At 43.1% G+C, this 246522-nt stretch overlaps 3 protein-coding genes and 1 long non-coding RNA gene across 18 annotated transcripts; 1 reads left to right on the top strand and 3 right to left on the bottom strand.

Annotated features, from left to right (window-relative positions):
• Positions 1-1110: 1110 nt before the first annotated feature.
• Positions 1111-28064, bottom strand: SAMD13 (sterile alpha motif domain containing 13). 9 transcript variants are annotated; one of them, XM_083743587.1, is made up of 5 exons: positions 27908-28064; positions 25807-25894; positions 18521-18605; positions 10298-10409; positions 1111-1314 (listed from the first exon to the last, which is right to left on the bottom strand). In XM_083743587.1, exons 2-5 carry the CDS (start codon positions 25823-25825, stop codon positions 1171-1173), a joined length of 360 nt encoding a protein of 119 aa, XP_083599713.1. In that variant the 5' UTR covers positions 25826-25894; positions 27908-28064; the 3' UTR covers positions 1111-1170. The 9 variants fall into 9 exon arrangements, with proteins under 9 accessions (XP_083599713.1, XP_083599714.1, XP_083599715.1 ...); XM_083743588.1 differs by lacking the exon at positions 25807-25894 and having other exon boundaries at positions 27908-28063; XM_083743589.1 differs by lacking the exons at positions 25807-25894; positions 27908-28064 and adding an exon at positions 26976-27089.
• An 8546-nt stretch (positions 28065-36610) lies between these two features.
• On the bottom strand, positions 36611-90554 carry PRKACB (protein kinase cAMP-activated catalytic subunit beta). 3 transcript variants are annotated; one of them, XM_083743501.1, is made up of 10 exons: positions 89906-90554; positions 52930-52991; positions 51335-51463; positions 47151-47249; positions 46503-46585; positions 45771-45897; positions 45183-45278; positions 44125-44247; positions 42192-42356; positions 36611-39646 (listed from the first exon to the last, which is right to left on the bottom strand). In XM_083743501.1, exons 1-10 carry the CDS (start codon positions 89949-89951, stop codon positions 39521-39523), a joined length of 1056 nt encoding a protein of 351 aa, XP_083599627.1. In that variant the 5' UTR covers positions 89952-90554; the 3' UTR covers positions 36611-39520. The 3 variants fall into 3 exon arrangements, with proteins under 3 accessions (XP_083599627.1, XP_083599626.1, XP_083599628.1); XM_083743500.1 differs by lacking the exon at positions 89906-90554 and adding an exon at positions 68734-69175; XM_083743502.1 differs by lacking the exon at positions 89906-90554 and adding an exon at positions 63727-64043.
• Positions 90555-101841: 11287 nt separating this feature from the next.
• On the top strand, positions 101842-181264 carry TTLL7 (tubulin tyrosine ligase like 7). Of its 5 annotated transcripts, none has more exons than XM_083743333.1 (21): positions 101842-101958; positions 126701-126878; positions 127683-127814; positions 129685-129806; positions 131727-131794; positions 137515-137673; positions 139446-139662; positions 140480-140644; positions 141124-141282; positions 144984-145078; positions 147620-147767; positions 147868-147941; positions 150361-150496; positions 151554-151640; positions 153490-153679; positions 154888-155075; positions 158236-158364; positions 161253-161333; positions 168921-169081; positions 170875-171048; positions 180955-181264. In XM_083743333.1, exons 2-21 carry the CDS (start codon positions 126854-126856, stop codon positions 181067-181069), a joined length of 2625 nt encoding a protein of 874 aa, XP_083599459.1. In that variant the 5' UTR covers positions 101842-101958; positions 126701-126853; the 3' UTR covers positions 181070-181264. The 5 variants fall into 5 exon arrangements, with proteins under 5 accessions (XP_083599459.1, XP_083599458.1, XP_083599457.1 ...); XM_083743332.1 differs by having other exon boundaries at positions 154888-155162; XM_083743331.1 differs by lacking the exon at positions 101842-101958 and adding an exon at positions 108518-108746 and having other exon boundaries at positions 154888-155162.
• Positions 166248-170851, bottom strand: LOC310846661. The gene is made up of 3 exons (XR_014565423.1): positions 170687-170851; positions 168272-168436; positions 166248-166295 (listed from the first exon to the last, which is right to left on the bottom strand). It is a non-coding gene; the product is annotated as an uncharacterized lncRNA (long non-coding RNA).
• Positions 181265-246522: the final 65258 nt, after the last annotated feature.

Below are 246522 nucleotides of genomic sequence, written 5' to 3'. Positions count from 1 at the left end.
TTAGCACAAACGAGAAACAACAGAGGAAATTATACAACCCAGTTTCACCTCTGTGCAGCTGCTTCTGCTCTCAAAAGGTGCTAGGCTACTGGTATGCACAGCGTTAAACATTACAATATGCTATGAACAAACCTTAATAAGGTCAGAAATAGGACCCCTCTGCAAAAAAAGGGTGATTTTGGCAAATTTGGAACTTCTTGCTAGTGTTACAAAGGAGCTGTGACTCTAAAAAGAAATGCCAACTTCCGCTGATCCACACCCTCCCGATCCACTTTCAAATCCGAGCACAATCCACTGTGAAATAATTTTGTGCAAGCACCACTGAAGCAAAAGGGAATTGTGCAACAGCACTACTGAGGTTCAGTGGCTATGTTTTGATGCCACAGCAAACTAGAGCTTAACAGGAGCCCAAGCATCAAACTTTCCCCAACCCTCTCCTGTTCTGGTGCAGCCACAAGGCGTTGGAAAGCTTCTTCTTCCATTTTTTTCCACAGCAGCCTATTGCATACTCCTAACTGAGAAACTGTGGTTAATCTTAACTATGGTTGGATCAAGCTGGAACAAACCATTGTCAACATTAACCAAAGTTGGGAAAACAGAACAGGCTGTGGTTAAAGCAAAGGTAGAAGATTCCCAGCTTCTTCTTGTGGGTGCGCTAGAGAAGAAGGAAGCGTAGAAGCTCGAGGTTCACCTAGGATTGCTCCATCCCTCCATCCCCTCGAGGTTCACCTAGGATTGCTCCATCCCTCTAAGCCCAATGAGTCACGTGCAAGAGATATTTATGGTGAATAGCATCCTTACCTCTCAAACAGTAATTCTAAGAATCAAGTGTTTTTTGTCTAGCTTTCACATTAACAAGTACCTTTCTGTTTTTACTTACCACTGAAGAAAAACTATTGAGCTGGTCGTATACTTGATGGAACAGTGAGAAATCCATCCCTCCCATCAGTTCAATAACCACCATACAGCATATTGCTAAAGCTATCCAATAGGATATATCTATAAATATATATTTATATATATTTATATCAGTGCCATTTTGGTTTAAACTCTTTATGTACACATACAGTCTCTCTCTTTTTTTTTTACAAAGTTCCATCAACAAGAAACCAAAGTTGCTTATTTATTCTGAATGCCAGAGACACAACATGGTCCCCATCTGACAGTCCACTATAGGGAAGTGTTCTTGAGATGCTGTGTCTGTAGAGGCTTTACGTGATATTCATAGATCTTCAGTGCAGGTCCCAGTTTTAATGAAAGTCCAGTTAGCACATCATTCCTCGTCATCAACAGTAAAGATTTCCCATCAATTTCCTAAGGGTGGAAATCAATAAATATGTCAGACAATTTATGAAAGCAAGAGGGTGTCAAAAACCTCAAGAAAGTAATGAACCCAGGAACTGGAACAGCTTGCAGAGTCATCACCAGGTGCCCAGGTCTGTACTGTGGCCAAAGGGGCCAGCATGGTCTTCAGATCCAGAAAATGCTACTTCCCTTTCCTCTGAACAGGCTAGGTCAGGCTTCCTCAAACTCGGCCCTCTAGATGTTTTGAGACTACAATTCCCATCATCCCTGACCACTGGTCAAGCTAGCTAGGGATCATTGGAGTTGCAGGCCAAAAACACCTGGAGGGCTGAGTTTGAGGAAGCTTGGGCTAGGTCTAAACCAAGACTAAGGTTCCATGCCAGCCAGAGGAATTATGTGAGAATGAGTGTGGTCCCTGAGAAATAGTTCCACTTCCTGTCCAAATACGTCCAGGTAATTCCTGGGCTTGCGTCACACTGAGGAACCATCATGGGTCTGGTGGTTCTCAGAGAGGACCAGAAAGTGTAAAGTAAAGGAGAAATCAAATAAAGGAAGAGCTTCCTATGAGTGGGCAATTCATGTTTAACAGTAGCTTCTGGTCTTTCACCTGCCAGCTTCTTTCTTTTGGTATAGTCTGCCTTAGTGGATGGGAACTCCAAGAAAACACAAAACCTTCCACTCGTCTCCAACCACCATTCTCCCTCACATTCCACACAACTCCCCCAAAGTCCTCACCCCCCCCCCATTCTTATATGCCCATTTCCTGAAAGCTCCTTTCTGGTAGCTTTTTTAATAAAAAAAAAATCTTGTCTCTTGTGCATCTCCAGTTGGTGTAGAAGCAGCTCTAGTGAACTGGGAGCAGGTGATGCCACATACAGGAAACCTGGATTGACCCAAATTTACTCTTATGGTACAGCAGCTGTCAGAAAGCAGCCAAACACGTGACCGTTAAGGGCAGTTATTGGATTGGGTATAGTTTTCTTACCTGCCTCAAACCTCAAACTGCTATGGTGTCTTTACTTACAACACTTACCCCTGGACAGCCTGTATAGTATATAAGTATAGGGGCAGTGTTATGAGCAAGAATCATATATAAGTGCTTTTTTTAAAAAAAATGAGGTTGCAATACTCATATCTTGGTGAAAGTGTGGTCTCTGTGCAAGCACAAAATGGCTGCCATGGGCAAAAACCAGTGAGGGTACTAGATACCAGTGAGTACTGTCACACCAAAAAGCTGTCACACCAAAAAGCTGTGTGTATAGCTTGCTTGAGGAAGGCACACCATGAGATTCTGTGTGGAGTGGCAGTATACTGACTGGCCAATTTGTACCAATCTGAGATTCCTTATACTTGTGATTTACATCTTATATTGGCCTGCTAATTAAAAGGCCGTGCTGTTATTTGTTCCCAATCCCCAACACCTTAGACTGAAAGTGTGGCATCAGCTAATATTAAAATAAAACTTAATCTTGATAAGAGTTTAGCATTCAAAATGTAACTAATGACACATACCTGACTATATTTTCAATTAACTTTAATAGACTATGCTTTGCATAAATCACACATGGCAAAAATGATGTTGACAAGCTCAACTTGCATCTATGAATTCAGTATTTTATGAGTCTTACATGCCAATTAGGATCCCGCCCCTGCCTGTTCTGCTGCGGTCAGATTCTTGCGATTGAATAAAATTTATTGTTCAAGCTCTCAGGCCATTACAAACAAAATACAGTACATGAAGACGTAACCAGTATTAGTAAAGCCACAAGCATGTCCACATTTGTAATTACAATAACCCACAAAAATTCCATATGCAGAACCCTTTTCAATTATAAATATGTATGGCTTTTAGCTGTAGAGGTCACAAACGCTGCCACTCAATGAGAATGAAAAATCTCTGGTCCATTCAATCAGTGCCTGTTTACTGGAGATGCAAAAACATTCTAGGAAGAATAGGTATTCACAATTTGTTTCTGCAGAGAACACAGGCTGAATAAGGTCCTTTAACAACTTACTGCCACAGAAGCTGCTGCCCAAATACTTATTCAGAGAAAAATGCTGACTGAACCAAAAACATCATATTAGGTACCACTTTTGAGCTGGGAAGCAAGCACTTCATCTTCCCAGCGCTTAGTGGACAGACACCTGCAATGTTTCTCTCCCTTCTGACCCTGCTGGCTAGTCCACAAGCAGCACACAACTTTCAACTTTTAGCATAAGCTAATCCTCATACATACCCTTTTGGTTTGGGCAGAAGCGACACAACAGAGTGATGTGCCTCTTTATGATGCTGAGTCAACATCATATGCCTGATCTCGTGCAGGTGCCTGTGTTTGATCTCACAAAAACAAAAGGATGCAGACTTAGGGAACCGAGTGGTGTATTCACCAGGAGACATCGTTACTAATCCTCGGTGCTTTGTTGTTGTTTTTCTCAGCCAGAGCGTGCCAGAGCGCAGTTCCAGCACCTCTCAGGTGGGCACCACTGCACTCTATAGACACCTTCACCTCTCTACCTGGAGACCTGAGCTTTCATGGGTGAGATTCTCAGGCCTCAGATTGCATTCAACAAAAAGGGGCTGTAGACATGCATTGTTGTGAGGCTGAGTGTCCAGACCACATTTAAATACAGTGGTACCTTGGGTTACATATGCTTAGGTTACAGACTCTGCTAACCCAGATATATTACTTCGGGTTAAGAATTTTGCTTCAGGATGAGAACAGAAATCGTGCAGCGGCGGTGCAGCGGCAGCAGGAGGCCCCATTAGCTAAAGTGGTGCTTCAGGTTAAGAACAATTTCAGGTTAAGAACAGACTTCCAGGACGAATTAAGTTCTTAACGCGAGGTACCACTGTATATACAAATGGGATCTACAACAAAATGTTGCAACCCGGGTAGTACCGTGCAGGATTCCAGCCAACTCCATTCCACTTCCTCCTCCCTCCCCAGTTTTCAGTTCCCTGGCCAACAGTCAGTCAGCATGCTATCACCACTGAGAATGCTCAGTTCTCACTGTGTAGTAGGGATACCCCAACCCTGAAATTTTATTTTATTTTTGGTACTTCTACAACCGTTGGGATTCATATGATGTCATGAGTGGGGCCAATGGGCATGGCTAGAGAAAAAGAGCTTTGCAGGCCAAGTGTGACTTGTGGGCTGAAGTCTCCTCACGCATGCCTAAATAAAGCTCATGAGGAGACTGGGGGAAGCTTTTCTAATAAGCTATTGCCCGCCCAAAGGTTTTCCTGAACCGCCAAGCACCACAAAGTATTTCCACCAGCCCATCACACAATGTGAAACACAGCACAAGTTCCTAATAGGCTCAGTACCCAAGCGTAGCAGTTGCCCCTTACCAATTTACAGCCGGGAGCCCTTCAGTAACAGATGGGCTGCTCCTCAACTTCAACGCGTTCCTTGCCGTCCACCACAATTCTCTTGGTTACAACCTTTTTGCCATCCACAACCTTGCTGGTGGTAATGATGGACTTGAACCTTCCTTTCCTGCCACTGTGGAGAGCGGTGCAGGAACAGCTGCCGGTGATCTCGGGGCCAAAGGAAGTGAAGCCGGTTCCTGCAATGGGGGACACCCCACTGATAGAGACGGAAAAGCTGCTGTCGCTTCTGGTTCTTCTTCTTCCGTGGTGGCCTCGCTGGTCACTGGAAATGTCGTCAAGCAGGTCGTCAAAGATATTCAGGGAAAAGGTGTCCACCCCCTTGCGCACATCCAGGGGGGATCTGTGGAAACTCGGTTCGGCGTCGAGATGCCCTTTGTCTCTCTCCTTGTCTCCAGACCCACCATGTCTGCATGTACCTCTGCCTCTTTCATGCCACCCTCTCTCACGTCCGTCTCCTTTGCGGGATCGGTCATAGGCATCCCTCTTTTTAGTATCAGACAAGACCTCGTACGCTTTAGAGAGCTCTATGAATTTCTTTTCTGCTGCTTCCCTGTTTCCTGGGTTTTTATCTGGGTGCACTTTTAAGGCCAACTGCCGGTAGGCTTTCTTAATGTTATCCGCAGACGCAGTTTTTTGCACTCCCAGAACTTCGTAATAATTCACCATCTTCTTCCAACGGTCTTAAGCATAAATATCCACTTCGTCTGTTCTTGGCAAATATCTGAACAATATCCCGATTACGTTCTGGCACCTTGTTAGTCTCACTGTTGAAAGGTTATTAGTACATTTTCCAAAAGAAGGCAGGCCTGAAATAACATGAAGCGCTACATGTCTTTGTGTGCACCACTGTTGCTCAGGGTTTTAACACCGATATCCGGGGCACTGACAAACAGCTTGGGGGCGGGGGGAAAGCTGCTTCAACATCCAACGACTGATTTCAAAATGGTTCAAACAGTCCACTGTCAGGGAGAAATTGTGACATCGCTATGACATCAGCCAACTGCTAGGTTTCAGCCATTTTCATTTGCATACGGCAATTTCATTGGCTATGAGGGTGGGATGCTCACCCTTCAGAATTCGATGACATCAGAGAATAACAGAAGTATAAAGATGAGCACAGATGTAAGGCACTTTGATTTTGGAAAGTGGCCAGGGGGGTTATACTTTCTGCTAAAGTACAAGATATGAAAAGATCTGCATTTATTCATATACCCACGTAGCCAGCTGCATTGCCAAGATATATGTTTTTCATAGGCAGACATAATAGCAAAGCTGTATACACAGCATGCTAGCAACTTGTTGGGATAATTTTAATGAAAGAACTATCTTCAGATAATGAAAATTAAAACTGTATAATTTCCTTTGAGGTTGTCGGGGTGTTTTTAGAAGCATGCAGAGCAGATGGTATCTGAAAGGATCGTTTCAAGTATGAATGGCTCCTGCATTTGTATCTGGCTGGCTTCTGCTCCTGTTTAGTAAAGTTTTGACATCTTCTGGTTTGCTGATTTTCACTTTGGCTATTAACAGGGAACTTTTCTTGCCTGCATATTCAGAATCCCAACAGCATCTTGAGCTTTAGCGAACAACTCATGGTTAGAAGTGCTTATACTCATCCACAATAAACAAGCACCTGAATTGCGTTCCTCTTTATTCTCCTCCCTACAGGACCTCCCTTTAGCAACATGGATTCCACTCCCACCAAATCTGTTCACCAACTACTAGTGGAAGGTGCAATCTTCCACCCACGGTTTTTCTACGGCCGTGGTGACTATACACTGCTCGCAAACCAGCCATATATAGGGAGAAGATTCCACACCCCACGAGCACTATGGGAGTAGCCGATTTCTGTTCACTCCTTCAGACAGATGTTAAAAATCATTATGTATCACCAAGTGTTCCTTGATAGCCGGGCTCGTTGCTTTTGCTCTTGGTGTTGTATATATCCCCTCTAGCCTTTCAAAAAAAAACAAAAAAAACCTTGTTGATATTTTGCCGTTTTGAAATTAATTCACTATTAAACTGTGCTGTGTTGTTTCAGTTTTGTTTACTTATTAAGAATATTTTTGGACAGCTGTATCATAAAAATATCAAGGCGGTGGGGTGAAGACAACTGAAAATGCAAGTAATAACCATTAAAGTGACTGGCTAATTAAACAGCTGCAAAGTTTTGTAGGACTAAGTTTTGTAGGACTAAGAGTAGGGAGACCCAGGTTCAAACCCCTGGTTGCGAGGTTTTCACCTCCATTTCATTTTCAGGAGTGAAGCAAGGATAAGTTTGGCTAAGGATCACGGGAAATTGCTCTCATGTATAGTCTTGCAGCTGATTTCCCTATGTTTGACCTCCTTGCCAGCGAGGTCACGAGGATCCAGAAAGTTCATTGACTGACTCACCAGGGTTGCTAGATTGCAGTGATGGCAATAAGGCAAAGCGATTGGTAAACAAAAGGTCAGCAAATAAATGTAATAAAAGAACAGACCTTCCCATCTAATTAGTGCCCAGCCGGAAAGGGAGGGAAGCAACTGGGCGGAATGAGCCAACACAGTCAACCCAGCCATGTTTGTGCCAGTCTTGTAAAGATATTACTGCAGCAAAGTAAGATGAAGCTGTAGAAAAGCAACTCTTACACTGTTGCGGTAATGAATGAAGGGCCCCAGAAGGAAAAGGCAGGAGTACGGGTATGCCCTGAGAGATTCAGCAATGGGTGTGTGGCTAGAATGGTGCGGGTTACGTTTTGTCTTTGTAAGGCTGCTGTTACAGGCTGGCAACCTCAACTGGGAGTTCTGGATTGCTAAAAGCTGCCTTCCTACCAGCAATTCCTGAAGATGCCATATTTTCCCCACCTATGCACCAGAGGGAGGAATTTCTGGGCACCTTGCCAAAGCTCAAAATTCTGCTAGGGCCTCCCCCCCCCCAACCCCCTCGCCTCTTGGGCTCCTGCTCCTTGCTGTGCTCCAATTGCCCGTTCCCCCTGTCCTCTTGGAACATGCAAGCAGCAAGGAGGCAAAGCACTGACTTTCCCATTGCTTGCCCCCTCGCCCTCTAGGTAGATGTGCACATTTGGACCAGAGGAAGGTAATGGGCTTCAGGGCAGAGGACATGGATCGAAACAGGGATGGGTCCCAACGCTCTCTCTGGCCTCGTCACTGTGGCATCTTCAGGTCACCTTCATCATCGCTGCTGCCAGAACATCCTCCCATGCCAAGGCAGTGCTCTCTCAAGGAACTGCACACACCACCAATCAAGCACTAGCTCCCTCCAGGGTCTCTTAGATTTCAAGGCTAGCAGTTGATGCCAGTCTAATTGCTGGTCCTGCTGTGCCTTCCCAGCCAAGCTTCCTTGGCAGAAGAACCTGGAGGATGCCTTACATAAGAGGTCCGGATGAGTAAATAAACCCTGCTGGGTAAGCAGGGTTTTCATCACCTGGCTAATCCAAACACGGCAATTAACCAACTTACAACTGTAGTACTACGGTTACGCAAAACATATCCGACTCAAGTTATTACTTAATGTTAGCTGCATCACAGAGTCAGTCTGAAAGCAGGTCTGTGGATCGACACCAGCCATCATACTGGCAGCAGGGTTTAGGTCGGCCCCAAACAATTTTTGGGTACCAGGACTTAAGACTCAGGAGATTCCAAGTGCACCGCTGAGCGTGGGCAGAATACATTTCAGGTAACAACATCCTCATCCATCCAGCATCAGGGGTCGGAGGATGTGATTTCAAATCAACCTCCCATCCCCTCTCTTTTTTTAGAAACTGAGGATAGGGGCAGCCAGGCTTTCTGATGTCCCCAGCTACAGCTTGAAGCAATCTCCTTTTGGGCCAGCGCACAGGAGGGAGGAGAGTGGTTGTTCTGACGCAGCTTCCCCTAACCAGGTATCCTCCACTTGTTTTTGAACAACCACAATTCACATCAGCCCCGCTAGCTTGGCTGGGGGTCACTTTGTTGGGAAAGACTAGTCTCCAGTCTACGAGAAGATCTTCATTCCTTTCCAAATCTCCATTTCAGGTAAAAGCCTCAGCACTCTCGCCTACCCACAACCGGGTGCTGGAGAAATCCAGCCGCCCATCATTTTCTTCCACACAGAAACAAACACATGAACGACTCCAAATCCATACTACAACTGAGAGTGAAGACGAAAAGGATGTGCGGAGGTTGAACAGAGTGGCAGTGCAGCAAAAGAAGCTTGCTGGGTTTCTTCCACAAACCAGAAGTCACACATGGGTTGGATTTGGCAAATGCAAAGATTGCACAAAATAAATAGTAGTAGTAGTAGTAATAATAATAATAATAATAATAATGTGATTCAGCTCACATTTAAAGGTAAGCCTACGTAATTTGTGCTTGCTTGACAAAACAGTACACGAACTGAAACACAGTCATCCTTGGGGAGTTACACCAGTGAAAGATTTGCTACCTTGGTCCAGTATACCTGAAGGAGCGTCTTCACCTCCATCGTTCTGCCCGAACACTGAGGTCCAGCGCCGAGGGCCTTCTAGCGGTTCCCTTGCTGCGAGAAGCCAGGTTACAGGGAACCAGGCAGAGGGCCTTCTCGGTAGTGGCACCCGCCCTGTTGAACGCCCTCCCACCAGACGTCAAAGAGAAAAATAACTAAACTTTTAGAAGATATCTGAAGACAGTCCTGTTTAGGGAAGTTTTTAATGTTTAATAGGTTATTGTATTTTAGTGTTTTGTTGGAAGCTGCCCAGAGTGGCTGGGGAAACCCAGCAAGATGGGCGGGGTATAAATTATTATTATTATTATTATTATTATTATTATTATTATTATTATTATTATACCTGAGCCCTGGAAAAGCATAGCCTCACCTCAGCCAGGATGAAAGACTTATACTACCATATTCCTGGCTGAACCAGAAGGTGGGAACTAGACCAGCTCAGCTGGGACAGCTCACGACCCACCTATTACTAACTTGCTTAGTAATACCCATCCGGGGGGATCTTGGGTTTGGATTATACTGTAAATGCATCCATTTCATTTTTGTTGGCACTCTGTTCCATCCCATTTGGTGTAATTTTTTCTTCTAAAAAAAGAACGCCCAAAATGTTTGCATTTATATTGTATGCATTTCCCTCAAAATACACATTTCCCCCTTGCTTTTCTGTGCATTTTATGAGCATCCAGACGGTAAAACACATATTTTTCTGCACCCAATACTTTTGCGCACCTGAACTGCATTGCAAAGTGAGTAATCAGATTGGGAACTGTGTTTTGATCTGCCAACAAGTTTGAGACTGTTAAATTGGGCAGAATTGCTGCCTTAGGTGTTATGTCCAAGTTCACAAATGTGGTAGAGCCAGGCAGTTTTGCCAATAAGCAATCCTAGACATGCCTGCTCAGAAGTTAAGTCCAGCTAATTTTACTGGGGCTTACTCTTAGAAACAGTGTGCATAGCCTTACAGGCGTAATCATACAAACATGCCCCTCCCCTCCAACTATGCCATGTTGGTCTTCTAGAACAGAAGCAAAGAATTCAACTAATTAATCCTTCTGTGACAACTGCCTACACTGCTTCTTAGGAGTGTCCCCAGGCGCATAGGCAAACAGTTACAAGGTGGATTGTCCAAACAGATTTACCTGCTCTTGAAAAGCATGAGCCTGTTCTTCAAAGCCCACTGTTCTGAAATAATTCACCACATCTGTAACCGCCCAGTCAGCAGGATCAGGTGGTCTTCCATTCTCTACCAAGCTACGAAATTTTAAAAAATGCAAGCAAATGTTAATATTTGTGCATCACACACATGTACCAGGTGCTGAGTAACTTATTGCTCCCTAAGAGAGAAGGGAAACTCACCATAAGGAAGGAAAGGCAAGCTCACCTGCGTTCTAACCCTCACAACTGCCTTGCTGAGTCAAGAGACCCAGTCTGATTTTAAGCCTGTGCTCTTCTTGGGTTAAACCAACAAACTGATTTCTTTCTTGTGCTTTCAAGGCCCAAAGTCAGGGGATTTTCCACCAAAGACCCAAAGTCAGCTGGGCTTACTTTATAAGTTGGGTAAGAGTATTTCTCTTTGAGAAGGAGATCCATGTGAAAAAAATCCAACTGCTTGCCCCTCCACAAACAAAAGCAAACACACTGTTGACCAGGCATAGGCAAACTTGGCCCTCCAGCTGTTTTGGGACCACCATTCCCATCATCCCTGACCACTGGTCCTGTTAGCTAGGGATGATGGGGGTTGTTGTCCCAAAACAGCTGGAGGGCCAAGTTTGGCCATGCCTGCTATGTCAACCCATCTCAATGTGGCTATGGCAAGCCACATGAAATTTGGGCTGCATGAAATTAGGCCCAGGACCACATGGGCCGCAGGTTTCCCCCTACAGAGCTGCCACACCCAGCATGTGTAAACTGCACTCAGAAGTAGTATGGGAGACATGTGGTCAAATTTCCTGTGAAGATTCGTTCTCGCTACGTAGCTGTCCCTGCAGCCACCTTGCAGAATGCAGGTGTGGCACCTTGGTCTTCTTTCAAGAATGGCTTACAATAACAGTGAAAAGCTTGTGGAATTTGTGGAACTCTATTCCAGTTAAGGTCAGACAGACGCTTTCATCCCATTGAACTTCCAGCACCCAATGAAGACTTTAAAAAAAAATAAAAAAATTTCCAGCAGCTATTTCAATTGATGCCAGATGTTATAGTTTTAAATGACACACACACACTGTATCTTTGCCAAACCACTTAGGCTCATTGTAGTAAAGTTGTATATCAATTATTATTATTATTTATTTATTGAATTTATATACCGCCCTATACCTGGAGATTTCAGGGCGGTTCACAGAATAAAATCAAAATATAAAACCACAAAATACGTAACCAAAATAAAAACAAAAACCCAATAACCCCCTCCCCCCAAAACCCACATTTTAAAAGGGCATAGGATGTCAATCAAATCAACCAAAGGCCTGGTTAAAAATGAATGTTTTTGCCTGGTGCCTAAAGCTGTATAATGAATTATATAATTGTTTAAATAAATAATAAACAAGCTTGTGTACGTGGGATCTTATCTTGGGGCAGGTGTCCCTGAACATGCGTCAACCTTGGGCTTGTTTACATTATCCAGGAGCCATTCTGAGGTTCTAGGGAGAATATCAGCTGGGCAAAATATGGTGCTTCTTAGGGTTTTTCCAGGGGCTTAATTAAGGCATTTCCTGCATAACCTCATGATGAAAATAGCCATTTTCTGTGCACGGCTCTTGCATTCGCAGAAACAGTGTCGCTTACAGTGGTATTTTTTGTTTCTTCTTTTAAGACAGATGTTTTATGCCAAGATAATCCAAACTGTGCACCTCAAAAAGCTGAATTATATACCCAACCAAATATTTGTGTGTGAGTTAATTTGCATGCTTTGTTGTACAATGTTTATTATTCTGCATAATTTAATCTGCTTCACTAAGGAGATGTGTGGATCAATGAGCTCCTGCTTCTTGGAAATTTTAATCCATCATTCCTTTGGCCTCCGAGATTCACCACACCCTTTCAAGTATTGTCACAGTCATAAGGACTAGAAACCCATTTGATTCTTTTAAGGCAAGACTCTAATCCAGAGGCCAGCAAACTTTTTCAGCAGGGGGCCGGTCCACTGTTGCTCAGACCTTGTGGGGGGCCAGACTATATTTTGGGGAAAAATAATGAACAAATTCCTATGCCCCACAAATAACCCAGAGATGCATTTTAAATAAAAGGGCACATTCTACTCATGTAAAAATATGCTGATTCCTGGACCATCTGTGGGCTGGATTTAGAAGGCGATTGAGCCGGATCTGGCCCCCGGGCCTTAGTTTAATCACTACGCCACACTGGCACTCCGTGAAGTATTAGTACATTAGAATTTCTATAGCACTTTTCAGTATTAAAAACACTTGGCGTACATGACCTCAGTCGCAGGCACTGTTAAGGAAAGGCAATATTGCCGGCCTGCTCCCTTGACCTAGATGAACAGAAGGGCATGACAGAGTTCTGGAGGTTCTGGCTACGCAAGTGTAGCATGTTCAGTGCAATTTGGAAAAGCGTAACAAAGATTACTACACAAACCTGTTGACTCCGCTATTGTGTATATGCTTATATCTGAAATGCAGTCCTTTATGTACATGAGCCAGCTGCTACAGGAATGCAATAAGGCTGGTCTGCTGAGTTACCCATCCTCAGCCTTGTCATTTGGCACTGGGAATGGCATGCAACAGGAAACAAACAGAACCGGAACCTCATCAACTGGCAAGCTGTACAGTATCTTCTTTTCCTGCTGCAGGGACCTGGGGGGAAGAGCTCAAAAACGCTCCCATGGAAGCAGGAATGTGTCAATCCCATGGAGCGATTGCAATCCTAAATAGATGCCAGCCTAGCATAATCATGGGGTTGGTGGCTGCACCATTCCATGCTCCATGGTTGCACATTAAATACAGTAGACTATCAATACTGTACTGGTCCCTGCAGATAGAACGGGCGAGCTAAATATCAATTTCCTGACGTGCTAAACTGGCCCACACATTCATGCTTATGTGGATGCAGGGCAGTTTATAAAGGTTTTTTCATAAAAATATCCTGCTTTTATACGACCGTTTTACTGGTTTTATATTGCATTTTTTTTGTTTTAATGGAATTATTGTTTTTATGTTGTGCAGCACTTAGGGGGATTTCTAAACCATTAAATGGTTTGCAGAGGCATTTAAATAAAATAAAACAAACCAAAGAAGGCGAAGCTTGAGGGAAACTGGAAACTTTTCACACATGCAGCAAATTGGACACTTGGGGACAGACACACACGTTGTTCACACCCCCAGTATAGGCTATACTTGTGGTAGCTGTGAGAGTGCTCACAAAGCCGAGAATCAGCCCAGAGAGAGATCAAACTACCCAATCAAAACTGCCTGGGAAAACAGTAGCAGCAGCCCACAACCATTACGCCCAAGAGAGGGACTTTGTTCCAGCTCAGTGGTTTTCAACCAATGTGCTGTGGCACCCTGGGGTGCCGTGAATGATGGTCAGGGATGCCGCGGGCCAACATTGGCCTCTGTCCCTCTTTCCTTCCCTCCCTTCCCTCTGATGCCCTCTCACGTCTCTGCCTCACAAAGGCTTGCACAGCTGTTTCTTGCAGCAGCCCTGCTACAAGCTCTGCAAGTGAATGGTGCCTCTGGGGCTGGCCAGGGGTGCTGAATGCCAGGAGCTGAGGCAGCCTTGGAGTAAGCAAGCAAGCAAGCGGGCAAGGGAGCCCAGCAGGCCAGTCTACCAGCCCTTGCTGTTGGGAATGGACAGACAAATGGGAGGCCAGGCAGGCAGGCACTGCACTGGCCTTTCTTGTGCTAGTTGTGCAATGTCTGCTGGGGAGCCGAGGGCCCAGTGCGGAAGGGAAGCCTATCCATGCAGGCCCTGCAGTGCCCGCTGCTGCCACCCAAGATGAGTAAGGTGCTAGCCTCACCTTCACCTTTGACCAGTCTCCATTTGCCATTCAGACTGGGGGCATCCTCTTTCCAGGCCCCTGTGGGGCAGTGTGAGGAGGCACTTCTCTTTGGGGCAGGTCAGAGACCAGGGGCGGCAGCAGCAGCTGCCTGCAGGACTCCCGAGGGGAGAGGAGAGGAGGCTGAAGGAACACCCCACAAAGGAGGGTGTTCGAAAAAGGGTGAGAAGCTGCCAGCTCTGCAAGCAAGGGGTGGCATAACTGGGCTCCTGAGCCCCACAGGGGTGCCGCAGAAAGAACGCAGTTGGTCATGGGAGCCGTGGACTCAAAAAAGGTTGAAAACCTCTGTTCTAGCACAGCTGAAAGCAACAGCCCAATCTTTCCAAAAGGCACTCTGAGCACCAGCCACGGGATTGAGAAGGGAACCCTGAGCTGCTGACTTCTCCTCAGGGCTTTATGCCTGTTCTTTTGAATAGGTTTGCAATCACTGCTGGGATTCGTTGCTCCAGAAGCAGCAGCAGCCACCTCAGCAAAACCCTGGCAAGGGGCGGTTCAAGTACATTAACTTTATGCAATGCTGCTGTTATGCTGGTTAGAACTGCAATCATTAGGCGGGGGGAACCCTGCTAGTTTCTTCTCCTTCCATCTCTTCTATTGCCATCATGTTGCAGTAGTAAATAGTCTTGCTTAGGCTGCATTCACATGGCAGTTTATTCAAGTTTCACATTATATTTGAGCTTTCACGGGATGTAAAAAGCCACTTCCGGAACTACAGTGGAATACAGTGGTACCTCGGGTTAAGTACTTAATTTGTTCCAGAAGTCTGTACTTAACCTGAAACTGTTCTTAACCTGAAGCACCGCTTTAGCTCATGGGGCCTCCCGCTGCCACCGGAGCACAATTTCTGTTCTCATCCTGAAGCAAAGTTCTTAACCCGAGGTACTATTTCTGGGTTAGCGGAGTCTGTAACCTGAAGCGTATATAACCTGAAGCGTCTGCAACCCGAGGTAACACTGTATAGCACAAATTTAGCAGTCAATTCCACGTGGATTCCCCACCCCCCACAGAAGCAAATAACACATAGATGAGAACTGAACTTGGCACTCTAGTTCCAGAAGTGCTTCTATGCCGTGTGAAAGCTCAAATATAATGCAGAGCTTAACGGGGGGGGGGGGGGGGGATGGAATAAGCTGCCATGTGAATGCAGCGTTCAAACAACAACAGCCCAATCCGCCCCACCATAGACTGACAACAGTTTAAAATCCTACTTGTAATCACTGCCGCAAAGTGACAAATACTTAATAGAGGAAGACATACATCACATGTAGGCATCTCAGTTTCTGCACTAGCTAATTATGCTTCCCCATAGTTTTTTTAAAAAAAATAAAAATAAAGGAATGACTCCCATTAGCATCCAACTCCTAATCATAAGAGCCGAAGGGCAAAGGATTTAATCTAAGCTGGTCTGGTTTTGATTTCCTCTGCTGCGAACCTGATACGAGGCTACTAATTGAAAGGGATTTACAAGAGGGTGCTTAGAATTGTAATACATGGATATTTGTTACATATTAGCAGATTGCATTGGTTATCTCCAAGCAGGAGTTAAAAATTAATGGAAGATGCTTGCCAAGACTGGAGCCTACGAAAGAACAACGTGGTGGAATGAGAACATGCTCTTTCACCATCTTGTGGTAACTACATGAAGTCTATGTAGATAAGTTATGTACTTAGGTATTACAACATAGCTTCATCAACATAATGCATAGAGAGCTGAGACAGAAAAATATGTGCATCTAAACTGGCAACCCTGAGGATCATCTTGTCCTCAGGGACCCTGAGGATCATCTTGTCTAACCTGCTGCAATGCAGGAATATGCAGCTGTCCCATGCGGGGATCGAACCTGCAACCTTGGCATTATTTCAGCACTATGCTCTAACCAGCTGAGCTGTTGAACTACAATTCCATTCAGCCCCAGGCCAGTGGTCAAGGATTATGGAAGTTGTAGTCCAAGAACATATGGATTGCCACAGGTTCCCCTTCCCCAAGTTTGATGGATGCATAAATTATGCAACATGTAATTTCCACCTATGCTATCGTATTATAAACTAGTATCTAAAATAATTAGTCCAGCAAATAGCAATCATGTTGATGTGCAAATGCGAGGTGTGTTCAGATAGGAATAAGGCCAGCTCCCCCAAAGTGTGTATGCACCCCCTCCCCCTTGTTTCTCTGATGTGGCTGTAAAGAGTTTGGAAGTTTGCCTTCTGTTTTTGATTAACCACAGCTTATCCAGGCGCCTGAACCTCACAAACTGTTAATCGTAACTATAGTTGGTTTGATACAAAGCAACTTCGCAAGTTGCGGTTTAGGGAGCCAGCTTCTTTCAACAAACCATAGTTAAGATTAAGTTTGGATGCAACCTCAAACACTGTTTAATTGAATTAAGCGTTCTCACACCACCTTTCATATGGCAGCAAAAGGCAGTGCAAAATACAAAAGAAAAAAACGTTAAAGTATCAACAGCCTCTACAACAACAGAGGACATAAGGCAGCAATGATCAAGACAATGCAAAACATTGACGTCAAATACTGGAACTAAGCACTGGCCAAAGTCTCGGTATGTAAGTATGTCTTCAACAGGGGCTGAAATACTAATAATGTTGGCACCTATCTGAGCTCAAAGTGGAGATGTTTTGACTGAGAGGGTGCCACCACAGAGAAGGCTCTTTTTTCTGGTTGCCCCAAAATGCAACACCACTAGGACAGCCTCCTCAGCTAATTGCAATGGGTGAGCAGAGCAGTAAAGGAGAGGTGCTCTTTCAAGTAACCTGCTCCTAAGCTTTTCAGGGTTTTATAGATCAGATCAAAAAAACCTGGTTTGACACACACACTCCAGTGTAATTCTGTTGGGAGTGTGTGTGCAGCATGGCTACCCAGTAAGTAGCTTGCAAACTCCTCCTCCTGGCTATGCCAGAGATTGTGAAAAGCTTCAGCTGCCACTTTCAAAGAACATTAGAACACTTACGAAATATTATATATCAACCCTTTAGCAGCAAGTGCAACCGATTGGATTATTTCAAGGTATGGACTCCACCACTGAACTACAGCTCAGTGGTCTTAATATCAGAACTACAGCTCAGTGGTCTTAATATCAGAACTACAGCTCAGTGGTCTTAATATCAGAAGGCTGTGGGAGTCAGCAAAGAAATACCATCTACTGTATCCTTGTTGACGAACTCTCAAGTGTTTACTATAGGACAAAAATATTTTGTCTCTGTCCAGTATGAACCTATTAGTTCTAGGTCCACGATGCAAAAGAAACTTCTCATTTACCACCAGAAGTGGCATCGGGATAAACTACCAACAAGGATTACAAGATGCAATCCGATGTCCCTTTCAGCTCATGCAGCTGCAGATGGGACTTCCACCCTGAGACTACAGTGCCACCTCCTGGCAGGCAGTTCCAAATGCACTCAAAGGAGCCAATTCCTTATTCGAAATTTCATCCTCCAATGGCTTCTCAAACCAAGGAGGATGGCGAAGAGAAGAGGAATAAATGAATTCCCACCATCCTCTTGATATATTCCGTGTCTTCCACAGTCAACACTATGAATTACTGTTGATTTGTACCGCAGAATGCCTTAAAATAACAACAACACTATTGCATTGAAGCATTTAAGACATCAAAGAAAAGAACAATCACTATGGCATGTGCTTTGCTAGTAAGATATGGATAAACGACACAACACACAAACCACAGAGGACAAATACTGCCATTTTAATGCCAACTGGGTTGCTAGGCGCAATTTTGGACCAGGTTCATGAACTCAGAAACCGTGTGTGTGTGTGTGTGTGTGTGTGTGTGTGTGTGACCCTATTAATTCTCCTCTGTGACTTTCAATAATCACAAACATGGTGTCCTTTCAGAAACCTGATTGAGGTGGCTCTGTTCCTGCCAGGAGAGTTGATTCCTGCAGTCCCACAGCTGTGGGGCTATGCATTTCTGCAGGGGTCGTATTTCCTACCCCATACTATCGAAACATCTACATGAAGCCACTTACTGTGGTCAGCTAGGTAATTTGGCGTGAGATGCCGTCAGTTGCACAGATTGCACCAAACTATAATTCTTATTTTCATCCAGTTCAACTGGTGGTGGGTAGAAATACTGAAATCAAGTACCTGGAGATTACTGACAGACTAGATGAGGGGCCAATACACTGACCTCAATCCCGACAAAACAGGGATGCTATATTGGTGGGTGTTTTCTCTAACCAGGGCACCTTTCAGGTGGGTTCTGGCACCTCCCAGGTGGGCACCATTGCCACTCTAAGAGAACATCCGGCACCTCTTTTTCTCAAAAAAAATGGCACTGACTGTTCTCAAAATGACTGTCCCAAGGGAACCACTTACTTTTCTGTGTCGAGAGATCCATTTTCCTTGTTCTCCATGTCAATGGACAGCATGGGGAGGCCGGGAGTGTCTTTTATGTCAGGAGCTAGATTAATAAAGATGAGAAAGAAGAAAACTACACTGACTTGGAAGCTATAGCTAAAGAGTACCCCAACAGAGGAGATCAAACCTTGATTTTTTCCCCTTGAAAAAAATCAGATAAAATCAGATAAAAGTGGTGGGGAAGCATCACCCACCCATGAATCTTCAAATTACATTATCTCTAAAAGAAAACTTGGTAAATTCTGTTTGAAGCTTCAACAAATGAGATTGCCATATTGTCACTCGGCATGAAGTGTGTTCCTTTGGCCATGGACTGTGCACTAAGACTTTTCAGTGTAGGTCCCCTTGATCAGAAGGGCACTTGGCAGCCTTTGGGTAAGACGTTTCCCCTCTGACACAGTTCCCCATCTACAAAGACCCAGTATGGTATAGTGGTTAGAGCATCGGAATAGGACCTGGGAGACCAGAGTTCAAATTCCCATTTGGCTCGTTGGGTGATCTTGGGCCAGTTGATGCCTCTCAGCCTAATGTACCTCATAGGGTCGTTGGGATTAAATGAGGAGGGGAAGAATCACGTACACCACCTTGAGCTCCTGGGCGTGGGGGGAAGGTGGGATATAAATGCAGTAATAAATAATGTGGAAATACAAACAATATCATTGTTGTGCAGAGAGGAATGAAATGTGCGATACAATCTACCAAATTGCTAGAGTAAAAATGATACTCAGCTACACTATTTCTTCTCCCCAACACCAGTCAATTTACTTGCCACCCTCACATTAAAAAAAAGCGTAACATCAGTATTCTCTGTATTTTTCTCATTCCACGGGTGAAGCACAAATAACCCGACTCCCAAACATCATAGAGTTCTTTATGCAACAAGTGAAGCATCAATATAGTGTACTGAGTCCAATTTAGATTGCCTCAATCCAGATAGGTAACTCTTGTGAGAAAAGTACCACATTTTCCCGTCTCTAAGACGCCCCCATGTATAAGACGCCCCCTATTTTTAGGGACTCAGATTTAAGAAAATGGGGGGAGATATATTCGTGTATAAGATGCCCCTCCTAATTTTTGACATTATTTTTTAGGGGGGAAACCTAGTCTTATACACAGAAAAATACGGTAGGTTTCTCACAGTTGGCATCAGCAACACATATGACAATATACATCCCTATCAGTATGGCAATACTCATCCAGGCCCCACGAATATTCATTTCACCTCCACACAGTGATGTTATTACGTACAACTGAACCGGGACCAATACCTTTTCCATAAACACTCTTTGGGATCTCCCGGAGTTCTAGGGCAATTTTTTTTAAAAAAATCAGCAATGAATAGAATATCAATTAAGTTATTTCTCTTGGGCTCCAGTTAGTGAGGTAATTTTAATTTACAGTATCCATGTGTATATTTCTATCCATGTCAACATTTGTGGAAAAGAAATACACACACAAGCTGCAGCAACTGTCTTCAGGGCTATAGCTGACTTTTTAAAGATGTTCTCTGCCCATTCCTGCCAAAATGATTTTGGTAGCAATGATTGCAAGCTAGAAGACCTTTTGTGTCACTGAACGCCATCCTTGCTAAATTTTAAAAAAGCAGGGGGTGGACTTAAGAACTGACTTCATTTATGGGCTCTGGTACAACTGCCTTTTAATTTTTTTTAAAAATGTGGTTTGAATTCGGTACGTTTACATTAACAATACTTAAGGTCATCCACAGTTTCTTGAGTTCAGACAGAACAGTAAGCTGTGGTTAATGAAAAATATAAACAATCACTTCCAGTTTCTCTTTGTGGCAATGCAAGAGGAGAAGACGGTTAGTAGGAAAGCACATTAAGTCGAAACAGACACAAAAATGGAGATTCACAACTGACTTCTTTGCCTCAAGGCAGCAGTAGGGAGGTGCTAATCTGAGGGGAAAGTGAAGCTGGGGCAATTTCATCAGGGAATCAATTCCTTCAACACTGCCTGCCTTGCCAGAAATTGCTATCCTTTATGCACTCAGGGCTCCTTCAAACGTCTTTTTTCATTGAGCTTTCATGATTATTTGTCCTCATGATGGTATTGGGGCAATTAGTTCTAAGGTGAGGGAGAAGCGTGTACATGGACTGCTTCTTGGTGGCTCTGCAGAAGCAAGACACTTTTCCCGCCATTTTAGCAAGCCTGGAGAAGGGGGACCTTCTAGCTTGCTCAGAGCTGTAGCAAAGCAAGGCTGATTTGCAAGTTTTGCAGCTGGGTTTTCTAGTCTTTCTAGGTGGATGGTCAGCAAAAAGGCAAGAGAAGGCAGCTGAGGAAAGAAGAAATAGCTACTCCACTCCTGTGATGTAAAAAAATAAAAATAAAACAGGCAAAAGGAAACTTTTTCCTGGCAAGTGGGGAAGTCAAGTAATGCTATCCATCGTTAACCTGACTGAAAAAGCAGAGAGAGAAATTCAAACCTCCGAGTTAGTTTTGAGTCGCTGATTTTATGACAAAGGCAGCAATATTAGTTAGGGATATTGTTAACTTATTAATGTGAGTGTATGTTGGGTTTTTCTTAAGGATTATTTGTTGTTTCTTGATTGCCTTTAAGTCTCTTTGAAGAGAGAGGTGGGGATGGATTTATCTTGAAAACACCATTTAAAAATATTTGCTGTGACTTAAACAAAACATATTACTACTACTACTACTACTACTACTACTACTACTACTACCACCCTTGTGAACAGAATAAAAGGTTTTCATAGAAGTGAGAAAACTCAAGATACCATTTTTCATGGTTCTCTACATCTGTATTTTCAAAGTAGGCACGAAGCCCCAGGTATTTAAGATTTGCATATGTTTATGCAACTCAGGAGAGACGTCTAATCCCAAACCAGCTTATTTGGATAGATCTCTCATTTAAGGATATAACCAAACGTTTGCTGTTGTGGGCATGAAATAAAACCAAATGATTACTTTTCCCTCATGAAGGCAGTGCAGAATTCTATTAGTACTCCCATCCATCCAGCCATGGCCAGATGCAAAATAATAAAAAAGGCAATTATGAATTGCTAGTTTATATAGAGGTACGCGGTAATTGTCCCTTGGTACAGATCTGCATCCCTGCCAAAAGATTTGAAATCCAGTCATGTCCAGGCATCCCTATGGGCTGTTAGCCATGACTGTATACACATTCCTCATATGGTTTAACATCAAATGTTTATTTTCTCTTATTCATTTATTGCACCAAAATTACATGTTAAGAATGAGCCCTGAGCTAAGAAGTAGTGAGGTGTCCAGCCAGGGAAGCAGGTCACTACTGACCGACACAGGTCACACTCTGTAACATAAGCATGCCTAAACAACCAGGTCAGGCAGTGCTTTGGGTACATATGAGATGTTATTTGCCACCCACCCAACTCACCACAGCTGGTCAGGATATGTTTGTATTTACAGGATGCATGAGACTCTATATGAGGTTCTACCCAGCTCTCTGTAGGCTCAAACACATTACTGGACATAGGGCCCCAAATTAGCAAGAATCCTGGCCAGCCCTTTTTTATAGTTTTGCAGATTTATGTAGCTGTAGCTTAGGGAAAGGTAACATTTTTAGCTTGTTCAAAACATGGCTTAGCATGACCGACACCTGTTTAAATGCCACTTGCGACTTTATTAAAGCGCAGCCTGTTATGGCGGGTGTGTGAATTGAAAAGCAGAGGTTTCTTGGTGGCGATTCCAAAGCCTTGAAAATGCTGTCTGCTCCTGCAGGGGACTGTCGATTTGTTAGGATCATTCATCAGAGGTTCTTCTTGCAGGTAATCTCACCATTAGAGGTAACCAGATCTTTGCCATGGTAACACCCAAACTCTGGAATGTTCTGCCCAGAGCTCCCTCCTGGCCACCAAATTTAACACTGGTTTAAGGTGCAGGGTTAAAAATGGTTTTTAATTTGCCCAAGCCTTTTTGCCTTAGTAAATTTGATGCTGCTTGGAGTTTTCAAAGGTTTTTTTTTCTTTTTAAAACTGCTTTCCTGCTGGTTATCAATGTGCAGTCATACCTCAGATTACACACATGATCCGTGTGGGAGGCACGTTCGCAACCCGCAGCATTCGCAGCCTGAAGCGCCGTGTCTGCGCACGTGCATGGTGTCATTTTGCACTTCTGCGCATGTGCCGAAACCCGGAAGTAACCTGTTCCGGGACTTCTGGGTTCGGCGCGGTCCTCAGCCCGAAAATATGCAACCCACAATATTCGTAAGTTGAGATATGACTGTATTTTTTCAGTGTCTGCTTCTTGTTATTTGTTTTGATTCGCAGGAGCCACCCTAAGAAATCTCTCAACCAGCTTTATAAATAAGCAGGTAGGTAACTCTGCCTTTGCCCAAACTGCTCACCTCCTGACACACACACACACACACACACACACAAACACACACCACATTTCCCCTTGCTCCCGTGCACCAACAGTTGTGATTTGTTCTTGAGAGCAATCCCAGGGTCAATTCTGGCTGTACAGTGGTGCCTTGCAAGACGAAATTAATTTGTTCCGTGAGTTGTGTCGTCTTGCGATTTTTCCGTGAGTTGTGTCGTCTTGCGGATTCGCTAGGTATTAACAGCTTTAAGAAAAAGGAAGCAAACTCGCAAGACGTTTTCGTCTTGCGAAGCAAGCCCATAGGGAAAATCGTCTTGCGAAGCAACGCAAAAAGCGAAAAAACCTTTCGTCTTGCGCATTTTTCATCTTGCGAGGCATTCGTCTTGCGAGGTACCACTGTACTATGTTAAATTTAGAGAAGTAAGCACTGGGTTTTGGGGGTTTCTTTTTAACAGAGTAATATGGAAAAGAGGGTTCAAAAGGCTGACGAACGGAAAGGACTATGCATTTAGAAAATGGGAGACAAGGAACACAGAATTATATGGGTATGCATATTCTGATGAAATGGGAGAAGACCCCAAGTCTACTTCTGTCTGAGAAATTCATTTTGCCAGCATCTTGAAGCACAGATTTATTTTTATTTCATAAAATGTATACACCACTTGAATGAGGGGAAAAACAACCTTCAAGGCAGTTTACGAAATGATAAAACAAGAAAACCAAAATTACAACAGTACTTTAAAACATACAAAACTGAAAATATTTAAACAGATTAAAATTACCTCGGCTTTCTCAGCATCTGGGCAGGCTTGTCTAAACATTAACGTTTAAGAAGGTGCCAAAAAGAGTATGGTGAACACACCTGCTCGATCTCAATAGGAAGGGGGTTCCTAAGTGTAAGTGCTACCAAACTAAAATGATCAAGTTCTCACAAATGTGGAATGGGTATTATGCAGCACCTGTAAGCAGTGCCAATTCCGCCAATTGGCACAGTCAAGTGGACACATGTGGGGCAAGGTGGTTAGGCAAAAGATTCCTGCACTGTAGAGGGCTGGACTAGATGACTCTTATGGTCCCCTTCCAATTCTGTGATTCTATGATCGCGTAGGTAAACTGGTCCTGACTTCTTAACGGCTTTATATACTGTCACGGAACTGACATCGGAGCCAGAGGTGGAGGCAAGGCTCCCAAGCGATGCCAGAGAAGGGCCCAGCAGGGAGAGAGGGAGCTCATCGGCTGGGGAAGGAAATCAGCGTAACACCAGGGATAAGGGGGGGCAGATGGGGGAATCGGTGAGGGGGCTCCAGGACTCCTCGCCGGAGACCAGCGGGGAGAGCACGGGTCCTCTGCTACCCACACCCACCCTGCGCAGAAGACTTCCGCGCAGGGAAAGTAGGCGTAGACTTGGCGTCAAAGAACTTCTTTGCTGGAAGAAGTTCAAGAAACACCCACTGACGGATTCTGCTAGCGACTGAAACAGCCACAAAGTGAAGGGCTGTCCAGCCAGGAAAAGGTTTAACCAGGCAACCTAGCCAGGAGTGGCGGCAACTTACGCACAAGCAACCCCATATAACCATTACATATACTAATTGGTTTTATATCCTCAAGGGAACTGGCAAGATATCACAGCTTCCTCCGAGGAGTTCCAAGGTGGCACACATGGTTCTACACACACACACCTCCATCTCATCTTCACAACAACCCTGACTGTTGTGTTAGGATTGACAGATGGTGACATGCCTAAGGTCACCTAGAGTTTGTGACCGAGTAGGGATTTGAACCTGTGTTTTCCCAAGTCCTGGGCTGAGATTCTAACCACTACACCATTCTGGCTCTCATCTTTGGGTGTGATCCCATGCATACACCTAAAAACCAAACAGTCCAGCAGCCTTAAGTCCCCTGGTCAATGGATGGGGCCAGTTTGCGCTTCCTGCAGTCCAGAGTCTTGCTGGCTAGAGTGATGGGGAGAGGGGGAACTGTGATGCCCCAAAGAACAATCTGATTTAGCACACTTACGGTATCTTAAAAACCTCGGAACTGTCAAGTTTGCCCGATACTGTATTTGCAATTGGTACCCATTCATTCTTCCTAAACATTTTCCACACAAATAATAAATTAGCACTGGAAAACCTTTTGCCCTGAGTGGGGAGCAAGCTGTGTGCAGCTGCTCCTTCTCTAGCTGGTGGATGGGGATAGGATCAGTGCTTCCCCCCCCCCCAGGGGGTATTCAAGGATACGCAGTACCAGCACCTCTTTTGTTGTTGTTAAAAGGTGTGGCACTTATAGCAACAAATTCATGGTGAATACCGGCACCTATTTTTCTAGGAAAAAAGCATGGGATAGGATGGTTTCCCCCTTGCCATGGCATTCTTCCTGAGAGGCATTAAGTGAAATCTTGGTGCCCTGGTCAAAGGCTTTCAGCTCTGGAGTCCCAGGGTTGGTTGGTTGGGGTGTGTGTGTGCCTGTGTGCATGTTATTACAATATGTAGTAAGCCACCTTGAGGTTCACTTAATCAAATAGTGGGCTATAACCCTTCTAAACACGTATCTAAAGAAACACATATCTACTTAAGAGCAACGGAAGATACCTACAGGAAGAGAATGGTCAGTGAACACAACTATTGGCTTCAAGCTCTTAACCTAACTACACTTTACTGGAATTCACAGGACACTTCCTAAACAGTATTTTTTTAAAAATAAACTTTTTTAGTATAGAAAGAACACTGAAATACCATGACCCGCGTTCCAAAGTGGTCATAACCTCAAGCAAGGTTAACACAATCCTCATTCTCAAATGCCACAAAGAAGAGTTCAGAGTTTTAAAACAGGATCTCAGAAGTTTTCCATATTAGGTGCATCTAATGTGTTTGTTTTGGATATAAAGAGAACTCATCTTTTTTACTCACACCCCCTCATTCTTTCCATTCTGAAGCTGCTCAATTATCCTCCGTGAATTTCCTTCCAGTAAGTTCCCTGACTGCCTGGGTGTTCTACCTTTAAAGCAACAACAACAGCTACTGCTTAAAAGCAGCAATATGAATGTATGTAGTAGGCACAGAGAGAATTTAGTGTCAGTTTCCTTGTTTTATAGTGTGCACCTGAACATAGGCTGCTTAATTTATACTTTTGAAAAACACAGCTGAGTAGGAAGGGAGTAAAGTTTGGGCATGATGCTTTTGTAGGTGTGTCGTAACTTTTAGTGCCAAAAAAGCTTTCTGTCTCTAGTCTATCCTCAGAAATGTTGTGAGAGCTGGAAGTGAAATCAAGCAAAACAATGTTTTTATTTTATTCTTTAAAAAAACAAACACCCCACACAGATAGAGAAGTAAGCCTGCTAAGAAGTCATTCATCTAATGTGTAGTCCTAAATCCCTAAACAGCTTTTAACCAAGAAGCTGCAAAGCTTTTAACATCCTTCAAAGTGCCAACACCATGTTATGATGAGAGGAAGAAAAGGAAGCTTCCCACACACCATGCAAAACAAACTTTAAAAAGAATGCAGCAATGCAACTAGAATTCAAAAGGGATTTGGAATAAACCAAACGCTAACATTTTCTTTCTTTCTCTCTGCAATGATTTTGGAGGGGATCAGTTGCCTGAAAGGAAACATTTAATGAAAGATTGTAATATATATATATATATATATATATATCGCACATCAGGGCTCCTCCACTTTTCTGCTCGACTACATCAAAGCTTCTCAAGGAGGAACAGAAATAGCTGGTGTTTCCATAAAACGGGAGGGGGTAGAAATCACTACAGTACTTGTGTTTTCACAGCTCTCGAGTGTGTAGTAATCCTCCCTGAACATATTTTCTTTATCCCTTCGGGATCATACTCGGTGCATCCCCAAGTCTTGCTTTTCCAGTTTTCGATTGGCTAAATCTTCCTAAGCACACATTCCAATATCAAACATGCCTTTTTGAAAAGCAGCTGCTTTTAGGGAAGCGCTCACCATTAAGTGGGTCAGGAACAAAGAACTGGGGGTAGAGGGGGAGGCAATAATTAAAAGGAGTGGGCCAAACAACAACAACAACACCCCATTGCAAACGGAGCACACAGCAGAGCTCACTTACCTTTTTTCATTTATACATGCATACATAGCCAGCAAAAGGCTGCCTTCCTCCCAGCACAGCGGCAGCCACATGCAGAGTTCCAACTAGAACACGGGGCAGCCAATCAGAAAGAAGCTGTCATAGAGGGAGGCATGCTGGGAACCGTAGTTCAGAACTCCAAAAACCTGCCGCTTTGGGGGAATGAATCGTATTTATAGACCCGATGCGAAGGTTCTTGAGCTATATAAGGAGAGGGAGCCCTTGGAGCTGCTGAGCACGCTTCCTCGGGAGTAAGCTCCACTGAAATAAGTGGAAGCGGCTTCCAAATAAACGTGCTGAGAGCGAGGACGTTAAAAAGAAAAGGAAAAAAGTCTGCAAACCCGTTGCTTGTGATCCAACATATACAAACCACGCATTTATAAATGCGATAAACGCTGGAATGAGGGCGGGTGGGTGGAAAAAGTGAAATGGGTGGGGGCGCTGAATGAAAGCAAGTTTGGGCTTGAGCCCAAAACTTAAAAAGTATTTATCCTGAAACAACTTTTCCTACTCTTAACATTGCCAGCCTGAAAACGGACGTCTGAAAACATGATTTTAATGACCTACTGAATTGGAGGACAAAACATTGCAAATGTCTTAAAAAGAGGCTTTGCTTTGGCTGCAATGGGGGTGGGGCGCTCAAAGCTCATTGAAGGAGGAGTGAGAAATAAAGTAGAGCTCTATCTAAACACTTGAAAGCAATGAAGTTAAGGAACCATTGCTGTTTTGGAAAGTAAAAGAAAGAAAGAAAAATGCTGTAGTTATGCCTTACTCGCCCTTTACCCCTAATTTCCCCATGGAAGGCAAATCCCTTGGAAACCCGGGAGAAGTCGTGACAAACCAAACCCAAACTGGAGAAGGCGTTTTCTCCTCGTCCACCTGCCTCCTAAGGCCAGCACAAGGCTGCTCCTTACCTGGCTCCATGGATTACACGAAGCTTCTGCTTAAAGCAGCTCAAGACATAAGGAATTTCGTCGTCCGGAATTACAATCAGCCACCTGCCTCTCTCAAACCAGGTAGGCCGCTGTCCATCTGCCCCAAAATCAGAGCTGCTCTTCCTAAAGTGGCCAAGAGGGGTCATAAGACTCGAAGGAGAAGACTGATGGTTGTGTCTCGCCTAGCATTGTGCCACAACAGTCGCCAGCCAATTAATTGCCTCCTGTCTGGGAGCCAAAAAGTAAAAATTACTTATCTTGCCCACTGGGTGCAGCCCCCCACTACGATCTTTTATTAGGAGGGCCTGCTGGGCTACCCTGACTTAAAAAAACCACTAACTTCACTACCTAATTTGGCCATTTTGAAAAAATGTGTTAGTAAAACCTGTATTTTATATGCCTTGATTAAATTGATTTGCCTTGAGCCAATCGATTTAACTGGGTGAGCTGGGTTTCTCGGATTATCAGAGAAAGAAAAACTCATTTGTCTCCACCGTTAATAATCTTACAAACCTTTATTATGTCCACCACCCATCAGAGAAGATTCACATATTTCCTCTTAGTTTGAAATGATTTTTTGAGCCACAAGAACACCTTTTGTGTTTTTTTTAATCAGATGTAAATATCCAGCTTTGTTCTTTTGCAAATTGGGGCAGGAATTTTCCAACTCCAGGTTAACACATGACTTGAAGGGTGGTATCAACCAATTCTAATAATTTATGGTAGGTTACTGAGCTGGCACAAGTCTGCATGAGTCTGCCTACCCTCCCCCCCAAGGTATGCTACCATTATATATCAGTGTTTATTGCTGTTTTATAGAATCTCTAGGCCTAAAATGCTGAGCTAGTGTGTTGGGTCCATATGAATTCCTACTTGAATCCCACTGAAATCAGTTCAGAATGTTTGCAGTAATGAACTTTAGCCCTATTGACTTCAATAGGAACGAAGTGCAAGTAACCCGGTAAACATCCAATTCATGGATTCAAACAATAAAGTTATCTTTACAATGGTACCTTGGTTCTCAAATTTATCCGTTCCAGAAGTCCATTCCAAAACCAAGGTGTGTTTTTCCATAGAAAGTAATGCAAAACGGATTAATCCAGCAATTTAACATGGATTTTACTGTAACAATACCATTGATCCATAAAATGAAAGCAATAATCAATGTACTGTACTATAAAATAAATAAAACAGTATTGTAGATGATAAAAATTATTTTTTCTTACCTGCACTGATGATAGTCATTGTTTGGATGGGGGGCTTTTATCCAGTTCCACAGTCAGACAGTCAGTCAGTCAGTCAGTCAGTCAGTCACTCACTCACTCACTCAGTAGCTGAACTGGGTTCCACACAGTCACAAAAACAAATTAAGCAAAAAAGCCTCAAAAACAAAAAAACGCAAAATAAATAGCAAAAACAAAAGCACCAAATATAAGCTCCAAATATCACCTCAGAGCACTGCATTCAGAAACCGAAGGCTTGAATTACAATGTGGGGTGCAAATTAGCAGTGCAACAGTAAAAAACAGAAGCTCAGGACTCAAAATGGAGCATGTTCTGCTTTTGAAGCAAAGTTCGCAAACTGGAACTTTGCAGCGTTCAAGTTCCAAGCTGTGTGGGAACTAAACTGTTTGAAAACCGAGGTACCACTGCATTGCTAAATGGGGATTTGTTCCAGGTATCTTTAGCTGAATCATAACACTATTATTCAAAGGAGACTGTTCCATTAGGGCAAATGGGACACTGCCTCACCAGCCTCAGCCTCACCTGACCCAGTTGCCTTTTTATTTAGAACCATTCCCTGGGCTGTCAGAGTTCTCCTCCTTAGGCAGTGTACACGTTTCTTCCGACTCCAGTTTCAGTGTGCTTCCATCACTGGCTTGCCACAATTCATCTGCATCCTGCAGTTTGAGAAATACTGCTGTTTGGGGCGTTTTCTCCCAAACCTGCTTCTATCCCATTTGAAAATGTAAGCCGCTGCTAAGCTGAGGTGTGTACGTATGAGACAGCCATTGCACATGTGCAGATGACAACTTCATTGGATCATAGTTCAAGGGAGCAGCATAGGTGGAGGCAGAGAATCAGGTAATGTGCATTGAGTAAAGACATCCCCATTTCCTCTACTGTGTACACCAGAAACGTAAAAATGTGACTTGAAACACAGCAGGAGGAACCTCATGTGTTACGGTTGCCGTATTTCAAATCTGCCTTTGAAATCCCAGTAATGGGATCTGGATGTATGGCAGCCCTACACTGCTAACTGTTGTTGATGTTGTTGTTGTTGCTGCTGCTATTTAACATTGTATACTGCCCTAGATCTGCAGGTCTCAGGGCAGTTCACAAGATACATAACAAAAATAAAAACAAGAACCACCCAATACAGTGGTACCTCGGGTTAAGTACTTAATTTGTTCTGGAGGTCCGTTCTTAACCTGAAACTGTTCTTAACCTGAAGCACCACTTTTGCTTTGGGGGCCTCCTGCTGCTGCTGCGCCTCTGGAGCACGATTTCTGTTCTTATCCTGAAGCAAAGTTCTTAACCCGAGGTACTATTTCTGGGTTAGCGGAGTCTGTAACCTGAAGCGTATGTAACCCGAGGTACCACTGTAACCCCCAACACATTTTAAAAGGGCATTAGCTGTCACTTAGCCAAAGGCCTAGCTAAAGAAGAATGTTTTTGTCTGGTGCCTAAAGGTGCATTATGAAGGCACTAGCCCAGGCATGTCCAAAGTCCGTTTTGGGGGCATAATTCAATTTAATCCAGCCCCCGTGGCAGTATATGTCTTGGGGTAAAATCCTCAAAAAAAGCTCAGCAACCCAATCACACATGTTCACTTCATCAAATCTGGCCCTGTTTGAAAATAGTTTGAGCACCCCTGCATTAGCCGAACCTCCCTGGGGAGAACTTTCCACAAAACTGTACATAGCTTAAGTCTCAGCGTTGCCTTTGTAGAACTCATCAAGGAAGGGCCCTGGGGTAGCGCTGCCATACATCCAGATTTTACCAGACATTACTGGGATTTCAAAGGCAGAATTGACATCTGGAGGGAATTTCTGAAAGGCACTGCTTTGTCCTGGATCTTAGGCAAATCAATCAAAAAATTGTGGGTTTTTTGGCTTTTAAAAAACAAAAAACAACAACTCAGCAACAATTTTGGGGTGTCCTGTATTTTTACTTTTTGAAATATGGCAACCCTAGCCTAGGGTGCCCAGGTAAGCCCTGCCCTGTGTAATCAATCACGATGCAGTGCACACACACCATTTGAATGGCAATGCCCACCAACTTTGCCCCCCCCCCTATTTTATTGGGGGAAGAAGACCCCTTGGCCCCTAGGAGTTGGCTCCTATGGAAGCAGCAAAACTAAAATTAGCCCGTCATTGGTTGTGGCGCCACTTACTGTTGGCCTCCCTGCTTTCTGCCCTACCAGTCCCAATGGGCACTAGACATCCTGCTATCAACTGTATCACAGAGGTTTTCTTTGCCCAAAGGAAGGACTGCAATGCCCACAGATATCTCTCTCCCCACCTTCCTTCTCCCCCAAGCTTATACTGTCTGTCTACAACATTAATGTCTCACGTTGAATATAACTGACCTGTTGAAATAACTTTATTATCTGAAAACAAAGACAGTGTACTGTATGTACGTTTGTAACCCAAGAAAATCTTTAATTAAAATAGTTTTTTAAAAAGATACACTTATGCACCTATGCATACACCTGTGCAGCCTAGATCAGAATGAGTGTCATAATTGGAAAGCTGTTTGTACTTCAAACAAAGAGTGAGTAAAGGCAAGAAACCTTGACCCCATGTCAAGGGTTTCTATCCTGTGGTTCCTTGGTGGTCTTCATTATTGCAGTCATGGCATTATTTCCTTCTCCCTGCCACAGATTCTAACGTGTTGTGGCAAAAGTCTTATCAAATAGTAATGCTTCCTAACACTTTCCCAGTGATAAAATTGCTCATTGGTATTCAGCCAGAGTTTCTGCAGATTAGTTCCAAATGTCTCACGGAAGTGAGAAAGGCTGCTATGGAACCCCAGGCGCTACTGACTTCAGTAAGCATTCTTTCCAAAACCCAAATAGATGGCCAATCAGATTCAGACCCAGGGCACAGTACTAATAGCATCGTGTTCATGTAATAAATGAGAACCCTCCAGTTGTTCTTTCTGTGTTGTCCAAGGGGGTTCAGTTTGGCTTATGAGACCATTTCCCCCAAACCACAACTACCTGTCAGTCAGCTGCTGTCACTCTGTTGGGTTTCATCAGCTGATATGCATGGGGTTCGATTCTGCAGGGAAGTGGTGCATGCTGCCAAAGCGACGTGGTTTAACTCCCACTTTTCAGCTGATGAGCGTGGGGTTTAAATCCTGGTCAGGCCTCTCCAGAGAGCAGGATTGAATTCTCTGCTCATCACCTGATGATTGGAAAGTTCAGTCTCCACTTGCTGTACCCCCGCAGGTCAACTTTGACAGGAGAGTGGGACACAACATCATTTCAACTTTAGATCTGACCTGCCATGCCAGAAAAGGCCCCCCAGCCCTGTTGCAGTCCATGGTTAGAAAGTGCTAATAGTATACTGTTCATGAGCTGGGAGAAGCAACCAATGGTTTTCTATGCAAGCTCTTTACCCTTTGAAGATTCCACCCTAAGCAAAAGTACTGGTGACGATTCTACGCCTTTTATATTCCTAATGATAGTAGGTAATTGTTATCCACTGCAATTCCTTAACCCTAGGCAGAATCTAAAGAAATTGGAAATCACCAACAGGAAATGGAACCGGAAGATACGGAACTGGGTTGTGAATGAAGGAATATATAATAAGCAAATAACTACAGAATATTGTTTTATAATATATGACTGCAGTAGAGAGACTCTTGTTTGAGCAAAGATGAAAGGATTTAATATTCTTCAACACGGAGGAATGGTCGTTGAAGTTATTGGAGGTAAAGTTGTTACGTTGGACTGGAGGAAGATTATTGCAGACATTTATTGATAATGATAATTAGAGAACCCCTTTTGGACTTTTTGTGTGGAAGGGGAAATGAATGAATTTGGAGATGTTTGGGTCTGAAGTTTGGGGAAAATATTGCTTAGCAGGAGGAGGGAAAGTTGGAGTGAATACTTTGAAAAATCTTTTTTAAGTGTAACTGATGGATGGAGAATCAGAAGTCCCTTTTATTTCTCTCGCTCTTTTTTCATCTCTTCTTTAATTCTTTTTATCTTCTTTCTTTGCTTATGTGTGTGTCTCCTTTAGGCTGGGTCACTGTTGGGATGATACAAACATGAAGGTGATGATGGCTCCATTCCTTTCTGTGTGAGACGAAGGGTTTAAGATCTACCTTTGAGAGGACTTTGCATTTTCTTTTTTCCTTTCCTTTGTTATTGTTTTCCTTTGGATTAGTTTTTTTTATTGTATTGTTTTATGGAAAAGCTTCAGTAGAATCTTCTTATGGCAAAGAGATGTGCTATGCACAGAAGTTCTGTATGCCTGGCTGAAGCATGAGCTTCCTCTCTCCCTTCCATCCACTTCCAGGCTATTGTACCTGACAAACTGACCTGGAAGTCAGGGAACGTGCTGGAGTAACCTCTTATACAATTGCGGGAAAACCTCCCCTACCTCCTCAATCAGCACATTAGAAGGACTTTCATTGCAGTGTGTAGTTTTAATATAACAATCAGCGTCAAAAGTGCTTCTGAAAAATAGCTTCGGATCAAAGCACCAGAGGAAGACAGAAGCATCCTTGATGTTTTTGCTTAATGCTGTACAACAGCCACAAGGTGGAACTACAAGCCTGGGTTCCTTCCATGCATCAGATGTTCAGATCATAATTAAAAGTAATGTCGAACAGCAGCATGGCAGATAAAGGTAAGAGTTTAAAGGCAGAGAAGCTTAAGGGCAAGGTTCAAGCATAAAGCAAAAACAAAACAGAATTCCATTCTGAATCTCAAAAAAAAAAAGTTAGTGGAGCAATAAATATTTTGGCTTGGAATCATGGGTTACGGCTGCAGTTCTACTCAGTTTTACTAGGGAGTAAGCCCTAGTAAACCTCAGATATGCAGATGACACAACCTTGATGGCAGAAAGTGAGGAGGAATTAAAAAACCTTTTAATGAGGGTGAAAGAGGAGAACGCAAAATATGGTCTGAAGCTCAACATCAAATAAACTAAGATCATGGCCACTGGGCCCATCACCTCCTGGCAAAAAGAAGGGGAAGAAATGGAGGCAGTGAGAGATTTTACTTTCTTGGGCTCCATGATCACTGCAGATGGTGACAGCAGTCATGAAATTAAAAGACGCCTGCTTCTTGGGAGAAAAGCGATGATAAATGTAGACAGCATCTTAAAAAGCAGAGACATCACCTTGCCAACAAAGGCCTGTATAGTTAAAGCTATGGTTTTCCCAGTAGTGATGTATGGAAGTGAGAGCTGGACCATAAAGAAGGCTGATCACTGAAGAATTGATGCTTTTGAATTATGGTGCTGGAGGAGACTCTTGAGAGTCCCATGGACTGCAAGATCAAACCTGTCCATTCTTAAGGAAATCAGCCCTGAGTGCTTACTGGAAGGACAGATCCTGAAGCTGAAGCTCCAATACTTTGGCCACCTCATGAGAAGAGAAGACTCCCTGGAAAAGACCTTGATGTTGGGAAAGATGGAGGGCACAAGGAGAAGGGGACGACATGGTTGGACAGTGTTCTCAAAGCTACCAGCATGAGTTTGACCAAACTGTGGGAGGCAGTGGTCCATGGGGTCACGAAGAGTCGGACAAGACTAAACGACAAAACAACAAAAAAGCCCTAGTGACCTCAGTGTAAGTTCCTTGCCAAGCAAGTTTGCATAGGATTGAGGGACAAGGCCAGGATCATGAACACACTGATACTTCTAACTTAAAATTGAAGCACTGTCACACTCCAGTCTTGTGCATACTTCCTTAGATGTAAATACCTGTGTTCAATGGGACCTATTCCTTTGAAAGTGGTCATAACCCTCCAAGTTCAAACCCTCCAAGTGCCCCTATTTTCCAGGGAGAGTCTGAGATTTACAGAAGCCATCCTGGTTTCTGATTTGATCCTGGAATGTCCCACTTTTCCTTAGGACGTCCCTATTTTCATTGGAGAAATGTTGAAATGATGTGTACCTAGGAGCTTGCAAGCTACAATGGCCTGAGGGGCATTATTGTCTGGCTTTCTATGGCCGTAGTGGAGCAGGAGAGGGAAGGTAGCTCAACAGCTCTCTCCTAGAGCTATTCTGATCCATAGGAATAGCTACAGGAAGAAAACCTGCTTCTGTCCTGTGGCAGGAAATTTCCTTAGGAATCCCTTTCTTTGTGGCAAAAACATGTAGTGACAATGATTCAGCTTGTGATCAAAGGTAGTTTAACCCACCTGGCAAAATCCAAGGTGAAGACTGCCCCCCTGGTGTACCTGCTTCTACTCCCTTTCTAAAGGAAGAATGCTTACTGCACCCTTTGTATCAACGCATTGCTGGAATGGCTGGGTGGCCACATGCATATGGTGATGTGAGGTTCGCTGTCTCCTAGTGCCAGGGAGAAGCGATTGAGAGGATGAGGAAGAAATACCTCTACTCCACTCTCCCTCTTGAGAAAGGTCTTTGCTTGCTCTTTCTTTCTCTTGCCTACAAGAGCTTTGCTGGTGTCCACCTGTCCGCAATAAAAACAATTATGTCATCTGGGGCTGACAAGAAAGGGCCCTTCGCCATCTGCAAAAAGTATCAGCAAACTGCTTTTCCAGCTTCAGAGGAGGGGCCTACCCCCCATGCTAGCTGTATCTTCCACTTAGGGAGAAACTAAAAATGCAGTCCTGAACATGTCTACTTAAATAAATAAAAAAAATCTGTTGAATTCAATGGGGCTTAATCCCACAGTTGTTAGGATTGTAGCCTAAAGTGACCAACTTTATATATGTCAAGGCTAATCTTTTGGAAGGTGCCAGTTTCTTTTACATAACTACACACCCACCCACTCTGTGTCTACATAGACCCAGTTCTCACAAATATCAGAAGTGGTAAACCTCGGTCTGTACTATTATCACCGGAGGCTGCATGCTACTCCATGCAAGTAAACAACACGAATTCATTTTTAAAGGAAGATGCAAATAGAAACTTTATGGTCAGGAAGATGGGCACAATCTAGCCTAATTTACAGCCTGAAATGGCCCACTGCACAAATTTACTTTGCTATAGTCTTTGGGACTACAGTTGTTGCCTATTAGTGGTCTCTCTCCATGTCCAATGCCCTCCCTTCCAAAAATGCACATAGCAGTCCAAGCTTTAAGTGTGATGCAAATTTCATTGTGTTTTGTTAGCGTTGAAGTTCTGTAACAAAACAGAATTGTGACTGTGGAGAATTTCAGAGTTCACAGGAAGCATCTTGCACAATTTGAGGTGCATTTTTTCATTCCAGTACAAGCTTTTTTTTAGAGTGGTGATTGCACTGACTGAACTGAATTGGGAAGTTACTTAGACACCAAACACACCACACCACTGGATTTTCAAGTGGTTTACCATCACTAGTGATATAATGAGGAATCAGGCCTAAACCCGCCTATTATAGGGCTTGCGCTCTTCAAAACCTTCCTTCTACATAGAGCATGTATCTGGGTCCCGTGGCAAAGCAGAATTGCATGGGAACCTCCTGGGTCAGAAAAAAGCAGCACAGTCTTTAATGCAGTGTTGTACATAATTTAATTTGCAGTTTTGTATATAAACTTTTACTGTATTGCACACTATTGTAGCAAACTATTTGCAAAGAAATCAATAAAATACTTACAGGATTTAAAAATAAGGGTTTTAATGCAGCTGACAAGAAAATAAAAGAAGCAATTTACTTAATGAGATACAATCCTTTATGTTGAAAATGAGAGTTACATACAACTAGAGTACAGTTAAAAGATACCATACAGTCCAACACTTAAATTCCTCAAATTGTGTAAAATTAACAAATCTCTACTGTCAAATATACAGCATTTGAGTGATGGAAAGGATTTTTGAAATTAAATACAGGCATCATGATCTTGTGGCTCTCATTTTGTGTTTTTTAAAATGACAGGGCCATGTAACATATTGCCAAGTTTGTACTCTTTGTAAAAGACCTCCTCCTTATCTTTTGTCCTAACCTCTTTTATTTCCAGTCTATTATTCTGCTTTAGGATTTATTTTTACTGTTTGTTTCTGACACATGTTAAATAGTTAAATAAGCTTAAATCAAAGAAATTAAGAGGGTACTTCAAAAATATGTCCACCTAGAGTTGATTTTTTTGGACATGCTGGAATCGGTCCCTTGCATTCCTTAAGAGACAGCCAGAGTGAAGTCTCGCTACCTATGTTAGAGAAGACACATGTCTCGTGTGTTATCCGATTATGCTACTGGCTAAAACTCACAACAGAATTGAAAAGGTGATCTCCAGCATTTATTAAAATTTTCAAAGTCCATAAACAACAAAGTCACTGTAGAATTTATCGCATACAGCTAGCATACAACAGCATGTCCTCAGCCTAGATGAAATACAAAAGATTGTTTTTTCATACAAATAATTTCTTTTAATTTATTAATGTGACAATATAGTTATTACATAAAATTTGCTACCGCAAAGTATCGTATCCTTGTCTTGCACATACATAGACGGGGTGGGGTGGGGGGGGGGGTGGACAAAGATGGCAAACAGACTCCTAACGATGAATATGTGCAAAACTGCTTGACAACTTAAAGAGACGTACATAACGTTGCATGGTACATTTTATTTCGCAAAAATGTCTATGGAGACTTTTATTTTCTTAAAGGAGTGTCATAAAGATTAAAAGGAAGCAATGCTGATGGTCTCATCTGCCCTGGCATTCTACAGAACACCGTGACTACGTAAGCGATCTAGATCAGTTTAATAAAAACACTTCATCCTCGTATGCATGTAAATTGATCATAAAACATGAGCCTAAGTTTATTTTAAACATAACTGATGTGCCATCATCATCTTCGGACAGGCCACCGGGACATTGAGCACCTGACTTAAAAAGTTGTATATGGACAAATTTAAAAGCACAAAGAAGGTTGTGCTGAGCCACTGATTGTTAACAAACACTGAAACAAGTGCGTGTAAAAGTGCTGGGAGCTAGCACATGGCGGCAATACCCTTTTTTAAGTCAGTTGGTGAGATTATAAAAACTTAACACAACTCAAACAATTCTCCGTGTGACCGTACATTCCATTTCACTGAAAGAAAAAAGGAAGTTAGAAATGAACACACCACATCACAGATGGTGGCACTTTGAAAACTTTTTTGCCTCTTTTCCATGCGAATGAAGAGCCGCTGGTAGGAACCATGATTGGAGCAGCACTCCACCCGTGATTTACTAATATAGTATACCAGAATAAAAACTTGGCATTTACTTCTTTTATTCTTCACAGCTAACAGAAATACCAGGTTTATCTAGCAACGCATCAATATTGTAACACTAATTTTTCAATTCGCTAAACCATTCATTCTCATAACCTAAAGGTTTTTTTTTCTTTTTCTTTAAAAAAAAAAGATGCTTCCCCCCCCTTTGATAAAAAAGGGTTGAAATGTGAAATACTTCAGGAGCCCCAACCTTGACATTACTTTTTTAAAAAAATCAGTCTTAAGTCTCTGACAATACTGACCAAATCTTTTAAATATTTTGGGTTTTAAGGTGTTAAAACAAAACCCCATTTAAATAGCTACTTAAGCATGGTTAAATATGGTCCAAAGCCCAGGCTGGATGGAATTCTTCCTGCTTATTGAGACTGTGCTTCTCATGGCACAGAATGCTTATGGCATATTTACCTACTGCCTAGGAAAGGGGAAAAAAATGAGGCAGGGAGAAGGACTGCCAGCATGTAGAAAACCAAGGCACAGGGTCTAGCTACTGAACCCTACACAAACTGTCCAATTTTGATACTAAATTTGGTCAGTCTCCAGGAAGATGTGTTTTAAGTCAATTAGCATACACTCGTATGGCGATAAATACGATCTTCAAAAATGCTAGTGGTGTTGGCTAGATTTAGTCTGAGCTACCTGGGGGGGGGGGGGGATACAAACCTATGAACTGTAGCCTCAGACACCAAGACAGATACGGAAGGATTGGCTGGCACAGACTAGAAGCAACACTTATCTTTCACTTCGGTCTAAGTCACACTAGCCAGGAACACCTTCAGTTTCATTCGCACAAATGCATTATTCAAAATAAAACGGAGCGTTTTGGGTAAAAGGCTACTTCATTTTAAAAGGGGAGGGGAAGAGGAAGAAAGAGAAAGAGGAAGGGGAAATGAACAATACACAGAAACCAAAGGAAAACGACAGAAACCAAAAAAGTAATTAGGAAAAAGTGGTCTATATTCTGTGTTACAGCACAAACAGTGCTTTGCTTAATTGTGCCTAGTTATATGGGTTGGTGCAAACTGCACACATGGAAGATGGCAATAAAGACCTCAGTCAACTTTGTGGAATGAAGTAACTAGGTAATTGTTTTGACATATGATGGTCTCCGCTCCACCCTCATGAGTTAACAGAGTGCAAAGATCCCAATGTAAGCCCTGATGTCCTCTGATCATCCAGCAAGTACTAAAAATCAGCAAATTCCTTTGCACATTTCTCTGTTAGAGACACACGGATATCTTCTTCTTCATAGTCATCAAAGTTGCTGGTATCTCCAGGGCCTCTACATTTTGGTATGAATGGAGCTTCTACCTGCATGGGGAAATAAAAACACAGATTATTGCATTTGCCAATCTGAAAAAATTAACTAGTAAAAATAAGACAACAAAAGACAGAAAATAACAATGATAATGCTGATATTAATAACTACAACAATAATAATAATTCACTGATATATTCCAAGCATGAATGTAAAAAGCTTAAATATTCTCCATTATGGAATGGATGCATTCAGGAGAGCTATGATAGTTATTTTTCAGTGAAGTATCCCTTTAAGTTAACTATAACAAATACAACCTCACCTGTGAGCACTGCATCAACACAAGAAGACTTATAGTGCCATTTTAAAGGCAAACTCAGATCTACATAAAATGCAATTCCTGAGAAGGAGATTTTACAAAACAAACAAGCCCTAAGCACAAGAGGCTGACCACATAAGTGTTGCTGCATATAGACCCTGTTCACATGTAATACTAACGATGGTCTAGTGTTGTAAAGACAAGTGTCAGTGAGCCTTTGGCTCATGTATGCCGGCACAAGAAGTTCAGAAGCTTTTTCTTCCCTTTTAGATTAATTCCAGCTTGTCATGACATCCAAACCTGCACAAGCTGAAGTTAATCTGAACTATGGTTTGTTGAAACCACGGTTTAGGCTTTCAACCTAATCTGTGGTGTGGTAACCTCCTATCTCCTCTGGAAGAGGAAGGGAGAAAGGGCAACCTCATAATGCTAATTTGTGCTTTAGTATTAAGTCTGAACGCAGCCACACCGTGGTTCAAACGCTTCCTGTATCCTAAAAATCAGAAAGGGGGGGGAACCCAGTAGCCTCTGCTTTGTGGGCTGCTGTAAAAAGGGCTTGGTGGGCCCTATCAGTCCTCCCCAAATACTGTACCAACATACATAAAATCAAACTGATCTTGAAGAAAATAAGCTATTATTCATTATCATAACTCCAAGAAATTTTAAATAAGAGCCTAGAGCAGAATAGTGAAGAATTAGAACACCTCCAATAAAAACTGAAATATTTATTTAGAAGTGAAGAATTACAAAAAGGCAGAAAATCTCACTTCACACAAACTGCATGCTAAATGGTATATTTTAGAGTGCAGATGAGAAGATTACCATTCTGCAGCGAACATTTGCTGAAGAGGTCTTGCTTCAAAATAAAAGACTATGCTGAGGTGTTAATCACGTCCTGTCTTGTGATAATTAATACTTTACTGATTATTAACTACTACTGTACTGTCACATTGCGTAGCTAAACAGCTAGTTTCTTTTTATAAACTATTGCTGGGTTTCAGATCTGGCTTTTAAAAATGTTTTTGTATGGGAATATGCCTCCGTTACTGCAAAACAGACTTTTTTAAAAAATAAAAAGAACACATCATAGTACCACAAAGGACTGACTGAGTCCCAAGCAGAAACGTATTAAAATATAAATGTTCAAATGTTCAAATGTTAAAATATAAATGTTCAAAATGTTCAAAATTCAAATGTTCAAAGTGTAATTTGAGACAATTACACTTAAGTGTCATGGTAAAAGTTGAAAAAGTTAGGGATCATAATTTTAGGCATCATTAATCACAGAAAATACAGATAGGTCTCTCACAAGGGCTCCAGTGGGAGTTAGCAACAGTTTAGGAACATGCCTATACACATTTCTTGCTTGGTTGCTCTTCTTTGTGCACGGAAAATTACACCGTGGTCACTTACTTGGAACTGCATCTCAGCAATGGTGATGATAATAATTATAATAATAGTTAAAGGTAAGGTAAAGGACTCCTGGATGCTTAAGTCCAGTCAAATTGGACTGGCCACATTATTCAGATGTCTGATTATCGTTTTCCCAAGCAGATACTCTATTCTCAACTTAAGAATGGTAAGTGCAATACTGGTGGACAACAAAAGAGGTTAAAAGATGCTCTCAAATTTAAAAACAAATGTATTATAAGCACTGACAATTGGGAAACCCTGGCTTGTGAGCGCTCCAATTGGAGAATAGCCTCTGGCGTCATGGATTTTGAAGAAGCGCCAATTCATGACAAAAGGGAGAAATGAGTAGCATGTCTGGCAAATCCTCATTGTGATCAACTCCTGCTTAGAAATCTATGTACCCACTGTGGAAGGATGTGTGGATCCAGAATTGGCCTGCACAGTAATTTAAAGACACGCCACTAAGACATAGAAAACAATCTTACTCGGCCACGAATGATCGCCGAGAGAGAGAGAGAGAGAATAGTTCAATACATCTGTGCTGAAAATCAAGTTTGTCTACCAAGAATAGGCAGCTAGAGAGTTCAAATGTTTAGACAGGAAGGGAAAGAAAAGGCAAAGGAGACATTCTGAAGACAAAAAAGGGGAACAATTCAGAAACCAGCACACAGGACAGTAAGATTTCAAGAAAAAGTTTTTCTTTAAGGAATACTTCCCATTACCCCAAGACTGTACATCCAAAAAGTCTTTCATTTAAAAAAATATAAAGCCACCCCATGCGCTAGCCTCAAACAGTGGGAAAAGATCAGGAACTTTTTGTGTGCGTGCACTAATACAGAATTCATCCTAAGAGAAAGAATGATTACCTTTCTTTGATAAATGGCAATCCAATCTGTAGTGGCAAACCATTTGTGGTTTTTAATATCATTCACGCCATTCTTGAGATTTCCGTATCGTTTGGTCAAATCTACCTGGAGTAAATTTCTTAGTAGATCCTTAAGGTCTGAACTGAAGTGTGACGGGAATCGTACCTACAAAACACACCAGATATATATTTAATATTGCTATATAGACACCTTTTCCCCCTTCTTCTGGAAAGAAACGAGGAACAAGGTTATGAATTAATATTTGGGTAGTATAAAGAAGACCAAACCTAAATACAAAATTGCATTGGAGCTATACATTAATATATATGCCTGGCTGTTGCTTGAAGCACCAGATCATGCTTCATTCTCCTCTCCACAGACAATACTTGTTGCCACTCCTCTCCCCCTTCTATGGCTGTGAAAAGTTACAAGAACTGGCTGCAGTGGTGGACTTGGGTACCATGGTGCCCTGTGCAAGGCCAATGCCGCCCTGCCCTCACTCTGCCTTCCCAAAGGCAGGTAAGTAGGCACTCACCTTTGGGAAGAAGGTGCGAGGGCTCTGGCAGGGTCCTAGAGCTGCCCTACCTCCTTCCCAAAGCTGGAAACGCACTCCCTAGGCTTTGAAAAGGAGATGGGAAGGCTCTGGGACCTTGTCAGTGCCCTTAATGCCTCCTTCCCAGAGCCTTGCTTACTGGGTTCTGAGATAGTGCCTCCTTCACTCAGCGCCCAGTCCATGCACACCGCTTGCACAACGACAAATCCACTCCTGCTGGCTGCGCTCTCTCTCTCTCTCTCTCTCTCTCCTGCTTTAACTTTAGCTAAAACTCATTTCCTTCTCTCATTCCCTTGTTTCTGAAGCTCATTCTGCTATTTTGTCTTATGTTGACTAGTCAGGGGGGCTTGGCAGGGAGCACCTGTTTTGACTTCATTTTTGGTGGGTTCACAAGGAATCTAGACGCCAGTGGTTGTAGAGAGGGGAATTCAATTGTGGGGTTGAATAAAGGGGCATCCCAGCTGTAGATTACAAACCAGTAGTGCTGTTAACTAACTACAACTGCGCCTGGTGCAAACCATATATAATCGATCTAACTTTTCATTATCCAAAACTCTTTTTTCTTCGAATTAAAAGAACAAAATATTCCAACCACTAAATAATAATACTGAATTTGATCCAGGGCACATCAGAGCACAGCAGTACATATTTGCAGTGTGTGACTCCATCCTGAAAATGTTAAGTAATAATTTCTGCTCATGTGCAGAGTACATCACACCAGAGCGACTATGATCAGCCTCTTATGTCTGAGATTAGGAATGAGATCTTCCAGGTTTAGGGAAGGATGGGGAGTCATATCCAGATAGGCAAAGAGCCCAAACTTTTCATTTTAGAAATTCACTCACATACTCACAAAAAAAGAAAGACTGCAATAAGAGCAAAAAACATTTTCTTCTTTTCTGCATTCGAAGTATTCTAAACTTAGAACTTTGGTGGATCCAGACATTTTTTTCTGGAAATATTCTGGAATTGCCGGCTGCTTAGACCAACATGCCCTGCTCCACCCAGTAGCTGCTGCAGATTTTAATAAGTGAGCGCAGTTAATAGTTTGTTGCAAGCCATCCACCCCTTTGCTTCCCAATTCAATTCACATGCACACAAAAATGCAAAATGATTAAGGAAAAAAATAAAGATAGGTTATTCACAGAGTGTCTAGTGTTTCTTCCTTGACTGCTCTCCTCTCCTCCCTATCTCTTTGTTACAAAACAAATATTGAAGTAACCAAAACAAAGCAAAAGCTCCTTGAAGCAGGAAAAACGCCTTGTCAATAGAAACATGAGCAATCCTGTTCATGAAAATTAAAATAAGAGCACACAAGTAACAGAAAAGTTAATGGACATAACATGGATCATTTGCAGGATCCCAGTAGCCCTTGCTTACCTTTCCAGAAACAATTTTTTCATAAATCTGGATTGGTTGATCTGCAAAGAACGGAGGATATCCAGCTGCCATTTCATAAATTAAAACTCCTAAGGCCCACCAATCCACTGCTTTGTTGTAGCCCTGGCAAAACAAATATATAGTAGTTAGTGATATCCAACCAAATATAATATACTAATATAACCACACTTAAGTTTTAGGTGGTATTCTAAAACTTTTACCAGCTTCAGCTCATCCAACAGCTGCAGTGATTCCTGGACCAGGACAGCTTGATCACAGTAATCCAGGCACTAATATATTCAGGGTTGGATTACTGCAATGTATGATGTGGGGCTTTTAGGGATGTGGGTGGCACTGTGGGTTAAACCACAGAGCCTAGGGCTTGCCGTTCAGAAGGTCGGTGGTTCGAATCCCCGAGATGGAGTGAGCTCCCGTTGCTCGGTCCCTGCTCCTGCCAACCTAGCAGTTCAAAAGCATGTCCAAGTGCAAGTAGATAAATAGGTACCTCTCTGGCCAGAAGGTAAACGGCATTTCCGTGCGCTGCTCTGGTTCGCCAGAAGCGGCTTAGTCATGCTGGCCACTTGACCCTGAAGCTGTACGCTGGCTCCCTCGGCCAATAAAGCGAGATGAGCGCCGCAACCCCAGAGTCGGCCACGACTGGACCTAATGGTCAGGGGTCCCTTTACCTTTATGATGTGGGGCTTACCTTGCTTTTGGGTCTAAAAACTAGTTTGTGCAGAATGCTGCAGCACAATTGCTCACAGATATAAGGCCCTGCCAATATATTAAACCTGTGCAGAGATACCTCCACAGGCTGCCAATTTGTTAATAGGGTCAAATTCAATGTGTTAATCTTAGTAAATAATAGCCTTTAACAGCCTACTCAACTTACTAAGACAGATTCCACAAGAATCAATATCTCTGACAAATCCTATTGCCACACTGACTTGGAAGTTAAGCTCCATTCAAATTCAGTTAAAACTTCTTCCAAATGTGCCTGTTTAAGACTGTGGTCTTCCTCTTTTAACTAGTTAACACCGTGAAGCATTATGAAATACCTTGCTGAGAATTATTTCTGGCGCCAAGTATTCTGGAGTCCCACATAACGTCCAGGTTCTGCCTTTTACTCTTTTTGCAAACCCAAAATCTGTGACCTAGTAGCACAGGAAAAAAGAGTTACCACATTATCCAAGCTTTAGTTTTTTCTTAGAAATAACCTGAATGTTACATATAGCTTTCAAAAGCATTCAACCGCAGAAGTGGTTCCATGTCCTATGGTTGATTCTAAATTCAGATATTTTCAAATCAAGGCATGACATATGTTTTGCTTTCGATTCGAAGCTATACAAGATGCCAAAAGAAGAATTACCAGGAAGCATAAGCTTTAGACATGCTATATGTAACATTAGGCAATATTCATAAAAAGTTTTTCTCAATTAACATTAAGCATTTCGTTAGTATCACTTGCAGATATGATACATCTTGGATCAAGTTTCAGAATTCCCTTTGGTTGATAACCTGCAAAACCAACCAATCAAGGTATTTAATTTATCACCACCCGTTTCCTTACAATGCAAACATTTAAGCGTTTTGTATTTCTTGCTATGGAATGAAGCTGAGCTTGAAAACGTTTGTCTTCATCATACCTGGATATATCCTTGCTGGTCAATTAAAAGATTTTCGGGTTTCAGATCTCTGTAGATGAGGTCTAGGGAATGGAGGTACTCAAATGTTAGCACTATCTGAGCTGCATAAAATCGTGCATGTGGTTCACTGTAAACAAATGAAAATAATCAGGCTATTAAACCACGGTCAACATTTGCAGACATAGCATACTCATATTTGATAACAGAAATGTTTGAACTCTAAGGAAATAAAGAAAACTACAAACGGGTTGTATCCAACACTGCTGTTCCACTTAAGCAAGAGACTCCCACTTGCCCAATGGAACTCTGCTCTCATCTCCAGCCCCCTGCGTGCCTTTAAAAGTTGCTCCACAGGGTTGGGGGACCCTTTGGAGCAAATCTTGGGTGTACGAAGGGAAAGGAGAAGAAAAGGATGTCCTGTTGTACAAGCAGAATATTTTTTAAAAAATAATTTAATTTTAAATAATGAAATGTCTATTTTTATCTTATAAAGGGACTGCACAACCTAATATTATTGCTATGTTCTTATCTATCATTCTCTACTACCTATTTGAAGGAGAAACTGTTTTTCAAAGGCACTTCTGAAAGCTTTAATGTTCATAATGGATAAGAATAAAGTAAGGATCCCCTTGCAGATATTTCCTAAACATTTGAAAGCTAAGAGCTATCACCTCTTTCTCATTCCCTTCCTCACATCATTTTTCATAAATTATAATTCATTTACTATCTTACCTGAATCTTCCAATTCTTCTTAGATGTGAGAACATTTCACCCCCAGGAACATATTCCATAACCATGTATAAATTAGAATTGTCCTAAGGGAAAGTGAAGTATGTTCAGTTGTAAACCTGGGGTACCCAAGTAAATTGCATTTTTTTTCTGACAAGCAAACATAAAATAATACTAATAATACATTTTAAGTACTTTTATTATTGAAGACTGAACATAAAATAAGACAGGAAACATTCAAGTGGCCCATGAATTCAAACTGACCATACTTTTCAATTTTTCTCAGTGTTTAAGAGGCTCCCTTAAAGTCAGTAAAGCAAGTTGCTGGGGGGGACGGGACTTGGCAACTTAAACAAACCCAGGGTGATGAGGCAATTTGAAATTTTTCCTTTGGGCTTTTTGCTTTGTTAGGATCAATCATTCAAGTCCTTAAAGCTTATCATGGAGCTGCATGCATATCTCCTTTTGATCAGACTGTGATCAGGATGGCGGCCAAGCATTTAGCTTCATTTTTTTATTTTTATTTTACAGTTGGAGAGTCTAAAATCACCTTTGTTTTGACCTGTGGGTCAGGAATCACTAGACTCTAAAAAGACAGAAAGCTGTGCAAAAAAAATGTAATAACGGTTTACCTTCTCGCTTGGTATTTACCTTAAAAGAATACTCCAGTCTTACAAGGAAAGGGAAGTTCACTGCTTGTAATATTCTCTTTTCATTAAGTGTGTGTTCTATTTGCTTCAGCTTAACCACCTAGGAACAAAGCATTTTTTATTAAACGCTTGAGTCTAAACATTAAGAGAATTCAAACAAGTGAAGGTCTTCTTAGTGGAAAGAGGAAAAAATAACAACTTAAGAACAGCGCTTCTAAAAGATGGTGGCGAGTGCTACATATAGCTCTCAAAGCACGGATTGCTACACCCACGTTAATACAGCAAATTTAGGTAGCAAGGCAGTTATCCTTTTTTACCTTTTAGAGGATGCTACATCTGAAGAAGAATGGCATGCATGGCACACTATACCTTTTTCAACTCTGGCCTTTCTGCTGACACTGTCAAAGGAGTATTAATAGGAATTCTAACAAATATGGTCTGTGTGCACATGCAGTTCAAATACTACAAGAGTCTAGAAGCTCAGTTCACTTGGCACACAAAGTGGGGTTTTCAGGGCATAAAGCTTATCTACACACAGATATCTGGGTGTCCATTTTTTTTTACTTTCATGTAGCCTATTAAAAACGTTTGCTGCTTAGAAGCGTTCTCATATACTCTGTAGCTTCCTTCCTGACTTGGCATGATTTCCTTCTGTGAAAACTGCTTAATCATGGCAAAACAAAAAAGTAGCTCTCCTACTATTGTCTGTTTGCATACTAAGCTATTTTTTAAAAAAACAATAATAATGCTTGTGCTCAACAGAGCCTGTCAGAAGTCTGCTAATACCCAATATTCCACCTGTTCTTAACAGCCACAGACCACTATAATTTCCTTACTTCCCTATTCTGAATGCATTTTGGAGCTACAGAAGGAGAGAGTGAAAGCAGCAGACTGGCAACTGGCGAGATGTCAGGAAGTTCAAACATTTCCCCAGGAACCAGGAAAAGGAGACTCACCCTCTTACACGTTACTATGGGAGCAGAAGGTAAAGGTAAAGGTACCCCTGCCCGTACGGGCCAGTCGTGTCCGACTCTAGGGTTGTGCGCCCATCTCACTTAAGAGGCGGGGGGCCAGCGCTGTCCGGAGACACTTCCGGGTCATGTGGCCAGCGTAACAAAGCTGCTCTGGCGAGCCAGCACCAGCGCAGCACACGGAAACGCTGTTTACCTTCCTGCTATAAAGCGATACCTATTTATCTACTTACGCTTAAGGGTGCTTTCGAACTGCTAGGTGGGCAGAAGCTGGGACCGAAAGACGGGAGCTCACCCCGCCACGGGGATTCGAACCGCTGACCATGCAATCAGCAAGTCCTAGGCACTGAGGTTTTACCCACAGCGCCACCCGGAATAACTAACAGGCAAAGAATACAATTGCTTAAAAACTTCAGAAGCCACAGCACCCTTTAGATGTTTTCCAGCTGAGCTAGCAGTTCCCATGCAGCTGGCTGAAATGGCTATGTGGCTAGCGCCTGATCAGTGTCTTTCTGAAGGAATGCCTTTTTTCCTTGCAGATGTACAAGATCTCCTCACAGATAAGCAGCTGCTAGAGGCTCGGAGAACATCCAAGCCAAGCCCTAACACAAACAGTCTAATGCAAGCTTTTATATAATCAGATGTCACCTCTCTGCACGTTACTGAATAATGTCCAACGTCTATAAATTTTGGGAACCATTTTCTTGCACATGCATGGCTACAAATGATGGTCCTGGGGCAAAGTCTTACGTGTGCATAAGATAACTGATAGAAATTCCAACTTGTGGCAAACTGGCGCATAGTAATTTTCAGGACAGATCTGTAAACTGCAGCAAAGGATGGGCAGCAAGGACGTAGTGAGAAGTGTCACAACTGTGTGGAGAAAGGGCCCACAGGCCGCCTCATTCCTCCCCTTACGTAGCCTTCCTTCTCCAGCTGTTCAAAATCAATGTCAATATGCAAGGAGTAGGTGTGGGATAACAGCCTCTTGTCACCATTTGGAATGCCATCTGCAAGCTAGAGGGCAATCTTCCATAGGAAACCAGGATTCTAAAATGCCCAGGCAGCTTCCACAGGAGCAGCAGTTTCCCTGCTTCACAAGGAGCATTTTACGGGTGGTGGTGAAGGAGCTTAGTGCAGACCGTAAACACTGTGTGTTACTCAGCACTAATATTAACCACCGGCAAGGGGCTCAAGAGAACTGTGCCTGAAAAAGTAAGGACATGACTTGCTTGCACATAAGATCGCTTTCCAATTAAAGATTAACTTGATCCATGGCAAGCAGGCAGCAATGGAAAAGAGGAGGGGCCATGGGGGAAAAGAAGAGAGGCAAGCATAGCACAGGAAATACCAGCAAGGCCCTACTGTTATCAGGCGCCTTAGCAGAAGAACATGGGACACACACAGTTGTGCTTTCACTCTACACATGCCACTGTTAGAAGTGCAGAGGTTTGGGCATTGATCTGAAATCACTGTAAGCCAGAGGTTTTCGTGCTTTTTGAGTCCACGGCTCTCTTGACCAACTACATTCTTTCTGCAGCACCCCCTGGGGGGCTCAGGAACCCAGTTATGTCATCCCTTCAGCCTCCTGTCTCCTTGGGAGTCCTCTGGGCAGCTGCAGCTTCCGCCCCTGGTCTCTGAGCTGCCCCACCCCACATCCCCAAAGAGAGGTGCCTCCTTACATTGCCCCACGGGGGCCTGGGAAGCACCCCCTTGCCAACTCCTGAGGCACCATTCACCTGGGGAGCTTGTAGCCAGGGCTGCTGCAACAAACAGCTGTGCAAGCGTTTGGGAGGCAGAGACCCAAAAGGACATCAGAGGAGGGAGGGAAGGAAGGAGGGACAGGGGCCATTGTTGCCTACGGCACCCTTGACCATCATTCAAGACCCCCCAGGGTGCCATGGCATACTGGTTGAAAACCACTACTGTAAGCCCAAATGGGCACCCAAAATGTCTGAAAGGACCTGGATCTCCCCAAAGGCTGGGCAAGCTGCCTGCAACATGGATCACAAAAGTATAGCTCTGATGAATAATTATTCCACTACATATGGAAATGTGAATGTTAGCTGAGGTTTTTAATTTTGAGAACCCAGTTCTTAACTTTGGGCAAAATGAAACTCAAAACAGATGGGTCTATTTTTGAATCATAAAAGTACAATAAAAATAACAATCTGGTACGGAAAACATGTACATTGCTTGAGATTTCATGCTGGCATTCATAATTTGTGTATTAATGTCTGTCTATATTATTGAAACTAGCCTGTGGGGTGTTGATTTGCCACATGCCAACTCCTTTCCAAATTTGCAGCTGCTAGACTATATTAAAACACCAAACTAAAAATACTCCCTTCTTATCTAGTACTGCTCCCTGATACAAGATAACTGGAGAAATGCAAGATGCTTGTGAATAGAACGTAAGCTATCAATGTAGTCAAATGAGTAGCAATGGCTAGCTTAAAAAGTGGATCATGCTGTATCAGCCAGCTATTTTCCAATGCTCATTTAAGAGAATTGCTTACTTCTTTTAAAGATTTTAGGTAGGCCCATGCAAATATTAAGCAGCAAAAAGCAAGAATGTGTGTGTGTGTGTGTGTGTGTGTATCCAGATAGGCAAAGAGCCCAAACTTAGGAAGACGACTTCACTGCCCAATATTACAGAAAGGTAGAATATATATACATTTGCATAATCTTTATTCCTGGGAGAGAATGAAGGATCAAGCTATTTACTGTGAGAGTACAAAAGATAGTAGAATATATCCAGCTGAAATTGAGTAATCTGCATGAGCAAAAAAATCATATGCATAGCAGGATATGCATGCTAAGATTAAGGACACTAAAATACTGCATTCTATTTTTGTATCACTTTTAGTATCCACTTTGAGTGCAAAAATCTTAACTTAGTAATAGTGTTCTTTAAAAATAATTGCCAATAAAAAACTTCACAGGCAGTTTGCAGTTATGATATCCATTAAGTATTTCAAAACAAAACAAAAGGTGCCCAAATTGGCTTCCACTGTCAGTAAATGACTATTACTTCCGTAAGGCAAACTTCAGGAAAACTCTTGAGCAGCAATCTACCTCTTTTTTCACCAGGGTCATAACTAGCACAAAACAGTATTAATAGATGTTGCAAGTACTCCACCCTAATGAAACAGAACACAAATACTAGTGTTCAACAAACACAGTAGATTATTATAATAAAAAATATACCAACTTTTTGTTTATCCAGTATCTTCATGGCATAATACTGCTCTGTGGATTTGTGTTTCACCAGCATGACTCTGCCAAATGATCCGGTTCCAAGTGTTTTTAGCCTCTCAAAGTCATCTAAACCAGCAGTATTCTACAAGAACACAAAACAAGATACTGAGATATTCCAAGTATAAAAAGATAAACGTTTTTGTAACTTCAATTATAAATATATAACAGCAGCCATAAAAGGTCATATGATCTTTCTGTTCTCCATCTCTCTCCTATAGCTCCTTTCTCCCTTCTTGAGAAATATTATCCAAAAAGTCAGGAAGCCCTGTAGCCCCCCCAGTGGAAGGAGGCTACAGGAGGAGAAAAGAAAGATCATTGTGCAAGCCACCTTCTGCTCATACACCCTCTGGACACAAAGTGTGTTAATTCATCAAGAAGGATGTCAACCATCTTCTGTTGTAATCATAAATGAAAAATGTGAAATAGCTACTGCCTGGATTTCATGTAATTCACCATATATTTGTTAACAGTATTAGTACTAGAGGGGGAAAAATACAATGTATTTTGTAAAGTGGAAAATACCCTTTACAAAATAGCAATATTAATTCTTACTAGGCAGCAGCAGAGGCTGGTTGCACACAATTAAGTATTTAACTATTTTTTAAAAATGCACCAACTTGGCCTTTTTCTCGGTCACAACCATGTTTCTGAGGGCAAGCACCCTTATTTCCTGTTAGGGACAAGGACACACTACAGTTCCAGTATGACTGGGGAGGAATGGAGTGTACAGAGATGAGCTGGCTTCCCTCCACCCCAGTTCTGACCTGATATGTTTTCTTCTCGCACAGAATTAAATACCTCCCATTGAGTTAAGACATTTAAGGGGCTAGAATCTGGAGCCTGTTACAGTTGAAAGACATCTTGACACTTCCCCAATCACGGTTAACAGAGTTTTAATATATTAAACTTTTCTCAAAGAGCTGATGGATCTAGGAGACACAAAAACTCTCATGCAGCCTATAACAAGTGGTAGACAAGAGTCATGTGGGATTGAAGTCCAAACAATACAGTTGAACAGAAGTTAAGAGCTATGGTGATAGAGGGTTTATTAGTATTAGGCCCCAATCTGAACAGGCCTCCTGTTCCATCTATGACAATGCAACAAACAGAGCTCCACAAGAAAGCTCAAATATCACCACTAGGTTACCTGTGGCCATGTTCTGATGTCATAAGCCATGTTTTGTTGTTGTTAGGAAATAACCAACCAGTGTTTAATATAAATTGTGATGAATCAGAAAGCCCAGCTTATTGTCACATGAAAACATAGCTAGTAAGGTCTCTGTGAGGAAACTAAGTAACCAATGAAGACCATTTATTTGGTTAAACAGTCACTCTCCACATTCACTACTGAACAACTGTTTGCCACTTTTAAGTACACACAAAAACAGGTGCATGGGATGAAGACATCATTAAAAGTTTCCTGCACAGAACCTAATTATTTTTTCCCAGGAATTATCACAACTGTATCACATATAAGAGTGCCTTCCTTTATTCCCAAACATGAAAGACTAAATTGCAAGAAAATGGTAGTTCAATTGGGTTTTGTACCTGAGGGGGGCTTTCCCATTTTCTTAAAAAGTCTTCTTTGGCTTTGGCTAGGAACTCTTTCACTGTAAGCAAAAACGAAAATGTGATGTTTAGAACAAGTCAGTAAAGTATCGAAAGCGATCTGAAATTACTTTAAGGCTGCTTTACGAAGTGCCAATGAAAACTCATAACTCTTCAACTCACACGCTAAATAAGAAGCAAGATTTCTACAGGAGATCTAACAGCTCTCTAAAGCTTATGAATTACAATTTCAGCATACGTTTGCTTAAACTAGTTTAAAATCTAACAGGCCACACCACTGGACACGCGAGCAGGCTTTAAGGTGATGCAGGTCCCTCTTAGATGAACTGGCGGCAGATTGTAAAGTTAACAAAAGTGCCCTGTTGGTATTTGGAGGGCAAACAGTTCTCCTTAATAGAATGCATCACTTTTGCTTAAAGGCTGTTTGCAAGCTGAAGAATCAAGTGCACAGCATTACTGCAAGCAAAGGCAAAACATAGGGTTACAAAATTGCACATTAGAGATGCCCACAGTCAGAGACTATCTTAAAGTACTAATTTTGCATTTCAGGTGATATTCTGTACACCCCATGTAAAATGTGCACAAAAATAAAAAGTCAATTACTTCTACATTTTAAGCATTTGAACATTCTTATTAGCCAAACCACAGCAGGCTATTCTGTAAAAATTCTGTATTCCTAAGTGAGGGTTACTTATCTCAGGGCAGAGCAGTTAGGGAATCCTGGTCTGAGGTGGCCAGAACAGGAGTAACCTCATCCTATGTTTTGGAAGATTATTGCCTGGTTAGATCCACCTGCAGTGGACACATTGTATTGTGGCGCTGGTGGGGAAAGGAGATTAATGAACTAGTTGTGGAATTCAGTAGATCCTGGCCTACATCACAATTTAAGAAAATTGCTCCCTTTGAAATTCCACTCCAATTCAAGTGAAAGAACGTTAAATGTTGCATAGTATTAGGGATCTAAATGAGTTTGAGTGTGTGAAAAGAAGAAAATTGTGTAAAATACGTGAAGACTTTTCAAACGTGAAGATGACCTACCACTAGCCTTCCACCCCAAGTGCACATTTTAGTAATATCTTAGTTTTATAATTGGATTGTTCTCTTTTTCCTAATTTTATAGTATAGTCAATGACTTTGGGCTCTAATGAAAGAATGAGCATACCAAAGGTTTCTAAAGGTTTCACCAAGGATTTGTAGGAACATTCACCCGCATAGATGTGATGAAAAGAAAGAAAGAAAGAGAAAAAGGGTTTACGTATTTTCCATATGAGGCACACAGAAATCAAATTCATCCCAACCCAGCTCCCTTCCCACCCTTCTCTTCCCTAGGAAATGGGCACCAGTATACATCATACCTCCCATGTTGTCAAAGCAGACTACACCACAAATTTTACTGTATAAAAAGCAACCAAATGAACACACACATTTTCAATTAAAGAACCAACAGGTAAGAATTGTAAAGTATTGTACTGTACACTGAAAAAAAGGGAAGAGGATTTCAGTGATAATTTAAAGCAGCAGGTGCCCCGGGATAACAATACAGATATAAATATATTATATGCTAAAATCTTAGAAGAAACCAAGTATGCCATTTATATAGCAGTTGTGCTGATTGAAAAGACTTACCACTTGCCCCCCAAACTGCATATTTAGTCATGCATATTAAGATGAAATTTCATTGGCTGCAAACCAATAAAGATATATGTAACGGGGGGGGGAGGGGGGACACCTGCATGTGCAGCCCAAGATTTGACATCTCCACAGCAATCAAGCACTTTTGAGCTGGCATGCCATATTCTGAACAGAAAAGCAACTTGCTTGTTCAGCAACATAAGTGCCGGAAGAGGAAATACACAAAAAAGCTACATGTGCAGTTGTGTCTGCCCACCCCCCCAATACACTTATAACCAGACTACATCATGGCCTTGAACTTCACACCCACATTCCATCCCTTGGTTAGCACACCCACAAATGTTAAATCTATCAAAAAATCAGAGAAATCTTTACACAGAATGATAATGGAAAATAACACTAGCTGCTCAAAATTCCAATTCCAATTGCAGTTTTCTGGAGTGTCTGAAACTGTAATACAGTCTTCTTGGATGATTTCAAAGTAGCTACTTCCTTTTCCAACACTTCTATTTGCCCACAGTCCATAACACACTTCAAAACATTCAACTGAATAAATTTAGAATACAACACCCACAGCCAAAATATAATGAACCCATTGTTTTTGGTCTTGGTTCAGATGACCACCTAAACCACAATTTGATATCCTGGTTTGATAACTGTCTAGTAACTATAGCTCCTTGAGTTCATGTGAAAGTGGAAAGGGTTTCAGTCAAAAGTGAAAGTAGAAGTATTCACTCTCCTGCTTTTGCATGGGAAGGAAAAGGATGCTTGCTACAGCTTGTTTGCTATACAGTAATCCAAATAATATGATGGTCTGAACAGGATCATAGTGGAATAGGATGGAAGATATAATTTGCTTTGCCACATTACTCAATTATGAGACAGCACTGTTTTGTAAAAAAAATCACAAGATAGGAACAAATATTTTTGGGTGCATATCTCCTTCATCCTCTATGAATCACACACTTTTTCCCCATGTAAAAATTTGGGATAAAAAAGAAGCTAGTTCATATATATATATATATATATATATATATATATATATATATATATATTTGCTTTCGTAGATTTTCACGGGTACAGGAATGCAGGTTTTGGTGTCCTCGGGTGTCTTCCCGTGTAAAAGTTGGGGTGTCTAGGCGACGTTTCGACGAGGTCTCACTCGTCATCTTCAGGCTGGTGCTTTCGGCTTCTTGTTACTGGAACAGAGCGGGATCTCAATGTTTGAGTTCCTATAAATACTGTAGAGGGGGTGTGGTGTCTAGCCTCCAATGTTCTGGGCAGAGAGGAAGTTCCCAGGCTAGTGTGCCTTTTCTTCTTTTGTTCCTTAATTAATTAAGGAACAAAAGAAGAAAAGGCACACTAGCCTGGGAACTTCCTCTCTGCCCAGAACATTGGAGGCTAGACACCACACCCCCTCTACAGTATTTATAGGAACTCAAACATTGAGATCCCGCTCTGTTCCAGTAACAAGAAGCCGAAAGCACCAGCCTGAAGATGACGAGTGAGACCTCGTCGAAACGTCGCCTAGACACCCCAACTTTTACACGGGAAGACACCCGAGGACACCAAAACCTGCATATATATATATATATATATATATATAGGAACTCTCCTTGTAATCGTATTGTTTGTTGTTTATTAATCATATCAGATAACTGTATATGTGGGAAAGGGCTAAATTAACATACTTTCTATCCTCCAGCTGCAAAGTCTAAGAGCAGATCGCAAGTCCAAGTGGCATAAGAAAGTAAATACATGGGAAATGTGCAATATTCGAATAAATAATGAAAACAAGTTTTTTAGCAGGGTTCTAAATAATTCTCCTGTGAAAAGCTTTTTAAGAAAAATCTGTACAGTTAACTTATTTCAATTAGAATTTTTAAGAATTCGGCAAGTACTGCACTGGTGAATATTTGACATGTGAACTCATAACGTGGATGTAATTCCTAGATAGTAGATATGTCTTAAAGATTTATGGAAAGAGCTTCTTAATGCTTCCTTTCAAGTTATAGGTAAAATCATTCCACAACTGCCCTCTTTATGCTTATTATGTATGGTGAATTTAGCCCAACTCAAATGAGTGAATAATTTGATCATAATGGAAATAAAACCTTTAGCTATACAAATATGTAAAACTTGGAAGAGCATTTACTTTAAAAACAACAACTAAGTTTAGACATATCTGGGACATATTTTCTAAATTCTGAAAGTATATGGCAATAATTTAGATTACTGTAATTTTAAATATAGAAACATGCACCAGCTAATCATATACTGGCAGTGGTTTGACATACTCCCTTGTTACTGTGAAAATAATTTCATACTGAAGTGTAAGCCCCAATAAGGCAACAAAGAAGTAAAAAAATCCATGAGAAAAAGACACACCCATATTTGCACAAGTCCGAGGTAAGAGCTATGAAGTAATTACCTGGACTCTTCCTCCTTTGGGCTCTCATGTACACAGAGAATTCAGAGTTTTATGCAAAAGTCCTTAAGGACCATGCCAGCATGCCAGCTCCTGGAGTCCACACATGGTGGGCACCTCTGTCTCCACTAGAAGCAGAATACCTAACACAGACGACGTGAAAAACACAGCTGGACTCGAATTTAATAGCAATGAAAGCACCTATATTGTTTTAGGTATTTATGTTACTGACTTCCCTCACTCCTTCTACCTGGGCAGATGGTGAGGAAAGAAACCTTGCTTCTTGTTCTCTTACTTGTTTTTTACACACACACACACACACACACACACACACACAGACACACACACCCCTGCCCTTGCATTTTCAAAGTCTAAGATAACTAAGTATGTGAACTTAATGAAATTGTCCTCTCCCAGCTTCTTCTGTGGCAAACCAGCAATACGGAACCTTCATGGGTCTGAAAACATATTGTAATACGAAAGGACCACTCCCCCCCCTTCCTTCGCCCTTGGAATAAAGCTACTTCAACAATTGCAGGCTTCTGCATGTGTGAGAACACAGAGAGAACATGTGTTCTGCAGCTATGGACTTTGCTTTCCACCTTACGCATGACCCTAATGTGTGCTAGCAAAACATGCACTGTGGTATATGAGAGTAATCTCCCAAAAGTCACAGAAGTAAAGGGCAGACATCTTGCAGTTTGTGAACGTGCCTTCATTCTGTCTTTGGCTCAGATGCTATTTAGGCTCAGAAGTTATTTTGAGACTTGAGACTCCAAAAATTCCAGTGACCTCATGGGCAACAGACCCCAAGCCCTACAGGACTGCTGCAGGACAGGAAAGTCCAACAGTATCTGGCCTGGTCAGACTGGTTAGCAGCAAGTAGAATCGAGAGCCATAAAGACCTATGGGCTTAACACATTGCAGCTGCAGGATTAACAGCTATTGTCAAACATCCATGAGAAATGCTTATTCTCCAGCAGCTTTTACAACCCTCACATATTATTATTTGGGGGTGGGGGGAGAGCGAGAAACCAACCTTTTATGTTATCACAAATATTCTATTTTTCCAAAGCAAGCGTTTCCACAGTAACCACGTTACTGTAAAAGGGATAACAATCAGGAAGTCATTGAAACAAGCCTGGGCACAAAACAGATAGCAATCCTACCTAAACAGAGGTCATTTCTGAACAGAGAACACCCTGTCTACTTCAGTTTATTTATACACAAACACAATACAGCCATCAAAATTTTACTAAAGGTGTGGCAGTGTCCACACCTAGAGCTACGTTTCCATAACACATTTTGGATCTTGCTATTTGCTTCTAACTAGGGCTGTGCGTCTTTTTATAGTAAGCCTTCAGTTAACAGTCCCCCCACCCCACCTTTCATTTACAGCACATAATATTTCACAGCTAGAATGCAGTCAACAGGGCTCAAGAGATTAAAAGGAAATTCGGGATCATCATAACAAATGATACAGTTGAGTATAACTGGGAAGCTAGCAGTTTACAGGTCAGATTAACAATTTGGCCAGAATACTTGCTCATGAGCATATTTCTCCAGCATGCCAATTCTGGAACTTCTTTTCAAGAGGGATATTGTAGACAAAAGCATCTTATGTGAACATTAGAGTCTATATTTACAATGTACAAACTTTACTACCATGGAAATAAATGAGTCAGACTTGAGATGAGGGGTGGGAGGAGAAGCAGGCAGACATGTTTTCAGTTTCTGTATGTCAGAAGCGTGCTTTAAAACCGCCTTATGAAGTACCTCAAAGTTATCAGCCTCATAACAATTTGTTCACACCCCGGAAGAGCAGCTAAAGTTTAATAAAAACACTTTAAGATTCCATCTACATACAGCTCTGGGCAGGCAAACTACCGTAATTCCCCCTTTGTTGCACCTTGTTCCTGCTCTTAATCTGAAGCTAGCCTTACAGTTTAGATTCTCTGTGGTGGTGAACAGCAATTCCTTCCCAGCAACCATGACTGGTGGGGCCCACTACTCAGTGAGTGGACCTAAGCAGAGACAGAGCTGCCCATGATATTCTGCTGTGTTTTTGAGGCAGCTGCAGAGATTACCACTCCCACCCACCCACCTCCTCACCACCAGAGTGTGTTGCAGAATGCACAGGAACTGGTAATCACACAGCTGGTTTCTATGAAACAGGAATGAGGAAAACAGCAGTGACAGGAAATTGGTCCTTGTGTTCACCAGTCCACATAGTGATTGAGTGCTGTGGTGCGTTACCTTGGCTCTGGGTGCCTCTGGGTTAAAGGCAAGAGAGCAGGGTGAAAAGTGACGGGGCAGAGGAGAGACAAATTATCCCCTCAATTCCAAGGATTGCATATCACATTCAAATATGCCTTGGTAGGGCTTATAAACTCTTAGGAGGGAACTCTATAGTAAAAGTATATGAAAACAACTATTTGGTTTGTGCTAGTTCTACATAGCCTGTAGAAACCCAAAATAATTGTATCATTGAAGCAACTCTCTCTGAAACACAGTACCTGGACGTTTTAGACTGCTCTGCTATTCCTTTAAGAGCTGAAAACACCTGTCTAGAGGGAAGTTCCACAGTAACTGCATAGGACAGTCTTCACCAACCTGGTACTGCCCAGCTGTTTTCGACCATAACCGGAATGGTAGGAGTTGCAGAACAAAACAGCTGAAGGGTATCAGGTTGGAATCAAAGATCCAATGTAGTCATTTCCGAATAAATAAAGACCCACAGTGTGCAAATATGACTGTCAGTATAGATCCAGGTGACAGAAAGTCAAGTGATTAATTTGGTTGCCATGTATCAGCTATTAAGAAACATCAAAAGGATTTATTATGTAGATAGACTGCAATAAAATATTATAGTCTTCCCTTTTCCAGGAAAATGGTCCCCCCCTCCCACTCTTGTTTTTCACCATAGTTTAGCTTCTGGGAAAACAGGAGAAAAGGAGAGGAAGAGATTTAGAAGCATGGGTTTTGAATTTGACACATCCATAAAATGTTCAAATTAAAATTACATTTTCAGGTATTTAAACAATTCTGCTGTGCATGCCTGCCTGAGAGCATGCAGAAGGAGAAGAGGTGAAGCATCATTCACCTGCCCCAAATCATCACCTTATAAAGTAGCATTTGTTCAGCTTTAAAACAATCAGGACTCTTGGAAGTAAATCGCTTAATTTGAAAATCTAAAACTAATAAGCCCAAGGTCTTTCATTAACAGAGTTGTTATCGTATTAGCTTTCAAATCAAGGGAAACTTCAATGTTTACATTTGTCAGGAGTTATTTTATTCATTGCAGTACTGAGGTCAATTAGCTGCTGTGACCAACCTTAGTTTCTAGGATGGTTTTATCTAACCTGAAGAATTCTTTATATGAAAGATCTGTAATGAAAACAGATGCATTTAAATAATTAACTTATGTTAAACAAATAACATTAAGTCTAATATTGCATGTATAGACAGCTAGAGGCATAGTTTAAAAAAACCATGTGCATGTGTTTGTGTGCTTGGATTGAAAGGGTGTATTGTGAGAATGAAAAGGCACTTTAAGTTGTGTAAGACAGCCTCCCTCCTGAATTTTGACAATTTCTCCAGTGAGAAGGAGCCAAGAGAGCCCTGTTGTGCAAGTGAGTACCACTCACACGTCTCACGTTTTCAGTCTCATTTAACACACACACACACACACACACACACACACGTATGAGCTCTTGCACATTCACTTCTACATTGTTTTCAGCTGATCACCAGTGTTTCCGCAGACTATGCAGAGCTTCTTCCTTTGAATGTTGTCATAAAATCTGGAGTAACTGCACAACTACAACAGCTCTAGTGATACTAATTCCAATGATGTGCTTCAACTAATGTAGGAGAAATTAAGAGCTATGTAAGTGTACACCAAAGATGCACTCAGGTATCCCATTTCTGAACCCTCAAACCATTGTTTGCATATTGGAATACTGCCTGCTTGCAAGCTCCCGCCACTCCAATGCACCCAGGAAGTTGGCCATTACACCCACCCCAAGCAGAATGTGGTTCAGAGAAAGCCCTCCAAACCAGAAATGCAAGCCTCCCTGAGTTCCTCATTTGGGGGGCTTGCTCTAAACTACAGCGTGCAGAGTTTAGGCATAATGGCAAACTATGGTTTGATCAAACTAAGCAGTTTAAGTGCATGGCATGAAGGGAAGAAGAGAACAGACGGGCATATGGCCTGTTCCCAGTTGATTGGAAACATGACATCTGAAGGCAGCCCACGAGGGGTGGGGGATGGGCTTGAATAAGTACACAGCCTGTAAACACAGCCAGAGAGCTTTAATAATAAAAAAAATGTGCGCATGGTCTTCAGTTTGTCTTAGATAAGAATGTACAGGAAGCTGCCTTGCAGGAAGACCACTGGCCCATCAGTATTGTCAACACTGTTAAACAGTGACTCTCCCGGGTTGCAGGCAGGAGTTTCCCCACTACTTGGAGATGTCAGGGATTGAATCTGGGTTCTTTTGCGTTCAAAGCATGTGCTCTGTTCACAATGAGCTACGGTCCTTTACTCAGAATGAAAGGAGCAAGTCCCCAGCACCTGCTATGCTGAAGTTCTTTCTGTCCTGCAGGGAGATGCCATAAGTGCAAGTGGAAGCAAAGGAAGTTACGGTATACTCTTCAAAGGAATATGCTAAAAGATTTCTTCTAAACTAGATACACAGGGACTGGGTGAGGTGGGATGTCAGTCAGATGCTGCATATCTAACCAGCTTACCTCTCCCAATCATGGCCCTGATCAACAAATTTGGACATGCAAGCCCACCAAGGCATTCGTCTGTGTGGACTGCTGATCCGGTGGCAAGTCCACACCCTTCTAAAGATAGCACTGGATTCAGCATTCCTATCCTGCCCCTTATGTCCATGACGGGGCATCACATTTCCATAGAGCATACAGCAGGGCAGCTAACATGATAGCCTTCAGCAACCTCTGGAGGACACCATGTTGGTTAGCTTGACATACACATGTAACATAAAATATGCAAGTGTTCCTGACTGTGATAATTTCCCGACTTTATCTGGGATATCAACCATGCAGTTTAAACCTAAACGTGCTGGGGTAAGCATGCATATGCAGAACAGGACATACTGTCTCTCCCACATCATGAGATAAGTTAATCATGCTATCTGATCTGGCTATCAATTAAAGCTGACTCCACCAAGTAGCCATTAAAGGCTACACAAAAGATTGCATGTATATGTGTGGATGCAATTCCAAGTGCCAAATGCAGTTTTATACCCAGTAAGACACCCTTTATATGCAAATGATCTGAACCTGCATGGAGATCACTGTATAGAAATCTGATTTTGCATGTTATTTGCTTTGCTAGTAATATGGCAAACTCTACTAAAGACTACATGTACATTGTGTCAGGATATAGTTCACAAACAGAAAAAAGAACCAGACTTCTTCCATCTATTTTTTGCAATAAAAGCGCGGAGGGGGGGGGATGATCAAGGGAAGATAAATCTAACGGCCTACATTTCCTATGGGTCAGATTTTACTTATGCACCTGCATAAGTAGTTACCATGTCTGAAATAGGCCGCTGCCTGAATCAGATTCTGTTTTTGCATATACACTAGCCTCCCCAAAAGTCAGGTCACACATCATGTTTGTTCCATGATTATGAGACTGGAGCAATAGAAAGGCAATTTATTTTTTGCTGTATTCTTAAAAAACAAAAAGAAAAAACCAATGATTGCAGCCCTGCAGATAAGCATCTTTTTTATTATCCTCTGTACTGATCTTGTCTTTTATTTAAATCATTTCAACACATTAAAAGCAGTATTGCTATTTAAATTGCATTTTTCACACTAGTGAAATGCTTGCAACATTTATTTTGAAAAAATATATATATTTTTTGGAAGTTCAGGAAGCATGATGCCATTTGATAAAACCTTTTTCTAAAAATAAGCTTAAATACAAAACTATATGCTTAAAACAAAATGGTATGTACAGTTATTTGGTCCTTTGCCTATTTCACTGAACTTTGGGGCAGATAATCTATATTCTGCTTCTGCCTGCTTTTTAAGTGATCTCAAAATCAAATTTGTTTGACAGAAATGTTGACAAAAATCAATTTGGTAATCTGATCACAGCAACTGCCTTAATACCTCACCAGATCAGCTTCAATTTAAATGCCAGCACCTTAATTTAAATGTATTCTCCACCACACACACAAGATTCTCTTTCTCCATAATTCCTTGAGATTAATAAATGCAGCAAAATCTACCACACACAGAAAGCTAAAAAAATCCCCATCTGCAAATGATGAGACAAACATTTGACTCAGATATTCATGTAAATTTCTACAAATGGTGACATGAAAGATGCTAAAAGAAGACTAATTAAAAGAAAAGCTAGGATGCTTCTACAAGTCTTCACTTACGATTGTTAAACTTTAATTGTACATAGCAAAAAATATAAACTTACAAAGAAAGCATTAGCTCTGTTATAATTTATATTCTATTAAATGCTGCATCCTGATACATTATAGAATACTAAACAATTTACTACTGGTCTTTTTTTCCTTTTAGAGCAACTCTATAACTAGATGAAAAAGAAAACAGCTCACAATAAATTAACGTAACACGGGGATAATTCTGTACACTTCCTTTAAAAGCAGATAAATTTATCGTTCCAATGAAACTATAACATTAGAAACATGGAAGTGACTTACCATTCATGTTGAAAGGCTGGTTTTTCGAAACATATTGCTAGTAATGTTTGCCCAGTAAATGAGTTATTTAATCTCTAAAGTAAAAGCATTGATGCTCTCACATACGGCCACTAGAACTGGAAGACAAACAAATCCAGAGAGCTTGTCTTCATCCAGCCAGCTTGAGATATGCAAACTATCCAATAAAAATACCAGCAGTTGATAGCAGATCCATATTCAAATAGCGATGCTCATTAATGACTTGTTTTTGAGCCAGCATTACCTATACACAGATAAAGCGACTCAAAATGGCAGAGGGGGAAAAAGCAAAAACGCCAGGATGTTTTAAGATGTTCTCAATTATATCAAGCACTGCTTGTTTCCATAGCAACCTTAGAGGAGAATTATCGGTCTGCTTGTACCCAACCAGTAGTTTCTCTTAAAGCTTTAATTTATCCACATAAGCAACATATTTCTATGTTTTTATTAATATGCCTTTTTTAAAAAAAATGTGTTTCTTCACAGGCACAAAACTCAAGATAGTCTAGCATATGCTCTATAGGATATTAGGAAATACCTGGAAAGTGCTCAAAGCGTAACTCCCCCCCCCCCCCGCCGCCTATTATAACGTACTGTCATGTTACATCATGCAGCACAACCAACCAACATCCTTGGAATTAACTCATTCCACACACAGTACAACCTATACAGTACTATCTAGATTGCTGGCGCACCATTATTACCATCACTACTTTACTGTGATTTATATCAAACAGAGTATTACATAAATGTGCTTCAAACCAAAAGCAATCATATACCATTCCCAACAATAAATACATCAACAAGATCACCACTAAAACAGCTATTTAAAAAAATGAAAAACCATCAAGCCACAGAGAAATACAATTAACAACCATATGCCAGATGTAGAGGAAAGTCTGAACCTGGCACTGAAAAATGGTGGATCTTGGTGCTAGGTAAGCTTCCATTGGAAAAGGGTCTTTACAGTGAAGGGTCTTTACAGTGAAGGGCCTCTCTCTTGTAACCACCCATCACATTTCTGTTGGAAGGACACTTGGACAAGGGCCCATGTAGGTTGATAATGAGAGAGATGTTCTGTAAGGCAACAGGTTCCCAACTATATAAGACTTCATAGTCAACACCATCACTGTGATTGACCCCAGAAATTTATCAGACGCCAGGGCAAAACAGGTGTTACATGTAAAGGTTAATTTGTACACTGTGCTTTATATTTTTATGCAGTTCTCTTTAATAATCCTATAAAATATGGTGCTATGTCCATCCCATACACACAGAACCAGAGCAGAATAATTTCTCCAAAGTCGCCCACAATAAAATCACAGTTGATCCGTAGCGTTCAATGTGTTAACTCCCTGGCCTGGTCAAGCCAGAAAACCAGAGACACCTAATAATCTGTTACTGGACTCCAGCTCCCATCACTCCCAATCAGCATGTCCAATGGCTAGATATGATGGAATTTGTTGTCCAGCAAAATCTGGAGAGCTAGAAACAAGAAAAACCATTGTTTCATGTATTGACTGTTTTGAACCTCAAACAGAAAGCCATGGTATAAGCTTACCAAGTGTATATAGGTAGACACTTGAAAACCTAGTTCAACCATAATGATATTCAGAAATGCTTCACCACAATTAAGGAAAACAAACAATGGCTAAACATTATACATAATGTCTCCATGATATTTAGAAGCTTAAATAAAGAATCAGCGGGGTTTTTTAAAACTATGTGAAAGACCCTATTTTCTAAAAATGGAGAACAAAAGTAACAATCCTTGTCAGTAGTAAAAAGCCATTGGAAATAAGTAAGTGCTTTTAAGCCAAAAAATGCAGCCAGAAAATCAGTGTGTAACTTAAAACACTTCATAGTATGCACTTCACACACTAATGTTCATCTGATCCCCAAAAACCTGAATGGAGGCAATACAGCTTCCCAATAACCTGTCGCAGAATGCATAAAAACTTAGTATGAGCAGCTTAACTCAGGGTAGGGAGAGAGAGAACTATTCTGCTCACATTATTAAACCACAAGAAGCTAACAACCCACAGAGATACAGCTTCCTCTTTGAGGACTATAACTGCATAACAAGATGTTTTGCAAAGAGGATATGTTGAAGCAATAGACCAGGGGTCAGCAAACTTTTTCAGCAGGGGGCCGGTCCACTGTCCCTCAGACCTTGTGACGGGCCGGACTATATATTGGGAGGGATGAATGAATTCCTATGCCCCACAAATACCGTAACCCAGAGATGTAACTTCTACATGTCTAGATAGGCTTGTCTGAACAAAAATGTTTTAAACAGATGCCCAAAAGAGAACCGTGAAGGTGCTTGCCTGATGTCAAAAAACTGCCAAACTAAAAGAATGATTTTTTAACGAGATCCTTGGAAGATAAAAGGTGGTAAAGGTAAAGGGACCCCTGACCATTAGGTCCAGTTGCGGACAACTCTGGGGTTGCGGCACTCATCTCACTTTACTGGCCAAGGGAGCCAGCGTACAGCATGTGGCCAGCATGACTAAGCTGCTTCTGGTGAACCAGAGCAGCGCACGGAAACGCCATTTACCTTCCCGCCAGAGCAGTACCTATTTATCAACTTGCACTTTGTGCTTTCAAACTGCTAGGTTGGCAGGAGCAGGGACCGAGCAACAGAAGCTCACCCTGTTGCAGGGATTCGAACCGCCAACCTTCTGATCAGCAAGTCCTAGGCTCTGTAGTTTAACCCAGAGCACCACCCATAAAAGGTGGTATATATAGATATGTAATAAATGAATGTGGAATTAATGTTATGTAACACTAGCACAGTGCTAGTTCTGCAGATCAAAGAAGTTGAGTGGGCACATATGGGTTAAGGTGATCGTGCAAGATAAACTGGTCTCAAGCTGTTAAGGGTTTTATATACTAATAGTAACGAAATGAACATGGCCTGGTAGAAAATGAGCAACCAGTGTAGATTTGCAAGCTGAGGTGCTTTATGCTGACAGGGGTTAACTCCTGCCAAGCAACCAGGCTGCAGCATTCTGCACTAACTACAGCTTCCGGATCGGTTGCAAGGGAAGTCAGACATAAAGAGTGGATTGCTTTAAAACACTTTGATTCACCCAAACCTGAACTACTCTAATTGATCTCTCTCAGTCCAGGTACAGCTACAGTTGTTTCACCAGTCACAGTTGCTAAAAGTACATACATCTGGCCACTGAGGCTACCTGAGCCTCCAGTGACACAGCTGGATCCAGAAGTACCCTCATGCTGGGTACCAACATCTTCAGAGGGAGTGCAACCCCATTCAGGGCAGACCATTGACCCATTCAATAAATGGACACAGGAACCACTCATCCACAATGCCTCCATCTTCCCAGGATTCAAGCTCAGGTTATTTTCTCTCATCCATCCCACCACTGCATCCAAGGACTGTTCGAGGGGCCTGTATGGCTTCTCCTGATACATATATTATGGAGAAATACAGCTGATGGCACCTGACCACAAAACTCCTAATGACTGCTCCCAGTGGCTTCATAGCATTGAGTATGGAATAGTAGCCTGCAGCACTCCAGTGAACCAAGAAGACCTCCCGATGCTTCTCTCTGGACACGGTCATGTAGGTGGGTCTGAAACCACTGTAACACAGTGACTCCAGCTCCCATTTCATGGATCTGGTCTGGGTGGATACCATGGTGAATGGCATCAAAAGTCTCAAAGAGACTTGAGAAGCAGGAGCAAGGTTGCACTCCCCTTGTCCCATTCTCTGCATAGGCCATCTATCAGGGAGACAATGCACTATTACATTAAGAGTTTCAACCCTGCTTAAAATTATGGTATAGCATTTAGCTAATTACTTGCTGTTTCCAATAAACTTAGGGATCAATTTCCACAACATGAGATCAATGTAAATTAGTAAATAATCAAGACCATGATTTAAAACTGTGAGTTTCGATATACAAATTTATCTATTATTCCCCTTAAAATAAGTATGAATGCTACTTTGAAAACCAGACTCAATAGCCTCCACTCCAAGAGGCAAATAAAGAAAATATCCTGAATTTTCTATGCCTTTGCCCAGAGAAGTGGGAGCCCTATTGATTATACAAAATTAATTATGAAAATGTATTAGAATACATATAGCTGCTTAGTAAATATTAAAGTATTTATAGTCTCATATTTGAACTCCCAATAGGCTAACTGCATATTTGTCAGTATCTTGTTAAATAGCTAGCATGGTCAGCTATGGCGCTCACTGGCAAACTCCCCACCCACTAGGCAACCTAAGCTACACCAACCACATGGTTACTACTGAAGTGAAAATGCTGCTCTGTTCAAACTATAAAGAAAAATGATTTACAAACACCATGATCTGATATACATGCAGTATTTTACCTTCTTCCACAAAGCTTATACTACTTATATTTCCAACTTCGCTTGACAAGAGGGTGGTAGCCCCATCCATTTTAATGTGCGACTACAGGTTGTGTACACAAGATCTTCTCATATAATAGAATATTTCCCAGCTCTGATACAGCTAGAGGCACTGCACATGCTGATGTGTCTGTCAATCTCTTCACCACACTGCACCAGTCCTGTGTCCATGGGGCCTAAACTGCAAGAGAGTCTCCATACTGCAGCCTGTTTTGTTGTGTAAATCACCTTTGCAGCACCCTTGCATGCCCTTCTCTTCAATCATTCAAGCTTAAGGACAGCCAACAATTAATAGGCAGCCTTAGCGCTTCAAAAACACAACTTCAAATAATGAAGAAGTAGACATTTAATGCAGGCAGGAAAATATGCAAGGCAATGAAATTACTAAAGTAAGCTGACTGATAATAATACTCTGTGACCTGATCACATATGCTTTAAGAAACAAAACTACAGATTTGAATCCACTTGCTGATCATTTAATTCACCAGTTTGGCTGTCAGCATTTTTCTATATTTAGTGTGCAACATGTTACAGTTTGCCATTACATACCAAGTAATACCCCTCCCCAACTCACACACTTACTTGATCTGTCCCACAGTGCAGCGGGTTCAGAGGAACGAGAAGACTCATTTTCCAGAGCCACTTTCAGTTCACTTGTAGAACCTTTGGAGTGCCTGTGAAAAAGTCTGTTGGCAAACCCTTCCAGTCTCTGCAAAGCATTAGCAGTCCCCATGCTCTGGCTGCCCTGTAACTCCTTCTGGGCTGCCATCTAAGTACATTTAAGGTTTACGTTAGAGGCAAGAAACAATTCTCAACTTAAGAACTTAGCACAGAAGCTGAGGACTAAGAATGTGTCAGACTTCCTGTATGCAGTGTGCTAAAGCCGCAACTGCTGTTCTGCTTCCTGTTAATATAAAACCAAGCTTCAAGAGCTATTCTCAGCAAAAGGCTCTTGCTATCAGCTCAGGGTGGTGACTAGAGGGGGAAAAAACCCTGTACTGTTTGCATGTTAACTCTCCACTTCTGGGGGGGGGGGGGGGAGAACCACCTCAGGGAGATGAGAACAAGCATGTGTTTTGTTATATTGAAAAGGGATAACAGAAGCCAGGATCCAGAAAGCATAATTTGCTTTTAGTTTATTAGTAGTGTTAGATATTATAGTTTACTACTGCAGATTAAGAGAAAATTTCAAAACATTTCCTGTTTAGAAAACTTGACAGTATATCTGTATACTGCACATAGTCATTAGATTCCTATAATGTGCAAGTCATATCCATGCTAAAAAAGAAAATGTGTTTACATGCTGCAGGGCATGTACACACAGTAAATATGTGGTCAGGATCCAAAAACCTTGGCAGGAAGCCTCTTCCCAAACTTCTAAAGAACTAATTAAATAGCTGCACTTGCTGCTGAGCAATGCTGCGCAGTGTTACAGGGGTCACCTAAGGTCCTACTCAGTGGCTACGTTCATCCAGGGGCTTTACAATTACAAGAAAAATAATTGAAAAGAACCTAATAGCGAGATCCCCCCCCCCCGCAACATATTTGATTACTTTTGGTTTCATACACCGAGGCAAATAAGTATGACTCCTAAGCCACAGATGTAAAAATTCCACACACACACAAAATAATTTGTGTTTGTATGTGTGGATCAAAACAATAATTTTAAAAAGAGCATCAGAAAAATGTTGAGAAGAGGAAAACCAACAACCTTACAAAAAAACTAGTTAGCAACTTTTACTCGTTTGAAGGAAAACAATTAACATCGGAGATGCCCCTGGAAAAAGTGCCGTATTTTTCGCCCTATAGGACGCACCTTTTCCCCTCCAAAAATGAAGGGGAAATGTGTGTGCGTCCTATGGGGTGAATGCAGGCTTTCGCTGAAGCCTGGAGAGTGAGAGGGGTCGGTGTGCACCAACCCCTCTCGCTCTCCAGGCTTCAGGAAGCTATCCGCAAGCCTTGGGAGCCCAGCGGGAGTTCCCACCGGGCTCCCAAGGCTTGCGGACAGCAGCCTGCAGCCCGAACCCTGGGGAGCGCAGCGGGGCGCACCCCGGGCTTCGGGCAGCTCTCCGCAAGCCTTGGGAGCCCAGCGCAACTTCCCGCCGGGCTCCCAAGGCTTGTGGATAGCAGCCTGTTCTGGGGGCTGGGGTCGGGGGAAACTCGGGCTTCCCCCGCCCCCAGCCCCGCAAGCTCCGGGAGCGATGACGAGGTTGCACAACCTCGCCTTTGCTCCCGGACCCCCAGCCCCGAGGCTAAAAACGAAGCCAGGACAGCAAGCGGGATCCATCCCACTCGCTGTCATGGCTTCTTTGCTCTTTGGGGCTCGGGGAGCGGGGAATAATTTTTTTTCTTTATTCCCCCCCCCCCCCAAAAAAGTGCGCCCTATGGGCCGCACCTATAGGGCGAAAAATACGGTACCTTAGACGGAAGCTGTGGACCCACCCAGATTCAACCCCACAAGGGCCTGGCTGCTGTCTTTCCCTCAAGAAGAGGAAAAGGTCTTTACTGGAATAACCATGGAGGGTCAAGATATTCCACGCAGTTTCTGGGCATATGGTTGAAGAACATCCAGGGCTCTTACCTAGTAGATCTGGCAAGACTCACGAGGTGTGAAAACCAGGGATAGTGGGGGCCTATTGGTGCTATTACAGTGGTACCTCTGGTGATGAACAGGATCCGTTCTGGAGGCCCGGCCATATCCCGAAAATTTCATAACTGGAGGACCGCTTTTGTGCACGCCGCTGCAGAGCGCTTCTGCGCACGCACAAAGCGCGCAGAGTGCTCCTGCACACACGGCAAACTCACTTCCAGGTTTGCCACGTTCACAACCCTAAGATTACGTACTCGAGGATCCACTGTATAATCACCGGTGCCTGATTACCTCCCATCTTCCTTATCAATGCTGAGATAAGAGGGGGAGGCAAAAATGCATAGAGATTGCCTCTTAGGCAAGCAGACCTTAGGACATACACTATATGTTTCCCTTCCCTAACACCTTGCTGTGACCATTCTTAACTTTTTGTTTTCAGACAGATTTAAGAATATGGTCCCTCACTTGTGAAAACCTGTGGAGTTGACAAATCATTCTAAGTCTGGTGACTTAGCCAGTCCCTGAAATGTTCCATATCCCCTTGCCTCTCTCCCTGCACTTCTGCAGAGTGCACCTTCCTTCGCCACGCACAACTGGGTGCAGGCCTCCCCTCTCCCTCCCACCTGCACACAAGATGTTTTTGCCTGTTCACTCGCACTCACCCCACCCCATTACAAGGTATTGGCCTAATTATTGTCCATTGCCTTTATTCTTCTCCATTGCCTATCTCAGAAAGACCAGAACAGATGGGAGAAGGCAGTGTAGCTAACAGCAAAAGCTACCCCATCTTGCAAAAATATTACTTGCTGTTCATTTTTATTATCTCATTAATCATGAAAACCTTACCTAAAGGACAATACAACAACAACCCTACCACAAATTTCTGAACTTCTACAATATTGTTAAAGAGTCATTTACAATATTGCCTTGGGCATGAGCGTATGTATCCCTTCACAGGATTGCTGCTTGTGACACTACAAGCTTGCATAAAACGAAAGAAGAGAAAAGCATGTATTTACACTGAAATCTGTTTGAGTGACTGTTAGGTTGCTCTCCTAGTAAATGATAAAAGATGTTGTAAAGGTAATATTAATATTGATTTCCGTATAACTTTAAGAAGAGATTTGTAGAAGGATTTTAGGTTCACAAAATGAATTTTAAAAATATAAATCTTGATTTTAGAACCTACACATGCCGCTAGAAAAGTTTCAACATATTACAGGTGGCGTTCATGTGCATTCTTTTTATTTTTTAAAAATGAAGAAAGTGCACGTTAGAAAAAGGATGATTATGTTGTGACATATAAGGTAAAGGTAAAGGGGCCCCTGACCATTAGGTCCAGTCGTGACCGACTCTGGGGTTGCAGCGCTCATCTCGCTTTATTGGCTGAGGGAGCCGGCGTACAGCTTCCAGGTCATGTGGCCAGCATGACTAAGCCACTTCTGGCGAACCAGAGCAGCACACAAAAATGCCGTTTACCTTCCCGCCAGAGCGGTACCTATTTATCTACTTGCACTTTGACGTGCTTTCAAACTGCTAGGTTGCCAGGAGCAGGGACCGAGCAATGGGAGCTCACCCCATTTCGGGGATTCAAACCGCCGACCTTCTGATCAGCAAGTCCTAGGCTCTGTGGTTTAACCCACAGCGCCACCCACGTCCCTACATTGTGACATATATGCACCCCTTTAATCAGTACTAGCATATTTAAGCATCTCCCAACATAAAACTCTCATTAGTTACTTTCAAAAACTTAAGCAAGAGCTTAATCCATGTATGATAATCTTTTCTGAAAAGGATCACCAGTGTTCAGGGAAGGTGGACTTTCAGGGAAGGGAATCAGACATGGATTGAAAGGGTTATGACCGTTAATGTTACACTGCAAGAACAAACAAATCTCAGGAAAGCACCATTTTTTAGTTTGGCCTGTATAGGGGGTAAAATGTACTCTGCAGCTACGCACACTTACCTGAGAGTAAATCCCACTGAATTCAATGGTACTTACTTATGGAGAAAAATATACTGAACTGCCCTGTAATGTGAAATTCTCCTTTAATTCTGTATGCAACTATGCATACATACCCAATTAGCTAATATGTTAATCTGTAGTGAACACTGCCAGAGTCATCCATCAAGCTAAATGAACAAACCTGACTATACCTAGAATCCAAAGAACTGCTCAACTAGTTACATGTGCCCAGAGGGACTTGAATTCATGTTCTGGAAATACCAGGGCCAGCCCCTACCCCCACTCATGCCAAACACTTTTACAACTGAGGGGTCTCTCAAATCAGTTTGTGATATAGCATAGGGAGGCTTAAAGGCAGAAAAGGGGTGGGGGTGGGGAATCTCACCAAATGTGTCCAAGTCCCTAGGGTGCTTAAAGTAGATATCTGCTGTATAATGAATATAGTCATTTAAACAGAACAGTTAATATATGGGAGATACTATATATATATATATATATATATATATATATATATATATATATATATAAAATATCAGTCTAGAACAAACAGATATCCTACATCTTGCCAGAAGAGCTTTTTAAAGCATCTCAGAAAGTCTCTCTTTAGCATGAGAGCAATGTAAAGATGAGGCAGCAGCATTTCTATAAATAACATCGCCAAGAGGAAGTTGTTGCTATGGCAGCGCTCGCCACATTTCTATTTTAATTCAAAAGCTATCTACTGGCATCTACTGTCCGAACGTTAAAAATGCAGCCACTAGTGATATAATGTAAACACATTTATCCCAGAGGAGACAAATGCTGCCCCAAGAAATTGTGTCTAGGCATGAATCCAGAAAGTGTTGCACTTCCTTTCAAGGGGAGGAAAGGCCATCTGAGATTTGGGGGATTCCTGCTGCAGCTTCCTGGGTTGTATGTGCTAGCTCCTGTCCCCAAACTTGCAAACAGAAGCTCTTACTTTTAAGTAAGAACAAGATCTTTATTCTGGCAAGTAACAATATAGGCTCTAGCAAACACAGGGCTTGGGACCAGGGTAACACATTCACCACTTGAAGGAAACAATGAAGATGTCCCAACAAGTTTCACCCACCAAGCTTTTAAAGACAAAGTGTGGCGTACTCACTCATGAGACTCACTTGCCTTGCATGAATGTTGGGGTTGCAAATGCCCAATCTATTGGATGGGTGGGTCTCCTCCCATCCACAAAGGCAGCAACTGATTCTAGGCAGCAAGACTGCACCCCTCCTTGTCAGACTCCTGTTTAGTCACTGCCATCTCCTGTTCCACCTCCTCCCTCGGCTGCTCAAAGCCCTCTTCGGCCTCCGCCAAGGCCCTGTCCTCTGCAGAAAGGTGGGGGGGGGGAGAGCAAGCATCCTGCTCCTTCTTCTGAAGCAGCTGGAGTCAGGGCATAAAGGAGAGGTCTCCACTCCTCCAGCCAACATTCAGCTTCCGCCCATTTCTTTCCACTCCTGTATCAAAGCAAGGACTCCAGGACCCAGCCAGAACTTCATGCCTCTTTCCCAAAGCCCATGCCTCACTTACCCAGCTTTGGGAAGGCGGCATAAGGGCTGGGGTCTGGGGGAGCGCATCAGATTTTGGCCTTGCTCTGCACCCTGTTGTGTGAATGGAACACTGCTGGATACAACTGCATACATTTGAACTAAAGTTTATTTTAAAACAATTTTTTAAACTGCCATAACTTTTCAAAATGCACGTGGGGAAGGTTTACTGTTACACAAATTTTAGCAAGTGCAGAAAACCCTATATCTACTTTGTGTATACAACAGAGGGTCACAGAGATACTTCAGGTTGTCATTGTTTCACACATTGGAAAACTATGGTTTATAGCTATGAAAATGATGTGCTGAGTCATGGACTTTCACATACACCCCCTTTTATCTTTTGTGGATGCAGCTTTCCATTAGGTCTGTACTGGAACTATGGCTAATCACTTTTCTTTAAAAAGCCACCGTACAAAGCCAAGATTTAAAGCTGATTCACAGACCATGCCTTATTTCAAAGCCATTAACCCAAGTTCCTAGTTCTGGGTAACAGAAAACTATGGCTAGCTGCTGTTTCCTAGCTTGTTTCATCACTTACCCAAAGAGAGGAGTGAAGTGGCTGTATGAAGGTGCAGAAGGCACCTGAAAATACTGATTTGATCAGGTGGACATAATCATGGTTCTAAACCTGGCTTGTTCTTAAGCCATGGTCTCCCAACTCTAGAAATATGGCTAGCTTAAAATCAAAAGTGGAAGCTTTCCCTCTCCCTCCTGTAGACAGCTCATTTGAATAGCTCCTTCCTTCCCATATGTTAATTTGTCCTGAGTTTTAACTACAGTTCATGTGCACTGGAATTAATCCTGGTTAACAGTAACAAGAGTTCGCAAGGACTGCTAACTAGTTTCAGATCTTGATATGAAATCCAAGTTTTATACAAACTCTGGTTAGTACTAACCATGGTTAAGAGCAGGAGTAAGAAGGTGATATAATTTACATAAAAGAGTGGTATAGGGAAGAATGCACAATCTTGCAGTCTGATCTGGCTCTGTTAGCCATGGTTAAAATGATAGGAATATTACAGCTTCACTGGCCTATATAGTTTTCACAGTCCCCCCAGCCAAACAATCTTTGAATTATGATGTACACAGTGTCCAGCCATGGTGAAATGGACAAGCCCTAAAACTGACACCTCGACAGCTACAGTGCAAGGCAAGTCGCTACCTTGGAATAAGTAACGTTTATGGTTCCAGTATTTAATCTAGTAAAATCAGTCACCTAAGGCTTTCGTCATAAATTAAAAAGTGCTCTGGAAGTCTCTGATGCTATTCTCTGCACCTTACTAGATGAAAGAGAAACAGCCGCTACTTCTACTCTGTATCCACAGCTAGAACACTATTTGCCTTTCGTGGTAAAACTACAATAGGTGTTCGTCCAACAATTAGAATCAAAGGAAACGAAAGCAGACAGTACGTATGTAAAATCAGTCTGGATCTTCCACAGTACTGACAGATCCTGAAGTTGTTTAATTCTTAACCCATTCTGGTGAACGATTATAATTAGGAGTGTTCTGGTTTCTCAAATTGAGTGACTTTTTTTTTCTTTTTAGAAAACTTCATAGGGACTAGCCCTTTCCTTCAAGAACCTCGAGTCCAACTTTTGCTTTGTTTATCTGAGATGACCTCAGGGTCATGAGCAGCATAGTGGTTTCGAGATATTACCTGCAGCACACTTAAGAAAACCTGTATTTCTGCATATTGGAGAGTTATGGGCAAAAAAACCCCCTATGGAAACAATTGAGTATCACATTATGGTTACTCACTAGACATCTAGCACCCTAGTAACAGTTTTAAATCTTTTTTATCAAAGCACAATAAAATGCAAAGCATGTTGTCAATCAGAAGATGATCTGGGGGGAAAAAGATGCAGCTAGACAAAATATATTTTATTAGCCTAGAAGCTGTTCAAAACAGTTGCAGGCATAAAAACATAAGATGATTTTTTCTAGGCTAGAGTACCCAGAATTTTTTTAAAAAAACCAACCAACCATAAGCAATGTTTGATTTAGACAGATTTTAAGATTGTTTGAATAATATTCAACTATGATGCCGTGAGATGGAAATACAATACTTCTTATGTTAAGTGTTTTCCTTTATCTTGGGCTTCAGAAATTTCTCTTCTTTTGTAGCTAGCTACAGTTGGATTGCACCTGGAACTTTAGACTGTACTTTGGCCATGTGTGCCATGGGACGCGGGTGGCACTGTGGTCTAAACCACTGAGCCTTGGGCTTGCCGATCGGAAGGTCGGCGGATCAAATCCCTGTGATGGGGTGAGCTCACATTGCTCGGTCCCAGCTCCTGCCCATTTAGCAGTTCAAAAGCAGGCAGTGCAAGTAGATAAATAGGTACTGCTCCGGCGGGAAGGTAAATGGCATTTCCGTGCGCTGCTCTGGTTCACCAGAAGCAGCTTAGTCATGCTGGCCACATGACCCGGACATGACCCGGCATTTGTGGACAAATGCCGGCTCCCTCGGCTTATAGAACAAGATGGGTGCCGCAACCCCAGAGTCGTTTGTGGCTGGACTTAAATGTCAGGGGTCCTTTACCTTTTTCACGGTTGGATTGCACCTGGAACTTTAGACTGTACTATGGCCATGTGTGCTTCCCACTATTTTCATCTGGAGAGATACATTTAGACCCTGACAAGACAGCTATCATTCATACCCACCCGCTCAGAAACTGAAAGGCTGAAGTAGCAAAAGATACTTTTTGTATTGCCCTTGAAGGATGCAGCATGACAGTTACAACATACATCGGCTGGAATCCCCAAAGCCCCCAATAACAATAACTTGAGCTCAATGTTAACCAGAAGGCCATCTCTTAATCGTATTAAGATCCAAGAGCAATTATTCCAACTATGTAGCAAGTTTTCAAGTTGAGGGCATGGAGATGCCCTCAAACGTTGCTTAAATACCACAGATTTCTCAAACACCCATGAGATTCACCAGGCTCAAGCTGAGCATCTTCTAGAACAGTAGTTCCCAAACTGTGGTCTGCAAACCACCTTCTTGGTCCGCAACGTGCCTGTAAAAATACATTTAAAAATCAAACAACAACTAGTACAACAGATTACAATTCTACAACAGGCAGATTAAGTGGTCTGCAAAGACCTCCAGTGCTTTTTAAGTGGTCCGTGGGAAAAAGTTGGGGAACCACTGCTCTAGAAAACACTGAGCTAACATTAACAATACTCCTTCTGAGCAGATGAGCAAAACTATCAGTTGTGAGGTTGCTCATCTCTCTTTGCTTTTCTGTTAAAAGCAGTAAAACTGACCAGATCAGAAGCTGTTTGCAATATGAGCTAGTCAGTTCACTACTATTTATTCGTATGAAATATGCAGAAGCATCTGTAGCTAGGATAACAGAGTATGCATAGGATTAGGCTTGTACAATAAGGCAGTGTTTCCCAACCTTGTGCCTCCAACTGTTTTTGAACTACAACTCCCATCATCCCTGACTAGCAAGACCAGTGGCAAGGGATGATGGGAATTGTAGTCCAAAAACAGCTGGAGGCACAAGGTTGGGAAACACTGCAATAAGGTACCAATAAGGCACCAATGTTAGAATAGGATAGGGTCATGTTAGCAGTAATGAAATTTTGAAATATGCACACTTATTTTAACAGCTTACTTTGCTGTTAAAATAAATGTGCATATTTCACACTCATGCAATAAGCACACCTTTATTTTAGTTTAAAACACTGAAGATATGGGGTAAGGGAGAAATATGAATGTAAGGAGCAATTTGAATATGCAGTCTTAATGGATAAATGAAACCTGGAAAGGGAGGGGGGAGAAGGAAAGTCAATGATTGAATGTATGGTTATATTATATGAAATGTGAAGCAGTGCAATGGAAAATTATAAATAGAACAAAATAATTAATTTAACAGTTTAAGCAAACAATCAATGATGAGACAGATAAATAAAAATTATTTTAAACTAGTTGGCAACCCTGGTAAAAATGAAAATGTAGACAATTCTCATAGCTGTACCTAATGTGTTTGCAATTATTCTGATTATATTAAACCTCTCAGATCTTCCTATTCAAGTTACAGAATGTCTGCTTTCTTGCTTTCAAATACAGATTTGATACAAATCACTTTTAAGATGGGTGCATATCATAGCACAGAAACTCACCCAAGTACAGTAGATTTGTACTCCAGACCAATGGATAATTAATGACCTTTTTCAATCTACTCTAACTTGAAATTTAAAAAGAAAAGCTACTCAACAAGAGAAGCCAATAATTTAGAGAGCACTTCCCACTATTTCCAGAGTCTATATAATTTAAAAATAGACACTATCATTAGAAAATGGCAATCATATACAGGCAGTTCTATCTATATTGAAAATCAGTAAGCAGTAAAGACAAATAAGAAGTGAACTGGCATACTGTGCAGGCTTTTACAAAGCTACTTTGCCTGATCAGACAGCTAGGAAACTATTTTTGTATAAACAGAAAGCAAGCTGCTTCTTTTTTCTTTCAGGTTGTCAGTGGGTGTGGCCACACCATGCTCTTACATGCACACAGACCCATGTTGTGCATGTAACTAGCCGAGGATAGAGGAATATCACCCCTCTACCAATCATTAAATGATCAACCTGATGACCAGGGTGGGGTGTAATTTTCACTTTGATCAGGTGCTGCAGTGTGCACAGTGGCTAAACCTCTGCACCCACCCCAAAATATACACACACTCCTAGCTGCTGTTGGGAGTTTTGAGTGGCCAGAAAAATGTGCTTGGAGAGTCAAGGGCTACCCATTCCTGATCTTGATAAATCATTAGCACATGCTTCTTACAAGAGCAACTCACACAGCCAGTTCTAACTATATGATGATTGTTCCTATAGGTAAGCTCGCCTTATATTGAAATAGTATGGAATAGGCAAAGCACAAGGACATAAACAGTAGAAGGAAGGCACAAGAACAAACCAAATACCGTAAATTCCGGCGTATAAGACGACTTTTTAACCCCCGAAAAGAGGTTAAAAAGTCAGGGGTCGTCTTATATGCCCGGTATCTGCTCCCCACTGCTGCGACAGCGGCTCCGATGCAGCCGCACCAGCAGTGGGCTCCGCTGTGCACTGGGAGAGAGCTGCCAGGCGCGGAGCCCGCCCACGGCTGCTTCGGAAGCAGCAGCAGGGGCGGCGGGCTCTGCTCCGTGCCGGGCAGCTTTCTCCCGGCGTGGAGCTGCCCAGTGTATTAGGCAACTGGGCTTATAAGACAAACACCCAAATTGCAGCTGCCCAGTAGCCTAATACGCCGGAATCTACGGTAGCTATCAAGGCAGACTCTCTAGATTTACTGAGGGACTTCTGAACCGTCAGTGGTGTGGGCAGAAAAATTTCTAGAAGATTTTCCACCGCTTTATTTTTTCATTATTTTTTTATATATATTTCATAAATTCATTAGTAACAAGGAAAGTATGCCTAGTGCATATAATAAATACATACATACATACGTACGTACGTACGTACGTACGTACAGGGAAGCTGGGCAGTTTCCTAATTATTGACTTTGTTTACTAAATACAAATAAAATAAACATGCTAAATTAGACTGCTCTCAAGGGAACCAGACACCTTTCTGCTACAAATTGAAAATCTGCTGCTGCAAATTGCCATAATGTGCATAAGAGATTTTTCTAATTCAGAATTTCCTGGAAAAACCACACCTCTGGTTTTGTAACTTGTCACTCTATTGGACACTAAAGTGAAACAGAACTGCTTAGAACTTTAAAAATCCAGATCACTCTTCTGAGTTTTGTAATTCAAGGGCTACATGATTCCTATCTGCCTTAGACAGAGACCACAGCGAGGCCAAGTATTAAAATCACATGAACTCAAATTATGCAATAATGCAGCAGGGCATATAACCTCAAGAGATTTGTTTCAATTTAAATTGTCTTTTACAAACCATCTACAAACCATCTATGATATACAGAATTTGTTCAACGTGCCAGAGTTTGAACATGATGGTATTATATTACTTCCAAAGTGAAAGGTACTTGGTTGCACCAGAACACACATGTGCAAATTATACATCTTTGGAGTAAAGTAAACTAATCAATTACAGTAGTACCATCAGATATCCTAGTTGCTGCTTTCATTCTTTAGTATGCAATGATGAGGTTACTTCAGGACTCATAACAGCTGCAATTTTGTACATTTGCTATAAGGTATGTAGACTACGGGATGCGGGTGGTGCTGTGGGTTAAACCACAGAGCCTTGGACTTGCCGATCCGAAGGTCGGTGGTTCGAATCCCCGCCACAGGGTGAGCTCCCGTTGCTCGGTCCCAGCTCCTGCCAACCTAGCAGTTCGAAAGCACGTCAAAAGTGCAAGCAGATAAATAGGAACTGCTCTGGTGGGAAGGTAAACGGCGTTTCCATGTGCTGCTCTGGTTCGCCAGAAGCGGCTTAGTCCTGCTGGCCACATGATCCGGAAGCTGTACGCCGGCTCCCTCAGCCAATAAAGCGAGATGAGCGCTGCAACCCCAGAGTCGGTCACGACTGGACCTAATGGTCAGGGGTCCCTTTACCTTTACGTAGACTACAATATAGTTCTCAACACATAATGTCTTGTGCTCAGACAGATTGATTATATAAGTGTGCAAGTTCATATACTATTTCTGATTTCTCAGTATGAATTTTGTGACTGACCATACTGTACATATATCCCAAGGCAAATGTTTGTGTGTAGCTTCTTCCAGAGCCACAAGTTACTTTCTGCACCCACTGGCTTTATGTTAGACTGACGCTGCAATCAAATCTATAGCCTGTGGCGAAACAGAAAGGTTTTGTTTTTTTACAAAATCTTACACCCTAATCTTAAACACATATGCTTAGAAGACCCATCCATTTCAAGAAAAGCTCGATGTAAATTTTGTGAATGGAAAATGATAAAATGCTTTCATAATGCTGTGTTTTAATGGTTTAACTATGCTGAAAGCCACCTTGAGTCTGAAAAGTATATGATAACTGTGGAGGTAAAGTTCCAACTGTCCTAACTAACAGCATTATGTTAGCAGCATGACCATCAAGAGATTTGGGTATATCAGTCTTTAAAATTCTCATGCAATCACATATTTCACACAATTGCCTTTAGGACACACTTATTCCTTTGATATTCACACACAATCACCAGTTATTACAGGATACACAAACATACACAGAATGGAAAGCAAACAGATCTTTGTCAGAATCGACAGGTCCCAGTATAGCAGTCCACTGTGGTTCAGTGGTAGGGTACAGCTTTCATTCCATGCATCCGGTGTTGAACTGCAGCTAAGAGTAATGCTTCAACAAAACACTAAAACAAAGCCTGAAAAACTTCCAGTAGCCTGCACACCAAGTCAATTGCTACTGCAGCTTAGGAATTTGAATCTTATGGACAGTCCAAGGCCTGCACATGATAACATTTAGGAATCAGCATGTTCCACAGAAGTGGAACAACAGAAGCGCAAGCAATATTTCAATCCAAGACACCATTACAAAAGAACTCCAAAAGAAGCTTGGAATACATTCAGTGAATACATTTGAAAGTTCACCCGGTATCTGTGGATGCCATCCTTAGGCACTTGGTCCCTGTGCTTTTAGAAAGTTCATAGCTGTTCAGAGTTCACAGATGCACAGAAAAGTTACCAGTGTCCACAATTCCAACACAGAAATTCCCTAATCTAGCAGGATGCATGAGCATGGAACCTGAATTTGTCTAACTTCAGTATTGGGTACTATAGTTACTTCCTCTCATAATTATACACTTAACTTTTAAGACATTATTTTATAACCCAGCAATTGTCTGCATGGTGAAATGTATTTTTTTATTACTGAAATGTATAGGATACATGCTTAATCTAATGCTCTGATGAACTGAAGTTTTAGATGCATTTCCCGTTTCAAAAATCTGCTGTTGTATACTGAATACAATGCAAAGGTTTTCATGTTCTAGAATATTTGTTCTTGCTTACACTACACATGCTTTTTTGTTATTTGTATTCCAAGGGAACGCAGGTGGCGCTATGGGTAAAACCTCAGTGCCTAGGGCTTGCCGATCGCATGGTCGGCAGTTCGAATCCCTGCAGCGGGGTGAGCTCCTGTCTTTCGGTCCCAGCTCCTGCCCACCTAGCAGTTCGAAAGCACCCCTAAGTGCAAGTAGATAAATAGGTACCGCTTTATAGCGGGAAGGTAAACGGCGTTTCCGTGTGCTGCGCTGGTGCTGGCTCGCCAGAGCAGCTTCGTCACGCTGGCCACGTGACCTGGAAGTGTCTCTGGACAGCGCTGGCCCCCGGCCTCTTAAGTGAGATGGGCGCACAAACCTAGAGTCGGACACGACTGGCCCGTACGGGCAGGGGTACCTTTACCTTTATTCCAAGGGCAGCCTTGGCAATAAGTCCGCCAAAGTTACTATCCCACAGAAGTTGTTGTTATTATTATTTTTTAAATTAAAGCCCCACTTTTCCCCACAAAGGAGTTGCTCAGTGACTTATATAATATAAAGAGGAAGGGGGCAGGGAGTTCCACGCTACCACAGATAAAGCAGTCTCTCTCATCTGTTACCACGCACCTAGCCTTAGCCGGCAACACCAAATGCAGGAGGGGTTCAACATCCAATCTTAAAGGATAGGTATATTTACATAAGGGAAGGTAATGCTAATTAACTTGGTACTAAGTTGTTGGGGGCTGTACAGTAAGAAGCACTAGCTCCTTTACTCACACATACCATGTTACTTATTTCTGGAACCATCAACAGCTGGAGCAAAAGCAATTTTCCATTTTAAAGCAGTTTATCTGACTGGTCATCTGAAAGAGATTCTTACTACAGACGAGTGGCTATTTACATGCTTATTAACATTTAAAAAACACTATTATTTTTGCAGAGTTGTATACAACATTAGTCAGAGAAGACCCTTTGAAATTAATGGTCCTGACTAATTTAGGTCCATTAATTTCAATGGGTCAACTGTAAGTATAATTTACCGTAGTTGACTACATGCCACAGCATCTTAAGTTATAGCAGCCTGAAAATACAAGCCAGAACTTTCTTTTGCTATAGTATTTAAGTTACATCGTTGTTGTTTTAAAAAAGGTAATGTAATTTTTTGTACAACTTCACAATTTGGTCCCTTGGAGATTCCAAATAATCTTGGGTGTAAGAATCATGTACTAGCCTACTTTGAAGAAAAAGAAAAAAGGAAACACAGAGGCCTGGTTCAGATATAATGATCCTGGTCTAATAAGCCAGAGTTTGTTAGATCAAGTTGTGTCTGCACATTCTCCCCTCTCACACCATAATACAACACTTCCAGGGTTTGCTAAGCCAGTTTCCCATTACATTCAGCTGGAAAACTTGGTTTAATTGCTGCCTACTGACCATAAGATGAAACCAAGATCTAGTAAAGCCTGGCTTGCAAACAGATCAAACCAGTTTTAGTGGTTCAGTTGTAACAGAAATAAACCACAGAAGATGTGCCAAAGCTGGGTCATGGCAGGTACAAAGCCAAAATGTGGGGACTAGATTTGTTCTTTAATAAAACATCATTTATTAGACCAAGATTATTTCCTCTCTGCCAAGTCATGCACTCACAGATCCTTGTCCCCAAATAAATTATAATCTATATTTTGAGACTAGGGAGAGTTCAGAGGAAGAAACAAGAGTGACAAGGGATGAAATGTGAGCAAGCACAGTTGAGGGATGGAGACGAATGGGTTAAGCAAGGACTTCCCTGAATTGGTGAGCTCTGGAGAATTACTTGAAAATATTTGTTCTGGAAAGAAATTCCAGGCACAGCAATGGAAAAAATGCAGAGATGTTTAAGGGATTTGGGCTACTGGTGGTGGCAGTGTTGGAGGAAGAACTAGGTGTATCAGCAAATAATGATAGAGAGATAGATTAGAACAAGGCAGAAAGTGATATCCAATGTTAGTCATACTCAGAGCAGATCCACTGAAATAAACCAATTTATTTCAGTGAGTATGGCTTAGCTGGCTATCACCCAGTGGTTTTGAAGATAACCATGCTTAAGGCTATCTGTGAGAATATGTATAAAGCTGCTTTCCAGGCTCATTCTTAAAGAACAACAAAAATAAAATTTGTTTTAAGCATTTCCCAAATCATTAGAAGACTAACAACTAGAATAAGTAAAGTGCAAGCTTTTCCAAATCTATGCAATATTCCAGTTGAGAAATATGGTCCCTGGATCTGTTTGTGTAGTTCAGGAACATGTGCAACCATTCCTGCCAGAGGTCCTGTATACTGGGGTGGGGAGGTTACAAAGGCAAGTCAATGATTTCTTTCTTTGTGCATGGAGCCATCAGAAAACATTCACTAACCTAAACGGATAAAAATGGTCAAAAACAGGTGAACTTTCTGCCCCACAAAAAATTGGAAAAGGTTACTTGAAAACAGATAACTACTGAGCCAATTCCAAATCAAACTATGAAGAGATCACCACTACCGGTAGTTATGCCCTACTTGCACAAACTTTAGAGTTGTGCCAAAACATGTGATGAGAATAAACTTCCCAACTTTATCCTTCCTCAAAGAGGCCAAAGTTAGCATGCATGTGATCATGAATACACAACAGCTCTAGAGCTATCCCAGCAGCACTAGAAGAATGAGAGAGCAAGTAAGAACATAGGCTAGAGAGAAAGCATAATCGGCTACCAACACTTTCCTAGTCTTTCTTTAGTGCCAACACCTTTATTAGGTCCCTTCTCCCCTCCTCTCAAGGTGCATAGATAATAGAATCACAGAATTGGAAGGGACCCTAAGGATCATCTACCCCAACCTTCTGCAATGCAGGAATATGTAGCTGCTCCATACAGGGATCAAGTCTGCAACCTTGGCATTATCAGCACCATGAGCTATCCAGGAGCCTGGCTACTTCCTTTGATGGCACAAAGAAAAATACCTTCTGGATAGTGCAGGATAGGCTTCCTGAAGTAGTAGGATACAATTCACTCTAGCAATACTGGTTTGTTTTGCAGCACTTTCAATATACTTCTTACTCTGCTCCTAGTTTTCAGAAGGCCAGTGTGGGGCAGGAAAAAGAAAAGTACTGGGAGTGATGAATTCTTCTGGTATTTGATTCACTCCCTTCACCCATCAAGTTTTCTTGCTGTCCTCACTTGTAGTCCTATATAATTTTTATTTTGTGTGAAAAGGTTTGTGACCCAAACTCCATGATATAACAAAAAATGTAAGCACTGTGTGCATCAAGAAAGCAATTCTAGAACAGGAAAGGTGTCTTCTGGAATAAGATCTAGTTCATTATCTCAAAACGATAACTCTATATGTTCCAATTCATCTATCAATTAAACACTGCAAAGGGTTGGACTAGATTACCCTAAGGGTCCCTTCCAACTCTACAATTCAATTACTCTATGATTCTATCTCATTTTCTTTTAAGAAGCATCCAGTATTTTTAAACAACAGTCTTCTGGTACCTTAAAGACTAACAAAATTATGTTGGTATAAGCTTCTATGGACTACAGTCTACTTCATCAATTGCATGGAATGGACTGTAATTCAGAGAAGCTTGTGCTATAATAAATGTGTTACTTTCAAAAGTACCATGTAACCAGCATTTGAAATTCACCAGGTGCCAGGCACATTTTGCACCTGACTACTGGCCACTTGCGACCAAGAGAGGATGCCCAGGTGCCAGGATGACCCCTGACGTCTCCACCATCTGGAGGTGCATGCCTTGGGTCTTGACTGTTTTCACACACTAGCAACACATCCGGTAGAATTCTATCTGCTAGATTTTATCTGCAAAATCAGAATGAATTTCAAGAACTAAAAAGTTCTATTGAAAAATACAAATTTCAAGCTGTCTAGCCCAAAAATGACAACTAGGCATTGTTTTGAAAACTTTACTCCTAGTTTAAGGAGCCATTTGGTGTCTAGCTTATATATCTGAGTTTCTAACAATGTGTAACTGTGCTTTTTGATGCCATAGACTAATACTGCTACTTATCTGGACAGCATTTTAAAGGCAATGACATTTCTAATTCCAGTTAGGATCCCTCTTTTTAAAAAGTATTCACTGAGTCGCAGAAAGTTTTCCTTTAAATAGTACTTGTAAATGTAGTTTTTGCTCAGACCCAACATCCTAGACCTCAAAGGCAAAGCCCCCTTTTTAGAAGTGCTGAAGCAGGTCCCACCAATATCAATTGAACTTAATTGGAACTTTGTTCAGATGCATAATGGCAATATTGCTTTAAGACTGTTTAGCAAAGAAATACATGGAAATTATTTTTCTGTGTTCAAGTACAATATGTAATAGACATTACCTTACACAACATAGAGCATGCATCCATATCCAGAACTAAAGTAAAAAAAAGGATTGCATTCTTCTACTAATGCTATAAAGTTTGAAGAAATAAATAAATAACCAACACTACTAAAAATATTCCAGAGCCATACTAAATGCACCATGGGTGATGAAAGTTCAGCAATACACAATAAGATACCATTATATGAAGCTTTACTACTAAGTGCTACAATTATATTGTTTCCGTTTACATTGACCACAGTTGCAGTAAGAGCTCTCAAACACTTTATGTGCAAATATAAAGTAGACTACAAATCAAGTCACTGTTCATTGTTTTTCGGATACTGTAGCATGGCCTTGATCTTTACAATCACAGCTTTCAGTAGATGTTAATATGTAAAGGACATGGATTAAAAGTAATCACTGCCCTCCCCCGCTTCCACTGTCAGTTTACAGAACTTATTCAAAACTTGTAGCTTTTCTAACATGTTGTATAAACTTATAACAAAAATTTGTAAGATTTGTTTCCTTAGGCAGCTATTTAGACAAGGATGAGTAGTTCTATAACAATGCAAACTGCAACAGTCACTGTATCAGATAGCAGAAAAACCTCTGTTTCAACGCTTGCAAAGCATTCACAAATCTTCATATTCTGAGAATCCCTCAACCCCTCTCGCTGCAGTGGTACTTCCTTTTGTTCTCAACCCTCTACAAATTCACAATTCTAGAAAGCGTCTTTGAGACAGCACAATATTGCTACCACTGCCTTATTTTGCATTCCTGACAGTTGGTACAGATCTGACAAGTTAGGAAATCTGACATGTGCATTTTTACTACAATTTGACACTGTTAATATGAAAGGGGTGTGTTGTGATGCAGAACAAGTGAAATCCATGCTAGATTTGGGCATGTGTTAGAAAATGTTCCGGAAATCACAGACCTGCACACCACATGCATGGATAGAGGAGAGAATAGGGACCAAGCATATTTAAAAGGATGCCTAACTCCCTATAGAGTACACATGCAACAGCCTAGAGCTGTCCCAAACATACTACAACGCTGCAGGTCATTCACTTGAAGGCAAAGTGAATGTCACCCACCCCCAGCACACAGAATACCCTCAGCAGAAGCAGAACTTTGCCCAGAGGGTTGAGCAAGAATATACTGCTTGATTCACAAATGCAGGGATAGCCAAGATGGTACCCGCCAAAGGTATTTGGACAACAATTCCCATCAGCCTCAACCAGCACGATCAATTGTCAGGGAAGTCATAGTCCAACAAAATGACAACACTTTGGCTACCCCTGCTGTCAAAGTAAAATTAAGGGCCTGTGGCACCACAGTTCACCAGGACCATCACTGATGCCACATGAAGAGGCAGCATGGCAGGGAAGGTAGTTTTAGACTAAAGCCCCAAAGGGAGTCTCTCCTCCCAGGAAACAGGTTTGAAGCCAGAGGCTTTTTCAAATGTCAGGCATGCATTGATTCAGCATACCAGAAACCACCAATTGACAAGAAAACTATTCCTATGCATACTATCAGTTTACACTGCATCAACATGACAGCCCATTCTGAACACAGTGTGGCATTCTCAGACCAGTAGTACTCAACAAGCTACTTTTCTCCCACCCCACTTTTGCAAGGTGTTACAGCCGAACAAGCACCTTCTGGTGGAGGCAACTTAAATCCCACTGAAATCAAACACAATGAAGGCCTCAAGGCCTCAAAGTTATGATGAAAGCTTCAGCACTGTACACACTTAACCAGAAGTTAGTTCAACTGAATTTAATGGTGCATGCACAGGACTCTACTTTTTAAGCATGCATCTCTCTCTCTCTCTAGATTTGCTTATTTTTTAAATTGGTTTAAGCTTTTGATTATTCAACAGAAAGGATTTTATTTTATTTGACTACATCAGGGTGGGCAACAGTGGCCCTGCAGGTGTTAGACTACAACTACCATTATCCCTGGCCATTGGTCATGTTGACTGGGGCTGATGGGAGTTTTAGTTCAACATCTGGAGGGTCATAGGTTCCCCATCTCTGGACTAAGTAACATTTAGGGCTTTATTCTGAGGAACCGTATTTTATGAAACCAAAACAATCTTTATGTAAAATTACTTGTCTATCTACAAAAGGAGACAGGATGCTAATGAATAAAAGTTGCCCATCTCAAAAATTGCTGAGGATCAAAAACACTCCAAATCATTTCTACTGCAGACAAGCAAATAGAAATAAACACTCAAACCCACAAGAGTTCATATTAGTAATCCACCTCATAATCTTAAACACATGTACTCAAAAGCCTGATTGAATTCAATGGGACTTACTCCCAAGTAAGTGTATTAGCAAGGCCTTAATCTCCAATGAAAAGTGCCAGCAATTGCTTAAACACTTTGCTTGTGTTCTTTTATGCTATGTTCTCAATCCCAAACAAAATGCAGCTTACCAAGATCCTGCACGACAAAATAATAACAATAATAATAATAATCGTTTTACTAGCGTTAGGTCTCTTTCGCTTTCTGTAGAGTGAGGTTTCACAACACATTAACATGCTGCAACAGAAGACTGCTTCTCCAAAGCAGGAGGAGCTCAGAATAAACTGTTTCCACAACAGCAGAGAACAAAAACTATAAGAGGGAAAGGTTAGGGAGTTTTCTACAGCAGCCTTTTTTTCTGTTGTGTGTGGGGGGGGGGGGGGGAGAGGGTAAGGAAGGAAGAGGCGGAGAGAAAAGAAGAGGAGAAAACACACAAGCGCCAAACAAATCACAGTTTGCACCCGAGCTTTGCCCCGACCCCCACCCCTCACCCCAAGGTTGCCGAGAGGAAAGCTTTTCTTCCGACGACGAGGGCCAAGAGTTTTACCAAGAGCCATTGGGGCGGGAGGCGCAGACCCCACCCGCTCCCATTCATTGCCCTCCTCCGGAATGGGACTAGGCCGGCCTAAGCAGAGGGATGCACCTAGGTGGGGAAGCCGGGGACACGCAGCAGCAGCAGCGGCCTCCGGGTGGGGGGCGTCCACGGAGCTCCTCTGCACCCCCCCGGGGAGGGGGGCTCTGCATCTGCCCCTCAGCCTTGCGAGGGGACCGGTTAACCCGCTTACTCCTAAGCCCCCGGAGCGGGACGTGGCTGCAGCAGTTCCTCCAGAACCCCCGCGCCGAAGGGGCACAGCGAGCGGGCCGGCCTCCCTGCCGCACCGGTTGCCGCCAGTGCCGCAGCCCGCCAGACTAGGCCGCAGGGCCTTGCTGCTGCCACGGCCCGTCCCGGTGCACCTTGGCGAGAGGAGGAGCAGCAGCGGGGCGGCGGCGGAGAGCCGGCCTGCCTCCCCCCCCCCCCGGTCTTTGTCGCCCGCTTCCAACTCACCGCTCTCGATCTCGTTGCCCTTCTTGGCGGTGGCGGCGTTCCCCATGGCCGGGAGGCCGGCGGGCTGCTCCGTCCGTCCAGCGGGGGGAAGAAAGGGAGGGAGGGAGAAGGGCGGGAATCCCGAGCGGCTTCTGTGGAGCCGGCAAGAAGCGAAGAAGGAAGGAGTGTGGCGTCGCCGCTTCGGTCTTTCCCCTCAGCGCTCGGCCTTCGGCTCCTCTCCCCCTCGCTCTAGCAAGGGGGCTCCGGGCGGCCTCTAAGTCGGAGGCGGCGAGGGCTCCTCCGGGTCCTGCCTCCTTTCTTTCCGCTTGTCCGCCTGCCCTCCCCGACTCCACACACACACATACACGGCGGAAATGACGGCCGCTGAAGCGCCTCCTCCTTCTCCTCAGCCGTTCCTCCTCACGCTCGCAAGGGCTCCAGCTTCGCCTGCCCGGCGGCCTGGCGGGGCTACGCTCTTTGCGGAGGAGGCGGAGGAGGAGGCCCCCTGCCGGCCTCGCTTTCCGCTTTTCCCCTCAGACTCTTCTTCCCCACAACGCACCTCCTTTTGCCCTCGAGTAAATAATTCACCCGAAGGGACCAGCCTTCCCCCCCCCACCCCAGCTCTTGCCTTCTTCACCCGCACTTGCAAGCGGCTGCAGCAGTAGTCCCAAATCCGCACTTATTTCAGGAGCGGATCTAACGCGCCTTTCGCGCGCCGCTGCGACTCCTGAATAGATAAACCCATGGAAGTTTGTGGGAGTTTGGATTATGGATAAACTCGCCTTGGCTTGGGATGCACCTAGGTGGGGAAGCCGGGGACACCCATCCTGTGCTTGAGCCTTATATCTATACTGTTAATGTTGAAGCCAGTGAGAGAGGGGATATGGGGCAAAAGGGAGGTTGGAGAAAGATGTAATCCAGACAAGACACTTTGGGAGATATTTCTGTTGGACACACTGGGTGCAGTTGTTTTTTGGACTCAGCTTTGCTCCAGATTCCAACAAATGCACCAACTGGCCTTTTTCTGAAGATGGATCTTGCTGCAGTTACAGGTTTCTTGTTTGCCTTTCATATTTAGTCAAAACAAAAAAAATTCCTTCCAGTAGCACCTTAAAGACCAACTAAATCAGTTCTTGGTATGAGCTTTCGTGTGCATGCACACTTCTTCAGATACACAAGTGTGCATGCACACGAAAGCTCATACCAAGAACTGACTTAGTTGGTCTTTAAGGTGCTACTGGAAGGAATTTTTTTTGTTTTGACTATGGCAGACCAACACGGCTACCTATCTGTAACTTTCATATTTAGGTCATGGTATGTGCAGTATGTGGTGAAACGGTTCTGAAAAGTGCCCAGAAGCTTTTTAGTTGATGCAAAATGCAGCAGTCATGCCATACCAATACTGTGCATTCTTCGCCAGTTTTGGATTTATTCCTTTCAAAGTGTGGTTGTTGTCCAGGCCCCTTTTTCCGGGCCTGAACAGTTTGGAAGTTGGAGGGCTACTGCTTCTGCCCATCTGAATCTGCCCACACACTTTGGTCTTCAGAGGAGGCCTTGCTATGGATGCTATTTTCATCTGAGGGTGCAAGGAACAAGATCTTCTTTCTTTTAGTGTACAGGCTATTTAACATCTTGCCACAAAAAAAAAATCAGCTAGGGGTAGGGTCTTCCTTGTTGTGGCCCCCATTTGTGGAACTCCCGGCCTATGGAGATGCAGCTGTCTCCCTCACTGACACTGTTCAAACAATGGCTTTAGACACACGTGCGCACAAGCATTTGTGGGAAGTTGGCAAATTGAATGGTTTTGAATTGCTTGATTAAATGTGATTTTTTAAAATGTTTACGTTGATATATGGATTTTATTATATGTTCCCTGTTTTAGGATCCTATGGGACGAGGGGTGGTTTATATAAATATAAATAAACTAGGCAATTAAACCTTTCTTGTTTAGTATGGTTTGCAATGATGAAAGTCACGATTTACATCTGTGGCTATGAAGGTTGCTAAAGTTTTAAGACACATGAATACTGTTATGATTATGATAATTATTTATTGTGGTAAAAAAAGTGGCTTTGAACACATTCAGAGTACATTTTTTAAATTGCTGAGTAATTATACCCTTTTGCTCTCTAGTAATCTGATATTAGAAATCAAGGTTTTATTCTTATGAGGAATTCTATTTTGGTTGTGTACATACCATAACTTTTAAGCACACTCTTTTACTCCAAGAATTATGGGCACTGTAGTTTACCCCTCAGAGTTACTATTTCTATCAACCCTTAACAAACTACAGTACCCAGAAACAAGTTCAATTAGGCTGATATCCTAATCACATTTACCGAAGAGAAAACTCCGTGCAATAAATAGGACTGACTTTTGAGGAGATATGATTGGAATTGCACTGATAGTGTATTTGTGATTGGCGCCTCAGATTTGTAGATACACTTGTGAACTTGAGCAGATACACTTCGAATTTTAGAAATTAACAGTACGTGCAATTCTATAGCTAGAATTAAGCTGCACTGTGTTGAGAGATCCATGGGTACTCGACTGCAACATACCGTATTTTTTGCTCTTTAAGACTCACTTTTTTCCTCCTGAAAAGTTAGGGGAAATGTGTGTGCGTCTTATGGAGCGAATGCAGGCTGCGCAGCTATCCCAGAAGCCAGAACAGCAAGAGGGATTGCTGCTTTCACTGCGCAGCGATCCCTCTTGCTGTTCTGGCTTCTGAGATTCAGAATATTTTTTTTTCTTGTTTTCCTCCTCCAAAAACTAGGTGCGTCTTATGGTCTGGTGCGTCTTATAGAGTGAAAAATACAGTAAGTATGGTTTAGTAGCCCTCTAGTTGCACTCACAGCTAGGTGACTTTCATTGCAACTTTCCTCAGTATACTGCCTTTTCTACACCTTTCAAAAAATAATTTTGATGCACACTGCTATACCATCACCTTTAAATTAATATTTGGATGATTGTGAATTTTGTGAAATTATGATATAGTTTGTGAAATTTCAGTTTTTGCTGATCTAAACCACTCAGAAGGAAATGTATGATAGGAGGCAGGCTTTTAAATATTTAATCTGATGTGTTTTTTATTACATTTTCCCAGTTCCACTATAAAATATTGTACCATGATCATTATGCAATGCCTGGCAACCTTTATTGTGTCTCAGGGTTGCTTTTTTCCTCTTTTGTCCTCAAATTGAGAGATATTTTGTCCTTGGGGTTGGGTGGTGCATTCCATTCCAGTTTCAGAAGTGTGCTGTTTATCCATGAGGCTGCCTGTCATCTATTCTAGAAGATGGATAAAGACATAAGTGTCAAACTTGAAAATGCTCTTTCCTGTATTTTAAGAGCAAACTCATTCTCCGAGTGTGGATCCTTACAAAGCAAATGCAGCAGTATCCATGCCCAAGAGGGAGCAAACTCTGAGAAACTCCAAAAGTGCAATCCCTACACAGATCTGGCTGACACAAGCCACAAAACCACAGCTCGCCCCTATACACGAAGCCAAGCCAAAGCACAACTAAGTGCAATACAGCCATCTTCTCAGGAAAACTCTTCACAAAGTTCAAGAGGTCAAGACACAAAGACTTTAGCAACTAATCCACACCTAATGACCCACCTAAGTGGTACTCAGGATATCACTCAAGAAATCACTCAAGGTATCTCTCAAGTAATTAAGGAACAAAAGAAGAAAAGGCACACTAGCCTGGGAACTTCCTCTCTGCCCAGAACATTGGAGGCTAGACACCACACCCCCTCTACAGTATTTATAGGAACTCAAACATTGAGATCCCGCTCTGTTCCAGTAACAAGAAGCCGAAAGCACCAGCCTGAAGATGACGAGTGAGACCTCGTCGAAACGTCGCCTAGACACCCCAACTTTTACACGGGAAGACACCCGAGGACACCAAAACCTGCATTCCTGTACCCGTGAAAATCTACGAAAGCATATATATATATATATATATATATATATATATATATATGGGATTAGGGGAGGGGAGCAAAAAGCACAATGATAACTGAGCATGCTCAGTGGTCATGGAATGCTCTCTGTCTCTGTCTCTTTATGTTTGATGAGAGAGACAGAAAACTAGAAGGGGACATTTGAATGGAGGAGATTGGAAAAGCTGGCAGGCATTCTGAACAAGAGCACTGTACTCCACAACAGTTTATTGCAGGTCCGTCTTACACTTTCCGAATAGGCACATAGTCCCCTCCTGTGTTCACTTGGGTGTTAGACATTAGATGTTATAGTGCAGTAGTGGCACTGGAATATTTTAAAAGCAGTTCTCAACCACCTGACCTGTCACATTGTTCTATGCTGATTTTTAAAAAAGTACTGTATTATATCATGAAGTCACAGAAAAGTGATTTCTGTATTACTGTAAAAGTATCTAAAGGATGTAAATTGATATGCCTGGGTTTTAGGGATGGGGAGAAGTTTAATTCAATTCTCAGCTGAAAACAAACCTGCTTTGTGAAAACACCAGGAGTACAGGTTCTTCTTATCCTATAACGTTGGAAGGATAAGATATATATTCTTTTAGACCAATTATTGGTTTTCATATTTTATTAGAAAATTGACTGAGAAATCAGTTGAGGGAGACTAGATATGGGGAAGCAAAACTGAAGACTGTATGTGAACATTCTGTTTCCTTTGGTAGCCAGATATGCTGGTTGGAGTTCTTTGGTTAAACTCTTGCAGAAGTATTTAAAATTCACTGACTTCTTAAATCTGGTACCTTTCAGAGGGAAAAGCAACCGGGGGCATTTTTTAAGCAGAAAAAAATGCTTTCTGTTCCACCAGTATTTAGAGAGGGTTTTAATTACAGTACTGAAAGAAAATGAAAACTTGGGGCTTCATTATATGCATTTGCATGTAGCATAATTTGCTCCTAGGCCAGTCTAATTAGATAGTTTACAGTTCACTTCTACTTAAGCCAAGCAGTGTAAAGTACATTAAAACGTTCCTTTTTTAAAATATGTGTTTAAGGAAATTAATGGAATATTAGAGAGACAAGCAAAGGGCACTTGCACAGGCGAAAACTGATTGTTCTTAACACTTTGGCATCAAATCCTTGGGAGCTCTCTTCCAAATAATGACTCACTCTAAGTAACCCCCCAGAGAAGTATCCAGCCATTCCCTCGAGAGCTCGTAATTGTTGGCTTATTTCGACAGGCTTTCTTTGGAATTTCTTACAGTCTGATCTTAGACATGTTAATTCAGAAACGATTCCCACTGTGCTGACTGTGGCTTAATTTCAGGGTTGTGGGTTCGAGGGAGCAGCTTAGCTAGCTGCTTAGGTGCCTGGGGTGAGGCGGGGCAGGGCACGCCGGAATCCCAGTGCCTGAGCCGCATTGCGCTCTGGTGGTCTGCAGGTCCATGTTGCTTTTTCGGGCAGCGTGGCGGCAGCCGGTGCCCGAGCCACCACGTCACTCCCAGGCGAGATGTGGGGCTTGGGAACACTGCAGGCCCCACGGTAAGTGCCACCTCTGCAGTGTGGTGCCCAGTGCGCCTTGCCCCCTCCCCCCATTCGAGCCCCATGTTGGGCAAAAAATTCCTGCATTGCAGGGGGTTGGACTAGATGACCCTCGTGGTCGCTTCCAACTCTACAATTCTGTGGTTCTTAAAATGGTAGCATGATTTAAGCATGCTTAGATCTAAAGTAAGTGCTACTGACTACAATGGGGGTTGTTTCCTAAGTAAGTGTCCATTAGATTGCAACCTCAGCTTCTTGCGGGGGGGGGGTATTATTTAATCTATTAATGGGATATTATGAGTCATATAAGGGACGTGGGTGGCGCTGTGGGTTAAACCACAGAGCCTAGGACTTGCCAATCAGAAGGTCGGCAGTTCGAATCCCCCCGATGGGGTGAGCTCCCGTTGCTAGGTCCCTGCTCCTGCCAACCTAGAAGTTCGAAAGCACGTCAAAGTGCAAATAGATAAATAGGTACCGCTCCAGCGGGAAGGTAAACAGCGTTTCCGTGCGCTGCTCTGGTTCGCCAGAAGTGGCTTAGTCATGCTGGCCACATGACCGGGAAGCTGTACGCCGGCTCCCTCGGCCAGTAAAGCGAGATGAGCTCCGTAACCTCAGAGTCGGCCACGACTGGATCTCATGGTCAGGGGTCCCTTTACCTTTATGAGCCATATATTTTATTACTTAAACTGGAGACTGAGAATTGTATATGAATGGGCTGGGATTCCCCTTCCTGCTTTGCTGCATCTTCCCCAGAAAAATTCCTTTTGCCAATTCTGCTTTCCTTGTACTTCATAATCATAGTCAAAGTACATCCTCGGTGATTTAGGTACCTCTGAGAGGGTCATCTGGTTCAGCCCCTGCAATGCAGGAATCTTTTGCCCATCTGGGGCTCGAACCTGCAACCCTGAGATTTAGCCCAGCCCTCATGATCTACTGACTGAGCTATCCCAGAGATAATAAATTAACATTTTTTTTCTGTATGGCTTCTGTTACAGAGAAAGAACTCATCTCACCGGATTTGCTCTCTGCTTTGTTTTATTTGCCATGTAGATTATCCTGAGTAATTATTTTTTTTTAAAAAAAACCCCACGATTTTCTTTTTAGAGAAACAATGCAGGAGACAAATTACAGGCATGCATGTACCTTAAGGGGCAAAGCTGATGCTTCCTGACACGCAATATGGGACAACCTGCTGGAGACGAGAGTCAAAATCGATGGGCTAAGCGTATAAATTATTAATGAATTCTGCCACTTAGTCTCATTTGCTAGGAAAATGGATGCCTGTTTTCGCTTCAAGCCATGGCCTGAGCAAACGGCATTTAACAGGACTCACACTGAGGCAATATTTCTTCCTCATTGCCTGGAGTTTCACATTACAAGAGCAGAACTGGGGGACGATGGCTGTTTTTCAGAGTCATCGTAGTAGGATTTAGGCAACACCTTTAATGCAGATCCTCTGACAGTCCTAGATTTACAGAAGCTGTCCCGGTTTCTGATTTGATCCCAGAATGTCCTGCTTTTCTTTAGGATGTCTCTATTTTCATTGGAGAAATTTTGGAGGGTATGGAGTTATGTGACCCCTGAGCCAATAAAATAAGATACAGTACAACCATCTGAAGGCAGCCCTTCATAGGATTTTTTTTTTTTAATGTTTAATGCTTTATTATGTTTTTATAAATGCTGGAAGCCCAGAGTGGCTGGGGCAACCCAGTCAGATGGGTGGGGTATCATCATCATCATCATCATTATTTAGAATAGGACACCTCTATTTTCATCAGAGAAATGTTCGAGGGTGTGTTAATGCATTTAAACAGAAGAGCTGCTCTGAAAACCCAGAAGTAGGGAAACCAACAAAAAAACCACAACAAGATGCCAGAAAGAATAGTCAACTGGTAAGATTTTTCAATGTTCCCTCAGTGCTCTAAGGGCTTGGCTTGTTTTGAAATACTCAGAAACCATCATCTTCTTTAGCCACTCATTAGGCATATCAATCAATCATTTCATCTTTCACATAAGGATGATGGCGAGAGAGAGAGTGAGTGAATGAGAGAGAGAGGAATCAACAAATAAGTAGAGGGCTCCAAATGATGGGGGAAATGGAAGAGGGTAAATTATTTAGATTGGAATATGAGAAAGGTTAACCTCTGCTCAAAGCACACAGCAGCTCTCACAAATCTCCTGGTCTCTGGGGACCGTGAACCAATTATTCAACCTTTATGCCTGTTTTCAGTCTGGGCTCGAGTGAAGCATTCTTACCCATGCATCAGAGGATACGCCACTGCTGTGCTTTCAAATAAGGTGCTGTATCCTTTACCTTTTTTTATCCAATGCATGCTCAGCCCCAAAGAGGAAGCAAATTTCCCATTCAAAACCATAGTAAAAGCAACAGATGTTCTTCCACCTTCTATGGACACAGAGAGAGGAAATCTGCAGAGGACAGGCTAAGGTTCATTGGCCATTTTGCCATACCCCACACATGCAAGAAATGCAGAGGATTAGGCAGCAGCCACAAACACTTCTATTTTTTTTAAAAAAAGATTTTTATTAGGGTTTCAACAGATTTTATCATAACAAACAAAACAAAACAACTCAATAACAGACAATAAACAATATAACACAAAAAATCAAACAAAAATATATAAGTTCAATTCTTAATTTCATGTACCTTGCTTTCCCGACTTCCTCACACCTCCCTTTTCTGTATTCCAATTTCCAAGTTAGTTTCAGCAAACTCTTCCATTATTTTGACTGATTTTAATGTTACTTAATTTCTTTTAGATTAACCATTGCCACTATTAACCACTTATCTTCTAATCCCCCATCATTGATTAATTTTGCCATGTTTCTTTACTTGTTACTTATAAGACATCTTTGCACGTTCCTTTCAACTTTGTCACTAATACCGCCCTATCTCTATATCCTGCATCGTTTTAACATTCAAATAGTGTACAATGTTTTTGCAGATAATCTTTAAATTTCATCCAATCTTCTTCTGTTTGTTCTTCTCCCAAATCTCGGATTCTGCCAGTCATTTCTGCCAGTTCCATGTAGTCTATCAGTTGCATCTGCCATTCTTCCAAGGTGGGCAAATCTTGTGTCTTCCAGTACTTTGCGATAAGTATTCTTGCTGCTATTGTTGCATACATAAAGAAAGTTCTATCCTTCTTTGGCACCATCTGGCCGACAATGCCCAGGAGGAAGGCCTCTGGTTTCTTAAGGAAGGTATACTTAAATACCTTTTTCAGTTCATTATAGATCATTTCCCAGAAAGCCTTGACCTTTGGGCACGTCCACCAGAGGTGAAAGAATGTTCCCTCAGTTTCCTTGCATTTCCAACATTTATTATCAGGCAAATGATATACTTTTGCAAGCTTGACTGGTGTCATGTACCACCTATATATCATTTTCATAATATTTTCTTTTAAGGCATTACATGCCGTAAATTTCACACCGGTGGTCCGTAACCGTTGCCAGTCAGCAAACATAATATTATGACCAATGTCTTGTGCCCACTTAATCATAGCTGATTTGACCGTTTCATCCTGAGTATTCCACTTTAACAGCAAGTTGTACATTCTTGAAAGTACCTTAGTTTTAGGTTCTAACAATTCTGTTTCTAATTTCGATTTTTCCACCTGGAAACCTATTTTCTTATCCATATTAAAGACCTCTCTGATTTGGTAATAGTGTAGCCAGTCTCGCACTTTATCTTTTAATTTCTCAAAACTCTGCAATCTCCATGTATCTCCATCATGTTCTAGTATCTCCCAATATTTCGGCCATTTGGCCTCCATATTGAGTCTTTTCAGAGCCTTAGCTTCCATAGGTGACAACCACCTTGGGGTCTTGTTTTCTAATAAATCTTTGTATCTTGTCCAGACATTAAAAACTGCTTTCCTGACCCACAAAGGAGCCTTGTGGTTGTTAATGGACAGGGGAATTCTGAAAGATAAATCTGTTTATGGTTAGAGTTTAGAAAATGCAGCACAACAGAGGTCACCCTTGTACACACATCTCCTCTTGTTTTCCCACTCACTCTTGGTGTTAAGAAGTAGTGCGGGCCATCACATCCTTTGCCTCTATGTTGCTGCCTTTTGCTATAATTGAAACAGATATCCAGATATCTCAAAAGCCAAACAACAAGCTACTTATTTGCAGATTTATAAACCACTTTATAAAGAGAGCTGGACCATAAAGAAGGCTGATTGCCGAAGAATGGATGCTTTTGAATTATGGTGCTGGAGGAGACTCTTGAGAGTCCCAGGGACTGCAAGAAGATTAAACCTATCCATTCTTAAGGAAATCAGCCCTGAGTGCTCACTGGAAGGACAGATCTTGAAGTTGAGGCTTTAATACTTTGGCCACCTAACGAGAAGGGAAGACTCCCTGGAAAAGACCCTGATGATGGGAAAGATTGAGGGCACAAGGAGAAGGGGATGACAGAGGATGAGATACAGTGTTCTCGAAGCTACCAGTATGAGTTTGACCAAACTGCGGGAGGCAGTGGAAGACAGGAGTGCCCGGCGTGCTCTGGTCCATGGGGTCACGAAGAGTCGGACATGGCTAAACAATAACAAACCAATTTGCAAACAAAATTTATGGAAATGGCATATATTAGAAGAAAATAAGATAGAATATAAAACAGAAAAAAGCTGCAAACTCCATAAAGTAAAGGCAGGGAAACCATTTCTAGAACTGTGCAATTATTATTCCATAAAAAGACTGGATCACAAATCAGGGGACAATTGCCCAATAGGAGACAATTGAAGGGATAATTGGAGTGGCAGTGCCACTGCTGCATTAGAACATCCATAGGCTTACTTCCTTCTACAGGTCAGAATGGTGGTGTGGAGACTGATCTTTTTGCAGTGGGGTGGGTGTGGGTGTGCTGTACCAGGACCAGGCTGGCACAGCTTAGAAGCCTAGGTTGAATCACTCTCTGAGAGATGGACTGGTATAGGATCCAGTGGATCAGTGGCTGGCTCAGCTCTGCCCTGCTGAATTGTTGGTCCTTGTGTTAGATCCTGCCTTCAGGGGGGCTGATGTCAATATCGTCCTTTCTTGAGTGAAGTTTGGGCTTCTGCTTGCCATTCTGTGGGGGAAATGAAGCTGATACCCCAGACACCATAGGAGGGGGCTTTGTTGGCTCCAAGCCAATGGCGAGCTGTTCTGTGTACACTTGTGTGCCATTTGGAGATTTCAGCTTGGACACTGCCCTACAAAATAAACAAAACTTCCCTGATGAATCATGTGCCTGGGGATAGGTGCACACAGTTTATTATCATGGTGAAGAACTGGGTTGTTCACTCTTGATTGGAAAAACCCTGATCTTCTGGGTGGGGTTAAAATAGATGTGCTTAGGGGCGGAGCCAGGGCAGGATCTGGGGGGGGGAGGGTGGACCTAAGATGAAACCCATAGGGTCATAGTTGGAAATCTGCATGGTGGGGTTAACGGGAAACAATAGTTGTTGTTGTTGTTACTATTTAAATCATGCTTTGAAGTTTGTTGACTTTTCAGATCCCAGTACTTGTTACTTTCAAGGACTTGGCTTTAGCAGTACTGGATTTTATATGTAAAATATCAATTTCCACTAGACAACTTCAACTCCAATTAGAAGCAAATGCATGCAAACTTTTGAGCCGTTGTTCTTATTATTTGCTGCTTTTATGGTTTGTGTTGGTTAGTTTTGAGTAGTTTTTATGTGTTATAGTTGTGTATTCTACCTCACCTGTAGATCCATTGTGAAATAAAGGGCAGGTTAGAAATAGCCTTGATAAATAAATACATTAAATGTGTGAGCGTTTGTTTGCTGTTGCATTGCTTTGAGCCCAGTCGTCCTTTGAGGAGATCATAACGCTGCATTCTTAAGTACATTTACTGAGAAGTAAGTCCCACTGAGTTTAACTGGGCTTACTTCCCTGTAAGTTGGTATAGGATTGCATTCAAGGAGCTGCAGCACTTTTGCTTTCAGTCCCATCTGCCTCTTCTCTGGCAACCTGTTGTTGACATTAATAGTCCTTGGAGCAGGTGGAGGAGTCTGTTCACAAACAGCATACAACCTGTAATTGGTTATGCTATCCTGATACGACCTCTGTATGGACAAATACATTATATGTTTGTCACTAGAGGGAGCTGATCTTGCTATCCAAATGCAGGTGAAGCATGAAATATATTGTGAAGTACAAAGAGGGAAGGGTGTGACTTTCTAATTATTTCTGAATGATTAAATACCTTCATCGTGCTAAGAAATTCCACATACTCGTTGAAAACCGGGCAACTTTTCTTCCCTTTTAAAGGGGAGGAGATACATGGTAGGAGATACAGAAAAAATTGTAGTTTGTTTTGTTTCTCTTCACATCAACAGCTTCCCATAACTCTCTTTTTCAAGAATGGGACAAGCAGTAAAATAATATTTGGAGAAGATAGTATCTAGTCTGGAAGTTGTCCCTTTAAATCTCTGTGTTCCATTTGGTTGCCCAGGACAACTCTTGTAAACATCAGTGAACCTCCATGTGGCCTTTGAAAGAAGCTGGGGCCTGAAGCTGATGGGAAAGTTTAGGTCATTTCAGAGCTGCTTGAATCAGACTGTGAGTACTCCCTTACTGTAGGAGGCAGCAGCTTTGCTTCGTGTGATTTGCTTTATGTTTACGAATTTTACTTTCAAAGTACTCAGCAGAGAGAGAAAAGTACCTTTAGAGTACGCTGACTTTTTCTGCATAATATCTGCTAAACAGAGTGTTTAGAGAGCACTGGGAAGAAAGACATTCACCTCAGGAAATAATATAAAATGTATTGCTGTAGGAAATTACAGCTCCCCAGTCCATTTGAAGTGTGTACACTTCTGAGAAAGATATACAGGGAGAAAAGAGGTTTAGGCGAGACTCTTCACATATTATTGTGGCTTCTGTAATGGCAGCCAAGACAATAAATAAATCACTCCTTTGCCAGGCATTTGTGAACTCACGATAGAATAGGCAGATCTGGTTAGCTGAAGAACAACAGATACTCACTAGGAAGAAGGGTTCAAATGTGATTTGTACTTGGGAAAAATCTTTGGGTTCCTCCTCTTGGGTTTATTTTATTTTATAGAGTTAGAAAATGTGATTGCTTCTTTTATTAAAGAGAAAAAGGAAACAAAGAAAACGTTGTGTATCCAAGTGGGTGTGTATTCCTTGAGGTTTCTTCCGCAAAGCAGAAACAAACGCCACCATATCCTTTTATAACACTCTAGCTTGCCTCACTTTTTGCATATCACTTGCTCTGAGGATGCCATTCCCCATCACTGATAACCAGGCATGAATCTTAACTAGTTTTTAGAACAGTTCTAGCAAGTGCTTTATAAATATTAAACAGCAGTCGATGTAGAAGTATCATTCAATAATAAACATGACCAAATCTCATCTAAACTGTTTGGAGGTTTTGTTACAACCAGTTGGTATATAAATGTTGTTAAATGGATGAATAAATAAATAGAATACATTTATTTATGTAAATATTTTTTATCCCACTCTGCAGCCAAAATGGGCTGTCATGGTAATGTGCAGATAGTCCCTGCTGTCATGCATACAATCTAAGGAGACAGGACACAAACTCAGGAGTATAGGGGACCACCAAAATCCCCCCATCAGAAGATCTCAGTGTTCAAGGTGCTGCAATAAGGAATTAGACAGTCTGTAAAGTACTTTGGGCCCACGTTGTTTAGGCTTTTCGTGAGTTAACACAAATTCTTCAGAATGCAAGACAAGTTGGAACCCTGCAGTGAACTGTTCTGCCATATTGCGTTAAAATTTGCAGCATGAACAGAGTCCTAAAATAAATGAGAATCCTCTGCTCTCTGTTTCCATAATCTATTCTGTTATTTTGCTGCTATTTATTATTTATATCCTGCTCTTTTTACAAGTATTCAGAATAACTTACAGGAATAATTAGAAACATTATTATGTAAATTCCTGAACATAACCAATAACTTTTAAACCAAGCACTAACAAATTCTTGTAATAAGACTATCTTAGCCAAATTTCAATTTTACATCAATATTTAGAGTGATGTATAAAAAAATTCCTCCCAGTAGCACCTTAGAGACCAACTAAGTTTGTTATTGGTATGAGCTTTGATGTGCATGCACACTTCTTCAGATATCTGGAGAAGTGTGCATGCACATGAAAGCTCATACCAATAACAAACTTAGTTGGTCTCTAAGGTGCTACTGGGAGGAATTTCTTAACTTTGTTTTGACTATGGCAGACCAAGATGGCTACCTACCTGTAATTAGAGTGATGCATGTCTGTTTTGCAATTCGCACATCATTCACAAATGGCCCATTTAAACTGCCTGAAACCTTCACCAAGTGTTGCATCAGTAGAGCAGTCATATTTATATTATGGCATACTTGGTGCTTGTTTGGTGACTTAAGGTAAAGGTAAAGGGGAACCCCTGACCATTAGGTTCAGTCGTGGCCGACTCTGGAGTTGCGGTGCTCATCTCGCTCTATAGGCTGAGGGAGCCGGCGTTTGTCCGCAGACAGCTTCCGGGTCATGTGGCCAGCATGACTAAGCTGCTTCTGGCAAACCAGAGCAGCGCACGGAAACGCCGTTTACCTTCCCGCCGGAGTGGTACCTATTTATCTACTTGCACTTTGACGTTCTTTCGAACTGCTAGGTTGACAGGAGCAGGGACCGAGAAACCGGAGCTCACCCCGTCGCGGGGATTCGAACCGCCGACCTTCTGATTGGCAAGTCCTAGGCTCTGTGGTTTAACCCACAGCGCCACCCGCGTCCCCTTCTAGGTGACTTACAACATATCTAATTTAAAGAAGACAAACTACATAAAAGTCAAAACAATGAAGTATACAAAACAACTCTCCCTAACGTGAGGGCTGCTGCGTCCACATGCCTTGCATGCGTCTCATAAGCATCTGACTGTGAAAAAAGGGTTATGGGCTAGTTTAAGTACTCTTTCAACAGTTGCCTGCTCAGCGTTTTCCTTCTGATTCAGATGGGTTTGGTGTTAAACTTTATCGTATGTGGTTCTACACTTGCACCATCCACTGTTCAAGATATACATTAAATAGAAGAGCAGAATAAATATTATTCATGCTGGTGGCACCTGCTTGCTTAAACTATCCATTCCGTGTCATTTTAAGCATAGCAGGATGACAGGCAAAGTTATATAATAGCTATTTGTGTGATCAGAAGGTTCTAATAGAAGGTTGGCCATAGCATTCAGGTTGCGCTTGGCATACTTTGATCATTGATGGGATCAGGAGCAGGGTTGATCTGGAACCATGGTGGGATGCATTGTGATGCCACAGGGAGCGTGGTGATAACCATAGGATGAAATACAAGGGATGTCCACTGCCTAGTGCTAAGAGGAGTGCTTTACTCTTGTTCCTTGCATGTAAAGGAGGTGGAAACTGGTGGAGAAAACTCAGTCATCATATATTGCTAGGCATCCGTGCAGCGGAAAGGGAAGAAATAACAGTTTGTCTGTACAAGTTGAGTCATGCACACATTGCTTGCGTCACCTACACAAGGTACTGTTATGAGTTTGTGGGTGCCAGACACCTATAATCCCTGGACCCAGTAAGTGTTTGAATTGAATCAAGGCTTTGGGTGTTAAACTGGACGCTGGACCTCTTTAATCCCTGGATCCAGCAAGCATTAAAATCTAAATAAACCAGGCTATCTTCCTGTGTTGCGGTAACTGCCTGGGGTGAGGGGCGTTAAGAAAAGAAAGGAAAGGTGGTGGGACATTAAAAGATCAAAAGAAAGGGGGATTTGTGCCTGATAGTAAATGAGTGGGGCCCCTACTCCAGCTCTTAGATTGTTAGACGGACAAAACCCAGAGTTTAGAGTTGAAAAGTGTGTGTATGATGTGATCTAGAAAAAAAAAAGCAGGTTGGAAAGGCAGAGAGAGAGAGCCAGCCATGGCTGATTTCTGTTTGAATCTAAAGCTGTGGCTATGGGAGAAACACAACCTTTTTGGGATGTTGATGCTGTTAACTCCTCCATTGTAGGCTCATGTTTTATATATGTGTGTAAATAAACAATATATCATAAAGACACCACCGTCTCTGCTGTGCCGCGTTTTCAAAAGGAAACATGGAACCCCCTGGAATCTCGCATTACTCGGAGATTGATGGTTGAGAAACACTGGTCTAGGGCTTTGTGAATTAATACAAATACCTTGAACCTGGTGTGGTAGCAAATCGACGACCAGCGCAGCGCACTACTTACAGATTAAAAAAAACAAACCCCAAAACATTAAGTGGTTTTAATAAATAAATAAATAGGGGCGTGCCATTTTAGTCTGGGTAGTGTAAGCCATGATTTCTCAAATGCAAATTCGAATCTTTTATCTGTCAGGCCTTGGAAAAGAGACGAGCAAGGGATAGCATTTTGCCCTCCTTATAATGGCCTGTTAACAATGCAATTCTATATGTGCTCACTCAGAATCCAGCCCCACTGAGTTCAATGGGATGTTCCTAAGTATGTAGAGCAGGGGTAGCCAGCTTTGTGAAAGCTTATTGAACTACAACTCCCATCAGCCCCCAGCCAGCACAGCTAACGGACAAGGTCAATGGGAATTGTAGTCCAAAACATCTGGAAGGAGCTAGGAAGGCTATAGGAAAGCCGGGGCGAGTATGGTGCTTGTTTGGGTGCAACTCTCCAGGGAGAGAGAAGGGAATTGGAGAGGTAATATTAGCAGGAGAACAGCAAGGAAAAGCAGCCAATTTGTGCGTGTGAGGCTGCATGATTATAATCGGGAACAGGGTGGTGTCGCAATCCTTATTACATGCACTTACTTGGGTGCAAATCCTTTAGAAACTGGCAGGCTTTACTTCCAAATCAGGATTTCCCAGGCTTGGGTCCCCAGCTGGTTTTGGACGACAGTTACCCTCATCTCTGACCACTGGTCCTGCTAGCTAGGTTATGATGGGAGTTGTAGTCCAAAAACAGCTGGAGACTCAAGCTTGGGAAACCCTGTTCCAAGTAAAGCTATCCCGCACAGGCATAGGCAAACTCAGGACCCCCAGATGTTTCGGACTACAATTCCCATCATCCCTAGCTAACAGGACCAGTGGTCAGGTCAGGGATAATGGGAATTGTAGTCCCAAACATCTGGAGGGCTGGAGTTTCCCTATGCCATCTGCTCACTGGAGCCCTGATGACACGGTGCATGAATCCCAGGAAAGTGAAACCTTTCCCCGATGCACCTTGTTGCTGTTGCTTGCGGGGAAACTGAGTCAGCCCTGCTGCTGCTGCAGCCGAAGAAGATGAGCAGCCGATGCACGGCTGCAGAGACCAGAATCTCTGCTTTTCAGGTTGCTACATCCCATCTGTTTGCAATTCAGAGGCAGCCGAGGCGGGCCTTTACATTTTCATGGCAGGAGAGGGGTAGGTGGGTGGCATCTTCTCTTCTGCCGCCTTGGTACCACATATACATATATACTGTATGTACAGTTGTTGTTGTTTAGTCACTTAGTCGTGTCCGACTCTTCGTGACCCCATGAACCAGAGCACGCCAGGCACTCCTGTCTTCCACTGCCTCCCGCAGTTTGGTCAAACTCATGCTGGTAGCTTCGAGAACACTGTCCAACCATCTCGTCCTCTGTTGTCCCCTTCTCCTTGTGCCCTCCATCTTTCCCAACATCAGGGTCTTTTCCAGGGAGTCTTCTCTTCTCATGAGGTGGCCAAAGTATTGGAGCCTCAGCTTCACGATCTGTCCTTCCAGTGAGCACTCAGGGCTGATTTCCTTACGAATGGATAGGTTTGATCTTCTTCCAGTCCATGGGACTCTCAAGAGTCTCCTCCAGCACCATAATTCAAGAGCATCAATTCTTCGGCGATCAGCCTTAGAATCATAGAATCATAGAATCATAGAATCATAGAGTTGGAAGAGACCACAAGGGCCATCGAGTCCAACCCCCTGCCAAGCAGGAAACACCATCAGAGCACTCCTGACATATGGTTGTCAAGCCTCTGCTTAAAGACCTCCAAAGAAGGAGACTCCACCACACTCCTTGGCAGCAAATTCCACTGTCGAACAGCTCTTACTGTCAGGAAGTTCTTCCTAATGTTTAGGTGGAATCTTCTTTCTTGTAGTTTGGATCCATTGCTCCGTGTCCGCTTCTCTGGAGCAGCAGAAAACAACCTTTCTCCCTCCTCTATGTGACATCCTTTTATATATTTGAACATGGCTATCATATCACCCCTTAACCTCCTCTTCTCCAGGCTAAACATGCCCAGCTCCCTTAGCCGTTCTTCATAAGGCATCGTTTCCAAGCCTTTGACCATTTTGGTTGCCCTCCTCTGGACACGTTCCAGTTTGTCAGTGTCCTTCTTGAACTGTGGTGCCCAGAACTGGACACAGTACTCCAGGTGAGGTCTGACCAGAGCAGAATACAGTGGCACTATTACTTCCCTTGATCTAGATGCAATACTCCTATTGATGCAGCCCAGAATTGCATTGGCTTTTTTAGCTGCTGCGTCACACTGCTGGCTCATGTCAAGTTTGTGGTCAACCAAGACTCCTAGATCCTTTTCACATGTACTGCTCTCAAGCCAGGTGTCACCCATCTTGTATTTGTGCCTCTCATTTTTATTGCCCAAGTGCAATACTTTACATTTCTCCCTATTAAAATTCATCTTGTTTGTTTTGGCCCAGTTCTCTGATCTGTCAAGGTCGTTTGGAAGTATGATCCTGGCCTCTGGGGTGTTAGCCACCCCTCCCAGTTTGGTGTCATCTGCAAATTTGATCAGGATGCCCTTGAGTCCATCATCCAAGTCGTTGATAAAGATGTTGAATAAGACCGGGCCCAAGACAGAACCTTGTGGCACCCCACTAGTCACTCTTCTCCAGGATGAAGAGGAACCTTCTTTATGGTCCAGGTCCCACTTCCATACATCACTACTGGGGAAACCATAGCTTTAACTATACGGGCCTTTGTTGGCAAGGTGATTTGTCTGCTTTTTGAGATGCTGTCTAAATATCTGATTTCTCCAGCAATCCGCCTCCCGCCCCCTTTTAGTGCACAGTAGCCCTGCAGTTCCCTGGTCGGGCAGCGGGTGTCGCATGGCTCCCCCCCCCCCCTCTGCTCCATCTCCCCCGCGGTTGAGGAATGGTTCGCTCCGGCCTCCCCGCTCTGCAGCAACATCCCTCCTCGCGAGCGTGTCCAGCCCTGGCAGGCTCCGGAGCAGATGCTGCCGCCGCTGCCGGGGGAGCGAGCTGGGACGCGAGGCGCACCCGCCAGTCTCCTTGGCCGTTGGCACCGGGCAGCCCCGAGCGAGGAGGAGCCTGCCGGATCTCGGCGGTGCCCGGGACGTCAACGGCCCGGGGGGGGCGGTAGGTTGAAGGGACCCGCCACCCATTGCAGGTAAATGACAGCTAGCCGTTGCATCATTTAGGGATCATAGCTTTCCCAGTCCCTCGCCGCCAGCCAGCCAACCTGGGCATATTCTAAGCACAATAGCTATATAGCTCCAACGCCCCTTCTCTCCCTATCTGTGTCCTGCAAAAAGGAAAGAAAGAAGAGCTGGGGGGGGGGGCTGCATGGGTGAAACTGATGCTGCAACAAATAGGGGCGGGTGTCAGGGAAGGGGAGAGACGGGGCTGAAACCGCTGATGATTCAGCATCCTTTTCTGCAAAGAGGAGCTGAAGAAGGGAGCCCCATGGAAAAGGACCCCAGGAGAGCCCTTCTCCCCAGTTGCAGGAAAAGCCCCATTGGAAGGTGATGCCTAAGCCATCTGAAGATCTGCAGTGGTCGCTCACCTTGCTTTGTCATGTGCGCCCAGAGCTCAGCTGCGCTTTGCTCTTTCTGATTATTGCCATTATTATTATTTTCTTGTTCTCCTTCCCCTGCTGTTGGGGGGAGAGAGGGGTGCTGCTCTGATTTGCACTGGCTTAGCTTTGCCCAAGGGCTTTGTGGCACCGTTGCTGACAAAGATGTTTTGCTGGGGGAAAGAAAGAAAGACAAAGAAAGGCATAATAATTCTGGAGAGGTCTTCTTTTCCCATGTCAGGGAAATGGGAGGTTGCAGGGAGGAGAGCCTAAATCAAGAATGCGTTGGGCCTAAATGATGAAATGCATTTGGATAAATGTCGTCTGAATCTTTCTGAACGTGTTAAGTCAGATCAAGACATTTCTTATTTTTTATTTTAAACCACAATGACTGGAAGTTTTCAGCTTTGGTACAGTGTGCTTGCATGTACGATGTACGATTTTGCTAAGACGGAGGCACCTGTGTGATAGAAACTAGAAATGAACTGCTTGGCTTATGCCTGCAGAAATGGAGTAGGATAGAAAGAGGGGCCAATTTATTGGCTGTGGACTTCCCACCCCCCTCGGTCTTCCAGCTGTATAGAAAATGAATGTTTATGGCTTTTTGCTTTCTTTTCTGAAGTATAAGCATGCAAAAAAATTCCCTAGGATAATGTGGCTGTGCTAACTCAGGTTGTTGACAATAATAAGTGAGAAGCACCATATGGAAAAAGCTGTCTTTCATTCAGAAGAAAATATTTGTGATATGGGTGATAATAGCACTGACTGTGGTTGTAGGGATTACAATTAGGTATGCAAATGTTAAGTGTAATATAGGTTAGGAGAAATATTAAGCTGTTGTGCAGGAAAGAAAAAATGGTTAAAGTGACCTCCATCGTGCGGAAGCCAAATAATCCTTTAGAGGACAAATGGGTTTGTTACGACTTCCATGTTCTGAGCAAGGATGCTGTCATCCTGATTACACAGCAGAATGTGATGGGATTATTTTAGGAGGTGGAAACTTTAGGGCAATGATGTGCTATTTTAAAAGAGCTGAGAAATACAGTTATTTTGAGAAGATTCTATGGGGAGAAAAGTGCTAATGGGCTCAATTTCAAGGGGAAGAAATGCATTTTCTTTCTTTCAGAGAAATTGTGGTTGCTGTAGTGCCAGGGCCCAATCTTGTAGGCAAAAAGGGAGATTACATTGCAGTCCTAAGTCAGTCCTATTGAATTCAGTGGGGAGTGCAGCCCCTAACCCCCTCCCCCCGCTGCAGCCCTACATACACTTACTACCCAGGAGAAAGCACCACTGGGACATAGTTCTGGTTGGACATGTATCCGATTGCACGGCCGGTCTTGGAAAATGCAGAATTCGAGTGCAGAATGTGCCTGAGAAAGTGAATGTAAATAATGGGAGAGGGGCAGAGGACACCCTGTTATCAATTTGTACAACTACAACACAATCCATGATTATTCTCACTTTCTCCATACTACATTAATATGCAAAAGTACTTTTTGGTTGTCTTCATCCTTAAAACAGCCATGTAAGGTAGATCACTTTTAGATCTGTTGAACAGTTGAAGATCTAAAGGTGAGAGATGGTATCTTTGTAAAACCCCTGGTGTTGTAGACTGGGTAGAATTTAAAGCACTCTCTCATTGGGCTGCAGGGCTACCCATCAGCTTTTGTCTAGAATCATTTCCAGTGGCAGAACCCTTCACTTTAAACAGAACTTTGGCAGAACACTTGCCTGAGTAAATTTCTTTTACCATGATTAAAAATAAAATAAAAGCAGGGGAGGGTGTTGGTTATGGGGAGAGCCAGCCAGAGTGGCAACTTTTAAAAGCAGCGACCTTAGTGGGCAGGGAAGCATTGTTTACCTGACTTCCCAGCATTGTACAGCAGTGAGCAGCGGATCGGCTCCACTGCTGCACCTGCACCCCACCAAATTCCCCACTGCTTGCCCCTCCTCTCTTGGAAACAGACCATGATGCTCCCTCTGGCTGCCCTGCTGGCCACTACTGAAATTTAAACCCTGGAAAGTGCAAGGAGGGGAAAGGAGAGGCAGGGATTCCTTCCTAGGGCAATTGCTTGAGTAGTCGCATTTAATCCCCAGGCTGCAGCTCAGTAGAAATCATACAAAAATCTGCCTTTGCAGTTTTTTCTTAGCAGAGCTCCTTGAATTGCTTTGCAGAACCCCAGGGTTTTCTGTAGAATACAGTTTGAGAAGCTTATGCTTGGTCCCACATCATATGTGATGATAGCAGTTAGTGTCTCCAGATGCAAGATCTTCTAGATACTGATTTCTGTAGTTTTGTTACGTCGCTCTGGCCAGGTCCTGATGTTCCTGTTGCACAAGCCTCCTTCTTTTCCTACCATGCTATTCCTTGTGCTGAAGAGTAGCGATCTCTTATTTTTGATGCTTCAGGCGTAAGGCTGTCTACCTGCCAAAGAACGGTGCCTTTGTGCAAGAGAAAAGTGTCCTGTCTCCCCTGGTCTCAGTAGCCTATTGCAGCTGCCCCTAACCTAATGTGTCCTCCATATGTTGTTGGATTCCAACTCCAGTCTGAGTCAAGGATGTTGGGAGTTGTAGTCCATCAACATCTGACTGGGGAACACTGGCTTGTTGTAACTAAGCCAAAGTCTGCATCATCAAAACAATTGCATAGCCTCCCCTGTTTACTCCTGTCTCTCTTTCCGTTTTTCGATTGTAAGCAGTGTTAGAAACTCAGATATATAAGCTAGGGGCCAAATGGCTCCTTAAACAAAGGTTACAGTCGCCAAAATGGAATGTCTAGTCTCCATTTTGGGGCAAGACGTCTCTAAAGTCTTTTTTTCAAGGATGGACTGACTGTGATTGATCCTCAATTAAACATCTGGCAAGTTCAGATGACAACCTCTGGCTAGGTTAAGAGCTTTGTGAACTTAAAGAAGAAAAGTCACTTTATCCAGGGACAGTCCTACCTCTTTTTCTTAATGGTGACACAGACCAGTCATAATGTAAGACTATCCTTCACAACTGTGAGCAGGGCAGTAGGGTGGGGGAAGTGAAGATGAGCGGCAGCAATTAGCTATAACGTTGTTTATTGCTCTTGCTCAGGCCACACAGAAAATCACTTTGGTTCCTGAAATTCATTCTGATGGTGCAGATGAAACATAAAAGGTAGAATTCTACAGGATGTGGTATTAGTGTGCGAAAAGAGTCAGGAGCCAATGACCCCCAGGTATGCACCTCCAGGTGATGGATATGTCAAGCGCCATGGTTGCAAGTGGCTGATAGCCAAGTGCAAAATGCGCCTGGCTAATTTCAAACACTGTACGCCTCTTCTGGGCAAAGACCTAAGAAACCTGTTGTTTGGGTGGCATCATGTGCATTGATGACTTTATAGCTGTCAGGGAACTGCCATCAGCTCAGAGGCGAGAGGTGGAAGGGCAGCTGGGTTACAGGGAGCCTCCAAAGATCGTGAGAAGCAGCACTTCCTCCACGGAGGAGGGAAGCCCCGCCTCTAGTGGGGAAGAGATGCAGGGCTCGTAGGATGCAACAGAGAGCCAAGACACCGTGCATGAGCAAAGCGGGGAGGGTAGGCAGGCCCCCCTTTACCCACGCCCTCTCTGCGCGGTAGGTTTATGGGCAGGGTGGGGAGGCGTCGGATGGGGGTCAAGAGACTACTCTGCTGGGGAAGGTTTAAGGACCGCCCACTCCCAGATTCTGCTAGTGATTGAGCAAGACATGGAATTGAGATGTTCTGCACTGTAAATGTTTTTGCACTGATAATAAAGCCTTTTGAAAAGACCAGTGGGGATCTTGCCTGTTTGCTCTCGAGCAACCACGCCAGTAGGCATAACAATAGTGATAATAAATTATATCAGCAATAGAAAGCTCCCCCAGTTGTGAAATGGTTCAAGCCACTTGGGGAAGAGGAAGGAAAGGCACCTGTACCAAATTGATAGGAGAAGAAGGAGAAGGAGAAGAAGAAATCTCCAAGGTGAACTAGACATGTGTAGATTCAGGAGATCCAGTGTTTTCTGAGTGAACCCTCTTCATCAGGGGCTTCTGTGCTCTTGGATGCACAGTAATTTCGAAACAGAAGGTTTCCACTACTGTTGCTTTCAAGCCACTTGGCCTGGGCTCCCCTTGCCTTGCACCAGCCTTCCCCAACCGGGTGCCCTTCAGATGTTGGACTACAGCTCTCCTCACATCTGACATTGGCCATGCTAGCTGGGGCTAATGGGAGTTGAAGTCCAGCAGCATCTGGAGGGCACCAGCCAGTTTGAGAGGAAGGCTGCATGGTGGCAGCAGTAGAGATGGCATTTGGTGGAGAAAGAGCTCCATATGCACAGCAGTGTAGGGTGCAAACTTATGCAGTGGTACCTCGGGTTAAGAACTTAATTCGTTCCGGAGGTCCGTTCTTAACCTGAAACTGCTCTTAACCTGAAGCACCACTTTAGCTAATGGGGCCTCCCGCTGCTGCCAGAGCATGATTTCTGTTCTCATCCTAAAGCAAAGTTCTTAACCCGAGGTACTATTTCTGGGTTAGCGGAATCTGTAACCTGAAGCGTATGTAACCCGAGGTACCACTGTACAGGGTCAGTAGTTTCCTGGATAGGAGTGCTAGACTGAAGAAAGGGAAGCATGCTTTCCTGTTTTGTCAATTGCCAATTGATTTCTGAATGAATGTCCAAATACATTTCTTTTATCTGCAGAAAAGCCTGCTGCTGTCTAGATCCATGTATTATATACTTGGCATCTTAAAATGATCTCGACAAATTCAGCAGTGTAACTTCAAGAACAAAACAAACAAACAAAACCAAGCACCACTGCACTGGCATACAATGCATACTTCTTAAAGTTTTGAAATATATGGCATTTCATATGGTCGATGTTTGATTTCTGGATATCCAGGTCATGGTGACCGCCTCTACTTTAATGCTTAAGCATTGCCATCGGTGCTGGGAACTGAGAATGTTGGCAAGAAAATGAATTGGCATCGACAGTTGATCCATTTGTTTCTTTGACACCCATAGTTTTAACTTTGTCAAAAGGCATCTCTTTGTTTTCCCCACTGTACATCCCTGACATCTTTCTGAAATTCAGCAGCATGAGCAAAACAGCAACAATATTTCTGCATTTTGCCCAAGGCTATGGAAACTGGTGTCAGGATAGTCAGCATATGTCCTGCCATTTCTCTTTAATCTACTTTTGGCTGTGCAGTTTCTGCCCTTTGTTGTGTCTTTCAACGCGGATTGTCATCAGAATGGGCTGGTGCTACATTAACATGTTGCCCCCCCCCCCCCCCCCCGTGAAAAGCCACCTCCTGAATTCAGCAGTGCATAACGGGAAAGAAGAGTTCCTTTTGCTTTCTGCAGATATGTTGATGTACGCTTCATAAGAAGTTGGCTACTTGAGCAGCATATTTTTATCACCAGAGTATTGATTTCCATGCAGTGTTTGTACTTGGGTGTGAATACTTGCAGAATGCGAGTTTGAGGTATCAAATGTAACTCATACCTGCCTTCTTGTAACACAGGTGCATGAGATAAAGGTTGATTGCATCCTTTTTAAAGCGGAACAGGCGTAGTAATGCACACATACATTTACACTTTCCGCACCGTTTGAGCATGCACAACGGAGTGCAGAAATGCTTTGTATGAACTGACCGTAGGATTTTGGCTAAAAATTAAATCTGGTCGGCCAGTGTAAACCTTATTAGTGCTGAGTTTTCTTCACTTCCAGATCCCCTAGCAGCTCTGTTTGCTGCTTGCAGCATTGTCTGGAACAATGGGCCTATGAAATGCTGTTCAATTTATAATTCTCCTTTTAGTGTTCCTTCTGTTGCTGTGTCTGCATTTCCCAGTGCATTTCTCGTTTCTCTACTGTTGGCTATAGTTTGTTTTAACCATGCTTTGTTTTCTTTTCCAGTTGCGCCAGTTTCAAAGGCCTTTGCAGGCTGGTGAGCATCTTGGTGTTGGGTTGTCAAACAGATCATGGGATGAAGAAAGGCTTTAGGCTCAGACATAATAGCTAATGTATAGATATGGAACAACAAACATTGTGGCTTGTTGGCAGAAAACAAACCATGGTTATTTTGCGGGACTGCATACACACATTCAAACAAACCATTAGTGGGCTAAACAAGCCATGGCTTATCATTTTGTGTGAACCAGGCCATAGGCATTCAGTCGTGTCAAACAAGGGAGAACTGTACAGGCGACCATTGAGTTATGCATCTCCATCGCCATCTACAAGAAGCTTTTCCAGGGGAAAGATTTTGGTGGGCTGAGTGCAGCTTATGTGCCCACCCTACCCAATAATCACGGGCTTAGTGATGAACTAAGCACAATTTTTTAGTTTTGAACACTTAGAGAATGAATCTGTCTTCATTTCAGACTTTCAATCTGCAGTCATTACGATTAGACTGTTGAGGATGGAGATTTTCGCAATTGGCTAAAATACCCAGAGTTGTGAAAAATAATACAGTTGACAACTTTAATACGATGTTTTCAGCCGGCCTCACAATTTAGTTGTTTCTGGCTTTTCCTTGCATATGTATCAGAAGGGGAAATGATTTAAAACAAAAAACCCCAATAATGTATTTTGAATCATTGTGACCCTTTCTGGGACATTATGGTGAAGGGAAGACAATAAACCTAATAAATTTAAAACAATGCTCCACCCCAAATGAAAAATAACCCTTTCTATAAGCATTGGCCTGAGACATCCTTCAGTGCTTCAGCTGCGTACAGCCCAACCTATATGCATGCTTGTTTGAAAACAAATCCGACTGAGTTCAGCGAGAGTTCAGTGGTGCGTAGGATTGCAGCCTTAGGCTTCGATGACATGTTATGTTTTAATGGGTACACACTACAGATCTGCCTTGCATATGTTCTAAAACTAGTGTTTGAAGTGGAAGCATACATTTATTTTACCTGCAAATATATGCTGCCGAGAGCTGTGATTGTCAGTCCTTTTTCCTCACAGACGCTCTAAATGCAATTTTCAAGCTTATTTCTCCATGCAGGGAAGTCTCACCCCCCCCCCCCCGAATTGGCTTTCATTTCCTGCTTCTTACATTGCTGCCGTGCGGAGCTTGCTTGGGAGGTGGTACTAAGACAAGGGCAGGATTGTGACCCAGTGGAACTGCCTCCCCGCGAGAGAGTTCTTAATTGTTTTGTTTTTTTGGGTTGTGTTCTGAGACAATTTGGAATACACACTTTGGAAAATGAACCAGCCCGGAAGGAAGACATATGTAACACAAATTTAGCCATGTGTCAACAAAGTTATTTTTACATTTGCTGTGTGTGTGGAGGATACTAGCTGTATTCTTTTATGCTCATATTAGTCTGTGTTTACTTCCAAGCTTGTCCTTGGACTGACATTTGCTTCTATTTTTAGCTGCTAAGAAGCATAGCTACATGCTTCATTGTGAAGGTTTTCATTTTGTTTTGAAAAGCACCTATGGCCTAGTTTGCTGGTACATGCGCTTATTTTGATCGCAGGGATGGAATAGGTTTCCCTTTCTCCATGGCCTGCAGCTTTTAAATGAGTATGAGCCATCAGAGTACAGAGGGGACTTAAAATATGCAAATGGAGCTTATAAAATGGTCTTCAATGGTTATTAGTGACTCGGAGGCCCAACTTTTAATCCCACCTGGAAATATGGGATCCACTTCTAATTTTCCACCTGATGTGTGGCTGATACCAGAAGTATCCACGCAAGGATATTGCCTGTCTTGGATGCTTTTTGTGAATGTCCCCAAAGGCAGGGGGACGATGGCAAGTTTCGGTATTAATAGTGGCTTCTCCCACACATGGGAAAACTTGTCAGTTTTCAGACGCCCACAAGATGCATTAGGAACCTGTCCACACTCGTCTGAGTTTCCAACAGTAGCACCATTTCTGTGTGTTCAGGAATCACTTTCTCTCTCTTCCATCTTTCCACCTCTTTCTCTTTCCACATTTCTGGAGCAATGTTGAAACATGAAGATAGAGAGGGAGGAGGAAGAGGAGGAGGAGGAGGGAGGTAGCAGGGCTGCAGGTGTTTGCAGCACACAATTAGAGTGCTGCACACTCCAAGTTTCCCTATTTTCCAGGGACGGTCCTGGATTTACATAAGCCGGAATGTCCCGCTCTTCCTTAAAGGTAAAGGGACCCCTGACCATTAGGTCCAGTTGTGGCCGACTCTGGGGTTGCGGCGTTCATCTCGCTTTATTGGCCGAGGGAGCCGGCGTACCGCTTCCGGGTCATGTGGCCAGCATGACTAAGCCGCTTCTGGCGAACCAGAGCAGCACACGGAAACACCATTTACCTTCCCGCTGGAGCGGTACCTATTTATCTACTTGCACTTTTGATGTGCTTTCGAACTGCTAGGTTGGCAGGAGCAGGGACTGAGTAATGGGAGCTCACCCCGTCGCGGGGATTCGAACCGCCGACCTTCTTATTGGCAAGTCCTCGGCTCTGTGGTTTAACCCACAGCGCCACCCGCGTCCCAACTCGCTCTTCCTTAGGATGTCCCTATTTTCATCAGAGAAATGTTGGAGGGTATGTTAGAGAAGTGTGCTCTAGTAGCTCATACAATGCCACATGGTGCCCCCCTCTTCATCTACCCCAAGAAAGAGTTCTGTGCAACACACAAGCTGATGTGCTTCATCGTGAGCCTTCTAATAAAAAGGTTTCCTTTTACTGACCCTGCGAACACGGTGCACTACTTCCTTCCAAAGTTGAAAGCAGAATAGGACAAAAGCGCAAAACTGGTAGAGGGGTGTGTGTGTGTTAAAGTGACCTAGTTTAAAAGAGAAGGAGGGAGGGGGAGGGAGGGAGAGAAAGAGAGAAGTTATTGCTGATGCTCTTTCTCCTTGATGTATCTGCAGTGCTCTCTTAAGTGGTTGTACCAGTGAGAAGAAGAAATTCTGTTCTTAGAAAAATCGATCTGCTAGACTCTGAAGTAAATGCTGGGGCAGCAGTACAGCCAACACCAGTGAGCACATTTTGAAGATAAAGCACATAAGATGTGCTTACCTTTAGATCTTTCATCCTTTGCCAGTAGAGAGCAAGGCTGTTTGAATAACTCTGTTTTTGACAGCTAAATCCTTCTCAGAGATCTTCTTTATGAATACAGCGATTTTTAAACATGTGACCAAGATTCCTAGGCAGTGGTGATGCGTGACTTCTTCTTCTTCTTCTTCTTCTTCTTCTTCTTCTTCTTCTTCTTCTTCTTCTTCTACGAAATGCATTTCACTCCCATGGCCTGATTTTGACTATGCCTACATGGTGTGCGATTTAAAGATTATAATTTCTGAGGACCCTGTGTTGGGCTGCCATTATGGCTTTCATTCTGTACAGCGGCCAGCGCTAATCATCATAACTAAGGCTTGATGGAGGGGAGAAGAGGACGTTTCATCTAAAACCCTAACCCTAACCCTTTGGGTCATTAAAAAGGTTCTTTGGGCACCCATTTACTTGTCTTACCGGCATTGCATCTGTTTTACACTCCGGCAAGGCTACCTTGTGCAGAGTTCAGGCTGAATACTAACATGGGGCAGAGCTCTGATGTTGCTTCAGCGGCAGTCAAACTTGGACTGAGCAGTTGTGTCCCAATCGCAAGCTGTGCCTTCCCTGAAAGTGCCTTTCCAGTTAAAGGGGACCAGTCCACACCGACAGTCTTTTTACTTTGCTGGAGCTGGGGAGAATCTGGTCTTCCTGGGGCTTCTGGGCTGGAATCGTCTGAGATGGAGCATGGTTGAACCCTCATCCTAAATGATTCACTAGTTCCTTTTGACCATGCAGAGTGTTTCACGAATACTGTGTCAGTAATCCTTGTGACAACCTTGTGTTGTTGTTGCCACATTGCCATGCAGATGCCTGTGGCTGATTAGGAGAGGCTTGCCTGAAGGGACCTACCTTCTGTGTAAACATGGTCCAGCTGCAAGTTGAGGCAGGCATTTATGCATTTCCCAGATTGTAATGCTGTGCCAAACGTAGCAAAGCATATGCAAGTTTTGATTTGGAGAATTGTAGAGTTGGAAGGGACCACAAGTGTCATCTAGTCCAACACTCCACAGTGCAGGAATATTTTGCCCAACGTGAGGCTCGAACTCATGAGCCTGAGATTAAGCGTCTTGTGCCGTAGTAACTGAGCCACTCTCACCTTCAGAGAATACATTAGCAGGACGCGGGTGGTGCTGTGGGTTAAACCACAGAGCCTAGGATTTGCTGGTCAGAAGGTCGGTGGTTTGAATCCCCGCAACGGGGTGAGCTCCCGTTGCTCGGTCCTTGCTCCTGCCAACCTAGCAGTTCAAAAGCCCATCAAAGTGCAAGTAAATAAATAGGTACCGCTCTGGTGGGAAGGTAAACAGAGTTTCCATGTGCTGCTCTGGTTCACCAGAAACGGCTTAGTCATGCTGGCCACATGACCTGGAAGCTGTACGCCAGCTCCCTCGGCCAATAAAGCGAGATGAGCACCGCAACCCCAGAGTCGGTCACAACTGGACCTAACGGTCCCTTTACCTTTTTAAATGCATATTTATAAACATATTGTGTTTCTGTTGTGACATTTTGGTTCTAAATTGGATGGAAAGGAGAAGGAAGAAGGGACCCAGAGTCTGGGGTGGTGTTTGGGTGAGAGAGGCACAAAAGTTCCTGAAAGGTTCAGAGAGTGTATATGAGCCATTTTCTGGGTGGTTCCCCTTCCATCCTGCTTTTTTTCTTTCCTGCAAGTAATAAACAGCAGAGCTCTTTGGGGCAGAGCAAGACAGGCTACAATACAATTGCTAAATGCTAAGCACCCCTCTAAACTTTGGGGAACTCTTGCAGGTGCTCATGCTTTGAAATGGCTTCTCTGAATTTGCCTCCTAATCAGCAGTGGGGAAATTCTGTTGGTGGAAGAGGCATGTTCGGCTCAGCTCTAAATCTTCCGTTGTACAGTGGTACCTCAGGTTACATACGCTTCAGGTTACATACGCTTCAGGATACAGACTCCGCTAACCCAGAAATAGTACCTCGGGTTAAGAACTTTGCTTCAGGATGAGAACAGAAATCGTGCTCTGGCGGCGTGGCGGCGGCAGGAGGCCCCATCAGCTAAAGTGGTGCTTCAGGTTAAGTACAGTTTCAGGTTAAGAATGGACCTCCGGAACGAATTAAGTACTTAACCTGAGGTACCACTGTACTGCAGTTTCCCATCTATTTAAAAGAAAAGTTGTCTGGCAGAGCAGACTTCTCTGAAATGGAAGACGTTTGCGGCATATTGCGAGATATTTCTCTCTCTTCCAAGCATAAAAATACACGGTCACCAGATCACGTTTGTTCTTAAATGCTGGTTTTAGTAATGACATGAGCACAAAGCTTTCCTGCTAACTTCGCGAGTGGCTCTTCCTGCATGGTGCTGAGTTCTGGCGCCAGCATTTCAAGGCAGGATGAAGACTGGGCACCCTGAGGTCAGGGTTTGCAGTGACTTGGAATTACAGATCCAGTGGACCTTGCAATGTCGTCATGCTTGTCGCTTGGAGGCAGCAGAAAGTTAGCTTTTAAATTGAGCTGGGTTTTTCATGGCTTTGCTTCGGGGTAATTGAGGTCGAGAAACATGTGTTTCTGAATACACAGACCCTCCATTTCCATTAATGCAGGGAAGGGAGTTAATTCCTTGCCTGACCCTCCCATTTGTTTTGCAGTTAAGGTGCCATATTATGTTTGGAGTCTGGTTTGACAACGTGGGCTTCCAGATGTGGCCTGTCTGTTTTCAGGTGATTCCAGGTTCAGTGTCTATTATCTCTAGGGAGGGCTAGGAAAGACCCTTCATTGAAACCACTGTGATCCAGCACAGAACAGGCACCTCCTTAGCTTCATAAATTGAAGCTGACTCCTGAAAAGACAGAGGTGTTATGCGTGCTGAGTTCTCAAATCTGTGAAGTGTAAGATGCCCTGCTCTGGGTGGGGTTGCAGTCCTCTGAAAGGAGCAGGTCCATAGTTTGGGGACTGGATCCAACCTTATCCCTGGAGGCTCAGGTAGCTTTGGTGACTAGGAGTTCCTTTTTCCAGCTCTGGCCAGCTACAGACCTTTTGGACATAGATGATTTGTCTTCGGTACTCTATGCTCTGGTTGCTTCCAAACTGGTCTATTGCTATGTGCTCTAAATGGGCCTGTCATTGAAGACAACTCAGGAGCTGAAACTGATCCATTTTTTTTACATTGGTGTGACCCGCCCTGGTACCTTTTGGTGAAGTGTGGGTGGTGGTGGTGGTGGTAGTAGTAGTAGTAGTAATAATAATAATAATAATAAACATAAACCCGCCCTGGTACCTTCTGGTGAAGGGTGGGTGGTGGTGGTGGTGATAGTAGTAGTAGTAGTAGTAGTAGTATAAATAAATAGATAGATAGATAGATAGATAGATAGATAGATAGATAGATGTGTGTGTTCCTGTGTCTTTAAAGTTTACCTCTGATTCTGGACTTGTAAAAAAGTATTGGGAAATGATCCATAATGACTTGAAAAAATGTTTAAAAGTACTTTCCAAAAAAACCCAGAGTCCTTTCTGCTGGGGATAATTCAGACTGAAATTCCCAGGTTATTTATGTATGCTACTACTGCGGCCCTTGTTTTGTTAGCCCCAAAACGGAAAACGAGCGAGGTCCCAACTAAAGAATAATGGAAACTTAAGTTGGCGAAATATGCACAGCTTGCAGACTTAACATATAGAATAAGAGAACTAGAAGAACATACATTTAAAGAAGATTGGAAAATGTTTGTTGAATATTTGGGAAATAATTGTGTACAGCTGAAAACACTGTAAACAAGTTTTGATGGATGCAATAATGGAATAATGAGTGGTATAGTTTTTGTAAAATATGCAGGGATTTATGATATGTAAAATGAACCATGGAAAGAGAAGAAGGGAAGATTGATATCTTAAAGATGCTGGTCTTCAAAGTCCTAGTCCAGCCCTAGAACTACTACACTGTAGGAAAACAATATAAGGGGAAATTATAACCCCACCCCTCCTAGTCCTGCTGTCCCAATCCAATTCACTTGGCTGCATTGGGGGCTGGGGGCTGGGTGGAATTAAAGAATGGGCCATCTGAAAATGGCTCACCAATATTTTTTCTAGCTAGGACCTTATTGCAGTTGGGTGTAGGAACTATGTCTCCAAGGATAAGGAAAGGCTGCTCGTTAGCAGCTGTTCTGATTTTTCTTCTTTTGTTACATAATCAACACTTTTTGAACTAATGAGTTGAATCACAACGATTATGTTGTTCCTGCAATCTGCTGGCAGCAACTGAAAACATGAAACCCTTTGCAAAAATAGCCAAGGTGGTGTTCTAAGAATGGCTGGCTGATTTGCAATGTGTTCCATTAAAACTAATCAGTTGAAACGCCAGTTGTTACTGGATTCCCTTCCAAATATGCATTGTTGAAATCCTTTCTCAGATTAGCCTGATATTGCATTTGCCATGTTATTACATTTTGGGTGGGCTTGGCCCTGGAAGTGGACAAGTCCAGATCTCAACAATCAAATAATTTGGCCCAGCCCAAGACCTTATCAGAGATGCTCTGGAGAGACATTCTCTGGCCTTCGCTTGGTTCTAGCAACTTGTAGAGGGAGGCAAGATAATGTATTGGCCCAAAGTCAGGTTGTCATACCTTTTCTCTCACTCTGTATAAGCCATGGTTTGTTTAACCGGGTTAGTTCATTTGTTTTACTTCTGACTCTGACCCAGCTAACCATGGTTTGTTTGAAGCTGACCCAGCTTGGAGATCTATCTTTGCCTAGTAAGCCAAGATATGCATGAGCCCAGTGAGTGCTTGCATACTCCCTTTTCACATCACTGCTTTCACCCTCTCTTTTCGGTACTCCATGGTCGAAGAGTTCCTGGGTTAATTAACCTTGGTTGCCCGGTCGGAGCAAAACAATACAAACTTAAAGCCTTTGCAGATGATCTAGTTTTGACATTGCAGGAGCCAGAATCTAGTACAAAAAGAGTATTGCAACTGATACAAAACTTTGGTCGGATGGCGGGATTTAAACTAAATAAACAGAAAACTAAGGTGTTGGGAAAAAACTTGACAGATACAGAGTCAGAACGGTTTCAGAGAGAAACAGAACTAACTGTGGTTAAAAAAGTAAAGTACCTAGGGGTAAATATAACAGCAAAAAATCTGAGTCTATTTAAGGATAATTATGAAAAATGTTGGTCTGAAATTAAGAGAGACTTGGACAGTTGGACAAAACTGAAGCTTTCTTTGTTAGGCCGAATTGCTGCTATTAAGATGAACGTATTGCCAAAGATGTTGTTTTTGTTTCAAACATTACAGATTGTGGACAAAACGGAGTGCTTCCGGAAGTGGCAGAGAGATATCTCTAAATTTGTCTGGCAGGGCAAAAAGCCCAGAATTAAGTTTAAGATATTAACTGATGCGAAAGAAAGAGGGGGCTTTGCCCTGCCAGACCTAAAGTTGTACTATGAAGCCGCAGCTTTCTGCTGGCTAAAAGACTGGCTACTTCTGGAAGACACTGACGTACTGGACCTGGAAGGTTTTAACAATGCTTTTGGTTGGCATGCATACTTATGGTATGACAAGGTTAAGATCAATAAGGCCTTTAAGAACCATATTGTCAGGAAAGCAGTATTTAATGTCTGGACAAAATACAAAGTCTTATTGGAAAATAAAACTCCGAGGTGGCTTTCACCCCTGGAAGCTAAGGCCCGAAAAAGACCCAATAATGGCCAAAATATTGGGAAATATTAGAAAAAGATGGTGACAATTGGAAATTGCAGAGTTTGGAGAAAATGAAGGATAAAGTGCGAGACTGGTTACATTATGCTCAGATTAAAGAAGTCTTTAAAAACGACAAAAAGTTATGGTTCCAGGTGGAGAAATCGAAGTTGGAAACAGAACTGTTAGAACCTAAGACTAAGGTACTTTCAAGAATGTATAACTTGCTGTTGAAATGGAACACACAAGACGAAATGGTTAAATCGGCTATGATAAAGTGGGCACAGGACATTGGGCATAACATTATGTTTGAGGACTGGGAAAGGTTGTGGACCACTGGGCTGAACTTCACTGCATGTAATGCTCTGAAGGAAAATGTAATGAAAATGATATATAGATGGTACATGACCCCAGTTAAACTTGCCAAAATATACCATTCGTCTGATAACAAATGTTGGAAATGTAAAGAAAATGAAGGAACATTCTTTCACCTCTGGTGGACTTGCCCTAAAGTGAAGGCCTTCTGGGAAATGATATATAATGAGTTGAAAAAGGTATTTAAGTATACCTTCACTAAGAAACCAGAGGCCTTCCTTCTGGGTATTGTCGGCCAGAAGGTGCTAAAGAAGGACCGAACATTTTTTATGTATGCCACAACGGCAGCAAGGATACTTATTGCTAAGAACTGGAAAACTCAAGATCTACCCACACTGGAAGAGTGGCAGATGCAGCTGATGGACTACATGGAACTGGCCGAGATGACTGGCAGAATCCGAGACCTGGGGGAAGAGAGGGTTGAAGAAGACTGGAAGAAATTCAAGATTTATTTACAAAAACATTGTAATCTGGTTGAATGTTAAGAAGGATGCTTGATCATAAATAACTGCCTACCACGGAATTAGATTGGAATTTGATGATAAGTGAGATTAACGAAAATATGAATTTTTTGGAGAACTGCTAGACTCTATTTAAATGAGCGGATATAAGGTTGTAAACAAGATGATAATTTGCTTGAAAAACTTTATAACGATGTAAGTGGGAGCGGGAGACGTGAGGGAGTTCAAAGAAGTGATGAAATTATGTCATGATATAAGTAATTCTGTTTATCATTTATGCATTGTATTCAAAAAATCTCAATAAATATTTATTAAAAAAAAAAAAACCTTGGTTGCCCATTATGTCCAAAGTGTTTTGGATCAAATTGTGATCTGAAATGATGGTTTCAAATCCTGCTTTACTTCACCACAGTGTTCTGGTTTGGACATAATGGGAAGATATGGTAATTTATTCCAGGAAGTATTCAACCATGGCATACTATGGTGGTGGTAAGGAGTGGCACAAGGCTTGTGCACATCGCAGCTTAATAATCCAACATGAATATCCAGAGACCATGAATATCCTTGGCACTGTTGCATGCTGATTAAGACTGGAGGCAGGCAATGTTTTTAAAAGAGAGTTGGAAGCGGCAAGAGAGCAGCATCATGGTTTTCTGTGGCAAACAACACACATGTTACTTTTGTCCCTCTATCGTCTGTGGGCTTCTGAAACAAATTCAAAAGCCTTTTACCAGAGGCAAAAGTGAGTCAAGTACATGTACAGTGGTACCTCGGGTTACATACGCTTCAGGTTACATACACTTCAGGTTACAGACTCCGGTAACCCAGAAATATTACCTAGGGTTAGGAACTTTGCTTCAGGATGAGAACAGAAATCGTGCTCTGGTGGCGCGGCGGCAGCAGGAGGCCCCATTAGCTAAAGTGGTGGGTGCTTCAGGTTAAGAACAGTTTCAGGTCACAAACGGACCTCCAGAACGAATTAAGTTCTTAACCCGAGGTACCACTGTATCATGAGTGGGAATCTTAAAAGACTCAGTTCTTTTTCTGGAAGCTTTTTCAGAGAGCTGAAGATTTAATAGAGAATGGAGCTTTCTGCCCCAGTGCTGATGAGCATTATGTTCATCTACCCATTGTATATTTTTAATCCTCCTGAATGAACAAAATAGGCTGTGTCGATGGCGTCCCATGCACTTCAGTGCAAGAGGCCAAGTTTTTCCTGCTCATCATTTACATTAATGTCATTCTGTAGCTGTTCTTGGAGTGCCTGTTCCTTGTCATCTGCAAGCTTTTTTGTTTATAGTCCAGATAAGCTATTGGGAGTACAGTATGTGCAGTCAAGTCCATAACTGGCCAGAAAAGCACTGTGGTTTGTAATACACTCAAGACATGACATTCCTCCTACCCTTTTAAAACTGTAATATATTATGCATCAGTCAGGATCCTAGTAGAGCTTCTGTCATCAGTATTAATCTGTCATGTTAGCAAAAAAGTGGTTTCTTTCCTGATAGTTATGTGGTTTCCCCTCTCTTCCTGTGACCATGTAGCAAGTTTAAATTGGCTGTGGGTTGAATTTGACAGGTTTGGTACTTTTACATCATAGCTACATTTTTCCACAATGCTACTTGATGTAACTTTGGAATAAAGAGAATGCCCATGGGTGACAGTCAGCTAAGTTTTACTCAAGAGTAGGTCAATGGTCTTCGGCTGGTTCAGACTCACCTCAGACACCCAACCTTCAACTATGCTGGGTAACATCCGGAGAATTTAGTGGCTGTAATGATTATTCTGCATGTCTTTTCTAAAACAATATGTGAGATCAAATTTTAACGCAATAAATACTGGAACACGTTTTGGAAAATTCCATCTTGAAGTTTATGGGTTGGATCTGAAGGTTCTCTTCCTTTGACGCTAGAATCCGATTCTTAATCTGTACCTTTAAAAAAACACAAAACCCACTGCTTTCTAACCTTGCATTTTACTTTGTCCAAAGTTATTCGTAATGGGTTCATGTCTTTATTAAATGCAGGCACCTGTTCCTTTTTTGGAACTGAGTTTCGCCACAGTCTTGAACTGACATGGTATGACAAGAGCTTTCAGAGAACTGGCTTGGAGGGCCTTTGAAGTTTCCTGAGTGCGTGCAGCAGGATTTGGGCTCAGCTATTGCACCTTACCAGTGACCATGCCATCCTTGCCCAATGAAGGAGGTAGGCTTCCACCTTGCAAAAGTATCTTGGTTATATTTGGTCAAAGACAGACGTTGCAAAATTCCAAGGCCTGCCAGTGCCATGTACGGAATTGGGCAGCGCACATGCAACACCTCTACTTCATATGCCATAACTCATGGCATGAAGCATATTTCTGATCCCTGCCATTCTTTCATATTAAAAGGGGGGTGGGAGTGGCTAGTTCCAGGGTTACCTGAATTATGTGCTTCCTGATATACATGCATATAAACCGTGTTCCCATGCTTATGCTGTGTATACAAAGTGGGAGAACCACACATACCTTCATATGACCAAGGTGTATTCTAATTTGTATTTTAAGAGATTTTATAAAACGCTCACATTATATTAATTCAGAGAGGAGGTGTGTAGAAAAACGAAAGTGCAATATGTTTACCCAAAAGAATAAAATAAAATTAACGGTACAAGAATGGAAGGTGAGCTGTGGACAGTAATTTTAAAATGCCATTCAGAAAAGGCCTGGGCACCTGAAATAGTCTTGGGCATGCACCTAAAAATATAAAATAGCCCTGCGCCTGCATCTCGTTGGAGCAGGACTGAGACTGAGTGAGCTGTCAATTGCTCCAAGATGTTTGCAATACCTTATCGACCTAAACCAAAGGGAAGTCCTCCCTTTTTAATTTGGTTTTTGTACTTTTGTTATGCCTCCTAAGACCAGGTGACAAAGAAACTTACCTGTGTGTTCAGTTCACCTTTTGTAACTACGTGCAAGAACTTTGTGATGGTATTATAGAATTTTATCCCCCCCTCCCTATTTTCAAACAGATAACCAAGGGACCTCTTCTCTGACTTTGAGCTCGGAGCTGCCTTACCAAAGCACAATAAGGAGGAAAGTCAGAGAGAAGAAAAAACACGGAGCAATCACTGCGAATGTCGCTGGCACAAAATATGAGATTGGTAGCAAGCTACATATTCTGCTTACCTTACAATTAAATTATGTGATAAGAATAAAGAAAAGTGGATGGAGCAAGGACAGTTTCATAGCTAAAAAAGCTTCCAGGTCAAAGTATGATAGAACGTGATACTATTGCTATTGTGGCTTGTGGGTTGCCATGGGCATCTTGTTGGCTACTGCGAGAAATAACCGGGCTACCCGAATTTCTGGTCTGATCTTATTATGTTCTTAGGGAATTGATGAACCACCCTGGGATCTTCGGATGAAATATACAAATTTAAGTTAAAAAGACTATTATAAGTAGCCACTGAGAGAATAGCTCAGTTGGTTAGAGCATGGTGCTGATAATGCCAAGGTTGTAGGTTTGATCCCCATATGGGACACTTGAGTATTAACTGAATTGCAGGGGGTTGGACTAGATGATCCTCAGAGTCTCCTTCCAACTCTATGATTCTATAAACCCAGACTGCCTTTATGAAACTCCTAATATTTCCCCACCCAGGCACTGATCAGGCCTACAGCCTGCATCAACCTTTGCTGTATGAGTCACACTTCCAGATGTTTTGGATGCAGAGTCATCAGCCAGTCTTAGTGCCCTAAAACTCTGGTTTATTTATGCTTGGTTGAAATGTCACCTGAGAGAGAATAGCTGCTTAAAGGCTTAGTCCCGGTTCTGTAAGAGCTCGCACATTTGCTGGAATGTGTGCGTTAAGTGCCTTCTATTAAACCATCCCAGCGTCTAACGTTTAACAGGACTACTCACAGTGCATTAAGCTCAACACCTCACCCATCTCACATTAATTTTACACATGGCTTGCAAAAGAGCAGAGCGCGCATTTCTTGCTGGGCCGGAGGTTGGCTTTTTACCTTCTGAGTTTAGTCACAGGAAATTAGGTCTTGGGGGCTTATGACGAGGGCGCTGTCATTTGAATAGTCTTCCTGTAATTACCATTCAGAACATCATTCTCTGGAGGGGGTTGTATGGCAGGTCTCCAGCTGCCCTTTCCGTAAAAAGATTTCCATACCCGTAGAAATTCAACTGGGTCTTCTGATATCCTCTCTGTTTCATCATAAGACTCAAGCATCGCTCTGTTGCCTTTAGAAACATAGGAAGAAACAACAGGAAGCAGCCCAAGCAGACCTCAGTATTGTCTACCCTGACTTGCAGTGGCCCTCCAGGGGTTCAGGCCTGGCTCTCTCCCAGATCTACCTGGCGATGCTGGGGATTGGATCTGCATGCCATGCAGATGTTCTGACCTTGAGCTATGGCTCTTCCAGGTTTGATCCCCATATGGGACTGCTGCATATTCCTGCATTGCAGGGGGTTACATCGCCCTTCCAACTCTACAGTTCTGTGATTCCCCTTTGCTCGTTTTTACAGCTGTGACCTCTCCCCCTGCTTTGGTATGTCAGGCACGAGCAATCGCTCTTCCAACCTCTTGTGTGCACACCAACAGATTTCTGTTTGATTATTTATGGCTAGATAAGAAATCACCCTTGCTTGTGAGGTCAACCTTCTCATCCCGTTTCACAGCCAACATATTGCTGCCGATCTCATGTCAGAGGTGCAGCTGAGAACTAAATGGGTTATTCCTCAATCATTTTTGGTTGAGCGACAAGCTCTTGTCGGTTCCTTTAGCAAGCTAATGTTTGCTCCCAGCCCCAGCAGCACAACGATTAAAACTATGCAATCGGCAGGATTAGTTTTGCAAAATTAAATATCGCAAGGTGAGCAGCACAAGTTTTTTTTTTTTTAAAAAAACCAATAATAGCCTGTGTGCTAGTACTGCTGTATGACTAAATTATGTGTACTTTCCCTCGGAGTCTAGTTTGATTCCCCCCCCCCCCAATGTACCTATTCCTCTCTTGCAGTACGCGTAGTAATTGAAGAAATGGGCTATGTAAAGACTCGGGACGACGATGAGACTGCAAATCTCATCTGGAGTGATTGCGCTGTGCAGCAGGAAAAGATTGCCGAGCTCCGAAACTACCAGGTACAAAGAAGAAATAACCAGGTAGCCTTGGGCACCTTGATCAGGACAGTAGAAGAAATAATAACATTTCTGTATTGCTCAACCTTTTGTGTGTGTGTGCAGAGAAATCTGTATATTTGATTGTTCATTCATGATTATGTACCCATTACCTTCTACTGACATAATGGGAAGCAAGAGCTGACTTTCCTGTTGGCAGAGGTCTCCTGGATTTCATTGGGGGGGGGGGGCGCGGTGATGTGCAAACTGATTCTGCATTTGGTGGTTGCACATTTCTCTCCACACACACACAAAAATACCTTTTTGCTACTGCTGCACCACCTGAAGCTGATGGACAGCTTCAGTCTTTCTTGTTCCCAAACCAAAAGCTGGTAACATGAGAAAAGCACTCTCAGGCTTCCGTGCATCAGTTAAATACAGTAAGCAAGTGAAAGTGTTGGCATGCTGGTTATATGTCTTCATTCAAATGGGCCCTCGCCCGATCTGCATGCCTATAAGTCAGTCACTACTTCTCTGTAGATGAGTTTACCCAGATATGCCCACCTGAAGAGCAGCCCACTGATTCACCCTTTCCTCTGTACTTACCAACGAGCCTTTTCTCTTCTGTTTTTGCTTCAGTTTTCCTAAAAGGAAATCTGATTGCCCAGAACTTAGTTAATGGAGTTCCACAAAGAGGTCCCAGTAACTAGTGTGCTTGGATGTAAGTCTGAGAGATCAGGGGTAGTCACCATGGTTCTCTCCAGAAGTTCAGTTCCCATCCTCCCTGGTCGTTGCCCCCTGGAACTGATGAGAATTGTTTCCCACACCTTGTGGCCCATGTTGGCTACCCCAAGTCTAGATCCCGGCACGGCTGTGAACCCAACATGGTGCCCCTTTGCTTCTCATGCTGCTTCATTTAAAGGGAAAATGTTGATAATCCTCCATGTGCGATTGCTGTAAGATTAAACGAGGTAGGAACGATAAGGCCCCATACATTGCTATAAGTAGGAGGGGGGTCACATCACTGCACAGTTCAAAAGTTCGTGTGAGGGCAGTTGTGGGGCCATGAAGGCTAACTGCATCTCCACTACACGCCTAATCTTATTCCTCCTTTTGACACAGCAGTGGAACATGGGGATATGGCTCTTGCATGCAGCAGAAGTTAAGAGCAGCTCATGCAGCCCCATAGCTCTCTTATATGGTCTTTCAGTGCTTGGCGGGGTGGGGTGGAGACCGAGCACCTGAAACCCAGTATAGTGGTACCTTGGTTCTCAAATGCCTTGGTACTCAAACATCTTGGAACCCAAACACTGCAAACCTGGAAGTTAAGTGTTCCAGTTTGCGAACTTTTTCCGGATGCCAAAAGTGCTCCGTTTTGAGTGTTACGCTTCCAATTTGAGTGCCACACTTCCGATTTGAGTGTTACACTGAGGTCTGTCTGTTTTTGCTGTTTATTTTGTTTTGGATTTTTTTGCGGCTTTTTTGTTTTGTTTTTGTGAGTGTGTGGAACCCAGTTCAGCTACTGATTGATTGATTGATTGATTGCTTGTGTGACTGCAGTACATTATTTATTGCTTTCATTTTATGGATCAGTGGTCTCATTAGATAGTAAAATTCATGTTAATTGGCTGTTTTAGGAGTTGTTTTTAAAAGTCTGGAACAGATTGATCCATTTTGCATTACTTTCTATGGGAAAGCATGCCTTGGTTTTGGAACGCTTTGGTTTTGGAACAGACTTCCGGAACAGATTAAGTTTGAGAACCAAGATACCACTGTAATAATTAAACAGGTCCATGCTGTCTAATAGATTTCCAGCATCTACCTAGCATAATTAATAGCGGTCTCTTGTAGGTACTGAGTTTGTTACAAGTCTAAAATAAATTCTGGTAAATTCATTTGTTGACCCTTCCCTAACGTACGTCTTTCCCTCTTTTCTCCCGCCAGAGAATCAACCACTTTCCAGGAATGGGCGAGATCTGTAGGAAGGATTTCTTAGCAAGAAACATGACCAAGTAATTTCCTTTTTAATTTTTGTGTGTAAAGGAACGCAGTTTAATAAACTCTTTTTTTTTTTGTAATGTAGCATTGTTTTCTGCCATCTAGGGACCTTGTGGGTCAGTTTTAGCCCCCGAGTTTTATCAAGACCCTGTTGTGAGTGACAGATGGCTGTGTAGTCACAATAGTTATGGGGAATGCTCTGATTCAGAATCAGCAGTTCACTAGAATATCATTTGAATGGGAGATACAGAAAGGGAGGACTGTTTCTTCCATGCCCTACTTGTGAACGTCTCAGAAGTATCTGGTTGCCCACAGTAGGAAACACAATGTTGGAGTAGATGGGCCTTCTTATGGGCTCTTCTTTTGATTAACTTCCCTTATGTTGTTATTAGTGTGGCCTGATCCTCTGGCTTGACTGGTTAGGAAACTGCTCTGCACACTCTTACTAGCATGGTAAAAAGCTTCCAATAGCTGGTTAGCCCAAAAATGGAAAACTAGCGAGGTCCCAACTAAAGAAGAATGGCAACTTAAGCTGATGGAATATGCGCAGCTAGGAGACTTAACATATAGAATAAGAGAACTAGAAGAACATACGTTTAAAGAAGATTGGAAAACGTTTATTGAATATATGGGGGGAAATTGTGTACACATGGAAACGTTGGCAGCATTAAGATAAATTCAACAGTATAAATAGGTTTTGATGGATGTAATAATGGAATATTGAATATATATATCTTCCAATAGCTTCACCCCAAAGAAGTAGGGAAATCTTTCCAAGCAGCAGACAAGAAATAAAAAGATGGGTTTTGTATGTAACCATTTCCCCAGGTATGTCTTAGTGCATGTGTTCCTCAACTAGGGCAAAATGCCTGTTTGGTTCTTGGACCAATGTCTGGAGCTTTGAGCAGCCCTGGTCCGTGCTGTTGTTGGGATATTGCCAAAAGGCAATTTTCTGCACAGAGTCTTTTGTGTGGTCTTGATGAGAGCTCTCTGCATAAAGTGAAGGTTATGAGATCAGGTCCCTTATTGATATCAGGTTCTTTCTCTCTGTGTGTGTTTGTCTGTGTTTGTGTCTGTGTGTGAAGAATTAGGATTTTGAACAAAGATACAGTATAGACCAATGCAACACCTGCTATCTAGCTCCTTAATGCAGGGATGGTCACCTAAATTGTTTTGTGTGAACTGTGTATATTGGTTAGATTCCCAAGAATCTGAGCTTTTCAAATTTAAGACCATGTAGCTTAATGCAGATCTGCAGAAAGAAAGAAAATTCTTGTGGGGAGAGAGGAAAACAGGCTAGGGGTGTGGAATTATGGCTCCATCCAGTAACACAGATCATTTCTGGTTCTGGAGCCCAACTCAGAGAAAAAGTACTATTGGGGAAAAGAATTGTGAGGAGGGGATATGGCATAGGTTGCTTGCAGGTGGTTAGCATTCCTCCACTGCGTGTTCCTTTTTCTCTTAAAATTGGACCACTCACCCTCATTTCTATGAGGGTGGGACAGACCTAGGTTTTTAAAACATGGGTCTGCCACCTTGCCATTTAGCTTAGCCCTAGAACAAATGGAAAAAAAGACTTGGGCAGATTGAACAGGTTTTGGAAAGCTTTGAATTTTGAATCATGGGCTTTCGATTGCTCAACAGAGCTCGCCCCCCTTTCCTTGCCTTGTGCCCCTCAAAATAGGGTCAGGCGGGTTGGGTGATCCCCCCCAGAACAGCATGCAGTGAGAGGCGGGGGATTGTTCTGTCTGGCAGGCTGAAATGCTCCTGCAGATCCGACGTTTGTGCGACATTGAATCATACCCATTAATTATAGCGTAGCTGGGAGTTCATTTTAAGAAAGCATGCTGTAGAAGTGGCAAAACAAATCTCCTCGCTTTTGTTCTAAAGAGGATGTCTAGAGGCAACTGTGTGAATGGGGGGAAAAAAGGGAACAGTGACAGGCATGACAATGTATCTGAGGACACCAGCTGAGAAAATTGGATTCGGCAACAAGCCCCGTTGCCCCATATTTTCATCTCTTATCTTCTCATCCCCGCCTTGGCTTCAAAAAGTTAATACATTCTGATGTGCAATTCAGAGCTATTATAAAATAAGGAAGTAGATGTGCTTAGACTGTTGTCGTCTGTTGCAGTCGGCGTTTGGGTTTAAGGTACCTGCTTCCATTTTGCCTTTTGCAGGGAGGGAGAGAGACAGAGAGAGAGAGAGAGAGAGAAAGAATGAATGCCTTCTATTGCTATATAGGGCTTCCCGTCTAATCTACAAGGCCTTAGAGCCACTCTCGATAAAGAGTCACTTGCTTTTTCATATCTCTATTATATTAGAAAGGGCTGCCAAGACTCACGAGGCCAGTAATATGGAAGTGCAAGAAGAGCGGACCAGAAGCAGCACCAGAATGAATATGGGAAGTGGCCTTATACTGAGACAAACTATTGGTACATCTGGTCCAATATCAACTACCCTGGAAGTAGCTTTCTGAAGGATACAGTAGGGATCTTTCCTAACCCTAGATGCTTTAGTTGAGATTCCTGCATTGCAGGGGGTTGGACTAATTCAGTGGTGGCCAAACTCAGCCCTTTTGGGACTACATTTCCCATCATCCTTGACCACTGGTCCTGTTAGCTAGGGATGATGGGAGTTTGTTAGGGTGTGAAACCTAAGACGCTGGCAAGTTAGCAATGTCATGTGACTTTAAGTAGTCAAGCTCGTTAAGTTGTTAAGTTGCTCAGTATATAAAGAGTGTTTGTTTTCTCTGCCTGCGGGGCGTGAAGCAAAAATGTCTGAAAGCTCCGGAGGTGTTTCTGTTATCTGTCTGCAATAAACCTGTCTTTGGAAAGACAGGCTTCCCTGTGTCGTTATTCCTTTGCTACTGAGACTCTGAAGCTTGTACTGCAACAAGAATCTCTGCACTGGACTTAATTAATGCTCTGCAAAGAGAACTGTTGCTGGTTGCGCAGCGGAAGCATTTACTGGACCAGTACACAGACTCTCTTAGAGTTGTAGTCCCAAAACAGCTGGAGGGTCAAGTTTAGCCACCACTGGACTAGACAAATCATCAGCGTTTCTATGATTCTATGAATTCTTTGACGTTCTTCATTCAAAGCATGTGGTCTACCACTGAGCCCTGGCCCAGTAGGAAATCTGGGCCTAAATTGAACATAGCCCCCTTCTAAGCACATCTTTATATTTTACACATGTGAAGCGGCCATCCTCTTGGTTCAAATGGGAAATAAGAACAGGATCACATCTTTCCATTTTAGGTGCTCATAGTAGCTCACCTTGATTTTGAAAGGTATAAGTCCTCGTCTGATGAGTCTTGTTGTTCTGTGCAGAGAGGTATCCTGAGTTTAAACATGGTCCAGAATAGGAGAGGGAAATGTTCACATTTGCAAGTTAATTTCTTGGCAAGAAAGAAAGGTGGAACAGAGGAAAGTTCTCTGGCATGAGCTCCATTAGCTTTCATTCAAAAGGGACTTACATAAGTGGCCTGAGGCCCAGGCAGAGATTGAAAGCGTCAGTATTTCAGCTCACTGGTGGAAGGAGTTGTTCCTAGGAAAAAGAAAGCTCCCATATGTGGGCTTCTTTCTTTCTGTGGATTATTGTCACTTTTGCTGCTAATGAGATTTCCCCATCTTTTGTCTTGTGGATTAGTAAGTGGGAAAGAGGATCAGCTGTGTGCATCAGCATCCCTGAGCTCTGAATTACTGAAACAACCACCAAGTGTATGTGAGTCTAATCTGTTAGATAGCATACTTTGGAGAATACAATACTGAGCCATTGGCCCCGTTCCTACAACCATGTTTATCACCTGATGACCAGCATGCACAAAAGACATCACAAATCACGCTCAATCACAAAGAGGGTTCATATCGCCTCATGTGGAATGCCTTTCAATGGATGGACACCCCGGATTGAGTGAGATGAATTGGCATTTCGTTTGAATGAAGGAATAAGTCCCTTTGTCACTTTTGTAGAAGTACAAACATCAAAAAACCTAGCTGAGCTGCTAAACGAGACTAATACAATTTTGTGTGTGATACCTCGGTTGTAATCTGAGTCACTGCAGTGCCAGTATTTGGATCTATAATGATCCTGAGCACAGCAATAAAAAAAACTACATTGGCAATTGTGTTTTGTTGCGCCATTAGCGAGTAGTTTTTGTGACAGGCTATCTATTGTACTGAAGCCTTGATGTTCGTGGCTGCAGTCCTGGTTTTGCAGATGTGCTTGTCATTTTTTTCAACTTTCGTAATGAGGCAAGAAATTTAAAGCACAGACCTCTTCTTTCTAATGGCAGTCCTGCATAATCTCCTTGTGGAATTAATACATTGCAGCCAAAGCTCTTAGCTTTTTGTTTGCTGTCTACATGCCGCACGAGGTGGCATACTGGTACATCTTTCTTCTAATGTTTCCCTACACAAACAACTCTTTAAATACCTGAAACATTAGGCATATTAAGGTTCCCCTTTACGTCAGAAGTATCAGTGAATGGAATGAGCGATAATTCCCATGAATGTGTTCCTGCCTTAGTCCCCTGTAAATGAAGGAATAAACTGCAAATAGTGTAAATGGTACAAATGAAAATTCTATCCCTTAAGGGTTTCCCTGTGAGTTGTTGGAGGAAGTTTCAGACTGTGCGATACATAATTGAACTCAGGAAAAGAGAGAAATCATGCATCCAAATATTAAATAGCAAATCCCCTCTTGACTTTTCTGTAATCCTGCTGTTGTTAAGTTAATAATGTTCTCTGTTACGTCGGCAAACCTTTGTGGTGATACTACACGTTACAGGTTGTTTTTGTGTCGTTTTGGTACGTACCCTGTTCATATTGATGACCTTGAGTGGAATACGATGTTGTGTAAGCGATCCTCCTCTCATACAATGGGACTTCCTCTTCCTCCTCTCTCCCCTGCAGCCTGTTCACCTCCCAGAATCTGCTCTGGAAGGTTCCTAATTCTCTAGAGCAGATTTTGAGGGCGCTGTGGGTAGGAGAGGTAAGTCAAGGTTTTGTGCAAGCAGAAGTCCATTTCACTCTCACGCTGACTGTGTTAAATACAACCCATTTGCTCTAGTGGAACAGTTGGAGGCCCAGTCTGTTAGTATCTGATACTGAAACATAGCAGGCTTAAGCCACAAAATATGAAAACTCTTCTTTCTTTCTTTCTTTCTTTCTTTCTTTCTTTCTTTCTTTCTTTCTTCTTCCTCTTCTTCTTCTATTTTTTTTTATTAAAAAGTTTTACAGACATACAGATCTGATAATTTCCCGACAAACACATATGTCTTGACTTTCTTCCACCCCTTTTGCAGTTTCTTATAGTTTTAATTTTTTAACACTGCATTTCCTACATTGTTCTGTTTATTACCTACTCCTTGATTTATCTTTAGCATTACATTTAACCAGTGCTTTTTTTCAGGGGGCGTGGTACGCAGGGGTACGCATACCCCTAAACATTTTGTGAATCTAAGTTTGGCCTCACTGAGGGGCAGTATTTCAATATGAGTAGGAAAATGAGAGCACCCATAAACATTTGTTTAATAGAAAAAAAGCACTGCATCTAACTGCTTGTTTTTACGTTAATCCTGCTAACGAACTTGCATGTTTACAAAAACTTGTTCAGTGTTCCACAGATTCCCCCCCCCCCCATTCTTTAATAAACATTTCTTTATTTCTTGGTTTCTTATTGTTCCGGTAAGTTTTGCCATTTTGGCAATTCTTCTTCTTCTTTTCCCCAGAATGATAAAATCTCAGCCTCAGGAGTACAGCTTTATTCCTCGGACGTGGATCTTCCCAGCAGAGTACACACAATTCCAGAATTATGTAAAAGAACTCAAGAGAAAACGTAGACAGAAAACATTCATCGTCAAACCAGCTAACGGAGCAATGGGGCATGGGTATGTGCAGGGTTTAAAGAAGCTTCTTTAAGTCAGCCTCCTCCAACTTGATGCCTGCCCGATACTGCTGGACTACACATCCCATCGTCCATGATCATTGGATGCCTTGGCTGGGGCTGATGGGAGGTGGAGGCTGGGGCTCATGGGAAGGCTGCTTACAGGTTCTTCAATCTTGTGTGTCACCTGCTGTTACTATTACTGTGAACTGCGCTGAATATAGATTATATTGTTCTTTGTAAATATGACCCATGGATTTAGAAATAACAACAATGATGTAAATCAGATTTTTCATACAGTAGTAAAAACGGTGACACGCATTCGTTTTCATTTGCTTTTTTTCTTTGCTTTTTCTTTCTCTCTTTTCGAATACGACAAATACGCAGCTCAGGTCAATTCTTTATCTTACAAGAATACCCAACATAGTTAAAAGTTGTTTGCCCAGGCTTAGCAGCAATAAATGATTTTTAGTCATTTTTTAGCATGAAATGGTGTAATAGGGCGAAATAATTCATGCTTGTTTACAGCATGGTTTCTTTTAAATAAAGCTTCAACCATTTTCCAGGGCAGGATTTTTTTAAAGGTAAATATGTAAGAGGCCAAAGGGACGCGGGTGGCGCTGTGGGTTAAACCACAGAGCCCAGGACTTGCCGATCAGAAGATTGGCGGTTCGAATCCCCGCGACGGGTGAGCTCCCGTTGCTCGGTCCCTGCTCCTGCCAACCTAGCAGTTTGAAAACATGTCAAAGTGCAAGTAGATAAATAGGTACCTCTCCTGTGGGAAGGTAATTGGCGTTTCCGTGTGCTGCTGTGGTTCGCCAGAAGCGGCTTAGTTATGCTGCCAACATGACCCGGAAGCTGTACGCCGGCTCCCTCGGCCAATAAAGCGAGATGAGCGCCGCAACCCCAGAGTCGGCCATGACTGGACCTAATGGTCAGGGGTCCCTTTACCTTTTTATGTGAGAGGCCATAGAAACGTAATTGATGGCACTCATAACAAAGCAGCTAGATAGACTCTCTGGAGAACCTTATGACTTAAAAAGCTGATTTAATTCCTTAACTTGTTGATTTTACTGCAGTCAATGAGCATAATCTCCAGTGGTGACAATAAAGCCACACATGAAGGGATCACCATAGCACCCTTGGTCCTAAATGTGTTGGAGATCATTTTGCATTGCTTTAGTGTAAAACCAGGCTTCAAAAGCAAGGGAACTTATCTGAGCTCTTGGGAACACCAGAACATGTGGCTGACAATTCAAAGTATTAGTGTTGGCCTTTAAATCCCTGCACGGCTTTGGCTCTGTATACTAAGAGAAGTGAGGTTACAGGGAACCAGGTTGAGGGCCTTCTCAGCAATGGCACCCGCCCTGTTGAACTCCCTCCCATCAGATGTCAAGGAGATAAAGAACTATCTGACTTTTAGAAGACACCTGAAGGCATCTCTGTATAGGGAAGTTTTCTGTTTGTCGTATTGTGTTTTAATTTGTTGGAAGCAGCCCAGAGTGGCTGGGGTAACCCAGTCAGATGGGCAGCATATAAATAAATTGTTGTTGTTAGTTGTGTATGGCCTTAGACACCCTTTGCTAGCTTAGTGCCCTCTAGACATTACCGGACTACAACATCTGGAGAGCACCAAGTTGATGTCTTGTTAAAGCAAGTTACAAACCTCAGTTTCTGAACTGATGGCGTCAAATGATCTGTCAGAGCTGTAATTGTATTTCTGAGGGTTTACTTAACTTTCTGTGTTTAAAACATATCTTTGTGCCTTTTAACCAGGATCTCCCTCACAAGAAATGCAGAGAAGCTTCATTCTCAGGAACACCTCATAGTCCAGGAATATCTTGACAAGCCCTTTCTTATTGAAGGCTACAAATTTGATCTAAGAGTGTACATTCTGGTGACTTCCTGTGATCCCTTAAAAATATTTTTATATCATGACGGGCTAGTGAGGATGGGCACAGAGCTGTATCATCCCCCCAACGATTCAAATCTGGTAAGTGGTTCTTAGGATCAAATGAAACACTTCTGAGTGCAGCACAAAATAGTTTAGGTGCCAGAAGAGGAAAAGGGAATGAAATTTTGAGCAAAAGAAACAGTGCACCATTTAGTTAGGCAAATTCTAGTCCTTGTTCACCTGGGCCACCTTGTGTTGGAGCCTGTGATGCACATCAGCTAGCTAATAAGATACAGACTCGGAAAACGCTTTCACGTGTTCCTTCAGGATCACACGTTTAACATTTTGTTGTGTGTGTGTGGAAACAAGGCTATGCCTGCAGACTCCACCCCCTAACCATCCCTGCTTGCCCCCCATCTGTACTGGGAAGGTCTGAAATGGGAGGTGGGGAGCTTTCTCTGAATGTGTAATCTCTACTGTGACTTGGAACCATGCAAGTAGAACAGACTCCCCTCTTCATGCCTTTTTCCAATCCATGGACAACATGAGTGTGTCGTGACCTTCAGCTCTAACTTTTCACCCTCGTGGCTGTAAATTCAGAGAGAGAATATCAAACTGGAAGAGACACTTGTCCTTGGAAGAAGTTCCAGATGTTCCCGCTGCCCTGGAAACTCCAGCACAAGAGAATCCTATGTTGTTGACATCTCTCTGGCCTTGGGATAATTGCAACGATACAGAAAATACAAATTGTGCCTTGAAAAGGACAGTTAAGCTACATACTTGCATCTTGCAGTGGAAAGGCCTTGCCTCATTTTCTTGTTGCTATCCCAATAGATTAATGTCAGATTAATGTCCGTGAACTGTCTTTGTACCTGTAGCTCAGTAGCGACCCTTTCCTATCTTCCCTTCCTTTTAGAGCCAGCTGTTTATGCACTTGACCAACTACTCTGTGAATAAGCATAATGAGCGTTTTGAGCGGGACGAAACAGAAGATAAAGGCAGTAAGCGCTCTATAAAGTGGTTTACTGAGTTTCTGCAAACAAATCACCTTGACGTTTCCAAATTCTGGAATGATATTTCAGTAAGAGAAAACTAATAATGCAATAGCTGTTTTCAATGTTTATGTTGGCCTGTTACGAGTGCTCCTCACTTCTTGACTTGGACTGGGACGCAATCTGGTTTTTGACTCATTGCAGGTTCTTCTTTGGATGCACATTTTTATATAGCTAAATTATCTGGCAGAGTGCAAACCCGATGATGTTTCATACAAAGCCTTCTTTCGAGGCTTGAGGCTGGGAAATTGACACAAGAATCAGATTGTTTCAGCCGAGTGACAAACGCATTAAACAAAATTCAGTTTGTTTATGTGCCCTTGTGATTTAGAGTGAAACCAGCTGTTGATTAGATTCCTTAATTCTGCACAGTCAGTCTTGTCTTTTGTATTTGAATGTGTGTTGCTTAATGCCTTTTGGTGATCTAAAGCGAAACAAAACAAAATAACACCTAGATAAATAATGATGCTGCTTCCCCCATCTCTCTCTTCTCTGCACAATCCCCCAGGAACTAGTGGTGAAGACACTCATAGTAGCAGAGCCCCATGTCCTTCATGCTTACCGTATGTGTAGGCCAGGACAGTCTCCAGGAAGTGACAGTGTTTGCTTCGAAGTTCTGGGGTTTGATATCCTGCTGGACAGAAAACTCAAGCCATGGCTCCTAGAGGTAAGCTGCTTTGAAATAGTAACAATAATAAGACAAGAGCATTAAAGGGTTTGATACTTAAAGCCCATTTGGAGGTCTTTAAAAGAGGACTAGACATGGAGGAGAAGACTATCATCAGCTACTACTCACAATGGCTATGTTCTACCTCCGCTGTAGAACACCAGGTCTTGCTTTGGTTGGCCACAGTGAGATCGTTGTGTTGGACTAGATGGACCATTGGTCTGGAGATGCAGTGAGGTTGAAGGAACGTTCTTTCATATGTGGTGGACCTGTAAAATGGTAAAGAGTATTGGGAGATAATCCATAATGAATTGGGGAAAAATGTTTAAAAGTATACATTTGCAAAAAAAAAAAAAAAAACAACAAAAAAACCAGAGTCCTTTTTGTTGGGTGATAATTCAGACGGAAATTCCCAGTTGTCAAAAAAGGTTATTTATGTATGCCACTACTGTGGCCCGTGTTTCGTTAGCCCAAAAATGGAAAACCGAGCGAGGTCCCAACTAAAGAAGAATGGCAACTTCAGCTGATAGAATATGCGCTGCTTGCAGACTTAACATATAGAATAAGAGAACTAAGAGAACATATGTTTAGAGAAGATTGGAAAACGCTTATTGAATATATGGGGGGAAATTGTGTACACTTGAAAATGTTGGCAGCATTAAGATCAATTCAGCAGTGTAAATAAGATTCGATGGAATGCTGAATGGTTTAGTTTATGTAAAATCTGCAGGGATTTATGATATGTAAAATGAACCATGGAAAGAGAAGAAGGGAAGTCATTGATATTTTAACAGAAAAATGTAATAAAAGTTACCAGAAATAAAATAAAATAGATGGGCTGTTGGTCTGCTCCATTAGAGACCAGACATTCTTAACAGTTTGTAAGTGTTAAGAAAAGGATGCAATGCGAAATCTCTGAAACATGTGTGAAAACAGCCAGGTCATTGAGCAAAGCTAACCCATATCATAATTGATGGATTTTGGCAGCCCTGCATTTTATTTGCTGGGAGCAGAGAGCAGGAGAAGAGTGCAGAGGGCTGTTCCTCCAGGCTCTCCATCATTCTCATCTGTTTGGATGCTGGACTTGGTGGATCTTCTGACGTTCTCAAAAGGCTGGCCGTGTCTCAAAGCCAGCATATACCCAGTAGAACTAACCTTCCTGGAAGAGAGCTTTTTCACAGTGCATAAAAGAGCTCAAAAGAGGTGGTGATTTAAAATATGAATGGGTTTTATCAATGCTCGGGAACTCCCTTTTCACAAAACATCCCCCACTTTCAGAGGGAGCAAGTGTAGACAAGTCAAATATTTGCTCCCGCTTTGTCCTGGCCTTGTGTCTTGTTTTAAAGATGGAAGTGCTTGCACCATCTAGTGGAAGAAACATGGAAGATTATCCTGCAAGCAGAGCAATAGTGTCTCATCTGGAACATTCATTTTATTAGCTAGTTTATTTCTATTAACTAATTTTATTAACCACTGGCTTGGGAAGCAGTTTTCACAGATTAGTCACCATCCATGTCTATTCTGTAGTTTCTTATGAAATACTGTGTTTTGATGCATTTACCCCCAAACCACCTTTGATCTGAAATGAGAAAACCTAGTTTAAAGCTGTTAATATATACAGAGCCTAATACATCAATAGCTGCATTTCTTCAGAGACACAGTCCTTTTGTTTCCGTGTTGAACGCATCTCAACATGCCTCTTCAGACTCCCCGTTGTTTCTGAACTGAACTTTGGTTCAAGTGTTGATTTATTTTTATTTTTGTATTTTTGATCGGCTGCAATGTTTCATGCGAACACTGTGTAGTACATAAGAGTGGGACAGAAATGTCCTACATGAAATCAACGAACCGGTCCTCCAGTTTATGCTGTCTAGAGTTTCCTTGCGAAAGCAGTGGTTGCATGACGTCTTTTGCTTGTAAGTGGGAGAGAGAACGCCATTGTCAACACAAGAAATTGTCCTAGCTGGCTCATACAGGACTAGATTGAAGAGAATGATATGGTGTGCCGTCAAAGGAGGATATGCAAAAGTCGAGGATATGCAAAATGGCGAGTCCAGAGAGGAAGAAGACAGAGGAGGGTAAGGGCAAGAGAAGGAAGAGTGTGCAGCTGAAAACTGGATGATGAACATGGCAGGTTGGAAGCAGAATCTAGATACAGCCTTGATCCTAGATGGACAAGAGGAAGCAGTGGCTAGGAGTGCTCATCTACGTCCACAATTCACACGTCCTTTCTTCAAGGAGCTTATAATGTATGTGATAGTCCTGTCCCAGTGGGATTGTTAACATGCCCTACACAGGTTTGAAAGCTTGTGTTGCTCTGAAATGCAGCTGCCACACTGTTAACTGTAGCTGGCAAAGTTAAACCTACAGTCCTAATATTACATCATATGCACTGGTTTCCACGCGGGTGGCGCTGTGGTCTAAACTACTGAGCCTCTTGGGCGTGCCCATCAGAAGGTCGGCAGTTTGAATCTGTGACAGGGTGAGCTCCTCTTGCTCTGTCCCAGCTCCTGCTAACTTAGCAGTTCAAAAGCACACCAGTGCAAGGAGATAAATAGATGCTGCTGTGACAGGAAGGTAAATGACGTTTCCGTGCGTTCTGGTTTCTGTTACGGTGTTCTGTTGCACCAGAAGTGGTTTAGTCGTGCTGGCCACATGACCCGGAAAGCTGTCTGTGGACAAACGCCGGCTCCCTCAGCCTGAAAGCGAGATGAGCACCGCAACCCCATAGTTGCCTTTGATGGAATTTAACCATCTGGGGTCTTTTACCTTTTTTTTTTTTTTTACTGTTTTCCACACAAAAAAGCCAAAAAACTGAACGTGTCCCTTTTGACTTCAATGTTCCGGACAGTTTGAATGACACAGTTCAGATCTATCCAAACCTACCCAGATAATCTTCAGATGCCCTTGTGTCCCTGGGTGGACAGACACAAGAGAGAGGGCCCTCTTCGCAGTGATGCTAAAACATTTGAATTTCCCAAGTCGAGCAGGAAGGCATTATTCATGGGCTAAGAACCCTCAATAATCAAGAAATCTGATTTGTCAGTGTTTGCACTCATGGGGATGATTCAAAGTGTGTTTTTGGTGAACACATGAAGAATCCCCATTCAGACCTTGGGGGTGAAGCTGCGGGGGGTGGGGTGGGGATGTTGGGGTCTGCATGCATGCACCCCCCAATTATTGCCAAATAGTTTGAAATAATGCTTGAGAGTGTGGGTGTTTGGCATTTGAAAACTGGATGTTATGTCTGTGTGAGAGCATAGGTAAAGGTACTCCTGCCCGTACGGGCCAGTCGTGTCCGACTCTAGGGTTGTGCGCTCATCTCACTTAAGAGGCCGGGAGCCAGTGCTTTCCGAAAACACTTCTGGGTCACGTGGCTAGCGTGACGAAGCTGCTCTGGCGAGCCAGCACCAGCACAGCACACGGAAACGCCGTTTACCTTCCTACTATAAAGCGGTACCTATTTATCTACTTGCACTTAGGGGTACTTTCGAACTGCTAGGTGGGCAGGAGCTGGGACCGAATGACGGGAGCTCACCCTGCTGCGGGGATTCGAACTGCCGACCATACGATTGGCAAGTCCTAGCCACTGAGGTTTTACCCACAGCGCCACCCGTGTCCCCTGTGTGAGAGCATACCTCTCGGTTATTTTGTGGATTAAGACATTCCAAGAGATGTTCTGTCTTCTATAATTTTTTCAGATTAACCGAGCCCCGAGCTTTGGTACTGACCAAAAAATAGACTATGATGTGAAAAAAGGTGTCCTGCTGAATGCATTAAAGCTGCTCAATATAAGGTAAAATTACATTTCCCCTCTTGTTCTTTTCATTAGTTTTTTTTTGGGGGGGGAAGGGAATAGAGATACATTTACATCGTGATGTACCAAAGTCATTGTAAATGCTTCATAGGAAACTTGTGTTTTATGTTAAATTCTTCTGAGCCAAATTTAACATCATTCCCTCATATGTCAGTTAAATCTTTTGTTTGATGCGGGAGCTGTAGAAGGCCCAGGCAACTTCTTTAGACAGCACGCTGATTTAAATTTGCTACCCACAGTAGGAAGATCTCATGTTGGGGCTAAGTTAAGTCATGAGAGGGAGTAAAGGTGGGTATATAGTGACCATAAAGATGGTAAAGGAAAAAGCCTTGCTCTTTTCCTGTCATTAAAGGGAGCACACCCTTATCTCCCAAATTCTGCTTCCTTGGCACACAATACTACAGACTTTTGATGAATTGCGTTCCCCCCTTCCCCCCTTTTTTCTTTTTAGCTGTAGCAATATGAATTTGTCTTCATTCTTTTCTTTTATTCATTTCAATTTTGTGCTCTTTGGCTGTTTATTGAGATCTCTAACAACTTCATTTAACAGAAGCTTTCTGGTGCCGTTTGAAATCCAAATTCCTTCAGATGTCCACATTCTGTTGGGTTAGCTCAGTGCTATGGCAGTCTGAGGGGGAGTAATTAATAAATGAGAGAAAACTGCAAATGAGAGGAAAGTTTATGCAGTTTTCTGTCCTACTTTTTAGAATGCTTTCAGCTGTAAATGTTTTACGGGTGCCTCCTCACATGTGATGCGTTTCCTTCGCTGTCCTCATTGGTGTGGATTATTTATTTGGTTATATATATGTGTGTGTGTGTGTGTGTGTGAGAGAGAGAGAGAGAGAGAGAGAGAGAGAGAGAGAGAGAGAGAGAGAATGATTGGCAGCTAGAATCGGAGCGGAAATGTAGTTAGCTTTATTTTCCTTCTGGCATGAATCAATTTCTTGTGTCGTTATTATTTTTTAAGTTGTTGTAATAAAGATGCAATAAAATACCACAACTTGATAAAACACCACTGCAAAATAGAAAAAGGCAAACACATTCCCGTTCCAAGATCCTTTCTGCTTACTCCAGCTTTTACATTCCCCAAACGAAGCTTCCAGTTCCATGCCTTTAAATTATCCTCTTCCAGTCAAGCTCCTTTCCCTGTACCTGGCCCTGAATACCTTCCTCCGTCTTTTCCTAAACTGCCATTCACAGAGGAGATGGGCTGAAGTGGCAGCTTCTATTCCTGCTGCTACTGCTGGCTGCTTGCCTGTTTGTCCCCAAGGGCACGTAGATAAACGCCATTGCTTCCCCCCCTGCCCTGCATTCTCCTGGCCTTCAGCTGATCCTCAGTGTCCTTCCCACTTTCTTGGATGGCGGCCTGCCTGTTCTGGCTGTCCCAGCAATCCGTTGGCAGTGGAAAGAGCTGTGCTTCAGGAAAGCAAGGCTGGTCTCCTGCTGATGTACTTCCAGTATGTATCTGAGCTCTTGGGAACACCAGAACATGTGGCCGACAATTCAAAGTGTTGGTGCTGACCTTTAAAGCCCTAAACAGCCTTGACCCTGTATACTTGAAGGAGTGTCTCCACCCCCACCATTCGGCCCAGACACAGAGGTCCAGCGCTGAGAGCCTTCTGGCGGTTCCCTCATTGCAAGAAGTGAAGTTACAGGGACCCAGGCAGAGGGCCTTCTCAGTAGTGGAACCCACCCTGTGGAGCGCCCTTCTATCAGATGTTAAGGAGATAACTGTGCACCTTTTTGAAGACATCTGAAGGCAGCCCAGTATAGGGAAGTTTTTAATGTTTGATGTTTTATTATCCTTTTATATTTCTTTGGAAGCCGCCCAGAGTGGCTGGGGCAACCCAGCCAGATGGGTAGGGTACAAATTGAAGTGTAGGTGGGTTCCCACGAGGCAAGACACAGTGATAACAGCAAGGACCTTTATTGAACTACATAACTGAACAACAGGGACAAGGCAATGGGAGTTGAGGAAAGGAACTTTCCCTGCTCTGAGGGAGCTCATGGAGGGCACCTTTCTCAGAGGCCTCTGAAACCTTGAACCATCCCTGATGGTAATGGTGACTGTGGATCTCGGGTGGGGGGAGTGGAAGACACTTCCCTTGCCTCCCAGCAGGTGAGTTGCCACTGCAAACTCACCGACAGGCCCCTATGCCATGAATTTTTTTGCCCAGTGGCTCCTATGCACCAATGTTTTAAAGGCCTAGGAGAAGGTGAGACCAGATGGCACCCCTCTTTGATGGAAGAAGAAGAGTTTGGACTTCATATCACTACCCTAAGGAATCTCAAAGTGGCTAACAATATCCTTTCCCTTCCTCCCCCACAACAAACACTCTGTGAGGTGAGTGGGGCTGAGAGACTTCAGAGAAGTGTGACTAGCCCAAGGTCACCCAGCAGCTGCATGTGGAGGAGCGGGGACGCGAACCCGGTTCCCCAGATTATGAGACTACCGCTCTTAACCGCTACACCACACTAGATACATTGCTTCTCTTTCATCGCTGTGCTTTTCTGTTTCAGGACAAGCGATAAAAGAAAAAACCTAGCCAAGCAGAAAGCAGAAGCTCAGAAGAGGCTTTATGGCCAAGGCTCCATGAAAAGGCTGTCGCCGGTGTCTTCCGACTGGGAGAAACAGCGCCGTTCCCTAGAAAGGAGGAGAGAGGAACTGGTAGATTGCTTTTCTCAAATAAACGAATAAGCAAGCCTCTGTTTTCTGTCCTTCCTCAAGGAACATGTTTGATTATTTCTTAAATGTTCTTGATTTTCAGAAGGAGAGACTGGCACAAGTGCGCAAGCAGATCTCTAAAGAAGAGCACGAAAACAGGCACATGGGGAATTACAGGTAGCTATGTCATCTGGGCTTCCTATCAGGAATAAATCTTGGGTACCGTTGCTTTGTAGCAGGTGAGCGTGGTGCCTCAATCCCATTTGTGCAAAGGTGCTTTTCTGTCAGTGGCTGAAAGGGATGGCATGGATATGACTAGGAAGTGCTGCCAGTTATTGAGTTTAAAAATATTTACCACCAGCAGCAAGATTTACATCTGGTGCAGAGGGCAGGTGTAACACTGTTTCGCCACAAACTGTGATTTGGCAGAATCGGGAGGTGACCTTGGAGACAGACATTCCTTGTCCTTCCTTTGTCCAGAGTGAATTTCTTTCTCTGCCCGCCTGCCCTGGTTTTAAATCTTGGTCAAGATGAGAGGTTATCGACCGTAATTATTAAGAGTGCGTATATTATTCTAAAGCCATGATCAAAAGTAATAAGTAGCATGGGGGAATTTGCTGTGGGTTAGAGAGGAGGGCGAGGAAGGAACCATGTGCTGCCATGACTGGTTCCATATTTGCAAACTATTGAATTCAGGAAGCTTGCACCCCCAGCATTAGAGACGAAAAAGTTATTGTTTTAATGAATTGTTAGTTTATAATACTCAGCAAATAATGTCAGTCAGGTTTGCTTTTGTTTTGGCATTGACATTATGATTCTTTTAAATTGTCTTTTCATAAACTTTGTTAGGAACTTGATAGGTAGATAGAAAAATACTTGCAATAACTAACTAACTAACTAACTAACTAACTAACTAACTAACACAAACATAAGACTCCGGATTACCCCTCTAATTAACTGTGAAATATAAAATTATTTATTTCCAGACACTACAGTGAAAACATCCATTGGGTGCTCCGGTGATTTCCATCCCTGAATATATTTCTTTTCTTTTCTTTTCTTTTCTTTTCTTTTCTTTTCTTTTCTTTTCTTTTCTTTTCTTTTCTTTTCTTTTCTTTTCCAAACTCAGAACAATAGGGTTGAATTATGAAAGTAAAATATTACTGTTTTTTTAATGAGACAGAAAATGTTATGCTTTGCTATTAATTGATAGTGCATCTGATGAAGTAAGGTGTGTTTTAATGGAGCTTATTCTCAGTCATGCTTAGGATTGAATCTATAAATCACAGCAGAGGCAGCAGCCTTTCCCAGTCCAGTTTCAAACTGTATTCCAGAGACCCCAACGTTGCCTGGAAAGCTTATCAGGAGCTTTTTACAGTCAGAAGATTGGCATTGGTGGACAACCATCTTTGAAAGGCAGCTTTCCAGTCATAGGAATATAGGAAGTTGACTTGCGCCAAGACAGAATATTTATCCATCTAGCCCATTATTTTTTTACTCCAACTGGCCTGCTGCTCTCAAGGGTTTCTCCCAAAGAATCTTTTTTTTATCATCTAAGGGTTTCATCCAAATAATCTTCTTTATCATCTTACCTGGATCTTTTAAGTAAAGTTGGCAGGGATTGAACCTGCAGCCTTCTGTTTGCAAAGTATGGGCTCTGCCCCCAAGCTAAAACTTGCCCCGTGGTCAGTCTTGCCTTGGAAAGCACAGCCACAGGGAGGTGTTGAGCATCCTTGGGTGCTCTCTCTGCTCATTCAGGGCAATGAAATGTCCAGTAGACATGGCACTTCAACAGTGGGTCCACAGGATTCCAGTAGTCCTTTGTACATTTATTTATATGGGGCCATTGCTCTTGCAAGAGTTTTGTGAACAACAACAAGCCCCTGCCCCCAAATTGAGAGAGCCCCCAAAGTCTGGATGAGTTCTGCTCCTCTGACCTCCCCAGCTGTCTATGGCAGTCTTGGGCCGTTGGATGGTATAGCACAGGTGCTAGACAAGGCAAGAAGTGTGGCTGGCATTCCCTTCTCCCAGCCTTATAGAAAGAAAGAGATGGCTCAGGACGGATTATTGTTTTTCAAGGATAGCAATGGGATCTCCCACTCCTTTTTGCAGCACCCCCTGCCCCTTAAACTCAGCCTTGACACTTCTGAATGATGAATGCAATATTTTGTTAATGTTTCATGCCTCACGCATACCTGACGTTGACAGTTCAGTGAGTATTCAACGTTTCAAACCTTCCTCTTTATCCATAGAAGATCTAGCACTGTCCCGTTTTTTTTCTTTGCTTTTTATAACTCACAACACCTACCCACACCCCTGTTAAACCACACATAGAGTAATTGGACTAGAATTAGTGCCTCGTCCCCACCAGTGTATGCTTCACGTTGCTGGTGAACACTGAACAAATCGTACCTCCGGAGGTTTTGCGCATAAGCCTCTGGGATCAAACTAATACGCACATCTCCGTAATATGAATGGAAGCTCAGTTCCCCACTCTAACATGACTCCTGTACATTTCTTTGCAGTGTGTGGTGACCTTGTTGGATTGTGGCTACACTTCATAATTTCCCCTCTCCTCCTTCTGTTTAAACCGTAGGCGTATTTACCCTCCTGACGATAAGCTGCTACTTGAAAAATATGAGGGCTTGTTAGCCGCTGCCTTTCAGACGTTCCTTGCCGGTAGAGCAGCTTCACTTCAGCGAGAGATGAACAACCCCCTCAAAAGAATGAAGGTGACCACTGATTCACCCAATTTGCATTTCTGTTCCAGGGATGGGTAATGTTATTGGACCTCAACTCCCATCGGTTTCAGGCAGAATGGCCAATAGGGATGGCAAGAGTTGTCATGTGACAAACAGTGGTGCGGCAATAAAACCACTAGCACATTTGCAAAGCTAAGCAGGGTTTGGTATGGTTTCAAATTGGATGGGGGACTGTGTGTTGAGATTGCTGCATTGCAGTGGGTTGGACCAGGTGACCCAACTCTGCAATTCTATGATTCTACGAATACCTGGGTGGCCAGAGGTTCTTCACCCTTCTTTTGTTTCATGACGTTGTGTGGTGCCAAGTCTTCCCATAAGCACGGTGGAGTTTTTCAGTAGGGTTCCCTCCAGCACACAATTCCTCCAGCTTATGGCAATGAACTGACAGCGTTCAAGGCCGGTGTGTGAGAGGAAGTGTCTCTGAGATAGTTTCCATTCATCCAGATGTTTCAGCACATCTGCCAAAACTAGACATCCCATTGGCTAAGCATTATCTCCAGTAATGTGCCTTCTCTGTGAGTGTCTGTCCATTTTCAAATGGCTCCTAGAAGAGAGAGGTTGTGTAATGATGTGTCTTTGAAAGCTTCAGGGAGACGTTTTGGGAGATGGAAGAAACATTTCCCGACATCCTGGTCTCCAAACTTGGCAGCGGTCCTTTGAAGCAACCGCAAATCTGCAGTTTTACCCTCATCCCATGTAGAACTTTTTGATAGCATTCAGATGAAAAGCTGTGCTGGAATCCCTGTGTCATCATCCCTGCTCCTAGTGTACATCCACTGGCATAATTTCCTGCTTACCACCTTGGAAGGCATGTGTGCGAGAAGATTCTTTGGGCATCAATTGGGCATCTGTGTTAGCTGTACCAACCTAATTAGGCTCCAGCAAGCCTACAGTAATATATGATGCCTTCTTTTTGGAATCTAGCCTCTGCTTGATGAGAAGCAAGATGCCATGTTCATAATTTTGTGTGCATTCTGGCTTTTTATATTAACCCAGAGATTTAAACCCCCCGCCCCCTTTTTTTTAGGAAGAAGACATATTGGATCTTCTGGAACAATGTGAACTGGACGACGAGAAGCTAATGGGCAAATCTGTCCGGCCACGTGGCCCAAAGGTATGTCACTGCATTCTAAACACCACTGAAGTTTGGGACTGGTAAAATCAGGATATCACTGCCATGCTGCAGGCAAGAAGGTTAATGCCACAGACTGAGAGGAGGGTGCCCTGCCCTTGGAGAAGAATTTCAATAAGGCACTAATACTTCCCTTTCCCTTTTGCTAAAACAAAAGACACCCCAAAACTACATGGATTGCAAGCGGAATGTTTCTTCTGTCTTCCCTTCCTCCCTATTTTGATTTTTGCACTGAACTGGCCGTTTATGTCCTCTAGATGGCACATTTTCACTTTCTTACAGGAAGTACTTTTATGCTAAGCCAGCTGTATCTGTTTATATACTCCCTTGCATTGCATCTCTTTTAGAAACTGCATGTTAACGTGATGTCAAATAATGCACATGCACATTATATATAACAGACACACAAACTCCCAGGCTGACAGTGCTGTGGCTCGTTTCCCCCCAGTGCATTCTCTTCCTCTCTGTTTCGCCTCCGAGTCCTATATAGTTCTGTTAATTCAGTAGGTGGTGGCAGCTACTAGTAATAACTAGGATATTTTAGGGCAGGTTTTGCCCCAGTAGTAAAGCTGGGGCTTTTAGTCACCCTTTAATTTTGCCTCCCCCAGTGACCCCTTTTGGGGCACCCGGTTAAGGACCGAGGCTTAAGGATTCTCTGAAGGACAGCTGGGTACATCACCACCCTCAGCTGAACGTGCAGCACAGCTCTGCAAAGATAAATTGCTCGTTTTTATCTCGAGTGACCTACTTTTCACTTAGAAATCATCCGAAAACAGGCAAATAAAAACCCAACAGCTCAGCTGGTAAAGAGATTAACCGCCATGGCTGCGAAGGCCAGTGGGGCAGTCTTCTTGCAACAAATGATACATTTCCAGAGGATTGTTTGTGCTGATGTTCTGTTTTGCATCTGCTTTATGGAGGGAGGGAGCACAATTATCCGACCTTGTCAATTGTTCCTGTAGCTGTTTTCTCTCTCTCTCTCTCTCTCTCTCTCTCTCTCTCTCTCTCTCTCTCATATTTTGAAAGATAAATGACCCTGACTGGCTGGATATAGCGTCCTGTGTGCATATGGGATTACAGTGAGGCTTACCGGACCAAGTCTTGTTTTCATTGCTTAGGGTTTTATCCCCCAGTGCTGGCTGGCTGGTTTGTTTTATTTTATTTCCAAACCTGCTTTATAAAACCTTGTGTTGCACCTACATTGGAAACATTATATGAATGAGTGTGGCTTAAAGAACTAAGCATGTGAAACCTCTTTTCCTAAAAGAGGTCTAGTGGAAATGTATTACCTTTCTCTCACCAATATTACACGGACAGGCAGTTTTGGGGGACTTCCAGCCCTCTTGGTATTGTTTGGGTCTATTTATTGAATCTTTCAATTGTTACCAAATCAAATCAGTGTGCGTGTAAAGGTGTGTGTGTATATGAGAACAATACAGAGATTCAGTTCCCACATATAGGGGATTATTTACTTTTCCATGCTGCAATCTCATTGGGGCTGGCCCTATTGTTAGGCAGAGAAAGGTGGTGGTCTCAGGCAGCTGAATTTGTGTGTCATTATTTGTTACCAAAGTATTTTTACTGGCAGGGAAGCCACACTTGCAAAATTTTCTGCCTCAGGTGCCAAAATTATGCACCTTCGCTTGGGTGGGGGAGGTGGCACCAGTTGCTTCTCCAGTGCAGCAAGCAAAATGTATTGGGCCTGACCCGGTCCCTTGCAGTGTCACAGAGGCTCCCAACCCCCCCAGACTGAAGTAGGTTACAGTGAAGGGGGCGGGAGAGAAATGTTAATACATTTTTTCCCCTTCCCCCTCTCCATCTTTCTCTCCAGCCCTTGTATTCCATGCCAGAGAGTGCGCAGTTCTTGAAAAAGACCAAGAACAACAGCAGCGGCAGTAGCTGTGAAAGCAGCAGTGATCTATCTGAATGGGAGGAGGAACCCGAAAAAGAATATGAAAATGCAAAGAAAGAGAGGAATGTCTCATTTGATGTTGAAGACAGGAAATTAATAGAACGATCCAGTAAGTTAGATAAATACAATGCTAATGAAGTTTTGCAGAAAGCATGCATTATTATTACTATTTTTCAAAATGTGTGCACATGGTTGCTGAATCTGAAAAAGCCACTGGGGACCATTTATGGATCTGAGAATGTGAGGTCTTCTGAACTACCCCCTTACTCAACTATCTCTTCTGTGTCCCCACCTCTTTCCACGTGTATAACACAAAAATGCATCCTGAATCATTTTAGCGCTTCTCAAAATATCTATGGCGTACAGCCCCATTATAATTTGAGAGTCTCACAGTTTCAGCTCTGCCTGCTTTCAGTGTCACGGAAAGTCACGTCTTTCTCTTTGCTGCCTGTATGTGTCTTTTCGTTAGAAAACCAATTTGGCTTTTTTTCCATTTCTAAGGAAACGCTTGGGGTGACTCATATCAGTAAAAACCAATCTAACAGTCAATGATGAAACAGCCAAAAGGCAGCAGGGGGAAAAAAAAGAAAGAATGCAACAGAACGATAAAGAGACAGTAAACAAAGAAATTCAGGCTCTAGTCACACCAAAAGCTTTCTCAAGTAACAATGTTTTGAGTCTACAGTGGCACACTGGTAAATAGAGGGCCAAGTGAACCTCCTAGGGTAGGAAGTTTCCATGTTGTGGGGGCCTCAGCAGAAAAGGCTCTGTTGGACAACCCTGCCAACTGTATCTCACAAGCCAGTGGGATGCAGAGAAGGACCTCACCAATATATTATCACTATATTGCTGGGGATTGATTGGGAGGTTGGAAGAGGCAGTCTTCTGGTCCTAAGCCATTTCGGACTTTAGAGGCGATAATAAATTCTTTGTGTAAGGACCAGAAACTTTGGCTTCTCAGTTTTCCTTCACCCATCCCCGCCACTCAGTGCTTACTTCCGAGGCAAAGAACTGGGGCATTAGAAGAAGGGGGAAGGATGTCAGGAAGGGAGCGAACCTGCCTCTGATTGGCTCTTCCTCAGCAGTGTAGCGCATCTTGGCTCTTGCCTGGTGCATGTCAGCTGGAGAAGAGTGGGTAGACAAGGGACCCAAGCAGAACTGGGACTCTGTAAGGGAAAAGAGGGATCCCAGAAATGTCCTGGACAGGTGAAGAGGTTGGGAATCCCTGTTTAAAAAAACACACAAAAAACACATTGGTTTGAGAAAGGGAAAAAGGGGTGTTTCGCTTTTCATTTACTGCGTTGTATCTCTTTGCAGGCAGAATGCATTGGAAGCGGCCTCTTAAGAAAGTCCCTTCTTACGTATCGCCCACGCCGTTGTCAGGTCCTATGAGGCGTTCTGTGAGCTGCCCTCGCTCCATTTCAGTCTTGTCTATGCAAATGCAAGGCGCCGAAAACCGCCCTTTCTCAGCCAAGAATTTGGTGCAGCTTTCTCGCCCGTCTTCTGTGAGTAGGTCACACTCTTTAAACAGAGGTTCATCTGCAGGCAAAATGTCTCATACTGCCAACCTGGGCACTGTACATTCTCCTGTGGTAAGTTAGCAAATCACACCTGGAGGTGAATGGTTTGGGATTTGGTGTGGTGTCCTCTTATTATCCAAGCCTAAAATTTCTAGTTCTGCAACCAGCAATTCACAGGTAACTTAACCCAAATGAGTTTTAAGATTCATAAATGTTAACTAAAGATTATTTAAGCATCCTATTATACACACCAAATGAGATATATCCAATCCATTTTGGAAACTCAAAAGGTGTTATTCAGATATGCTGAATTTGGTTAATTCACACAGCCACGGTTTGGATAATGGGTGTGGGATTTTATTGTGTCTGAATGTTACTTTGGTGATGTTTTCCCAAATATTTTTCAAGTCATGTTGGTTGTGGTTTATTTTGAAAAATCTGTTGAACTGATTCCAAATCAGCATAGATTTGTTCTGTAGCACTGGTGATTACAACTAACCTTGCTTCTCAATTGCTACTTTTATATGTACAGCATTAGAACATTGAAAAATGATGTTGTTGTTTTGGCTACTATAGTAAATTACAGAATTTAATCAAAGGAAGCCAGAAATTCAGGCACAGCCAAATGACCAAATACAGATCATGATGATTATAGAGTTGTTGTTGTTGTTGATGTTGATGATGATGTTGTTGATGATGATGATAGAAGAATGAGAAGACACATTTATCTGTTCAAATCTTCCCAAGAACCATTATATGTGTTTTACAGCCCAGTGTTTTATAGATTTCCTAATAATATATGTGGCAGAATATTTTCTTGCGGTTTCTTACACCAGTACATATAAACATACTCAATTGTTCAATGGCTGCACAGCCACACTGGGGTGGAGGCTGGATGAGGCTGGATGAATGATATTTGCAGGCAAAGAAATGTTCTTACCTCCCTCACCCACAAGCTTCCTTCAAGCCATCTTTTACCAGAGTGGTCCGTGAAGAAGCTACAGGGAATGTTCAGGTTCCAGAGCCCAGCAATAACGAGGACACTGGTAATCAGGGGACCACTGACCCTGAAGCTGGCAGGCAGGAGCCCACTGAACCATCTGCCAGAGCACTGGAACCTTTTGAGCCAGAGCCCCATGGGTACCTTCCAGTGGGCCCGAGGAACCACATGTCTCTCACACTCCCACAAGGAGTGCACCAGGATAGAGGCCATGGAATGTAGGAGACATCTTCAGACCAGAGGGTTGGCCCTTGAAGAGACTTATCTTTTCCACAAGGGGACAGAGGCTAGGAGAGGTAGATTGGAGACAGAAGGTCAAAGGGGATTGCTTTGCTGCCAACCTTAGCTGGAGCAAGTTGCTCAACAGTAGCTCTCCGTGGTGCTGCAACGAACAGCCTGCCTTGCTCCATAGGTCTCCTCCACAGGGACATGACATTGTGGAGCTGGAGGCCAGCGAGTGTGGAGCTTTGGTACTCAACCCAGATTTGGGACTGCAGAGGGGATGGGAATCATCACTTAAAGCCGAATGCTTTAGCTGAGATCCTTGCATTGCAGAGGGTTGGACTAGATGACCCTTGGGTCCCTTCCAGCTCTAAGATTCTGTGATTCTATCTATAGCTCCAGGTTTTGTAGGTTGTTCTCTCCAGAGGCTGGCTTCCTAATTGCTGTGGTGAGGGAGCAAATGTGTGAGGTGACTGAATCATTCTGTGTGGCCGTGTATGTACGTTGACATTTTTATTATGACCTCATGGTTCTATGGGACCCCAATGGAGGCTTGTAGGATAGGATAAAAACAGAAATTGGTTCCTGTGATAATCAGAGGACTGCAACTGCAGCAAATAAACGTAACCAACAATAAAATAGAACAACCCTTCTGTTATGGAAAATTGAAAGTTAAAAGTAACCCAAAGCGATCTTTAAGCCAGCCGAGGTTTTTCATATGAGTTAATGTGGTTCTAGGTGAGAGTATAACAAGGCTTTAAAATGAAGTCTGTCACCTATATGGAACCCTTCTGTCATTGTAACGATGTACTGAAAATGTGATGCCCATTTAAATGAATATTTAGTGACTCTTCTTTTTTTAAAAAAATGGAGTGCTACATCTTCTGGTAGAGAGATCCTGCTTAAGGCCCGTGTTATTTATCTGACAGAGCAAGAGACGTATTTCTTTTAATAATGTGAACAAAATCACTTGCAGAGTAGGAGGGCTAAATACTGACAGCGAGCTTATAGTTTTACGTTATTGTTGTGTAATTAAGAATAATGTACTGCAGCTGGCCAACAGCATGAAAAAAAATCGATTTTTTATTTTTTTTAGATTGCTGGAAAACTAATCATTTGGTAAAGATAAAATGTTTGTTGTGAATTGTGAGATAAAATAGATTTAGTGAGTCGTTGCTGTTAGATTAAATACCGCTTCCACAGATCAGCAGAAACTGAGGTGATGATCCCAAACACACTTAGCTGGAAACACGTGTCAGTGAAATCAATTGGATTTACCTCCGAAGAAAAGTGGTTAGGGCACTGCTATAAATATTGAGGAATATATAAATGCCAGCAAAGCAGACGCTAATGTCAAAGCAATACATTCTGCATCATTTTCAGAGCCGTTTTACTGTACACACATCCTACAAAACATGTTCTTAAGTCCAGTATTATATATTGCTTCGTTACGATCTCTTTCTTCAGCATTAGAAATCTTGCAGATGCATCATATACTTTCGATTCTATATGTTTCATTTACGGTATCAAAGGTCCCTTTTAAGATCCATAAAAACAGCACACACACACACACAGACAGATCTTCCAAGTTATTAATCATTTTATGCACTATAATGTACTGATCAATACAAACATGCCCTTGCCTGAGGTCTCCTCCACCTCCTCCTGGAATATGTCTGTGTTTTGATTCATGTTTGCAAAGGTTCTTTTCCACAAAAGGCAGTGAAATCCAAGATCCATTGAATTCAGTCGCATACTCCCTGCAATCCCAAAATTTTGTTTACATATTTTGGTTTTAAATTTCCCTGCTCGGTTCTTCTAACCAGAAAATTATCAAGAAAAGCGTTCCTCACCTCTGCTTCTCGCGTGACTCTGAAATCCCACCCCGCCACACAGCCAGATAACCCTCTTCTCTCTTGGCAGACGGAAAGACAACAGAGAGCCAAAGAGCAAGAAGAAGCCCTCACAAAGGAGACGCTGGTCATTTTCACTAGTATGAAGATCCGATACCCAGGGAAAAATAATGAAGACGCAGAATTAATACTCGAAGACGTGAGTATCGGAGAAGGGGAAATTATAAGCAACCGGGTGTTTATTTGACGACGAGGCTACAAAGGTGATGGACGAGGTGACACTCTTTAATGAGGGCATGTTCCCTACCCACACCCCGGGTTCCCACTCAGTAGCAGAATCCTCTTTCTCTGCACCACACTGGCTCCATTGCCATCACTGCATATGTGTAATGTAACCGTGAAAAACATTCGCGCAGTGAACATGGTCAGAGAAATGAATGGCTTTAGCAACCCCAAGCAACCTTTGTTCCAGCCCTTACCTATCCTGCTTGATGAGTTTTGCTGAAATCACGATTTGATGTTGGAAAGGAATTTTCTCCAGGACATTTTTTTTGGTACAGTTTATATCCTGCCCTTTATCCAAAGACCTCCAGGGTATTAAGAACATAATTCACACATAGCACATAGCATAAGAATGCGCACAGCAAAACAATAAAATAATCCTAATAAACTTCTTCTTGGGTCACGCAGCTTGGCTTACTTGCCTGAGTCATATGGAACTCTGTAACTCTAGGCACATCTCTTGGGGCGTGGGGAGGATCAATGGATGGGTAAGACTTTTTTTTGCTTGAGAGGCTGCCTGTCAGAGCAGACAGCATTGAGCCAGATTCATTTTAGTCAATGTGGTGCTCTCCAGATAATTACTGGACTACAGCTGGATCTACACTGATTTGAAAAAAACACTTTAAAAAAACCTGTAATGTATCTCTCAATGCAATTTCCCATTGACGACGGATCACTGCTCTACAGTGCCCTCTGGTGTCACATTTTTATAACACATTTTTAACATTTGAACTGACCAGTGTAGGTTAGTTAGTCCTCCCATTATCCCTGGCCATTGGCCACACTAACTGGGCTGATAGGAGTTTGCATCCAACACCACCAGGAGAACAAAACGTTGGCCTCCCATAGATGGACAGATAGCCTGACCTGGTATAAAGCAGCCTCCCATGTTTCGTGGTTGGTTCTTCAAGCACCTTTGGAAATCTGGATCATGTAAGGTTTTTCCTCTTGAGATTTTGGCAGAAGAAGATCCTGACTTTGGGCCAGTGGTTAGACAATGACTCGTAGATGCACCCGCCCCTCCAAAAGCCAGTTCAACATAGTTCCCTCCATGTGGAAGTGGCATCTGCGCCATTTCCTTAGCCATTCCGGCTATCAAACCATGCATGCATGCTGCATGCACACATGCAGCTGTTTCCACACTCACAACTGACCGCGAGAACTTTTCTCTAGGTGCCACCCTTAACAGCAACCGCTATGGCCATACCCATGGGCACTCTAGGTTACCCATAAGATTGTACGGAAGACAGGGTTTGGGCAGCTGAGGTGCTGGAGAAATTGCAGTGAGAGCTAACAGGATGGTACCAAGTTGATCAGACCAGGCACCCTTCCCAGACTTCTTAATACCTTTGACAAAACACACCCCAGGCTATTGATTTGACCTTCTGCAAAATGCCAAATGTACTCCCCTGCGGTTCACTTCTGACGTTGGCATCTTTTTGAAACTTCCGTTCCTTTTTTTTGTGTATATAATTTTTATTGAATTTTTTGTTTTACACTTTAAAGTACTCATTTTTACATCTTTAAAATATCTCTGATTTCCCTTCTTCTCTTTCCATGGTTCATTTTACATACCATAAAGCCCTGCATATTATACCATTCAGTATTCCATTATTGCATCCGTCAAAACTTATTTACACTGTTGAATTTATCTTAATGCTGCCTGCGTTTTAAGCTGTACACAATTCTATCCCATATATCCAATAAACGTTTTCTAATCTTCTCTAAACATATGTTCTTCTTGTTCCCTTATTCTATATGTTAAGTCTGCAAGCTGCACAAATTCCGTCAACTTAAGTTACCATTCTTCTTTGGTTGGGACCTTGCTCGTTTTCCATTTTTGGGCTAACGAAACACGGGCCACAGTAGTGGCATACATAAATAACCTTTTTTTGACACCTGGGGGAAAAGGTTTCGTTCCGAACCTTGCTAGGCTGTTCTCACCCAGTGGCTTTTTACTCCTCCTGTTGTTGTTTAGCAGCAGAAAAGGTCCATAAGCCTAACGGTATTGTTTTCCTTTTCCTTTTGCTCTTCCGTCCCTTTGACCTGTAAACTGGGACATTTCAAATGATCCCCCTCCCTTCTTCACCCACCATCCTTACGGCTAGTTTTTAAACCCCCCCCCCAATCTTTCTCAGTTACTCTTTGCACCATCTGGTGGTGCAGCTTGAAATACTACTCGGTAGAACTACAGATCCTTAACAGGCTTCTGTACAGTGGTATCTCGGGTTACAGATGCTTCAGGTTACAGACCCTGCTAACCCAGAAATAGTACTTTGCTTCAGGATGAGAACAGAAATCGTGCAGCAGCAGCAGCAGGAGGCCCTATTAGCTAAAGTGGTGCTTCAGGTTAAGAACAGTTTCAGGTTAAGAACAGACCTCTGGAATGAATTAAGTACTTAACCTGAGGTACCACTGTATTGTGAAGTACAGGGTGAGTCCTTTAAAAGAGGCCCTGTGGATACAGAATACACATGTTCTACATGGCCTCTTTTAAAAGACTCACCCTGTATTTTTCATATACATTAAAAAAAACCACCTTGCAGTCCACAAATGTGTGCTACAAAGCAACAGTTTCAAAAGTGGGACGCATTAGGAGGTACGCAGTTTGGCCCTAACCGTATGGGCTTATTTTCAGACTATTTTCACATGTGCATGGCTGCCATTTCCCTTGCTTTATGGTGGCTGGCATTTGTCCCCATTAGAGCAGTTGCACCGATGGGGAAACATCTCATTGTACCTATGGCAGTAGTTTGATTTCTTCAGAAATAACATCATTTTAATTGATTTTTGTCTTTTATACAGATTATGGATAATTGGAAGTTCCATAAATCAAAAGTGGCCTCATATTGGTTAATTAAACTAGACTCTGCAAAACAGAGGAAGGTGAGTGGTGCATACTCCTCTCATAGTGTGTAGCCATTAGAAATAACACTTTTAATGAATTCTTAACTGCATTGGTCATTTATCTGGTAATGTCTTATCTCAGTTGAACTTTTAAAAATTTGGTATTCTTGAAGGTCAGTAAGAAGCAGTAAGTATTGTGCCCATTTTTAAAAGTCATTTAGGTTGCCAAATCCATAGGTCAGTTCAGATGTAGCAAGAAACCAGGGTGCCTCACTAGAAGAATGATCCGCAATAAGCATCTCGTTCACAGCCCTTTCCCTTTCCTTCCTCTGACACACCTACAACAAGGAGACTGTTTTTATTTTAAACAAAATCATATTTCTACAACACTATTCCCTGTGGCACCTGAACTCTGGAAACTGTGGTTTGCTTCAACTCTAGCTGGTGAGCAAATTAGATCCCAAAACCACTGTTTAATCTTGACTTGTTCTTATTAACAAGAGTTTAAACAAACCATGGTTTATAGTAATGGAAGCCAAAGGTAGTTCTCTGATCCAAGGAACTGGAGTGTCACAATCAGCCGGGGTTTTTTTGTGGGGGGATCAGCCTGGATGGCTCAGTTGGTTAGATCGTGGTGCTGATAACAGCAAGGTTGCAGGTTTGATCCCCTGATGGGACAGCTGCATATTCCTGCATTGCAGGGGGTGGGACTAGATGATCCTCAGGGTCCCTTCCAATTCTACTATTCTATGAACTACTAGGTTAGAAGTATTTCACTGATTGCACTGATTCCTGTAGTTCTGCTTCCTCTTGCATAGCTCTTCAGAATTGCATATTCAACCATCCAGTTTTCTCCAGTGCAAGGCTGTTCTTAAAAGCACTGTAGACTGTGTTTTCCATGTAGGATCAACACACACACACACACACTCCCCCCCAAACAGTAAGTGTATCTGCTTTCTTCCTCTGACAAGTATAAGTGGTACCCCAGGCACACAGTCTGGGTCAAGATGATATACTAGGTCATTACGAAGAAAAATGGCACTTCTGCAAATGGCGGATGTCTTTGTTCAGCTTGCAAAGACATGCCTGATGACTCAGGGGGCTAATATTACCTGAAGCGCTGATGAGCTCTCGACGTCTTTTGGCAGCAGTGCCTTGCCGTAGGCTTCTCCGTGTGTTTAATCCTAACCTCTTTGAGCAATCAGAGTCATTTTTAAGGATGCAGTTAAACAGATCGCTTAAGGTTTCGCATTGACCTTGAGGCCCAAGGTTTTCTGAGCGTGACGCAAAAGTACAGAAGCTCGGCCTGTCCATATGCCACCATATGGGAAGGGAACTGATGGGGAGAAGGACAGGCGACAGTAACAAATATAGTCGAAGGCTTTTTTTAAATATTTCAATTAAGGGGCGTAGCTAGTAATGGCATAACATATAAAATGCAGGCAGACACTCTGGCTGCAGAGTGATCTGGCAGATACACTAAATCACCTGCTGGTTTATGTGTTAGGGGTAAGGTGAGCTGAATGACTAATATGCACATGTTATCGAGGAGAATATGCACATTGTTTGTCCATGGACAGATCATTGTGCACATTTCCTGATTCAACGCATGCATTCTCCGGCAGGCTTTTGCATATCTTCTGCGCAACGTGGATAATTTGAGAATGTGCCTGTGCACATTTTCCCAAGGATGCAATGCTGGAGACGATGTATTATTGCCCAGAAGATGTACGAAGGTGCAGTACATTGGAAAGTACTAATAGTAGGATAAATGGCGGCATTACTTGAGCAGGTCACCTTAGCAAGAAAACTATGTGCAGGTTATCTTGCAAGCTTGGATAGTTAGGCGAAGGTTTTCTCCTGGTCCTTGCGCACAGGAGGTACATGTGATCGTTGTGGGAGCAAATCTCAGGACTTTCGTATCCCTTCCACTCACAAGCAGAGCCGTTAATATCAGCCATGACAAAAAAAATTCCTTCCAGTAGCACCTTAAAGACCAACTAAGTCAGTTCTTGGTATGAGCTTTCGTGTGCATGCACACTTCTTCAGATACAATATCAGCCATGGTTTAGTACTGTAAAAATGGCTGTGCAAAGCAGGCCTCACAATCTGCCTGCCGTAAAAAAATAGAGATGGATCAAAAGGGCAAGGCTTCCTTGTGTAGGCACTGAAATGTGGAGAGATTGTTCTTGTGAAGGTTCACAGCAGGATTCACAGTGCGGTTTTGTATTCCGATTTCGGCACCTTTCAGCTTGACTGTAATCTGCAATTTCTTTTATAAATGACAGCAGATTGTAGTTACAAAGCACATATGCGTGCTGTTCTACAATCTTTCATGTTTAGGTAAAGGTAAAGGTACCCCTGCCCGTACGGGCCAGTCTTGACAGACTCTGGGGTTGTGCGCCCATCTCACTTAAGAGGCCAGGGGCCAGCGCTGTCCGGAGACACTTCCGGGTCACGTGGCCAGCGTGACATCACTGCTCTGGTGAGCCAGAGCCGTACACGGAAACGCCGTTTACCTTCCCGCTGGTAAGCGGTCCCTATTTATCTACTTGCACCTGGAGGTGCTTTCGAACTGCTAGGTTGGCAGGCGCTGGGACCGAGCAGCGGGAGCGCACCCCGCCACAGGGATTCGAACCGCCGACCTTTCGATCGGCAAGTCCTAGGCGCTGAGGCTTTAACCCACAGCGCCACCTGCGTCCCTCTTTCATGTTTAGGGGGGCAAAATATCCTTTCTTTTCGCAGAAGGTGGAGATCACAATAGAAAACACAATTGCAGAAATGGTGCAGTGGCCTTTCCCCTTGTGAATCTTAATTCCTATACATTGTATATAAACCTACCTGTGGATGTTCAGGCTTCTGTGCATCCTGACATCCGTCTATATTGGTCTATTTAAGAAGTGCTAATTTACCTTCCCCACCCTGCCAGCTTCCCTCCCCCCCCCCGCTTTTTTGGCTGAATGCCTTCCTAAATAAGTTCCTCTTGAAATCAGAATCTTTAGTTAAATTCATACGCAATTAGCCTTAGAGGCACAGAACGGTCCCTGCAATCATCTTATGCTTATGGTTTCACATTTTGATGCTGAGTGGAAGCTGTTGGTCCAGCGTTTAGCCTATGAACCTCTAACCCTCATTTACAGAAGATTGGAATTGATAAGTTAATTGTGCCAAGAACTGAGTCAGTGACTTGTAGTCAACACACTGAAATGAATTGAAATGAGGAAGCTAGTGTCCTAAGGCAAAGTGAGTTGATTTCATGTGAAGGGAGTTTTATCTTCCCAAGCTCTGCATGTATCCCCGGGGTGGATTCCTGTGGCAAAAGTTCACACGCCGTTTAAAGCCCCTTGCTATTGCCACTCACAGAACAATCCCATCAATGTTTACTCAGAAGTAAGTCCCACTGAGTTCTTTGGTGCTTGTTCCCAAGTAAGCAGGTTTGGCATTGCAACCTTGGTCCAAGAAACCAGCCCTATGGCCCACAGTTATGTTATTAGCTAGGGACGCGGGTGGCACTGTGGGTAAAAGCCTCAGCGCCTAGGGCTTGCCGATCAAAAGGTCGGCAGTTCGAATCCCCGCAGCGGGGTGCGCTCCCGCTGCTCGGTCCCAGCGCCTGCCAACCTAGCAGTTCGAAAGCACCCTCGGGTGCAAGTAGATAAATAGGGACCGCTTTCTAGCGGGAAGGTAAACGGCGTTTCCGTGTGCAGCTCTGGCTCGCCAGAGCAGCGATGTCACGCTGGCCACGTGACCCGGAAGTGTCATCAGACAGCGCTGGCCCCTGGCCTCTTGAGTGAGATGGGCGCACAACCCCAGAGTCTGGCAAGACTGGCCCGTACGGGCAGGGGTACCTTTACCTTTACCTTTACCTTATGTTATTAGCTGGGTTGTGGAAAAAGAGGTAGAACTACGCTGAATGGCAGAAAAGATTGGATTGAGCTTGGTGACAGAGTGGTACATGTTGAAACACACACACACAAAAAAGGAAAGGCAAATTAGAGTTTATGCGAGAACCTTGCAGCTCTTTTCTCCCCAGCTGCTCTTATAAGCCGAACACAGTGGTAAGAAATTCCCAGTTCAGTTTGTTTGTTTGTTTGTTTTAAAATAGTGTACAGTGGTACCTCGGGTTACATACGCTTCAGGTTACATACGCTTCAGGTTACGGACTCCGCTAGCCCAGAAATATTACCTCGGGTTAAGAACTTTGCTTCAGGATGAGAACAGAAATCATGCTACAGCAGCCCAGCGGCAGCAGGAGGCCCCATTAGCTAAAGTGGTGCTTCAGGTTAAGAACAGTTTCAGGTTAAGAATGGAACGAATTAAGTACTTAACCCAAGGTACCACTGTATAGGGTTTGGCTACATTAGACCATCGTTTCCTTCTGTTAAACTGGATGTGGGCACTATTTTAGGTGGAAAGACAGCATTGAAACTTTGAAAACAAGCACTGTAGTTCTAGTCTGTAAAATGCAATTAAGGGTAGGTGCAGAAGAGGAGTGGTTCTCCCAGAGGGGCGAGCCACAGCAATAGATTCCTGACAGCAGCATCGTCTGCCACCTACCAAGAGAAAATGGGGTTAGGTAGGGGCTGTGTGAATGCCTTGGCAGAGCCAATCTGGTCCTCGCAGTGGTGCATTCATTCAAGCAGCCCTGACGTCCCCCATTCCTCTCATCGCTCCCTCTCCCTCCTCTTACTAGTAAGCAACAGTGCTGCTGTTGTTTGAGGGCTATTGCTGTGGTTCTGTCCCACCAGGAGACCTCCTCCAGGTACTCAAGTAGCAGAAAACAGGAACCGGAAGTATGTATTTTTGCAACGGGGTGAGCCCATTTTCACCTGTGCTTAAAATGCCGGCGATATAATGATCAGCAAATTAAACACTAATTAATTGCTTGGTCATCTCGTTCCTTCCTCTATGTGTTTGCCTTTTTTAAAAACAACAACAACAAAGTGCAGCACAAAATTTATTCAACTGAACGTTCGTTCCTTGCTTTATTTAAAAACAAAGAACCTAAGTTTGTTTGGCAGGGCAAAAAGCCCTGAATAAAGTTTAAAATATTAACTGATGCGAAAGAAAGAGGGGGATTTGCCCTGCCAGACTTGAGGTTATATTATGAATCCGCAGCCTTCTGCTGGTTGAAAGATTGGATCTTACTGGAAGACACTGATGTCCTAGATCTGGAAGGGTTTGACAATGCTTTTGGGTGGCATGCATATTTGTGGTATGACAAGGTTAAAGTGCACAAATTGTTTAAAAACCACATTGTTAGGAGAGCAATTTTCATGGTCTGGACAAAATATAAAGACTTATTGGAGAGTAAGACTCCGAGGTGGCTCTCACCGGTGGAGGCCAAGGCACATAAGAGACTTAACATGGAGGCCAATTGGCCTAAATATGGGGAAATAATTGAAAAGATTGGAGACAATTGGAGGTTGCAGAGCTTGGAAAAATTAAAAAACAAGGTGCGAGATTGGTTGCATTATGCACAAATTCAAGAGGTTTTTAAAGTAGACAAGAAGGTTGGATTCCAGGTGGAAAAATCGAAACTAGAGACAGAACTGTTAGAACCAAAAAGTAAACTACTTTCGAGAATGTATAACCTGCTGCTTAAATGGAATACCCAGGATGAGACAGTCAAATCCGCCATGATAAAGTGGGCGCAGGATTTGGGGCATAACATTATGTTTGAAGACTGGGAAAGGTTATGGAACACCGGAATGAAATTTACGGCATGTAGTGCCTTGAAGGAAAACATTATGAAAATGATACACCGGTGGTACATGACCCCAGTCAAGCTTGCTAAGATATATCACCTGTCTGATAATAAATGTTGGAAATGTAAAGAGGCGGAAGGGACATTCTTTCACCTCTGGTGGACCTGCCCGAAAGTGAAGGCCTTTTGGGAGATGATTCATAATGAACTAAAAAAGGTACAGTGGTGCCCCGCAAGACGAACGCCTCGCAAGACGAAAAACCCGCTAGACGAAAGGGTTTTTCCGTTTTGGAGGCACTTCGCAAAACGAATTTCCCTATGGGGTTGCTTCACAAGACGAAAAAATCTTGCGTCCCCCGGCGGGTTTTTTTTGCTTTTTTCACCCTTTTCCTAAGCCGCTAAGCCGCTTATCAGCTGTTCCGCTGATAAGCCGCTTAACAGCTGATCGCTGGAAGCCGCTTGACAGCTCTAGCACTAATCCGCTAAGTTGTCAATGGGCTTGCTTCGCAAGACGAAAAAACCGCTAGACGAAGAGAATCGCGGAACGGATTAATTTCGTCTAGCGAGGCACCACTGTACTTAGATTTACCCTACCTAAGAAACCAGAGGCCTTCCTCCTGGGCATGGTGGACCAGAGAGTGCTTAAGAAGGACAGAACTTTTTTTATGTACGCTACTACAGCAGCAAGGATTCTGATTGCAAAGCATTGGAAGACACAAGATTTACCCACACTGGAGGAATGGCACACACAGTTGATGGACTACATGGAACTGGCCAAAATGACTGGCAGAATCCGAGACTTGGGAGAAGAAACAATCGAGGAGGACTGGAAAAAATTTAAGGACTATCTGAAAAAACATTATAAGCTGTATGAATGTTAAAAAATGCACCTTTTAGGAAATTCTAGCTTCAGTAATGTTAAACTAAAGAAATGGAAATTAAGGCACAAGAAGTCAGAGATAGAATAATGAAACAACTTTATTGTGTTTAAATGAAAATGTACATGATTTGGGTTATAACACATTTGAAATTGGGTAACATGATAAAATGAAAGATACAACAAGTATTGAAACAAGTTAACAAATTGCTGATGTTATGTATCACAGAGAATGCAGGGTTGGGAGGATGTGGGGAAGTCCAGTAGACTTGGAAAAAAGAACAAGAAAACTTGTAACCTTTCTACTTTACTTTTATAATATGTTCTTTATTCTTTTTTCTGTATTTCACAAACTCAATAAAAAATATTATAAAAAAAAAAATAGAAACAAAGAACGCATGCAAATGCAGCCAACAGAAGCATTTTAGGTTTTGTAAAAGTTGAAAACCTGCTATGGAGATGGAGGGGGCATTGGTCTCATGACATTGCAGGCTTCTCAGTGCTGGGTTTAGCTGCTTTAGGCTGAAAAACAGGAAGAATGGGGTGTCTCTGAAGTTGATCCTTTAAGAAAAAAAATGAACACATCTCAGCAAAACATGGTAAATGGGCTCACCACTCAAATTATGTAAGTCTGGAAGCACCCCTGTGGGAGTGATTAGTTGTGATTAGCAGAAAATTTTGATGCACAATTCAGAGAAATCAAAGTGTACGCAGAGTTTGTCGAAACCTGTTCATCCTCCTTATGAATATCCCTTTCTTATCCACAAAAGGTACTTTTGTTATTTTCTTCGCAAATGGGTGAGATAAAATGTTCTTCACATGCCTAATAAAATTTTGATCTGATCTCATTTGTTTCGATTGCAGGCACTTGCCATAACCATGTGTCAAATTTTAAAACCTAGCCTTTCATCGTCGTCTTTTTGTCGTTGGTATTTTAAGTATTTATTCCTAGAGGCTTGCTGGCACAACATTGGTCTTCAAGTTTTTGTTTTTTAAGTATTCCTTAATTTATTTATTTATCTGCTTACTATAATTCTTTTCCCAGGTTTTAGATATTGTGAAAGCGAGCACCCGCTCAGTTCTGCAGCGTGTCTGGGGAGTTTCAGATGTTGAATGTTTACATTTGTACCGACTCCTTAATCGTGTGTTTAATCGCCTGCTATGGAGCCATGGTCAAGGTCTGTGGAACTGTTTCTGCAATTCAGGGTAAGAAGGAATATATTACCTTTTAACTGTCATGGCTTTCCTTAACTTAAAAGCACCATTCTTTTCTTCTTCTTCTTCTTCTTCTTCTTCTTCTTCTTCTTCTTCTTCTTCTTCTTCTTCTTCTTCTTCTTCTTCTTCTTTTCTCATAGTGAGTTCCTTACTAAATCTTAAATGTTCTCAGAATTTCCTTCTGGTCCTAGAATGGTGATGGTTTAGAATTTTTGATAAGGATGGATGGGACCTCCTGGAACTCCTCAGCATCTGTGTCCTGTTCAGTTTAATGGTCTGAGCTGAGACCGCACAGATTAGGGTGTTTTACTGCCTTAACTTTTGCAACCAGAATCCCTGCTGCTCTGTCCCTATGGCAGGCAGAGTGGTGGATGTTAGCTAGGGCAAGAGAGGCATGTGTATGTGTGGCTGGATGGGAAAGGAGTGTGGCAGCTCCAGGGCCTGGCATATTTATTTCCCCTTCCTTCTTAGGGATGTGTTGAGGGAATATGCAGGATCCAAATCTTCCTTCAATCCACTTTTGAGTTGCTTCTCCCCACCCCCCACCCCGGCCATTAGAGCACCAGTGGCGAAGAAAAGGCAACTGTGGAGTACATTATTATTTGGGAGAGACCGGCCGTGAAACCCTAAGCATGTCTGCACAAATACTCTCTCTGGAAAACATCAGTTCATGCACATATTTATTAAACAGCGCTTAAAAAATGGAGTCTCAGCTTCAGGATCTGTCCTTCCAGTGAGCACTCAGGGCTGATTACCTATCCATCATTAAGGAAATCAGCCCTGAGTGCTCACTGGAAGGACAGATCCTGAAGCTGAGGCTCCAATACTTTGGCCACCTCATGAGAAGAGAAGACTCCCTGGAAAAGACCCTGATGTTGGGAAAGATGGAGGGCACAAGGAGAAGGGGACGACAGGATGAGATGGTTGGATAGTGTTCTCGAAGCTACCAGCATGAGTTTGACCATACTGCGGGAGGCAGTGGAAGACAGGAGTGCCTGGCGTGCTCTGGTCCATGGGGTCCCGAACAGTCGGACATGACTAAACAACAATGCCAAAATAGGCTTCCAAGCAGCCAGAGTTGGGATCTATTGGTCCACGTATCAGACCAATATATTGGGAAATCCATTGGTAAGAATAGAAGGGCAAGCTTTGTGACTTCGCTGAGCAAAAACTGGGCCATCCACTCTTATGTCTGGCATGTACCAACCAAAGCTTATCCAGTTGGATGCTTCTCCTGAGGATCCAACTCAGCAACAAGGATCCTTTACAGACACATCACATTTAGGGTTGTTGTTTTTTTATTCCAGTAAAACATTGCTTTTGTTGTTGTTCCCTTTATAAGCTAATATAATGGCTGTCCAACATGAAGGTCTATATTCCAGTCATGGTTTTGTTTAGCAACTGTTATGATGCTCCGTCGGAGACTTCAGGTGGTTGCACAAACCCTTAATCCATGCGCCCTGCATTGATGAAAGCAACGTCAATGGGGCGTATCTTATGCCGACACTAAAGGGTTCTGCCATTGAAGCTTTGAGACGCTCGCTGAACAACTGGCTTGTGGGCTTCTCCCCCCCCCAAAGCCGAAGGTTAACTTACTCATTTGTGTTTTATATTTCCTACCGTCTGCTGGTGAAATAGGGTAGGCTCTTTACTGTAAACGGGCAAGGTCGTGCATTATTCCTCTTCCTTCTTCCATGGCTAAATCTCTCCTGTAGAGCAGTAAAGCTTTTAGATTGCCATTTGTGACAGAAAACATGAGGTCATGTCTGTTTCCATGCCAACAGGAGCTCCTGGGAGACAATATTCAGTAGAAGCACAGAAGCGGTGACTGACGATCAGATCCAGTGTTGCCAACGAATAGTAGATCTTTGTAAACAGTGCCTGCTAGTGGTTTACAAATACTCTGCCGATTCCAGAGGGTCCCTCACTGGAGTTTACCCAGACTGGGATGACACAAGGTATACACACCTCCTTTATTTTGGCTTCGTATAATATAACATTAATTACAATGCAGGGTGGCATGGATTTGATTAGGTTGCTCTATGTATTTTTTTTTTTTTTTTTTGCAATCTCAGGTTGGAAAGCACACAAATAATACATCAATAGATGTTTCAGCCTAGCAGTTGTTTACAGGGCATACTTTTGGGGTTTCCCGAACTTAGGTCTCTGGCCGTTTTTTGGACTACAGTTCCCATCATCCCTGACCACTGGCCCTGCTAGCTAGGGGTGATGGGAGTTGTAGTCCAGAAACTGCTGGAGACCCAAGTTTGGGAAACCCTGGTTTAGCATATGGCAATCCACTGCAAGGGAGCTTGCTCATTTCTTCCCTCACGAAAACAGACTGTGGAACAACAGGCCCATATAAATGGGGTGAGGGATATGCGGCCCTCCCTCAGATGTTGGATTCCCCACTTCCATCACACCCAGCCAGTGGTCAGGGAGGATGGGGCTTGAAGTCTGTAGAGGGCCACAGGTTCCCCACCCCTGATTTTAAATGAATATGTTCTTCTGCGCACTCAACAAATCAGCCCTGAAGCACACATAGTGATGGCTTAGAAGCACTGTCTTGCCTGGTCGGAAAGGACCATGAGTCCCAGAGAGCCATTCTAGAACTGCCAGGAACAAGTGTGGGACTCTGCCAGTCTCCTGTCTAGACTTTCTCATAAGTCATGTAGTGCTTCCACCACATGAGGGAGCCTTTCGATGCAAAACCACTCCAGGCTATGTGAAGTGTGAGTTTGTTTTTCTTTAGTTGGTGCTTCATTTGTGTGTGAGAGATTGAGGGCCCCTCCAGACATCTTTAAAAAACCCCCACAAAACCCATCATTGTGCATTCAGCATGGTATTCATGAAGGTGTTGGGTTTACGCCTGCGGTCCTACTGCTTTGTTTGGTGCATGTCCCTTGGCTTCCTGACGAAACGATGTAACTTGTGGTTCTTTTGGATGCGGCCTAAGTTTGAAACTGGCAGAAGATGCAATGCAGGGATAAAGTAGCAACATCATGCATTTTGAAATGACCATGCCATATCACACGTTGGCTTTAAAAAAAATAATAATTCCCCAAACAAACTGAGGAGGAGAGGAAGAGCAGCTCCACTAGTAATTCACAGAAAAACCTAGCTTAAAAAGAAACACTCTTATTTGCCTTAAGAAAGATAACAGGGATGAGCAGTGGTCTCTTGGGATCAGAATTCCACCATCTTATAGATGACCTACAAGAGCTGTATGCAACAGCCTTGCAGCTCCTCTTGCACAACAGACTTCCATGAATGCAACACAGCTTCCTCTTCTGTCCTTTTCAGTTCCCCAAATGCCATCAAAATATGTTCCAGAGTCCTGGGGGACCCTCTGTTGCATGGTTGTTGTTTTTGAGGGGGTACAGGAGGAGAGGAAATGGAATTCCTGTTGCTCCAAACCTGCTTATCATGTGATAAGACCCAAAGCATTTTAAGATCTGCTCATTGGATTCCTCTCCTTAACTTCCTATCTGCAAAATTCCCACTCTCACCCTTAAGTACTCAGAAATTTTAGTGTTATATGTCCCTTTTCCATTTCTTCCCGGCAGTTAACCAACCATGCATTTAGTCGCCAGCATTTCCATTGGAAATGAGTTTTAATCGTCGCTTGTTGACTCTCGGATCTCAAGTCTGGATTCTAGCGTGGCTGCCTCTGATCCTATTGAAGGGAAAACAGATAGTTTTCTAGGTGCATTCACCAAATTGCTTTTCAAGTGGGCATGGAAAGTATGTGTCTACTTTCTCTCCCCACCTCCTTTTTTCCCCACGCACAACAAAACTACACAAAAAGACAAATTTAGCTCTCACGGATCGTAATCTTGAAATGGCCAAAATCAGATTTGGATGTGGAAGAGCGTGTCTTCATGGACGAATGAGCATTTGGGAATGGGGCTGTCATTTTTTGGCGCTAGGCATTTATTTACATAATAAGGTCCTGACATCGCCAGTGAAAAGAGACTGTTGGATTGCTACTGGTTGTTGAAAGAGACAGGATTAGGTTTGTCTCTGGATAAAGTACCTTCTTTTTGTTCATCTAAGGCAAGCATTGCCAAACTTGGCCCTCCAGATGTTTTGGGACTACAACTCCCATCATCCCTAGCTAACAGGGCCAGTGGTCAGGGATGGTGGGAATTGTAGTCCTTAAACATCTGCAGGGCCAAGTTTGGCCATTCCTGATCTAAGGGTTTCGAAATGCAGGGTTCTCCACTTGTAATTCAGGAAGGTTTTTTTGTTTTGTTTTTGCTGAACTTCATACTGCTCTACCACTTTGCATAAGTTTGACTCCAGTTTAATTTCTACCCAACCATCTGTGCTGGTGCAAATGACACATCTGTGTGCAGGCACAGGGTGAACGTTCTGCTCTGTCCTTGAGTGGCCTCCCCTAAAACTGCTTTGAGGTTTTATTACAAGCGGCATATAAATCTTGTGAAAAAATTTGCAGAGAAAACATTTCTGCAGTGCCTGAAGAGCTGGCTTTTAAAAATGGCACGGGCTCCCTCCTGCACCGAGTTACGCTTTGCACTGTCATATTAATCCATTTCTGTTATTTCAGCTCATGGGATCATCTAATTTATTCTGCCCGACATCTCCATTCTTGTCCTTATTTATGCATCTTGATCCCCCTCTTCAAAAAGATGCTTCCTAACTTGGTGCTCTTTGCGGATTACATGAGCCACCCTTGGCCTACAAGGACTAATGAAAATCTTGAATGGAGCAGAGTTGCGGCTTGCTCCTGAGGAACTCCCCTTTGTCTTTCTTATGCCAAGTGTGGTGCCTTTTTTTCATTTTTATTTTTAGAATCCCTTTTCTCCAACCTGTTCAGTTCAGCTGAGGGCCATGTTACAAGACACTGCACATAAAGTCAGTGGGCAGTTGTAACCACAGCTGCCTGTAGGGGCTGCCTATAATATAGCGTGCACATTTGATGAGTGTACCCTTTCAGGTGTATATGCTTTAAATCTGTTCCAGGGTTTCCCCAACCATCTGAAGCAGGTGGGGGGAAGTGCAGAGCGTGCACGGGTGGGGTGGGGACGAGACAAGGGGAGGAAAGTTTTGTTGCACAGGCATAAATCCTTGAGCTGACCGGACATGTTAGTTGGCTACCACCCATTATGTGTGGTGGCTCTTAAGTCCGCTGTCTTTGAGCAGGGGTGGAGTGAATCCACATGGAGCTATAAAAGTGCTTCTGCTTTGAAAGGAAGTTCAGCCTTTTGACATCTGGAACGCCGGTTAACCAGTGGTTGTGACCTAAAGGCATTGACATGGAGTGTTATGGCTTATGCTGCTTAATACCTTTGCCCAGGCTATTTGGGAGCATTCAGGGCAGCCATTTTAATTCCTGTAGGTAACCAATACCTGCAATTCCTACAGATTGCATCTATTTGCAGAGTTATAAATCCAAAAACCTTTTTAAGGCTGAGCTGGCTGCTTTAGCATTATTCGAGACAATAGGTGTCAGACCTGTTCCTCGGGTATCCGAAGTTTGCTTGCTGTTTTATCGTGTAATTCTTTCCACCAGCGTGGAAGTAAATTAATTTCAGCTGGAAAAAAGAGAGAGAAGTATTTGGTAGGGCAGAGAGAACTCTGCTGCGGCAAAACAAAACATGTGTGGTATTAATATGCTATCACAGTAGAGAAGTAATCTAATTTTGATCAGCTGTGACCAAAAATTGTTCTTGCTTTTCATCATTAATGTAAAAGGGAATTATTTTAATGGAAATTATGTGCTCGGATCAAACAGATCAGCCTTACGCACTGTAGCTAACCGTCATCTATTCGCAAAAAGCATGAAGATACCTCTTGTATTGAACTCCGCCTGCTGAAACCCCACAGAGAGGGTTGTTTCATTCGTAAGGACAGTGTGATTTCTAAAAAAACCCCTCTTATTTTTCAACTTTTTACAGAGCTCCCCCAACTCACACACACACTTTTGGTGTAACTCAGAATTCCTCCCTAACCTAGTGACATTAGAAAGAATAGGGTCTTTCCATTGGCTATTTAATGGTCTTTGAATGCACCCTGAGGCAGTAACGCTGCCATTTTACACACTTTGTTGGATTTGGTCTTGTAGGAAGGAAACCCTGAACATGCACAACGTCCCACTAGAACAGGGTCTTTGTTTGCATTAAATTCGCGAGAGGCCTTGGGAAGCAATGGCTTGACTTCGTCATACAGTCTCACGGCGCTGCCCTGTAATTTTGTAGGATTAATCATTGCGACTGTTTCAGAGTGTGCTCAGTATTCATTCATCAATAGGGCTCCCATTCCATGATGTAACCCTTTTCTAACAGTGGGCTCTATTTATGTGCAGTGGTGGCAATCAATTCTAGCATAATGCATTGCTCGTCACGCAGCTTCCACTTAGTGTAGGTGTTATTTTTATGTACTTTTGGCACATTTATCTAATAACTGCCCGTAATTATAGTACATCCGTAATGGGAAATAGATTAAAGGGTGATCATTAGACAATGCGTGATAAATTATTGTTTGTATGATTTTATTCCAGTTCCCCTTCTGCTTATTGCCTGCTTTTTAAGCAAATAAATCAGAGTAGTCATTGATGAATGGCAAATTAGCAATTTGCTAAAATCATGATAATGAGGTGGTGGTTATGTCACAACTTCATTAAATAACAGTCCGGTTTAGTCTAATGTACCTAAATGTGTTAATGGCGTTTCTGGCTTGTAGGGCTTTGTGCGGGCATTTGTTTATTTTCGTAACGGGAACTGCTTAATCCTTAGTTCTTTCCCTTGCTGATCCTGTTGCTGCTGCAGCAAGATAAAGGGAGACAGAAGCCTGGTTGCCCCTTTATATAAAATTAGAGAAGAGAGTTAAGCATTTCAGTGTGTGACAAAACTGGAGGAATGGTTCTTGAATTGGAAGAGGGATGGATGGATGATCAATATAGATATGGCTGATGTGGCAGAGGGTGGTTGTTTTTTAAACTTCAGAAAGCAGTACAAAAATTGTGCAGGCATTTGGTACAGATGGAAGTCTTGTGTCTCTTGTCCTAAGTGTTGCTGGACACTACACAAGGACAGCCACACTGAATGCAGTAGCTGGGGTTAAAGATGGCCTTTTCGCAGAAACCACAATTTGTGGTTTGAGCGCAGGGGTGGAAAGGTGAATTCCACGTGAGAGATATGTGACCTGGAGGGGAGTATATTCTTAGCATTCACTGTTCAAAATAAAAAGTGTGTGTGTGTGTGTGTGTGTAAGTGCCGGGTGGATTCCTAGAAGCTGCTCGTGTCTTTGAGGTGTTGAAACTGCCAAGTGTGATTAGCATTTCCGAAGTGCAGAGGGGTCCAGAGGAGGCCTTTTCAAGCGGGCAACGCTCATGGCATGGGCACCAACATTCTCACACTGCCAGGAATGCATCTTTGCAATACTTGGTGAGACTGGCTCTTGCTGCGGAGTACAGGCATCACCCCACTTCCGGGCCCCCACGTGCCTAAGTGAAATTGCGAAAAGTGGGGAGCACCCTCTAAACGTCCTCTCCGTCGCTCTCTCTCCAATCCATACCCAAAAGACTGTATCCAAAAATATCCACAACTAGAATTGAAGCTCTGGGGCTGGCAGGGGGCTGGAGGATGTGTGGGAATTGCATCGGTGACCTCTGCTGCTGCGCTGCCTCGCCATCTGTTAGGCGGGGAGGCTGAGCAGTGGGGGCGGGGAAGCCCTGCTGTGCCTCCGGTCTCTTAGGGGCTTCCTCCCCCTTCACTGACGTGCCCTTCAGGCTCTGGGGAAGGTCTCCTTATGAGGCACAAAGACTCTCCAGGTCTCTTTCCCCATTTCCAGGTTTGGATTGAATTACTTAATCATTTCCTGGTTCCGTGCATATACACGGTTGCATGCGAGTCTATCACACTTAAGTGTGGAGGATGCTCCTAGATGACAGGTGTGGAATGACTTGGTTCCGCAGGCAACAAATACGTTGCACTACGATGTTGTTGTTGTTTTAAAAAGATCCCCTTCAATCTCAACTCATCAATGTCCCATCTCCCACCTTCCCTTAACACTTTGAAGCCTTCACCCATCTCCCAAATTTCCTGACTTATTTCCACTCGGATTTTCTTCTCCATCCTACTCGAATGAAAAAAGACCTACCTGTTGAGAAGAGGCATGTGGTGGTACAACTTCAAAGAAGGGAGGAATGCCCACTTGAATGCTCAGCCATACAGTGGTGCCTTGCAAGACGAAATTAATTCGTTCCGCAAGTCTTTTCGTCTTGCGAGTTTTTCGTCTTGCGAAGCACGGTTTCCCATAGGAATGCATTGAAAATCAATCAATGCGTTCCTATGGAAACCGCCTTCAGACCAGGTTTGGGGACAGTCTGTCCCCCGACCTCTTCTGAAGGCCGACGGGGGGCGGGCGAAAGTCTTTGCTCCCCCCCCCCTTCCCGGGACAGCGGAGAAGTCTCAGATTTAAAATCGCCCCAGGACAGCGGGGGCGATTTAAAAATGCTGGCGGGCGGCAGCGAAGCCTTCGCTGCCGCCCACCAGCATTTTAAAATCCCCCGGGAAGGCAGGCAGGGGGGACAAAGACTTTTGCCCCCCACCCGCCTTCAGAAGAGGTCCAGAGGGCTCTCCAAGCTGCGGATAGCAGCCTGCTGCCCCGCGCGAGGGGCAGACATTCGCAGCTTGGGGAGCCCTGCAAGACTTCCCCTGCAGGGCTCCCCAAGCGGCGAATGTCTGCCCCGCGCGAGGGGCGCTCTGCTTAAGAGCGCCCCTCGCGCGGGGCAGCAGGCTGCTATCCGCAGCCTAGGCGGGAACTCTTCTGAAGGCTGGGGGGAGAAGGGCTTTCCTCCCCACCGCCAACATTCAGAATGCTGTTCTGAATGTTGGCGGTGGGGAGGAAAAACCCTCCTCCCACCGCAAGCCCCGGGAACAGAGGAGAAGCGCTGCGCACCTTCCCCTCTGTTCCCGGACCTGTCCTGAAGGCTTGCAGTGGGAGGAGGGCTTTCCTCCCCACCGCCAACATTCAGAATGCTGTTCTGAATGTTGGCGGTGGGGAGGAAAAACCCTCCCACCGCAAGCCCCGGGAACAGAGGAGAAGCGCTGCGCACCTTCCCCTCTGTTCCCGGACCTGTCCTGAAGGCTTGCAGTGGGAGGAGGGCTTTCCTCCCCACCGCCAACATTCAGAATGCTGTTCTGAATGTTGGCGGTGGGGAGGAAAAACCCTCCTCCCACCGCAAGCCCCGGGAACAGAGGAGAAGCCCTTCGCGCCTTGTCCTCTCTTCCCGGACCTCCCACTGCAAGCCTTAGGACAGGTCCAGGAACAGAGGAGAAGGCGCGCTGCGCTTCCCCGCTGTCCCCGGAGATTTCCCTATGGGCTTTCGTCTTGCGAAGCAAGCCCATAGGGAAATTCGTCTTGCGAAGCCGCTAAAAAATCGGAAAACCCTTTCGTCTTGCGGGTTTTTCGTTTAGCGAGGCATTCGTCTTGCGGGGCACCACTGTATTTGAAATTCCTTATACTTAGGAAATTAGCATAGCAGGGAGAGATTTAACAGCTGAATTCTATATATGTCTTTTCAGAAGCTGGCCTCATTGACTTATTCCCCAATAAGCAGGTATAGGATTGTAGCAGAAGTAAACATCCTTCTAGTTTTCTGTGTTGAGGGAGGTTTGTGAAACGTAAAAACTCCTCCCCTCTTTCCCCAGATTGGTATAATAGTTTTTAGGTATAATAGTTATTTATAATAGTTACATACACATTGCCCTGTGTTGTTATGTCGGCATGGAAACAACATTTAATTGAATGCAAGTTAGATCAACAATGTTCATAACCTTGCAATTGCAAATCATAAAAAATTGGCCAGGACTTCTTTGAGTTTCAAATGCCTAGTTTTTCACATGTAAAGCAAACTTTACATTAAAATGAATGCAATGCAAAAAAAAAAAAATGTTTTAAATTATGCAACTTTGTTGAAAAAAAGATTTGGTTCTGCTCTATCCTTCAATGATTTCTTCAGCGGTATGAAGGCAATACGGCAAATGCAGGATTTGGGGCTCCTCTCAGATAAAGGTAGGCATGCTAGAGTCCTCTTAGGAGCATTGGAAGTGTAGCATTTGACTGTACCCTTAAACCCCTTGACTCGAGGGCATTTTGTGCCTCCTACAGAAGCAGAATTATATAGTAGCAAGAGCTTTGGTTATGCATTGGGGAGACCTCGGTTTACATCTCCTCTTGGCCCTGAAGCCTTCCTGGTATCCTAGTAGATCACGTAGAGCACAAGACTCTTAATCTTAAGGTCATGGGTTTGAGCCTCATGGTGGGCAAAAGATTCCTGCATTGCAGGGGGTTGGAGTATGTGACTGTCATGGCCCCTTCCAACTCTATTAAATCGCTACCTTTCATATTCACCTACCTATCCTCCTCATGAGGATAAAATGGGGTAGGGGAGTGTGGGTAGGCCCTATGTATGCCACCCTGAACTCCTTGAAATAAGAAATTGCAGTAGATCATAAATATAGATATAGCAGGGAAGGGGAAACACACAGACGAACCATGTTATGTACAGGGGGCATGGTATAAATCGGGTACGGATAACTTTTGGCGCTCCAGATACTGCTGAACTGCCACTTCCAACAGCCTCATCAAGCATGCCAGTTGAGAAACATCTGGAGAGCCATTTTCCCCAGGGTAAATATACATTCACTCTGCTCATTGCAGACATCCCATGATTATACAGCAGAACATAAGGCAATCCTGATTTTGCCGCAGGCTCCATTCTGGACGTGCCTAAGTCGGTCGTGGCCTGTGCTTGCATTCCAGGCCCAGTTCACTTTCCTAAATAGCCACTGCTGTGCATCAGAACAACATGGGAAACAGAAACAGAGCGTATATATTACCGCCTGTTGTCGCTTATCCTAGACAAAAGACCAAGAAGGCGGCCGACACGCCAAAACATTACGCTTCTATCCAGCAGCCCAAACATTTCACGCCAGTCCCTTTATCCCCTGTTGACTATCTGGCCTGCTTCACTTCCCCTAGACCAAAGAATTAGAGCTGTTAAATGTAAGTGTATAGTTATATCAGCCTTCCCCGGCCTCCAAATTTTATTAGACTCCAATTCCCATCATCCCTAGGACTTGCCGATCAAAGGTCGGCGGTTCAAATCCCTGGACGGGGTGAACTCCCGTTGCTCAGTCCCTGTTCCTGCCAACCTAGCAGTTCGAAAGCACAAAGTGCAAGTAGATAAATAGGTACCGCAACATCTGGAAGCTTAGAGGTTCCCCATCCTAGAGTTGAACATTACTGACCAGCATACGCATATCCTGCAAGAAAACCCTCCCCAAAGAGATGAATTTCCTAAATGGCAGGCATACCTCTCACAGATAGGGATTTGTTACATGTCAATAAGACATGTGTCTTTGGGGCAGAAGAAGCATGTTGCTGCTGCATTCGATGTCCTGGCAATGTCTACAAAGACTGTAGATGGAGTAGCACTTCACAGTTGAAGACAAGGTGCTCATGTTGCAGAGGCTGCGAAATCGGGGTCACACCAGGGTGGGAAACAGGAAATCAACTTCTGTGTTTTGTTTTGTTTTTTAAAAAACAGATGATTGGATTCTACCTAGCGTGTGCCCACCATACCTCTTCATCTCCACATGCTTGGATGTGGTAGCATTCTGCCCTTAGATGTGCCTAAAAATCACAGTGCCAGTAACTTAACACCTTTATTTTAGCCAGCCAATAAATGAAGGTATTATTTTACCGATGCTGCAAGCGTTCTTACAATGAACCAGCACACATCCCTCTACTGGGTTGTACCCTTGTTCAGCGATTTCATGTTACTGAAATAAATATATTTATTGAATTCTCGTGCTTTCCTTCCTTTCTTTCAGGTACTCACTGCCAGGGCCTTTGCAGTTCATCATGAAACCCTCCACCGGTTTTGGATGTAGCTCATCTGGAATGACTCGCTCCGTTTTGTTTACACCTAGATACGACCACTCATGAAGCGAAAGGGAATGTTGTTATATATAATGGGCAATTTATTTTATTTTTTTCTTCTCAATTTCAAATGTGCGATGGAACTGAACCCAGGCACTGTTATATATTTATTACAGTATATAAAAATGTAGCGCAAAAACCTGCTGTAAACACCTAACCTTTCTGGAAATGTAATAAACCTTCTCAAAATGTTTACAGAGAGATACGGATGCCCAGATCTTGGTAGGTTCTTTAGCAATTCCTTCCCTACTGTGGAGTCACTATAAGGACGCAATCCTATACGAAAGATCCACCGGCTTAAGGAGCTTTAGGATCTGGAAGACGTCCCCAAATGCTGGTGGAACTCCAAATACACCCTTGGCCAGGCGGATACACCAGCCGAACTCCCCTCATATGTTGGCAGAACTGATGGAGTAATTTCACTGGCGAAGAAGATGTGGCCAGGGCATGGGCAGCTCAGGGGGGCGAGCACACTTAGCATTATATCATATACTCCTTTAATCCACTGCCACACTCCTTTCGACAGTGCAACACGTCAGCCACAGACTCGGCAGAGGGAGTTTTTCTCTCATTGGCTTTAATGGAAGGCGGACAATGGAAAACTAGCTGCTCCCATATTGAGAACCATGGCAAAGTATAGCAAGGGGAGCCAATGCGGTACCCTCCAGATTGATGTTGGACTCCCATTTCCTAGAAGTCCCAGCCAGTACAGCCCCAAATGGTCAAAGGATGGTGAGGGTTGTTGACAACAACACCTGTATTACTTTGGAGTGGAATGCTCAGCAGATGTTGAGCTGAATTTGGAATCCCTGTGAGAGAAGCACATTCTACCCTGCAAACAATCGCAGAGAGACTCTGGGTCTAGGAGCATAGGAAAGCTAATGTTTATTTTGGGGGATTTGTGCTGGTAGGAATGCTCTAACTAAGGTGGAGATGCACTGAGCCAACAGAAAAGAGAGAGAGAGCGCTCTAAGTATACCTGCTCTAAGAGGAGGCATGGAGACAAAGAAGGAAGGCAGGATGTGACATCAGCAAACCTAAGATTATCTGCCTAACACTGAAGGAAGATTAACCCGTCAGCACAAGTTGGACAGTCTAGGAAGCTTTCCTCTCTATCTACCCTTTCTCATGTAGGTACATCAGCCTACAGTGGAAGCTGAGCTGCACCCTGACACTTCCCACAGTCCAGAGAGTGCCATGTTGACAAACTCTGGAGTCCTAGATTGGGTGTAACTCGGCGTCCATTTCACAGCACAGCACCGCCAGCCTATCGACCGGACCTAGGAAGCCCACAATTCAAACAATAGCTCTCTGGCCTCAAGTCACACATAGTTAACATCCCAGAATGGGGAGCTTTGTTGAGGGGAAACAGACACTTCACCTGCAGAGGGAACACTTGGCAAACAGCCTGTCCCCAGAGCACTTGTAGGGTGCTGAGCGCCTTGCTAGCTCTTCTCTGCTTCGAACCCTGATAGGTCACTTGCATTGGGGCACAGGACACAAACACCAAACTCCACTCTGCTCCTTGGGACTCACGTAAGCAAGCCAGGGAAGGGGGAGCACATGGTGCAAACTACTACTGCGACTGCACCCCATAACATTTCTCACCTTCACACACTCCCCTTAGCGTGGGGATGGGAAAACTCTGGAGGCCCCACACACTTAGCTATAGGTGAAAAAAAGTCTATAACGTTCCCAGACTCCCCACCTCCCCACCCAAGGTGTTTTGCAAGGAACCCCATTATCACGTCACACATAGCAGGGCTAAGGGGGAACAGACCGTGGATAGTGTTCCCTTGCTGCCTCAGTATGAGACAGGAAAAGGGGTGCTGGACCTCTTTTCAGGTGCAGTATGGCCAATCCAGGCTGGGTAAACAGAGTGGCTCACAAAGGGGCGCAAAAGCCACAGGAAGAACTGCACCCAAGGGGCCCATTACCTACCCTGCCTCACCTGTATGGGAAGCTGGTTGTAGAGCATCCCATGGGTTTGGGAAATGTACTCGGTGTGTGAGAAAACCTTGCGTTGGTCCAGGACACAGGAGGAGTTGGGAGAACTTCCGTAGCATTTACTCACAAACAGCAGCTCATTGTAGCAGAGGAGACTTGCTACACAGGTGAGATGAAGGTTCCAAATCGTCCTCACCTGGCCCTGTAGGGAAGCACGCCGTAAAAGAAGGGGTGCTTCTTTTACCGACCAGGCAGGCCACACACCCTGGGAAATGGGAGCACAGACAAGCCATTGGGCCAAGGAAAGAACCAGACACAGGCTGCTAGGGAAAGAGCTTCTGGAGGAAATAACTGGTTGGAGGGAAGGGAGGAGCAGGAGATGGGGGTCAGGGCGGGAAGGAGAATAGCCATATAGAAAGGGAGTGGCAAGGACTCAGGATTGTCATCTGCATGGGGGGAGGTGAGGGGGATGGCTCAGAGCAATGGTTCCTCCATGCCTGGAGCAGCCAGGGTGACCATCTCTGGTGTTGGAGAACGGTCCCTCTGATCCAGGGAACTGAGACCTTACAAATAGCCTGTAAGAATTGGCTCCCTCCACAGATCCCATTGCCAGCACCCTACCTGAGTGGTGGGTTTCAGCAGTGTTTCCAGGGATGCTTGTGGGTCTTATTTTGTCTGCCTTTTTGTATTTCCTACTCCATTTCTCTCCCTGGCCTCTCCTGGGCTGATCATGCATTGGATATGGTGGCCACTCTGCTGGCATAGCAGAGGGCTATCTCTTTTGTCTTGGTGTACGGCTGAGTATAGGATTGCTCTTCCCAGTTGAATTGATTTGGGGGGAAGCTATTACAGGAACATTATTTCATAGTCATGATGCTTTTGGACTGGAAACATTTATGTAAAGCCTCTTGTTTGTCTTCACATGTGTTGTCAGGATAAAATAAAAGGACTGGGAGAGAGGGAAGTGGTTAATTACTAAATATGGCACTTCCCATTGCTTACTTGATTCCTGATTCTTTGATTCCAGAGGGTTGGACTAGGTGACCCACGGGGTACCTTCCAGTTCTACAGTTCTATGATTCTACCTAAAGAGAAACCGGTACAAGCCAAAATCTGGTGTACTTTCTGGCATATTTTGTAATGTTAAGAGAATGATGAGAAATGTGTAATTTTATTTCCCCCCAGTAAGGGCATGCTGAGATCTCTTAGCTTAAGTGAAGACAATCCACTGGGTAAATTATTCAAAACCATGAGGTCTGACATACAGTTTCTAACTGGAGCCTTGTAATAAAAACAGCCAACAGTGGTTAATGTCTTATTGTCTTTTTTGTGTGTGTCTTGAGCTTTCTGGTTTCTCCCCGGGGCAGGTAGATATTTGCAATGTCGTTGGGAGTCATGCAAAATATCTACTGACTAATTGAGAAAGCAGACATCTTCCAGAATGACGCTGCTGCCAACAACATTCTCTTTAAATCTTATAAAGCAGTGTATTTGTGCAAAGAGGTGCGCTGCATTGTGTTGTGGAAGAAATCCTCTGACGTGGCATTTTCTTGCAGAAACTATGAAGAATGGTTTTGGAAATGTAATTGTCTAGTGGATTATTTCCCCCCCTCTCTTAGAAAGAATTGGTTTTCCAGATGAGAAAACGGGTTAAGGAATTGAATGTGACACACAAGGTAGAGGTGACAACGTGCAGAAATGACAAGAGGTAGTTTGCAAATCATCCACAGGAGTTCTGCCAAATCTCTTGAACGTTTTGCCTCTGTCAGCATAGCCAAATATTAAATCGTAGCTGTTTAAAAGAAGCATGGTTTATATTAATACCTACATTTCTTTCTCTCTGCCACCCTTTCCCTCTCACACACACCCCGACTTGCTGCCCACATGTCGTTTGGTTGGGGGCAGCCTCATGAAATTAGGCCAAGAAGCATAAGCTGCTCACCTCTGTTTTATAATACAGACAGAGTCAGGTCACGTGTTAATATTGGCCATGGAGATGCCAATGAAAAGTAGCTTCATGAGCAGAAGATGGTGGCCATCGTGAGGAAAGAACACATAGTTGGTTTGTGGAGACATAAAACATGACATTACCAGCCACAAGGACAGCAAACTATTCTAATGTGATAATGGGAGAAGGACCTGAGGTAAAACTGCCACATGGCACCTCTTTGTCTAAAGCAACTTGCATTCCTGTGCAACCCTAGTCTTTCCAGTGCAGGGTCAAGAAAACTGCCATGTTACTTGCCCTTGCCTAAAAGATGGCATGTTAGAGGGCTTGATAAACAAATACAATGGTTTCCAGGTGGTGGCGAATCATTTCCAGAAACTAGGGCGGGTTCAGAGAAACATGGTCTTGCTTGATATTAGGGAATATAGCAGTGTGAAAGAGTCAGGAACATTTTCTCAGATCTGCCCGTGACAGGAGTAGGGACAAAAAGGTGAACAAAGTCAAATTATCACATCAGATTTTACTTTCTTTTTTTTAAAAAAGGGTGTGTGCCTAGAAATTCTCATTCTACAGAGAAAGTAAAGTGTTGGTGTGAGGGTTTGGAACACTGGGAAGCAAATCAGTACTGTCCTCAACCCCTGGCAGCAAAAAAGTTTTCTAAGTCTAAGTCCGGGGGCCAAGTCATACAAGCAAAGTCCAGGAAACAACAGTCCAGGGTGAATCTAAGTCGCCAAGTCTGAAGGTCCAGCAGTCAGGATACAGACCAGAGTCAAACCAAAGCACAGTCCCGTAAAGGTCCAGGCGCATCCAAGCCAAGGTCCTTCAGCATGACCAGTTGAGCAGACACAGCACCCCATCTCTGCTTCCCCTTTGTACTTTGCCTGCTGATTGCAGCATCTGGGCTTGACGAGGCAGGTGACCCTCACCTGTGCTGAGCCTACTCCAGCTGAAGAATCACACACTTCCTCCCAGAGCTAGCGAGCTCCACCTGGCCTGAGCTGGGGGCTTTTGCCTGCCTCAGCCTCCTAGAGCGCCACTCCTGCTGCTCCCTAGGCCTCAGGGCCCACTGTGTTTGTGGAGACAAGGCCTCCTCTCTGGCTCTGGTGATGGTTCCTGCTGCCATGCTTCATGTGCACTGACCTCCACCCCCTCGCCATCCCCTGTCAGCTTGTGAGTACTTCTCCATCCCCAGCTTGCTCCAGTGTGTCCCAGTCCTGGCTATGCCCCTCGCTGGGATCCTCTTCCTCCTCCCTGTCGTCCTGCCAGTTTGTGACAGGTCTTGAAAATAACTAGGGGAACTGAGGCAACAGTAGAAGGGAGATTGACCAGTATTGCAAATCGAAAGCGGGGTCCTGTTGTCAACAACTAATGGCTGTGATGGTGAAGGAAGCGTACAAATACGATGTTCCCTTTTTATGCATATTTCCGATTTTCTCTTCTCAGTAAGTGTTGCATTCTCCCCACCCCCACCCTCGAATGTGTGATGTACTTTTATGAATGACCTTTTCCTAAGGTTTATAGCAGTAGGGGGGAGAGGAGGCAATTGTTTTCATGATGCCTGCTCACCTTTTAGGCCCAGCCAGTTGCAGGATAATGCGACAATCAACCCTTGAGGTGGTAGAACGGACTGTTATCGTTTCAAAATGCAGATGTGATTGCATGTTTTTGAATGTTTCCCTTTGTAAAAACTCATTGTAATCAGAACAAACTTGGCTAGAAACTCCCTGATGGTATTCATTATTGTTACTTTTAACTTTCTGGGTGGGTTTTTTTCTGAGGGAACTTTTTTTTAAAATGGCGCTTCCTACCTACAGCTGTTCTTCTGACTCATTTTGCTGCCTCCACTATTGTAGAACTCTGCATTTCTAACTAGTCACTATTTTTCTGCAAGGCAAGGGGTCAATACGATTAGCAGTGACTCTGTCCTGCCTTTCCCTTCTTCTCTTCAGTCGTACATATACACACTAACCAAACCTGGAAGCAGCATGGATATTGAAACTTGTTCTACGTACACACGTTTTGTTCCAGAATCAAGGGAGACTAGAACACTTGTTTTTAATGCATAGTCTATACACAGGCTATAGGGACGCGGGTGGCGCTGTGGGTTAAACCACAGAGCCTAGGACTTGCCAATCAGAAGGTCGGCGGTTCGAATCCCCATGACAGGGTGAGCTCCTGTTGCTCAGTCCCTGCTCCTGCCAACCTAGCAGTTCGAAAGCACATCAAAGTACAAGTAGATAAATAGGTAAACGGCGTTTCCGTGCGCTGCTCTGGTTCACCAGAAGCAGCTTGGTCATGCTGACCACATGACCCAGAAGCTGTCTGTGGACAAACGCCGGCGCCCTTGGCCAATAAAGCAAGATGAGCGCCGCAACCCTAGAGTCGGTCACGACTGGACCTAATGGTCAGGGGTCTCTTTACCATACCTATACACAGGCTAGAACTGTTGACTATTTTTTTATTTTTTTTTGGCCCCTGAAAAATGCTTATTGAGAAATGGATGCATTCTAAAATAAATAAATTAATAAAAGCTCATTGAAGATGGATCAGTGTGTCTATTTGAAAACAGATGTAGGCAGGTCTGGCAATGGAGCAGATGTATTCATACCTTCCCAATGGTGGTGTGGGTGGAAATATCCCAAGATCACTATATCTATTTCCTTCATTCACCTGAGTTATGTACGGAGAGGAAAAGTGATAACCTAACTAAGAGGGAGTTCAAATATGTTTCAAGTAACTCCACCCATGCTTGTGTTAAGCAGGATCTAGAATCAATCTATATTGAAATCAGCATGCTGAGGATGAGCATCAATGATTCCAAACTGAGAAAAATCTACATTTTTTTTGCTACAAAGATTTTAGTCCTTGGACTTTGTTATCAAGGACACAGCCGTGGTTTATGAAACTAGCCTGTTTTCACTAACCATAGCTGTGCAATACAGTAAGTTTCCCTTGCTTTCCATCAGTGGCCATTGCAACTCTGTAAGAAATTAGAGATAAATTCCAGAGATACAAGCTCACATAGTTACAATCAGTGCTATTTCTCTAGAAAAAAAGATGTGCCCAAGCTCACCATGAACTTCTCCCTTGTTCTCTTAGAATGGCAATGGTGCCCATCTGACAGGTGCGGGCGCTGAGCTCTGGCTGATAAAAATCCCTAGTTACAATAAACCATAGTTTAGGGTTCATAAGTTACACCAAACTGTGGTTGAGCAAAACAGAAGTGGAAGTTTCCAATCTCCTTGTATCTGCACTGGGAGGGGGCAGGGAGTGTGTGAGCCTGTGGCTCGCTATGCATCATCCTTGTAACGATAATGAAAAAGGAAGATAAAAACCATGTTTCCGTATGATGTGTGAACACAGCCAATTTAGATGATAGACAATCATTCTGTCACTGCAGCATTCCTCAGTGGGGTTTTTAAACGATCTATTTGGTACCGTTACACTGCTAGCTCAAGCTTATTTTCCGACTTTCGACAAGCAGTGCCAATTTATTACTTGTCAAGAAAAATATTGGCATTTGTCCTGTTGGTAAGATGTTATTCCTGCTTGAATTGGCACTTCACAACTTAAAAAGTTTGACTGACATGTCTTTGTTTTATGGGGAACAGAAGTAATGCCAGAACCAAGGCGTCTAAAATCCATGGGTAGTGCAAATGCCAAAGAGGATGAGCTGTTCAAGTATTGTTTGTGCCTTTGGAAAACATTCCCCAAGGTCTCCAAAACAGCTTCAAGCCCACTTTAGAACACACACACACACGGCTCACTTTTGTGCTGATCCTTTGCAGAGAGGTGGAATTTCACTGCAGGTAAAAAGCAAGGGTTCCCACGATAAAGAGGATGGGGAACAGCTACATTTCTCATTCATGGCAAACTAAAGTGCCCGGAACAACTAGATTTGTAAGAGATCGTTTATTGCTGCAATCAGGGGAAGAAGAATTGGGTTGGGTGCCTTTTGTGGCTGGCACATTGACCAGTTACTGTCTTTTACAATCAGCTTTGCTTTGTGAAACTGTTTAGAAATGTTTTTTATTCACAGCAATTGTGTCGGTTTATATCATGCCCTTTTCCACACCACACCATAGTTACCTATACTCCCTAGTTATTAATCTGGATGTTCTGCCTCCTGCATGGGCCCAGGACAGTGTTAGATTCATGCAAAGCTCCCAAAATGTTTTTTGGGTGTTCTCTTTAGCTGGTTGGATAAAATTGGTTTTGCTGCGGTAACAGGGCCTTGTTGCTGCCGTCTGCTTGGTATATCTGTTTATGGAACTAAGCATGCTGTTTCATTTATTAATTACATATATTTATTACTCACCCTTCACTAAAAGGTCCCAGGGTGGATTAAAAAATGGGAAGAACAATATCGTATTTCATAATAATGGAAAAACAATTTAAATCACTGAAACCATAGACAGTATACAATTACAAAACAGAAGGATAAATCATCATTCAGCATTCCCAAAAGCTTGAGTAAAAAAAGTACGGTTTTACGTGCCTTCTAAATATATACATAGTTGGCGCCAGACACTATGTCCCTATGCAGAAGACCTTAATGTGGCAATGGTACATGCATTTGAGCAAAACCATCTATAGCCAAGGCCCTCTAAAGAAATTTGGTATGAGTAATTGCTAAAAATTATCTTAAATTTAGAAGTATAATATTTGGAAAGTATAAAATAAGGTATGAAGCAAGGTAATAATTTGCTGATATTTTTATTATAAATAATGCAGGGTAAAGGAGATGTGAGGAAGTCCAGTTAGTTATATAAAAAAATTGTATTGAATGGTTGGTTTTTTTCTTTTCTTTTTTCTTTTCTTTTTATTATTTTTTACTTCTTTCTTTCTATATTGTTTTTTGGTGTATCTGTTCTGGCTTTTTTGTGTATGTATATTGTTTATTATGTATTTGAAAATTTAATAAAATATTTATAAAAAAAATAAAATAAAGAAATTTGTGGTGCTGAAATCTGCACTTGCAATGCCTGGTGTGTAGCATATTGTGTATTTGTGAATGGGTACTTTTGTCTGTCCTGAATCTTCCTGCATTCAGTTTCAGTGGATGTCTGTGAGTTACGGTGTTGTGAGGGAGAAAAAACATTTCTCTACCCACTTTCCTATGCATAATTTCATGCATCTCTTTCGTGTCTTTTCTTGCCTGCCTTTTTTCAAAACCAAAGAACCCCAAATGGTTTCAATTTCTCCTCATAGGGTTTGTAGCTCTTTTCCCTTGATTGTTTTTGGGTTGCTCTTTTCTGAACCCTTTCCAAATCTACAGCATTCTTTTTGAGGTGAGGTGACTCAAAATGTACGCAGGACCCCACAGATCTGTATAAAGGGATTGATTGGACTTAAAAAAAGTGTTTAGGGGTACTCTCACTTTCCTACTCATATTGAAATACTGCTCCTCAATGAGTCCAAACTTAGATTCACAAAATGTTTAGGCGTATGTGTACCCCCTGCGTACCCCCCCGAAAAAAAGCACTGGACTTTGATAGTGTATTGCAGTGGTCTGAATGCCCATTATAATTTGAGATTCTTAGTCTAAGATGCTCTTTTAAAAGAATTGAAAGGAGAGAAGAGGGAAGATTGGAGAAGGGTGTTTTAGGTCAGAAAAGACGCTGACAGAGGGTAGGGGGAAGGAGTAAAAAACAATTCTTTGAAGAGAGGATGAAAGCTAACCACCAGCTATTCACTAAGAAATAAACAACTTGGAAGGCTTGGGTAAACCTGACCAGATAATCTTCAAGGCCTGGTCGACTGACTCCCTGAAGGCATTCCAAGCTATATAGATAAGGGAGAGTAAACACTGTCCCATAAGTTTGAAATTGCTTCTCAACTAAGAAGACCATTTTTGGAGGGAAATCAGTCTGTATCTTAAAATGAATGCCTCTAGGTTTGTGGTCATTTTGCCCCCAAAATGTTTTATTTTATCTGATGGGCTGGAATTTCTTCTTACACTGAGCTGTACATCTCCTCCCCCATTTACCAGTCCAGCAATATCAGAAATCTGAGGTCATATAAGAGGAGTCTTTATAATGCCTGCTACCCACAATTAGGGCAATATTGGCATGGAAAGAAACTACATTGTGTGCTCTTAATATATGGTGTGGGACTTTTGACGTATAGGAGAAGTGTGGAATGGGGAAGTGGTTGTAGTGGCTTCCATACCTCTGAGGTAATGTTGGAAAGAGACCTGAATATGATTTCATTTTCTTCTTGGCAAGCAAACATTAGAATACCCTCCCTATGGCAAACTGGGGCACAAGATAATAACTATACAGTGGTACCTCAGGTTACCTATGTTTCAGGTTACCTACACTTCAGGTTACAGACTCTGCTAACCCAGAAATAGTGCTTCAGGTTAAGAACTTTGCTTCAGGATGAGAACAGAAATCAAGTTCCGGCAGCACGGCAGTAGCAGGTGGCTCCATTAGCTAAAGTGGTGCTTCAGGTTAAGAACAGTTTCAGGTTAAGTATGGACCTCTGGAATGAATTAAGTACTTAACCTGAGGTACCACTGTAAACGAAGATCATGGCCACTGGTCCCACTGGCAAATAGAAGGGGAAGAAATGGAGGCAGTGAGAGATTTTACTTTCTTGGGCTCCATGATCACTGCAGATGGTGACAGCAGCCACGAAATTAAAAGACGCCTGCTTCTTGGGAGAAAAGCAATGACAAACCTAGACAGCATCTTAAAAAGTAAAGACATCACCTTGCCAACAAAGATCCGTATAATAAAAGCTATGGTTTTCCCAGTAATGATGTATGGAAGTGAAAGCTGGACCATAAAGAAGGCTGATCGCCGAAGAATTGTTGCTTTTGAATTATGGTGCTGGAGGAGACTCTTGAGAGTCCCATGGACTGCAAGAAAATCAAACCTATCCATTCTGAAGGAAATCAGCCCTGAGTGCTCCCTGGAAGGACAGATCCTAAAGCTGAGGCTCCAATACTTTGGCCACCTCATGAGAAGAGAAGACTCCCTGGAAAGACCCTGATTTTGGGAAAGATGGAGGGCACAAGGAGAAGGGACGACAGAGGACGAGATGGTTGGATAGTCTTCTCAAAGCTACCAGCATGAGTTTGACCAAACTGCGGGAGGCAGTGGTAGACAGAAGTGCCTGGCGTGCTCTGGTCCATGGGGTCACGAAGAGTTGGACACGACTAAACAACAACAACAACCACTGTAATATATTAAAGGAGCAACCAGTGGGATGTTCGGGAAGGGTTTGTATCTCTGGTGGGGGACATGTCATACTCCTTCTAGGGTAGTTTGTCCACCTTTGGTCCTCATGCTGCACTCAGCTCTCACCTGTGGTTCTTAGAAGCTGTCAGCATGCGACAGCGGCCACACCCCAGTAACAGCTTCCATTGGGCGTCCAAACCAGGTGAGGGTAGCTGATGGCTCTCCAACCCTTTGTGAGTTAGGGACTTCCCCTGCATGCAAGGACAGGCACCTGCGGATTGAGTGGACGAGACCAAAAGTGGGTCCAACGGTCAAGAAGGCAGTGCTTTAGAGGGAATGAGGAACAGATGGGGGGAGTAAACCATATACAAATCCAGAATGGAGTTCCTAAGATGCTTAGATGGCATCTTGTATGCCTCCTTCTTGCAGCTCCAGCAGCCAAGCTGGTGCCAAATGTATTGCTCTGCTTTCCTTTGGACCACAACAGCAGAGCCCCAAGGGGAGTGGGGTCTCTTTCTCTCGGCAGCCCAGGACCTCCATACACTCTGGCCAGGCTCGCGCCCTGTGGAAGTCACTTCAGTGCTGGTAATGCAGCAGTTTGACTTCACCCCCGGAGGCGCACTCCATTGTTTCTCAAAGATAGACAGATGCCTACAACAACAACGCAAATGGATTCCAAATAGGACTCCATTGGCCTGGCTAGCTGGAGCTGTTGGGAGTTGAGAGTCCAACAACAGCTGAATGGTGCCATGCTGGCCACCCCTGGTATTCTCTGCAAGAAATAACCTATTGCATAGTCTGGATTTGAGCATACAGTTGATAGCAATTTGTTTTTTAATTCCCTTGGGCATCCCTTCTTGTATTGGAATACGAATATTCAGAATGTGCTTGAAATGTCAGCCTCCTATGTAATTAACACAGTTCTGACAGGCTCTTGCATATGATAGATTGAAAGAGAGGGCTTATTTCAATTATTCAATTACACACAAAGTAGTGAAATACAGTTACAGGAAGGAAATCCACCCCCGCTCCCCAAGCAGCCTTATGTTATACAAACCCTTGCCATTGCTCTTGGTGGCGAAAACGTTTGCCTTCCAATTAAACATTCAGACAGATGTGATATATTTCATAGTAATGCTCATCTTCTCATAAGGCCCCGAAACAGCATTATGGGAACAGTTCTGAATGCTATTATAAAGCCAATATAATTGGATGGGTTTCTGAACGTGTTGGCTACAATGGGGTCTGTTTCAAAAGGCCACTTGCTTATTTTTCATTTTGCAGTCTGCATAATGTCAACACCCTGAAGTATTAATTTAAGCCAAAGATTGTGTTGTGCTATCAGCATTTCTGTTATTTAAGAGTTAAGAGCTTTAATTTGGCACATGCCAAGTATCAGCTGGAAATAGGTTTATATCCTATCACGCAATTGCATAGTGAATAAGCCATCCAAAAAAACAACTTAATTGTAGATTTAAGGTCTGCTTGCTTTGCCCATGGTCTAAAGTCTGAGTCACGCAGACAATTATAAAGTCGCTGGTGTCTCTTGGTTACCACCAAGGTTAGAATCAGGAAGCTTCAGTTCTGTGTGCAGCTGCCCAATGGGGTGAGCCATCAACCGTTCCCAGAATGGGATAACTCCCTGACATTGAAGTATTTTCAGGATCTGAACTGGTCCCCCTCACCCTGGCTGGCTCCCTTAGATAGGAAGACTTCCTCTTTCAGCTGGACTATTGCTTGAGCTACAAGGAGCTGTATCCAACATTCTCTACCTACTAGCACAAGGGCCATTGAGGACAGTTAAGTTTTGACACTGTGCAACAGAGGAATCCAATGCAGCTAGTGAAAACTTGTTACATAGCAGCAGATTGTGCAGCTTATCACACAAGAAAGATGCCAGCAACCTGCTTAGACATTCTCTTGTGCAACAACATTCCACTAGCAAAAAGAATAAATAAATTCATCAATGGAACAAATATAACACTAAGTGACTTTGACTTCATTGGATGCAACACAAGGTATTTATTTTATGGGGGTCGAGAATGTGTATCCTAGTCTCCTAGTGTCTACAGCTCAGCTTTGACAATGAGCTTATAGACATGTTCTAGACCTGTTTGGAATGCAATAAATCTTGGATCAACACATGTTTCCATGATCACAGTGGCTCGGTTGCAATCTCAATCTTCTGAAAAAGAGCTCACTTTTAATGTAAACAAATACAGTATTTTTCCATTTATAAGATGCCCCCTACTTTTGGGGACTCAGATTTAAGAAAATGGGGGGAGATGTATCCGTGTATAAGATGCTCCCTAATTTTTGACATTATTTTTTTATGGGGCTATCTGTTTAGCCCATTTTAGTGTTGGCTAAGCTCTAAAATCTTCCTGGATGTTTAACTGTGTATTGACAAATGTACTTTTTTCTGACTGACGGTCGAATAAAAGGTTGATGATGACATTATTTTTTTAAGGAAAAAAACCTAGTCGTATACATGGAAAAATACGGTAATTCCCATTAGGCTTTAGGCTAGAACTGGATGTCATGGCAAATTAGCTTAGTGTTTCCTTTCATTCTGTAAAGTTTAGGATATTCACCACTAGTTTCCCACCCTCACTTCACTTCTTTGATGACTGTTTGAGTAGGGTTGCCATATTTCAAAGACTGAGCAACTGAAGTTTTGGAGCTATTTTTAAGGGAAATCGGCAAAAATGACACTGCCAACATGGGTTGCCATACATCCAGATTTTCCAGCGATTTCTGCCTGCACACTGTTTCCGGCGCCTGATTGCTGGCTATGTCCGGGAAATTCCGGACGTATGGCGGGAAAGTGTAGTGTGATGGCATCATATAATATGGTGAGTATGCCCAGAAATTGTCAGGGAGATGGGAGATTAGATATGAAACTGTTATTGGTAGCAGCCAAAGTATCTCCTGCCAGCATGAGACGTACCAGGCCCAAACTACTGGAGAACAGGGTCGGTTCTAACAGGAGACAAAGTGAGGCAGCAATCTCAGGTGACAGTTGCTGGCTGCAGAGAGGAATGGTGAGGTGCTGGTAGCACAGAGCTGCGTGTGTCTTGCACCCCCTAAGGCTGCAGATCCCCCACTCCTGAATTTCTGCCACCGAGATTATTCTGAGGGAAAAAGTGGCCTCTCCCCCCCCCTCAATTGAATCGTGGTGTGATTCACTACACAGTAGAAACATATCCTTTGTTCCACCCAAGACTATCTTCCAATGGTACACAACCATTGCAGGAAACATAATTTAGCTTGCTTGCGCAATGCATGCTAAGGTCAGGAAATAGGTTTGGGCTCTGAAGACAAAGGAACACAGAAAATTGCCTAACCAGAGACCATACTCACACCATACATTTAAAGCACTGTGATACCACTTTAAACAGGCATTGCTTCCTAACAAAGAATTCTGGGAGCTGTAGTTTGTTAAGGGTTCTGAGAGTTGTTAGGAGCCCCCCCCATTCCTCTCACAGAACTACTATTCTCAGAGTACCACTGTGGGAATTGTAGCTCCAGGAAGGAAATAGTGGTCTCCTAACAACTCTCAATCCTGCCCACCTAGCAGTTTGAAAGCACATCAAAGTGCAAGTAGATAAATAGGTACCGCTCCAGCGGGAAGGTAAACGGCGTTTCCGTGCGCTGCTCTGGTTCACCAGAGGTGGCTTAGTCATGCTGGCCACATGACCCGAAAGCTGTATGCCGGCTCCCTCGGCCAATAAAGCAAGATGAGCGCCGCAACCCCAGAGTCGGCCACGACTAGACCTAATGGTCAGGGGTCCCTTTACCTTTACCTTTAACAACTCTCAGCACCCTTAACAAACTATACACCCTGTAGTTATTAGGGGGAAGCCATAGCTGGTGTAAAATTATTTAAAATTATGGTGTTGCTGTGACCACTGGTCTCTCCAGCTCAGTGCTGTCAACCCTGACTCTCATGATCCAGCGCCTTTGTGGACAAATCTGTGGTGGAAATAGTTTTAGAAATCCCTGCCACCCTACGAGGTGTTGTCTACCAAAGCCTGCTCTTAAGGGGATAAATGTCTGTCTGCCTCCTAAAACTGGCAGCAGCACAATCACCTGTTAAGCTTTCACCGTGTGATGTCACTCTCTGAACAGCTTTGGTGAGGCTGTGAAAGCTATAGGTAGCTAAGCTGTTGAAAAGGACCCCATTTGTGCGGAAGGTGTGAATGGGTTTAAGGCTTCAGTCTAAAGCTAGCAGGTTGCGCTGAAAGCTGTCGTGATGGATCGCCAGCAGAAATTTAGTTAGGCTCTACTGACTCGTAATAACGCGAAGGCCAAGAGATTGGTAACGTTTAGGGTAAGATGGCTTTAAAAGGGTCACAGCAAAGGCTGGGAGGAAATGCATTTCACATGTGCACTGGGTGCAGAGAATATGCAGCTCGTGAGCTCTGAGGAGAGTAACAGTGATCCCATCTGGTGTTCTGACGAGGCCCAAGGTGCAATCCTGTTCCTTCTCCCCTTTATTATAGCCGTCCAATAAAGGCTGGCGTTTGAAGCAAGAGATGAAACAAAAGCAGTTGTCCAAAGGCCCTCCCCCTGGCCAACTGATGTTGTGGACATCTGGCTTCATAAAGGTTTGATCTGTAACTCGTAAATGTGCTAACGTTGATTGCAAAGCCAGATGGTGCTCCAGGGAATTTAAATACAGCCGCATCCTTCACAGGGGACCATCCGTGACATGTGCTTTTACATCAACAGGGGATAGAAAGGTTGCAACGTTGTGAGAAAGGGTGGATTGGATATTGCAGGTCCAGGCGCAGTGATGCTGTGAGTGGCAGGGCCGAGGCATGATAAAGTTGCAATAAACACAGGACAAACTTTTTTGGGGATTGAAACAGGCCACAGCTTTGTTGATTACCGATGCCAGCATGTTTTGGCACAGACATTGGGTGAGGAACACCCTCCCACGAAATCTCAAGGAGATAAAGAACTACGCAACTTTTAGAAGATATCTGAAGGTAGCCCTGTATTGGGAAGTTCTTAATGTCTGATGCTTTTATATGTGCTGGAAGCCACTCAGAGCGGCTGAGGAAACCCAGCCGGATGGGTGGGGTATAAATAATAAGATTGTTGTTGTTGTTGTTGTTGTTAAATTAATTAACTAACCCATCTGCTGGTTGATTATTTGACAGTGTTAACAACAAGGGTTAAGGATCATTCTATGACATACATCATACTTGGGTGACTCATCCAAGACCACCATTGGTGGTGTGGCCTGTCAACCCCCACCTGCGCGTCCAGACAGTAGCACCTCCTCCTGAATCTCTTTAACAGGACACCCTGATTCCTTTGAGTGGGGTGGGGTGGGGCTCCCAACTCCACCCCATCCGCCTAGACCAAGGACCAACCCGATGCCTTATCTGCTGCCTGAGTCAGCCTGCCTACTGTTCTGGGCGCAGCTGGCTATTATAGTCAAGGAGCAGACCAGAGGGAAGAAGTTTTCCATTTGGTCTGCTCCCAAACGGAGCCACTAGCTCACGCACATTTGGCTCTAACTGTGGGCGAGCCCCAGCAGCCAGTGTGTCTGGCGAAGGAGCCAGTGATATGCTCCCCTTGAAAGACAGCCCCACCACTATCGCTGCGCCAGACTGCCACCTGCCACTTCCCTCTGGCTGGTGGTGAGTGGTCCTTAAGATCAGAAGAGCAGTTGCTGGATCAAGCCAAAGGTCCTTTTGATCCGGCATCCTGTTCTCACAGTGGCTCACTAAAGCTCACACTGGTTAAAAAGGGGCAAAACATGACATGGAATGGGGTGGGTGGGTTAAGGCCATTTAAAATGTGAGATGCTTTGAAAATGGATTAGGGAGAGAGGGAGGGAGCCCCTTTGCTGTAAGACTGATAATCAAAGCTGTTTAAGAAGTGATAGTAGGCTGCAAAGTTACGCTGACAGCACAACTCTCTCATTTATATGCTGGAAGCTTTGGGGCTCTTTGTTCCTAAAACTAGATGTTCCCCAATACAAAGTTTCTTTTTTCTGCTCACCTCTTTTATTAAACATTCTCTGGATGCTAAAAGGCAGATTTTGATTAACAGTATTTTCTCATTGTTCAGTGACCTTTACGGTTGTCTGAAGGCACCATACTGTTGACATCATTCTTTTAAGAGACTTGAAATGTCCTGAAAATGAAGGACCTTTTGGAACTCATCTAGGCCTTTTGAACTCTTCAGATGATTAAGTTTTGCGTGAATTCCATTGCCCAGCGGGCAAAATGTACTTGTTGAAAGATGTTCTTTCTAAAGTGTTAGGATTGTGACATTCTGTGTAGAGGAGAAATGTGGAAATAAGATAGATATAATTGTGTGCCAAATCCCATGTATTTAATGTGTGTGTATGTATTTGAAAAAGATCACCGGCACTGTAATCCCACTTGATTGATAAATTTATTGTCATTGTCCGTATATACACAGTATACACAACAACGAAAATCAAACACCCAAGACCGGATTCACATACACATTCGCACGTATCTCCAACACTCTCATCCTATTCAGACATAATCTATTAGAACATAACATAATCCAGAATATAACATAACCTATTGAAAGCATAGCATAACCTAAAACCTATCTCATTCCTTACTACTCACTGCTTGCTATTTCTTACAACTGGCCCTGAGATCATTATTTAGTGCAATCAGAGCTCTTGGATAGAAACTATTCAGAAGGCGTGTGGTTCGTGTTTTCATTGACCTGTATCTTCTGCCCGAAGGCAACAGTTCAAAGAGGTTGTGAGCAGGATGGGTGGGATCTCTCAGGATATTGTGTGACTTCTTCAAGCTGCGAGACATGAAGATCTCATCCAGGGTTGGTAGTTGGAGCCCAATAACATTCTGGGCAATTTTAATTATTCTCTGTAAAGCTTTTTTATCCATTTCAGAGCTGCTCCCATACCACGATAATATACTATAGGTTAAGACACTCTCAATGGTACTGTGATAATAGGACAGAAGTAGGTGCTGAGATAGATTCAATCCCCTGAGCATTCTCAGGAAATACAACCTCCCCTGCACCTTCCTCACAACCATATTAATATTTGCAGTCCATGAGAGGTCCTCAGAGATGTAAATGCCCAGGTATTTAAAACTACCAACCCTCTCCACCTCCTCGCCATTTATGTGCAATGGTAAAAATACACTTTTCTTTCTCCTAAAATCAATTATGAGTTCTTTGGTTTTTTTGGTGTTAAGCATAAGATTATTTTCTTTACACCATTGAATTAACCCCTGTACTTCTTTCCTATAAGCAGCCTCATCATTCTCACTAATGAGCCCCACCACTGTTGTATCATCCGCAAATTTGATGATTGTGTTGGACTTATACAGTGGGGTGCAATCAAATGTGTACAGGGAATAGAGAAAGGGGCTTAACACACACCCCTGAGGGGCTCCTGTGCTTAATACTAGAGTAGAAGAATAGTAAGGTCCCATTCTCACTGTCTGCGGCCTATCGGTCAGGAAATTCCTTACCCACAAACAGATCTTCTGATGTATACCCAAATTGGTCATTTTAAGGAATAACCTGTCTGGTAGAATTGTATTAAAGGCAGAACTGTAGTCCACAAACAACAGCCTTGCGTAGGTTCCCTGTCGTTCTAGATGACTCAGTACAGTATGGACAGCGATGGAAATAGCATCATCAGTAGATCTATTTCTTCTGTATGCAAACTGGAACGGGTCTAGAGTGGATGGAAGACCAGCCTTAATATAATCTAGCACCAATCTCTCGAAGCATTTCATAACGACAGATGTTAGGGCTATTGGTCTGTAGTCATTGAGAGATACCACCACTGACTGTTTAGGGACTGGCACTATAATCGATGTCTTCAGGCAGGTAGGGACAGAACCCTGCAACAGGGATAGATTAAAAATGTCCGTAAATACACCAGCTAATTCTGCAGCACAGTCCCTAATAACTCGTCCCATAATTCCATCCGGTCCAGCTGCCTTCCTAATATTAATGCTCCGAAAAGCACGTTGTACGTCGGAGGTCTGTAATAAAAATGGTTGTTTATCAGTAATAGTTTCTGATGATGTGCTGGTAGCCAATGCTGTAGTGACGGTGGTTCCAGTTCCCACCTCAGAACGACTGAAGAATTGATTCAGCTGATCAGCCAGGTGCGCACTGCTGCTAGATACACTTCATGTATCTATGGTGCAGATATGTTTGCAATACTGTGTATGACTCTTGTCACCACATGCCCCAAAACATACTGTTATAGAGGAGGAGAATGTACAAGTAGGTGCATCAAAAATGATGTAGAATACCTTTCCTATCTGCAAAAGCTGAGGAGTTGTGGGACACTACTAGAGTGTGTAGTTTAGTGGGGGGAGACATTTGGAGGAGCAGGGACAAATTTGATAGTAGTTTATAATATTCTGTGTGGTTAGGAGAAAGAGAGGATAGATAATTTTTGTCACTGTCCCCCATAATACTAGAATTTGGGGTTACTCAATGAAATTGATTGGCAGCAGGTTCAAGAGAGGCAAAAAGAACTACTCCTTCAGTCAATACATAACTAACTTATGGAAGCTGCTGCCATTCCATTTCCCTTTGTGTGTTCTTTTGGGAGGAAAATAAAATCCCTGTGGCCCACCCATATGGGGTAAATAACAAAAGAATTGGCTGGGTGCCTGGGTTCAAAACACAGTGCTAAACTCACTCTTCAGCAGGAGAGAGCCCTCAGTAGCAGAGTTTAAACTCACAAAAGGCAAGCAATGGTATAGCGTTAGGAATATAGGTTGTTAGATCCTTTTAGTCTGCTTGCAAACTGCGCTGCTCTCTTTCTACCTCTCTTGCAATGAACAGACCACACACTGTTAAGTAAGTTTAAAAACACTTTACTTACAAAGCATTGCAAAAGTCAGATTCATGTCTTTATCCAAGCAGCAGCAAGGAGAACACAGGCAGAACACTTGGGTAGGAAATACAGAAAGGTAGCTTCAAACACGTGCTCCAAGCTTGGAGCTTGCTTAGACATGTCTTCCTTGGTCAGTTACATGGTGTGGAGAAGGAACAGGAAAAGAAGGCTTCACTTCCTCTCTCAGCGGAAACAAGGGGATGTGACCTAGCTGAGTCTAGGAACATACCTCTCTCTGGTCTTAACCCATTTCATGCACAAAATAGCATTCATGCATATTTATGCTTGACTGCAATTTCCCACAGTTCTGATCCCCTGGGAGATTAGAACTGCCTGATGGGGAGATGGGATACAAAGCCATGCATACCGGCTTCTGTCAGTAGTGCCTTCCATGAGTTTGAGGCAAATGTCTATAGTGGAGTAGCTGCTGTACTCATTTAGGCTCCCTGCATGCTTTAGAAAACAAGGGTTTCTAAATCATGTGGAGAATCTATGCAAATAGAAAAGGCTCCTTGCTTCAGAAGTTATCCATCTAACTCATGGAAAGCAACAGTGAAGGCAATGGAAAACTGGGGGCAGAGGGCTAGCATACCATTCAACACTTTCCCTTATTGTTTGAGGGATTATATAGCACCTCAATGGGGCCCATATGTGTGATGGCTTAGTTGACCTTAAAAAGGAAAGAGGGGAATAAATGACAGGTGTCTATCAATGTCTGCTAGCTTTCTCTCAGTTCAGAGATTGGGAGGGGTGGTATTGTGCAGCCCTATTTGAGCCACACATTCTTGGCAAGCCTAGCGACAAAACTATTTGTAATTTTACAGAAGGGGTGGGGAGCAGGAAGGAAACAATCAGATGTATACAAAAGCTGGACTATTTCTGATTACACTGGGTATAGGATACCTCTGCTTAACAATCCATTCGAGGAGTTCTGTCTTTACAGCCAGTAACTGCAATTAAAAACATCAAATACTCAGGAAGCTCAGCCAATTTTCTGTTTTTGTTTCTACAATCTGAGCTCAGATTTCTGTTGTTGTTAAAGCAGTCAGATAAGAAGGGGGGGAAATCTTCCTGCTTTAATTGCCAGTAAACAGCATCTCTTATCAAGACCAGAAATGAGGAACACTCCAATCATAAACACATTAACTTGAAAGTAAGCTCCACTGATTCCAGTGGAACTTAACTTACATACAAGTGTGCTCAAGATCGAAGTCTCAAGGTCAACAGCAGTGGAGTTGTCTTCATATCAGATAGAGAACAAAAAAATCAAAGTAGCACAAAGGCTGAATATTAATATCTACATTTAATTAAAACCTTAAACTGCATAGTTGAGTACTTCTGTTTCAGCTTCTGCACTTTGTGAAGTTTAGGGATTTATAAAGAACAAAATATTTACTGCTTCTTAGCCCTGCTCCTACTAGGGGTGGGGGAGAAATTCAGTTTTGTTTGCCTTTTAAGGAGAAACTACCCAATTCACACTTTTTGAATCAGTATGTGAATGAAGACCATCTATCTTGCGAAATGTGCTCTGCTCTGAATTTTGCAGTGCAGTTTTCCAGTCAAGTAACGTGTACAAAAAAATGTGTATATTTGGGCATGTATGCATATACACAAGTGAAAATAACATACAAAAATGTGTTACACTAGGGAACACTGCTTTGCAAAATAAATAATAAATAAATAGAAAATGTATGCAGCATTATGAAAACTGCCAACAGGTTCAATATGTAGACAATGTAGTTAGGAAGACCAGGTATGAGGCAGTGCTAGCTTCAAGTTGGCAAATTGTCTTTTGGAAGGACCCTCTTTTATCTGGTGGGTTTTCCTGCTGTCAGGAGCTGCCACATTTCATGATCTGGGGCATTGTGAGAAATTAAAATGGCCGCCCTGAGGCCCAATTGCTTTCAAAAGGGAGAGCAGAATAGGCATCAGAGGTGAGTCCTTGCACTCCTAAGGATACCATGTGCCTGGCACAAGGCGAGTGAAAGCCCTCTGACTGAAACTGGGGAACTGATGCCAGTCAGAGTAAATAATACTAGGTTACATGGAGAAATAATCCCACGTGGTATAAAGCAGGTTCCTATGTGCCTATGGAAAGCAGGTGGGAATGACCTATATGTTGTCCTGAATAAGTGCATCTATATTGTTGTTAACTGAATTTGAATACTGCCCACAAGGGTCTCAGGCAGGTTCATAACATAAAATCACTATATAAAAAAAGAAAGAAAACAAAAACAAACCAATAATCCCTGCTTCCGCAACACATTTTAAAAGGGCACTGAGTGTCAATCAGCCAAAGGCCTGGTTAATGAGGAATGTTTTTGCCTGGCAGCTAAAGGCGTCAACTTAATCTCTCTGGGGAGAGCAGGCCACAAATGGGGAGCCACTGCAGAAAAGACCCCTCCAAACTCTCTTGTGGGGGAGGCACACAAAGAAGGGCCTCAGATGGTGATCACAGAGTCTGGGGAGGTTCATAGGGAGAGAGGCAGTCCTTGAGGCATTGCGGTCCTGAACCGCTTAAGGCTTTATAGGTGAAGACCAAAATGTTATGGACATTTTCAAAAGGTTGGGGCTTTTTTTGCAGCATATAGTATCCTACCAGATCACTCTGTTTGCACAATTTAAGGAATTATTAAAGGTTTGTGAGGCATGGCTTCCCTTTGCAGGAGGCTTATTCTTTTGCTGACCCCCGTCCAGCTAGGGACATATGCATGCAGGAGCAAGTTTCACCATGGATATCCCTACCACCAGATGAAATCCTGTCTACCAGGTATGGGGAACCTTTGGCCTTCAAAGTGTTGCCGAACCACAACTCCTGTCTCCACTGGCCATTAGTTGTGCATGCTGTTCTGCTGGGAGTTGTAGTTTGGATGGAGAATGGATGGCAGCTAACAGATTGAGGTTGAATCCTGATAAGACAGAAGTACTGTTTTTGGGAGACAGGAGGCGGGCGGGTGTGGAGGACTCCCTGGTCCTGAATGGGGTAACTGTGCCCCTGAAGGACCAGGTGCGCAGCCTGGGAGTCATTTTGAACTCGCAGCTGTCCATGGAGATGCAGGTAAATTCTGTGTCCAGGACAGCTGTTTATCAGCGCAATCTGGTACATAGGCTGAGACCCTACCTGCCCGCAGACTGTCTCGCCAGAGTGGTGCATGTTCTAGTTATCTCTTGCTTGGACTACTGAAATGCACTCTATGTGGGGCTACCTTTGAAGGTGACCTGGAAACTACAACTAATCCAGAATGCAGCAGCTAGACTGGTGACTGGGAGCGGCCGCCGAGACCACATAACACTGGTCTTGAAAGACCTACACTGGCTCCCAGTACGTTTCCGAGCACAATTCAAAGTGTTGGTGCTGACCTTTAAAGCCCTAAACAGCCTCGGTTCAGTATACCTGAAGGAACTTCTCCACCCCCATCGTTCTGCCTGGACACTGAGGTCCAGCGCCGAGGGCCTTCTGGCAGTTCCCTCACTGTGAGAAGTGAGGTTACAGGGAACCAGACAGAGGGCCTTCTTGGTAGTGGCACCTGCCCTGTGGAACGCCCTCCCACCAGATGTCAAAGAGAAAAACAACTATCAGACTTTTAGAAGACATCTGAAAGCAGCCCTGTTTAGGGAAGCTTTTAATGTTTAATAGATCACTGTATTTCAATATTCTGTTGAAAGCCGCCCAGAGTGGCTGGGGCAGCCCAGCCAGATGGGCGGGGTGTAAATAAATTATTATTATTATTATTATTAATTATTATTATTATTATTATTATTATTATTATTATTATTATTATTCACCAATATCTGGAGGTTCCCCACACATGCTGTATACAAACCTATTTTATTTATTTCATAAAATTTATGCACTACTTGATTGTAAACAAAACCCAGAACAAAACCCTCAGAGTTGTTTCGTAAATGAGTGTTCCATGTGTAGGTCTCAAGTCTGAAAAGCTTCAGCCGGTAGCTAGGACTGAGCATGGACTACACCACTAAGTGCGTATATCATTGATTCGCTTTAGCAAATCTAGCTCAAAACTGCTTTTCACCTATTTATCTAGGGCATATTAGGCCAACAGGTTTATAAAAGCCCCTGATCACTTGAAATAACTTTGTTACTTCTTGGTACAATGTTGTTCTTTAGTAAGGAGCCTGGGTTTGTTTTGTGGGTTTTTTTTGCGTTAAGTAGCAGTAGTTCAGCAATTTCACATCTGAGTGCTTTAGGAATTCCCACTTGAATGTCATCCGACCCTGCAATGTGTTACTTTTTAATTTGTCAATTAGCCAATCTAGGATTGTTTTTCAGCCATCAAAGGAAAGGTAATCTGATGTAATTAAAGTCACCCCAAGGAATTGTGCAAACATTTTATGAAGATGGACGGTTGCCAGCTTGAGTTTGAAAACTTCCTTCTTTGCCATCTTTTAGAAGAGGTCGGACAGTTAAGAAAAGAAGAAGAAGAAAAGAATGTACAAGCTGTTACAGAACAATCTGACACTACACAGTCTAGATTTTGAGAGGTGGAATCTAGGGACCCAAAAACCTATTCAGATCATTCTGTTTTGCTCCTATATATATATATATATATATATATATATATATATATATAATGTCTTTATTCAACCCTATACATTACAGTGGTCCATTGGGGGCTTAAATGGGTTTGCTCTAGAGAAAGTGTGCGTGTGAGAGAGAAGTTGTAAGAGACCCTCTCTTCAGAGTCCCTGTTGCCTCTATCTCAACCCAGTCAACCCTGATCTGAGTATTCGTGAATGCAAAGATTCAGCTTGGCTGTTTGAGCTATAAAACACCCATGAATAGGGCAGCCACTAAAATTCATTTATGTTGCCGTTGAAGGGGGACGTACAGTGGTTCCATCCATATATTTTTTTCTGAAACTTCTAGCAGCCTTCTTGAAATCCACAATTTCCTTTCCTCAACAGCCAATATGTGTATTACGCATTTTCCCTGAATATTCTAACCCTTTCCTGGCTTCCACTGCTCTGGGTTTTGGAGGTGATCATGATGTAGTTAAGCAGGCTGCTCTCCTACTATTAGTAATAGTAAATAGTAGTAAATGTAAGACAACAACTTGTTTACAAATCCCTTGGCTCATTGCAACACAGAGTGAAAATTGCATATGCGAAAACGAATCAATGGACTACCAGGCTCATGCGTCAGTGCGTCATTGAGTGAAAAGGCTTGTCTGACAACATCTGGAGCCTACAGAAGATGAGAAAGCAGAGAGTGATGAGAGCATAGACAGAACAGGATGAATTTAGATTTAGGCATGGATTTTTTTCCAAATATATTTTTAGAAAATGAAATTGGTATATGGGTAACTGAAAAGCAGCATTTGCAATAGGATTTCAGCTAATCCCTAACAATGCATGTTTACTCAAAAGTAAGTCTCCCTAATTACAGCGAGGGTAGAATTGAGGCCTAAATTATGAATCATGTCTTTTTTTATATTGAAATCTCAAATAATACCTGACGGTGCACATTGTGTCATTCCCAGTGAAGGGACAGAAGAATAAAAATAGATGTGCATGCATAAATTGGTTGGCCAGCTTTCACGTATAACTGCAAAAAGAATGAAAGAAATGAAAAGAAAAGAAAAGAAAAGAAAAAGGAACCCCAGTCTTAGTGCATTTACAATTGCTGTTGATACAGGATGCAGACTGTGGTTATTTTCTTTCCCACACAGTAAAAAAACAATTTATTGTTAGTGGAGGTCTCCGACAAATCTTTCACTGGGATTTTTCGGATTTATAGGAAACAGTGACTTGACAGTATGAAAGGAGAGCAAATGAAAAGCAATTATGTCAGGATACATTATAGTGTGCAGATGACACAAATGTCCAATACTGATTATGGATTATATCGCAGGGGTGGTATCTGATGTAATGGCTCCAGGGCATAATCACTTTGCTGTTGTTTCTGTACAGCAATGGGATTAAAGGTGAACTGAAGATGTGCTAAAATTCCCTTGCTGTGGATGTATTTAATGCTCACCCTCCTTTGCCCACCATAAATAAAGTGGTTTCTTATCCAGTGGTATTTCCTGGACAAGCTACTATTCACACAGCTATTTTCCATATTAGTAGTGGGAACAATAATGATGATGAAGAAGAAGATAGTAATAATCCTATGGTGATTAAATACCAGGTGCTCTAGAAAAGATTTTCCTTCCCTGAATTTCACCAGGGAATGACTATTCCAAAGCTATGTATGAAAGTGACAAACCTCGCATCCACATTGTACATTCAAAGCACTCCTGTACCACTTTAACAGTCATGGGAAAATTGACAGGTAATGAAACATCAGAAAAATAGCATAAAGAGCTGTCTGAATGCAGCCCAGGTCATTTCCTCTAATGTTGCAACAGTTTGCACAAGTAACACAGGCTGTGCTCACACCTAATACTTCCACAATTGAGTATGGAGACCATGCAGAATATTTTGCATGCCAGGAAACCCTTTTCTGCACACCTCGCAGAAGACATTTCTCCCATTTTGTCACCTGTCACATACGAAGCAAACTTCTATAGGCTCTATGAGGCTGCTTGTTCCACATTACAGAAGCCTTGTGTTCATTCGTTCATTTATTTTATTTGCATGATGCTTTTCCACAAAAAAATTGAAAGACAGGAGGGCCTGGCATGCTCTGGTCCATGGGGTCACGAAGAGTCGGACACAACTAAATGACTAAACAACAACAACAAAAAAAAGTCATGCTCAAGGCCTCTTACAAGAAAAACAAGAATACATTTATAACAAACACTGCAAAAAAACATTTCATAACAACATAGCAAAACAATAGCAACGCCCCCCTGGCATTTCAATACTATAAAGATAACAAGATTACTTAAACAACATGCAGCAACCAATAGCAAAAACAAGGCAGCTTTGCGGTTAAACCTTGCTCCTAGAAAGACCTCTTCACATGATGTTTCTCGTGGTCCCTCTCCTGCAACCACTTGCAAGACATCTAAGGCCAAGGGGTGAGGTAACTGGAAACACCCACTGTAGCCCCACATTGAGCAAAAGATTCCTGCATTGCAAGGAGTTGGACTAGATCCGTGGTTCCCAACCTTTTATTGGCCGTGCCCCACTTAAACATCTCTAAAATCCTGATGCCCCCCAATATATAATTCTTATTATTCAAAAAGTGAACTATTAATGTGGAGGAAGCCTAAAAGGCCATTAACTGCTAATAACTCGAATTGCCCCCCTTAAAAATCACATTTCCCCCCTGTGGGGCATGTGCTGGGAACAACGGGACTAGATGATCTATAATTCTATGATTTCATTGAAACCCATGGGATTTCTTGGCCATGGCGAGGGGGAATCCAGGTGGAAAGAATGAGTTGTAAGTGGGTCACAATTCTAAATAGGAATTTTGTTGTGTTTTACTGAAAGGCCCATATTTACTAAAACCCATATTTCAGCAATAACTTTATGGGGCCCAGCCACAAACAGTCCCATCCAATGGTGGATTTTAGGGGGTTTCCCCTCTTTATAGGCCAACACAGTTATCCCTTTTCTTTTTCTTGTGGTTTGTTATCAGAACTTATTTTTCTCTCAAGTCTGCACAATCTATGGCCCACCAAACCGAAGCCCATGTTTTGGCGGCCTAGTGAATATTGAGCAGGGCCTTTTGACAATCCCGTCCGCCTGCCGTTTTGCAGTTTCAGTGAACAGCAGAGCAAGGAGTTTCACGAAGCCGCTGTTGGGTAATATGTGTCTGCTTGGCTTGGCGAGTCACAAGTTGCGCAGAAGCATTTTATCTGAATGGTCTGTTGATTCACCCAGTGTGCGGCACAGCTCAACGAATGTGCTGGCTGCATAGAGCTGCGCTGATGTGAATGACCAAAGTAGGAACCAAGCAAATCCACACAACAAGGACTGACTTATATAAAGAGTTGCGTAGGTTCATGCCAAGTTTGCCACATGGCATTCAGTATGTGTTGCCTATTTGGGTTTGGAAGCCTGCGTAGGCTTACAAAACCCCTTTCTTTTCTTATTTGGTTCCCAGCCAAAACATTGATAGTAATGAGCCCCAAATTTCTCAGATTAGTTTGTATATTTGGATTACTTCAGGAGTTCCTTAGACGTATTTATTGATTTTGTTTTCACTTTGCTACTTCTTGCATTTTTAAATATAAATGCAAGTTCGACTCCATATTGGTTTTTTTTTAAAAAAATTGTTTCATATAAACTTCTTTTGCAATGATTTATAGAGAAGATTATAATCTCATCGATTGTGCTTGGCATTCAAGTGATTTCCCCACTGTATTACTGATAGGAACATATTTCTCCTTCTCTGTCAATAACATTACAATCTTAATCTTTTTACGTCACTTGTCGTCCGTCTCTCTCTCTCTCTCTTGTCCCATCCCGCTTTTCATTCTGACACTTGAACGAAGCAGCTCCAGCTGTTCTTATTATTACAGCATATCTAACATCCTTTGGTCCCCAAAATGCACCATTGTTTTGATTTCTTTTCACAGTCTGTCACAAAGAAATACATGGAGTAATTAATTAAAATGGCTGTATTCCTGCCCCAGAGGTCTGGCGCTGTTTATAAATTACCCCACGATGCTGTCAGCATTCATGGCTTCAGCGAGATCATTTGACTGAAATATGGCTCAATTAATCTCTCTCTCTCCCTCTCTCTCTCTTCCTTCCTCCCTCTCTCTCTCTCTCTCCAGCCCCCCTCCATAATTTATATGTAATAATTAATTCATTTTAAAATTTCGAGCACTGGGATCGTCACATTGAGGCATAACATCTTCAAGTGAGTCCTGGGGCACGAGGTGCTTCTGGAATACTAAGCAGCCGAACAATCATACATTGGTGTGGCGGATAATCTCAGCTACAGCCACTTAAAATGAGCCATAACAAGTGTTCGTGCAATGACTCCGGGGTAAGCCTATTAAACATGCACCGGCGATTTATTGAAGCATGGAAATACCCAAGATCCCTATGCGTTTCGGGCTACACAGCCCTTCATCAGGGAGGTATTGCTTATTAAATGTATGACAAGAGAAACGCTCTGCTTGGCATCACCACCTTCAATCAGAGACCCCAGGAAGGAACATCATAAGCCGTCTTCTACTAGATTAGCCTGCTGGTCCATCTAGCGTCATATTATCTCTATAGATTGGCAGCAGCTTTCCAGGGTTTCAGGCAGGGAGCTTTCCCAGCCCTGGGATGGAAGCTGAGACTTTTTTTTTTTTAATTGCCTATAAAACGGTTGCAGATAATAAATATTGTGTGATTTGAAGCAACAGGAAGCATATGAATTGACTCCTTTGGAAACAAAGCATTGTCCAGGCCTATAGGAAATATTCCAACTTTTCCCAGCAGAACGTTCTTTAAAAGAGAATGAAAATATCCATATAATATCTTGTGCTGTCCAGCCCAGGCTCAGCATCTTACAAAATATGAAAGAATCCAAACAGACCTATAGTCATACCATGGAAGTTTATTGCTTTGCAAGTTGAACATTTTGGCTCCTGAACGCCGCAAACCTGGAAGTGAGCGTGGCTGTTTGCGAACGTTCTTTGGAACCTGAACGTCTGACGTGGCTTCCGATTGGCTGCAGGAAGTTCCTGCAGCCAATCAGAAGCTGCGCCTTGGTTTCCCAATGTCTTGGAAGTCGAACAGACTTCTGGAACGGATTCCATTTGACTTCCGAGGTACGACTGTATAAGCAAAGGTCTCTCTCCAGCCTGCTTTCCAGCCTCCAGGCTGTTGGCTCTCCCTTCAGGAGAGCCATTTACATACATTGTTCTCCCTGTGGCATTCAGAGAGATGACTCCATTTGCATCTTCAAGGAGGAAAAAAGACTCAAAACCAACTCCTTTCAAAATGGAGATTGTAGCCCAATACCTCTCACATGATCCCAGATTTAGAGCCCTCACTTTTTAGCTACTGGAGAATGAAAATCAGTTAGTTTATCATTAACTCTGCAAGAGCTCAGAGTCCTTTAGAAAAACTCTTGTGAAAAAGCCCCAGTGTTAGCAATACACATTTCACCATTTTAAACCTTCATTAATAAATACACGTTTTTCATTTCTGTGTCAGTTAAATCATTATACTTAAAAAAAACATGCACTCTCTACCGCTGAGCTATAGACCTTCCTCAATGGCAGAAGCTGGGCTTTGAAACAGTGGCTTGCGATTCAAGCTAACACTGTTTAAAAAAGACTTCTCTAACACCTCCCCAAAACACACAACAAGAGACAGTGATTCACCAGAGATCCACAAAACGAGCCGCAGTATATAGGGGCAGCTGGACTCTCTGTGCAATGTGGAGAGTTGAGGCAAATGCTTGGATATCTACTGGATGCTTTTTCGGTGGACGATTCAAGGCAAGCAATAGCTGTGAGTTTGCCTAATGTGGTGTAAAAGGACATGTCACCCCAACCCCTAAGCCATCCTTGGTGAATGAGGCCTCACTGTGAAGAGAAATCACTCTGGAGCACAGTTCTGAAATAGCTGCGTGAGGTCAAGTGCAAGAACAAGGGGAGTTGTAGTAGTAGTAGTAATAGTAATAATAATAATAATAATAATAATTTATACCCCGCCCATCTGGCTGGGTTTCCACAGCCACTCTGGGCGGCTCCCAACAGAATATTAAAAACACGATAAAACATCAAACATTAATAACTTCCCTAAGCAGGGCTGCCTTCAGATGTCTTCTAAAAGTCAGATACAGTGGTGCTTCAGGTTACATACACTTCAGGTTACAGACTCCGCTAACCCAGAAATAGTGCTTCAGGTTAAGAACTTTGCTTCAGGATGAGAACAGAATTTGTCCTTTGGCGGCGTGGCAGCAGCAGGAGGCCCCATTAGCTAAAGTGGTGCTTCAGGTTAAGAACAGTTTCAGGTTAAGTACGGAACCTCCGGAACGAATTAAGTACTTAACCTGAGGTACCACTGTAGTTGTTTATTTCCTTGACATCTGAAGAGAGGACGTTCCACAGGGCGGGCGCCACGACCAAGAAGGGGCAGCCAAAGTACATGCAAACTGTCTAGCACAGAGCAGGCAAAGCAGCTCTGGAAGAACACAGCAGACAGGTGCTTCATACGGAGAATTTATGGGGAGTGATAGGTTTGGGGGAAAGTGGGGTGTTAGCATGTAAGGGTGCTTCCAGATGGTCTGCATTTCAGAGTGGGATTCAATCACGTATCAGCGCGTTCAGGTTGTGCAATTGTAGCTGTTTCTATTTATGCACAAAAGGATTTCCACACCGCCATCTCCTAAGATATCAGGGCGGTGTGCAATATGTATATAACGCAACATAAACTGTCATTTAAAAAACAGTACAAAATAGTCATTAAAATGACCGGTTAATTGAGAAAGTTTTCAGCAACTGCCTAGCCCTGTTGGCACAAAATGGTCTTCTAGACATGCCTGAAAGTCAAAAACGAAGATGCCTGTTCAAATATTTGCTGGAAGAGTATTCCATAGCATGGGGCCGGTGACACCAAATGCCCAACTTCCACTTGAAGCCAGTCAGGTCTCCGTAACATGGAGAACAGTTAGCAGCGCTCTTACAGAGATCAAGTTGGGATATAAGAGCTTAGGTGGTCTTTAAGGTATTCTGGACTCAGATTGTTCAGGGCTTTAGCAACACAAAAGTCTTGAACACTGAACTAGCAGCGTATAAGCTGCTGGTGCGGTGCAGCTGTTTTAGTAGAGGCATTGGCCATCTGCCCCCATCAGCAAATTGGGAGGTCTTGCTCAACATACCCGCTTCTCTAAAAGATTGGATTTTCTGTGATAAGGAAAGTAGGAGGAAAATGCCCTGAACGGTGTAAGATAACACTTGCTTTGATGCAATGCCACCTAACTTTCCTGCAAACAATTCAAGACGAATGCTCCATAGATAGGTCATCTGGAAATGCCCTCTATCTGTGCTAAAAAAGAAGAAGAGAGGGTCTTGTTTGGAAGGAAGTGCTCTAGTGCTGCGAATTACCCTATAATTTCGAGTGTGTGGCGTTTGGAACAGTTTGGTTTAAGTGGCACATCTCAGATGTGTCTGTCTCTACAAAATCATTGTTTACAGATTGTACTGCCTTGTTTCTTCTTGCCTCTACAGCAGCAAAGCTCTCTCATGTCACTCTCACATCAAATCCTCAGCTGCCTCCCTTCTGCCCTAAAAAAGTGTACCTATGATTTTGCGGGGTGAAGAGAGAAATATGGAGGTGAAACATTACAATAGCATCTACAAGAGAGTTGAGGCGTCAGCTTGTCTGGGGTGTTTTGCCAATTTGTATGTGTTTCTGGCAATTTGTGTGTGTGTGTGTGTATATATATATATATATATATATATATATATATATATATATATGTGTGTGTGTGTGTGTGTGTGTGTGTGTGTGTGTGTTTGGCTGTCTTCCTTAACGTCATTCATATATATGGCAGTCTAGCTTTTTAAAACTTAGCAATGGAAAGAATTAGATGAAGCAAGGCTTACCTTTTGGAGTCTTGAGTTTTCATTACTCTATTAATTTTTAAATGGTGTATAGGGTTAGCAGACAGTGGAATGAAATATGCAAGGAACAAAGGCCTGGAATGCCACCACTGAGAAACTCGATCAGTTCTGCCTTTTCACCAAGAGAGAGCAATCTAAGCACATTTTTGCAAACTTGCCAGTTTGCAGGCAGCCCTCCATGCTCCTACGCAGGGACATATACGGCTTGCTGTTTTTAGAGGTTATTATTTTACCTGCCTCTGAATTTGATGGATGTGCTGCAATTATTAGTTAGGGTTATAGCTGTTGATGATGTATGTTTTATGGATCATATTTTTTGTCTTTCAGCTTTTCTTTATACGTACAATGTTTCCTCGTTCATTATGATTTCATTTAAGATACGTGTTTATGTGTTTGTTGAAACACGGCGGCTGTTCTGGTCACACACAGACATATTCAAGGAACCTAAAAAAGCAAAAACACTCCTCCTAGCCTTGCAAATCTGTTAATGGATTTGCACTGTAATGTGCAAGAAAAGACAACCTGCATCAGATTAAAGGTCCCTATTGGCCTGTTTCTCCGTGGTCAAAGGGTAGGTCCTATGGTTGCTCCTTAACAATGGATGGTCAATGGATACTCTGCCCTCTCTCTAAACCCAGAGATTCCTATAACTGTCATGACTAATAGCTGTTGATAGACATGGCTTTTTAGGAATTTGTCAATTCCTCTTCTAAAGTCATCTAGGTTGATCATGACACATGTTCTGTAGGCCAGGGCATGGAAACTGGCTGTTATGCCAACTCTAAGTGGAAAAGGAAAAAAATGCATGATTATGACTTATAAGCAGGCATGGGAAGGAAGAAGTGATTCCATAGAGATTCCCCCCTCCCCAAAACTGACATCTATTAGTGTAATTTTGGAATACTTATAGACTAACAGAAAATTTTGACAATTTGATGCTGAGTTAATGCATTTTCTGAACTAGCTAAATGTGTGGGTTTCTCCCCTCGGGCCATTTCCCCCCTCCCTCTAGTTTTAGCAAATACGATGCGATAGCAGGGAATTTAAATTATTGCACAGCTCTGTTAATTTTGTTTCTGATGAAAGTAACCAGGTATGTTGTTCTGTTTTTTCTTATGGGTTTGAGAAGGGAAAGCCATTGAGTCTGCAATCCTGTCTTCACATATTTGGGACTAAGCCACACTCAACTCAAGAGGAGTTAACTGTTGAGTAGATTGGAATAGGGTTGCACTGCTTAGCCGGCAGCCATCCCTATAAAGTGTGGCAGCAAATTCTGAACATTAGTTGTGTATTATGGGATGAAGTTGCTTTCTTTTGTTGATCCTGAATCTCCTGCCAGTTAGTTTTACTGGATGACCCAGAGTTCTATTTTTATGAAATAGAAAAACATCTCTCTAGACATTTCCTCCACTCCAAGCATTGTTTTACAAGCCTCTCTCATGTTCTTGCTTAGTGGTATTCTCTCCCTTCCTCCCACCCCCACCTCAAGCTAAAATGCCCCCAGTGCCTTAATTTTTCCTCGGAGGGATGATGTTCTAACCAGTCGTTTTGGTTACCCTTCCCATGTCACTGGTACCTACTGTTTTCATGCCATCAGTCCTTGCCACGTGACCTCCAGGGTTCCGACAGTGCAGCAAGAGCTCCATGACACTTTTGTGACGCATAGTTTTCTTTTGCTTAGTGCTTGTGTGGGGAGGTGTGTTGGCATCACTTGGGTAGGTCCTTAATTTACTGTATGTATTTATTTATCTTTATTGGCATTGCAAGGGGTTGGAGGGTCCAGAGTTTGGTTGGTTGCGTTCAGTTGGTTGCTGTGTGGTTTGTTTGTATGTGTGAGGGGTGGGGTTGTTGGGTCAGGGTAGCCATATTGGTTTGTATGCTGTGGAGTGGAGGTGAGGATAGGTCATTGTCTTGTGCTGTGAATGTGATGAAGGGGAACCATACTGGGATGAAGGCATCTTCCTTTGCTTGTCCCCGTGCTAGTCTAAGTTCATTGGTTAACTTCTCTAGTAGGGCAGTTTCCCATACATATCGGAAGTAGACATAGACCACTGGTACCAAAATGTATGGAAATTGGTCCTCTTATAGTCAAACATGGGATCAGGTACTAGTAGCAGAACTAGGAAAGTCAGAGAAAACAGAAATGGAAGTGGAACTTGCTAAGTTCCATGTCTGGAATGAATGGAAATCATTCCAGTGAAAACAGTCAGTACCTATTGCTGTTGTTGCTTCCAGCTCGTAAATAATATGTAACATTCCACCCCCTGCTGCATTCATATCACGTTTCCTTTGCACTGAAACAAATGCAATAACATGATCTTGTGATGCAAGCAATTTACATAATTTCCTAACAGTGGACAGAAGGACAGAAGATAAGAAACTGCAGTGGAACAGAAACAGCGCTGCATAGGAAGAATGCAGGGCATAATGGAAAACAATGCATTTTTGCATCTCTAATTTGGAACGAGGTTAACCCTCCTATGGGAAAGGCTTCCCTGACAAATGTGGGGGTTCCAGGCCTGCTTTTTGAGGTGCCTTGTGTTGGGGAAAGGGAACCAAACAAATCAATTGCAAAGTCTGGCAGGGGAAATGCATGTATTTGTAGCATGCTCTAAATGCTAAATGCATGCTCTTAAAAAGGAGCATGCATGCTGTAGAGACTCTACTGCACTACTTCCAAATTCTACTCCCCCCCCCCACCTTCATGTGGCTCAGAAAAACCTTTTCATGTCAAGGCACAATTATTACTCATGTCATAGCACTTGAATGCTGACAAATTTCAGAATCAAATTTTGGTACAGGCTGACCTGCCTAAAAATTCTCTGGGTGGTCCTACAGCATTGCAAGTGCCTACCACATAATATTCTAGAGTTACATCTATTCACATGAGCTAGAAACAATACAGACTCTTTTTTAAAGGTAGGAGCTGGTAGGTCATACTTCCTGTTCTGTATCTTACATTAATAAAATGGAGTTTTATTTTATTTTATTTTATTATTTTATTTTATTTTATTTTATTCCAAGACTCTTTTTAGGAGGGCTTTCCTTTAAAAATCCTAATTAAATGATAAGTATTCCTAGCAACTGGAGTTGGTTTGCAGATCTATCATTACACAAAGTGGGAAAGTATGGTTGATTGCCACTGTTTATTATGCTGATATGATAGCAGCCATCTAATTAACCTTTAAGCATAAAGTGTTGCCTGTGAGTTTTGATATATTTGTTATTACATCTTTGTTCCACCTTTCTTCAAAAGAGCATAGGGTATTGTTCAAAGTTCTTGCCACCCTGCTTTATGCCCCAGAACAATCCCATGAGGCAGGCTAGGTTGAGGGAGAGTGACTGATTCAAGGTCACCCAATGAACTTGTGGGGCTTTGAGCCTGTGTTTTCCACAGTCCAAGTTTGACAACCTCAATCACTATACCACACTGGCTTATTTTCATGAAGCAAATAAAATGTGTTGCTGTTGTTGGCATCTCTCTGTCTCAAGAGACAATGGAGTGCACTTCCAGGGATGAAGTCAAACTGCTGCATTAGCAGCACCAAAGTGAGCTCCCCGGGGCGCAAGCCTGAGCAGTGTATAAGGAGGTCCTGGTCTGCCCAGATGACAAGACTCTCTTCTCGACCTTCCATTTGAGGTCTAAAGGAAAACAAAGCGATATGTTGGGCACCATTGGCTGCAGGAGTTGCTGGAAGGAGGCATACAACTGTGAAATCAGTAGACTAGCTACCACTGGAGCCAACCCAGGGGGCTGTGGGTGCTTTGGCACCCACAATAATATATTTGTGGGACTGGGCCCCCTCAAGTCAATGGGCAAAGTTGAAGCCCTTTGTTGCGGGCACCCACAACCTTTGGTGTGAGATGCCACCTATGCTAGCTACACTGTTTTAAGTTCTGTTTCCCTAGGTAGTGGCATAGAGCATCTCTATGGGCACGCCATAGTTCTGCTCAATTGCAAATCCGAAAAGCATCATGTTTGTTCAAAACCAAGTTATTCGCCACCGCAATCATGCTGCTATGCTTGAAAAGTGTGTGGTAGGTACTTGGTTTAAAACCTTTGAAGGGAAAAGATCGCTGAAAGACATTTCCAGAGGTCAAAGGGCAGGTGTGAAGGGGTGGCGGCGGGGGCAGGCTATTAGTGCCTGACATAGCTGCTCTGAGTGAGAAGAAATAAATTGCAGAATAAAGATGTAAAATAATATGCAATATTGCATGCTTTATACATGTTGCAGAATGTAACATTACTCCAACTTGTATAAATCAGAATTGTGATACTTCTTCCCATCAACACCAAAAGCACAGTGTACTTACACAGCTCTGCGCTAAAGTAGATCTGTATACACACACACACAAAATATACTCATTGATCTCCCTGGCATGATGCTTGTCACTCATTGTTTTGCTCTGATCTGTGTGTGCATGTGCATGTGTGTACACACACACACACAACATAATCTGAATTCTACGACTTAATCTAGTCAGAGTTACCCTTTCTGCAGAGGGCGGCCTTCCCTGGACATCTTCCAGGTTCCTTTCAATTTTAACAAGTGTATGATTCTGTGAAAATGATGAAGCTCAAGGAGTGGAATTATCTGCGCTGAAGGATAGCCTGTAGCCAGGCGCTGAAACATTCAAGATCCCAGGTGATGTATTAGGGCAGGTGCTTGCTTGCTTCCTTAGGAGTATTTTAATAAAGCCACAGCTTGTCAGCTGCGCCTGAAGTCATTCCTGCCACCTGCCTTTGTTCTGGCAAGCCCTGAACAGGCGGTCACGAAGAGTGCACCCAGCAGCACCTTGGCTGACACTGATGCCCTTTACCGCAAGCACAGAGATGTTGCCGGGAAGGGCCCGATGCTTGCGCACTCAAAGTGGCAGAGTCCGCTGACATTATTTTGCTCGGCTCCGAAAGCTTTCAGAGGATTTACAGAGACATTAAACCTTTTAAGCACATTACTGCAATATAATGTGAATTACCATTTCATGTTTCATCTTAGCTCTTTATATTCCATCATGATCCTCCCCGATTTCTCTGTGCTAGAGCTGCGATGGCCCAACCCCCTAAGTCCTCAGCCTGCCACGCAATCTGTTCCGTAGGTGGCGAGAGCGCACGTATGCCTTTAAATTCAGGCCCGTGGCTCCATGTACTTCCTTGCTGTCACAGCACTCCTGTCCTCAGCTAAGGGAATTCGCCAGGCTTTACGTATTGAGGGAAGTATGTATAAACCTCCAGAAAATGTCGTGCGGCTTGACTGTATCTCATTCAGAAGGCCCTCTGAGACATCCCATACGATTAGGGGGCCACACATGTTGAGTTTGCTTACATAATAATCTGGCAGATGGGCCTTGATATCTAATCCCTGTTAAGCCCCAAAGCCCTTTGATAGTGGGCGTCTTAAAAGGCCAGGCTGGAAGTCATGCTGCTCTTTTATTTAGGCTTTTGCTTCGGTGTCCACAAACTTAGTGCGCCATTTAATGATCACTTAAAGAGGCACAGTCGCAATGAAAGTGAAGGATTACGCCAGCGAATAAACTGAGCGTGAGCAGCCCAAAGATGATTTTGTCCATAGGAGCAGTGGAGTCTGGAGGGTTGGTTGGATTGTGTCACAGTTGCCTATTTGGCCAGACGGAAGATGGAAGGCACCCAGTGCCATTCCACAGCCTGTTCACCCCAAAGCTCTTCTGGATTTTGTGGCTTTTATATGGCCCATGAGATGCCACACAGGGAAAATGAAGGAAGTCTCTTCCTCGGACAGAAGGGTGCAAATGTACCTGTGTGACATCATCCTGGGTTCATTCATACTACAACTGAAAATCTACATTTGAATCATCCTCTTTTGCCCTCAACATTTTGTACACGAATCACACCAGTTTTCCAACCTGAAGTTTCAAGGAGCATATGGTGCGCACTTGCTTATTTTGGTTTTTTGTCCTTCCGCCCACCCTTAGACCCGTCCCTCCTTCTACTTTCAACAGCTCATGCACATCCAAGGCACACAGCACACCTGGAAGTGAACTCATTTCCTTGGAAACAACAATGACAACTTCAGAACCACCACCCTCCCCTCTGCCCTCTCTGCAAACCTCCCTCCACCTACCTGTCTTTCGCATTTTAAAAAAATCTTTATTTGTGGCAAATCAGTAAACATGTTACATATGCAAAAAAATTCAGTTGAATGCAAAACAGACAGACAGATAGACTCAAACAAACAAACAAACAAACAAACAAACAAACAAACAAACATGTAAGCTGCTGGCCAGCCCTTTACCCTGGTTTCCTGGGAAACAATGTTTAAGGTATCAACCCCTGCAGTGATTTGTGACAATACTTGCTTCCTTACTGGATTATTGTCAGATAGTTAAAATCCAGTTGTATGATTCCTCCAGAAAGAGTAAAGGTGTATGGGGTGTTAAGGGAGGGGTAGTACCTCTGGTGGGGGCACGTCATGCTCCTCCTGGGGTAGTTTGTCCACCTTTGGTCCCCACCCTGCACTCAGCTCTCACCTGTGGCTCCTAGAAGCTGTCAGCATGTGACAGCGGCAACACCCTGGGAAACGGCTTCGACTGGCTGGCTAAACCAGGTGACGGTAGCAGAAGGCTCTCAAACCATCAATGGGCTAGGAACTCTGGCGGGTTCAGCCGGCGGGTTCAGCCGGGTTCAGCCGGAGAGACCAATATTGGGTTCAATGTCCAAGAAGTTGGTTTCTGCTTGTTCTGTAGAAGGAAGCGAGGGGCAGATGGGAGGCATCAAGCTGGGAAGGTAGCCCATCTTGGAGAAGGAAAACTCTGGCCCTAAACCTCCACTGCCTTGCAGGATATCTTTGGGAGAAGAAAAGGCTGAGTAACCCGACACAAATTCGGAAGAGAGTCCCTAAGACAGTTGGATAGCGCCTTGTACGACCCCTTCCAGCAACTCCTGTAGCCAAGCTGGTGCTTTCCTTTGGACCATATCAGTGAGGTCGAGGGTTGGTGGGTTCATGTTGTATGGGCAGCCCAGGACCTCCATATACACTGCCCAGGCTTATGCCCCAGGGAGGTCCCTTCAGTGCTCCTAATGCAGTGTTGACTTCATCCCTGGAAGCACACTCAAGAGACAATAGTCTCTGAGATAGAAAGATGCTGACAGGAAGTAAGAAGCAATGGGCCATCAACATTAAAGAAAGGTATTGATGGGCCCCCCTATCTCACAGTGGACATCAAGTACCCTCTGGTGAAGCAGTTGGGTCCCAGCTCAAGGAGTGCATTTGTTTGAGTTAGAAAGGAGAACAGGGCTCCCATACCAATCAAATGTTGGTTCCCAGAGAGAATTTCACCAGCAAGCAGCACTCCATTGCATTTGTGGCATAAACAGTGCTTTACAGTAACTGTTTCGTTCTCATAAAATTCCTAAAAGGTAGATCACTGATAATTTCAAAAGGAAATCTAAAGGAAAGATGTACTTCTGATAACCAAGTGAGTTTAGGGCAGCCTGAGCTAAATGAATATCTTCTGGCTACACATCCAGCAGGCTATCTGCTAGATTAAGCCACTTGGGGACTGCTAGATAAGAACATACATTTTTTGTGTGATGTGGTATTTTGACATATTGACAAAGAACAAAACCACAATGGCTTAAAACACAGCAGCTGTCTCTTTCCCCCCTTCAGGAATGATGAGGTTCTCCAGGTTTAACGTTTCTGAGTATTCCTGAATTTGCTGATTGCAGACCAAATGGAACTTTCTGCATCCCTTTCTCCTCCCCCTCTTACTGTTGTTATTTAGAATGGCCGCTTACCCCTCTTCACTGTGAGTGGCGGTTGCGGCCCGACATGGTGCCTCCGTGAGCCCTTGGAGCCTCACCACATTGCCCTGACCATTGGGTCCTCCCCAGCTGTCCCTCAGTTTGAATTCAACCAATCCACAGCGGCCTGGGGGGTGGAGCTTGGGGGAGCAGACCTTAGTTTTGCAGACTTTACTCAGGTTCGCTTTCTGGGACATCATTTAATGATATTAGAAAATATCTTAGTGAAGTGCCTCTCCTAGACTAAGAAACCAATTGTTGTCTCTTTGATGATATACAGAAAACCCACTTTCTTTCCCTGGCCAGGAATGCAGCAGCTGACCTTGGTGTTACAGATGGCCTGTTGCTGTGTTTCCTGTAGCATTTAGGGCTCGGCATTTTTGAGCACGCTAATCCTATAATGCTGATTTCTTTTGCAGCCAGGATTTCTCAATGATCCTCAGTGCTGTTAAGAACTAAAGTTCTTTATATAAGCAGCAGCAACCTACACAGGAATGTAAGATAAAAATAATCAAAGAAGAGCAAAACAGGAAACCAGGGAAGATTAAGATCTGGAGACTTCAGCCCATAATATTTCTCCCTAACATAGTAAAGCACATCAATTTGTAGGAAGCAAAACCCGGGGAAAGTTCCAAGCGAAGATGGTACTCAGTGCTCTCTCAACTACACCTCCTAAGAACTTTCAGCAATCTTAAGAAACTATAGTTCTCAGGATTATTCGATCTTTTGCCTTTGGTAGTGGAATAGAACAATACCTCCACCAGCACAGAGCATGGACCAAGGGAAGGACATATGTTTGTGTGCATATATAGTAGACCTGACAGGCTGAGCTTCAGGCATGGCTGTTTAAAGCCCTGGCTTTGGGGGGGGGGGGCTAGCCTGCCCTACCTGACCTAGCCATGAGACTTAGGACACCTCCAGACCGTCACTATTTTGTGGTGGGATTCAGTCACTTGCCAGGAAATTTAGACGGCACGATGAAAGGGGATTTGGGGCTCTTGTGCAACAAACCTGCTTCAAAAACATCTGGAGTAAGGAAAGCTATGGGGACATGTGGGACCACAATTGCTTAATGCATATGGCCTACCTGCGAACAAGTAGGGATAAAAAAATAGGTCACGTGGAAGTTGCCAGGTTTGTATGCCCAGGGCTGTAGGCCATAGCACTGCTCAACAAATATCTGTAAAAGGCAGGCAGAAGTATGTATAAAGGACTGACACTTTGTTTTTTGCCTGTACAATTTTAGCTTTATGACTAATCAAGCTTTCTTTCAAGTGATGACTACTTTGATGTGGGGGGAAAAGTTGTGGTTTAATCTAATGCAGCCCGTGTGCCCTTAATTTGGTTCGTATGTTTCATTCCTACTATAATGTGTTTTTTTCTCTTTTCCCCAAATACATACGGCCCCTAAGCTTGTTGTCTCTTAGGTCAGGAGGACCAAGACTAAATCTTATCAATAGGCACCTTGAATTCGTGCCTAGCACAGCACTTTTGCTATTGCTGAGGCAGCAGCCGGCACAAGAGTTTTCACTCTTGTAAGGTAGCTTTGGCAGCCATGGTACTGTGGTTTGGGAGCGGTGGCTGGCAAGTGGAACACCCTCATCTCTTGGGATCGCAAAACTGAAACAAATGCACAAATAGTAAAATTGCAGGTGCCCAGTAGGTACAATATCATAAAATGTTTGGGGACATTTTTAGAGCAGAATCAATGGAGGAAGGGAAGTCAGGCTTGTGGGTAGAAAGGGTGAAGCCTTTTCCTCACAGCCATGAAACTCCTTCCAACAAGATATACCATCAGTGTTCTCCTTGGTAGAGTTTAGATGGTCTCTAAAAAACATTTTGGTTCAGGTTTGCTTTTAATGAAAGTGGTTTAAAGTATTCTTATTCTGTGATATATCCATCTGTACATGTGTAGAAACACAAAATTTCTCTATACATGTGCAATTATTTGCGTGGATTTCTACTGTTCAGATATTGCGTACACAGCTACACAAACTACAACCATGGAATGTTTTGTCTCAGTGCCCAGAATAATATATGTTTATGTGTGATTGTGGACAACAAACTGTTCCTTTCTAATTACAAAGGCAAATTTAATTTTTGCTAAAGCTACATTATGCATTTAGGGTCAAATTCTGAGTATATGAAATAATATTTCCACGAGCTTCTTAATTTTTAACGCAAGACTTTAAGGTCAGTAGTCCAATGATGTAAATTATTTAAAAACATATGAATTTTTCATAGGTCTCTCCAGCCATCTAGTTTGGTCTTTACTTTCTTCATCGCTGACTTTGAAACTGCAGTACTTGGGGTGATGTCACACACCCAGCATTTATTTATCTCATGTCATGAGCTGCTAAACATGAACTTACTTTTTGGGGGGCAGGCGGACATAAATTGTGCCTCTTCCCTCCCTTTCAATATCTTCATTTAAACCCAATGCTTTACTCTTATTTCCAGTCTAGAAAGCAAGAACACAGCTGCGTCCTTTTGATTTGAACCTTTGCACTAATAGGCTTTCAGATTTTGTGTTTCTATTCCTTCATGTGTAGATGCTTGATTAATTTGGTGGAAATAATACTCTGGTTTGAGGTGGCTTCTTGGATGTATCTAAAGATTAAGCGGTGCTCACAAAAACATCTACCAGGAATTATCCATGCAAGAAAGGACCATAAGCTCTGTTCAGGCATTTATTTGGGTACATAAGAAATGCATGGAGGCCAGAGAGTTGACAAGCAAAGTAGTGACTGCTGCCCTTTCCCCAGACGCATTCTCATGGAGCCTCTGTATGTATCACTAAATGTACAAACTCCAGTAGATACATTGGAAAATGGAATCTCCCATGCACCTTCAAGTATACATATCTAGCTTCCAGGTATATGGGGCCACTGAACATGTGACCAGGAGGTAAGATCCCAGGTTGCCCTTGTTTGGGAATGAAGGCTTTCAGACTCAGTGGGTCTTAGTTCTATGTATGTGCCTGCATGCATAAGATTGGTCTGTCAGTGCAGAACAAGCCCAGTAAAGACAGAAGCCACCAGCATTGAAGAGCAGAAGGAAACTGTCGTGAATTGGCACAATGCTATAGAAGCACCTGAGTTTCCTTGTGGCGGTTGGTTGGCAAGGCAAAGGCATGAGGTGAACAGGACATCTTAAAGCAGCCTCAAAGGATCAAAGGCTTAGATTAGAAGCATTTTTAGAGCTGGATTTAGGCTTGAATCTGCTTTATGTTGCTAGGTAGGCAACCGGTGAGAGTTTTGGATTTCAGCATGTGTGTGTGGTGGGAATGAATAATTCTCAGCAAGGTTTAAAAGTCCACTTTTAGATTCAAAATCAAATTGCAGATGAAAACCCCAGTGTATGAAGAATATTTGTTGTGGTTACTTTTCCATACCCCTTAGTAACCATAGCAATGTTATCAACACCGGTGAAACAATCACCTACATTTTCGTTCCTTTTTTTGAAAAGCAGAGAGGGGTTGTGCCTTTGGCCTATATACCTGGTAGACAGACTCATTCGCTTGTTCTTAACAATAGCCATTCAGCATACAGTACAAATGAACAGGCCCCAGGCAGGACCTCTGGTTTTAAAAATCGCGTGGAGCTTCAAACGCACATCGACAGTGGCCTGTGGCCTTCAGTGCCTTCTCTAAGTAGTTGCCCATTCAGTTGCTAGTAAAAACAAAATAAAGTATGCTGGCATATATTTGTACATAATTGTATGCACGGCATAACTGAGACCCATTGAACACTGATGATACTAAGGATGGGATAGAAAATTGTTTCACGTCGAAAGGCAAACCTGTCTCATTTTTATTTTCTGGGGTGGGAAAGTGAATTGAAACATTGCGATCCTTCACAATTCGCCTTTTTCTGAATTTTGCAATATGGTTCTCTAGCCAAGTAATGTGTATAAAAATGCATATGCTGGGGTATAGTATATATAAACTTCATGTATTCATGAAAATAACATACAAAATCCATTATGTTATGCAGCATTGCATTCAAACACATATCTTAGGAGAAATTCGCACTAAAATGCTGGTGAATTTTTATGAGTACTTTAGGGGTGTGGGGATAATCACAAACTGAGGTGAAAAATATGAACAACCAGTTGATACACATATCTGTGCATTTGCCACACTGGGCTCTTTGGGGCAGGAGGAAGGGACATAAATTGATTGAATGAATAATAATAATAATAATAATAATAATAATAATAATAATAATAATATATATTTAAAAGCAGAATATAAGCTGAATTGAATATAAGCCATTTTGGTTGGGCACCACGTTCCTTAAACATTCTGAACACTGTTGGTGCAGAAAGAGGCTGAACAGCAGGAATTTATAAACATCCAGATCCCATGTAATCCCTGTTTCAGCGTTCCATTTCAAGCGTTTTGGTAGGCATCTTAGTCCTCAGCGCAGCCAGGCCTCTAATACCCATAAACGAAATTGCCCTTTTTGTCAAGCTCATCTCCAGAGTCAGGCCCCACGCTTTCTGCAGCGTCGGCTGCCTGTAAGCTCCTCTGGACACTTGACTCCCGCACGTTCCCAACAGCGAGTGCTTGTCAACTGCGACAGCCGCAGGTAAATCCCAGGAAGGAGGTTCATGCCTAGTGCAAATGGACCATGACTGTATGTTTTATGTGTGCGACTCTGCCGACGACTGAGGCCGTGGCAGCCACTCGGCAGGAGGGAATGAGAATCCTGTTGGTTCTTTGAGCTTAAACAAGGAACGGCCCTCATCAAACACTTGGCGGCTGGAAAAGAGAGATTTCAGGGCAGGCGACGTCCCTTATGAAGTAACAGGGGGAATGCAAACAAGGCAGATGTATCTCTGACTGTGTATTGCTTGGAGAAAGCATCTCTCTCTCTGTCTCTCCCCGCTCTTCCCTTTTTCTAAAACCCATCATGGCTGTTAACAAATCACACCACATCCTCACAAGTGACACAGAGTGCGGCTGAACTGAGCTTTCCAGCTGGGACAAAGAATTTACCGTCTATATTACTTTCCACCTCACTTTTCTTGAGGAGAGCAGATTAACAATGGTGGAATCTGGCAGGGCTTTTCTGTTTTATTTACTAGACGGAGAGAGCAAGCGGGCTTCTCTCTTTCTCCCTCCCTTTTTCTGCAAAGTGCAAATGGGCTTTGCCTGGCAACAGCCTATAACTAGGAGTACCCAGGATGTTGATTGTCTGCAGGAAGTTACTATTCCGCAGCCATAGGAAGTTATACGGGGTGCAAGCGGTGAAATGCGGTAGGTGCCATAATTGCAGGAGCTAAAGTTTGAACTGGCTTGTCATGCTGCTGCTTGGGGGAATCTAGAGTTATACCTCTTGTTTCCTTCTTTCATGTCTGAGGCCTGTATGAGGTGAAATGGAAACTTTTGCCCTTGAAAGTAGTTGCCCGGCTTGATGAACTGGTATATAACTCTTTGCCAGAGCAGCTGGAAATTCCCAGGACTGTTTCTACTTCCTAACAACAAGTACATTCTCAAATAGCTCAAATAACTGTCAGCTGGAGCAAAACTCAGTTCAGAACTTGTATTTTCAACTAAGGGAATTCAGGGTTGGCATTTTGCTGCTCGGGAGAAAGACAAGATGGCACCCCTCTCCTATTCCTTGTGGAATCTGACCAAAACGACAGTGGAATCTTAGACACTAGTGAAGGGACAGCTGCTTCCAGCAGGCTAGTTTGGGGCAGGAAGACACAGCTCTGTTTTCCAACATCTCTCTTATGCCCATATTTCCTGTCACCTGAGGCAGTTGCTTCAGTTTGCCTAATGGTAGGGCAGGCCCTGAGGGTGGGTTTTTTTTGTTTTTGTTTTATTATAAAGCACACAAGACTTAAAGTGACTCTTGTTTTTGAGTTTGAATGCAAGCCTATGCTGGCTAGAATGCTCATTTGCATTTCTAACACTTTTTTGCTTTTTCTTCTATGTTAAAAACAGAGATGCTCAAAGTAAGTCTTCTTATTTAACGACTTAAAAGTTACAGTGTTTTAAGGAAGGAGGAAAAAGTAAAATACAAATTATACAACCCAAATTAAGTCCTTGTGTCCCAAATAAGTCATAGGAGCCTGTACACTGATTAATCAGAGAATTAACAAAAAAAATTCCTTCCAGTAGCACCTTAAAGACCAACTAAGTTAGTTCTTGGTATGAGCTTTCGTGTACATGCACACTTCTTCAGATACCTGAAGATATCTGAAGGTATCTGAAGAAGTGTGCATGCACACGAAAGCTCATACCAAGAACTAACTTAGTTGGTCTTTAAGGTGCTACTGGAAGGAATTTTTTTTGTTTTGACTATGGCAGACCAACACGGCTACCTATCTGTAACTAATCAGAGGATTGTTTACTTAAATGGAAGTAGATTTTTATGCTACCTGTTGGAAATTCTCCATATTGGTGCCTGTTTAAGCTATTGCAATGAGTGTGAAATAACAAAAGCCTTTTTTGTTAGAAAGAAAACCCATCTGCAATATTTTTTGCAAATCAGAAGCAAGGAGTCTCAAATGCAAACAAGTGTCTTTAATTCACAATCCCATAGATTAGTCAACTAGTTGGTTAACCAACCAGTAATACCAATTGACAGTAGAATAATATACCTATGCTCCAGCATAAGTGTGTAGATGGCTGTAACCTGAAGCTTGCAACCCTGCTAAAATCCCTTGTATTTTAGACCAGTCTAGACCAAACACTCCCCACCCCTGAGTTTAATTTGGAAGAACACTTGACACCTACACGTGTTAAGATTTATTGTTAAGAATAAGAATTGGAATTGTTGTATCTCAGTGGTAAAGCACACCAAAATCCCAAGTTCAATTCCTGACTTTTTTTGGGTGGTGGTGGTGGTCTGCAAAAGACTCCTTTCTGAAGCTTTGAAGAGCTGCGGCAACTCATTGCAGACAGTTCTGACCCAGATGGATCAATGGTCTGTTTCAGTATACAGCAGCTTTATAATGTTCTTACCTCAACTGCAGACCCTCCAAGTGTCCCTGTTTTCCAGGGACAGTCCCAGATTTACAAAAGCCATACCTGTTTCTGATTTGACGTCCTAATGAAATATTTCTCAGAGGAGAAATATTGGAGGGTATGGAGTTATGTGACCCCTGAACCAAGTAGCTATACAACCTCAGCCAGCCAGGGTATTATTATTATTATTATTATTATTATTATTATTATTATTATTATTATTATTATTATTATATCGGACACCCCTATTGCCATGGGAGTTATGTTGGAGAGTATGCAACTGGATCCCAAATTGAACCCGCCCCGATAGGACCAAGATTTTTAAAAGTCTTGTCACACTGTTCAGACAAAAATTCTTGTCACAAATCCAAATTCTGCTCAACTATCCCACTGCAGCTGGATTCAGAGAAGAAGCTGGTACATTGCTATGTACCAGTGTGGAGCCTTTGTGGTGTAGTGGTTAAGAGCGGTAGTCTCATAATCTGGTGAACCGGGTTCCCTTCCCCACTCCTCCACATGCAGCTTCTGGGTGACCTTGGGCCAGTCACACTTCTCTGAAGTCTCTCAGCCCCACTCACCTCACAGAGTGTTTGTTGTGGGGGAAGAAGGGAAAGGAGAATGTTAGCCACTTTGAGACTCCTTCGGATAGTGATAAAGTGGGATATCAAATCCAAACTCTTCTTCTTCTTCTCTTCTATGTGTGTGCTTCCACAGCAGGGTCACTCCTGAGTGTTTGCACGTTCTCATCTTTGTCCCACGTCTTGTTTTTGTATTGAGAATACACAGCCAGGGAAAACAACTTCCTTTTTGTGTGCTTCTAGAATTCTCTGAAGCACAGAGGGAAATACCTTTTAATTATCATTTTATCAGGAAACAACTGCTCCCCCCGCACCCATCCAATCCATTTTTTTTTACTCCTCTTTTATATTTCTCTGGCATTTGCAAAGGTTTCAAGTGGAACATGAATATGTGCTTAGCTTTGCAAAAGCAGAATTCTATACATAAGAAAGGTTTATAAGAAAGGAAATGGAAATTAGGGAGAATCTGGAGAACACACATCTGAGATAAATCTGTTTCATCGCTACTATGTGACCCAGCTCTTTTGCGTAAGCTTAACTCTACAACAGTGTCATGGCAACATATACTGTGATCTTGGAAACAGCAGTTCCAAAACATAACTTGGATTTATTCTTATTTTCCATGCCTGATAGCAAGGAGCTTCTACTTTAAAGGGATGTGACCATAGTGCCCCACCCCCCCGACTGACGTTTTTCTGCAATATGTCATTGATGCAATAATAGTGTTGGGTTTATAGTGGAAAGTCCACACATCATAATACTGCAATTTTTGTTCCGTGGTGCTTCCCTGGTGTTACTGCAATCATTGCTGTGTGTAGCGGCACCATAGAGCAACAAAGGCAGGGCACGAAAATAAGCTGAAACATCTGTGGCATAAAATATTACATGATTTCTGCATGAAGCTGTGGGACATGTGGTGGTTGGAAATCAGGCAGTGTGATCACCCCCAAAACTTTTGCACCTGCAAAGCTGCAAACAGTACTGAAAATGGGATTCCATCTCAAATACTTATAGAAAGTGTAAAGAACATGAAGAGACATTTTTTTAAAAAATAAATGTTATTTACTTTTTTTGTATTTTAACAAACATCTCATTATCAATAACATACATGTTACAAATCTTCATCCCCTTTCCTCCCAGGCTTCCCCCAGCTCCCATTTCTGGTTTCTTACCCCCTTCTCATATATTGCTGTTTCCACCAATTCCACCATACCGTTTCTTCTTTGTTTTAAATGTTCTATATATTAAAAAAGTGTGTATGTTTATTTAAGCAATCACAAAATTAAAAGACGCCTGCTTCTTGGGAGAAAATCAAAGACAAACATAGACAGCATCTTAAAAAGCAGAGCACCTTGCCAACAAAGGTCGGTATAGTTAAAGCTATGGTTTTCCCAGTAGTGATGTATGGAAGTGAGAGCTGGAGCATAAAGAAGGCTGATTGCCAAAGAATTAATGCTTTTGAATTATGGTGCTGGAGGAGACTCTTGATGGCGTGCTCTGGTCCATGGGGTTAAGAAGAGTCAGACACGACCAAACGACTAAACAACAACAATGTTTATTTAAATCCTGCCATCAAGTCAATGTTCTTTTTTTGTTTCTGCAAATATAATATAAAAGGCTCCACTCTTTTTCAAAGTGACTGTTGTCCTTTTCTGAACATGAAGAGACATTTTAACATGTTTGGTGGACATGTAAAAAAGCTTTAAAAATGGGTACAAATGCATACACTGATACAGAGAATTCTGAAGACTAATTTTCAACTCAAAACCAGAACCCTGCCAGGAGCTATGGATATACAATTAGAAAAAGGCTATGTAACTTTATTTCAATAAACAATTACAACAGCGAGACTTTTATATGCTCGAAGATGAAAAAAACTCATCATGACCAACTGTGGAGGAATGGTTGTTAAAATTACTGGATTTGACTGAGATGGCGAAGTTGAAATGTTTAATCAGAGAAAATTTATTGTCAGCATTTACCAAAGATTGGCCCAAGCCCAACAGGTGCCTCAGAGTCTTGGCTTCCAATTTTTTAAAAAGTCAGTTCCTACATACTCAAAAGTTATAAGCTGAAATGTGTTGTCCCCTCCACCCCACAGTTTCTGTAAAAAGACTTTGTAGGTTCGCAGTCCCCACCTTCCAGGCTTTTAGCCAATGAGTGATGTCAGAGCTGTGATTGGCAAGTGGTTTTTTTTATATACATATCCAGGTAGAGCTAACAATTTTGAGAGCTGCCTTTCAGCAGCAGCATGTGTACCAACTTGCCCACTGTCCTATCTCTCTGTACATCCAGCACAAGGTCCAGAATAGCAGACAGGAGAACAGACAGGCAGCACATACACATTGAACCATGTCAGTGAAGATGTTAATAAAAGTTTACATGTAGCTTTTTGTATTAAAAAATGTTTATTTGCAAAGAATAGCATATTGAACATTTTACCTGTCACATCCTTTTTGGTGAGAAATACAAAAGTGTGCCTGTAGCTTATGGTGCCATTAATATGTGCTGATGGTGGTATACAGTAAAATAAAAAGAGATACGAACATAGGAAGCTGACTTCTTCTGATTGAGGCCATTGGTCTATCTGGGTCCATATCGTCAACTCTGACTGGCATTGCCTCTCTAGGGTTTATGGAGTGGGTGCAGACCTACCCACGCACCCCAACAGAGCATTTGTTTTCAACCCCGACATTCCCACAAGTGAGCCTGCCGTACTTCATCTTTAAAAAGTTGGTTCGTCACTTCTGTCCAGTTCTGAGCTCCATGCCCTCCTTTCTGTCGGCATCTCCATTACGACCGAGCTGATAAAGCTCATCTTCCTGAATCGATCTCCGACGTGATTAATGACCTGAGCCTTTGATGAGGCCTCAGGCACATTCCCATCCAGCAGAGAATCAAAGCAGCACACGGAAGGATGAGATAGTATGAGCTACATGCTGGGAGTTTTATTTCTTAACTACGCAGACAGCAAAGAAAAATACATCCTTTCTCTGTGAAAGCAGAGAGCAACTGCAACAAAGGAACAAGGGAACAGGAAACCACTAACGTCACATCCGTCTCCCGTGAGACTTTCAACAGCCTGGACTGTCTCTGGAATGTAAACAGAGCCTTGTGACTCCAAGCAGCTGCTCAGCGGCAAAACAGAAACTAACACTTTCGAGCTCTTGAACTGTATGCCTGGGCCCTGTGTCTGCTGCTCAGCCTGTATCCTACCTTGCATAAAAATAAATAAATCTCTTTCTTACATACAAGTAAAAGTCTCTTGGGCCTAGGACAAATGGACCCCTCAGCTAAATAGCTGCAGGCCAAACCACTCACTCAGTCCCCTAATGCTCCCGTGTAGTATTTAGGATCATTATTAGGAAATAAATGTGGAGAAAGAGATGCTGGGGGTGGAGCAGAACAAGGCAGACTTTAATCACCTCACACCTTGCTATGTCAGCAGTTGAGGAGAAAACCCGGAAACTTCAGGAAGCTGCAGAACACGTACACGCCAACCACAGATACAGGAAAAATCACAGTTTTGTCTGTCATCTTGTGTGTCGTAATGAATACGAGACAGTACACCCAGAGCCATGACTAAATATGGTTGGATTTGTCTAATAATTACCAGGCCTCCCAAATTGAAACAAGATGCCAGGACAGTTAAATTTATGATTATTATTTTTAAATACAAAAAACCCTGTCTTGTGTTTGGCATTTCTGAGCCTCACATTTTATTTTACATGTTCTCTGTACTCTCGGCTTGATTCTTTTTTTATTTCCTGGCAGCCATTTTTTAAAATCCGTATGCTTTTTTTCTAAAAAAATGTTTAGGGGTCCTCTCATTTTCCTACTCATATTGAAATACTGTCCCTAAATGAGGCCAAACTTAGATTCACAAAATGTTTTGGGGTATGTGTACCCTTGCGTCCCCCCAGAAAAAAGCACTGGATATCGATATAAATGAATGAAAACACCAAGAAGAGATTTAAAAAGCGTGGCTGCAGTTCTGAGTCCAGTCAAATTTGTTTCCATGTTCCGTTGAAATCAATCTCCCTGGAATAATGTGTTATGGGATGTCAAACTGCAACCCACAGCTGCCTTCTACCAGAGCACTCCTGCTAACATTGAATGGTGCTGCCTTCTACCAGAGCACTCCTGCTAACATTGAATGGTGCTGCCCTGGGACCCGTGAATTTGCAGTTTCTACCTATGAGCACAGGATGGAGAGGATGTACACAGAAGAAATCCAGCCGTCATTTCCATGCAGCCGCTCATCATCTCAACACATACTTCATTGCATTTAGCTTCTGAAATGCCTCTGAATGTTGGCTGGAGACAATTTTTGTGGTCAGGGCATTGAAAGTGGTAAGGCAGAGGCACTGTTGATTTTATTTATTTCAGACTTGAATATACCTCTTTTTCATGCCCTCCAATTCTTTTCCCCCACTTACATTTTATTTAAAATAATCACATAGACATTCCAATACATAGTATTTTCCACCTTTTGCTTTGTGGACGTCCCATCCCATTTTCCGTGGTGTTTTTAATTTCTCCCCTTTCTGTACCCCATCTTCTCTCTCTTAAACCATAATAATAATACAACAATCTCTCAATCATTCTGTTGCTCACAGTTAAAATCCTACTTGTGAATTCATCATGCTATAATATTCCTTTAAATAGTCTGAAAAAGGCTTCCATTTTTTTTACAAAACAATCATCATTTGGTTCTCTTACTTGAGCTGTTAGCTTTGCTGATTCCACATAAAATATCACTTTACTTATCCATTCTTCTTTGGTGGGAAGTTCTTCTTCCTTCCATTTTTGTGCATGAAGAATCCTACCTGCTGTCATTACATGCACAAACAGCTTAATCATCTTTTTTTGAACTTCTGTCCCTATAATCCCTAAGAGAAAAGCTTCAGGGTTTTGGTTTTTTTAAAAAGTATAACCACTTTAAACATCTTTTTCATCTCATCATATATCATTTCCCAAAATGCCCTCATTTTCTTACAAGTCCATCTTCTTGTTTACACTTCCAGCAGCTCCCCCAATTGTGTTCCATCTGTTTCTTGACAGTACAACACACTCACACCACCATCTTTAGATGTCAAATTTTGCTGGGCTTCTGAACCAGCCACCTGGCAGCCCCAGCTGCGTGAGTCCGGGAGCAACAGAGAATGGAATTGGGGTATCACACAGTGTTTGCTAATGCCATTTGGGGGAAGGGCTGCGGTCCAGGGGTAGAATGCATGCCTTGCCTGAATGGGTCTGAAGTTCAGTCCTTGGCATCTTCAGGTAAGGCAGGTAAAGTGTAGGGATGCGTATAGATGCCAGGAGAAGATATATTTATTATATTTGATCCTTCCTTCCTTATGTTTGTGAGTTCAGCAGAGCAGATCCCTTTGCAGCTTAAAAGGGAAGCTTAGACCGGCTACTTTTAGCCTTTTAGCTTAAGTAATGCAGGATGCTTTGAGGCAGACTGGATTCTCCTGGCATTTTCTCCCCCTTAAAACAATAATCACACAAACAATCTTGTAAAACAGAGCTTTCCAAATGTTTCATGTTGGCGACATACTTTTTAGACGTGCATCATTTTGCAACATAGTAATTCAGTTTTACTTGCAAACTGGAGGTTATACTAACCCTTTTCCAGCCCCGGGAGGAGCACGAGGAGCATTCGTGCAACACATCTACACACTGCAGCCGACACACTGATGTGTTGTGACACACGGTTTGGAAAGCTCTGTTGTAAAAGGCAACAAGTAACATACACTCACTCGGAATACTTGTCGAAGATTAACAGATACAGCAGCTTTGTTTAGGCAGACTTAAAATGGCGATCCAGTTACATACTTTGGCCTAGTTCAAGACTGAGTGTGAGCTGTGGCTCAGACTTAGCATATGCTCTACATTGCTGGAATGAGGTGAAAGAGCAAAGAGAAAGTGCCCAGCCAGGTGAGGAGATGATATGTGGCTATGCTTTCCCCCTGTCAGGGCACAGTGGGAGTGTCTCTCAGAGTTCTCTCTAGCACACTTACAGGAAAACTCTTTCAGCTTCAGCTCCCATCCTGAACCTATCTAGCAAACATGCATTGTTGGTTTGACTGCATTGTAAATATCACACAGAAAGATTCATGCCAAAACCTTGGAGAGCCTCTGCCAGTCAAAGCAGACAATATTGAGCAAGAGGGACCATGACTCTGACGGACTGCAAGACATCTTCCTGTGTTCCTGTGCCATGGAAGCTTACAGACTTTCCATTTCGGTCTAATGGGAGGGCATTCCTATGCTCCCTGCTGCAGGCCTCGCAGCCAGCTGTGCAACAGCCCAGTGACAGGCAGATGTTTTTGCAGTGATGAAAGCAAACTCAGATGTTTTGCCAGGAACGATGCAAGCTCCATGAAGTCACCTGGTTCATGCACAATTTACCACTGTAATAATGCTGCTTTGTTCGCACCAGTTATTTTAAGTGATTTATATGTCATGTTTTATCTGACTAGGTTTGCCATTCCAGCCAATGTGGAGAGTTCACAGAAAACCACACGACCGACCCACTGCATGTAGCACTTGGCTCAGTAGATGTCGCAGCGAGGCTAGAAGCCTTGCACCCAACTTTCTGCCAACAAAATTTCCACGTAGATACGGCTGCCCCCCACAGAGTAGAAAAGGGAAGCTGCCTATTGCCTTACCCTCTTAACATCTAGGATAGTGCTTTTAATATGTGGGGCTTGTTTTTAAAAAAATTCTGTGTGCACCACCAACACCCTAAGTCCAGTCTATGCCTTTATCCCACCATACTTTTTAGTCACCGGGGTGGATCTACTCTCCTGGTTTTTAATGCTTAGAATCATTCCTTTACTCTTTTTTTATCATATATGGTCTTGTTATGCATTATTAAAATGTGACACCAGCTACCAGAAACCAGGTGAATGGTATGGAAACAAAGCAAAAGAAAAACCAAAGAGGACTTTCCTGGTTCTGACGTTTTAGAACACTATTTCTAATATCATTCCAACAACGCTCAAAAAGTAGGTGTAGATCCAGCCAGGTTAAAAGACCCAGGTTAAAAGACCATGTACTAGTAACCTGACAAGAGCTGGGAGGCTCTGGCTGAGCTCTAAGCTCTTGAAAATTATAATAATCCTCATAATCGGCAAAATGAGCAGGAAGACCGCAGCATGCAGCAAGCAAGGCTGTCTTATCAACATTTTTTTGGAGTAAGTGAAGCAATATATCATCTAATACATCTGTTAAGCCCATGGCCAAAAATTACCTTTGTGTATGCCCCCTCTCCTCATTTAAATTTTATTTTATTTATTTGAAAACGTGTATTCAAATCTAGATTTTCAAGATAGCTTTACCAAAGAGAACCGTAAAGCAAATAGGCAACAGATCAAAAACATTAGAAATAAAAGCAATTATTGTAGCGACAGTAAAAAACAAATACCAAAAGCAGTAGATATAAAATCCTCACTTAAATCTGACCCCTCAGAAAATGTGCTTTTGCTGAACCAACATAGCCTCACCTTGTCCAGCTCACATATTTTGTAGCCCTGCAAGTTTGTTCCCCAAGCCTTCTTTCTTTACAGGTTCCTCTAAGAAGATACATCTTGGTGGTGTTCTGAATGGCGGAGGGGAACAGAAAGGGAGCTTTGAAACAAGTGTGAATCTAGGTGATCACACATCCAAACTAAGCACATTCAAGTACTGTTGGAGTGGTTACAGTTAGTGGCTGCTGTCACCGACTGCTGACAGAGCAGGAGAGAAGAGCAACTCATGAACACCGAGGCTCAGTGTTAGAGAACATGCTTCGCTTGGGAAAAGTCCCAGGTTTGATCCTTGGTGTCAGGAACGTGGCCTCCCAGAGCGCAGGAGAAGAGTTAGACTCAGAAATTGAACTAAACGAATGAGGGACTGACTGCAGATGAGAGTTGGCTGACAGAGTCAAGAAAGGGCAGTTCAACCCCACTTCCTGGGGAAGACTCTGTTAGCTCTCAAGAAGAAGAAGAGTTGGAAGGCAGCCAGAACATTGCTAGGCAATCAGCAGATAAGCAGAGGTCTGAGTCTGTGTCGAGTAACATTGGGGAGGGGACAGGCCATCCTCTCAATCCCTTTGCTGGGCGTCTGGATAAGATCAGATGGCAACGGAAGGGCAAGAGGGGAAAGACAGGAGTTTGGCGTCCTTCCTGTTGTGGGAGGGGCAAAAATTTAGACTAACCAACTATTGTCAATGCGAGCAGGCGAGAAGCTGTGCTCTGGATGTGCCTTTTTGTAAATAAACATACATAAAACTGCTGGAGAGTCAATTCTGCTTGATTGCCTGCCAAAGATCATTACACCTGGGGTGTCAACCTAAAAGGCTTTCAAGTAGTAGGGGGGAAGCATGTTCTGTAGGCCTTAGGGAGCTAGATAGCCATCTAGCTGGACCAATGATCTGCTGATGTACTGCATCTCTACCAGGCCAGTAGTTTAGGTCTTTGGCTACAGTTCATGTAAGAGTTTGTTACAGTCTGTGTACATATTCGAACAGAGTCAGCTGCAACCATGCAGATGAAGATGCATTCTGGTTGCCAGCTAACACTTTGCTTCATGGTTCTAAGGAAATTGGCCCAGCAATTTCTCGCCCCCATTTCTCCCTTGTTATCCACACAAAATTTATAATATCCAGGTACCAGATATGACAACCGAGTTGTATTTCCCCAAAGCCCCATTCCTTCCAGAGTCTTGCAAACTGAGCAGACATTGGGAACATATACACCTGTTGCGGGTTCTTTGTCCCCCTAACACAAACAGAACCTAAAACTTTGGGCAATAGAGAAGATAAACGCGCCATTTCTCCTGGACCCTCATTTCTGCCAGGCAGTGCAAGCCTGAACTTTGTGCTTCTTTAGAGCTGTACAAAATGTTTCTAAATACTCCATAGACGTTCAAGGTGGTAAATACTTTTGCAGGCTGTTGAACAGGCCATTTCCAGTGGCTGGCTCAGAGGTATCGGGACATGCATTTTTGATACGGAGGTAGGAAATGAGTCATAAAACAGGTAATGGAATCTTAAAACAACAGTCAGCAGTGCAATTGTGAGGAGCGCAGCATATAGACAACAGCCAGAGGGGCATTTTCTTTGGGGAGTGGGGAATTTCTGTTAAGTAGATACTGCGTCCTTTGCATTGCTTTGCTCGCACATTTCCTTTCACAAAGGGAGTGATTCTGTCTTTCAACGGGCTAACAGCGAGAGAAGAGTGCGAGTGCGAGAGTGTACAAATTCTCCCACACTTCACTGGTCTGGTGAATTTGTAATGTTAGGCAAGTCCTTGTGGAGAGATGCGTCGCTCTCTGGTATTTCCTGAGGAGGGTTACTGAAAAGTAATAACTGTCATTGCAAGCCGTCTCTTTTCACAGTAAATAATGCACCCTTCCCTTGCGCATTGCTGTACTTAATCACTCAGAAATACTTATGAGATTATAAACAGCAGGCTGCCTCTGTGGTAGAAGATTGAGCACCTCTGGTCACGGAGGTACCAGATGAGCAGGAGTCCAGCATTGTTCTCACCTTTCCAGAGGGATGAAACTCTGAATGATTTTCTGCTCCTTCCTCTTTTACCCCAAGCCTGGTGCATCTTAGGATTCCATGCATGAGACATAAATAGGGTGTTGGAAGAATTTCTGTCTGGGTGGCAAATACACAGGTGAGGTTTTAAATCAGGGCCAAATCATGTTATGTTTGAGGGATGGCTGCCATTGCAAAGCCACTCTGCTGTGGCTGGGTCTCACTAGTCTTCTTAAGATTCCCTTGGTTTCCCTTGAAATCACTTGGTTGTTTCTGCCTCAACAGGAATCTCTGAATTTGTTTTTTGTTTTGCTTTAGGTAGAATTTGTTGGCTATTTAGGGATGTGCGAACTGAGAACTTTCGCTAGTCTTTGCATTACAAGATGTACCTGTTTCAATTCCCTCTTCTACACAACTATTAAAGGTGCTGGAGCCCTGTTTCCTATTGCATCTGGCCATACTAGTGGTAAACAGGTTGCCAACTTTTTGAACCAGGCCCTGATCTTGTGCCTTCAAGAATAGCATGGCTTGCAGACATTAGTAGTGTCAGAGTTGCCTCCAGGTCCCAGCTCACAGAGGACCAATGCTAGTCAGTAATAACGTATAAAAGTCTTTATTGAAGATTAGTTTCCATTTCCAAACCGCAGCGTGCAACTCTACGTCTTAGAGCTTAGATCGGCGAAGCTCCATCTGAGTCTCCGCCTCTTAGACACCAGTTTAAGACTCTAGCCTTACTCCACCTCTTCCGTTGTTCTTTCCTCCTCTGGGTCCTTCTGCCCCCTGGGGTTTCCTCCTTTCTGGACTCTTCTGACGCTGACCCCCCTGAGTCTTGCCCCTCCTTCCGGCGGGCTTTAGGACCTGGCTCCCTATCCGGGCTACCTGCTGTGCCGCTCGCCTGTACATTTGAACTTGGCGCGCGCGCCCAGCCGGTAACTTTCCTCTTGACAGTTTCCCCGCTCTCCGATGGAGGCGTGGCCAATCCTGACTCATCTCCTCTCACTGGTGGTGAAAACACTGGTCCCGATGCCTGGGACTCCTCCCCCCCACTGCACTCTGGTGGGGAAGCTGGTCCTGATTTCCAACTGCTGCTCTGGGAGTCCCCGCTGGCCCCTTCCTTCTGGGGTTTCCCCCTTGGCACCCCCCTTCCCCTGGCCATCGGCGCTCCCTTCTGTGAATCTTCTGATTCGCTGGAGAGGCTCATGGAATCCCTCTGATCACTGTCACCGCCTACGCTCCCTTCGGATTCCTCCCCCTCACTCTCCATTTCCTCCCTCTCCTGTGCCTCTGCTCCTGAGCCCCTGACAAGTAGGTTCTTCCATTTAGTTATTTTAATAATTGCATTTATAGTCCACCTTCCCCATCTGCTCAGGGCTGCTCTGAGTTGCCTGGCAACCTACTGCCACAACTTTTTCTTGGGGGGTGGGTGAGAGGCAGTGACTGGCCCAAGGCCACCCAGTGAGCTTCATGGCTGAGTGGGAATTTGAACCCTGGTCTCCCCAGTCCTAGTCTGACACTGTAGCTACTCCATGCTTTGAAATGCTTCACCACTTGGTTCTGTCTACCTTGTGGTCAGCTGGCAGTCCTTGTGGAAGAAGATGGAGCTGTTTCGTCTCCCAATTCAGCAGCAAATTTAAAAGTATTGGGGGAATCTCTGGGTTGTGGCCTAGCAAAGCTTGATGACCACATAGTCAAAGCTCCCCATTTTACAATTCTCACTGCACTTGGCATACACTGAACATAGCTTAGCGGTTTGTTTGTTTTTTTAATTTTTAAACAGTCAGCATTAAAATAATAATAAAAACCCCCTCTGCCTGCCACTAATAAAGTTTTCCTTATTGTTAACTACTAGCAAACACAAATGTCTGGGGAATCTCCAGCTGGCTGAAGCACTCTCATCATTAAGCGGCAAGAACATTTTTGATAGGTTTTCAACAGCTCCAGAGTTTCTGTCAACATCACTGTGTGCCTTTTAAAAAGCATCCCCCCCCCCTCTTTAATAGGTCCCAGAACCCAAGAATACATTCAGGTCAGTTGTTTAGAATCTGAATCCTTCCAAGTAATTAGCAGGTAGAATTACCTGGTAGCAGTCAGTACTCTTGCTTGCAATCCGTCTGTAGGATCTGCAGCTGGGGTAATTGCCATCTCAGGCGAGCCTGCAAAACATGTCTAATTTAAAGTGTCAATTGGGATTTTCTCTCTGTTTCTTCAATCCCTGTGCCAGGTTGCGAGTTTTCCTCTCACAAACCAGGCTCAAAAGGCAAGACGTATGGGTTTCTGAGAAAATGAAAGATTTCTCTCCCTCTACTCAGCTGCCCTGCCCCACCATCCCGGTGACTGAAAATGTGCAAAAGCAGTCAGAGTGTCGTCTTTCTCTGGTGCCCGTTTGAGCAGAAAGCAGAAGTGAAGTTCCACATACCCACATGCAAAGCAAAGCAGATCAATGCCAAACGGTCCTCAATCTTCTTCATCAAACCTGCAAGGCATCACTTTCACTCATTCACAATTGTGTTTCTCAAAAGCCGAGCTTGGAAAAAGTATGCTACCATCAAGACGCTGGCTGCTCCCCCCCCCCGGTTTTGCTATTCTCAAGTCATGAATCAACAGATGTGCCCAAACAGAGCGAGGGTGTATGCTGACATTTGCAGGAGACCATGGAACAGATTTTTCTCCCCACTCTCCATCACTAGGGCCTATACCTTGGCAGGCTGGGTTATTAGTTCTGCAACTACTTTTTGGAACCAGCTCTGGGTCAGCGGTGTTGCGGGGTCTGCCTGCTTGCCTTCTTTGATCTGTGTCTTTGACTGTGAAAAATTGCGTTCAAGAACAAGGCCCAGTTCTTTCTATCATAAAATCCATATGCAGGGGTAGTTTCCTTTTATTTTCTTTTTTAATGATAAGGAGTAATTCCTGGTGGACTCATATATCCGCTGCACAATTCATACACGTCCCCTTAGAGAGCCTGTGGAGTGACTTCTAACAAGGCATATTATATGAGCGTAATGTTCAGGAATCACTTGGGCATCAAAATTGTTTGGGGGCTCTTGCCTGAGCCAGAAAGCTGAAATTTGGTATACATACACACACACAGAGTCCAAAACAATTTGACCACCAGAAAATCTGGACACTTGTGGAGCGCTCCCTCAAAATATTATGTACCCCCAAATCATTAGATTTCCACTAGATGCTAGAGAGTTGGGACTTCATAATAATTTAGTTCATAATAATGGTGCAGGGTGTTGACTAATTGAGACGGACTCAATAAGTTTGGGAGAAAGGGAGAAAGGATTGCAGTGACAGCCAAGAAAACACCCTCTACCCTCCCTTGCCTTTCAAGCTGATTTGAGTCTAGTGGGCAAGATGCAGGCCTGCATTACGAGAAAGTCAAAATGGGATGGAATGTTGTGTCCTCCATTTTCTAAGGGCTTATCCAGACTTCCTGGAGAGTCAATGCCAGTCAGCATAGGGCATAGACAATACTGAGTTAGTTAGTTAATAACTGACCAATAAGGCAGCTTCCTATGTCCCTATGATCTCACAATCTGAATGCTGAGCTCCATGACAAAAGAAAAAACTGAGCTGAAGATACTGACTCTGTTGCATACGTGCTAGCTCCTAGGGGCCAAGGCAGTTTTGCCCCTTCCTCCAATGCTTTTTATGAGGGCTCCCCTCAATATTCAGAGGGTGTTTGGCTCCACACCCTGGCTTCTTGTTATGTTGCCCCCACAACATCAGAATGCTGCGTTAAGTCCCCTCATTCAGCTTGAGAAGATGATATCTCTGCTCTGTTGACATTCACGTTGGCCAAACCAACCTCTGCCAGTGACGGCTTGCAGTGGATATGTAGTTGTAGTGACATGAGATATGCCTTCCTGCTAACCCTTGAACCTTGGAATTTTTGGGGTGGCTCATAGGATACATTTGTACAAGCTGCATAATGTCTAACTGGAGTTGGGGAAAGCGGGTCATGGAATATTAGGTGACCTTCAGTTCAAACTTGGATGATTAGTTGAATCCATCGAAAGCTTGGTTATATAGGTGTTTTTTCTCAGCCATGAAATCTAAAATATGACTGTGATGACATTGATATACCACACACATAGAAAGCTAGCATACTATGGAGGAGTCCATCTAGAGCCCTGTGGTTTAGTTTTCTGCACCAAAGGCATGTTTTGTAGGGAGAAACTGCCTGTTGTGTGACCCCCAATCCACTGTCTGAAGTGCAATAGCTCAGAAACAACTTTACTGCCTTGGTGAGAACTAGCTCTAAGAAGGGACTAGAGACAAGTTGATGGAGAGCGTAAGAAAAAAGTGGAACATGTGATGCATTAGCAATTCCTCTTGCACTCGAATCCTGCTTGCGGGTTTCCCACAGGCATTTGATGGGCCTCTGTGAGAACAGGATGCTGGACTGGACCGGCCATTGGCCCAATCCAACACACTGCTCTTATGGGCAACTTCCACTCCCCAAATCAACCCAATATTGGAGCAGAAGTTGGGAAAGAAAACCAGGGTAGAGAGTGTGGTGACATGTATGCAACGATACTGCAGAAAGTGAAAAGTTAGAAAGGACCAAGTGCCTTCCAGAGGCAGCACGGAGAGAAGATCTCCTCTTCATCATCCTTCCTAGTTAGAGGTTCTAGGTCTCACTTGTCTTATACTAAAACAAACATTTAACTTCTGTTAATTGTTGACTGCAAGCCTGAGAACCCCTCTAACTCTCCAATTCAAGAGAGAGTGAATTCACTCATTGAGCCTCTTACGGCTTATACTATTCCAGGGGAAGGCATTCCTGGCACTTTGAACAGGAAAACCAATAGGAATAGGGCCCTAGTAAGGTATAGGACCCCTGGATGGTTAAGACCAGTCAAAGGCAACTATGGGGCTCATCTCGCTTTTCAGGCCAAGGGAGCAGGCGTTTGTCCACAGACAGCTTTCTAGGTCATGTGGCCAGCATGACTAAACTGCTTCTGGTGCAATGGGATACGGTGATGGAAACCAGAGTGCACGGAAACACCGTTTACCTTCCTGCCACAGCGGTACCTATTTATCTGCTTGCACTGGCGTGTTTTTGAACTGCTAGGTTGGCAGGAGCAGGGACCGAGCAATGGGGGCTCACCTGGTTGTGTGGATTCAAACTGCTGATCTTCTGATTGGCAAGCCCAAGAAGCTCAGTGGTTTAGACCACAGCACCACTCGTGTCCTGGACTATAGAGGGAAGAGGTTCACCCTAGAACGAGATGTAGAACCTGTGGCCCTCCACCTCATCAGCCCCTGTTGGCATGGCCAATGATCAGGGATAATGATCAGGGATAAGGGAGCTTTAACCCAACAACATATGAAGCACAACAGGTTTCCTATGCCTGTTTTAGAGGGTGAGGATATACTGCAACATTTGGTTGTGGGTTGTGCTTGCACAACCTTTTCAGGAAGAGGTTGTCCTTTCTCTCCAAGATCATTACACAGCAGAGAATGTAATTTGAAAAACAAAACGGCACTCTAAAAGGCTTCCTTGTGTGATGATACCGTAAGCAAACATTAGGTTCATCTTGAGTCTTGGCATTTTCTCATGTCCCCTGAAATCTGTATGACACGGTTACTATTCCAGACAACTATTCTCATTACATGTGATGTCTTAAAAAACAACAACCATGCATGTGGAACTCACTTAAAGTGGTCCTTCTCTAAGGATAATCATCCTTCCTTTAAATAAAAACAGCCACCAAGCCAATCCTTTTCTTTGCTTTAAACAGCAGGTGGCAAATCCACAGGTAATCCCTACAACTAGTCATACAAAATAATATGATAAAGAATGGAAAATATGTTGCCGGCATATCAGCAATATAACTAAGCTTCATTGCATAACTTGAGCCATGATGGAGATTTTGACATAGTCAGTGGCAACCTGACAGATGTGTCATGGTGCCTAATCCCCTTAAGCTTGCAAAGCTCTTTGGAAAAGGATGTTTAAAAATACTAGATTGGAAAATATGCTGTTCCTTTATTGGGCTCCCCGCCCGCCCCTTTCTACTCCACTGTTCCTGCCAATGTTTCTCCTTCTCCCACCCACCCACCCCAAGTTTGCTCTCGCCTCCTATTGAGATTGTTGCCAGATGTATACAAAGCAAATTTGTGCAGAGGTGGGTGCCAGTACCAGTGGTAATGGAAACTGAAAGAGTTTTCTGTGGCACAAGGAAACGAAACTGGCATCTTCTATGACTGCTCTGGGAGAGTAATTAAAATTCCACCTGATTGTAAGGGATGTTTTTTTTCTCTTGCGGTGGGCGGGGAGGAAAGCCATATTCAGATATCCTCAGCTGTACCTTTGAAGGAAGATAGCACTTCTGGATCAAGTAAATCCCAGTGTAGAGTTGTGCCAGTTTGGGAGAGTCTGGAGGGAGGTATTTCTGCAACTCCATGTCACATCTTCTGAATCATGCTTAACGCCTTCTTGGTGATTTGGACCCCATCCACCATCAGTAAAAGCAAGAAATGGGGCCAGTTTGCGTTCTGTTACAGACCAGTCTCCTGGATGACAGGATTATTTCCAATGAAAGTGTCATGGATTACTCCCTGCTGTGAGCTAATAGGGTGCTAATTAGCATATTTAATTTATTTACTTAACGGGCATAAAAACCATTCGGCGCAGGTCCCACTTACAATGGTTTCCCCGGGAAGCCTCAAACTGCTCTAAGTGTTTACAGTGTTATGTTAAAACAGATACAGGCTCACATAAATACAGCCCAGAGACTGAAAACAAATTACCGCTGCTGTCTAATTGTATTGCACCTAGTCGATAGCTTAAAACATTAACTAACATTATTTCCCTCTGTCCGTGCGTTAGAGCGGTGTTTCCCAAACTCCAGCTTTTTTGGACTACATTTCCCATCATCCCCAACCACTGGTCCTGCCAGCTAGGGATGATGGGAGTTGTAGTCCAAAAACAGCTGGAGACCCAAGTTTGGGAAACACTGCATTAGAGTTAATGGTCTTAGTCTTTGGAAGGAGCAGCCATGCCACCTCAGGAATGGACGCATTAAAATGCACATGGGGGGATTTAGACATGAGGGATCTCCTTGGTGAATGGTAGCTTCCTTAGAGTGATATCTAGCTAAAAGATTCAGAAAGCCTTGAAGTGACGTTACCGGAGTGTTGTAATGTAACCCAGTGACCAGTTTGCAAAGCCTTTAGGTGAAGTTTAGCAAATCCTTTCATCAATTCTACTCCCTGACAACTATTATACTTTGCCTTGAGACTCCAGCTAGAGTTATACCTCTCAGCAAGCACCACTGCTACCAACAACACTGTAATATGGGCAGTATTCAACTATCGCAACCCATTAGAGCAAGGATAGCTCAGTTGGTAGAACATGAGACTCTTAATCTCAAGGCTGTGGGTTTGAGCCCCATGTTGGGTGAAAGATTCCTGCATTGCAAGGGATTGGATGAGATGATCCTTATGGCTTCTTCTATGATTCCATTTGTAAAATGAGACTCCCCAGCTCCCATGTGTTGGGAGAACCCCTAGATTTAGGGGACATGGTGGGGAGGAGAAGGGGAACATGTTCAGTTGCACAAGCAGAAATCCTTGTGCTGATGGAATAAGAAACCAAGTGTGGATTCCAGCCTATGAGCCAAGGTGGCTTTCGAGGATGAGAGATGCTGCCCACTTCCCTCTGGTAGCCTTTTAAAAAATGGAGTTAGACTGTTGGCTCATTTGGTACAGAACTGCCCACTCTTAACTGGCATTCCAAGATCCTGGGTAGAGATTTGTCAGTGGTTCAGAACATACTTTGTACACAAAAGGTTTCAGGTTCAGTTCCTGCTATCTCCAGCTATGGCTGGAAATCGCCCCTTTCTGAAAACCCAGAGAGCCTTTGCCAGTTAGTGTCACACAATACTGCTGAAGATGGATTAATAATCTGGCTTGATATAAGACCAAGGCATTAGGGCCTCAAACTAAGAGAAATCAGCTTTTCAAACAGCTTTACTCCCCCAGATTTACACATGGTTACTGGCTTCACAATGTCTCCATATCCTATCAATACATTCATCATTGCAATACACCTCCCTGCCCTTGTACTATTCACCTTTTTTTTGCCATTGAGTAAAAATTAAG

This window comes from Podarcis gaigeae (assembly GCF_964106915.1).
Source record: "Podarcis gaigeae genome assembly, chromosome: 6".
NCBI classification, from domain to species: Eukaryota; Metazoa; Chordata; class Lepidosauria; order Squamata; family Lacertidae; genus Podarcis; species Podarcis gaigeae.
This window is presented reverse-complemented; position numbering and strand designations above follow the sequence as displayed.

What these genes read in the sequence shown, in the direction of transcription:
- TTLL7 (XM_083743332.1), top strand. Translation starts at nt 126,854, where the DNA reads ATGCCATCCTTGCCCAATGAAGGAG. An exon ending in CCGAGCTCCGAAACTACCAG is followed by an intron (nt 129,807 to 131,726) that starts GTACAAAGAAGA and finishes TTCTCCCGCCAG; the next exon opens with AGAATCAACCACTTTCCAGG. An exon ending in GAAATTAATAGAACGATCCA is followed by an intron (nt 153,680 to 154,887) that starts GTAAGTTAGATA and finishes ATCTCTTTGCAG; the next exon opens with GCAGAATGCATTGGAAGCGG.
- PRKACB (XM_083743500.1), bottom strand. Translation starts at nt 68,920, where the DNA reads ATGGCAGCCCAGAAGGAGTTACAGGGCAGCCAGAGCATGGGGACTGCT. An exon ending in AGAAGAATTGGAAGATTCAG is followed by an intron (nt 45,898 to 46,502) that starts GTAAGATAGTAA and finishes ATTTGTTTACAG; the next exon opens with TGAACCACATGCACGATTTT. An exon ending in CAGAAATAATTCTCAGCAAG is followed by an intron (nt 44,248 to 45,182) that starts GTATTTCATAAT and finishes TTGTTTTGCCAG; the next exon opens with GGCTACAACAAAGCAGTGGA.
- SAMD13 (XM_083743586.1), bottom strand. Translation starts at nt 5,365, where the DNA reads ATGGTGAATTATTACGAAGTTCTGGGAGTGCAAAAAACTGCGTCTGCG.